Source organism: Cygnus atratus, chromosome 5 (assembly GCF_013377495.2).
Source record: "Cygnus atratus isolate AKBS03 ecotype Queensland, Australia chromosome 5, CAtr_DNAZoo_HiC_assembly, whole genome shotgun sequence".
NCBI lineage: Eukaryota > Metazoa > Chordata > Aves > Anseriformes > Anatidae > Cygnus > Cygnus atratus.
Window position 1 is genome coordinate 8487513 of NC_066366.1, and position 288358 is coordinate 8775870.

Sequence of the window (288358 nt, forward strand, 5' to 3'; positions counted from 1 at the left end):
ATGTACAATATTATGGTATTGCCACATTCCCTGAAAACATAGGCTACAGTATTTTGTTTGATTGGTTTCAGATATATGATCTTGCATTTGACTGATCTAAAATTAATATTGCTAAGGTTTAATGGCATTTCTTAGAAATGATATATAATTTGTATCTTGAGGGCATGATTTAGCTTTCATTGAGACTGTAATTTTCTACCAGATACCATCTCCTTCATACAAAAAATGTTTTTGGTTATGGTAAAAAAAAAAAAAAAAGTTTAGTTCTCCTAACATGTGCAACATACCACATTAGGAAAGTTTAACATATGTTGGAAAAAAAAAGGCCTAATACCCTTCACATAACAGAACTTCACCTACTAAACAGAAATGAAATGCCTAAAGATACAAGAATACTTTGTCTAAAAATAAAAAGAAGTTTTTTTCCATGGGAAAAAAAAAATAAAAAAAATTCTGTTTTCAGTGAAACAGAAATTAAATTCAAGGACTCTCCATATCTCAAGGCTGAAAGTGAGAAGACCCTGAGAAGAATGAAACAGAGGAGAGCTCACTGATTGATGCACTTCCATGGCTGTGCAACTCCAACCTAAAAGGATTTGCAACCTTCATCATCAAAGGTAAGGTCAGGTCTCCTACTCTTGAAGCAGAAAATGAAGAAGTGCATTTACAACACCTGGTATACAGTAGTTTATCATGAGAGTCTGTGTCTTTGAAATTAGATGTGGGAAGCGTGTTTTTTAAATATAGTTTTAAGCATAAGAAATTTTAACGTCTTCACATAGTTTCTGCAGATATTTACTTCTACAACTGGATGTTCTTGTCCTCACACATGTTCCTTAACAGTACATAGCACTGCATTATAACTCTTCTAAGCCTATGGTTGAAGCACAATTTTTCCAACCTACTATTGGAGTACATTTCAATATGGAATCTTAACTAAAAATAACTTTTGATATTTATATTTAATGCTTGAATGAAAAAATATCTATTAAAGGTACAGGTTGTTGTCTCTACGATGTCAGCAAATAATATTATTTGAAGTGGAATGTTGTATTTAATATTTAATAACACACATAATGAAAGTGGGGAGAATACTGAAATTTCAGAAATGCCCATCATTCAACTGGTATTTCAGATCAGTGATCTATGTTATCATGATTTAGCTTTACCAAGGAATTAAGTAACAGTCAGGTATCAATATACTGTATATTATAGATGGTGAATTTAAATTTCAATTGTTTGTGTCAATATAATTCCAAACACTCCAGTGAAATAATCAACATGAAGAGGATGCTTGATGAAAATCAAGTCTGGAATGATCCAATCAGTGTTGTTTCAAAAGCTAGTGAAGTAATCATTTAGTTCAAAGTCAGAAGTTATATTTTCTAATTCTATCAGCCAAGCTTCCGGTTAATCACAAATGAAGTCCTGCTACAGATCTGATTGTCCAAATAAGAACTTTTTTATTTCCTTAAGAGGTAAGTCAGAGGTCAAAGAAGATAAAACTTATGGTATTACCTGATCATCATTAACATACAAAAATAGCAAAACAATGGTCTTTTAAGACCTAAAGCTAAATCCAATTCATATTAACTTATATAAAAAATACATTACAGAAGTAAATTACAAATTTTACTGGCTAGGATGGCATCCAAATAGGAAACTGGTGTTAGTAGGCTACTTATTTTATAGGTTACTAAGTAGCACCTCTTAGTAAAATTTCATCAGCAAAGGAGAATACCACAGAAGTCTCACAGTATCCTGTTTGATGGGTTCATAGTAATTCCATCAACACACAGAAGTTGTACTGCATGGATGCACAGAAGCACAGGTTGCAGGAAGAAATCCAAATTATCTAGTACAAATCTTCATGGTGCTTGTTCACTGCTTATAATGTCTAAATGCAATACAGTGGCCTTTTAAGTAGCTTTTTTTCCCAAGACCAATTCATTACTTCAAATCCATAAACATTAAATTACCAGGCTATCACTCAGATGTAAATATTTACTTATTAACAAAGGTAAGAGCTCATTCATAAATTCCTGGATTAGACATTACATAATGATATCAGTTTATTTAAGATCTAGCTCCTAGCTACAAACATTCATGCAACAAATCAACAGACACAGAAATTTAAATATCATGAATTCTTAGGCTAGTTAAAAAACTTACTGTAGACTAAACCAGTAATCTGACTTAGTTTTGTGAAACCAACCCCCATAAAAACATGTCTTTCTTGTCTTTCTCAATCAGCAATCAGAATTTAGTCTGTCAGAGTTCTGAATTTAATCTAGAAGGAATATTTTAATTACATCAAAACCATAGTTAAAAAAATAGTTTTTATGTTCTTTTTAAAAAGATGTCTTTTTGTTATAATTCGTGACATCCACTCATCTAACTTATTTTACCATTTGATGTTCAATATTACATCCAATTAAAAAGAAGCACAATGATAAGAAAAATGTTTTCTAACAGTCTTTTCCATTTTATTTTTTATTTTGATATTATCTGTCTAGGTAGCTTTCTGGAAAATGAAATTTTAGGAAATTATACAATTATATAATGATAAATTGTGTTTTAGAGTTTAATAGCAGCTCTTAGCTTGGCTGACCTCCCTCTTGGGTTTGTTTGAATATCTTTGGCCTGAGGGGTGATAACTTTTTTCTGTATAAAAGTCCACTTTGAGTTGGGTTTTCCATGGGGAAATTCTTGTGAGTCATCTTCTTTGGAGGAATTTTTCAGAGCTCGTCTTATCTTCTGCCGTGAGCCAAGATTGTACTTTTCCTTCATGCCTATTCCATGAAGAAAACGTTTGATGATACGATCTTCTAGAGAATGAAACGAGAGGGCTACTAGGCGACCTCCAGGTTTTAGAAACTTCTCAGCTGTCTTCAGCCCTATAAAGAGCTCATGAAGCTCATCATTTACAAATATTCGCAGGCCTTGGAAAGTTTTGGTAGCAACATGCGTAGGTCTCTGAAGCAAGTCTTTTCGTGCATACAATGCTGATGCTGGAAAAGCACCTGTAATACATTTGAAAAGGTATATGTTAGTATTTCGTTATTTCTACACTGCTAATCTGACATTAATCCACTCATGCATGATGAATTGAAAGGAAAGCATACTTACAACAGAACCCTGAGTAGTGAGCTTCCTTCTCTAAAAGATATATTTCCTGCTTTGAATCACCTTTAAAACCCTATTAAACTGAGCTGGCTTGCAGTTGAGTGTTGTTTTTTCCTATAGGAACTGCTTCCTGAAATGCTTCACAAAGTTAAAATGCAAAATGATAGCTGAAATCAAAACAGGGAAAAATGAAGATGGGCTAGATAAATCCTATACCTTACAACTCAGTATAATCAATGCCAATTAATTGTTTGAGGTGGTTTGTTTTATGCTTTTAAGGCAAGGAAAAAAAAAGGTGGACACAAAATTTTAACTTTTGCCTTCTACATTATTATGCACTTATTCACATGCAGAGATAAAATGAATGTTTTACGTTCATTTACATAGAAAAATACAATGTTTATCTAGTGGTAATTATCTTTCAATTAATTACTGAAAGCTTAAAATAGACGTCTTATTTTGGAGATAATTCTTGACCATTACACCTGTGTTCCTTGAAATGATCACAGAAGCACCTTGAAAAATTTAGAAAATGCAACCAATATTGTTGATTTTTCACGTGTTTGTATATCAGAATGTGTCAAGGTATGAGTTTTTTGAAGAAAAATCACCACCTTAAATAATTTTGACTGGTGGCGCAAAATTCCCTCCTCCTCTTTCCCCAAAGTTCCTACGAGTTATGCAAGTCTCTTTAGAGACTGAAATTTTCATGTAAACTTTAATATAGCATTATTTTATGTATTTTATGCTTGAATCTTCATTATCGGAGTACAGAGCAAAGAAGAGATTTGATGAATCAAAGGGACTAAAGTGCAAGAGCCTTACAAGATCTGTGAAACCCGAATAAACTTGTAATCTATTATGTAAGTGAATGCAGACATTTTATAGTGGCATGGAAATAATTATTTTTTCAAAGAAAAGAACCCATTAGAGATAAGGCAATTCATCTGGTATATGTGTATTAAAATGCCTTAATACTATGCCAGTGCTAAACTACAACATAATAAGGCAATGGTTTGAAAGAAATGCAGTTCAAAATCAAGTAATTGATATTCTGCATAGTGAAGTAAAAGAAAGGAGCATGATGCCTCTGAAATAAGTTGATTAAATTCACATTTACAAAAGTGATTGAAAAAAAATAATAGAAATATCAAAGTTTTTCTATATTTTTGCCAGTATGCTGGCACAAAATATTGTATTGGTGGAATTCTTCAGAATTTTAAAGGTGAGATTCCACTTATGTCAGAAAACATGTGTTCAACATCACAAACACAAGTGATCATCACTGTTAAGCAAAGGGAGAAGCCACTAATGATATATAAAATTGAATCATTATTAACAAAGTTATTATCATGTATGCGATGCATCCAAGGTGCATTTCTGCATATTCTATTTTCCCAACTACATTCCTTCTCCTCTGACTCTAATGACAAAAATGCCTGAATTAATTGAAAAACCCCACCGTAGCTGTTCCTTCTTACTGCTGTCTGAGTCCTTCTAAACAGAAGTGGCAGCAGGATGCACTTCTCCCAATGCACATTACTGCACAGGGATGTGTGGCTTAAACTCTGCTTCACAATTAAAATAGATTTAATCTCTGGGAACTTGGCTCCTCTATCAGGTGCGGACTCTAGGAAAAGTTACATTAGCTACCTACTGTCTTTGAGACCACCGTGTTTTGTAACTTATATAAATCATAAAGAAATACTTACTGATGCCCTAGGAAACCAGCTGACACACCAAGTTTGTGCTACCTAGCACAATATCCATTTCCATATTTTTCGTACATCTAAAAACAGGCTCTGATTTGAAAATGAAACGCTTCAAACAGCCACTGACTACCATTTATGTGTGAAGAAAATTGTCTCTTCATGCATAATATAATGGCATGCTGTGTGCTGAGCAAAATAAACAATTTTCTTTATACACTTAACCAACACCTACAAATACAAGTAATTTGCTCAGAACAGCCGTGTTTAAAATTAGTATGTAATGTATCAAAAGAATACCACAGGACATGCGTATTTCCATAGCATTCATTAAGTGACTAAATCTACATAGCTTCATATTCTCCTTAAGCCCTGTCTTAGGTTTCATTTAGAATCAAATTTTTCTTCAGGAGAATTTCAAGTGGACATATCAGATACTTGGGTATCATTTGGATTCAACTACAAAAGCCATGGATTCTTGACTGAAAATGACAGTTTGTGAAAACAATACCACACGAGTCTCTTTCTTCTTCCAAGCATATGTTTTCAAAAATGAAAACATACCTCTCTCTCCTTCCCCCCTTCCAAAACCAAGCCTATTGCCATCATGTTTACTCTACTGAAAATAGCTGTAACTGGAATGAAAAAGCACTGTTTCCATACAAAATATTTCCTACTAACAAGCTAGTGGGTTAGAAAGCAGTATGGTGGTTGTTTTGTTTTTTTCCCCCTCCACTTCAACTGGTATTGTTCTACCAGCTTTATGCAGAACCTCCTTTCTCTTGCCACCTGCTGCAACATTTACAGTTGTGATGTCAAGAACACCAGTTTTACACTTTCAGTTTTGGGCTGTTACTATCAGGAGCTGGTGTTCACTTCTCAAAGCAGATCCACAGAGTTTTTAACTTATTAAAAATTCATATTTTAGCAGCCTAAGCATTTAAGCAGCCTAAGTACTTTCTAAAAAATACCGCTGGTTTTCCGTGGATAAGCTATGTCTGATATTCTAAGAGTATTCCAGCTTCCAAAAGTATCACAGATACAAATGAAGCCAACCCACAAGAGTACAGCATGAAATCTGGGTACAAAACCGACTGTGCTTATTTATTGATTGGAAACCTAGAATGAGAACCATTATTTAAATTTCCACGGCCAATCTCACTGGAACTTTAGTAAAATACTGAGTTTTATGTTGTATGTCATCAGAATATCTTTTACTAATCTGAATGGAGTTGATATAAATATCTGTTCTATTTCCAAAATGGTTTTGTAAAACTTAAATGCTAGTACTGGTCAGATTTTTAGCAGTTCTGATCACACTGATATTTTGCAATTGAAATACTGAGTAAATAAACTAAAGAAATTAGATACTCAGGCTACCAGCATGACTAGGACAGTGGCAAGTCTTAAGAAAGTTCTTTCAGGTGTCCTGCCATGGATGTTGAATGTAAAGTCTTTCTCCAATACTCTTCTATGGCAATTAACTGTGCTTTGAAATATCTATAAAGTAAATTGGAAAAGTGAGTCCTTGTAATACACATTTATGACAAACTCTGAAGAGAATTAAATAAAAACCCTAATATATTCTGCAAGTATAATAAAACCTTACACGCCTCAGGTGAATGTGAGAAAACAGCACAGGAGGACATATATAATGGTACCGAATACTGGTAAAGGATACCTTACCACTGGTAAAGGATACACCAGGAAACTGGTGTAGAAATACAGACACTGCAGTTTTATGCAACCAAAAAGACTAACTAAAACCAAAACATCTTCAAGTTCAATGGCCTATTGGTCTGTCTTTAGATACTGCTATTGACTAATAAATGTAATTTGTGATAGGGATTTCTGTCATACAAGCCTTCATCTTTTTATTAAAGTCAGTAGATACAACCTATGTGACAGGGGTGAAAAATATTTCTACCCCACTCTCAGCCCTCTGCTATAGTTAAATAGAAACCTACTTGTGCTTACTGATGAGGCACAAAATCTATCACCCAGCCCCCTCCAATTGTTGCAACAGTAAAAGAAAATCTTTACTGGTAACAGGCTGTACAATGCACAAAAACATATATATAAAAATCTGCATGGGAAGCTTGTAAAATGAATTTCATTCATAAAACCACCATGCTTCCAGCTAGATGACTGGTTTGAAATCCCAGAGAGAGAAATTATCATTTTTAGTTTTGGGATGCCCTTATGCTACTTACACTTTTAAAAATCTAATAGATTCACAAGTTAAAATGTATTGAAATTCTTAAGCTTGTGAATGAAATTAGCAACGTGCTGTGCCTGTCAATATGAACAGTTAAAGTCTCCAGAGTGTACAAGAGTGGGAGAGTTTAAAAATTAATTCAGATCGTGCACCTGTTTGCAGGAATCCGTCTGTTGAATTAGCATTGCATTTAATAAGTTTCTGTGACGCATCTAATGTCCTTTTGTCTAGGCTCCCTCAGTACAGTGTTAATTCACACCCATCTGAATTTCAGGCAATATTACAAATTCCAAACTGATAATTAAAGTATATCGGTGTGGAACAATCTGAACAAGACTGACTTTACCCATTAAAGTTTTTAAAATTTTTCACAATTCTTTAGTATCTCACCATCAATTCCTTTCAAGTTAAGTCCAAATGACTACATAATCTCAAAATGACCTGTTAATAGATAACATATTTCAATGCCATTGAAAAAAATAAAACTGTGAAAACAAATGAATAGATAACAAGGTATATTACCCACTAAAAGGAAAAATTGAGCAGTAGTACAGAAAAAAAAAAACATATTAAAATTACAGTCTAAAGAATTTCACTATTTCTAATCAGTTTTCCTGCACATCCAGTTAATATTATCATTTCACAACAGAACTCAAGGAGCTTCAGCAATAGCCATCAGGAAGTACTTCTTAATTGACTTCTACACATCTATTCACAGATCTTCAGTAGAGAACCACTGATCTTTAGTATTTACACAGTGTTCATCATTACAGATAGCTGTGTGAAAATTGTAAACAGTGCGTAGGGTTTGATTGAGCTACAGGAAGAGATGATATTCGCATCAGTGAATTTAAAAAAAAAATTTAAAAAATCCTCCTTTCCCCCTGTGTAAATTGTAGGATTCACAGCTTACTCAGAGAGCTCCTTATTTAAATGGCTCAAAAGCATTTTGGAAAACATTTAGAAAAAAATAAACCAAACCTTTTTTTTAATTTAATTTTATTTTGTAGGACTTTATTCAATGGCACGGTAAATTCAGAGATGACTTTCAGGCTTTATGCCAAGAGTTAGAAGGAATTCTTTCATTGAATTGGAACAAAAGACTGTTCTGTTTAACTAAGAAATCACTTGGATACCTGAGTTAGCCCTAAGCTGTTGTAGGCAATCTTGACATACTAATCTATTTATAATTTTTTCAAGCTGTACCTTAAAACTTTTAACTCTCTCCAGTACAAACTTTAGAAATGTCTGAATGATCTGTGGCTGTTGTAGAGCCTTTTGTTTTACTTAGTTTTGTTATACTTCATTCTTATCTCCCAATCAATTAACAGCAGCAATACACCTTCTAACTCCCTTTATTGTTTGTTTGTTTCCTGGATAGCATTTCCCTTTTCCATTCCAGGCTAGTCCAAATCTAACCAGGATTCATTGGGATTCTGGTTATCAGCTGGAACTTCGCACAAAAGTTTAGAGTTCTGGAAAATCTTAAGCCATAGTAAACCATAAGATTTTAGAGAAATATGGATAATATGTGAATTTTCAGATACTCACATCAGTAAAGAAAAAGATACAGATACCCAGCCTCATTGGCTAGATTGTTTACATGTTTTCTAGCTATCTAACCACAGGCAAAAAAAAAAAGATCCTGTTCTGGAGAAAAAATTATGATCATATAGAGTCTGTAAAGTCTAAAATGCAAGATTTTATTTTTTCTAATGAATATATATACATGCATATATATATTTTAAGGACTTGACATTTAAGTAATAGGTCATAGAGTTTACTCTGCTTAAGTCTTGAATTAGTCAGGACTTTTTTGTGCTGTCCTATCAAGAGGATTCTGTAGCTGTGATCTCTGGCCCTGTAGCTATGACTTACCTCAATAACTTCATGGATGTAAGTTTGTAGTAGAATATATACTGATGATAAATTGAACAAAATCTATTATAATTACCAGAAATTTTCTTAACATATTATCTGTTCAAAAACTAGCGAGGATCCACCCTTGGGCTCCTTTACAGAGAAATCAGATTAAAATTGTAAGAAGTTCCACCCAAACAGGGATAAGTATAATAGTCCTAAAATTGTTTTAACTACTTGCATACTTCAAGAAGCACACAAAATACATATTTACTGTCTTAGCAGATATATGTTGGATTCATTTTCTTTGGCATGCGTCTTATCTGATGCATTCCTGATTCACATATCAAGCTGCTCTTCAAATACATCAGAGTTTAAAGTGAGAACAAAAATCCCCTGTTGTTTTCACAGAAAGTGACCGTTAGGTGATGACTCACATGCAACCCATTAAACGTGAAGGGATCTTTGATCAATCTCTTTTATACACTAATAATTTTATTTTTTGAATTCAAGCTAGTTGGTGGAATTATTTTTGAGGTTAGCTTTTGAGGTTATTTTTTTTGAGGTTATTATTTTTGAGGTTACTGCTTGTTTACAGCATGCAACACGTTACATCTTTAGCATAGCAATATGGCTGCTTTAATCTCAATAATGGTATATTTTTAATCAATAGTTGTTTCAAAGAGCATGAGATACATCTGACAACACTAAATTATTACTTTATAAAGTTGATGATAATGATCATTTTAGAAATGCAAATTTTTAGGTTTTATTAAAGACTCATATATTCTTTAATATTATTTATTCCCCACATTCATTATCCCTACTACACATTTACAACAGGGGCTTATAATAGCTAGCAGTGTCTTCAGGTCCTGTAATCATATCAGCTAGACTTTGGGCCTGGTTTAAAGTGGACATTTTGCTCAAGTATCCTGGTTTATACAACTCAAAGCCTTTTAATTTCTTTGTGATCCTAAAGCCATTAAAAGTAAGTCCCTATTAAACTTCTTAAGCTCACTAAGGTAGGCAATAAGATATATTAATCTTAATTAATATATAATTAATTAAGGCATATTGTTAAGGGCATTATCCAAATGCCTCTTGAACGCTGAGAGGCACAGCACATCAACCACTTGACTAGGAAGCCTTTTCCAGTGTTTGACCACCCTCATGGTAAAGACATTTTTCCTAATGTTCAGTTTGAAGCTCCCCTGTAGCAGCTTTCGTTGTTCTTGTGCTTCCTGTCATCAATCACCAGGGAGAAGAGATCGGCACCTCCCTCTCCATTTTCTCTTCCCAGGAAGAATACACAGTTTTATGAAAACAATATATTTTTAAAGCCTTCAGGATACAGATAAAACTTGTAACACTAATCTTTACTAAATGTTAAATTTGGATAGCCATCTTAAAGGTCTATAGTTAAAGGAGTCAACAATTTAGGGTATTTTGTGACAAGACCCAGTCATTTTCATTTCTTGGTTAAATTAAAAATAAATAAACAAATAAATAAATAAATAAATACAGCCTTATATTTTAGATTGTTAAGGCACAGTATAAGTATCTTATATTTTTGCTTGAAAATTTTCACTCGAGAACACAAATGTGAAGGTTCTCGATGTGAGCACAGCTCCTGTCTAACTAGATTTTGTTCAAGTTGTTTACAGTGAAGAGCAAGTAAGATGAAGTGTTTCAATAGGCGCTTCAGGCTGATCTAGTTGACATTCACAAGGTGAAGCAAGCTACGTATTGCTTTACTTTTTGCTTCCTCATTCTTTAAGCAGAGAGAATGAATCTAATTTCATTCATAACTGGAAACTGCCATAGTACTTCCCCTCAAAATATTAAAATGTAGAAATTTAAAACAAAGAGATGCATATGACGTATCTATTTGAATGCTTATCAATAGCTGGGACAAAGAATTCCCTAGGCTGCTGTCATTCTGTGTTTCAACTTCGTTGACAAAATGATAAATCACTTCATGTAAAATCTATTATTAAACTAATTGGTGAAATACAGTATAAGAAGTGGGATCTTATGGGGGAAAAAAAGGAGAGCTGACATCAGAGCAGAATAGGCAGGATTAGATCCTGCATGATTTCAAGTACAAATAGATCCCTCTGGGACTTTGGGGATTAATATTTTTTCTCTCTCAGCCACTGTGAAGAATTAATGAGGCTACCTGCAACAATGCTTGCAAGCTGCTGAGTTCTGGTGATGGGATATATGCTGCGTGCCTGAACGATGGCTGAAGCGATTTTCTTGGCGTGCCTCTCCTCCCCGTATGTTCTCAGGATGGACGCAAGTGCCTGTTGATCTAAAGCATTCACAACATCAGCAGCAGTGGGCATGTCAGGGTACCTACGCACAAGAAGAGCCAATTAGTTTCACTGACGTCAGTTTTCATTGACAAGAGGTGAAGCTTCATAGCATTGAGACATAAAGTCAAACACACACACTGCATACAAGTGCCTTTGAGGTTTTCAAGTAAGAGACAGCAACCCTATGAAAACAGATCTTGTTTGTACCTTTTAAATCCTATTTTTTGCTACTTTAAATAGTTTGTTCCTTAACATCAATTAAAACAGCTGAAAATTCTAAGTACAATCATAAACTATGCCTAATGAGTTTACAGGAATAAATACATTTCAGTATCATGTTAAAATGGAAATGCTGTGTGACTGTTCCTATTTAGACATCTTTAGAATATAAACTTGTCCCTTCTGGGTTCATTTAGTCACCTTGCATTATATGTTGTTTTTTATTTGGAACTGATCTCAAAGATATTTTCTTTCACATCTCCTGCTATGAAAACAACTGCTTATGAAAACAGTTTAACTTTACTTTTCACGAAAAGGTGTAAGAATTTATATCCAAACATTGTTTTGAGAGAATTCAAATGAGATAATACTGCAAATGAAAGGAACTGTTAGAATTGAAATGGTATAAGTCGTACATATTTATTTATTTTTAAATTGTGTCACTATGACATTGAAACAGTTCAAAGTATTTTATGAAGATCACAGAAGTGTTTACTAATGTGGAGAAAACATATAACCTACTTAATAAATTCTCTTCTAAAAAGACACTAACATGCAGAATATTTTTCAGGCATTCATTACTCTCCTGCAGTATCTTATAAAAGATAACAAAACTTAGAAATCAGAGGCAAGGAGTACCATAGCAACAACTGTAGTGGAAGGTTTTTGTTACACCACAAGTAGCCTTTGTTCTTATATACTGTTATACATATGTATCCTCATGATGCAAATACAAGCCGCAAATTCAGACTTTTGAAATCAGAGGGCTAAATCCCAGTAGGATCACGTGAGCTTTTTATACAAAACTGGAAAAAGGCAGCATCATGAAATTTGCTGTGTTAAGACTTAATGTTAATGTGTTAAGACAATTGCTTAGAAACAGAGGCTTCCGTAGTCTTCACATAGGCTCTATGTGAACAATGAAAGACCAAATGACATTTCGTAAGACTACAGGTTCATCAAAACACAAGGCAAAGAAATGTTCATTCTCTTAGTAATGCATTATACAATTACTGCCATCATCTATAAAACACAGGTCTTTGTCTTTTCACATGAAAACCACAATGCTATATTAGGCATATATGAGGCTGTTAGAAGATGAAAACTGCTGCATAAGTAGAAAATAACATTATGCCATTGAAATTCGTGCTCTTCAATGAACTCAACACCAATTCTGATCATTTAAATAGAGATTGTTTATTTAGCAATTGATAACTTCACAATTAAGTAAGCCTGATGTGAAAGGAAACCTCCAAGACTACTAAGGCAAGCTTGTAATACCTAACGGATTTTAATTGGCAGCTGTCATGAATGGGATTTCTGGTTGCTTTTTTGTTTTGTTTTGATTTTTTTAAAGTTACTTTATATTCCTTTTGCAGAGAAGTAACTGGGTCAGATGGCCATTGCAGAAAGGAGGGAAGTTGCTTCTTCCCTGACAGAGCAACCGAACATGGTCAAGCAGACATTCCACAAACAGAAAGTGTAGCAAAAAAGGAAAGTGATTGCAGTAAAGAATTGTGAGCCTGCAGATCACATAGCCAGAGAAACTGCAGAAATAGAAGGAAGACAACAGGCCTCAACTTAAAAAAAGCATGGAAGGCTTCATAGGAACCATGCAGACCATACTGGTCTTGAGGCAACCCAGCCAGACATCGAAGAGAGAAAAAATATATTTAACAGTCTGCCTTTTGCACTCACTTCCCAATTAAGGGAAAAAAAATTCTAATTAATATTCTAATTTATTTTTTTTTTAAGCCTCCAATCTTCCTTGTGAAATTCAATACAGAAAGAGAACTAGGAAATATACCTCAAGGCTCTAGGTAACTCGGTGTCCTGTCAACGTATTTGGCAGCTTTTTTTGCTCTCCACAATGTTATCAGAAATCTATGTCTTACAGTAAAAGCGGTGCCTGTAACTGTATACCATACACACCAAAAATGTAAAATTTTAGCGATAGAGTTAAGAAAACATTATTGGTTTAATTAGTTTAATCATCACTGTAACATTCCTCTTATCTAAAGAAGAAAAAGAACATAACCAGGATTTTAAGTATTAAGACTGAAAAAAAGCTTTGTGGCATAAGATATACAGTATATTTGTGCAAAATTAGATGTGGTTTTATGATGGCCATTCTCTTTCTTAAAAGGAAATGACATGCACATGTACCTGTCACCATCCATCCTCATGTCCAGAGGTCCGTCCTTCTGCAGGGAAAAACCTCTTTCAGGTGTATCAAATTGCATAGAAGAACAGCCAGCATCCAAGAGAACTCCATCTAGAGTCCCTGGCTCAACTCCAGATGAGATTAGCAAAGCCTCTGACTGGCTAAACTGTCCTAGAAGAGCTCGAATCTGTTTCCTGTAAGAAAATCACAAATAAAAAGCCTCAATTTTAACAGCGCAGTGCTCTCCTCTTGTACAGCAGGAATTAGATAGTAATGCTCACTTGTCTCTTAAGCAATGGGACTATTTCCAAAGTAATAGTTTAGGTACATTTCACATGCCAGCATGCAGAACTGATCCAACCCACTCATCAGTAGCTACTTAAGTTTGTCTTCCTTCCTGCTTAACCTCAAAGTACTCCAAATGCTCACAAAAAAATCAGAAACCTGACTTCAATTTCATTTCTCAACATGGGGGAAATCAAAGTGACATCTTCAACATTTGATGGGAATGCCCTGACCACCAGGGAATCTCCTGCTCTGGGCATGACTCTTAGTTAAGTGCAGAAAAGAAGGTACGTTTCTTGGACCTACAGGAAACGCTGACAAGACGGAATATGACTGCCCAGCCTTGTGGTTAATACTTATTTGCTAGGAAAAAAATCCTTGGTTCTTGCTGTGGGACAAACACTTGTTTTTAGGGAATATGTTGATTCAAAAATAGTTAGGCAAAATTAGGTGCACTGGATCATAAGCAGATAAAGCATTTCAGTGTAGGCACCTGAACACTGGTTAGAGCAGAGTTTTATATATGTTTTTGTGCTTTGCATTCTTCTTTCTTAACCTTTAAGGTGTTTCTTGCTTAATATTTCTGTACTGGAGAAAGTAAAAAAAAAAAAAAAAAACATCTCTGAGGCACCCATCTCTTTCTTGCAAGTGTGTCTAAGCATGTGCTTTTGATTCTGGTCTATTATAAGGTGACCTACAATTAAACCACTTATTTACTCATACTTTGTCAAAAAAAACAATTTCACAAAGATTTAAGAATGTTAACCAGTATACTGCTGCACTTTTAATCAGTACCAGGAAAAAAAAAAAAAAGGGCAAAAAAACAAACCAACCAACCCACTGACCAAATACATTTCTGCCCCTAAAAAGAAGCCACTGACTCCGCATCAGAGTTTTGGTAATAGTTTGAGGACCTGGAGCTCCTCAGCCCCATGGACTAGTGTTCCAATTATTACAAGGCCAGCTAAGTTAACTCACATCATTGTCAGAGTTCCATGGGCAGCAGAACGGATGGAGAGCGCAATTCTTTGCTACAAAAGAACAGCTGCCTCTATGTCTTTTGAGATGTCAACATTACTGTTATTTTGGAAAACAAACAAACAAACAAAAAACAACCAACACACTTTTTCAAAAAATCAGCTTCAGTCTAATCCTTCTTTCAGGTCAGTTTAAGATCCACACAACTGGTGTTATGACAACCTAGTTGACTCCAGAGACTACCGTTTTAAGAGAGTGCATGAACAGAGAATCAGAAGTACTTCTGCACACATCCAATTGGAGTAAGTAAGAATATGCTATGAAGGAAAAAAGAGAAAACATTCAATTCAAAGGAAGAAGCTATGAGCACACAACCATATGGAGGAACATTTAGGTATATAGTGGTATCCTCGTTAGAGTAGAAGGAATCAACTTAGCACAGAAACTGGGAAATACCTTGAGTGAATGAATTTCATGAGGGATATCGTGATCACACATGCAAATATCTGAATTGACTACTGCCCAGTACATAATTACATGCAACTATTCAGCTTAATAAGAACTGACAGTTCCTAAAAAGCACTATTATCTACTTAACATAGTTTAATTTTAGCTAAATAGTTACAGCTTTGAGACTACATTTCCCTTCAATACAATACAAGGAATTTTCTTGGAAATCTGCACTTTGTCCAGCGAGGCAGTGTTTCTAACTTTATAACTTGAATGAAGGAATGAACTTTACAATTCTGTATGTGGGAGATGAAAATGAATGAGATCTGGAAAAAAATATAAATTGCCATTGTCTAGTTCCTCTGACAGTAGTCCATATTGGTGGCTATGAAACAGTGCTGTATTGTGCTACTAATCATTCTGAAAAATTATTTTGAACTACATTCATATCTTGCTAGAAATTTGGTTATATTTCTTTAAAGAAATCATGCATATGTGGACTGCCAATCCTTTGTGATTACGAAAAGGTAATTAAACGGGCATATTTGATTTAAGTTGAAATTTACAATTTGGGAGATAGATGCTTCATCTGGAAAATGTTTTGGTGTTCACAAATAAAGACAGGAAAAAAAAAAAAAAGATTGACATTTTGATGTCAGCCTTCAGCTGCATGAAAATATACCCTCCTGTTTGTTATACACTTCATTTTGTATCAATAGTGGATACAGGTCTCTTGGTCAATTTAAATCTTTACTAAAAGCAGATGCCTTTCATGACATTATAATGACTATATTAAAACAACAGGTCAGTTCTCTGAATTGCTCTTACTTTGTGAATCCAAAGAAACAACTTTAAACACCTTGGGTATCTCAAAATATTTTAATTAATCGAACCAAGTACACGGGTATGAGCAATCATTTATTACCTTATGAAAACAAATACAGATACCAACTCTTTTTTTTCCATAGGATGGTAACAATGATGATAGTAATGATAAGGACTAATCTATTAGATGATGAGCAAGACATTTATTTAAAGAACAGTATTTCATCAAGCACTGAGAAGCATTTATTAGAACATAATAAAGCTCTTCCCTCGTCTACCATGCCTCTGTTCAAATCATAACTACCTGCTATGCACAATTTTCTCCAAAAACGTTTGATTTTGTCGATTCCTTCTACCTTCAGATTTTTGTTTACATAGCCCGTAAGTTTTATTTCCAAAATAGCCTCAAATAAATATTCAAACAAATAAAACTGCATACACTACTCTGAAAAGTGTTTCCTACAGTCACAGGCCTTTGGCTCTCCCAAGGAATGAGGAAATTCTTTACACTTTTTTTTTTTTTTTTCCAGTGGTCCAATGTTTAGTTTGTGCATTAGTGGATTTATGTTCCATGACCACACTTACCTAGAGTGCAAATCTGTCCATTATTCCCTTTGTCTTAATATACTGCAAAAACAGTGCTTACTGGAAATAGCAGGAAAGGTGAAGTAAGGAACATCCCTAAATATCAGATAAAATAGCCAAGTTCATAGTTAAGAAGCCTGAGAAAAGTACGCATATCCAAATATTACAGACCGAGACTGAATGGAGTGGGGGAGATTGCAGGTAGTCTTGGGGATACTAAAAAAAGCTGTCAAGACAACAAGGATCACAAAGAGAACATTTTAAGCATTGTAAGTGATCTTAGAAGGTTACAGTCTAACCAAAACCAATTGTCTCTTGGTTAAGAGAAAAATATTTAAACTTGATACTTGAACACCACTTTACATATTCCAAGTATTTTAGAAACATAAAACCACTATGAAGAGCTTGTAGCCCCAACCTACAAATGGAGAAATAAGATGTAAAAGGTTTAACACTGAGTGACTTGAATATAGTTAGAAAGCAAAGACAATTAGATTGTGGTCTGAGGATGTAAAAAGCAGACAATACTCATCATTTTATTTTTTTTTTAACATCATTGTAAATTTTGGTAGATTTCCAACTGTTGCCATCAAGCAGTCTTCTCAAAATATTCAGCATGCTCATTCTCCAAGAATGTAAAGGAACACTGGGGACACGTGGACAACCTAAGTCAATTTTAAAAATAATAAAAAGTTATTTCGTCTGCTATGTAAGTTCTTGGGGGCCCTAATGGATTTTATTGCATAACAACCTCAAGAGCTTTCAGATTTCTTGTACTGTCTGCAGTAGTTTAAAAATAAGACACAACCTCAGGTTCAAGACCCTTTGTTCAGATCATAACACAGTATTTTATTATTATTTATACTATGACACATAGCATTGTAATTCTGACAGATGGTACTGGATTCACAGTTCTCATTTCTATGAAAGAACCAAATCAGAAAGAGAGAAGAGTTCAAAGAATAACGTATTTCAGGCTCTTCCGCTTTCAGTTAATCTCTGGCATTTTACAATGCTTTATAAAAATATTTCTTATTTCACTCAACTGAGAGGGATGTATGCAGAAGAAAAAGTAAAGTATGAATATAACTTTTACAAAATAAACAGAGAAAATCTTTTCTCATATCTAGTTTCTCTGAGTTGTCACAGAGGTTGCTGTGACATCAATCATAAGTAATTTCACAGAAAACTGTGATTACGCTTTCATGGTGCTTCAGCAGTTTTTTATGTGCATATAACAATACCTGCTCTTGATCTTTCACCACTGCTACCCTTACAAATTCTACATATGAATACACACAATGGCAGGAAGTGATGAACCCTTGCCAGCAGCAAAAGCTACTGTCTACTCAACCAGAGTAAATGGTTTCTTTGAGAGCACTGAAAATAAATAAATAAATAAATAAATAAACTTTTCAGCTAACTCTTGCCAATGCACAACAATTGAGGAGACCAGTCCAGTACTTCGATTTACTAACTCCACTGAGACTGCCAGCAGGGGTACCAATTAGCACCAGCTGTAATGAGGACATTGGTACAGACCTGGTTTGATAGCATTGACTCACTTCACCTAGGTCACTCAACAGCTGTCAGATAACTGTGAGTGACTTCTACTCATTGCTGCTCTGAACAAGACACTTAGAAGCAAAAGACGAAGCACACCATTTGTAAATCCCTGGAACTTTCACCATCCCACCTAGGAATTGTTATGAGTGTTACTCTGCTTCAGTGCAACCCCCCTCTCTGTATATGTGTCTCTATATTCTCCAAAAAAACTTTATATTACCTTTGGCAAATGGAAGTTGACACAGTGTTCATGTTTGCAAACAAAAAACAGTAATTAAAAAATTACATATAGCAACTTATAAAGGAACCTTGTCATTACATTTCCAGCTTTATTGTATATCTATTTGAGAACTAACAGTTCAGTCTAGGTTGGGTTTTGTATTACAAAATTAAAAAAACAAATCACCACCACTGATCTAACAAAGACCTGAAAATGGGAAGAAGCATGTGTGAAAAACAACTTGCATAGAACCAAGGAAGTTCATATTTTCAAATTTCAGGGAGATAATCACAATTTTGTTGTGCATGTGGTGATCACAGAAATGTCACTTTTAAGTTTTCAACAGTTGGTGAACATTTATGTACGATTTGCTCTGACTTAAGATTTGGGAAAAATTAAAAGATATATGTACATTGTAGAAGTTAAATACTTCTTTCCATATACATTGAAGACATCACACAGACAAAAGCAAACAAAAACCCCTTTTATGTTAACCTGCAGAACACTCAGTATCTTACACTGTCAAAACTAGTACGCCAAAGATGATTACACTTGCTTTTCTCTTTCTTCATGTCAGTTGCTCTTCTTCCACCTCTCATACAGCCTCCTATTCAATCCATTATGAAACTAGTTATTTGCTGCTTTAATTGCTCTCCTATAGCTTCCAACAAACCTTCTCTCCTTCATATCTAACCAACAGATTCCATAAAATGATGTTATCTTGGCTCCTCACGTCTCATTTAATCCAGACACCAAAAATTGTGTCTAATGTCCTCTCAGACATACCCGTAAGAAATTTCAGGATGCCTGAAAACAGATTGCTCGTTATTTTAAGGTTCATTTTTACTTTTATCTAAAGTATCCATTCCACTATTGTGTCCAGCAACACATTTTTAGTCAAAAATACTGCCCAATATTGAAGGAACCATAAATACTGCTTTAAATAAAAGAAAATATAAACGTATTTAAACAAAAGTATATCAAAGATGATTTCCATACAATACATCAGAAATCTTACCATAATAGACTTTTTTTTTTTAAATGAAAGATGATTATATTCAAACCAGTCAAAATAAAATATAAAAAAGTAAATTACTAATGAACAATGTTAATCTCTGGCTAAATTAAAGATTAAGGAAGTAATTTCTTTCAGGGCAAATGGAAAACTAATAGAATAAGACTGGTGATTATTGAAGCAAATTTCAAAACTATAAGCCTCACCAAAATTTGAGAAAAATATTTTTATGTTTCTTAAGTAACACAAAGTTTTGCTGAGTAATAGGAGAAAATTATACTATTTTATGCAATTTGCAGCTAGCCAGAGGTAAAATCTTTGTTATAAGATATGTAACTTTTTGTTATGCATGCCACCTTTATTACATAATATACATAAAATATGTAATATGTTGTCATCTTTCAGATGTGCCAAGGAAACCAAACCATTAGAACAATTTGCCTTTCATTCATGGGACCTGACAGTTCAAAGAATAAACTACCAGCCATCAGAAGAATCATAAATCTTTCTCTGACTTTACATTGCACTACCTGGGGGATTTTATTTTGAGATATACTTCAGGTTACCATTCACATCAATCAGACAGCCTAGTTTACAAGGTTCACTGGACATAATGTAAAACCAGTTGAATACCTCTATCATCATCTCGGATCTACCAAACACTCATTGTGACCCTCAGCTTCATTAACACTGACTTTAAAGCTAACCAGCTTTCTTTACACTTCTGCTGCATTTTGTACTAGTCTTCATTCCCCCTCCTGTTTGCCTCACATAACCTCCGTGGAACACAGTGCAGCACAAATAAAGAAAAAGACAGAACATGGACTTGAAGTTAGAAACCACTGGCTGGGCAAAACAGTGAATCAGGTGGCCAAAATACCAGATGAACTTTCAAAAATGCTCAACCACCATGGTTCTACTTCCATTCCAGCACAAGTACAAAGCATAATTCTGAAATAAGACTTACGATAATAATTTTAATAGCCAACAAAACCACACCAGCCCATCAGATCCAATAGGTATTTATTACATAAAACAGTCAAGCTGACTCTTATTTCAGATCTCCTGATAACTATAATTACTTTAATAATTACTCCAAGAAGATTTGATGGTCTTGCAGCATTTCTACTAGCAGTTTACACAATCACTTTTAAAGGGCGAATTCTCATCTCATTACTGAGTTCTATTTCTAAGAGCATTTTTCACTTAAAAAAAAAAAAAAGGTAGTAAAGTAACATTTGAATTAATAAATCTTACACATTATTTCCCCATTCACTAGAACCTTAGAAAGATATTTTTATAAAATTCTCCTGTCCAGCCCCACAAACCCACACAAAAATTCATGCTTTCATTAAAGACACAATACTACTTCACTGAACCGAAACAAATTTTGCTACTGGCCTTAGAATGAAGAAAAGTTACATTTAATTCAGTTGCCAAAATCCTGTAGAACATGGAAAGAATTTCTGCATGTATTCCAGAATATCCTGTATTCTGGATAGGGTGATAGGTACAAATCGACCTTAGAAACATTAGAGCTGTGTAGAAACATTTTTTAGCTCATTAATATAAGAATATTTAAAACTGTAGCAAGAATAACTGTAGATACATTTTTTTCAAAATGCATGGAATGAGCAGATCGTATCAACTAGCGTTCCCAGTGCTAATGCCCTATCTCAGTGGAATCTGAACCTATATTCAAGGTTTGAGACTAGGGACAAGGGACAGAAACAGTTTTATCATTCAGCGAGGTTTACTGATCAATTACTTACTGATCAGTTGGGATCAACTAAGGATAATGACCAAAATACCATATATTAAATGTTATGGCTTTAAACAACAAGAACTTCTCTATGTTAAACAAATTCTTCAGAAGTGTACTTTCCCTACTAACTGCTTTGCCTCCATGCAATATTTTGGTTTGTGCTGTCTAAATATATTTCTACCTTACCTTACAGTAACTAACTGTTCTCTGCATAAAACGGATATTAATGAACAAGGCATTTTTACACATAATAGAATATGAGATCAAGTTATTTTTTCTAGCAAAGAAAATTAAATCATTAGTGTTCAGTGCTTTCTCCTCATAATGTGCTCATAATTTCAGAAATATATAGTAATCTGTTCATAAACAAAAGATTATAGAGAAAGTGCAGAATGATTGTGTAGTCAGTTTATAAGATTAGAATATAGCTATCCAGCTTCCAAGAATATTCATTCATTAGTTGAACAAAAGGTTTTATTTTTTGACATTTATCTGCATATAAAACATGAACTTGAAGTTAACAGGATGTACACTGATGATTTAAAAAGCAACATCCAATGAACTGTCAAAAAGGCTACTCCTACCTACACTCACGCATTCAATTGTTTTAAAATGACTCCTATTACAATTCGATTTACATTTTGTGACTGTTATAAAAACAGAGACATACAGCATGTAAAAAGTATCTCTTTATCCTCCCTGCAGAACCAAATCATAAATGTAACTATTGTTAAATTTTCTTTAGCTAACAAAGCAAATTTACACAAAATCTTTCCACATCATAAATTCTGGCATTCATGGAGAGAGCTTGCTCAAGATTGTGCATAATTGTTGCTTTGACAGACCTGCTGCTACTGATACTTGGAATATATTTGCATAGCCTTTGCCTTGTTAACAAAATATGAGTCTAGACCTTGAGACTCCATGGTAATACTATGATATAATAAATGGAAAAACAATCTGAGCCACAGAAGCTTTTTATTTTATTTTTCTTAATTGTTCAGCAGCTGATAGTATTGGAGCAGCCTGATAAAGCCTTACAGAATTTTTATTTCTTTTGACAAACTATTTCTTTGTTTGACATGGTAGTTTAAACCCTAGAACACTAACGGTGAATACATCTGGCATCAAGAACTGATTACAAATGAAACAAGTAACTTTTTCTTCCCACCTGCCAGTCTTATCTAAGCTATCTCATATAAAAGCATGTCTGCATTCCTAATTGACTCCCTCCTTAAGCATTAAACTGTCTGCGCATCATCCAAGCACTTGGACAGTGACTGTCACATCTCCCCACTATATATGCCTAATTGTGGCAAGGAGAAATATGAGGAGCATAACCCAAGAAGAATGCAAATAAAGACAGAAGTGAAGCAGGGGCATCATTCAACTGGGAATCACAGAAGTCACAAAGCCTTGCTCTTCCATATCTTTGCATGTACCAGACCTTAATCTTTTTGAGACAGGGGAACTACAATTGTGCTTAAGAATAAAAATACAATCATATGATTAAAATGCTGTCTTAAAATACAGCTTGGCAGCAGTTCGTTTTCTCAGAACCTCAACCTTTTCCCCCAATTTAAGAATTTCAATTGAAGAACGTGATCATAAAAATATAACTAGTTTGTTTAGGAACTTAAGATCTTATTGCTCTGAAGATAACACTTGGCTAGCATCCATGTAGAATCTTAACAACAATTCTGTGTTAAATTCTAATTCTGTTGTGTCATGTAGGAAATATCTTGTAAAAAATCTGGCAAATTCAACTAGTGCATTTTGCTAGTGACAATCTTGTCTGGCAATTGCTGTTCCGTGTATTGACATTTTCCCTTCACAAAAGTCATGAGATGCTGCATTCAAATGGACTTCCCTCCTACACAATGAAGAACCAGAAATTCTGTAAATTATCTTTTAATTGAATATAGGAAATAAGAATACCTCATGTTTTTGGTGAAATTTCATAGTTTCAACCACTTTTTATGTATAGGAACTACATGCACAGTCTAGCTACTCACGGCTTCAGATGACAACACAAAGTCTAAAGTTGTGAGTATTTGGAGAAATATGAGAATATTCAAACTGAATAATATTTAGTCCTGAAAGTATATGTGCAATTTTAAATTACTGCTCAGTTTCTCCTTAATGGGAAAATATATGCAGTTGAGTGTTTTTTTTTTAATAAAAAAATTGCACCATTTGTGAAACAAAAGACATACAGAGGTAAATGAAAGCAGGGTATCACCATCCACTAAGTGTAACAAGGTAACTAAACAATTACACAATCAACAAAGATTTTTTAAGCAGCCAAAATTTATAGCTTAAGTTTAAAAAGTACTACAGGAAAGAACCTGATGTGGAATTATACAAATGTGGTGGCCAGAAGCTGTTGCATAAATCCATTTATACTATCATGAAATATGGTCCTTAAAAATGAATAACCAAAGAAGTATTTTTAGTCAAGTTTCAATTAACCTAGAAATACTATATCAACTTAATTAAATTCATTATAAGTATCCCAGTAAAGGATGACCAAGTTCATAGGGAAACAACCAAAGAGAAATGGATGAGTTGAACAGAGTAGCATGCGAAACCATGTACTGAAGTGACAGAAGAGAAAACTTGTATGAGCTGAAGCTTGTCATCTGGGCATGACCATGAGGACAAGGAATGTGAAGTTTTATTTGACCATAAAACGAACAGTAAACAGCAGTGCGAACATAACCATAAAAAGGGAAACAAGAACGTACAAGTCAAAAGTACCTTCACTAGAAATAGAAAAGTATTAGCTGTAAGACTTCATCTGGAGTACTGAATGCCATTACGGGAGCCTTACCAAAAAGAGAGCAACTCAAAGTGGAACTGGCACAGAGAAGCTCTTATAGGATGAGTAGAATGAATGAGAGCTATGATTATAAGATGTAACTTAAAAAAATAAATAAATTTTTGTATGCAAAACAAGTCTAGAAGGCCAAGAATAGACGTTAATATTTTCCATCGAGTATTTTAAGTGCCAGGGAGAGAAAAGAACTAATAGATATTAATCAACTACTAGTTAATTTTATTTAACTAAAATTAAATTAGGTAACTACTATAACCGGAAATTTAAAGAAAGTTTCATATCATGAAATATTAGACTCTGGAATAGCTGGAGCACTGCATATAGAACTCCTAATTACATTTTAAGATAGAGCACAGTGAAGGAGATTAAATTATGCAGTGGCTTGTAATACCAAGCAATTGGATTCATTGATCTAGGAGTCTCTTACAGCATGTTTATATTTGAACAGTTATTGTAATTCTCCATTGTAAAGTTCATCCCAAAAGTGTTTAAGATTATCAGAACACATACACATCACATTTTACATGTGTACAAACATACTCCAACATAACAATAAAGCACCACTTAGGCATAAACTTCTCATTTTATATTTAGAGAAATGCATAAATACAACACTGACAGTGAAAAGGCTTCTTTCTATTTATTTTTCCCAATCAAAGTGATGACCAGGGATTTTTGAACAAAGCATAAAGTAGATATTGACTGGAAACTTCTATTTTCTGATAACAAACTCAAAAATACACTGATTCCAGATAAAATGATTTTCAGTGTTTTTAAATTCAGAAAAGAAAGCAACTCCCAGAGCCCTCTGTTGCTAAAAAGGATGATTAAAACCCCAAGGTCACCCACTTCTGTTCATTACTGAAGGAAAACCTCAGTATCTATTTCTCGACAGAGAGCAATAAAATAGTTTAAAGGCATTAACTTAACAAGATATAAAAAGAAAATTCTGCAATACTCAAAACCACCACCAACAAAAATAATACCCCAAAGCAAACAAAAAGAAGCACCAAAACAAAACCACCTTACTCCAGAAGTAGTTTAATTAGATTTCTTTCCAACTAGAATTAAGGAGGATTGGCTGATCTATAAATGAACACTTGGAGCTTCAGTTTGATGGCTTGATATTTTGTAGGCCATACTTCTCTATGTTTTTAAATACATCTCCATGTATTTCATGTAGTCACCTGTTCTCCAATTTGACTAATTTTCTTTTGCACTACTAGCTTTATTAGAGGCTAAGATCTTAAAGGTAAAATGATTACTGGTAATTTCCATGTGAAACAGAACGCCCTTTGAGACTGCCAGAAAACAAACAGCATGATCTTGGCAGGCTTCATAAAACAAGTACAGCCTACTTCGGTATTTATTTAAACTGAAGCATTTCAAAACTGGAATTACGTAAGAATTCATTTCATACGCAGATGTTCAGACTGTTATGGAGAACTTTTTTCGAGGGTGTCATTGTTTTACCTGAGAACCACAGAATCTGAGAGTGATATGTCAGAAGAGACCTCCAGATGCCATCTAGTCCAATCCCCTGCTCAAAGCAGTCTAATCAGATAGGATTGCTTAAGGACATGGTCACTTGAGCCTTGAACACCGCCAAAGACAGAGATTCCACAACCTCTTTGGGCAACTTGCTCCAGTACTGCCACCCTTATGGCATTTTTTTTCCCTAATAACTAATGGGAACTTCCTGCCTTTTAACTTGTGTCCCAGAAACTCTAAAGGACTCCAGCTACATGGTGGCCCTTCAGGCAGGTGAAAAGATTTAATGCATATTGTGCATAAAGTTGGTAAAGGGACTTAAATTATTTAAGTCTTCGAGAACACTATAGATCACTGATCCTGTTTTGTTCATATTTTTCTCAGATATTTACAGATAAACTCAGAATTAAGATAAAGCAATCTTTAGCATCTTTAGCCCAGTTATAAAGTGTAGTTTGATGCATCCTCTGGAACACTAATTGTTAGCTTTGTTTTGTCACTCACACAGCTGAAAAGCTAGTCCTGAATCATTTACATGTACCTTTCAAGCAGGTCTTTTTCTGTATCTGTGTACTAACTAACAGAAGAGTTTTTGATGTGGAATTCTTGTCAGGATATTGCTCATCATTACCTGAGGACATGAAAATATTAAGAATCAAACTGTACAAGGTCTTACAACCTGTAATTTTGCATATTCTCAAAATAACTGAATTTTACTTAGATGGCTTATCTTTGGAAGTTTCAGTAAATGGAGTTTCATTGTTCTCCATGTGCTACAATACTCTTTTAGCGGAAAATCTGTTGCCAGGTAGCACATTTCCCACTGGGAAAAAAAAAATTCATTTTTGGTATTATACAAATATATTTCTGTTCCTGTTCACAAGCTGAGCTACTGACTCCAATATAACTACAAATACCTGCACTTCAAGGGAAAAAATACACACACACACCCTTTTTTTTTTTTTTTGAATAAATTTATCTTTGCCTTGGCAAAACCATGGGTAATCCATTCCGTTCTTTAAACGACACTAGATGGCTCCACTGGTGTTCCTACAGTGTGCTCTGGTACAGTTCCAAATATCCCTTAGGAAATGCTGAATACCTTACTATTTTGTTTCTGCAGTATAATGTATTACTTATTCTCCCCTGAGGTTACATACCATAACATTAAGTATAGGTCTATTTGAAAAACTTCCACAAAAGAAACTTAAAAGACACTGTATTTCCAATAATGAAACATCAAAGGAAACTAAACAAAATTTAACATCAAGCAGATTTCTTGAACATTAGGACAAGCATACCTCTGATTTTACTCTACGAAAGTCATAAACTTGGCATCGTAAATTCCATCCCCACCACATATGTTCTGCAATATCAATGACTTTTGTGTTATATTTACATTATGGATATTAGATTTGTTATGAAGCTTATAGTTTCATTTGATTTATAAAAGTACCCCCCAAGCAATCTGGAAGCTATTGTTCCGTCTTAAAAAAGATTACAAAAAATGTTGCCCAAAGAATTTCCTCTGCAAGGCCGATTGCTCAGCATTCATGTATGTGGACAGACTTTCTACATAAGCGGTGCTGATGCCATGCTGCTTTTGTCCATAAAACCAATGAGTTATCTGAAAGATGGATTAATAACACATCACTATGAAAGATGCTGTCTTGTGAAATGCAGTTAGGAGGAAATTCTTCACTCAGAAAGCGGTGAGGCACTGCCCAGATACAGGTTTCCCAGAGAAGCTGTGGATGCTCCATTCCTGGAGGTGTTCAGAACCACGTTGGACAAGGCCCTGGGCAACCTGATCTAGTGGGTGGCATCCCTGGGGGTTGGAGCTAGATGATCTTGAAGGACTCTTCCAACCCAACCTGTTCTATGATTCTGTGATTCTATCAGATGGATAGGTAAAACACATGCACATTTTGTTACAATTTTTTTTAACCATTCTTCTTATACAGGAGGAGCCAGGAAAGCATATTATGCCAGACAATGGCTTAAATCATGTCAAAAATGTCTTGGGGTTTTCCCAAAATAAGCTCCTTTACCATTTATCTTTATTGCCTGTTTGCCTGATACCACCTGTTTGTGGATCACTCAGAGGAATATTAAGATCTTTTCTAAAGTTAAGTGAAGAAAAGAACAGTAGAATGATACTCCGCACAGTAAGAATCTGGCACATCTTCAATATATATGTATCTTTTATATGCTATATTAACTGACTGTTTTGTTTTGTTTTGTGAAAAGATGGTCTTTTGAATGAAATGGGAAGGTTTCTGCTGATGAAGTCAGGGATCTGAACCGGATTTCTCTCATAGCTAGGAAGCTGTTACTCCAAGCCCCCTTATCAGGGGCATATGCATGTGGCAGTTACACACAAGTGTTTTAGACAGGAAAGAAATGATCCTTTTAGACAATCATCTGATCACCTTCACTTACTGGACTTTGGTTTGCATCACAGAATGGTTTCAGAGCACATGATTTGAATTCCTGTCCAAAGACATGAAGATGAGTGCTTGATATGCTCTGAGCACTAAGGAGCATATAGTACTAATCATAAAAGTATTTGACAGCAAAGATTGTGAAATGAACAAAGTCTGGATAACAGCTTGAAAGCGCCTCCAGTGCTGTTGTATCACAACACAGCTAACACAGACATGGCTTATCCATCTCTGAAATGTGGATCTGGGAAACCATATGAATAAAGATTTCACCATCAAAAAGATGGTGATAATCTAAGACTCGAGTTTCCAATAGTACCTGGCTCACTTTATGAAACACCTCAAGAAAAGGACATTTTGAGAGTCCATCCTTAATGCTTCCTTGAAGTATACCAATGTATAAGGACCAAAAAAATAACAAAGATATGTACATAGGAACTTTGCTAGAAGAAGTCTTATGAAGCCTGTATTTTGACTAAGAGATTTTTTTCTTTTTATTTTTGACAAAATTCATAGACTCTAAGTGTTGGATATACAGCATAATTAGTGTTAGACCTTGACTATTCTACTGAACTATATAGCAAACTAGGAAATTATGGAGATAATTTCTGTAAGCTGCACAAATGGTTTAAGAAACATCAAACCAGTCTGTAGCCAAACTAGACAGTAACCCAACAGGATTTCTACAGGCACCAATCCTGGGCCTGATACAACAGAATCTCTTGTACTTATGAAACAGTAATTCTATTTTATTTTTTTTTAAGTTCCAGGTGGCTCTGTTCAACAGGATACCCTACATTAGAACATGCTGCTGTTAGGAAAAAGGCAAGTATTTCACAGTATAATGAACAAAAGTCAGATAAGCAAAATGAAGAGCCAATTATTCACGCTATGCAGAACTAATTTGGTCTCACCTGAAGTACTGGGCTAAGCTTCACAGTGGTTTAAAAAAAAAAAAAAAGTATTACACAAACTGACAAAGATCCAGAGACCAATGCAAAGGTGGTTAGAAAACATGACTCACATGGAAACACTGAACGTCGTACTTTGTTTTTTTCTTTCTATAAAAAGAAAGCTGGAGGGGATCAGGATACTTATCCCTATAAGAAGTTGTTAAAAAAGATGGCAGTATTCAGTCATTCTGCACGCCAGAGTGAGACCAAGTCAAGGAATACTTCGCAAAAACTGGCAGCAAAGCAACTCTGAACTAGATATCAGGATAAATTCTTCATGTGTAAAACACGCAGAATCACCATTACTGATTATTTATGCAATTCCTGTTACTTTAAGAAGATTTCTAAGAAAGGGAAAGGAAAACATCATTTTAGGAATTCCATCAATATATTTGATTTTGCTTTATGTCAAGAAAATCAACTAGATATTTTCTAAACATTGTTTCAAACCCATGTTTTTAACATTTATCATTTATGTGCTCCAACTTTCTTTTTGGACATCACTCAGGGTTCAAGCTGTTTCATTTCTCTGTTTGCTTAGGAAACCTGCATTTAAATTTAAAATAGGTAACATCTGTCTTCATGTCTTAGAAAAAATGACTGATCAAATTTTTGCCTATATCATTCCATTCTCTTTTCTGTCTTATTTCCTGATACTTCTGTTCAGAGTGCATCAGGGGGGTCTTTCTTTTGATTTATCCCAGATTTCTCTGTACAAATATGTCCCCCATCTCCTATCCCTGCAGTCAACAAGTATGATTTGTAAAAGGCAGAGATCACACTGCCCATTCTTTTCAGTCTATGTATTAGTGAAGTGGTACTTTGCATTAATAAACTGGATTTGGGATATATAGAAAATCTTCTGCTCAAGTCTATAAAGTCGTCTTTGACTCTCCTTTCTTCAGTCTCATGAATGCCAAAGTATTCTTGGTTGCTCTAATAAACTACAGTTTATATAAAACATATATATAAAACCACCTCAGGAAATCACAAGGAATATTAAATAATTATTTAATCTTGGTTTTCATTTTTAAAGAGCTGTAACTTATAGAACCCATATTTCTTTTTTTGAGAGTGTTATTTCATTACTTATCACAAAACTACTTCCTGAGAAGCAGTTATCCCAAGTTACTCCAAGTCATTACCCACAGGACTAAACATCCTTGTTTCTTTCTTGTGTGCACACAAAGCGGCATGGGACTTTTTTTCAGAAAATCTTGTCTGGTCAAATACAACCAGAAGTGTTACACAAGTTCCTGTAAATGAAAAAAAATGAAAATGAAAGTGGTATGAAAATCTTTAATGTTATCAGACATAGGCAACTATTTCTCATTTCAAATGAGAAACTAAAAACTTAATCTCAAAGCTGGACACAGATGTTACCAAAAACAAACAAACACCCCTCTCTCAGATCCCCCCCCAAATAAAAGGGTGGCTCATTTGCAGGAGACTCCAGCCTGTGCAGAAGAGCCAAGGCTGAAGTGAATTGCGTATGCTGAGAAGTGTTTTCAGTGATCGATTTCACGCTGAAGCGGACAAAGAGGTGTAAAGCGACAGTACTTTCCATGGCAACTGTAAGAGATGGCACATATATTTTGCTGTAGAGCAAAAAATGAAGCAAGACAGAAATGCACTATCATGGAAACAATTTTCTTTTTTTTTTTTTCCCTCTCTAAAAAACAAACAAACTTATCTTTCACTCAATATTTCCACCCAGAACTAGATATCCTGCATATATATCCTGTGGGCTCTCTAAAGCATCTTCTTGGCTATCTCTTACTTCCCCACAAATTTTAGCTAGTGATGTTGAATGGTCAATCAATATTTAACTTCTGTTCTTTGCCATTTTGCCTGTCACGTTCTACATTTATATCTTTTCCATTAATTTCACCTCTGACTCATATTACTCCTCCTAAAAATGTCCTACCCCCTTCAATCATGAATTATTCAACACACTTGAGTTTCAGTATACTTATGACTTGGCATTTTTCTCAGCAAACCTTGCACACAGTTTTTGTCTTCTAGACTTCCTTTTCATTCTTTGATTGCTGTATTTTTTCAATTGTCCTTATATTCATTATTTTCCTGCTCTATGTCATTTTCTTCCCCAGTTGATCCTTGTATCAATACAAGCCTATAGGTATTCTCTAGAAATCACAATTTCTGTGTTCCCTGAACAAGGAATAGATGTTTACCACAGAAAAAAATCACTTCAAAAGCCTTTCGAATTTTCTAAGGGAAGGAAGTCTCTTTTAGGACCCACTTCTTGACTTCATTTCTCATTTACTAAGAGATATAAACCAAAGAGTTATGAGCCATACTTCTTTTCCAGTACATCATTACAGATAGAGACTAAATGAAACACTGTCATGTTCAGTACACACACATTCCATTTAGGTAATATGAAATCAGCACAGTTTCACAATTCTGCACAAATGAAGATCAACAGATGAAACTAATTACCCTTAAATTACAGTTTTCTCAAACTGCAATTGAAGTTAGAGGGCTGAAATACTGAATTGTGGATATGACTCAGTTCTTCACAAAAAGCTACCACAACAATGCCTCTCCAATCAGACTTTAAATAAATAATCATTTATGTACCTTGCTTCTGTAGTCAATCAAATTCATGATGAAACTGTGAATGTTAAGAAAACAAAAACTGAAATTAATTTGTGGATCCTGAATATTCTTCTGTTACCTACTTTGTTCATTTCTGTGACAATCTGAAGACTATACTGTGACTGAATTACAGACATTCAGTTACAAAGGTTAATGTAAGTGAATATCCTCAAGCAGACTGATCTAAAATTCTAATGTACCTGATGTTTTTTGCAAATGGAATACTGAGAAAAAAGGAATTACAACTGTAGTGAAACTTTGCAGCTATCGCCTGTATTATAACAGCACCTGAGCAAGGAACACAAATATATATATTACAGATAGGGCAATTTCTTTGTGGATTTTTTTTTTTATTGAAGAACTTTATTCCATAATTAATAAAAACCTGCATATCAGGGATATCCACCTTGCAGGCATCTAAATTTAGTGGGTTGTAACAGCCTAAATATGAATTTATTTTCAAAAGTTAATCAAAGTTACATTAGTACTTTTCAAAACATTACTCTAATTTCCTTATTCACTGGAAGTTCTCAAATGGACAATCTTGTTCCTGAATCTCACACGTGAAAGTAGAAATTCTACAATCACTATTCAAAAGTGACTGTTTCAAATATCATTTAAATTGAAATATTTGTAAATTACTAGCACTCAGAAAAGAGCATTTTGTTGTAATTTTAAAGCTGGATTAACATTACAGTGTAATTCTTAAATTTGAAATTTGAAGTAGTTTTTCATCTTGTAAAAGAAGTCAACTGAAGTCAACTTGCTACATAGTGAAGATGGGATTGCAATTAGTGTATCTACTTATTCTCATGAACTTTTTTTTTAAGCAGACTAAGGCTGCAAATCTTTCTTTTAAAGCTAAGTGCTCACATTTATAGTTATCCCTCTGAACAGAAACGACTAGCTATCAAATGGCTTCAAAATGCATATAACCCAAAGATAGTAAGACTTAACCACCTTCATTAAGCACACAAGCATGAACAAGTGACCTGTCCACCACAAAAATTCTTAGAAGAAAAAAACCTGAAAGGATTGTAAAGGAAAACAACCGTGTTCTTTGATGGTTCTCATTCAATCTTCAAAGTGTGGATTCTGTTATTTCATGTCAGAGTGTGCACAGTTCATAGAAAACATTCAGACAGATGCAAACAACACGCACACAGGAGTAGCCAAGAAGGCTGTTCATTTTCTGGCAGACTTAATGTCTGCTTTATACAGCTGCCTGGGTAATAAAACCCTTTCTCCCTCTGTAATTGCCTGCTTGCCTTCCCCAAAGTAACTGGAAACATCTCATGTAGCTTGCTTTCTCTTCCAGCCTCTAGTGTAGCTTTTATCCTTTTTGCATTGATGGCCTCCAAATCCCTCCACCTCTTAGGCAGTCTTTTTGTCCAGCCCCTTGGGCAAACAAACCACTTCTTTGTCAGTCCTCACAACTACTTTCTTCTAGCCTGTATGTTTCAATGATTTTCTCAGTCACTACACTGAAACAAGGTTTGTCTCCATTAACTTAATAAGGTCACTAAAGTGGAGACTGATACAAGACAGCAGAGCCTCTGACATGCTGCCTGCTCTCCGGCTGCACAGCACCCAGGACACCCACCCAAGACACAGAAGACAGCAGGCAGGCCTGTCAGCAGCTCCACGCCTGGCCAGTACAACAACTGCAAGCAGAACTTGCAAAACACTCTTTTTTCCCCCATGGCTGCTCCTGAGATGGCAGTTCATCCACAATATTGCCCACATTGCAAGCAGAAAATGCCTGATACTTTAAGATAAAGCAACCTCAACTCACTTGGAAAACTGGGATGTAGCTGCTGAAGTTATGGAACTTGAGTTTGCAACCACAAGCACTTATCCAACATATTAAAATTGGTCTTTTAAAAATAAAAAGCTTCAGGTAAGTATTTTTACAGGGAACTTACAACAGAAGCACACAATATTTCTACTACTGATCTAAAGAATACAAGATCATTAATAAAGTGCAACAGCAATTTCTTATATAAAAGAGCATTCTCTTCAAAATTTACAAACGTACAGTGCACTAGTAAAGCAGCACATACAAACAGGTGTTTCTTAACTCTTGTGGACAGGTGACTTCAACATACAAACACCCAGTGCACATTACCAAGCCCTAGGAGATCACCACCAAATATGACACAGCAAGACAACTTGTCTGCTGTAGATGACGTTTGGACACAATGCCATTTCCTACTTCTGAACACAGACAGGGATACTAACAACCAACAAGGAATATGATGAGATCCTGTAACACCCTCTTACCCAGTTGTGCCATGACACTGTATGTAGTCCATGCAAGCACCCTGAAGTCTATTATTGCCAAACTTCGATTTTTTGGGAAAAAAGCCAGCAACAGAAGCCTCGACTGAAATTTCTCTTACTTTTTTTTTTTTTGGTGCCCTCCTCCCTCAATTTTCTTCCATTCCCCCTGCATCTCCCTAATTTTTCTCTACCTTAAGTTTTCAGCCCCTTTTCACATCCTGCTGAAGCTGCCAGAAGGACCTGCAAGCATGACTCAGCTGTAATTGCATTAAATTCTAATAAAGGCTCACACATTTGACAAGGCAGCCTAGCTTAACCCCTGACTCTGAAATACACGTACAGCAAGCAGTCAATCTGAAGTGTGGCTCAATAGTATGTTTTGTGAACTCTGAATGCAGTAATTCATATTTTTATGCTGTTGTTTTTAGAAAGCTACATTTAGTAAGATATAAAAAAGATATCTTCCCTTATTTCTATATTGAGAAAGAATCCTAATTGGCCAGAACCAGTCATAAAAATTTAACCATGTTTCTGAAAACACGAGTGCCAAAGGGTAATGCATTGCTAATGGTTGCCAGTGGAATAAATAGCAGTTCTGACGTCAAAACTTTGTTACACTCCAATAACTGGCTCACTTGGGGTTTCAGGTACAGCAAGTTACATGCCAGTTTTAAATAAAGTTATAAAAATAGAATACATGGTGAACCATATTGTCACTATGCAACCCAAAACTACATGATTTATGTCTAATAAAATGTTAACAAGGGTGATAGATGGCATAAAAATAGTATTTTCTGCCTCATAATATCCTCTTACTTCGATATGAGAGGGCAAAACAAGGCAGATGTTATTTCTCTTGCGTTCTTCAAATGTATGGCCAAAACCAGAGCACGCAATTTCAAGTGAAAGTGACATTTTTTAAACATTTACAGTACCTTTACCCAAAAGACAGTCTAGTAAAACTCAAGTTGTAAAAACCCACACTACAATAGATCTTTGTATTCCTTCTCTAATAACCACACTAAGTAGCAAGTGGCTTTTCCTTGCCTTTCAACTCCTTCTATAGAGCAATTACTTAATAAAATACCTTCTCTACGTTTAATTTTGTAAAAGATACAAATCATGGGTCACACTAATACTACTAATGGTTTACAGATTCAGTGATACAGCCACCTACATGAGGGACAAGACCACGGTGCACACACAGAGCTTAACTGAATGAACAGAAGCTGGAGTTTGCAAACTATGGTTGCATTCACAGACTGGAATGGATAACATGCTTAAAGCGACACACAAGGCTAGAGATGGAAAGACTGACCTGAGAGCAGGTTCCCCAAACTTCTACCTGGGGTCCCACATACATAAGGCTAGCCCAGCCTGATAGGCTAGCCTTAAACATGCCTCATCTTTTCCTTTCTAAACCAAAGTCTGATCATACAACCTTGCTAAAATATAACCATAAATGACAACATTTTTCTTTTTAGCTGAAATGCTTTGAGGGACTTCCCCGAAAGACATCTATCATATCCAAAAGTAGTTTGAAGAAATATGCCATTTTACCAAAAACTTAAGGATCATCTAATGGAGCACATCCAGCAGTTGACAGTTCTGGAGCTGGAACTAGATGTGTGATGACAGTTTTGATGACTACTTGGAAGGAGGTAAAAGCTGTCCAGCAATTAAAACCTGGATACAAAACGAATGCTATCCTGAATTCTGCTAGGAGGCCTTCAGCCTCACCTAGAGGGAACCTGCAGTTTCCCTCTTGTGGACATGGTTCAGTTGTGGCTTACAGACTTAAACTGGAGGGACAGGGCTGTATGATCTTCCCCGAACATACTCTGAACTAGAAGTGGAAAGGATTTTTCCTGCCATTATTCCTCATGGGTGTTGGCGGTCGGTCCATGGTCCCATCCAAATGAACAAGGAGGCTGGTCATCAAGAACCACTGACGTGGTGCCTCCCCTGTTCCTGTCTGGCAAAACCCCGTCAGCTGTTCATCTAGTCACAAGTAATTGTTTTCACGAGAGCAGCAAGTTTTGTTCTTCCTATCTTTTAAAGGAAAAGCTACTCTATGCTACTTCTCTTTCTATGCTACTAGGTACTCTATGTACTCTGCGCTTCTTTGCTACTTCTATTTTCCCTCAGAAAATTTTGGCAACCAATCTTTTATTATAAGGTTTAGGAAACAGAGTTTTAAACTCAGGATATGCAATCATTTGAACATTAATTTAGATGATAGCAAATAAAAATTGATAACCATGTTAGCATTTAACTCCTGTTCCATGTGAAAACAAAACACATTAGGACAGTTAGTGTTAATCTGAAAAAAGAAACCTGCAAAAAACCTGCCAAAGGGAATCCTTACATATTGATTATCATGAGCACCCAAGGGGTGGCAAAAATAGCTTACAACATATACTTGAACATTTTCACTGCTCAGTTGTCTAATCCATTTTCAGTACTTGATCCCGAGTGGAAGAAAGCTACTGAGAGCAAAAATCATCTCCAAGTACCTTTTAAATAGTAAATGGTATCCTATTTATATATTTCAAACATCTTTTTTTCAGCTGCAAAATAGTCCTAATTTTCCAGTAAGTTTTTCCCCTCCAGTAAGTAAAAGCAAATGATAAAGAGAAAATGAACAAAAAGCAACAACTATCAAAGTACAATGGACTACAAACACTAAATTTCTTTTGTTAAGATAGGGCAGCTGTTAATCTTTCCAATAAAGTTCATCATTTTACTTGCCTTATTTTATCTAAATTGCAGCACACAGGACTTTCTAACCTTATTTTATTTTCTGACACAGCAGAATAACCATTACATTTTAAACACAGCATTGTCCAAAACCAGGGACCTAATGTTTCTTCTTTGTTTTTATAAAATCAGCTGGTGCACCTGTCTAGGCTGGCAAAACAAAATTCATCTCAGGGGGGAACAAGCGTGTTTCAGCCACCAGTTTTCGTGAAGAATAAACAGCCAGACTGGTGACACAGTCATCTAAGATTTAGCTTGCCAGGGGCAATGATGAAGCAATGCACATTTGCTGCCTTGGCCAGGTCCCCATTTCTATCTGTATCTTTAATCTTGTGTTGCATTGAGATTTCTACTTTTTTTCTTCTCACTGGGGAAATACATGTTTAAATTCCTTTCTTATATGGCAGAAGTGGCAAAATATCCTGTCACTATGAATGACATGGCAAATACTTCATCTGGTTAAAAGCTACTACACAATTACCATTAGAGAGAGCAGAGGAAAGGGAGCTCTGGAGAAGCACATGGGCAGGAAAGGGAAGGCGCGAGTGGCAGCCCTGCATGACACGTCCTTCCACTGCCCAGTTTCTGCATCTTTTATGCCACAGTGCGATGCCATCATGTGATGCCCTCTTGCCATCACCTGACGCAGCCCAGCAAGCACTTCTTGCAAGCAACACGGGGCTCAAAAGTAGGAGATTGGCGGTTTCAATCAATGCTTTCAACCCGCCCCCAAGTACTTTCCAACAAGAGACAAAGAAAATGTGTAACAACTTGGGACACTCACTCCTTGATTCATTCATGTAAGACAAATACTTACAACTGAAAATAAAAGTGTATCTTAAAACTCAAAGTGACTCCACAAATTAGACCTTACACAGAAATAAGCAGTATAAAAGTTGACAGAACATCAACATGCTGAACAAAGGAACAGTCCTCTTCCAAGCTGCTCCACTTCAGTCTGAATTCAAGTAAAGATCTTATGCAAGTAGTCCGTATCCTGTACAGTACATAAAATTCTATAAAAAAAAAAGAGGTTTATTTCTGATATATTAAACAAGAACATCCGACCAGTAGTGTCTGCAGAAGGTTACAAGAAGGTTACAAGATTTTGTGGACAACTTCCAGACTTTTGCAACTTTTCCACATGCTATAACCTTCTATCACAAATGTAGTTTGTTCACAACAGTGTATTGTCCCAGATTTATAATATCTTTTAACTATAATTAGCAACTACAGATTCTGTGGATGGGAAATAGTCCTCCCACAATTTCTTTCACATTCTTTGTGAACATTTTACTGACAAAAACAGAATACAAACACCACTCATGTATATATATAATTTTCATCTTATATCTTAGAGAACTTTCACAAGGTAGGAAAAAAAAACATTAATTTTGTTAATAAGATATCAACATTTCATTATCTTAGCATGTTAGCTTTAAGTCAAACATTCTTACATTTTACAAAGCACATCCTGCATCAAGAATTCCCAAAAAGTTTCTTTTTTTTTTTCCTGGTAAAAAAATCCCTTAAAAAAATATTGACCAAGTTTTCAATACTTCAATACCTTGTCAATGTAAACATTTACTTATAAAGGTATTCTAAGCTAAACAGAATTTATTTTTTTTGTATGTATGTATTCTATTTTAGAGGCCCTACCTTTAGAATAAAACAGGAAAAACATTATTTGTATACTCTACTCCCAAAATCTGTTAATACATAAAAATATTAAGTGTAGCCCACATCTCTGTAATATTTGAGGACAGATGACCATGGAAGTTGATATGCTTAATTCCAGCACTTTCCTTAGATTCCCCCACACCCCCCCTCCAGTGTTATAACCCAATAAATTTCTGTACATCTTTATATAACATCTTTTAATGCTATACTAAGAGGAGAAAGATGTCTGAGCAATTAGAAGTATGATATAGGCACGACAGTACGAAGTATAAAGGGTAATTGACTCATCTCTTGCTTCCTCACTGGGAAAATATTTAAAGAGACACAGGACATTAAAAGATAATATGAAAAGTTATAAAAGATTGCCTCTAAAATTAACAGTGACTTGAAATCCACATCCATCCAGGCAACCTATTTCATGTTTCAATGCCATTATTATTTTGAGAGGTCTTTATGTGATCCTCTGAGCAAAAATAGCATTACACAATCTTAATTAAATGGTTGTAAGATAATTATTTTTCCAAGTGTAGAATTTATGACATTTTACCACTGTGTCTGCACAAGACCTTAAAAAGAAAAAAAAAAGTCTGAAATGAAAACAGACTTATTATAACATGCAAAGTATTTTTAAAAGCAGGAAACACTAGGGAAAATGGAGAAGTTTCTGCTTTACAATTCTGAATGACAGTATAACAAGAATCATGAGCAATTCCTTAAAGTGCAAACAAGAAGATGGACCAGAACTTGGTAAAGAAAAGAAGACTTAGCACTCTCTCCTGGAACTGTTTTCATGGCTCACACAGCAAGGATGGAGAACTTGAACAACAAATTAAGAGATGAAGTTTACAAAAACTGAGGATGGCTAACATCAGATTCAGATGAAGAAATTAAGTGACTGAACTCAAAAGATAAACTCAGATAAAGGCAATAAAGGAAGATCTTGATTAATAAATTTAACATAAAATTCAGTTTTCTGCATTGTGCTTTTCTTTGGTAACTACTTGTGCTGTTGGAAAACTCCGTTATGACTCTGATGTTAATCTGACAAAATTATGTGTTTACTTTAAAATCCAATCAAGTAATGCAACTAATTTTCTGAGGGAGGTGAAGTCTTGCTGTTCCATTTCTAAGGGGCAAACTTAAGTGTCTTGCAGTTATTTTTCCATCAACAGACCTCCCATACAAGTGTAGGCCCTCAAGGTCTGAAGTTATGATTTGAGTCTGCTAATATAAGTGCTGGTTTAGCGAAAAGAATGGCTTCTTGGCAAGCAACAGGAAAATAGGGAAAGATTCTCTCAATTTGTTGAACCTACAAGACTCCTAAAACTCTTGAGCAAAATCCATGATTGACAACATTGTTTTTCTGCACAATAGCATAAATAACCATAATTTTGCTCATGCTGAAGAGTGAATTTTCACTCTTTTCACTCTGGTGAAAATTTCACTCTGGTGAAAATTCCAGGACCAATGAATCCACATAAATACACAGTAATAAGCCTATGTTTAATGCACCTTTCCCAATCTTTAATAAAATGTAAAATGGAACATAATGATCTATTACACCAGTTTATCTGTGATGGATAAAGATGATTCATCAATGAAAGTTACCTGAGCAAAGTGCTGAGAAGCATTCATTTTACAGTGATGAGCCATAGCATAAGTAAAGAGCAGAAGAAACCTTGCAAACAAAGCTCACAGGGTGAGCCAATCCAGCTAAGAAATGGGAACTCCTTTAACTCCTAACTGTATTCAACATTTTAGCATGACACCAGAATGAAGAATAAGAAATTACTTTGCTATGCATTCACTTGACACAAAAACAAATCATTCAACATATTGAAAATAAAAAATTTGAAATGTATTTTTTTCTGGAAAATCACACAGTGTATGATCATGATACATTTGGAAGATGACGTGAAATCATAATATATACTGCATACACAAAACCATTTGAGTACTACTCACTGCATGCAAACTTTATTAGACAGTTCCCATTTGCTTAGTATAGCATGCATCACATTAACAATGTATGCATTTTCTATTAGAGCCACAAGAGCAATTTTTGAAAAACAATGATTTCAATCAGAGGACATTTAACTGCTATACTTTCAACTTCTGTCCTTCTCCTAACTGAGAAAAAAAAAAACAACAAAATACCCACTGGTTTAGCATTTCAATCATCGAGACTTGCAACAAGTATAGCCTTCAGAGCACTTTAAGATCAATCAGCATGAGGATATGCCTTTCCAGTGTGACAAAATCACATAAACTTGAACCTACTTTAGGAATAATGATAGTTGTCATTTTGACCTGTAGGCTATCCAAAGTTTAGTTCAAGAATATTAAGACATTCATACTATTACATACATCTCCCAAAGCAAAAGAAATTCAGCCGCCTTGCAGCACTGTAGATTAAGGCTCACATAACATACTTGAAGACTTCACCCTTGTAAGAGGCTGGTGAAAGGCTTAAAAGACACCTACACTGCATTTAAACTTCCAGCAGAAAACACTTAAGCAGTATAGGAGCCTGTAAAAGCATGGGAGAAAACTCAGCACCAACTGCAAAAATCAATATTTATAATCAAATTATATAAGTAACACTATAGGAAATCTGTGAGAAAATTTTGTAGTAAGAAAAATATTTGTCAAAGCTTTGTTCAGGAAAACAGGAATTGCCTATGTAGGGGCATTCTTGGGGAAGGGGGGGGGAGGAGGGGTGGTGAAATGATGAAAATAATGAAAATATATCCCATCATTTCATAATCATCATCATTTTGCCTGTTTAAAAGGTTTTAGCTATTACAGTTAAAAGGTTAAAAAAATAATCTTCTTGGTAAGGATCCTGAGGTTTAAAAGGAACATAATAAGAACACAAGATATTATACTCTTCAGACAGAAACCTTCAACATGGCCACAGAAATTGTGTTGCTTTATTGCTCTTCTAGTTTTTACAGTATTTGAAGATACAGTGCCTTCCTGCTCTGATGACATCCTTCAAAGAGACTTATAACAGAAAGAAAAAAAAAAAAAGATATATTAGGACTGACAACCACTTTAGTGTATGGTCTTGAGAAAAAGTCATACAGCAACATTTGATAAATTGAGTAATCACTGCATTATATAAAGAGGTAAGTTTAGGTTCTACATAAAATTGCAACAGAAAAATCATTATTCGAATTGGCTCTTTGTATTCCTTACAATAAAACAAATTTGTATAGTATCAAGTGCAACCAATAAAATAATACTTATTTTGACTTCTATAATTTATTTTTGTTCATCAACATCAATTACACTACAGGCTCCTGCTGTTTATTGTCCTGGTCGATTTTAAGCCCTTAGGTGACTTGTTAGCAAATGATTTGGAAATAAAAAGTGACGCAAAAAGCTGTGTAAATCCTTATTAATCGTTAACTCACTCTACCTTCAAGCCACCTGCAGTACCTCTTAAAGTTGATTATGGGATAGAAAGACGTCAGAAAGCCAAAACAGTGAGAACATTCTGGTTCTAGTTAAAGGGTGCACATTTTTTCATATAAAGCTCTATTGAAATTGTTGTTCAAGCTTAAAATATTCAAAGAGTTTGGCTGAAGCGCTTTAGAGATGTGTTAAATCTGTAACACACTGTGACTGAAATGAGCATTGCAACAGGGAAGAACAAGCAAAATATCTTATAAAAGATTTTGTTAAATGCAAAAATGATAAAGAAGCACTAGTCTAATAACTTTCTTCCCCTCCATCCTGAATATCATTCACTAAGGGTATGACCTAAAGCAACCAAGGTCTACTTGGCTTTTTTCTTTAAATCACGTAATTCTAAAATAAAGTAAAACTTAAATATCCAGTCCTCTCTTACTCACACAGCAAACTATCCAAAACCACGTGCTACTTTAGACAGGGACTTCACTTCCCAATACAGCACTGATTACCAAGAAGCACTGAACCTTGAACCACTATTTTTTTTTCTCTGAATCCCACAAAAAAACTTGAAGAAAAAATCTCTCAGAATTTGCTGTTTGAAAAAAAAATTAACTTATAATAATGTCGTTTAATATTTAAGGATGAGGATTTTGTTTGTTTTGTTTTTAAACAAGGACACATTCAAAACCACTTTGAATCTGTCATAGTCATTTGAGGATTTGCTATCATTTAAGACCATAATGCAGCCAACATTTTTTAAAGAAATAGAGTAATTCCAGAGTCCAATGCCAACAAAAACAAGTATAATGCTTACTGTTGAGTTAAAGCAAAGTTGTCAAGACACAGTTGACTTTAATTAAACTTAATAGATCATTTCAGTAGCTGATATGTTATGCAGGTCACACCGTTTCTCCTCAGCAACAGCTTTTAAAGACAAAAATATAAACTACAACTCAGATTTCTCAAAGGCAATTTAAATGTTTCAGTTTTAACTATCAGAAATTACCTCAGGCTACTGGTACAATAGATCAACATGTGACTTGCACCTCAAAGTCTGGCGACTTTTTCTCCGGTTGCACTGGAGCTTCCTGTCAGAGGGAAAGCTCTGCTTGACCCACCAAAGGAATGGGCTGACAGAAGTCTGGTCAAAGATAAATACAAAGTCCTGGACCTGGGATGGGACAATGCCATGTATTGGTACCACTCATTCCAGATTTGAGGAATGACTGTTTAGGTGGCAACTCTTCAGAAGAGGACCGAGGGCCTTGGTGGACAATAATGTAAACATGGGTAAGCAATGAATCCTGGCAACATTAAAGACTACTGGGCTGCATTGTGAAGGCAGGCTGAAGAAGTGATTATTTCCCTCTCTTTACTCAACACTTGCGGAAGCCACATCTGGAATATAGTGTAGAGCGCTAGACTCCTAATTGCACAAGAATGAAATGGGACAAAGCCCAGCAATGGCCAAAAGATGGGTCTGTAATGACCCATGTGAGATGAACCTATGGGAATCACGTTTTGTTAGTAAACAAAAGAAAAAGCTGAGGGAGTATCTAAATGTAGTCATAAGAAGTTGCCCTTTATATTCTTGGAGCCATTATCCATGATGTTCCCCCAGTTCTCTCTAACTGAAACAAGCTTTCTTGCAGTGCAGTTTCACAAAGTGACAACACACTTTTTTTTTGGTCTTGCTAGTTGGAAAAACTTCACATACAATTCTGTTGTGACACTTTTTTTTTTTCCCCCGCCCTCCGGAACATTAAAAGGTACTAGCATAATTTTGTACATTATTAGTTTTTGGATTAAATATTATTCAAATTAGCAGAGGGTCACATTTTAATACAGAGCTCCTCAAGTGCTAACATCCACTTCTTGTGTCAGACTGCTGAACTGGGGTAAGTGTGCTCTTCTGTTCCATACTGGGAAGGTCAAACATTGTTCCCCCTTACTTAAGCTGTACTGCAAAGAGTCAAAACTCATTCTGATGCTCAGTCAAGTAAGTTAAATTTTTCTCTTGACTATAATGGCAAATTATTGTTCATCAGGAACAGCCTGCAGTCATGAATAAGTTGAAGGATGATGAGTTACCACCTCAAACAAGCAGAAAATATGGTAACATGCAGCAAATCTTAGGAAGGGGTGCGAATAGACAATGGAGAAATGGATTAGGCTTTCCCTGGTAACAGAAAAGATTTTTAATGACTACTCCCTCTGTTTCACAGGAAATAGGTTTCTAGTTTCTTATGAGGGGCATAGGTACAGGTTTTCAGGTTCCCATGTAACCACTGGAATTTAAAAATAATAATAATAATAATTAAATAAAATAAAGCTTTCCCAGAGATAAAAAAAAAATAATGGTTTAGGGAAAAGGAGTGCTTCTTCTCCTCTTCTTTCCTTCCCCAGCCTGCTTCAAGCCAAGCGTCGGTAGTAGTAGGTAGGCACTGACCACCTTGAAAATTAATGACTAACAGGATTGTCATTATCAGAAAGAATTTGGTTCTGTTTTCTGACTCAATTTTAAAAATTTAAGATTCAGAAGCCTCTTAACTTTCTGAGAGAAATCAATGAAATAATGTATAGTAAACAATACTAACATTATAGATAGCTTCTGCTGTCAAGACATGACATTTATAATAGTTCTTAGAAATCTGTGTGCATCAAGAATTAAAGCCATTTAGCAGTCAGTGTTGGTCTCAAACATTTGCACCGTTCGGTGGTGACAAGGCCACAGGTAAACTGCATCTTACGTTTTTTTCAACAAGATTTTTAACAGAAATTCTGAAATCTCTCTATCAAAATCTTTACTGCTGGATCAAGCTAAGTTGCTGTATTTTTCAGGCAACCAAACACAAAGCCAGCAATTAAATGTCTGATTTTACTTTCGGGCCTTTGAATATTCTGTACAACACTTGGCACAGCTGAGTCACAAAGGCCAAAATCAAATTAAAATGCAAATTATGTTTATTATTGTGACAAGAAAAAAGTAGAAGTACGTAGTCAATCTCAAAAGTAATTTGTTTTAATGGTCTATGTCACTTATATGCATGATCCTAATCTAAGGTAAAAATAATAGTATTTAAAGTACAATGACTCAAACAGAAAAATAATCCCAAGTACAAATAATTTCTCCACATGTATTTCATATTTGGTTAACTGTAGACCTCAATACTTATACAAAAATGTGTCAGCAGATATTTTCACTTAGTTACACATTTTCCTTTTTCTTTATTAAATTAGAAGAAAAAATCATGAATTCCAGACTATCAGTTCTGTTGTTGTTGCTGTCATTACTTAATAAATGACACGTTTAGCTTAAATATCAAGAGAAAGACAAGACTGATTACTGACAAGAATCTTTTTGTCCATACATGTCCATCTCCAGCTTTATAAGAAAGCGCTGGAATCTTCTGCTCTCAAAAATTATTATCTACCAATATAATTTTTTGTTTTGTCATCTGATACAAAAAGAAGTATGTCAATACAGTTTGTGTCCTCTAGTTTTATAGAAGTGCCTCAAGGCTTCCTATTTTAAATATCAAGTAAACCAAGATAATTATACAGCTCTTGACAATTAGCAAGCTAAAATACTGCTGCTGATAAATCTGAAGATACCATCGTCTCAATAGGATGAAAAGATCTGTAGACAACTAATTACCAACTGCACAAAACTTCAGATCAGAATCTATGTTCTCTTCCCTTCCTATCACTCGTTAAAAAATAGAGAGAATCTGGAGTTTGCTGTTATAAAAAACAAAATAGTTAGTTAATTAAAAATTAATGGAATACTCATACTATCAGTTTCCTTTTTGAGAAACTATTTTAATAAACACCAAAATGGCTTGTTACTCTAAAGAAAACATGCCTGACACAAAACTGCTCAGCTAAAATGCTTTAAATGTTTATAAAAGGTATTTCTAAATATATTTGCTTTGACACACAGTTCAAAATGTTGAAATGAGAATTTAAGTTCAGCAAACAGAAAATGTTTTACATGTATTTTAGTAATGCACTCATTACAAAAATAATAGAAAGTTACCCTAAGCCATCTAAACATCTATCAGAAACTTTCTCATCAAAACCAAGAAGACAGAAAACTGGCTGAAAGGAAAAGTCGATGTCTACTTCATAGATCACGTAAACTCAAAATTTATTTCAGCATCATAATGATTTACTTAAAATACATATATATATGCATACATTTGTTCCTTTCAGAAAAAAAAACTACAACCCAAATAAAGCTGCACAGAACTGTCCTCAGAAACACTCTAAACATAAGAGCTGTAACATTAAACTTTAAAGATGTCTGAGCACTTTTATATCACACTGATATAAATGAATTAAGAAGAACAATATAACGTACATCTGATACTGCTGGTTAAAGTAACAACTGGCATTGTACTCTATATGAAGTTGAGCTAGCAGATAGATATAATGTTCATAAAAAATAAATATATGCATATTTGTACTGCAAAGAAATGCAATTTACTCACATCCAGCTCTGTATCCTTAACTAATACATATATACGTGTGTTTTGTGTTTTTTTTTCCCCAAAAGCTTCTTATCCCTCTTAACCTAAGAAATAAAGACCCTTTCCCTCTGTAAGAACACTTAGCATTTAATAGTATTCCTAGAAACACTGATGAAAAACTGTGATGGAAGAAAACCTACATTCAACAGAATGTCTCTTGGTTTCTTGATCACTATCTGTGGTCCAGGAACTGTTGTTCCTCTGGCCAGAAGCATAGTCTGCTTGGCCTATACTTGCGCTGTCTAACAATGTCTAACATGATTCAGATTCATCTGCAAGCAATCATATTGACTGCCCTGAGCACAGAGTACCTAGAGCACAGAGTATGAAAACTGATAAAGGGAAGCAGGAATGAATCACCAAAACAGAATCCTTTCCAGTACATTTTGGACGAGGATCCATCATCAAGAACTTTGAGGGAGATGACAAGATGATGCATCTCTCAATTTTAATTTAAATTCTGTGAACAAAAAAAAATTATTTTAAATTCTGTGAACCTACATAAAACACTATTTTATGGGATGTGACATCATGAACTACCTTTGAATACTCACTACTGCCCACTACTTGGTCGGCACACAGATTTTTCGTTTACTATTACAACACCATAGAAAAATAGAATCAGAAACTGAATGTATTTCAGAATCCTACTGTGCCTTAGAAATATTCAAGACCACCCACTCACATCAGATTACAATCTACAATCTAAAAATTCTTTCTATCAACTCTGCCTGAAGCAGGAGGCAGAACTAGATGACCTTCTAAGATCCCTTACAATGGCAATGATTTTGACATTGTGCAAAAAATTGCCTGAACGAAAACTGCCATCCAAATTGGTAATTATCAATTATTCAAAAAACTCTAATTTCTGCTTAATATTGAAATGCAAAATGATTCAATAACAGTATCAGGGAAGAAAAAAAATTGAGAATAAAGGAGTTCATCATTTTAAACCTGATGCTTGGAAACTTTCTTTCAAAGCTTCAAATTAGCCAACATCTCTTATAACATTTTCCTACTAAATTAATACAAAGATTCTGCTTCTCTCAAGATTACTCAGATTAAAGTGGCATCAACTTGTTCTAAACTAGGAAGATATAAAAGGACTGTCCTGACTTATTTGACTGGAAGTCACAAAGTCTAGCACTGGCACATCAGATGTCAAAAGACAAAAACCCAAGTTTATTAAATGACATTGAAAATCATATTAATAATTAATATAAACACCAGATAATTTTTCCAGGCTAAAAGAAATAAGCATATATAGTATAAAAAGGATTAATAGAATGTAGTAAATAAAATGAATGTAGTAAATAGAATGAACATTTTCGAGTCATGCTCAACCTCTCCTATGAAGAAACGCTGAGAGAGCTGGGGATGTTCAGCCTGGAGAAGGCCCTGGGGAGACCTCACTGCAGCCTTTCAATATTTAAAGGGGGCTTATAAAAAAAATGGAGAGTGACTTTTTGCTCGGAAGGGTAATGATAGGACAAGGGGTAATGGTTATAAACTAAAAGAGGAGAGATTTAAATTAGATGTTAGGAGGAAATTCTTCACTCAGAGGGCGGTGAGGCCTTGGAACACGTTGACCAGAGAAGACGTGGATGCCCCAGCCCTGGAGGTGTTCAAGGCCAGGTTGGATGGGGCCCTGGGCAACCTGGTCTACTGGGTGGCATCCCTGCCCATGGCAGGGGGTTGGGACTGGGTGATCTTTAAGGTAGGGACCCAAGCTGTTCTATGATTCTATGGTTCTCCGAATGTTTCTATTGCTAAATATATGCTTCAGAGGAAATACCAATGTAACTACAGGCCTCAAAAGAGTGCCATTTTACATAAACATAAAGGTAGCACTTGGACATAGTTACATTCTTAAAAGACACCTTACTACTTTTAAGATTTCAACAGTGCAAATAAGGACTTCGCTTATATAACCAGTATGTGAAATTTAAACTCAACTACTAATGTTGGAAATGGCCCGTAGCCATCCCACCTCAATGTGAGACAGATCTTGCAAATTAAGTAAGAGTCAGGTCAGGACAGTATTTGGTTGCAACTGAAGCAGAAAAAAAATAGAGCTCTGAAGTGATTTTGGTAAAATTTATAGTGTTTAAATCCAGCAGATAGAGAGCATTTCCTGTCATTCAGCATTAAAAATCTTGTATGATACAGTGCTAAAAGAATTCTGTTATATATAGATGTGAAATGTTGGTACATTCACCAGTTCATCAGTCCTTAACATCCTATACCTTGAGCATAAAAAGCTCTGCTCCAGCCTTCCAAACATACATATTACCTGTTTCAGTCAGTATGTCCTGCCCTCACTGACAGTTTAAGGAAGAGCTGTTTTCTGGCTTCCTGTGCATAAAACAGTTAACAACTCCTCCTATTGCAGCTAAATACCAGTTCTGTTACTGACCTATATGGACAATACTGGCACATAGCAAAAAAATAATTAAAAAAAAAACAGTTTATCACCCTGTTCTGGTATTCCCCGAATGATGCAGTGGCAACTCGCACTTTCACACACGTGACCACTCTGTAAGTTTCAGCGTATGAGCTTATCTCTTCTGAGGAAAAGGATAAACATGCTGGAAACTGAATCTGGCCAAAGAGATGCATTAAAACATCACCACAGCAAAAGTATGCTTACTACAACCTGCTGGACAAGGACACGTTCTAGAAGGAAAACTATCTAAAGTTTTCTCACTTACATTTGCTTACTCTAGAAACAATTTTTCCTTACATCAGAAAACTCATGAACTTGCTTTCCCTTAGGCTTTCCATTCCCCTCATAAAAACAACACTTTTATATTTAAAGACTATGGATAAATACACTTTTGGCTGAGTAACACAAAGACACCACTGAAATGGCAGGGAGAAGATATTAAAGCGTTTAGATAAACTGTTGCATCCAACTCATTCAATCTTCTCAAGCTTCAGGTTGACACCATCTTGTCTGCTAAACCAGTACAGACAAAAAGATTTGTCATCATTTTATGTTACCATCTTCATTGCCTTTTCCTAGTTATGTCTTCCTAAACTTCTAAAACTGAGCTACATGTTTTTAAAGAAACACATGAATTTCTGTGCTGTTTCTCTTCCACCTCCTTTTCTAAAGAGGTTCTCTTTGCCTACCTGGTTTCAAATCACACTACATTTTGAGGGTGCTTGGGAAGTTTGCATGTAAGCTGATGTATGACACTTTTCAAAATGAAATGTATTGTTCTGTTTAAGCCAACTATATGTATTCTGCTTATGTGAACAGACATACAGACCCAACAGGTGAAAGGTATTCTTCAGAATGCACCCTATTTTATTTTCTTAGCTGACAATCTCACTTATATTTCAGTTTTTCAAATATCCTTTATATAAAAACCATCAACAAAACACAAAAGAAAAAAAAAAACGGATTATACAACACAAAAAACCATTGTACTACTCAGTGACCAAACTTCAATCTCTACCTTTATTCCTTGAGCAAAAAAATCTGTTGTGCATGTTCCCAAGGACAGTAACTTCCTGTATCCACACAACACATCACAAAAACTTCTGCTGCCCATAGGATACTAGGAATTACATAGGACCAGGCTATGTAACTATAGCTTGTAAATAACAACACAAATTGCTTCTATCTTATTAATAGGAGTTTCTCAAATGAATTGACTTTTCCTGAGCCACTCAACAATGTGTAAACAGACTAACTGTGGCTGAGGATTCACTAACCCTGCCTCTCCTCTCCTCTCCCATATATACTCTACACTGCACTTCCTCTCTACAAAAACACATTTAACTTTTTTTTTCCCCAGAAGTAAATATACTCTACCATACTTCTGTATTGTAATGCTCATGTTTTCTGCTGTATGTTTTTACATTATAATTTGGATTTCCCATCTTTTTGCTGTTGTCTCAATTAACATATATAAGAAGAGTTGACAGTAACTGAGGGCAGTGGTATGAGCATGCCAGCACCTTCAGTTACTCAGTGTATATTTACACGCATGCGTATTGTTTTTAATATAAAATTTCAGATACACATTTTTAGAAGTTTTATAAACTATTTATATTCACAGCAAACAACAAATTATTCTGTTAAAAGACTAATTAAGAACATGGTCTTGGTGAACAAGCATCAGCATTTGTTCCATTATCTCTTGATCTAGCCAGGAAAAAACCAACAAAGTATTAATGAACTGGTCTTATCATTGCACGGCATGTTAGTCACTCCATCTCAGCTCCCTGATCTAAGATCCCTAATGAAAACAATAAACTTGTATTTCACAATTCCTTGGCTGAGATGTATTACTGTTCACTGTGAGCATGATTGCAATAACAATTCAGAGTATTACCACAGGAATGTTAAGTAAATTAAGAAAACAATCCAGTAATATCTAGTATAGCTAGTTAACACTTTCAGTTACGTAAGAACTTGATGCTGAGCATAAAATACAGAAACACACATACACACATTGTGATGAACATTTAAAATAAACACTGAACATTGTACTCTGTGTTTCTTATGGAAATGGTTGTAAAAAAAAATCCAAAATTTACCAAATTTTATATATATATATACACCAAATACCTGTATAAATAGATACATATATATATATGGTGTGTATATATATATATACACATATATATATATATATATTTGGTATACATATACCTGTATATATATATATACACACCTGTATATATATATATACCAAATACATACATAAACATATATATATATATATATATATATATATATATATACACACACACACCAAATACCTGTATACCAAAGCTGCCAGGAAGAGTTCCCCGCTTTTCTTTTTTTGTATTATTTACTACTGAGTATTGTATACTCTAAAAAGAAGAGATACTGTCCTTGTTAAGCTTACAAGGAACAGACTCAGATATGTTAACTAACAAGTTGCTTCAATGGGAGAAAAAGAAAGAATTCCCTTCGCTACAAGAAATTTACCTTAAAGTCAGGCAACCTGTTTTCCTCCTTTGCTCGATTTTAGGGAATATTTACAGGAAGAGGGAAAAGTGGCACTTCTCTTAAGAAATGGGATTCCACTATTCTGGCTCAGCTGGCTTCTTCTGTCAGCTTGGTTTTATTTTTGCCACAGTACAACCCGATGCCATTGGCCAGTTTTGGATACAGGGTTTGAGATGCATAGCATTAATTTTCTGCTGGGACCACTGAGAAGGAGTTTATCTGTGACAGCAGTACTTGCTCTTACGTAACAAAGACTTTACGAACTATCTGATCAGACCACAGACCACAGACCACCTGGTAAAGATTTTGGAGACCATACAATGATTTAAAGCACCATCATGTCTGCAAGGCAAGAAAAATTAGGAAGTGCACACACAAAAGATTTACTTGCAGTGATGTGATGTTGGTAGTAAAGTATCTATAATTACACTACATGAGAAAAGACTTACACTCAACCTGACAAGAAAGCCCTAAAAAGCCAAGTTTTAAAAGACTGCAAAGAATAAAAAGGGGGGTGGGGGGTGGAACTGTTAAAAGAAGACTGCTGCAAGTGATTTTATATGTCAGGGTAACTTTGAATTGGGCCCAAACTTAAACCAAGAACTCAATGTATTGAAGGATCAGAACACAGGTATGAAAGCAAAGGTCATTCTGAAACCTGGGCAGCTTGAGCTTCAGCAACAAGAAAAGGAATTTTTATTCCTTGTGCTTTTGCAAGGAAATGTATGTGTTATCCAAACCAACCTTTTAGGGAACAAGCTAAATGACAAAAATGCACTATTCAAATGCAATAGGATCTAAAAGTCTTTTTAGCTCTCTCAGTGACATTTCTCCATCTCCTACTTCAGACAACTCATTTATCTCCATTGCCTGCGTTTGAGAGGCAGCCACATGTTGACATACATGAAGAAATCTTTAGAAAAAATTACAGCTATATATAGCTTTTTCTTGCTTACATACAGTTAAGGCATAGTTATAATGAATATGCCTTGATTGCGCACTTAATTGTATTCCTCTGATGCACCACAAAGTAAAATAGTAACCTATAAAAATAATATGTATTATACACTCAGTTACAATTCACAAGCACTTAAATAAGTTTATTGCAACTAAAGAAAGTTCTATTTTCCCTAGAACTTAATGAAATCAATTCTATTTTTCCCAGAACAAAGATACAGTTGATGATGCTATCCCACTTTATCTGTAAACTTAGTGTAACCCTGAAAGCAAAACCCATAAGCACCAATTCAAAATTACTTTAGAACTACAGTAAAATATATTACAGTTTAATTATATAAGATTATTTTATTTTATGATTTATACCTACTTATGGGACATGATTGCTTATTCTGTGCAGAGAATTACAAAGAGCATATCATCTCCTCTGTGTAGGCTTTGCGTAGGTTTCTCATACTTAAAAGCTTGCAATGATATTGGTTAATTGCTAGATTTCAGCCACTTCTCTAACCTCTGCCTTTCAGTGGGTGTGAAAGGGTTTACTTGTAATATATATTGCTACTGACTGAATTTTATCTTGTTCTCCTGGATTCTCAGCAGCAATTCCCAAGTTAGAGGCTTCCCCAGAAAGCACGTCAAAGGATTCCCACCCACACACTGAATATCTAACAGGCCCTGACCTATTTTCTCCGTATTAAAGCAGCACTACATGCTTTAAAAAATAAAAATAATAAACAGAGAAGCTAAATGAATGCAAGAATTGCAGTGGGATCCTCTTTGGATTTTAGTTCTGACAAAATCACTACCAAGAAACAAAGAGACATTTAAAATACAAACATCAAATATATTTTTCCAGTGTTCTCATTCAGTGATTTATTACTCCAACTGGCTTTCAGCGAAGTACAAGGGGGACTTCATTTATTAGTTACAAACATAGAAAAATCTTCTAATTTAGCTATAGTTATGTTTTCCAGCCATTTCTCTGGGCATATTTCTTGCAACTTGAGCTTTAATAATCTTGTAACTCAGTGACATAAGACATAGGATATTTAAAAAAAATTAAGCCCCAAAGAGAGTAATAGTTGAAACTATACAATTTTACTGAGATTCATGATATTGCCTAACCAGAGTAAGCAACGGCAATTATATCTGTATATTTATAATTAAAGGTTTTTATTTTTCTTTAAGTAGGATGGACTATAGTAAATGCTACAGGACCGAAGATAGATCATGTAGTTGATATGTTGGAATATATTAACATCCTCAAAAGATCAAACAAGTATGATACTGTATTTGAAGTAGTAACAAAATGACAACAGAAAATTCAATTGATGCACAACTTTCAAATTGCCCACTGCACTCACAATTTCAGTCATATTGGAAATCTGATTTTACTGGTTACAGTTGCATAACAGCCTTTTTTTTTTTTTCTTTCCTCTTGTGCTGTCAGCTCCAAAGGAAGTGAAGCACTTGAGTAAGTCATATAACCTCTCCCAAAACAGAACTGTTAAACAGAGACTAAAAACAACCCTAGATAAGACAAACAATGGAGAAGCTTATGCTTCTGTGCTGCAGTCAGTTATATCTTTGGCTGTGCTTCTTACAAAAGGGACAGCCCTACTTTTCTCTCAGCTTGCAGCTGCATGCAGCCATTACCATCTTCATGATAGCAAAACTATTTTTGTGTCTGCCTGGTAAACCAAATGAGGGAACTATTTTAACTGATAGTAAACCTGACCAGATAAAGATTTCATTTGGATGAATTACCTGACCCTTGGTGCCAACACAGACTTGAATTAATCCTCTTATCAGAATTTTATCAATTTCTAAAATAGTGCAAAAAATACACAATAAAAAAAGAAAAAGATTAACCATCATTTAATGAATACCAAAAATCAACTTATGAAAGCTCTGAATCTTGTAATATAATCACAATTGATTTGTTAGTACACCCTAACTTAAAACTCTTATTTGTTACCAGTATACTCATTCCTGCTCCTGCCCTCTTTAAACTTTTTATGCAATTGATATCTCAGGGAAAGCAAATTAATAATGAGAACATATTTCAGATAGAACCATTCTTTTATCTTAAGATGATTAATTTAACTTTCAACATTAGTTATCATAAGAAAGATATATTTACCTTTTGAAAATCAACCCACCTGTTCTTTCCAGTGGGAAAGATGCAAGATGATGGAAAACAAGAATACAGCTCTGTATCTTACAAGACACATTCAAGTAGCATGGATTCATCTTTCAGTCATTAAAATTTTTCTCTAACAACAATTTAACTCTCATTTAAGAATCCATTACCTTTTAAGGTTAACTTGCATCTGTAAAGGCAGATAACATTTATATGTTTGTAGTCGAAATGACCATGTTTAACACGAGTGTACGAATAAAAGCAGGAACTTGAAGAACTACTTTGTTTATAACACCATAGTAAGTTATGTCAACTGTAATAATATGTCAATTAAAGCTCATTTTGCAAGTAGAGAATTTACGATGCCAGTCACTGGCAGAAAAATATCCAACGTGAAAAATCTTCATCTGTCTGGAAAATATACTTCCTTCATATCAGGTTTGCATAGGACACTTTACAAATACATATATAGAGAGACAGGGAACTGTTCAATATTGTATTATGTTGCGTGGATGTTTCTGAAAATTTTTACATACAATATTAGCTTTAATCTGGATTCTTACTTTTATTTTTCTGTGACAAAATGAAAAAGGAGGCTTATTAGAGAAGATGTTACAATTTCAATGGCATCCAGTGGAATCTATTTGCAGGCTTAGTTTAAAAAAAAAAATTGACTTTTTCTTGCGTATAATGTCCACACAAATCTGTCAAAAACAGCATTCTCCTGTAATGGGGAAAGAGGGATCCCACAAATGTATAAGTAAAAGCTATATGTCACTTCAGCCCACAAAGAATTGAAAATTTGGAGAAATATATTTAAGTGGTCTTACAAAGTCAGATGACTATAAAACTATCTATGCTTTCTTGTCACATGCTTGAATTTCTCCCACTGGGCCTCTGACAATGGCACTTGAAGAAAGGAATGCACAGTTAAACCATTCTTAAGAGAAAGTAAAAAATACCTTCTACATTGCTTAAATAGTATTGCTGCCTTAGAACTCCTTTTCATGCAGGGAGACATGACTAACCATGTGTTTCTTTATCCACCTCTTTCACTTTTCTTCTTATTGGAAAGATCTCCCTCGCCTTACGAAAAATCTCTTTTGATATAAATACTCTCGTTACTACTCTCCCTAAACTTAAGTATTAATTCTTCTATATCATTTAGTTTTGTATCTACATATTTTTATTTCTTGGTGAAATTTAAGCAATAGAACTTCCTGAAAAGTATATTAATCTCTACATATAGCATACTTGTGCATAAATGCACTCATGCTCTGACTGGGTTGTTTCTTGAACAAAATAAAGAAACAAGACCTTTGTATAGCTAAAAACTGGAATTTAGTCATTGTTCATTTAGCACATTCAGCACTATTTAACAAGAAGCATGAACTAAAGTCTTTATACAGAAACAGTGGCTTATTAAGTTGGTTAGTAGCTTTTGAAGTCAGTAGCACAATTGACACAATATTCAGCAGACCTAAAACTGAATTGTCGTTTTAAAAAAAAATTAATATTCATAGTGATCTATATAGAAATTAAAACATTAACTAATTTTAAAGTATATTATTCCCTCTGTTGTGAAATATTTATTTATTGGCAAAATAATGAAGTATATGTTTTTGCACAATTGTGCCATCAGAATAATCTCAAAGGAAGCAGAACATATGAATTCTTTTTAAAATATAAATTTTATATTTAAATTGGCTACTAGAACCACAGTTAAAATTAACAGAGTATAAAATATGCATTTAACTCCAAAAAACTCAGAAAGACTTGCATACAAACATTCATACATAAATTCAACTGGATCTCCTCTTTAATGAGGTATATACAGACATAATGTTATGATACAATAAGGGGTTACAAACTATATATTAAAGCTGTAAGAATATTGTATATATGACAACATGATAAGTGTCAAGCTTATCTCAACCATATTTAAGGCAGGAAAGACAACTTACGGGTAAGATTCTGAAAGCTGCTGAGCTATTTTATAAGCTGTGGGGTCCCTGTCTAGTGCATACACTGTAATGTCGCTGGCTTTCTCTAGAAGAGCTGTTGTATGACCTCCGGCTCCAAACGTCATATCAAGGAAACACTGTGGAATACAAAAGACAACACCATTACCTTAGAATAGAACCATAATAAACTGATGATTTAAAGCTTCTTTTATTCATCTTTCTCATATGCTTGAGGAAAATACACCTTTCAATAGTCCCAAAATGTCTTTTTGGAAATACTTGCAATTCTGCTCAAAATATGAAATCATTTCAAAATAACCTTTCTGGTTGGTTGGGACCCCCCCCTATCCAACCATAACAGAAGGACAATAATTTGGTACAACCAACTACAACTTCATGCTCTTTGCACTTCTTTCCAGTCTGAATTAAGAGGAAAGCTGCTTATTTCAATGCTTCATTGAACTTGCTCATACTGAAGCATGTAAAGCTAGGTAAGACATGGGGCTATAGGAAGCAATCAGCACCATCTGCTTTGTAAGTCTATCTGAAAAGAGGACTTATGGATTTGCGTATCAATAAAAAGAAATTACAATACCATAGTCTTATGCCACAGATTAAAGTGTGATGGCAGTACAGGCGCACATATATCCTGACTGGGACTGACGTGACCAGTGCAGAAAATATAAGTTTTGAAGGCAGGAAGATTTCAGGTTCACTGTGCAAGGACAGTGCTATGTATTTAGGTTACCAAAATACGCTGAAGCCCCAACCTGCTTTAACTTGACTACCATCATGACATGCGTTAACTAAACACAGAGTAGTACGGGACTGAACAGCAACCACATTTCAATTGTCAGATGTGAAATACTCTGAGGGCTTAAGTTACACCTTTTGATAAACAATGTCCATTACTGTATTTCTGAGGAAGAACTATCATATACCATACTCTTTTTTTTTTTTTTTTGAACTTTGACTGTGCTCAGACAAAACAATGCACATGTACAGAGAGTCCCAAGTTCCCAGAGAGAAATACAAATTTCATATTCCCACCATCAAAATTTGACGAAAACCAGCAACAAGAGACTTGGTCTCATATTTGAGAAGGGTGATGCTGTCATCAAATCTCACACAGAGATAAGATGACTTCAGAGAACTGGCTGACTCTCAGCCACACTCACAGAAGAGAACATCTGGAGAAAATCATTTTGCTTGCAAGGAAGGGAGACTGCCCTACAGTTTCTGTAGACTCACTCCAGATAGGTTCCTAAAGTCAGAGTCCATTTGACCACTAGGCTGACCAGGAGGCTTTGCAAGCTGGGACACGGCTAGCCACCTTGTAGCAAGGCGGGCTGGGCTATCGGACCCTGCTGAAGTGAGAAATACAAGAAAGCAAGCTAGAATTCAATGGTGTTTTAAGTTTTTTTGATCTGTAAAACAGCAGTACTGTTTTTAGCAGCTGCCCCATATGCTTTACTCCTTTAGGCTGACAACACTGCTACTTATCTACTTAGAAGTCAAGAACTATTTTGTTGACAGAAATAGCTGGCTCTTCACTTAGCAATTCAGAGGTTATATGACTGCACTTCCATTTCAGATGTATTTATTTCCTTTCTAAATTACTAGGAAAGTATCTATAATTCTATAGTCTAGGGAAAACATACTGGAGTTTAGAAGAGAAAAAGATTTTTATCATTTTATAACGGTGTATTTTAACCCAAGTAAAAATGAGAATAAAAACATCTTCTCTGGCTTCTCCATCTCTGAATTCCCATAACTGTCTCCTCTCAGTTGATTTAACTGACCTCTGCTGAAAGGGACAGAAATCCGACTCCATGCAACTGAACTAAACTAGAATAGATTCTCCATCTCCTCCAATACGAATTATGGATTTTTTCACCTCAAATTATTTTTGAATACAAAACAGTTTTTAAAACTACTTGTCGAGCAAAATCTTATTAAATTAAACAGAATTCATATTAACTAAACTTATTTACAAAAATTACACACTCCAAAGCCTTTAAGGGAAATTTTGTATCCTCTCATAACAAGATTCAACCACAAAGTCCCTTTGGATAAAAGGGGAAATTCAAAGGCAATGAGGACCAGAATGAGGAAAAGCACAAACATTTTTCCAGAAACATTTTTTAGAAAACATATATAAAAGCTTTGTTTAAGGAAATCCCTTGATCTTTTTTATGGAAATCCCATAATAATAAAATTAACTATTTATGAAATTGTATATTTATGAAACTAACGACCGATATTAAATTGCATCATTCATATGAAGAACCAAAGAACTGACACAGAATATCTTTTTTTTTTTTCATGAGCAGTATGTATAAGACAGTTCTGTTGCTCAAGCACATCATTTAATCCCTAAATTTATTGCCACAAGAACTTCAAAATCTGCCTTTAAATGTTGCTCCATTCGAAATAAGAGTAACAGGTTAAAAAATATATCTATTAAAGCACTAAAAACACACAGACAAAAAAAAAAAACAGTCAAAAAAGCCTTCAACATGATATGCACACCCAACCTCCAGTAACTTCAGGTGCAGGGTATCACCTCTGAATTTTTAATCAACTCTGACTTTGCATTACACCAAAACTATTCTATCAAAGGCAAGCACCATGGTATTAACAAAGTCCATTCCTTTCCAGAGGCACTCAAAAAAGTTGTCACAAACAACTTCTTGACGTCGTTACTCTGGCACCCAGTTCAGGAATAGTCTGACCCCAATTCTCTCTCCCCTCAGCTGTGACTAAGGATTACTGCTGCCTTTGCACAGTTTCCAAAGTGTTTGCATGCAAAAAAATCCCAGTGGCGTGCAACAAATTTTTCGAGTGCAAATATGTGCTATGACTACATCTGGCTGCCCAGAGAGGTTGTGGATGCCCTGTCCCCGGAGGTGTTCAAGACCGGACTAGATGAGGCCCTGACCAACCTGATCTAGTGGGTGACATCCCTGCCTATGGCAGAAGAGGAAGAGAAAAAAGAAATACTCTTATTTGAAATCATAAGCTAGAAGTTTACCACACAAGTTTCTGAAAACCTCTGCATTGCCTTCCTGAAAGGGAATTACAGTGCTGTCAAGGAAGGCATAGGAAGCGATAAAAGCAAGTAGATATTTATGTCTTCTTTAAAAAAAAAGTCTGGAACAACAGTTTTATTCCACTCAAAGTCACAAGTAAGGTGAAGTTCGAAAACATACTCTTTCATATTCGTTTCACTGATGGGCTTACCAGTTTGCTTATTGTTTGCACATCTGTTCTTTTTCCAAATATCAAACTGTTCTTTGGTGAACTCTAGAAAGTATTATATCAGTTTGATCCTTTGTGTCTTTTCTCTCACTAGCACGTCTCAAGGTCCATTATTTTATCAAGTTTGAATAGCAGAAAGCATGACAAGTTGGAGCTGGGGGCATTTTTGGCAACTATATATTGAGACAACTTAAATATTCCCCGAAATGAATTTTTGAAGATCTTGTGGATCTTGTGTCAATTAAGAATACTTATCTTTATTTTTGCTTAACAATCTCACCTTTCCTCACCAACATCTGCCTCTGCTTTCACTAATTCTAAATTTGACTAACTTTAAGCTCAGTAAACCCCTTACACATGCTGAATATTAATGAACCATACAGAAGGTCTTATGCAAAAACAGAAAATGAATACTGGGAGTGCAAAGGAGAAGAAAAGAGAGGATACGGACTGTTGTACAATGACACAGTGACAAGCTTTCAATATTGTGACAGCATCTAAAAGCTTTAGTTAAGAATTCCTGCAAGCATTCACTGCGAACAAACACATGCTCAAATTATATTGCCCTTTCTTAAAAAAAAAAAAAAAAAAAGAGATGGGAGAGGCAAAGGGAGACAAAACACAAACCTTTTAGAGGCAACAGCTGAAAACAGTAACAATCTTTAAACTGAGATCAGGACATTAAAAAGGAAACAGCTCTGATTCAAGTGGAAGTGACTGCAGGACTGAATATACAATGCTAGATAAAACACTGCATCACCAGCATTAATAGAATAGTCTCAAGAATTTTTGGCATCCCAGCAAACCTAGCTAAGGCTAAATTAAGTACAGCTTGGCATAACTTTTCAAGGTAAATAAAGACCTTCTATGGATAATCTTTGAACGGTGACATATATACCTACACTAGCAAGCTAGAACTCATGAAAATGCCTCAGTCTAGTTGTTCCACTCAAAAGCAACATTTTGCATCTAGAAACTAAAAAAAAAAAATCACATTAAATAATCAAATAAATTAGTTTTACTAGTAACGCAAATATTTTGGAGCATTGATCAGATTTTAAAGTAATCACTACAGTATACTGCTTGATAATTATTTTTAAATATATTTCAGCCATCTTTCATGCCTGAGACAGAGGAAAAATGCTTCATTTTTTTCTTCTCCTTTCTCACCTAGTAGTTTTTAATCAAATAAAATTAAATGACATTTTATCCTCATGGTCCTATAAATACCAGAAAAGATTATTACATGAATTCCTCCAGCGGTGACTCACCATTCCATTGTTAAGTTATGATAGCCCCATCAGAGTTCCCCTTGGGAATTTTATAATCAGTTTGTGACTGTACATTTTAGAAACCATTCGGCTCCTCCATGACACACAGATAACAACAAACAAAAACTTTATAGCCCTCATTTTACAACTAGCTAGCTCGCTCTTGGATAGTTACATAAATACAAGAAGTTCATCTTTCTTATTTTTCATACAAAACTTTTCACTGACAAGCTATCTCCTAATAAATATCTTTTAAGCACTTCATTTTCCTATGACTGAAGTCATCTGCAATTGTACTTCTGATTATGTACTGATTCTAAAAAAATGTACTCCATTACATCTGATAGCCTTTCCAACTACTTTTCCTGTGCAACAAAATGAGACTGGAAAAATATTAGGAAATGTAAACTCAAACATGACATTCATAAATTGAAACTACATGAGACTTCCCTTAAGAATATGTAAAATACTGGAACTAGTGAGAAAGCTTGTAACTTTTAGTCTGTTTTCTGTTTTTTTTAAGGGAAAGAGCTTTGTCATGTTCTAAAAGTTGTCTGATCCTTTAGATATATAATTTGTATTTACTGATAATAACCTTAATTCTTTCAGGTAGTTCATGGTGATGCTGATCTTTCAAAAAATGTTTTGTTTTGTTTTTCTTTCTCTTCCAAAACTGAAATGATCTCAAAGGGACTTGGGCAAATTGTACAAAATATCCAAGATGAGTTGGAATATGGTACAGGAAGTACTATGTCAAGCAGTCTTCTATCCCAGGTATGAGCTCTTCATTAGCAATCTCTCTCTTTTTCACCGACATGGCAGACCAGCCATTTGCCTTTCAGCCCACGCTGTCTCAACTTGTCAGTTGACGTGTAGATACCACAGCAAAAAGCTACAATTAACTGGTACACACATTACTGTTTCCAACAGATAACACGAGTTTCTTCTAAAAACTGAAAGCCCATTATTCCCAAAAGAACGATCTTGCAATGCATAATTTTTTCTTTAACCCTCCAGCCCTGTTTATCCACTTTTTTAATGTAAAAAACATCTCTGTCCCCTAATGACAAGGGACCATTCTCTCTGCCATCAGCAAGTGTTATTGCTTGAACATCTTAATGCCAAGATCACCGATAATAAACCTCCAATCTCAAATCTCAAATTTTTAAGTGGCAGTCATTCAGATAGAGCACGATAAGGTGCTTAGCAGAGCATTTCATAGAATCTTAGAATGCTTTGGGTTGGAAGGGACCTTAAAGACCACCCAATTCCAACCCCCATAGGCAGGGACACCTGCCACCAGACCAGGTTGCTCAAAGCCCCATCCAGCCTGGCCTTGAACACATCCAGGGATGGGGCACCCACAGCTTCTCTGGACAAACTGTTCCAGAGCCTCCCCGCCTTCACAGGAAATAATTTCTTCCTTATATCTCAACTAAACCTACCTTCTTATGGTAAAGCCATTCCCCTCGTCCTGCCGCCACACTCCCTGACAGAGTCCCTCCCCAGTTTCCTGTAGGCCCCCTTGAGGTACCGGAAGGCCACTATGAGGTCTCCCTGGAGCATTTCAGAGTACATGTGTTGTAGTACCCACCTCACAAATTAAATGCTCTTAAAACTCAAACACAGCTTCAGCATATCACTTGGAAGATGGTGAAGAAAGCTATCATGTCAATAAGAAAGGTAGGCCATGCATGGAAAGACATGCTGCTATTACATGTTATTACTGTGCATGACCGCTATACAATACAGAACCCACTCAACTTTGCCATTTGCATTGCACATACCACAAATGGTACAGAGGCAGTTCTAAAGGGAAAATGCTACTCACTGGTAATCCAAAAGAAGGCAAAAGAATCCCACGTAAGTCAACTCTTTAAGCTAACAGAAGAATATACTTCCTGATTTGTAAAAAAGCAAGCCGAGACTACCTGTTTTCAGAATAGAAAACAAGATGAAAACAAGTTTTAAAATATGACCAGAAGAAGAAATAACTTGGAAGTGATACATACTTTACAGGTTCGTATCAATGCTATATATGAATATAATAGTTTAACAGTGATACAAGTCTGCCATAGGACTTAGCACCCAAAACTGAGCTTCTCAGACAATAAACAAAAATCACAGAAGTTACCTGCGGGAGGTACAGAAGCGAAATAGATACACAGTTCCTACTGCCGCAGCTGGGACCATAGCCCTAGCCGTAACAGTCCCTCACCCATCACACTCTACATCCAGAAGAAAGAATAACAGTTACCAAATGAACATCATTTTAGTGCTTACACAACATGTTTGTTCTGAAAATAAATGGCACTCTCTCCACTTCTTACAGTCTTGAAACAAACAGATACCACAAAAAATACCAGAGTACTGATTTATTTGAAATAAACTACGCAAAGAAAAAGAGAAGAACAACTGTCTAGCATCCAAACTATGCTACCTGACTTTTCAGACAAAAAGAAAACGCCTGGTATCTATGGGTGAAGGAAGAAAAATAAAATGAATGAAGGCTTACATGCGATTGAGACATCAAATGTCAAAATCTCAATAATTTTTCTTGACATATTGTTATACTAGCTGTTATAACAAAAGTAAGTTCACAAGAACAAATGGTTATCTGACAAGAGCAGTGACATTTGTCCGATACGAAGGGCACCATTCACTAGTATGTTCCAAACCAGTCATGACTGGGTCACAACACCTCTCTTGGCTTCCACCCATCTTCCCCCGAGGGATGACAAGCCAGCATTTGTCACAATAATACAGTTTCTATATTTGAAATGAATGCTAGTGTTTTCTTTTAAATAAGAAAAAAAGGTCAAGCTCCTAGTATGCTTGTATTTTGAACCGAGATGCTTGTTATGCCTAACAATAAATATTCAATTTATTATTGCATTGGCAGGCACTGTTAGTAGGTATCTAAGTAAGCACCTACTCTTCTTTTATTTGCATCTACCCGATCACTTTATGAAAAAAAAATCCCAAGAAAAGTAATAACAAAAACAAAATAACCACCACATTGCAAGACATTTTTGCCTATTCATTCTCCTGGTATTTCTATGATGAGTCATGTTGTCTAAACTTGTAGTTTTCTGAATTTACCTGTTATTCACAATAGAAATCGTTCATTGTCACAACGCAACTTGTTTTCCACTCTGCTTTATTTTTCAAATATCAACCCTAAGTACATTAAAGTACAAATATATCTGACCTCTTGTTCAAACATCTTGAATTTGCCACAGCTTACAATTTTAATACACTGTCAGAATACAAGAACTATTTCATATACATGTAAGGAGAAAAAAGTGAGGAGCAATGAGAAGGAAAACTACAGGTATGTCTTGTTCTAGCAGTATTTTTTTCCAAGGAATAGCTGATCTATTGTATGCTTTCATTACATTTTTTAAAACTAATCACTGTAAAAGTATGATTAATTTAAATATATTAAAAATAATCTCTGGAGTAAATGCTTCTTGATATAAAGCATATAGACAACTGTTTGGGCACATGCTGTAAGGAACACGGTGTGACAAGGAAGACGCTTTTCTCAGTTCCTTAATCTTTTCCTTCCCTTCCACAAAGGTCAAAATCCACCCCAACAAATCCAGCTCAAAATTGAGAATTGCGTCTCAGATCTGATGTTTTTTAATAGCAAACTCGTTGAACCTGCAGTTGCAATAAACACAGAAAGAAAATGATTCAGAAATACAAATCTACAAAACGATGCTTAAAGGAAGGAAAAGATATATCCAAATTTTACTGTATTCTTTTCCAAGCCTCTAAAAGGAAGGATTCTGTGAAACTACAGCAGAACTTAATCATCCTGGGGAAAAGGACGGAGACCCATCATAGAGATACAAGCAGGCTGGATTGAGAGGATGCAAAATCCTCAGTGGGCTTCTGGCAGGAGCCTGTGGCAAATGCTGCTTTTAGAAGGTAGCCTTCCCAAAATGACAGCTCACTCTACATCCAGCCTCTACTTATATAGAATTAAAACAAGTTGTAATGCTGGCACAGAGAATGAATGGGAACCTCTGGCTGTGAAAGTATCTGTCCTGACTACAACAGGACAGCTGGAGCACACTCACACATAAATACACATACGTATACATATCTCTAATAGCAGGAGTAAGTACCATTTAAAAATTACACTGTTTAATGAAACAACTTAAACACATTCATCTTAAAACTATTCTGCTTTGTAGCTTCCTTCTTCCAAGCTAGAAGTATTAGCTGATCAGAACAAACAAATACAGCCAATCCAATACCAAATCATTTTCTGATTGTTAATTAAAGACCAATTAAAACTTCAGTGAATGGGCATACATTTTCAATTGCAAAATGCAGCTGGTCAGTATTTCAGAACATGGGAGAAAAGGCTCTCTTGCTTTCAAATCTTTAATACTTACTGAAAGTATGGATCAAACACTTCACTCAGACCTTTTTTAAAAGCTATTGACACATTCTTTGAGATACAATAAAAAAAATCATCACTTGTAAATTGTTGAGGTTTTTCTTTGATTCTAGTTCGTTTCTGCATGATTTCTTCTATGCAACGTGTAATTACCGTGCACCTTCAAAACCCAGTAATTTATGGGTATGTTCAAGTGCCTTAATTTCAAGGCAACTGTCCAACTGGATCAAGAAACAAAAATGTATTCAGAAAATATATAAAATCTATCCTAATTGAAATAAACCTCTCATGTTACAACATGCAGAAAAATACTGCACGGTAATTCCAGGAACGGAAATATATTATGACTTTCCCATCCAGCCAACACCGTTTCCTAGAAACATGTACACACAGCAATGAACTATTGAAAAGATACAGTTAAATAATTTTATGTAAAATTATTACAGTAATGATAAAACTAGCCTTCTGAGTCAATAAAGAACAATTAATCCATTCTATCCAAATTAATTTACAATCATCTCCAAAAATTGAAGTTAACAGTTTTCTCCCATGAACATGCCCACTCTTTACTGTGTACATATATATATTCTACACTGTACAAAGAGAATTAATTCATGCAGCCAAAGCAGTATCATGGAGTGCCTTAACATGGCAAGGAGTTAGTTTCATAGGCAACAGTTGAGCTGTTTCTGGGACCAACACAATTCAAAGTATTCCCACACTGTCAGAACCACGTATTTGTTACGGAATGTGATTTTTAATCAACAAAAAATATAATTACTCCGACACAGCATTATGCTCAAATTCAGATGTTTTTGTAAGAAACCCAGTGAAAGGGGAAAAAAGCTGTTCCATGCAGCAGGGCATTTTAGAAGAGGATGAAAAAGTTTTATTTTCTCTCTCACAGCAGTGTCTGACCTGAATCTTAATGGCTACTGAAATGAAACTGTTCATCAACAGAACATAATCAGTACAATTCTCCTACCCTCTTTCTCCATGTCACCACCTAAGCACATACAACACAGGTCTATCATAAAGATTTCCACAAACCATTAATATTGAATGAAATTATGTCCGTAAACAACCATGCTAAAAAATTTGTTTTGATACACTGACTGCAGTAACTCAAAAGGCAAGCCAGCTATGTTTTTATATTCTCCTTTGTATTTTTTTTTTTTACATTACAGAAGGAAACACCTCTCCTAAACATTTGTCACGTGTTCAACATTTGCATGTTTTACAGCACCTACCTTTAAACCACTAAATATCTGCTGATTATTTTTTTTTATACTAAAGCAGACAATCATCATGTCATCTTCTTTCCCATGCGGGCTGTGACATCTCTCAAAGAAATTTTAAAATTATTTTCTGTGAAGTACAACAAAACTTTGAACATGAACCTTAAAAAATGTTATTTGAGGTATATGCAGAAAATCTTTGCTCTGCAACTCATCGATTTTGAAGCTCGATGTCAACATCTGTTTGAGTAGTTTTGATAAGATTGTGTTTACTACCAAATATAATGGAAAAGCAAAATGAAATTTAGGACTGTCTTTTCCTAATACACATTCTGAACAACAGTCTAAAAAATGGTAATAAACACCAGGAAGCTGAACTTTTGAATAATTTAAAAGGCACTATTGAGGTATAAGATTGTAATTGACAAAAAAGAAGGAATTTCAAATCTCTTCATATAGAGTTTATCGCAAGTAGTTTTTGGCATTTTATTCTTACAATTATGTCTGAAAAAGTTATGATCAATATGTGAAAGAAATAAGAAAATATCGCTCAAATGAACTTTGACCTACTCCCCTTAATTCACCATGAAAATATGAATTAAAACAAAACATGTTTCTTTAAAAACTTATTAAAATTGACATGTACAAACAGGAAAAAAGAACTATTAATAGCAGTGCGATTGCACATTTACCAGTCATACATAGGTAAAGTCACTTACACCAGCTCAGTTACACAAAACAATCCAAAATGTCGGTGTTGACTTTGGAACATCTTATTATGGTAACAATCTATTTAAAAGAGACTAATGGAAGACAGATCACTTTTCAACTGAAAGACATACGGAGTCTCTTTCCTGTCAACTGAAGTTCATGGCAGGACTCAATTTACAACTCCGTTTGGAGTAACATGCTTAAAAACATGCAGCATGTAGACATCTCACAGATGATCTCCTATCATTAGATAATAGATATGTAGCTTTGTAACACTATAAATAACAAGCATTGGTAACAGTCCTTCTATTAAATTATACCATTACATCAAAGTAGCTTAATGTAAATACGTACTCAACTTGATGGTACTACAACAGTCAATATCAAAAAACCACACCATGGTATTCTCAAGGAAAAAAACGTATATTGAAAAATGAAGTATTTATTCCCTCATCTTAGGTGGAAGTGTAAATATGAGATCATGAATTGTACACAGCTACCAATTCAACTAAGAAAATGTTTTTTATTTTCATTAGTATTTCATTCAGTATTATTTCATGTACTATTCCCTACTGATTAAGTAATGGATACTTCAAAAGAAATTATACCTTTTCAAATCCGTTTCAAACGCGTATTATTTTCTGTAAGAGGAATTCAAAAGGCAGTGATCTGAGCATAATCTCCCATTTGTTTTTAACATTATTCATGCAGTAAGCTCATTAACAATTTTGCCAATAACCAACTCAGAAAGTTCTCTGCTCTCCCTCTATGAACTATTGCTTAATTCCATCTGTTGTGGCTCGTATCTGAGCGTATTAAAATCAGGTTTCTGAAATTCGGTACTGAAAGCTTTACGTTACATAAGCAGAAACCCTAGTAACACAGCATTTGCAATCTCCTAAGGATGGTTAGCCCCCAACTCCATGAAACACTGTTTTCTACAATGCATATCACTAAAAGTCCGTTTGATAAGAAAAGCTTAAAAACAAAACACCTGTGTTCCATATACTCCCTGTCCAGAGAAATCCACCATACTGTGGTATTAGGAAAGTATCTAAACTGCAACCATGCAAAGCACATTTAAACACTCCAAACAAACCTATCATGAAATTGAAGTCTTAGAGTATGCATTCTGGATAGACTACATTGTTTGTCCTGCCACCTTGATGCTTTCGTTTTCCCATTTCCAATGATTTCATGTGCATAAACTTCAAACTCCTAAGGGTGTTTTTAATTTTTAAAATGCACGCACACATGATGGAATTGGGGAAAAGGAAATCAATATGAGTCACAATTAATTCTGGTCCTCAGGATAGTGAAGCTCAGCTGACTTGCAAATGAAACATTATATACTCTGTGGCTATTTTTCTTCGCTTGTTAAAAAATTACACAGTTTGTCCAGCAAACTCAAACTATTCATCATACTTCTTACTCCACAGACACCTTAACAACACCACCTGTGTCCTTCAGCTCTACCCTGTTACCTGTTCTTCATTTTTAGCAGAGCAGTGCTCTAGAACTGTGGGCACTTGCAATAAAGCATGACACATTATCAGCTTTCTTTTTGTTGTTAGCGAGCAAAGGCACAGGGGTTCCAGCTTTAGGATCAGTATTTCCTTGAAAAAGTCACACCTGTAGACTTCTTGCTTCCTGCACAGGGTATGTACTGTTCAGTACTGCGCCACGCTGGGATACAGCACACGGAGGTGCCCAAGGTGGCCTCTAATAGTAGATGCTTCTCTACTTGGAGCTGTTTGGGTTGATGATTTGAAGGGATCATTAGATGCAGTATTTGAGCCATTGTACAACACATGCATACCCTCCCCATGCCAGCTCATGTTAACCTACCAAGCAGCATTTGCTCCCCTTCCAGACTTGTTGAAAACTGAGTTCATGCTGCCCACTTGAGATCATGCAAGTAGGTGGATGAAGTGTTATGACAAGAGATGTTCTACCAAGATACACAGACCGCTGCAGAGGCTGCATTGTCCAGGGACGGGCTCTGGCAATAACAAGGTAGTGTAGACTGGCATGCCCTAAGAGCCAAAGGAGTGCTGGTATCTCCAGACAGTAGTTGATGCTCTGCATCTTTGCACTGGATGCTAATTATGTATGCTAATATTGTGACTTAGTAAAAGTTTTGTTATGCCATTATGGTAAACTATTTCTGCACGTCATTTTTGTACCATGTTGGTCAACCACACCATGTTTTGGTCAACCACTCCATGTTTTGGCCAACCACTCCATGTTTTGGCCATGTGAAGATCTACCAGTATCCACAAATAGATATCTGAGTAGAGAATTAAAATATCATGAGAAGTCATATTCCATCAATTCAACCATCAGCATTACTTACAATGCTTTCAGAAAGAGAGGAAACTGCTGCCTCACATTACTACTTTATATCACAGCAATATTTGCAGTATGGCAGCAAGAGTGCTAATAAGGTTCATCATTTAGCTGTCACCGCTGAACAGCAGTGAGTTTTTGTACACCTAAGACGTACATCTGGCAACCTAACCCCGGTAAAAGATACTTTCTGAAAACATCTTGTAGAATTTCTACAAATTTTACAGCATTTTTAGCAGAAATAATCTGCCTGAAGAGAGAAAAGGTAAGTTGGAAGTGGCAATGGAAGAACAGAGAATGCTGGTTGATTTATGATTGAATGCTGGTTACATTAGTGATCTTTTCATGACAGTAATACAGTATTTTTTGGAACCAGAGTAGAATTCAGGTGTATTTATGAACTACAAAAATATTCTCAAGTTATTATAATGTTTGATTTTGTATTAAAACATCTCAATTCTTTGCAATGATAGGCTTTAAAAACACTTGTCATTTTATGTATATTTTATGGCAATTGCATTCCATACTTTCAAAATCCCTGTGGAGTTGCTTACAAAGCTAGAGATTGCTAGAGATTGTCTTTCTGTAGCTGAACACAGCCACTCTAAAACAAGCAGCACAAACATAGTACATTTTTCAAGTAATTAGAAATGCAGCGCTACTAAACTTCATAGAGCAGAGAAGATTTAATGACCTCCAATACAACGTAACTTGAGATGCTCACATTCTCATCTACTATGCAGGTACAATACTCTAATACATAATTAAAGAACAGGCAGTTACTGATTTATATTTATGTGAGATCAGCTTTACAAAAAGGAACATACTTCAAACTCATGGGCAATTAAAACCAGATTAATTTCCTACCACAAATATGAGTTCAAATTCCTAGTGAGAATAGTATGACTTACCATTTACTTTAATGCTCTTTACTACATTAACACAGCAATCAAAACACGATACAGATGCTGAGAAAATTTCTGTCATTCTCCACTGGCAAAAATAATGAGTTTAAAAACCTTGTACAAATATACCAATTTCATACAATCCATTGATTATTCATACAATCCATTGATTACAGAAGGCACCTACTCTGCTCTTCAGAGCACATAATCGAACACCAGGAACTTCCAATGTTTTGTTGCAACTCTGCAGCTGGTTCAATACTAGTAAGAGTCTTAATCAGCAACATGTAACTACAGTAATAAAACATGCTTCAAGTGTTTGCAGCATTGACATCAGTCACTGAAAAAGAACATGTATCCATAATTCGTGTTCTGAATAACCATCACTTCCTTTTTTAATGCAAAAAGCACTCTCGATTGTATTACTGAGTTATTTTAACATAACACGCAATGCTGGAAAACACAGCATACAATGTCATAACTAAGCTAGGCAGATTTGTTTTAGTTTTTTCTTTTTTAGAAAAGACTTTCAGATGTTGATTACAAAAAGAATAAACAAGAACATTAAGTATAAACTGTATTTTACGTTAAAGTTGTTAAACTAATTGCTTGCTTTTCAACATGACAGTATAGATACTATCACAAGTTCTTGCCAAAAGCTGGAAAGAAGAGAGGCAACATACCAGACTTCACATCCTGACAGAACTGTATGAGCTAAGTACTACCTGTGCTAGCATGTTACAAGAGTAGGAGCTGATTTGTCTCACCTCTGTTGGTTCTTTTTGACTGAATCACAACACATAGAGTGACTCCATCTAATTTAATTAGCTCTAACACAGTATTAGTTCAAAACACAAAAAAAAAAAAGTAGTGCTACTTAACATGCCATTATCTATTTTTTTAAAAAAAGACCTAAAACACACACAGGAAATAAAATGAATTTCATCACTAACAGAGTGTAAATACAGAAGACTTTATTGCTCCCCCTTGTCTATGGTGGCCTGCAAACAAATAGTTTTACTCTGTTTGGGCGTAACGATGCTTGCATACCATAATCATGTATTGGAGGCCAAAGGAATAACCTTTATCAAAACTTCTTTGTTTTACAAACTTTACACACATAGAGTTCTTTTCAAAAAAAAAAAAAAAGAAAATCACACCTTATTATGAAGTTAAGACAAGATCAAACAAATGAGTGTGACAGACAAAGTAGCAAAGACCATACAGTAACAGCAATAATTTCATGTAATTACACAGATTAGTAGTCATCTCCCTCAGAGCAAAGCAATTAAACACGTTTATCTCTAGTTTCATTGACCTCCAAAAGACTACTCATGGGTTTAATGACAGAATCACAGACTGTTTAGGGTTGGAAGGGACCTCTGGAGGCCATCTGCTCCAACCCTCTTGTCTTGGCACTGGGTACCACTGAAAGGAGTCTGGCTCTGTCTTCTTGGCATCCTCCCTTCAGGAATTTATCCACAGTGATGAGATCCCCTTGAGCCTCCTTTTCTTCAGGCTGACCAGTCCCAGCTCTCTCACCACCTCATAGGAGAGGTGCTCCAGGCCATTGATCATCTTGGTAGTCCCTCTGCTGGACTCTCTGCGGTATGTCCAGGTCTCTTTTGTACTGGGGGGGGGCAGAACTGGGAACAGTATTCCAAGCACACCTTCACCAATGCTGAGTACTACTTCATTGTCCAGACTGTTAATGAAAACGTTAAACAGGACTAGACTCAGCATTGACCCAGCACTAATGTTATCAGCATGCCAGGAGTGCTCAGCTGTCTCAGAATCCACGTGCACAACTAGATGGTTCTCTAAGTTTGACAGTTGTTAGTTTTACCATGCATTCCTATCAAAAAGTTAGCTGCACAAGAAAAATAGTAAAGCAATTATTTTGAATCCTCTCTTCCACAAGCACGATTTGAGCCACCAAAGCCTCTTTCTGGATCTTGCCAAAGGAAAGAACTCATTCTTTTATACAGAATATCCTGCTAGCCCTCACTTGTTTTGTTCCTTATGCAGAAAGGCACCAAACGTGTATACTCTGAACACAATACCAAAGAAAGATGGAGTCAGTTCCTATATCATGTAACACACAGGTCAGGATAACGTAGTCAAGACTGGACAGAAGCAGAAGTGTCTAGAAATCCTGACTGTCACGTGAGAGACTTTTCCAGCAATAATCAAATGCTCAGCATTCAGGCTATGAATACAGCAACAATAGGTGAAGACAAAACATGCTGCTGAAACAAATGGATGATTTTCAAAACTCCAGTTATTTTCTCCAGTGTTTATCAGCATTGCAATTTTCTTAACATGACTGATCAATGCACTTAGCATGGTCCAATTTGCACCAAACATTCAATCACTCAAACAGAAACAGAAGTAAAAATAAATTATGTTAGTGATGCAATTTATTTTTTCCAAATACCCTCTATATGAAATCTTATGTAATTCTTCAAGCTATTAAGCTTATTTTAAACAGGGAGAATTCTTCTCGTTTAAAAATGCACTATATTTAGCCACATACCATCTTAATCCAGGCTGATACACCCCATTACTGTATCACCATACAAACCCCAAAATACAAATGAGAGCACACTAAGCAGCATAGCAGGCCAACCTAAGTCTTCCATTTTTTTCCAAAGAATGGAATCATTGAAGAATTGTGGTAGCTCCTCTAAATACCATAGCTATGTCATCACCCTAAAAATCTTTATATGGAAGAGTTCAACACCTTAATGCAAACCTCAGCCCAGTTACTTCCTTTCTGTCCAATGCTATGACAAATCATTCACGCTACCTTGTATGCCTTATTCAGTAGCAACTAGTAAGATCACAATGCATCAGGGATATTGGTGAGGTCAATTGTACAACAGGAGATTAGAAACACCTCAGAAGTTGTACTGAAAGTTGTCAAAAAAAAAAAAAAGCAAGTGCTATTGGGAAATAGAAGGGGACTATAGCAGATTACAAGATCAAGTAAATACATTTATCCAAATGTAAAGGCAAAGGATAACTCCTACAGGTCCATTGACTATGTCAAACTCCTAATACCTCTGTGTGTGAGCTTTTCTAAAAAGCAACGCAAAAAATAAAGATGCTTTTGTCACTACAGCACAGTCATGACTGTCAGTTTACAGGAAACTTTGGCCATATAAATAATTTATATGCCCATTTTTCCTAGCAATATAACATTTATATAACATTTCTACACACTTTGAGCACGGTTTATTTAAGAAAGCTGGAGAATAACCCAGTTCTTAAACACTGAGGAGTGGTATTATGTGCACAAGTGTTTGAAGAGTATACTTCATTGAGTCCTTTTTGACACAAACTCTTACATTTCTGGGACTTCTGATGACTGCATTAATCAGTGTTTTGATACAAGCATGCATTTGGCAAAACTTTATCGCTGTGCAAGATTTTATATTCCACTAATAAGTAGCACACTTCAAAAAAAAAGCGTATTTTTTTTTTCCATTTACCAATCCCAGTTTGCTTCCTAAAAATCTGAAACACAAATCTAGCAACAGAAAAGTTTGAAAAAAAAATGAAAATTTTATTATGATGCCTGCACTATTGATGTTTAGACCAGAAAGCATTAAATAATATTTTAGTTAAAAGGTAGTGGACTGCAGGACCTATTTCCTGTTGCAAAGCAAAACAGCCCTCAGGTTTAAAATATGACAATGTACAGGATATCAAGTAAGAAAACTGGATAAAGACTATCAGAATTCTGTACAGAACACAGCATGGAAGGGAAGTAGCTTGTCAACGTCACATGGATGTCATGACATTGTACACATGACTATAAAGGATTATTACTGGTAATAATTCTTCAGAAGTCATGTCACACTACCAGAAAGAATCCACATCCCGTATCACCCCAAACTCTGCAAGTGATTTTTGACAGCATCAGCCATCAGAAATTTTATTCTTAACTACCTGTTTGAAAGCAGCTCAGCGACAACAGAATGGAGAGAATACAATTTCACCCTACTCTATTCAACAGATATAACACTTCTGCTACGAAAGTACTGAGTTCTGTGCCACAATGCAGGATAAGAAGCAGTAGAGACCACCTAGAAAATCCAAGCAATTTGATACAACTTCTGTTTAAGAAATCAGGGAAAATTTTAAAGCTATTAGGTAACAACAAAGACTTAAGATCTCCATACTTAAGTAATATAGAAAATGTGCCTTGCTTTGATGAAGAAATAGGATGTACAGGCACTGCAACTTTAAATGTCTTCCTTGGGTGGGACAGACTGGTACACTCCCTTAACTGGTAGATAAGCACAAATACCTTCTTCAAGTCTTATGCTCAAGATGTGCAGACTTTTAAGCTAAGTATATAAATAGCAATATGCAGTCAGAAAGGAACATCTCTAAACAAACTAAGTCTGTCAAACTCCTAAAATATCACTGCATATAATATCCTTTCAAAAAAAGATAAAAAAGAACAAAAAACCTCTGAAACAACTAGTAACAAAATTCAGGAAAGTGCAGAATGCAATGGGTAAATATTTACACCAAAACTTGTCAGCCAAAGAACTTATTCTATGTCACCGATAAAATTAAGAAACTGAAAGGCATTTACAAAGTAAATTTGTTTGAAAAGGAACATTATTTTTAGTCTTGCTACTCTTTCAACATTAAGATTTGCTCTAATTTCAACACAGACACCAAAATTTAGTCGTTTTTACACATAAGATATAATGGTTGCTTCCAATAGCAAGGAAAACGGACAGCATGTTCTCACACGTCTGGTGATAGACATCTCTGGTTTTGATGTTCAGACCTGGGTGCCTCAAGTACTGTAGAGAGAGTCTGACCAAAAAACAATTGCCATTACCATCATTTATAATTATTTATATTCTTTTACCCAATTTTTTTTGTCATCAAAAATATCCTATAAACATCTTAAAGTGTAGTTTGGCATGGTAACTAGTAACTACAACCTCCAACTTCTAAAATGACATGGATATACATTTATTGTGATAATAATAATCACTGTTCTACAAAATTCTTAATACTTGCTTTGAATAACTGGATGGTTGATTTTTCTAACTTGTGCCTTGCATTCCACTACCTTGCTGTTAACACATTTTAATATACTATTCCAATCAACGGAACCTATTGCAAACCATCTGACTGAGCTAGGAAACCTCTTTACAAAACCATAAAGACCACGGGGCTGAAAGCATGTTTCCAAGTGTACTTACTGAACTGTTTATATTATTTTAGCTACTATAGCCTCCAAAATTATTCTAAAATTGGTACCTTGATTGTTTGTTTCATGCCTCAGTAGGTGTTAAATTTAATCTTCTGGATTTTCTAAATGCCAGCTCTACCAGGTTCTGAGCACTTACTCTTGCCCACTCAATGTAGTCAGGAGAACAAGAGAGAACTTTTGCATAACATTTGCTGAAATGATATCTTAATTCTCCAAATATACTCTACCAGCAGCCAAGAGATTAACAAATACTTCAAGACTGGTGTTTCTGATGCCATTTAATGATTTTTTATTTTTGCCTGCCTGGAAAAATTAAGTTTTCTGGAAGAACTTTTTTACAACAGTTGTAAAGAATAGCCTTAACCTTAATCTATCATAGCAAGACAAAACCTTCAGCTGTAGCATGCAACATGCCAATGCATGCAGAAGAAAATCCACAAATATTTCACTTCCAAGTTATGAAGGAAGCATTGTGTCCTACATTAAAAAAAGGCATGACTTTATATTAAATAGCATATGAAAATATTCCTGAATATTTTCTCTACCGAAAGCAAATCAAATCCCCGCTACTGGTACAATGTTCTGGACTTCTGCACTGAGAAGCAGAAATCCCATTAACAGGTCATAAATCTCATGTCTTCACCTCCACTACATCAGTTTAGAATAGAGAGATTTTGACCAGCAATATTCTAGCCCAAAGTCTGAGTAACTAAAAACCAAAAACATTAGTACATTTGTATATACAAACAGCGTGTGGGAAACAGGAAGAGAATAAATTGGAAACTATCACCACCTTTAACTCTATAGCCAAGACTGTATGAAGACCAATGCACTTGTCCAAGAACAAGCCATTAACATTTAACAGATATCACATCACACACCTTTGTCACTGAAGATGCTGCTACCACTGTTAATATACAAAGAGTATGGTAATTCCCAAGTTAATGAGTTTAAAATCCAAGCTACAAGACTCCACAACAGAAAACTTTTCCCAAGTCTTCTGCATGGTGCACTCAACAAACAAAAGCTCAAGCAAAACCAAATCAGTAGATACTTAGGCACAGATTAAGAGTACAACTTGGGGAACAGGAAGAGCTGCTAGAGAGGGAGCAGAACTGGATAAAATCAAGGTAAAGAAAGCCAAGAAATGAAGGAAGAAAGAAATCCTTAAAAAAAAAAAAATGAAGACAGCTGAGAATGACCTGCATCAGTAAGCCTTGCACTCCGAGGAGAAAGTTGATGCAAGGGAAATTTACAACACAGAAAAAGAAGAAAATAACAGTCAAAGAACAAATTTCAGAGCTAACTGTATGATCATTTCAGAAGAGAACAGAACACCTTCAGTTGCTGTCGCTTCATAAGAAACTGGGCTTACATGAGGACAAGAAGATAGGAAATGAGCAAAAGGAGTCCCTTAGGACACATCTCTCCGGACCAATACGACATCCAAAGGCTGCAGCTATTTTCTGTGGAGGACTATTAACATTGCTTTTATACAGCTGTAGCAGATGGTGTGATTCACTTATCTCAAAATACAAGAGCTCAGGGAACCTGATGATATTATCAGGCATCAAGTTAGAACAAATAAAAAAGTGCTTTTCATGCAAATATTGGAACTATGGGTATAATGTTGAAGGGAGAGGGGTAAAATTTAACACTTTTTTTTAAAAAAAGATCTAACATGGAAAAAAGACTTTGCCAGTGATATTACATGAGTGCAACCCTCAACTTTTCTCTTCCCCCATGGAACTCCTTAAACTGCTGTCAAAAGCTAAAAGGTGCAGGGTGGGAAAAATTATTTGTTACTGTGCCTTTCTGTAAGACTTGCATTAGCACCTCCTGTTGAACACTGCATAGCTGGCAGGTCTACTTTGGAGTTGAACCAGTACTGTACTACTGACAGTCTTGTGGTTTAGCAAGACCTTCAAATCCAAAGATGTTAAGAGATAGGAAAAACTGGTCAAGATAAAAAGAACTAATATGAAATCAAAACATCTTCTACCTCCTCCTCTCGTCTCTAGAAATAAATTTCTTCACCATCCTAGCTCTTTTTAAAAACAGTTTTAAGAACAAACTCAGTTGCACTGATCGCCACAATTCATTCAAGTTTTCCCTCCACAGTTCTCAGCTGGAGAAAGCTGGAGTCGTGCAGAAAAACAGCAACATTTTATATTTTAACAGCGCAAATGATGAAAAATAATATGAAATAAAAAATAAAATCTGCTTTTCTCCCAAGACTCTGAGCTTTTTTTCCCTTAATGAAAAACAGCTTCAGGACACCACCCCTCTCCCCCCAACAAAGCTCTTTCCATGACGCTCATCAAAGAGGCAAAGCAACTGAAGGAGGGAGAAAGGCTCCAGTGATCATCTGGGGGTGATGGCAGGCACTGGGATAGAGAAGCCAATTTTTATTACAAAGGAGGGTACAACAGAAGATCAACATTAGAAATTAAAACTATCAAAATTGAATATAAAATCTGCTAGTCAACACAAAAATAGTACCTTTTAAAAATTTTTTGCATCATGCTTACAAAAGTTTGAGAAGAGGAAAAGTGAGAAAAAATATTCATCTGTGCTAATTTGACAGTTCTTAATGATGAAAACTCAAAAAAACTCAAAGGACTCTAAACATCTGTAAATTCACAGGCATGATAAAGAGCATAATTACTGAATATGTGACCTAACAAGAGAAAAAAACCCTTAAAGTTGGTAGTATACAAACCATAAAGAGCATGGATGCTAACAGCAATGGCAGGTCTATTCAACAGAAACAAGATCTTAAAACACCCAAATTTTAACAGCAGAGAACAATTAATGTAAGTTGCCAAACACAAAATACTTTACCAGGATGTCAATCAGTAACACAGAGCTGACAACTGTGCTTTAATTAAATTTGAGACTGTTACCAATTAGTTAGTCTAGAGCACTACAGGCTTCACGCTGCCTATGACTCAGTGCACTGACTCATCCAGTAAAACTTTTCTTACACAAGAACTATCCAGGCACCCACAAGGATGCAAGATCAAAAGCAAAGTAGTTTCATTGACCTTCTTAGAGAAAGTCTTGTTTTAAATTTAGATGACCGAAGGATATACTGACACAACTGTTCAATAAGTTTACCGATGAAAGAATTTCAGGACTAGCGTTTTAATTCCATTTTGAATGAACAGCTCAAAAATCAAACTACAATAAATGCTTTGTACAGGTTGAAGCTGAAGCAGCAGATTTTAAATTTGCTTTTTTATAAGCTCCTCTAGTAGCATTATTTATTATTCATAAAATATCTATCATTTTTCATTGAAAGATCATGTTTTCTGCCACATGAAAGTCCTGAACAGTAGGAGGCTGAATTTTTTCCGATGTCAGAAGTAATGTCTTCAGTCAATGGGGGATGGGAGAGGGGGTGACAAGAAGTCCTCAGCCAATTCCCTGGGTAGGGAAGAAACAGGATTGTTCAGATTTTGAAACTCCTACAGGAGTTCTGCCATTGCACTAAGTAGTGCTGGTATTTTCCAGTTCTAAATGAAAAAAAAAAAAAGTAAACTAAGGGAGGATAATCCTAGGAGAAAGTCTACTCTATTGCTATTCTTGTGAACATCCAAAAAATTAAGCTAGATTTAAAAACAAGACTTCCCGATGGTTCTTTCTGAAATCTTAGCTACAATGTCCAAGCTGCTAAGCCCAGAGCCTCGGAAAAGACCAGCTCTCTTGCTCTCTCAGATCACACTCGAATAGCATTAATACAGAGGGAGCAATCAGTTTGTGCATGCTGAAGAGCAGATGAGAAGTGTCCTGAACCAATGCATGCAACTTGCTGACAAGCCCTAGAGTACATTTCTATAAACAGACTGACAAACCTATCGCTGTTTGTGAACACAACATGCCATTCACTATCATCTCCAGCTGTAGCTGCACATTCCTGACACTGTCTTTGCATTGGCCCTGTTGTCATAGGCTGTATCAGCTCACTTATTCACCTGAAAACCACTTACAAGTGAAATAAGTTTTGGTGTCAGCACACTCCGTGGCTGCACAATCAGCAGAGCAAGAGAGGAAGTGAGACCATACAGCCAGCAGCAAGCAGTGTATGGCCATTTGAGGTCTGCCAAGCCATAAGAAAGGCAGCACCAGACAAAGGTTAGATTTTTAGGACTGGAACACAGGCTGAAAAAAGTATGGTCGGAGGGTTAGAACAATCATGATTCTTGCAATTCAGTAGAAGAGAATCTTAAAGCATGTTTTCCCCAGAACCTACACTAGGATCTAGAAGTCCTAAGACTGAACATGAATTTTTACCTACTGGAAAAGGCTCTAACTCCATGGGGAACAGGCACACTTCATCTCCTTCTCCCAGTTAAATCAGAATGACAACCTACTGAAGATCTGTATTAAGGTATGGTTTCACAGGACACTAAGCACCAGGGTCAGTGGGAAAGAGTTCTACAGTAATTTCTCACAAGTAAATCTTTGTGCCGCTAGTGCATTTCTCCCAGAATTGGTGCTTACATCCATAAGCCAATTTAACTTAACAGCACAGCACAGAAAAATAACTCAGAAGAAATGCTGTGTTGTTTTATGCCATGTCACTGTCAAAAGCGGGACAGGAACACGCAGAGAGATGGGGATGCATGTGGAACAAGGCAAGACTTGAGTGGCAGCAAGCCATTTTGGGTGGCTTACTCCTTTGTGCAACCATGACCTAGACAGCCTGGCTCTTCCAGCAAGTCCTGTAGCAATCGACTCCCTCGATTTGAAGTTTATTTTCAAAAGCTAAGTGACACTGGAAACTGCAATACTAATACCAGTATTTAAGGCCTGCACTCAGCTGACAGATGAGCACTGGAACCTCTACCACACAGTTCCTGTACAACGCTCAAGAGGTCACTGCACCAAGCAGACAGGGCACGTTACTGGCTCTCATTTTTCTGGCTGTCCAACACATACTAAATCTGCTTTCCAGACATGCTGTGGCTTAACAACTGTATGTGGATGTGACTCCAAAGCAATAAACCAAATACTGAAATTGAGATGTTAACCTCTTTGAAAAAGCAGCAAAGGGGCACTTTTGCTTGGGCACCGAAAGATCCTTGCATAATTTTGACATTGATGCTTCAGTAACTAAGTTCTTACAGGAGAAGTAATAATACTCTTACTTTAAAGGAAGCTATAATAATAAATCCTCAGTAATGAATTTGAATAAATATATCATCGAAGATATATGCAATGACTATCTATGAGGAACTCAAATATTGCAGGGACATAATTCACAAAGCAAAACAAAACTCTGCATTCAAAGCAGCTTTTGAAGAGTGAACAGCAAATAAAGACATGTGGCCTTGTGCAAGAACAGAACATAAATAGCTTATTCATTCAGCATCCTCTGGCCATGCCTACTTTAGCAGGCCACTAGAAGATTCTCAAATGGCAAAACAACTCTTTTGTCTGAGATACTACACACATGCCAATGCAATTTATTTCAGATCAAATCTACTTTGGTTCTTTAGGCTGAACATTTTAATAGTTGGAGAATGAGGTGCCCCCCCGGAATACATCTTCCGGCTTCGTCTGAAAGAAACAGTTTATATACTACCATGTGAACCAAACTACTTCAAACAGAAAGAATCAATACACTCTCTCAAAAACAGATACTTTATTAAAGAACTAAAATGGTAATGCAGGTAGACCCTAGTGCTAAAAAAAAAAATTACCTGTAATGTTACTATATATGAATTCAGACATAGCAACCCTCAGTATCAGTTGACTTCAAGTATTTTCTAAGGGGATCACACAAAATATAGAAACAACTGATGCAACCTGGAAAACCTCTCGATGCCATAATTACAACTGACAAAAATTAAAGTTAATTATCCTCTATTGCATTATTTAAACCCTACAGATGGGAAAAAACAGATTCAGAAAAAAAGACAATTTCATTCCCAGATTCAAACTTTGCTCACATTTAGAATTAAATTAAGACAAAATGTGCCTGTAATTCCCCTTAAAAAAAAAAAGATTCATGAAACAGTGCAGAGGACTGTATATACTAATTCTTGACAAAGCACATTGCAGAGTTATCACCACTCTTAAAGGAACTATTTGTTCAGCAGATTCTCTGACAACTTTTGCAAAGTCAATCATTTGGAAAATTGTCATGGAAGTATCTGCTTTTCAGTATACCTATCCCAAGTCAACCAGACTCAATTCCTTGAAACTCCTTCACCAGTATCAAACATGTATGCTTAATCATTTAGAGAATGCTTTACATATATTTGATCCATCTCAAACGATCAGCAGCTTTTCTGTGCTATTATTACTGCTGTCAACTCACGACAGATTATTTTTTTTCAGACTACAATTTTTCTTTTTTTTTTTTTCTTAATATAGGGTACTCTTATATAGAGAAGTCAGAGGACATAAATAATATCTTTTGTGATAAGATAATTTTTTCATATACTTAGTTTAATATGTCTTTTGTAATACTTGTAGTACAGTCATGACAGTATGACTGTGTAACTCTGGTCAACTTTGTGTCTCTTGAAAGAGTTAAAATCAGAAATAAAATACAGGCCAATGTGTAATTCAACTTTTTTTTTCCTTTAAGTCTGCATCTGTACAAATAATACCTATTCAGCTGGAAACCAATGGTTAGACCAGCAGTTGTATAAATATAAAATATATCCCTGATTTTGTTTTAAAAAGTTTTTTTTTTTTTTTTTACATATTTGCTTGAAAAGATATACTTTATATCCCAGTATACCAACTACAGAAATCCCAAAATACTGAAAAAAGTCACCTTATTAAGCACTGTGCTTTTCTATAGGCCAAGAAAACTCAATGTAGTTTATCAACCTAGTGCACTGTTTATGTTTTTATTGTACTAGATCAAATCTGTCTGCAATCCGTAACAATAACTATACTAAAGCCAAGCTCAAAACCGATGAAGAAATTCATAAAGAAAATTATTTATGAAAAATAAGGTAAACTTTTTAATATCTCTCACCAAGAAGTAATTAAAGAAGTACAGCAGAACTTAATTATCTGTCAGCGTTTGCAAAATTCCTCAAGACAGGAAATTCAACCTGATCATGTCACCACAATAAAATAATCTAGATGAGCCTGAAAAAATTTTATACTGCCTTAAAACACTACAATGAATCACATCTTGGACATCACCCCTAAACGATCTGTGCAACATGAAGAAATCCCACTAGTGTTATTAAAAGTGTGTTTATTAGAAAGCTCTCTAAAAAGAACTATAATATTCAGAAAGAATAAAAACTAATTAAGTGGGAGTTCTGACCAAGTAGGAGTTTAGTACTTCAGAAAAAAGTGGTTTACATTCTACTAATAAGAGCTTTTCAATAAGATACAATTTCCCACTTAAAAGAGTTCACTTCGTCATCTGCATACCTTCCCTTGAAAACTGCCTGCTTACAAATTCAAGGCCAGTAAAGAGGTCTGCATTCAGTCCTGTTGAACAGTTACTCATCTGCAAAATTCTTTATTGAAAATAAACATTCTCTACTCAAACAAAATATACACCATCTCCCCCCATTTCATAACTTTCCTGATTTCAGAGAATGATATCTTAAAATTTAAAAAGTGTTTAATCAGATCATATTTCTAGAACTACCAGAAATTTAGAGCTATTTTTGGTTAAAAAAATCAATAAAAAGGATTTATCAATTTGAGATCATTTTTTTCTCAATGACATTAGCAGTTCAGTCACCAAAATACTAGCAGGTAGCAATTACCCATGAGAAAACAGAAGACTTCTATGAATCTTTCCTCTCTTCTCCTGTCAGTGGGTACACCTGCTGCTAGAAAGAGTGACATCTGTTATAAGAACATACCTCATATAAGCAGAAAGATATACAGCATCTCAAAGCAAGAACTTCAGATGAAACTTCAAATGTGAAGTACCAAAGTCTAGTTGCCTAACCGTGATTAATCCCAAAGCAAATATCTATAAACTTTGTGTTTTTTTCAGTTCTGTTGAAAAAACTACTCTTCAGTTGATTCAAGTTTTAGCTTAAGATGGATAAGGCTCTTCCATCTTCCTAATTTACCCTAAATTTGTTTATTTCACCTACCACTAACACACACATAGCAAGGATTATCTGGTTTTACACAATGACCTAAGAACTTATGTCTTCAATTCCTGTTAAATATACAAAAATTAAAGAGGCATACTTGTTTTATATGACTGCCAAAAGGCAGGGCTTTTAACATTATTTTAAATAAAATGGATAGTTAAAAAAATGTTGGCACAGTGAGACATGCTATAAAAGTTGGTTACTCATGGGATCATAAAGATTTGTTAGTAGAGAAATTTACTTTTAAAGAAATGCTAGAAGGGTTTTAGTATTTCTCTAAACAAATTAAGAGAATGCACATGCTTAAAATCACAGCTGAAAAAAATTATTAAAACATACATTTCCCTGTTATCCACATGCAAATAAGAAAAATTACCCTAGAACTAAGGAAATGAGAGGTCAAAGATACTCCTGCATTTTTATCAGGATCTTTTTATACCACTGCAATTTACTGGGAAGTATTATTTAATCTTTAGCATATTAATAATCTTTCGAGAATATAAAACATTTCACAAAGATATTCTGTTTCATAAGGTAAATCAGCTATCTGTTTTTAACCTAGACAGCATATATTTTGATTCTTAATTTTTGTTTCAAAACCTGCATTGCCATACATAAGGGAAAACACTATTACAAAGCTAGAGAACCACACAAAACATAGACACCTAGATAATCTGAAGGCCTTAGCCCCAGTCTTGAAAAAGCTGCACTTTGCATTTGCATTCTGTTACTCCTATGGGGAACTCTAAGAATGAAACATGATTTAGTACTTGAGTTCTAATATCATCTCATCTTCAATAAGAAAAAAAAAAAGCTGTCATCTTTATATAAAGTTATTCAACAAAAAGTGAGAAAAAAGAGCTTCTGAAAAATAAAAATATGTGGCAAAAAGTGGTCAAGGTCACCCTCTAGAGTAAAGCAGTCAATTCCAATTTTCCCTGCAGCTGCAGTTCAAAATGTTGAAAACATGTGCAATATAAACCAAGTTCTCCAAACCTTTGCATGCACTACCATGAAAGTGATGTTGATGACACTGATATGAAATGTATGTGCAGCTACCTTCTATACACTACACTAAGCCACAGATCAGCAGAGGCACAATTTCCACTTCAGCCAAATCTTGCTCAAGTACAGAAGAGCTGAACTTGACAGTGAAAGTAATATAGAGGGTATAAAAGGTTTTATGCCTTATAGCATCACCCGTTGAAAAATAAAGATGACCAAAAAAATCTTAGTATTCTATAATCTTGCAAATGGCAATATACTGTACCATACACACCATTTTTTCAGTATCTACTGGGGAGAGGAGAAAGAAGCAAATAAAGTACACGGCAAACACCAATTTTAGTTGCTAGCAAGAAACAACTATCATTTCTACCTAGCACAAGTCTTTCATCTACGTACAACGTTACAAGTAACTTCAAAAGCGAAAGAACTGATACAACTGGACTGCAATTTTCTTTTTTTCCAAAACCACATTATATGATGGCACCTATGAGAAAACGTAGGAAATTATAAAAAGTGGTTTATACTGCAGATCTAGCAATTTACACTACAAAAAGAAATCCAAATAAATACTTGGCATGTTGTAGGAAAACAACGTTCTCACATAATACATCTTATTAACTGCAATATAAAATGATTTTCCAGTACCGGTCTATTCAACAACTCAACACAATGCTGCCATTACTAGCCATTTTTTAAATTAATCTGTTTGGTACATTAACTACTAAGCTGTACTAGTATACGGTTGAAACACCTGCAAGAACACAGACTAGGTCTACATATTCAAGCACAACAGTAACTTGCACTTTCTATCAACAACATTCCAACTACATCATTCCACACGGAAAGGAAAAAACAGTATTACAAGTACGGTATTTTGAAGCACTCAATCAATCAATCATTCAATATCCTCAAAAATAATTTCAAATATATTTTCTTTGTAAGGGTCCAATCGTAAGAGATTGCTAAATAGGAAACAGCAATTTCATAGGCAAGACAATCCCTTCTTCACTTATGAACATGTTATGTATTAAAACAAGAAAAGGCAGTTTACCTCCTCTTGGTTATTGTTTAACCTTCTTTACTAATTTTTAAGACTCCATACCTTTACTTCTGATCTCGATTCTACAGAACATACCAGAATATTCCACTCGCAAATATCAGCAATTTATCTTACAATACGTTATGGCTTTCACAGTCAGCAGCCACAAGTCCTTTGTAGAAGACCAACAAGTGTCCGTTAAGTGGTAAACCACGCTGACCCTCGGAGGTCGAGAAGCAAAGAGAGCTGTGCCGCAGACCCTCTGTTGCACACCAAGTGGCATTCCTTGCACAGTGCGAAACCTGACAGCCAAATGCTATGTTTCATGTAACTGAGTCAAACATCCAGCAAGCCACCAGATCTAGTGGAAGGTGTCCTTGGCTTCGGTTGGAACTAGACAGTCTTGAAGGTCCCTTCCAACCCAAGCCATTCTGTGATTCTGTTACTGGCAGGATTTTTTTTTCCCCCAATGTTGGAAAAAAAAAAAAAGAGCCCTTCCCCCTTAAACTGGAGGTAAACCAAGCAAACACAAACCACCACCACCTGCCTTTGTCACCTGCTTTTAGAGAGCTCAACTAGGCCTCACATCAGTATGCATTATTTACTTTACTCGTTTTCCTAAGAGTAATGCTGTCTGGAATGAGATTTAATGACATTATGACTCAAGCACACCATTATTAACATTTCCATATGAAATTAAAATTTCAATCTCTGAATGACTTCAGCTAATCACTAGACTTAGCAAGGCAGAGTTGATTTCCTCAGCTATTTTGGAAAAAAACTTCTTTCCTCAATTATAACAAAGGAGATATTTAAGATGCAATGAAAATTTTACAAACTGCTCAACTGCAAATCTAATCTGTTCTTTAATATTTATGGTCAGTGAATCCAAAGAAGTCATGTAGATGTTTTGGATACATCTTGGCTCCAAGGTGCCCGTGGCAATTCTACCATAGATAATATTAGATAACACAACTTGTTATAAAGAGGGACCCTGGAGCAATATTAGTTGATTTCAGTGTTTTTAAGTATACACTTTTAAAAATACTTTTTAAAGTATTCTTCCAAGGTGCTGAGTACCAGCAAACACCACTTGAATAAATAGAGATGTGCTCAAACTCTGGGAAGAAAAAAAATAGTAAGAAACAAACCACACATTCAGATGATTTCAGATACCCATTAATTTTACACATCAAATTTGGTAGTTTAACCTTTGAATTATTTCTTTATGCAGAACAAGCCCGCACAAACCTAATCAAAACAGAATTATCTTAAATAGAAATACAAGAGAAAAAAACTGCAGATCTTTCCCATACTACAATTATGATCTTAAACCCCTAGTAATATTTTATGGTAGAAAGTCTGTATTCCTGTTTGCAAACCAGAACTCAAATGTTTAATAAGAAAGCTTAGCCAAAAGGCTGACTAAATAAGGCACACAGTACTAGATGGGGAGGAAATGAGTAGCTACATATATTAATTATCACCCTTTCTGGGATCACAGGCTCACTCAAGTTAAAATTTAAAGGGCTTAGATTACTTTCTGGTGAATTTTATTAGTTTTCCCCAAGAGGTGCAAAGACTAATGCTGTCACAACAGAAAAGGAGAGCACACCCAGCGTCATTACAAGCTGAGTCACCCCAAAGCATTGAATCTTGCTTTATTATAACACAGACTCTTAAATAGTCTCCTGAAACACTATCATTCGTTATGCGATAGAGTGATAACAGCAAGCTAACTCAGTATTACAATAAAATGAAATCTGGCGCATCTGTGGAGTTGATCTCAGTAGGCAGACCAAGTTCCCTTGCTGGTCTCTTTGGAGACAGCAGCTGCAGGCTTCCCTTCCCCTCCTGCAATAGAGAAAGATGCACAACAAAGTTGGTGAGAACTGTCTTTTTGTTGTTGCTGATGATAACATTTAGATTTGCCTGCTGAGAGCCATGCTGCAGGTGGGAAGAAGAGGTGGTTGGGCAGACATCCAAGAATTATAACCAAAAGACTCTTCCCTGTGCAGCTGTAGCCATCAACCTACTCTTCCCACCCTACCTCCCTCAAGTTTTTGAATTAGTTTCTCTCTGCAGTGCAAAATCTTCAAGTCCTATAGAAACTAAACTCTGAGGGGACTTCTTGATTGTGCCTTGTTCATACCTTGCCATTTTTCAGCCCCAGTACAGGAGTACTTTTCACTTCATGATATCAAGGGTCTAAGCACACAGCAGTACCAGCTTCAAAATAGAACAGATGTGCAGCCCTCTCAAATAAATCATGTGTTTTAATTTGCCTGTCATTAGGCAAGTTATGATCCCTGTATTTTTTCAGGACCCACTACAGAAGACAGCAAAGCAAGGAACTCCAGATAATTAAGGGTATGACTGGATTTTCTCCACCTCCTCAACTAACAAGTTGCTCATAAATACCATCTCCCAACTTGTTTTCTTCCCTGTCCCCATTTTTCCTCTCAGGATGGAACTCACTCAGATCCAGATACTGCAAAACTTGTATGATATCAGCTGCCACTAGATTTTTAATATTCCTTCCATTGTCTTACTGCCTTCTTTAAACTGCTCTTCACAGCAGTGTGAAGCACACTTGCATCAGTTAAACTTATGCAAATGAGGTCTGTTATTTCAAATCCTTCTGTAAACACTAGCTCTATAAGAACAGGCATTATTATTACACAATAACAGGTATTTGGAGAGACCACCTTGTGCATATCTTAGTAGAAATTCTTGGAAACTATTTTCCATTTTCATACACTACCTTCAAAAGTGGTGTTTTTTTGGTGAAAGGAATGTTTTTGGTGAAAAGAATATTTTCAAGTATTTTTTACTTCTTGAAGTATAATTTTAGACAAATATTTTCAACAGTACTCTCAACCCGATATAGAGATTCATTTAGCAAGTTTCCTATTACACATCGCAGAAAATGTTTCACAAACATACGCGCTCTACACACTTTTTATCACACATTTCCTTACACAGCTCTGATCCAAAACCTGGCTAGTCTTTTTCATAAATTCACAATAAACACAACCAGGAAATCAGGCAAGATAAGAGTGACTGAAATGGTAGATGGTACATAGAACTACACGATCTGCTGAAGTAGATCTCAATACCCACAGTAACACTGAAGGACCACAGAAAAAGCAGTCTGTAATTTTAAGAATATTTTCAGAATATCTCAACATTACATTCCTTGTCTTTTGCAAATTTCAGTGCCTTTTTTCCTGTTTTACAGAAACTTGTCTATATAATCACTATATACATCATCGTGCTGTTGCCACAGAAAAATTAACCATACAACTTGCATGTGGCAAGATATTTTCAGCATGCTTCCCATGAAAAAGATAAAGTAGGTCTACTGCTTTTTGTCAGTAGACCTACGTTCATTTCACAATTCAAGGGAAAAATGGGTTTAAATGATAGAAACAGTTACTTAGTACATGGAATGTTGTGCTTTTCCAAAACAAGCATTTCAGCATTTATCTCATGATGTAATGAATACTTTATGCCAAGCTTGGTATTTTGGCTGCACCCTACAAAATGCCTCATACAGCTTGAGAACTCGGAATTCATTTTTCCAGGTCCCTTTTCAAAGTCCTATTTATCTTGGAGGCACTGTGAAACACTTGAATTTTGGGAGCCTTTACTGTAAATGCATTGTTCCAGCCAAATCATTTGCAGATGGCTTTGGAAGTACTACGATAAGTACGCTGGCCACCAACATAGCCGCAGAACTATTTATACACCGTGACACTTGGAAACCCTCCGAACAAAACAGAAGGCCACACTGCAGGGTGCTGTACAGAGGAAGGTTCTTTTTTGTCCTTAAGAGTTTATATTCAGTATAAGGCAAAAAAAGAAAAGGAATTTTGTCATACGGACATGGATATAAAGAAACTAAGACGACAACTTCAGAAGAATAGATTCTGCTTTTGCACACCAGCAGTCCATCTCACCTTCATCTGATTGACTGTCACCCATTATTTGGCTAACTAGCTCCACGCATTAGGAAGGAAACAACGATGCTCTGGGTCAGCAACATCCAACAGTGGCAACAGAACTTCAGAAAGTGATAGACTACTGTCTTCAAACCAATTACAGAGCTCAAACAACACTTCAGAGATAAAAGATCAATATGAGACTGTCAGCAGTATTTGATATTTCCTTCTTTACTTTAGAAGGCCATGCTCACACACGTTCTCAGTTGAAAAAATATTTTGACATTTGGATGCATGAAAATAGTAGCTGTCACAAGAACAATGAAATATAGACCTGAAAGACTGAAAGGAAAGCTCATGGCAAAGCTGGATGTTTAAGAAATATCTGTCTTTTTCTAGAAGCTAGATGTCCCTAATACATTATTTCAACAACAACAAAAAGATAGCTCTTCCACGCAAGCTTGGTAGTAAAAACGTAAAAGTCAAAGAGGGTACCTTAAGAAGATGCAAGCCAAGATCTGTTTGAGGAATAACAACTTTTTTTTTTTTTTTTTTAAGGTAAAAACAGCATAATATGCTAAAAAGATCATCTAATATTAACTGTTTCTGGTGAGTCACTGAAAGACTGGAGAAAAGGGAACAGGCTCATTCGTTCTTTCTCACCACCAGTTTGATCACCTACCATTTCGTTTACAGACATAATAAGGAAACACTTCCAGAATTGTCATAACTTAAATGATACTCCTAGAGCTTACCATATCTCCGTTCTAGACTATTCTATACAATTATATTTAATGTAACACCATAGATGTCACCAGATTACAAGTTCTGCCATTAAATCTAAGTAGGGTACAATATTTAGTTTTGTTCTAGCTGAAGTTTAAATATTATACGTAGTGGGGTGTTTGTGCTGGACTACCAAAATAGTTTCCTAGAGTTTTGCAGTTCGTAAGAACCCTTGTTAGAAGACACTCATAAGGATGATTAAAATTTTGAAGTTTCATACTAAAACTCACTACTGTTGAAATCGTCTTATCGCTACAGCTTTATGACGTTAAAGACAGTAGCTAGCGACTGTTGCAAAAGCAAAAATAGGAAAAAGTAAGGTGAAAATGAGAAAAACATACTTCCAGATGTCCAAAGATGTTCATTTTGAAAAGGTACGTTCAGTTCTTTGCTACTTTTAAAGCTCAAGAGAACAGGGAAAACTCAATCTGCCCCAAGAACTGCAAGACCTGTGGTCAAGTACGTGTAAAGAATGCTAACAGACTGAGAAGGCTAAAATGTAGTTTAGTCAATAAAGTAAGCTTAAGAGGGAAATTACTGGTGTCTGGATTTAGTGCAACAGACTTTTCATTGAGAAGTAAGGTAGATCAGTAAAAACTAATTTGTATAATGTGTTTCCAAGAAAGGACTACCAAACGGACTTTGTAGAAACAAGACCTAAAGCAGTAAAAGGAGACACAAAGCTAAGTGGAACTACTATTGCTTAAATCCCTGACAAACAGATTCCACAAAGATGTCAGTCAACAGGAATATTCAGTAGGAGGGTACTATCTTGATCTCACTTGTGACTCACTCTTAAAGTAACATTTACCTTCTTAGCAATCCCGTAACTAAAATGAAAAACCCATTCACTGATCAAAAGCATAGGGAGAATGTTATCTTTCTAACTGGACTTTTTATCTATTGGCAACTCCTTGCCTTAGGACATTACAAGAAATAAAGGCCCAAATCAACTTCTTCTCATAACAAAGAATATAACTGTCTTAAAACTGAGTAAAGGAAACCTTTGTGTACGTAGGAGAGAAGGTAGAAAAGTAAAATCCAGGATATGAACATTATGTTCCCTGCTCAAAACAGCAAAAACACATTCATGGCCTTCCTAGTCATGACTTCAACCGTAAAACATAAATTGATGCAACAGTCACAGTTCTACACCCATGTTAACGTAAATTGTACCACCATTCGTGCAATGAAAAGCAGTCTCCATCTTTGTTTAGAATTGCTCCAACGATGCTTGCTTTAGCAAAACTCAGTTGACACACTGTGCCCTTTTGCACACTACTTATTTTCAAGATTTCACTCTTCATAAAGTGCTACAAATACATCATTTAGTGTCTTTTTTTAGAAAAAGAAAAATTGAAGTTAGGTTTTCATTTTCAATTATGCTAAAAAGGTTAGTCATATTATAAATATATCTGTTCAAGATAACACACTGGTGTTCTCATGTCTGGCATTAGTGGTTAACCACTAGCACAGGAATCTCTGCAAAGCAACATATATACACGTGAAAAAATCCCACCCCAATAATAAGGTATTTTACATTCATAAATATTTAAACACTCAAAAAGCCTTCAGAGACCAGTGCTCTCTAGAGTTTATAAACAGGAATAGTTTCTATTGTAAGTTCAACTCAAAAAAAAAAAAAAAAAAAACTGTTTCTGTATCAACAACCAAAGTTGAATAAATAGTCCCTCCATTAGCCTTAATTCTTATTTTAGTAAAAACTTACACAATTGAGAAACCTTTACATGTAACGTCACAATTTATACGTTCCTTGTGTGAAAATTTCATCATCGTTCTAAAGTTTAGTGATGGGGCATGATTAGTCAGTTTGGTTCTTGGATTCAATGATCTTGATGGTCTCTATTCCAACCTAAATGATTCTATCATGATTTTTTTTAATATCTACATACTTTCTATATCTCTTATACAAAAAGAAGAGAGCTCTTCACAAAGTGATGATATAAGAATTCCCTGCTACTGTTAGTAATTAACGCAACCCTCGAAATGCACAAAAACAATTTAGAAAGATTGCTTATTTGGCCCTATTGGTTAAATTCAGGCATACAGATTTCTATTATTTTAAACAGAAAAACATCATTCAAATTGCAAAACAATTTAGACACTTCAAAAGGTGGAACGGAGTCTTAAAGAGCACCCCTTTATTTCTCTAAACAAGTTATCACTATACTGCACAGATCTTTCTGCTGGATAACTACTGAATCATGGATGCTAATCAATTATTTAACTCACCTGGCCTGACTGTGGGGATAAACAATTAACAACCTCCTCCAGCATCACTGGTATGTGTAATCTTCCAAAATTTTTGCTTTCTGTACTTTGAGACAACCCTTCAGTTTCATTTTTTTGTACGGCTTGGTCCTTCAACTCACAGTCTGAAAAACGTTCTGCTGAAGAATGGATCCTTCTGGTCAAAGTAGCTACCTTTACTGAATTCGCTTTTACATTGCACAGAAACAAACATCTGTAAACTTGGCACAGACGCTGGGATAACATTTTGGAGTTGATCAACCTAGAAAAACAGTAGATGTTGGGAGTTACTTTCAAACAAATATTTAAAACAGGAGGTTTGTTTTTATTAAAAAAAAAAAATGGAATGCTACAATTAAGGCATTACACATCCCAAGATAGGTGGCTTTGCAGAAGTGTCATGCCAGCAAAGAGTCTTGAGAATCCCTCACTTCAACTTTTATCAGAATTTTGAAGCTCATCTGCCAATCAATCATATCTGAGCAACAATGGTTTTCTTTCCATAAGGAGCCCCTCCTTTTCCCTGACATTGCTAGGACTCTAACGGTGTTCAAATGCCTCAGAGACGCTCGCATTAAATGACTAACCACATCTGAGCGCAACCAAAACTGTGACTTAGCTGTCATATTGTTCCCAGCTCTAGCAGGCACAGTGAGACACCTGCTCTGCCGAGCACTCTGGTTGCTAAGTTCAATGCATTTGTAGTTAGAACAGGCACAAAGGAATCAAAGAGCAGTATTTCAAGTAGTGTTTTAGCTACTGCTAAAATCCACACACGCAGTAAATAATAAACTATGAATTGAAACACATTAAGAATCAGTTGAAAGTGGAACATAGGTAACAATACAGCTTTATTTACAAAGCATCACCTTTGCTAACACTGCCTGCAGTAACATATTTCATGCCCTCGCTGGGCAGAACTCCAAACTTTGACATGAGAAACTTAAAAAAAAAAAACAAAAACACACCTGCGGCCCTGTATTTATACCATTAACATTGTAACCAGAGACACGCCACAGTGTAACCTTGAAGAGACGACTTAGGAGCCCTTGGATTTTACAGCCGCTCTAGAGAACCGACTGCATGGACGGCGAGAAGCCCAGCAAGGATCCCCTCACGCCACCTGGGGCTGCTAAGGCCCACAGAAGCGTTACCCACACAGAGGGTACACTCGGCTCCCACCCGCTGCTCTACGCAGCCAGGGGACTCCCCAGAGCTCCCCTCCCCCGCCTGCGGGCACGGCCCGCAGCAGCAGCCCACAGCGCGCGGCCGCGGGGAGGAGCCGGAGCCGGAGCCGGAGCCAGCCCCGCGCACCGTGCGCGCACCCGCCACGCACTTACCGTTAGCGCCGTCGCCCCGCTGGCGTCACGGCGGCGGCGGCCAATGAGCAGGCGGGGGGTGGCGGGCCGCTCGGGTTTGAATTCGGCGGCCGGGCCGGGTGGCCGTTGGTGCGGGCTGGAGGTGAGGGGCGGCTGGTGGGGACTGGGCTGGGCTGGGCTGGGCTGGGCTGGTGGCGGCCAGCGGGCCTCAGGGCAACGCTGCCCGCGCAGGGGGCAGGCTGGAAGCCGGGGTGCCGGTCCCTCAGCTGGCTCCGGGTACTCCCGTGGTCTCGCCTCGTTCCCGTGTGTATATTTCAACTACCAGACCTTTACTAGATCTGTCAATTACAGGAAAGATTCAGCTGCTTGGTCTGAGGGAGTCCTGGAAGCAAAGTGGGAGAAAGAAAGGGCCGTTGTTATGTCTGCTGCGAAGGAGGAAGATGTCTGTAATCACGTGAAAGTGGTAGTTCGCGTCCGCCCGGAGTCACAAAAGGAAAAAGATGGCAACTTCAGCAAAGTTGTTCATGTCGTTGACCAACATATGCTGGTCTTTGATCCCAAGGAAGAAGAAGTTGGCTTTTTTCACAGGAAGAAACTGGTCCATAGGGATATTAACAAAAGAGCAAAGAAAGATCTTAAATTTGTGTTTGATGCTGTTTTTGCTGAAAGCTCATCCCAGCTGGAAGTCTTTGAGCATACTACTAAAAGTGTCCTTGATGGCTTCCTAAATGGCTATAACTGTACAGGTAACTTTGCTATTTATCTCTTTCAATTCAAAAAATTCACTGTGTTCTTTGAAGTTTCTACCGTTGTATCCATCTGCTGCAGAGGCCTTAAAAAGACTGACGTTTAAATAAAGTATTTTGTTTTAGTTAGTAGATAGGAGAGGTTGACCCTGCTTATGGAAGTTAAGATAGCTATGCTCTCTTTTGAGAAAGTGTTCTTGTTAGGGTTATAACAGACTTCAGAACTAGATCTGAAATAAGCGTGCTTACGAGAGGACTCTTCAGGAAAGAGTTATTTAACCAGAAACTGTTTAATTGTTTTACTGAATGTGTTCACCTGTTTTATGAACTTTTCTTTTCAAGAGCTTGTCTTCTTAATTAGCAATAAAACATTGTAAGGGAAACGCAATAGGTACCTGCAGTAAGTTCATGGTTTAGTGTTAAGAGAGTAAAAAATTAATATTTGTCATCTAAGTTGCCTGTGATTGAACTTTGAACTGAAAATGAAAAAAGAAATGACATTGGAATAGTTTTCTGATGACTATAGAATCATTAAGGTTGGAAAAGACCTCCAAGATCATTTGGTCCAACCATTCTCCTACCACCAGTACAATAGCTGTAAAAGGCAAAGCCTAAGTGAGAGATTTGATTGGCTTATGAAAACAGCTGTACAATATGATAGATATGTGAATGTTCATTTGAAGTTTGTGTTCCTGATTGGCTTGACTTACTGGTACAAAGTATGTGTTTTTCTCTTAAAATTCAGTGCTTGCGTATGGTGCAACAGGAGCTGGAAAGACTCACACGATGCTAGGTTCTCCTGAAGATCCTGGAGTCATGTATTTAACCATGATGGCACTTTATAATTGCATGGACCAAATAAAAGAAGATAAAATATGCAATGTTGCTGTGTCTTATTTAGAGGTAAGCCAGCTCCTGGATTTGGTATGTTGCATTTAATAAGGTGTATTTTTGTAAATAAGACTTTTTTTTTTTTTTCCCCTTACTCCCTTCATCCTTCTTATAAACCGTATTGGAACTTCACAAAATCTGTCCCTGATAGGCCAGGTAATAAACTGCGCTCTGCACATTAGATGTCATTTGTAGGTACCTGTTACTGTCTTACAGAAGCCTTCCCAAAAAGGCCAGTCTCTTCTAGCATACTAATTAAACCGTAGTGATTCCTGTCTTGCTGATAAGTTGAGTTTCTTTGAGCCTCTGTTAATGTGTACAAAGAAAATTTTGTCAGGGCTATATTTCAGGACTTAAAGATAAAATCCTGTAGATGCTGAAATTGCACAAGTAAATAATATCTAATACTTTTTCAATAACATTAATTTCTATAAAGATTTCAGTTCAGTTTTGCTGCATCCCATGTGAATGAAGTTTTTCAATTAGATCTGCTATGCTACTGTTTAGCTTTCTACAAATATTCCTGTTGTTATTTGCTGTTGGCTTTTCCTTTCATGTCTCAATCTTTTTTGCATCGCAGTTCCGTTCTTACAAGCAGCTGTCTTGGCAGTGCTATAAAGCAGCAGTAGCAAAATTATTCCTATATTCTAGCCCCCACAAAGTCGTAGTGGAGGAGTAGTTAGTAATGGGGGGGAGGGAGGGTGGGAAAAAATGCGCTATTTCAAGTGCTTCCACAGACTAAGAATTAAAGCAATTAAGTACTTTAACAGAACTATTTTTGGATTAAGTCTCACTGAAGTATATAATGAAGTGTAGTAGGTGATAATCAATGCTTCATATTCACACTTGGTGCAAAAGCATTTTTTGTAAGAACAAACTTTTTTTGCGAATAAAAATTAAAGATTATATACTAAGAGACTCCAACTTCAATGGCCAAAAAAAATTCATGGGAATTAAATAAACAGAATATTCCAAGCTCAATGCAGGAAAGGTGTTTAGCGATAATTCTACAGAACTGATGTTACTTGATCTTAAAGACGTATTAAAAAATATGATTTCTGTTCCAACTTAATCCTGGCAATTAGAGCAGGGTAGTTCTTAAAATATTTTAAATTCCTTTCTAAAGGTCTACAATGAACAGATCCGCGATCTCCTGGTGAACTCAGGACCTCTAGCTGTTCGTGAAGATACCCAGAAAGGGGTGGTAGTTCAAGGGCTAACGTTACATCAGGTATGTAAATAGATACTGAAACTCTGGAAGCCTCGTAATATGTGAGGTGAAATAATGAAGTTGTTCTGGAATGAAAGCTGTATGAAACTTAGCAACTTTCTTGTTTTGTTTTGTTTTTTTTTAATTTTCTGTGGCGGTAATCACTAGTAACTTCACCTGCAAACGTAATAAATGAATTATTCAAAATCATGTTGTTAAAAAGCTACTTGGATCAATTTCTTGGATAGAAAATAAAACATTTTTCAAAATCATGGCTTTATCAAACAGGCACCGTTGATTTGATGTTTATCTTCAGGTTTTGGAGCGCTTGTTGTTTGATTAATACATCTTAGTATTTCTTAAAGGATGTCACCATCTTCAGTGCTGTCTGAGTACTCAACACCTCAGAAAACCTTGTGCCTCTCAGGATTTTTCTGTTTTTTAAATAATGTACATAATTCATTTCCTTTTTTTTCAGGCAAGCACAGCATTTTATTTTTTTTGGCAAAGTTAGTGACACAACTTAGTTGATCGATCTGTTAGCTAACTCTTGCAGGCTTTTTCCTCTTGCAGGTGTTTGGTGCCCGTTACATGTGCTGTAGCTTTCTAGCCTTCACGTGTGTAGATTAATGGTTTGAGAAGCAAGCAGTCATATTAGTTTGGCTCATTCTTGGAAAGCTTTCTTTTGAAAAGCTTGGGTCTTTGGAAAAAGAATACTATGTTGCTGTTTGATGCAAGTACAAGAAAGATTAAAGCCTTCTTAAGACTTTTTTTGCTAACTGCAGAGAAAGCTTGCTGGTTTGTTTAAATCATTGTGTTTTTTGGGGGGGAAAAAAGCTATTTAAATTTCTAAAGCCATTAGGTAGTTGCTTTTCATGACTTACTGTTTTTAGCGGAGTGTTTGAAGAGCTTCAATTCTAAAACAAGAATTTCCAAGTAACTATACCTTTGAGTACCTCTGGTTTTGGTTGTCGTTTTTAGTGTTGGTTTTTAAGGTACATGTTGATATATCTTAAAATCGCTACGAAATCTTGTATAGTTAAGATAAATATACTTTTCTCTTTTTCACTGTGCTCTACCCTTAAAGCCTAAATCAGCAGAGGAAATCCTTCAAATGTTGGATTATGGAAATAAAAATAGAACACAGCATCCCACAGATGTAAATGCCTCCTCTTCTCGGTCCCATGCTGTATTTCAGGTAAGATGATATAGCAGATGTACACAAGTATTACTATAAGCTTTACTTATTGTCAAAACTTGAATAAAGCAGAAGCTTTTTTTTCTGAAACTGTATCAAACCTTAATTTTGACACACAGAGCTAAGTGTCCCAGTTAACTGTTCTTGTTGAATTCTTATCCCATGTAAATGTTCCAGGGTGATTAAATTTTGAAAAAGTAAATTCAATGAAAAGCTCTCTAATTGCAATAGTTCAAACTGCAGACCTTGAAAAAATACTTTTTTCTCGAAAACTGTTGTTTTGAGCCTTGAATATACTTCCCTATTATAGTTTTATACATCAAAAAGCCATCTCTATCCTTCTTTGCTCAGTATTTTTACACAGAGAATATTTTACAGAATATCACTATACATCTGACTATAAACTGAGTGTCTCAAGCAGTACTTAGCAATCTTGCTTATTTTGGTTAATGGTGATTTTTTCATACTACAAGATTTCTTAATGTTTTGGTCTGCATCAAGTTTTAGAACAAAGTCATTTTTATACACAAGATATTTGAGTGACATATTCTTGGACCATCAAAATCAAATGCATATTTTGTTGAATTCTGTAGATGAGGGTTTTGCAGGTGTTCTACAGATGTGCTAGAATTGAAGATTTCTCCAAATATTGCTGTTTGCAGACCATCACCTTGTCATTTTGGCTTGTCTTAAATACAAACCATTGTATAATAATGCTTTAGAAATGGGTCCTGTTAGCTAAAAGTTCTTGATCCTTTGATCCTTTTGATTACTGCAAAATACACTATCATCTATCATTTATATGTTGCTCTTCTGGGTTGCATAATATTATAAGCAAATTTGAGATCTGGTACTTGCATTACAGCTCAAATATAATTTAACTGTTAGGCAGGTCCTAACAGTACCTGGAGAATTAGGCAATGTGTAGTAACTATAGTCAAAAGTTTATCTTTTGATGTAGAAGACGGTAATGCAAATATCTGTAAAATAAGTACTCCAGAGCTTTTTTGTCAATACTAATGGGGGGGGGAAAAAAAGTTAGTAAGAGCCAGTAAATGTTCTATGTAGTTTGGAATTAATGCAGCAAAAGTAATTACCACCCTAAAAGCTTCTGTTTTCCTATATATGTTAGATTTCTGTTTGAAATTGTCCTTTCTGTTTTTAATTTCCTCTGAGGTCTTGCCCATGGTCATAAATTTAAGGCAATGACTTCTCACCAAGTTTAGGTCAATAGCTGCATTGCCACCTGCGTGTGCCGTCTTTAATAAGGTACAAAGTGCAGTGCCACAGAAAGAGATCAGAGCATGAACTGCTGATTTTGTTTCTTCGCTTTAGGCTGAAGTGTCTTGCCTCTCTCACCTTTGCTTGGCAGCAGACAGTTGATTGTTGTATCTGGCAGGATTTGGATTCTTCTCAGTTTGTTTCTAAAAATGGCAGGCAATTAAGTAAAGTAGATGTTGGACCTTAGTTGTATTTTAACAAGAAGGCAAGCAATTAAGTGAATAGGGATTGTTGAAGAATTCATCTTCTCCAGCCTACATTCTGTTTACCCTGGCAAATAGATCTCAGCATAGATATATTTACTTGCTAGCAAAAATTGCTTATTCACCAAATAAAACAAACTATATCGACAGAATTAGTATATTTGTATTTTACCACAAGTTTGTTTGAAAGTATGACAAAAAAAATGCATTGGTATGCTTAAGCGGACTTTTTTTTTAATTTCATTCTTACAAACTAATTCTGGCTTAGAGAGCAGATATAAAGAAGAAATAAAAGCTTGCAGATGAATGGATTGTTTACTGGTTGGCAATAAAAGTCAAAACATAATCAAAACAAAGATCCTGTCATATCTAGATATTGTAGGAACAGCAAATATTTGTGTATGTATACATAAAAAAATATTTAGCAAGTAGCTTCTTTGTAATGCATTGAACAAAAGTGGCGTGTTCGTTGAATTTTTTGTAATACCATTCAGAAGCTCTGAAGTAACTTCAATTTTTTGTGTGTAATAAATACACTATAAGCTGATGTGGTACACCAGAGAACAAATAATTCTTTGAATGTTTACAAAATACTGTTAGAGTAAGCATCTGAGTAGTGGTAGTGGCTAGAAGAGTAGGCTTGATTGCATGAGCTGTACTGATTCTCTTAATCAGCCTCCATATGCAACTGCAGTCACTTAGGTGGCGTGAACTTGATATTCATGGATCGATATCTGGATATTCAAATTCTGTCATGAAGTAAAAGATGTTTCATCATAAAAAATTTGTATTGCCGTGGCTTTGAGAAGCATATTCTCCCATGTACTCAGCATTCATCACTGAAGCACACTTCATTCACAAAAACATTCGTACTGATTTTGTTCAAGGCTGGCATCAACAGATTAGTGTAGCTAGCAGAAACTTTCTTTGGTGTTCATAGCCGTATTTCTCATCCAACTAATTATCGTAATGAGATAATCCTGAATGCTTGTTTTGTTTATTCTGCCATTTGAGATGGTCTAGCTGTCAACAAAGGTATTTAATTGTTTTCACTTAAATGTTCCTTTCTGTCAAGTGATTAAGTTATTGCTAGAAGTCATGATTTCTTTTGTTAGGTAATTATATCCTAAATGTATGATTTATGTAAATATCTACTAATAATGTGAGTCTTCAAAGTAAAAAAAATAAGCTGGTGCAGCCTTTGAGTAACAGCTCACTTAACAATGAATGGGCTTTAAGCCTTTTTCACAGAAGTGACTTTGTGCTTGGGGTGAAGGGAGAGGCAGTATGTCACTTATAGGAATTCCTGTGTAAAAATGCTTAATATAAATACTTGGAAGTGCTTCATGTAGATATAGTAATAACTTCTGGAAACTATATTGGTCCAATGAATGCGACTGGAAGTCTCACGTTTTAATTTGTGTACTGATTTAAGCTATACAAATTCACAACCATACGCTCTTTTTTTCAAAGTGGGATCTCAGATAGGCTATCTACTTGAGGCACTTATTAAGTGTTGACATCTCTAAGAAATGATAAACTAGTCCACTAGTACTACAAGTAATTGCTTATGTTAGTTTGTTGTATCTATCTCCATTGTTTACATAAATCCATTATATTCTGAAAAGGTCTTAGCTGCTTATTCCTTATTTCCTCTTTGGTTCAACAGATGTAAATGAAGAGAAATCCCTATTGCTGTCTTGGTTCCTCTTCGTTTTTAAAATTTACCTTACTTTTAAGGGTTGCTTTTGTTTGTAGAAATCAGATTGTCTTTTACAATGGCTTTGTTTTTTGTTGTTAACTTTAGTGGTGCAGGATGTTTTCTGGAACTGAATGAAAAAGTAGTGAAGTCTTGGCCCAGGACATTCTAAGCTGATTTTAGAGATGCAAGTTTTATCTTATTGTACTGTCTGTCTCATGTTTGAAATCTTCATCTAGGTCAGGCAGTTACCACATCTAGAAGTAAAATCCCAATTGCCACACTGGTCTATTGAAAGTGTTCTGCAGATGGACAAAGAAATAAAAAAGATTATGCTTTGGGGCGTTTCCTGTATACCTTGAGTTTTTATAAAAGCTTGAATCATACAACATATGTCACTCCACCTTTTTGTATGTCACTTGACTTTTCCCTTCACATTACTGGATTTTGGTCAAGTGCTACTTGGCTAAGAGTTCCTTGATCAAGATAAATAAAGGGAAGTGGTTTTCCTCTTTTTTTCCCTCTTTTGTTTTGTACGTTTGCCCCACTAGAAATAGTACAACAGGGCTTTCTTTTATTGTTTGATGTAGGAACATAGCTATTTGGTATAGACATAACTTGTGTATACGTCTTAAGAATTTTATTCTCATTAATTGGCTTCAGTCCCAATACTTGTCATTTTTTTCTATTAGAAATTGATGTGATGACTTTGTTTTGCATAAGCAAAGCTTAAAGCTACTGAACTGTTGAGATATTGTCTTTATTAGGCAATTACCTTATGTATAGCAACACTTTGCCAATTCAGTCTGAAAGTGCATTTATGGAAGTGTCAGAAACTGTCAGCCTTACGAATGGCAAGGTACTCAATGTGAAAGAGCAAGTACAGAGAGAACTGTGGAAAAGCAAAAGCTATAGCTATTGAAGGACAACTAATTCTTAGCAACTGCATAATCATCCTCTGCCTATATGATCAGAAACCTGAACAAGAACACCTTCACTAGCACAAGGAGGCAAAAGTATTTGGTTTCTTGTGTATTTCTTGTATGTTTTCCTTGAAAATTTCTATCAAGAAAGGATGAGGGGGAGCACAAGACTGCAGGGGTCACAGCTCTCCAGAAGACCCTGGAGTGGTATAAATTTCCACAGTAGTGGATGAGTATTACGCTCCTATTAATGATAGCTTCAAATAAATTCAGTCTAAATTTCTGAAAGTCCAGCCTTTTTCCTGTATAACTTATCCCTATATGCATCTTTTCGACCTATTCTTAAAGGTGCCTTTAAAAAATGAACACCTTTCATAGTTGAAAGCGTAAGAGTGTGGTACATCTGAAGTGCCAAAGAAACAGGTTGTTTTAGTTACCAAATTAATTTGAAGCTCACCAATCTGCCATGGTTGTAAGGCCACAGCCAGTCATTTGCTTATTCCCCCACAGTGGAATATGGGAGGTAATCAGAAGGGCAAAGGTGTGTGGGGCAGGCCACCTTGCGGTTTGAAATAAAGTCATTTAGGTAACAGAGATGCAAAAAGCAAAGTAAAAGCAGTCAGGTTCCACCAACAGACTGATGTCCAGGTACTCTTCAAGCAATTACTATTTTGGAGAAACACACCGTTTAATCACTGGAGTGATGTTGTATGGCACGGAATATCTTGCTGGTCAGTTCAGGTTGGCTGTCCTGGCTACGTTCCCTTCCAGGTTCTTGAACACCCCAAACCAACTTGCAGGGCTGTGCAGACAGAGAAGGCCTTGCTGTTGCTGAACAAAACATGGGTGCCTTAGCAACACTGTTACAGTTGATCAGCTTTCCCAGATTTGAAAGAAAGTAATGCATGGTCTGCTGTGAAGAAAATTAAGTATGTCCCAGCCAAACCCAGTGCAACCACACTCAGCTTCTTCTTTTCCTACTAGTACCTGAAGCAGATGAACGTGAGGTAAGTCTTAAAAATAGTTTTGCTATGTTTTGTTAGGCCAAACTGCCAGTTGCTGAGTACAGAAAGGTTTAACTTACATTCTTAAAAGTATTTCAGGGACTATTTCTGAAGACAGTTGTTAGACTGTAAAATTAACTTACTGTTTAGAGTAATAAGAGACTGGTTAGTGGTTACTTCTTAATTTGATCTTTTTTTCCCCCTTGTAGATTTATCTAAGGCAGCAAGACAAAACAGCTAGTATTAGTCAAAATGTTCGCATTGCCAAAATGTCCCTCATTGACCTCGCAGGATCTGAACGTGCCAGTGCTACAAATGCCAAGGGGGCTCGTTTTAGAGAAGGAGCAAATATTAACCGCTCCCTCCTAGCTCTCGGAAATGTCATTAATGCCTTGGCTGATCCAAAGGTATGTACCGATATCCTGTGCAGTCTTCACCTCCTAGTGTTGTGAAAACCCTTAATGCTTACTATGTTTAAAAATGTGACATTCTTTGTGGTATCTTTTTTGACTCCTACTGTATCTTTAGAATTTCTGTAGTAGGATATCCTCATGAAATATATCAGGAAATGTACGTGTAAGGTATATATTAGGGTCTTTCTACTTGTAAGAATCTGTAGAGTTGGGGGGTGGGGAGGTTACATACAATACACACAGAAGTGCCTTTAAATGCATAGTTGCTGAATCACATGATTCAACTTAACTTTTGTTCCAGTAGTTCCAATGCCAACAGTAACTTTCACTTGAAAGAGAAGCAATGTGTTCTAAGTATCCTTATGTATTTTCCTTCTGCTGATATTGATGGTTGGAACAAGCATACCTTTAATTAATGGATAATTGATAAGTCAGAGGCTTATTTAGTTAAACTACAGGGAGATTTTTTTTCATGGATAAGAATATGGGACAATGTCTTGGTTTTTGTTGCTTACACTCAGAACAGAAATACTAAGGCTTTACATAAACTTAACTGTTGTGGATTCTGCCTATTGGGGGCTAGTCATTCTGGTGAATAAGGTTTTTTGTTTCTGTTCTATAGTCAGTAAGCCTAGAATTTGTATGGCTATAATTAGAAAGGTACGTGACCTCCAGTTATCTTAATGCTACTCCTGCAGATTAACAAAAACATTTTATGCAGTTAATGAAGGTTTTTCTTTTAGTCATTTAATAAAATGTACTTTTCTCACTTCCTGCAACAACTAAAACTATATTTCCTGCAACTATAATACTAGAGCTAACGTACAGTATTGAAAATGATGATCTTTATATGATTTTCCTTTCAAACTCTCCTTGTTGTCAACAAAGTGTCAGGGCGTTCTGTCTGCAACTGACAGGGTGAATTGACATCCTACCTCCAATTGAGGTTGTACTGCTGTAAATAGTTACTTCAGTATCTTATAATCTAGTCTAGCAAAATTCTTCAGTTTATCAGTTTGTTTCAAGAATATTTAACATCTTAAGATAACTCCAGAATATGCATTGCTCATTTATGAAATAGAACCCTTCTAAAGACTGAAATCCAGGGAAGCTCTCCTTGAATATTAGGGATTACGTGGTTGACAGTTTTCACTTCATCATTTTCCTTTAAGGTTTCCTTGTGGATTTTCAACATCATCTTCTGGATAGCTGAATGAAAGAAAGCCCTGATGGGAAAGGGTTCTCAAAAATAGTTTTCTTAAGATAGTTGAACGCACCTGCTTTCCTTACCCACATTTTCCAAAATCTAGTATGTGTAGAGAAGCTTGCATAAGTAAATCCTGGAAAACACAGATTTTCCAGAGGCTTATGTGCTTAGTTTTAGGGCAATCTGCTGTGTCGGTGAAATTTAGCGTTATGTTGTGATCACCAAAATTTGTTTCATGCAGTGTTCTTGCTCGCTTACTGGCAATTTGAACAAAAGATCTCTTTGGTTTCTTGTTTAACTTCTCTTACCTCTTAATTCTTTCTGTTATGTAAAACACAATTTACATGATAATATGAATTAATGGTTAGCTTCCGAAGCAATTTCTTAACATACTGCTAATTCATTTGAGGATTGACTTTGTAAACTTGGCAGAAGGGAGGTATGTTTTGTGTATGGGTGTCAACGTATTAACTTCCAACTTTTAACATAAAATAATCAAAAGTATCCTTGGGATAAAGTATCCTTTTGGGAAAACTTCCTTCTTTTTCCTCACTTCTATTTATAATTAAAGACTTTCTCTGACTTAATGTGCATTTTACTGTCAACAGCATGAGAAATGAAAAACTGAAATGTTGAGAGGTAGTTGTCAAATGTTTCTATTGAGATGCACAAATGCCAGGAAGAGGCTTCATGGACATACTTGCTTTCCTGTTGCTCCAGTAGTTACTCACTTTTGTCGTTCTGTATACTTGGATTACTGTAAGCAGTTTCTCCTATTTGTCTTAGGATTGGTTCCCTACAGTATATTTTAATACTGCCGCTAACATTCTTACTTGTCAAAGTATGCCTTTCTTTCCAGTGTTCTCATCTTATCCTTGTATACTTCTGTACTTTTTTGTACCTTGTGTACCCTTTCCTCTGTTATTAGGGAAAGCCTTGAGTTTTCTCTACTTGTTCTGTATAATATGCTATACTCTTTTCATCTTCATTTTCCTTTTTAGTTGCTTCTGGTTGTGAACTGACCTGCAAGGAGTCCACGCTGAATCTTTATATTTCCTTTTGTCTTCCTAAAGAATTTTCTGTCTTCAAAAGGCAACTTTTTAAGTGTCCTTATTGTAATATCCATTTGGGCAGGATCTGGGAAGTACAAGTCATTATCTTAAGCTGAAGAAAAGCAACATGCAAACAAAAAATATACAGAATGTTACTTGTTCAGTACAAAAAATTATAGGCATTCAATAAAATATTTAAAGATAGTGATAAGGGTATCTTAGCGGAATTAAAATGAAAATGGTTAAGATGGATGCTAAAATAAGTTATTTAACTGGTTCCGGTTGCTTTCCTTTTTTGTCATTCAGGCCAAGAAAACAAGAAATGGAGGGTGTGTATTACTGTTGGGGCTAGGGAACAAATCTGCTGTCTAGCCAACTGGACAGGAATCTTCCAGATGAACTGCCTTCATTTCTTCCCTAAAATGCGTTCCTTTATCAAAATTTTGTTGTATGTACAGGAAAGCTTTCTTTGCTATTGTGGAATGGTTCCCAAAGGTATGGGTCATACTGTACACCAAGCTGTAAGTTAATAGAGGGGTTTCAAGAGAACTTCCTTGTTCTATTGTCTGTTGGATTAGTTAAATGTGAGAACTGTTAGCAGAGGTATGAAGAGCAGAGTAGGATGTCCCTTTAGGTGATAGTGAGCTGTTAAATCAACTCACTTTCAAAACCTCCTCAACAGTACAGTCCAGTCAAAGGGGTAGTCCTATCAGGTCTTCCTGCCTTCAGATAGTTCTTAGCACTTCCTTGCTGGCATTAGCAGTCATGAAGCCATGCAATTAAATTACGAAATGACGTCTTTGTTTTCAGTTCAGTTTGTTGGTGTTTATTTCGAAGGGGTAGAGGAGGTACTCACTGTAGATTTGATTTTTATTTTGTGTTCTTCTACCTGCTTTGTCTGTGGTAGTGAATTAGACTCCTGATCTGGCTCGCCAGCTCAAGGGAAAGAGTGGGAATAATTGTGTGGGAGGATAACGAAACATCCTGAACTTTTACCAAACTCAAGTTCAGTGTTCACAGCTTACACCCCTTGGTCAGCTAGCAATTTCTACTTTCAAATATGCCAAGGAAAATGATCAAAGCTTTTATTTCCCTTACTGCTGCCAGGAAAAGCTGAAGATTCTCCTCACTGCCCTGTTGGAGTGGGAGGTAGAATTTAGAGCCTGTACCACTGGCATAAAGATGGCATGTTGACTTAGTTGGTGTAGGTGGCTGGTCCTTACCAGCCTTTGCACTGTGAGATGGTTATTCTGTAAATGTGACTTCAAAAAAAAGTTTTATAAGGCAAACTTTGGGTTGCCTGGAGAGGTTGTAGATTATCTACAAGGATAGAGAATAAAAACCTAACTGGGCATAGACCTTGGCAGCTTGCTCTAGCTGATCCTACTTTGAGCAGTGGGATCTTGAAAGGTCCTTCCAACCTCAATCATTGTGAAATGAAATTACATGAACTGAAAATAGTTTATCATAGCCTTTTAGCGTAGCCCACCTTTTCTGTTGGTTTCTCACATCACAGAAACTGTTGTTATGTATCCAGATATCAGAAAGTAACCTGGCTAATACTTGTGTTATAAAGGTATTAAACAGGAGATAACGCTCAAACAATCCACTTTAAAGGTAATTTCGAGGAAGATGACTTATGTAAAAGAAAAGTTCCAAGGTTGTTTGTCGTATTTAATGGTGTTGATGAAATTGTAAACAAACATTTGAACAGATTGATGTGTAACATACAATTGCTTAATCCATAAAAAATCGTTTCTTTCTAGAGCAAAAACCAGCATATTCCTTATCGAAACAGCAAGCTCACACGTTTATTGAAAGATTCCCTTGGAGGAAATTGCCGAACAATAATGATAGCTGCTGTTAGTCCATCTTCTATGTTCTATGATGATACTTATAATACTCTTAAGTATGCAAACCGAGCAAAAGATATTAAGTCTTCTGTGAGTATGTTGATATTTATTGATCTTATTTCAAAGTATTATATATTCTTGAGGGAGGGAGAGTTATTTCTTTCAAAAAGTGATTTTAATTGACTTCATTTGTCTCAATTTTGTTGTTAGCTCGTTGCTGCAGTCTACTCTTCATTATCTGGGTGCTCGTTACTGAGGCAGCTGCTAGTTTGCGAGATCTTGTCTTGTGAGCCTCAAACCTAAAAATAATATTCATATGGTAAAGTTCACAGCCAATTTCAGTATCTTACTATTATGTTCTTGGAGAACTGTAAAGCACATGCAAGATGTGCTAGCAGTTGTACAAGAGCCAGTCCAGTTTTTACCACAACTAGAATTCAGCTGGAGCTAAGAAGCTCAATGAGATAGTATTGATAAATGAAAAACTGCTGCAGCATCCTGTCTTCTCAGTATAGTACTCAGACTATTTTGACTTTTTTCATAATTCCTTGTATTGTAACACCTGAATTTCCTTTACATAATATAGTCTTGATTGCAGTTTCCATTTATTTCATCTCTTCTACATTTTGTTGCATGATAATGTAAAGATAACTTGTATAATAAAATCCACAAGGCATTTATCAAATAGTAAAACTAGTCTAAATAAATGCAAAATGCACTTGCATCTGTAAATGTAATTATTACTGCTGTTCTGAGGAAAATTGCTGCCACGGGTATGCAGCCAATTACTGCAAAAGCTAAGAGGCTCATAGTTCTCTTGAGCAAGTCAGGAATGTTTTCATCCCTTTTCTCATAGTATAGTACAAATATAATTATGTAGTATTTAAACATAGTGTATTTATTTTACAGGGAAGCACGAAGGCACCTTCATAAATTCTAATTTTTTCCTTTCTTTCTCAGTTGAAGAGCAACATTGTTAGTTTTGACAGCCACATAAGCCAATATGTTAAAATTTGCAATGAACAGAAGAAAGAGGTATGTCAAAATTTATTCTTAAAAGGTTGAAATACTAATTATTATGAATTGGAATTAAAAATAAAAAAAAAAAGAATTGTCATGGTTTTAAACATATAAGGTAAGTATTGTCCTAATGTTCCTGTTTAGGCTTTTGAAGTAAAGGATGTTCTGTTTTTCAAAAAGAATAAAACTTAATGCTATTTATGAAGTATTTCAAGACAAATGTGTAGAAAGATGGTTTAAAAAAAATCAAAAATTCTAACTAAAAGGTACCTTTTTTGTTTAAGATCATAATGTTGAAAGAGAAACTGAGAGCATATGAAGAAAAGAAAGCAAGTGTTCTTGAAAATTATGATGGTGCAGTACTTTCAAACCATCAGCAAGAGGAAATAAAAAGGTAAACTGATCACATTAAGATCACTTTAAAACTGGAGTTGGCATGATTTATAAAACTATTTGTAGAATAAATGTTTGTTTTAAGTCTTACCCTATTTTGAGTCAATACTTATCAATATTACTATGAAATGATTTTAAGTTATCTTGAGCTCAGATCTAATTTCTGCTGTTTTTCTTGCATTTTTGGAAGGACCCTCATCTGGAAGTACTATCTTTCTAAAAGAGAACTAATTAAAACTGAATTGTGTATGTGTGCACATATGTTTGCGCATGCACATGATTGTGTCCTACTAGAGAAAATTTAGTGTTTGGGAAAGTTTTGGTATCAAAAATATTAAGGGTGAATCTTGTCTGTATCTGTGGGCGATTTGCATATCCTTAAATTCCATATCCTTTGCATATCCTTAAATTGAAAAATTTTATTAAAGCATAGTAAGCAGTAAAACTGTATGATGAGGATCTTATTGTTAAGCCAAACAAAATTCTAAAATAATTAAGATAGCGTTTTGTCAAGTATTGATATTGTATCAATTTGGGGCAGGGCAGGAAGAAACTGAAGTCAGTTTTCTTCTGTGTGTCAGGAGATTTGGTTTCCCAGCAGTTCCCTTCTGGGCAAAAGGCTTTCTAACTGAGGTTAGTACTACACGCGCTCCAAGGTGTCAAATGTCTCATTCAGGTTCTGTAAACTGCATTCTCAAAAGAACTAAGTTTCAAAGTCAGGTTGATACTTCTGACAGGTTTTCTGCATATTTTTGTATAGTGTAAGTCTTTAAGGTTAATTTAATTTCTGGTGATTTGTCCTTTATTTCATCCTATGTGAGATGAGAAATAGTTACGGGCAAGGTCTCTACAATGTTTCTTGAATGTTCTGGATATATTCCATGCCAAGATATGTTGCTGAGTGGATATTCCAAAAATTACAAAAATCATAGAGACACATGCAAGAAATTGCAATAAAGTGGATTGTACGCTTTTTTCCTCATAAGGATCTTTTCATGCTTATCCTACTCAGAGTGTGAATGATCAATTGATTACCCCACATTGACTTACAGGTTTTGATAGTATTCTACTTTCTCCCCTCTGTTTGGCACAGAGTAGAAAGACTTACTGCAGCTTAGTGTTTCGGTATGTCTTTCTATGACTTCTGCTTCCAGTGTGATCTGGACAAGGTTCACTGATTAGTTGCTTCTCCAAACCCAGATGTCTTTCCTGCTCCCCCTGAGTAAAGCTTGGAGATTTGTTGTCTGCCAGACCTCCAAGTCTTGAGCCTGTTGAGGTAGGCAATGCACACTGGCTTTGGAGCTGCCACCTACAGGCCCGTGATCTCTCTGAAACTAGGTAGTCCAGAGATGTACTCATACCCTGGATGTTCTTACAGGATCATTCTGTCACTTTTAGGTGAAGAAGGGGAAAGGTGACTTCATGAAAATTATGATTATTGAGAAAGTGAATCCAGCTCAAGGCAGGAGTTTTGCAAAGGCTTCTGTACTTGGTACTTTATCTGGGACACAAGGAGTTTATTTACTGGTAACAGTTCTTAACAATGACAGAGTATGGATTGAGAGCCTATTCTGCGGCCTCTCTTAAATTATGCCTAGGGTTTTACTGTGATGGAAATAGAGGATTTACCATCACTTCTCAATTACTGTGTTTCCCAAGCAGATGGGAGCAACCATGTTTCTATGGATACTAGAGAGGGAAAAAATTCTCCAGCCACTTGTGCAAGGATTCACTCACAGGGTGAATGCTTGTATAGATAGTAAAATTGTAGGGTAAGAACTCTGTAATTCTCTGCACCAAGAATATTTTAGTCCTTAAAGAAATACACATACATGCAGTGAATTTTAAAGTGTGTGTTGGTACAGATCTTTTTTATGCCAATACAGTAGCATTCTCTGGACACTTTGGGGCAAAACTATTAGTTTTCTGAAACGATAGAGAATAATGATTTTTTTAAAATGCAAGCAATAAAATACCAGAATAAAACACCTGGGGTTATTCAGACATTTTATTAGGAAATAAATTGCTACTTCAGAAACACATTGGCAAGAAGTTAAGTATATGGCAAGAATGTATCTTCAACTTGCTTTCTACTTGAGTCTGTGCTGTTTTATGGTATTTGTACAGTATTTTATGGTATTTCATACTAAATGCTGCATAACAATCTCAAAGTTTGCACATCTTGAGAACATATGTATGTTAAGTGGTGCCTTCTTAGGTAAGAATTCTTAGTGTCATTTCTGAGGCATACGGTATCTTTTTGGACTATTCTGGACTGCACTTTCAGTATTCAGGAGTAAAGCAAAAAAGTACCACTGCTGAAACTAACATTACAATATGGTAATGATTTCTTAAACATCAGTCTCCTTGGAATATCTAACTACCATCTTTAACTTTTCCCCCTATTAGCCTAGTAAATGTTAAAATATGATGCGTGTTCTGAATTTTGTTGTCCTTTTGTGATTAAAATTGTACAATGGAACTTGGCAAAAACTGAGCAAATGAAGATCCTGTGTGGTTTTTTTTGAGAGTAGGGTGGTTTTTTTGAAGGAGATCTTAGGTGTCTATGGCAACCGTAGTCTAATCTGTTTAATAAATCACTATACAAAGTAGAGAACGCAGCTTTTTTTGTATCCTTTGGAGGTAGAGCTAATACTTGTGTGAAGAGGTTGGAGAAGTCTTTGTTTTGAATCCCAGTGTTGTCTTCATAAATAAGGTTTATTTTTTAGTGACCCCCTTATATGTTTCACAGCACGGTTCTAGCTTGAGTATATGAAACACTTACTGAAGCACTGAACCTCTTTAGTGCTATAACAAACTTTGATTTGTGTTCTTTATTTTCTTTATATTTTATTAGCTAGGACTTGCAACTTTACATCCAATGTAGAGGATGGTCTTTAAAAAAAAAAAAGTCTAAGCAGCTAATTGGATATTCTTCATTGTGATATTTATTTATCTAACAGATACCAAGAAATCCTTAAAAATGTGTTTGCAAACCGTGAAGAAATCAGAAAAGAATACCTAAAGCTGGAAATGCAACTGAAAGTAAACACACTGAAAACACATTACCAGAAACAATGTCATGAACAAATCCAACTAATGTGCTCTGAAGAAAGAGTAGAAAAGGTGAGTTGTTTGCATCTTTGGTTTTGCTATACTAATATATGAATTTTGCTGAAGTATTTATATAACTTAGTGCTTCTCTATACTGTTGAAATGGGACACGTGGGTAATCACTTGGAAAACATTTTGAACATTAATACAGAAAGTGTATTCGTGTCAGGTATACTTTTTTCCCCTCCATACCACACAAAAAATGTTGATGTGCTTTTCACTGTTAATTGTGAAAACTCTTTTCAACTTAGCCTTATTTAGATTTGTCATAGCTACTTGGTACCTGACTTGGGAGACTCATCATGCTTGTGTCGAAAACCAGTGTGTTAATGTGTGGATGGTATAGCCACAGAAGCTGTTATGAAGTTAAGAAATAGATTTTGTCGTGACTGATCCTTTCCATAAGGAAAAACGTAAACCTCGTGCTAAACAAGGCAGGTCCTTATTGTTGGTGTTTTCAGTAGTCACCATGAAGATTTTTGGCTGTCTGCTTGAGGGCATGTGAACCAAAATCATGTTTCATTGCCTTGAAAAGAATTTGGAACTAAGTATTAACTATTGCTGTTTTAAAGCATTGAATGCTCATGTATTTCTCGAAGATGAAGGTATATACAGTATCTTAATTTTTCTGCTACAATGTGGAACGTATGTTTTATGTAGGTATGAATTTGAGGGTGGGGCTGATTTTGCTTAGTCATAGTAACAGTCTGCATTTGGCTGAAAATGATGGTTTGCCATATGATTATTTTTTTTTCTTGGTGATTCACATGGAATTTGGTCCTTAGATAAAATGTCAAAGTGAAAATGTCACATTTTTTGCTTGTCATTAATGAAGATATTTCAAGTGACTAATGTGTTCTAGAACTCTACTTCCAGAGTTTCTGTGGCATAAAATGTTTTTTGTCTGTGCTGCATTAAGTGCTGCTTACAATGCAGCACAGTTATATATTCGTTAGGAGGGTTATGCCTTCACACTTAAATACAAATGTTTCTTATGAGCTGATTAAACTAGTGCTGAATGCTAGCGTGCTACACTGAAATGTTGTTGGTTTTGCCATGGGTTAGCTTATAGATGTGATTTACTAAGAGTCAAGTGTCACTGTACAATGCATAAATTATTAACAAGAGTAAGTCGCTGTAATGGTAAAACTTGATGTCCTTTTGAGACTACTTTGGTTGGAACAAATTGGATTTTAATTTGGAATCCAGTCACTTGATTATCAGAGTGACTGCTCATGTTTCCCTTGTGCACTATAATGCTTCTGTTCTTCCATGCATTTTTACACATTTGCTGTTTTCCTAAATGTCTCTGGGCTTTCTTTCTAAAATACACTGAGGCTACAGGGGTATTTCTCAAATACTAATTTGTAAAGGACAAATTTTACTTCTAAAGCATTCTGAAGTTTACACTGAATGGTTTGTGCTCAGTAACTAGATATAATAATGATAGGCAAATCTATAATAATGATAGGCAAATCAACACAAAGCAAATGTTTTCTTTCTTACACTTGAAAACATCAATTTGAATATTTTAAATGATAATTTTAGAAAGAAGGAAAAAATAATGTATGAGTTCAGGTTACCTTCGTCTCTGTTCTTCCAAATGCTTTTTGATACAAAAAGTTGGTTACAACTTGCATTGTGAAGTCCAATCCTGTGCCAATAATGGATGACTGTTCCATTTCGCACATAACTGCACCTAGTTTCAGCTTTTTTGGAACTTGGGCACTGAGTATTCAAAACACTGTTTACGTATTCCTGTCTAATTCCTGTTCCTCCACTCTGTTGCCTCTTCCTGTGTCTGTTGTCTTTCTGTTCCCTGCTAGGTGTATGGTAGTGTTGTCCAGAAAACCTTTGTACCAGTAGCAGAATATGCAATCCCTCTTAGTACGTAAACATATAAAGCTGTGCCTCTGTGTTTTAACTACTTGACTGAGTTTAAGCAGCTTTTTACTTAGTTTTGACTTAGTTTATCTTGATACTTTCTGCATTGGTCTTGCAATAAGGCATGGCAAAAACTGCTACCGTGAGAGGCTTTAAAAAAGAATAGATTTAAAATCACTTCTGACGCTATCGTGATTTTAACTGTCATGAACAGGAACGTATTCCTGGAAAGCAGTCAGTCTGTCCTGATTTCCATTTTTCTGCTCGTTGCAGTTGTGCATGCTGAACCTAAAACTACTTGTTGAATATGTCCCAATTCTTCAGTCTGGGAGAGAAAATTTCTTCTCTCGTGTGAGTTAGGCAATTGTAAAACTGAGTAAGAGCCAAGTGTCTGGGCCAGGAGAATGTGTTTTAGAGGCTGTGCTCTGGCTCAGATACAGCTAATATGCTTAACCATTTTTTCTATTTCAGCAGAGTAATATAACATGTCCTTTATTGACGAGAACCTATTGGAAGGGTTCATCAAATGGTGGGATACTGTCAATACCACCTTCAGTCATAATACCTCTCCTGCACCACGTAAAAGCTGAAGACAAGTATGCAAAACAATGCATTTGGATTTCTCTGTTTGACTGGTCCTGAAAGCTTTCTGCTGGCCTTGCTGGACAGAGGGAACTGTCCAGTGGTCATTGGCAACTTTAGCCTGGCACTTAACTCTTCTTCCTGGTACCTTCCCTAAAGGAGCTGACCCCTTACTAAGTGACTTCATCTTGTTTGGGTCCTCTGTTGTCTTTGTTTTTTTTCTTTAGACTGTCTTATCTTCTAAATGAAATTCTGGCCAGAGTCTAGTCTTGGTCCTGGTGTTCACACATAGTTCAGGTATCTTTGCCATGCTGGTTCTGTTGTTGGCACACCAGCTGTTGAAGCAAGCATTTCGAAAAGTTAGCTTAGGAAATGCATTCTGCATCTCCCCATGGATTTTTGCTGTTTTCTACAGTATGTTCAGAAGGACATCAGATTAATTGATGTTTTGTGCAACATTAGGAAGTTATGTTCATACTTTTCTGACACCTACGATGGAACCAGTTTGACCTACTATTGTAAATAAGTAGATTTATTCTGGTCAACGAAGTTAGCGCTTACAGACTTAATTTTGGAAACGTATGGTTGCAGATACATAGTTTATATAGTTTTTTTTAAAAAACTAATTGGCTTTTGTATATTCATTTTCATTCAGTGTAGCAAATTTACTTTAAATGCATTTTTAACTGAAGTTTAGTTACAGTTGAACTCTGAACGCTACCTGAGGTGGTTGTTCTCTATGACTAGCTGAGTTAAAGTGACCTAATTTAGAAAGTATACCAGAAATTAAAGCTGTCCTCAGAAATTAGAATGATTCTCCTCTGTTGTATTTAGGACTTAATTCATATCCAGACTGCTTTTCCTGTTCTTGTACCTTTCTGTTGGCAGGTTTCAGAGAAGCATCAGAACAATTCAGATGCTCAAAGATAGAGGGTTTTCCATTTGCCAAATATTTTATCTTTTGGTGGGCTTCTTTTAGATCATATTGCATTAGGAAAACAAAGCAGATAAAATTCCTTCATCATATTGATGCTTGAGTTACTAAAAATTATTAGATTATCTTGTTTCTAGAATTGTGTTTATGTGCATGTGCAGTTTTTCCAGTCTCTCCGGTTTGAGATAAATATGGCCTAGAACAGGTATTGATGAAAAACCATGTATTACTCTTGAAAGGAATAATCAAATAACTGTACTCTATATTCTCAGGGTTTTCAGGGAGGAAAAAAGTGTGGAAACTTTTAAACATAATTAATTAAAGCCCATAAGGAGAATGTGCTACTTCACTTGTACTAAACAGGCCAAATATGTAACACGTTTATGGACCGTTAAGTATGAATGTATGGAAATGGTTTTTATGTATAGAGATGTTACAGAAGATCATTTGAAAGCTGCTGCCATAAACATCGTTTTTATTCATTTTTAGGCCACTTGTAAGCGGGATCATAGGCTTGCAAGGCTTAGAACGTACTGCGCACACATGCAGAAGAAGAAACAGGAGGAGATTGAACGCTTTGAGGAAAATTCCAATTGGCTGCATCGAGTTGAAAACGAAATGCGCTTCCTGGGTCAAGATGGGAGCATTCCGAAGGTAAAATGCCTTCACTTTAAGAGCAGATCACATGCGTTGTAGTGAACATCTGACTTGAGCTAATAATTTTTTGAACTTTTCTTCTCTCTCCATCACATTTATGACTTTGACCTCAGTGCCAAGGAAGCTCATGGAGCAGATTATCTTGAATGTCATCACACAGCACTTGCAGGGCAACCAGGTGCTCAGGCCCAGTCAGCATGGGTTTATGAAAGGCAGGTCCTGCTTAACGAACCTGATCTTTTTCCATGACAAAGTGATGCGCTTAGTGGATGAGGGAAAGGCTGTGGATGTGGTCTGCCTTGACTTCAGTAAGGCTTTTGAGACCGTTTCCCACAGCATTCTCCTCAAGAAACTGGCTGCTCATGGCTTGGATTGGCGTATGCTTTGTTGCGTTAAAAACTGGCTGGATAGCTGGGCCCAAAGAGTCGTGGTGAATGGAGTTAAATCCAGTTGGAGGCCGGTCACTAGTGGAGTCCCCCAGGGCTCAGTACTGGGGCCAGTCCTCGTTAATATCTTTATCAATGATCTGGATGAGGGCATTGAGTGCACCCTCAGTAAGTTTGCAGATGATACCAAGTTAGGTGTGTATGTTGATCTGCTCAAGGGTAGAAAGGCTCTGCAGGAGGATCTGGATAGGCTGGACCGATGGGCTGAGGCCAGCTGTATGAGGATCAACAAGGCCAAGTGCCGGGTCCTGCACCTGGGGCGCAACAACCCCAAGCAGCGCTACAGGCCAGGAGATGAGTGGTTAGAAAGCTGCCTGGCCGAGAAGGACCTGGGAGTATTGGTTGATAGTCGTCTGAATATGAGGCAGCAGTGTGCTCAGGTGGCCAAGAAGGCCAACAGCTTCCTGGCTTGCATAAGAAACAGTGTGGCCAGCAGGACTAGGGAAGTGATTGTCCCCCTGTACTCGGCTCTGGTGAGGCCGCACCTCGAGTACTGTGTTCAGTTTTGGGCCCCTCACTATAAGAGGTGCACATCGAGGTGCTCGAGAGAGTCCAGAGAAGGGCAACGAAGCTGGTGAGGGGTCTGGAGAACAAGTCTTACGAGGAGCGGCTGAGGGAGCTGGGGTTGTTCAGTTTGGAGAAGAGGCTCAGGGGAGACCTCATCACTCTCTATAGGTACCTTAAAGAAGGCTGTAGCGAGGTGGGGGTTGGTCTGTTCTCCCACGTGCCTGGTGACAGGACGAGGGGGAATGGGCTAAAGTTGCGCCAGGGGTTGGATATTAGGAAGAACTTCTTTGCCGAAAGGGTTGTTAAGCACTGGAACAGGCTGCCCAGGGAAGTGGTTGAGTCACCATCCCTGGAGGTCTTTAAAAGACGTTTAGATGTAGTCCTTAGTGATATGGTTTAGTGGAGGACTTGTTAGTGTTAGGTAAGAGGTTGGACTAGATGATCTTGGAGGTATCTTCCAACCTAGATGGTGCTGTAATTCTGTGACTAATTCTGTGACTTTAACTAATTCTTACACGATGGTTTCAAGTTCTAGTGTTAACTGGTTTGGTTCTTCTGTACTAAAAGTACTTTGTTGTTCATACAAACGTTCCTTGTTCATCAAAGTGTACGATTACCTACAAAAATGCATGTTAAAGGTAAATAGGTATGATATGGCAGAGTGTTTCAGACAGCTGCTACGAAGTTGATTTTGCTTCTGGCCCTGCAGTTCTATTCTTAGCTCCTGATGCTGTCTAAGCATGTGACAACCTAATTTTTAGTCTGGCCAGAAAAGGTTGTGTGTTTTTTTTTTTTTTTTTTTTTTTTAGGGTGCTAGGTGGGAAGGGAGAAAAGTGCGAAGCTGTGTTACGTTCTGCCAGGTTTTAGTAAGTAGAGAGTCAGTTTGGTGCAGCCTCACATGAGCACCAGAGTTGGTAGAAGGGAAGGGTTGTAAGTATGTGCAGGAAGAAAGAGAAGAGGCAAAGAAAGGCAGGGGTTGTTCCTCCCTACATTTTGGTTTCAGTTGTCAAGTACATTGGCTCAAATGGTGGTGTGCAATGAACACTTTGAGTCATATAATGGAGCATATATATATACACATTAATGCCTGTAATTAATTTGGAAACACTAAAATATGTCGGTACCTTAAAAGAAGTGAACTTGTAAGGTATTTCAGACAAGATACTGGCATCTCAGAAAGCTAACTGAATACAGTAAAGACTTGTTCCAGGCAACATCACTGAAATATGGATATGCAGCAAGTACACAGGAAAAGAGGCAAGCCTGTCTTTGTCAATGCACACATAAATAAACATATATGCCTGTTGGATTCTTAAAGGTAATTACAGTACGCCCATTGATTTGTCAAAGGAAACCTTCAAAGCAATACTGATATATGTAAATAAAAATCAAACAATTTGTACTTGATACCATAAAAATAAATAATAATATTGATCTATCATTACTTTTCAATATAGGAACTTCAATATGATTATTTGTAGGTAAAATTTGAGTTTCTCACTTTCAATTTGATATCTAGTTGTTTATTGTTTATTTCTTGCTAATTTCCTAAGGAACTATGTAAAGATCTTCAGTGTTGCCATTTAAACCTAGAAGCTAAGGACTTGAAAGCACAAATTGAGCACATGATATCACTAGTGTCCCTTCAAGATCAGCATTATAAACAGACAGAAAAGTAAGTATGGTTTCACAGCAGTCCTGGTAAAACTTGTAGTTTGACATTTGTAACCTTTGAATATGTATCTCAAGAATTTAGTTTGTTAGAAGCAGACTTTTTCTCAAACTTCTCTTTGGGTTAGCATAGTATTTTTTTTATAGAAAGATACAGAAAACAATGACTTGATAAATCTTGCGTTCTGTCCACTCTTGTTTAACAGAAGCTATAGCTCTTCTTCTTCACTTAGTATTTCTACTTCATTTCTTTCTCTGCGTAGTTTTTACAAATTGTTAATAGGCCAGGGTGTCTTATTTTCCACTTCTGTGTTGAAAAGTATTCCTTTTTTTTGTTTTTATTCATTTTAATTCTCTGCATTATAGACATTAATTACTTTTACTTATATTGAAATGTTTACTATTAAACTGGTGTATAGGTAGTAAGACTGAAAAAAACAAATTGGCAGGTAAACATCAGCTCTGTTTCTATCAGTCTCTTCAAACTACCTGAGCCTGCCTTCCAGGGTGCAAGTTAAGGAATGGGAAACAATCACATATGCTGAGTAAATACATATATTAAATTTATAACAATCATTACAAAATGAAACAACCAGCTTTTAGTCATAGTTGGGACAAAAGGCTGTTACCATAAACATTACAAAAACAAATACACAAACCTGCAAAATTGAAAACAAAACTTTGATAACCCCATGTTGTTTGTAATCACTAAGTTGCTTCTTTGTTTTTTTTGTACATAGACATCCCCTTGGCTAGAGTTTGAACCTACAGTTTAGTCTTGTAACGGAGTCCACAGTTAACAAATTCCCGTGCTCAGATTAGAATTCCTAAACTTTTGCCAGTTTAATTTGGTCTGCAGTTGTGCATGGATCTTAATGTATTGTGTTCCTTAAATAAAGATCCAAGTGTCTAAATTTATTTTGACTGGACTTGCAATAAGGTTTTTTGCACACTCAGTTAAGATACGCTTGGTTTAAACTCTGTTATTCGGTTGATATTATTCATTTATCTGATACTGAATTTATGAAGTCAGAACTAGAACTCCATGAAGATGTACTGACTGTTTTTGTATTGTTTGAGGTATCTTAAACACTATGAGGAAGAAACTGAAGATCTTGGACACTGATGGAAAACTATACTTAGTAAATGCTTAGAGTGAAATACAGGATTTTGCTGAAGAGAAAAATTGGTCTACCTAGTCAGGAATATCTCCTCTTAGTGTTACAGTATGCCCCAAAAGTAAACTACACAGCAGAACCTGGGGGCAGGGGAGCACAGTGAAAACACTTGTATTACTAATAGTGGAAGCAGTGCTAGTAAAGATCAGATGAGTTGGATTTATTCACATTTGTCTTGCCTCTTGTTGTTTTATAGAGTACTAAATACTTTGCTTCCAGTTCTTCGCAAGCAATATCTGATTTTGAAAGAAGCTGGGTTGTCAAATGTTTTAATTGAGACAGAATATGAGGAGGTTGAGCAACTGATTCAAAGGCAAAAATCAGTAGTTTGGGCTGACCAGACTGGAGAAGAGGAACACAATCAAAACCATGAGCTAGAAGTGTCAACTATTTTTGCATTCCCACAGCTTGTGAACAAACCAAACACCCCATGCTGTAAGTATATAATTTGTTCTCTTTTGGAAATATTTTTTTAAGTATGTTCTGAAAAAGCTGCATGCCATTCTTAGACATGGTGGATGCAAATTTTTGCAAATATTCAAGACAAATGTAAAATTGAAATTCAGGCATGCTTTTATATAAAATATATACCATTCTTCATTGGGTGTGGGGAACAAGTTTACTTTTTCAAAGGCTGGATATTTTTCAATACCTAGACTCTAACAGAAAACTCCTTTATTCTCTTTTTGTAACCTGCCGCGTACATCAATGTTTCTAGATCCTGTAAGTGTTATTAATTATTTTTGAATCTTTCACGTGACTCAGATGGAAGAGGAATCATAGTGTCAATAGCATTACAATTCTGTCAAAGTGATTCAAAAAGTTGAGCACCTACCACAGTTTCTCAGTTCAAAGTAATAGCTTTGAGGGGAGTGAGTTTTCCTGAAAACTGAGTTGACCTAGAATCAACTCAGTACAGTATTTTTTAAGTTTATTTTTCAAAGAAATAAAGGATTGAGTGTTTTGATCATGGAGTTGACTCTGTTTGCTGTATCACGATGGCCCCATGACTTTTCTATAACTCTATGTAGCTGTCTTACCTTGTTTAGATTTTCCTGCTAGCACTCAACATGCTAGTGCTTTCTGATTACTGGTAATAATCCATAACAATGAAAGACTACCATAGGTAACAAATGAAAAGCATACTAATATTTCAGTTCCTCAAAAGCTGGTTGTAATGGAAGAGCAGTGACCCCGGAGCACTGTGCAACTAGCTTCCTGCTTCCTTTAGCGTTCTTCCTATACGCGTCTTGCTCAGGGGTTGGGAATTACTCTGCCAAAACTTTTTTTTACTTGTAGACGTTTAATGAGAACTCAATGATTTTGCCAAGTATTTGTACCACTGATCATACCCAGGGAATTGGCCTGGCATATTTAACTGTCTACAATGTGAAGTCAGATGGTGTTGTGTGGGCTGTCTTTCTCAGGTGTGGAGTATTGTTTGTTTCCTCACTTTGTGAGAAAGAAAGGAAAGAGTTGGCATATTTACATGCTATACTTACTATTTATATGCTATACTTTCCACTCTGCCAATGCTAGTCAGAGGTTCATCAAGGTATTATTGCAGATTGTTGGCAAATTTCTGGAAAACCATGGTGTAGTGATGAATGGTAGTATCTGCATTTTTGTGGTATTGTGTTTGTTAGGAGTCACAACGCATCTATGATGCCATACTAATGGAAAAATATTCTGCAAAGCTTTATGAAAGGCTTTAAAATAAAGAGTACTGATTTTCTTCCTTGTATCTGTTTATAAACAAAAAATTCTTAAGGTTAGTTTTCTAGCCTGTTTATTCTGCCAGGGCAAAGCAGATTGTATTAGCGAAGGGTTTAGAGCTGTTTTGTTGGTTTTTCATTGTCATAACTCCTCTGAAAATTGAACTACTGTAAAATCTTGTTTTCGGTGCTAGAACACTGGAGTTTCAAGTGCTAGCAGTTCTACTTACAAAAAAACACCCTACTTCAAATCATCCTTTTGTGTGCATTTATATATTTTTCTATAGACAGAGCAAGAGACTATTTTCATCTATAATTTTGATTGTGATTATCTGCCTGAAACTTGCAGGTTTTATAGGACATCAGAACAAACAAAGAGCATTTAAGATGTTAATAGTGGGTTTATAGAACTCTAAGTCGGCAGAAGGAAAGAAATACAGTTTTCTTTAAACCACTTGTAAAATAAGAACTCAAGACTTGCATGCAGTGAGTTTTCTTTTGGATATCTCTCTTGTAAGTGTGCAAGACAAACGTGAAATGGTGATCTTAGCTGGTATTTACATCGTAGGCATATTTTGATATACTAAGGTCCAAGACTGACAAATGTGTGGCTCTTCTGTTGGGGGTTGGGGTGTGATTTGTGGCAAAATATAGGGGTATCTAAATATGGATCGGGTGAACTTGATAATACAATATGCAACTAAATACTGACTGTAGATAGTATATTGTCCTATGTGGGATATGGTTGTCATAAATTTTAATTCTGCAGCTTGCTGACCCTAGTAAGATTTGTTAGTTTTTACTTGATCTACTTCTGTACCACCTTTCTTCAAATGCTGTACTATAAGAGGCCAGATCTGTTCTTACTAGGAAATGCTAAAATGATAAAATCACTGCATCAATTTTACAGGAACTTTTAAGGCATTAGCATTTCACCGTGTTAAAATTAGTGGATTTTAAATTGAAGGGTGTCTTGTAGATCTCAAGTAGAGAGTTTTCTAGTTCTAAATATTATTGAACTGTATATTTACCTAAGTAAAGGGATGCTGTATTTTACAGTTAAGACTGATTTTTCTTCTCAGCTGCAGATGGTGTCTTTGCCTAAAGATGTTCATAGAAATCTTGGGTTGTATTTTTATTTTTGTTATCCTGTGAGAAATTTTCCTTCCCTTCCTGCTCTTATTGGAAGCAGGAGAAAATAGAAATAACTGTCCTTCAAATGGAAGTTCTGTAAGCTTTACAGGAAAAGTTATGGTAATTTATGAAAAGATACATCTCAATTTCGTTTATTCCCTTCATCTGCTTGTGTGCTCTTTCCATTTGCTTTTGACTAGCTGTATAAATGTATTATGGTGCTACTTAGGATTTTTTCCCCTACTGAAACTCCCACTGAAGTTTTTGAATTATCATGAAGAATCAATCTTGCTCTCCTTTTTTCATTGGCAGCTTAAGGTGCTGAGCTAACTTGAAATAAGTTTTAACAGCTTTTTCCCTCAACGCTGCTAATTAGTGTAAGACTTTCTGATCAGCAAGTATCTGTTCTACAAAAATATCTAGACATAAGTAATAGTAAAGAATAAGACATGTTCCAACCAACTACTAGTGTTCTGAGAACGTATTTGAAGTTGAGGTGGGATTGAATTGACAATTGACTTTGCATACTGGAAGAATTTCAAAAAATGAAGTTCTAAAAAGGATTAATTGGGATTGGGCATTCAATTATTTAATTCTAAGGGTGATATAGCAATTAAATAAAAACAGTAATAGCTCTGCTAGGAAAAAAAGAAGTGCTGCTTAAACAATATTTTTACATCATCATTTTAAGCTTGATGCATTCTTTCCTAAAATATTACTGATGTTGGCACGATAATTCCTACGTGTTGGGACGTGGGGGTGGAAAAAAGTAATCCATTTACCTGCGGGAAAGAAAGGATTTTATTTTTTTTCAATAGAGCACAAAAGATATGTAATGAAATAGCTGTTGAATTTTGTTTGAATTCACTTTTAAAATATTTTGAGCTATTAGTTGATATGCTATGAAGAAATATTTCTCTTGTGCAGAATGTAACAAAACTAGGAAAAAAACACCATTAAGTAGGAAAAAAAATACATTAGCATGGGGAAAATGTGAAGTAGTAGAAGGGCAACATCCCAATCAGAAGTAGGAAGGATGTACTAATTTCTTTTCTTTTAAAGATGAAATAAATTATTCAGGAATCCAATTCCTTCTCCCTAAAGTCATCTCAGAAGTATGTTTGGCAAATGTTAGCAAGAGCTGACCTAAGATCTTAGTAAACAAATAAAAAGGAAGATTTATACGGATCCTCTCACACCTTTAGCATGTTGACATTTTATTTTCTATAATTTGTTCAAGATGTTGGGAAGTAATGTTTTGCACCAAGACCAAACAAAATAGTGCTACACAGTGGTCATTTTTCTCCTGTATAAAAACCAGTATTTCACATACAGCGATTGCATTGGACTTCAGGTTGTCAGCAGGAAAGAGCAAAACTTTCCTGTTATTTCTTGTGGTTTTATTCTTTTCACATAAGTTGAGAGCAGTGATTTTTTTGTCTTCTGTTCTGTGTAATTGTGTTACCCTGTGAGAAAAGTTTGTTTTCCATATAATTTTGGGGAGAAGGGGTGAAAAGTTACTAGGCATCAATGAAATTATTCATTCTTATGAGTCACGAGTCTAGAGGGTTTAACAGGAAGTGCTGTGTACTAGGTCAGCTAGTAACAAAAGTGATGAATTGCTCTCGAACTTATGTTGAGACATTGGCTATTTGCTAGAATATATCTAGAGATTTTTTTTCCTGTATGAATGAGATGCTACTCACAGAAATAAGTACATTCTACAGAATGAGATACATGGGGACAATATCAATTCTTCAGTGTAAACTTAGTCCATTATATAACTCTTTTTCAAGTATCTAAGGATATATGTAAGATCCATTCAAATAGATTTGCAAAATACAAATATGCACAAACATCAGCACTTGAAGGAAACTATTAAATGGTGCATGTCACGAAAGGTGAGGCACTAATTGCAGGAACTCATACTTTTAGTGATACAGTAACTTTTTGCTGGCAATTTTTAGATTAAATCATGACATTGTTCAAATGCAAGTTAACTGTTACTGAGTGATTTTGCATAAAAATCAGAATGCTTTAGGTCAAATAAATAACTTTTCCGCTTGTGAGCGCTGTGTCCAGAAGTCCAAAGGAGTTGAATCATTTTGGTAGATGAAGAAAAGCTATGAAAGCAGAACCTGAACTTTTTATGGGTTACCTCATTAACTACATTCTGTTACTTGGTCCTGAAGAAGGCACTCAAGCAAGTAAGTGACTTAAAAAGACTCTAAAAAGAATAAAGGTCACAGTAGGGATTTTTATTCCAGATCTTGTTCAAAATCTCTCACAGAAATGAGTCTTAAAAAATTCAAAATTTGGTTACTTAATGAATAATTTTAATGTTTAATTAACACTTTAACCTGTTTTTGAGATTATCTTATAAGACCCTTTTCTCTATCAGGAGTTTGAAATTACTGTAGAATTTGAGCTGAATTTGAGTGATGCAAGAATGTTTTTCTAAAAGACTTTCTTACGTGGAAAAGCTCTCGGATGTATTAAATACTATAAAGTAGTAGTGGGAGAGAAAAAGATTGAGACTGTCTGCCCATTCATTCAAAATTGTTTCTGTGGTCAGATTAGCAAGATGGTCAATTTTTGTGCTTTTAAAAAAAAAAAAGATCTTTTAGAGAATACTAGTTAAAGCTTGTAAGCTTTGCCCAGGTCTACGGAGCTTTTCATTCCAACATACTGTATATCTTTAAGGAATGTTTTGTAAAACATGTAAGAAACAACTTGAATCCTAAATATCTGATTACCCTTATCTGTTTTTTTTTTTCTTCCTCCACCCCAGGATTTTAGGAAATAAAACAAGATGAAATACCCTCAAATTTGATCTCATGTGAAACATTTGAATTATCTTAAATTTCAGTTTGTTCAATTTTAATAATTTAATAATACTGAAAAATATTTATCCCACTGAATTTACTTGTTATATATTGCTTTGTAGTTATGCATCCTTGGTAGTTTAATTTTTTTTCTTATGTAAAAAAAAAAAAAACTCATTCTTACACCATGACTGAAAACTTGGCAATTTCAGAATGTCTCCTCTTGCTTAGTTTCGTTATGAAGCCTTAATGTGAAGTTTCAGTAATATTTAAACAACACTTTGTACTCTAATAGATATTTTTCTGAACAGTTTTGTGAATATATATTCCTATTTGTGTTTACCCATACTATCTTTATAACCTTAATTATATGTTAGAAATGTTGTTTTGCACCTAAAAAGTGCAACCTTGTGAACAACTCAACCATCAAATGAAGCACAAGTTACAAAAACAACATAAGTTAATTTAAAAACAGGCTTAGGCCCATTTTTGGGGTTTTGCTCAATTGAGAGCCGTACAGGATTCAGAGAGCATGGACTGTTAGGTGGAAAGATATGACTGCTCTTTGTGAGTATTTCTGTGAATGGGAGAGTTCTTGGCATTGTTTCAGGCATCCCATTTCCGGAAGCCTTACTGTTCATTAGCATTGAGAGAATGGAATTGATTTACAGGAAGAAAGGGGGGGGGGGGAGGCATCCATCACTTTCTGTAGTGACAAACATCCGAAAGTAAAGTCAATTTATTTTGAATGGCAGGAAAAATTGGGGTGTAGTTCTATGTAGCAGATGACTTGATTAATAATAGGAAAAGTGTGCTCCTTGTATATAGGAAAGATTCGTCATATGTTGAACTGCTTTTTCACACTGTACTGTATAACTGCGTGTTTTTTCTCATGCTGTATAAAACAGTACTGACCACTGGGACCCACTGGAATGCAGACTATATTTTAACCTTTTTCAGTTGACAGTTCCTTTTTGCAAAACTGTTGTTAAACGCACCTTCACGGGGTGTGAAGGTTCATATTCACCTTCATAGTGAATATGAAATAAATGAAAAGGATTCACTAGGCCTCATTTGTAATGTGGAATTCCATGAGTCAGATGTTAGAATAAAAATATGCGATTAGTAATGGGATTAATCGCTGGTCACCCAAAAATGTTGATTGAAACGAGCATGGACCATTTAGCGCTGTTTCTAGAAATAATCCCCTTATACATGTATTAACATCAGTTTTAGAAGACAAGTCTTAGCCGTTATCAGTTGTCTCGTCACGAACTCTTCTCTGTGGCTCATGCCAATGCTGCTTTTCCTGTTAACTCTCATTGCTGTAAATATCTGATATTGCAGTTTCTCTTATGATAAATCTTCTGAGTACTCCTTTGGAACAGGTAATAAAACAAACCTCATACTGTTTGGGTGGTTGTTGCTCAGCAGAGGATGACTTCAGTTTTTGAATTGAGTGGATCTGGTAAGAAAAAATGATAGCTAAGAAAATCTCTGTCAATTATCTGTTATAATAATCATCCTGAAATTAAAGATCATTAAATATGTATGTGATCTGTTCTCTAAAATATATTGGGAATTGTCCTTACTTTTTAAAGTTGTGACTGAAAGTGCTAGCTAAGGAAATACAACTTCTAAATTTATCTTTTACGCTAATTCATGAGGTTAACTACAGGTTTTTCTGCAAAGTACATAGTAATTTGCTTTTGGATAAGAAGTGAGTGAACTTAGTATCAGTGAATCATGAGGATCATCTGATGGAAAATATTGAACTGGCCATAAAATTTGAAGCAAATACAAACCGTGAACATAACCACCCTGTGTTATTATGAAGTAGGTTTGGAGATTTTCTTTGGAGGTCAAAAGTGTTGTTTTAAGACAGGTTATTTTTGTCTGCTTGCAGTACTAAATTTTCTTAATAAGAATTTTTATGTCTATAAATCTTAACATATGCCTCAGAATATCACTCTTTAATAATATTGAATGAACTTTGAAGGTATTAGAAAGTGGAATCTCACAAAATGCTGAAAGTGATTTTTTTTAAAGGTGAAACGTCTGTTGAAATGACTATTTGAAGTAGTCTAAAATCTATAGGATTGTTGTGTTTGTAGCATCTATTGTTGTCAGATGCCATTTCATTTAAACTTCTCAATGGCAGGTATTTAAGTATCCCCCTAAAATTAGTCACTAGCTTCAATATTGCCTTTACTTATTAAGGCAGAAATTGAAACACTGCCGTTTCTTTATTCTGTGGGTTTTAACATTTATTTTTTTCTTGCTATAATCATATTTACTTTAGATAGCAATTGCTTGAATCTATGTACTGTAAAACAGTGAGCTAGGAAAGGAGGAGGTTTTTTTTAAACACTAATGACACACTTATGGGTTTAAGTGGAACTAAGTTAAATATGATGTTGCTGGTGATGTCTTTGTTTACTTGTTTACTGTGTTAGGAACAACCTAATGCTTTCACAGAAAGCTTTGAGAAGGGACATTTCTTGAATATTTTATATGCTTTCCACTACTTAACTGGAAGGAAAAGCTAGCAGGTTTTTTTTTTTTTAAATTGTTCTTAAGAATTTCATTCCAGAAATAAGATTTTTAAAATAGGTCTGGGTTTTTACTAACAGCTTATGTTTGCCCTACATAGAACTGTTGCAATTGTCTTTTTATAAATGCTATGTGTATTACAGTATGAAATGCAGCTCATTATGATGAAATTCAACTAATTATTAATGTTGGCAATACTTTTATGTTCTTTACCTATCTCATTCATGGTTTAAATGCTTGCATTTACAGTTAATTTAAAAATGCTTCCAGTATTTGGTCCTGGAGAAGCTTCTAAAACTTGGCACTCTCACCAAAATGTTTCTCCATCAGACTTCCTTCTTAGTAACTTCAGGACATTAGCAAAACCTCAGTGTCTTACAGTAAGCAAACTCTGAAACTGGAAGCTCCCTGTCATAATGCAACAACAAATAGAATTCTAACCGTTATTTTTCCCGAAACACACACTTTCAAATGCATATAAGCAGAAGGAAAACGGAATAAATTAATATTTTAAAGTGTCTTAAAATGTTTAATGGATAGTTATTTCATTGACTAGATTAGAATCATTAGATAAAGCTTTTTATTTTATTTAAGAATATAAAGTGTTATACAAGAAAGCTGTGGTCTCAATTGTTGCTGGTGATGACAATTTTTTTTAAAGAAATGTATGTTCGCCTTTTACATAGGAGAAGAATATTGTACTCTCTCAGAAAACCAAAATTAAAGAGTGAGCAAAATAATGAAGCTTAGCATTGTTGATAGTGTAACAGGAGTACGTATTGAAAATAGTTTATAAATGAGTTTCTTGCTTGTTTCCAACAAATCCTGCTGAGTCTTGGAGGGAAAACAGAGTTATCAGCGTAAATTTATAGCATTCCAGGTAGTTGCTAGTTATTTGAGGAATGTGCAGGTTCTGTCCATGTAAGAGCGACATTCTGTAGCTGTGGAATGAAACGTAACTGCATTCTACTCTAGCAATTCACTACGACCCTTTTTTTTTTTTTTTTTTACTGCTCGTGAATATTCTGAAATAGGTTAATGCACATAATACGAGAAGCTAATGTCTCAACGTTTTGCTGCACTTCATCTGGTGAAGGTTGACTGTGAATTTGACTGAGATGAGTTAGAATTTAGGAAAAAAAAGTGTTTTGTGTCTTAACAAAAAAATCCCTTAAGTAGTTTGTATATAACAAAATGAAATGTATGTGGATGCACACGTGCATATACGCATGCATGGTTTGGTTGTTTCATGTCAGTGTCAGGAAGTCTTCTGAGGCTTGAATTTTCCTTGCTTGTTTTGCAAAGCTGAAAGCAATTTAACAGAACCATAACTGTTTGTGTAACTGTCTATGCATCTTTTCCCATAAGGACTTAAGCTTAACTTAACCTGCTTTTGTTGTTTGTTCTTTGTTGGATAAGATGGTGTTGTGTATTTGTTGATCTGTAGTAGTATAAATGCTTTATCTGAGACTGACCCCTTGCGTGTGGGATGTTTATTTTTCCATGATTGCACTACAGAATAAAGCTAAGGTGATATACAGTACATTTGTGCCCTATATGCAAGTATCTAACTTACTTGCTGCTTTTACACACTTTGATACTATCCATTCTATCTTCCCAGAACAGATCTAAGTTTCATGGCAGTACTTAGATCCTTCTGTATCTCCTCACAACTCTAATTTGTATCTTCTATTGGGTATCATCTCCTTTGCCTGGTCACAAGGAGTCCATCATATGGTATGTGTAATGATTTGGCCAGGAGAAGATGGGGGGGGGGGGGCGGGGGGAATGTCTTCCTTCCTTTGAATGCTTTTCTTCAGTGAGCCTCTTATTTGTTTTTTTGCTACAGCATATGATGTGGCACCAGTTAGAAAATTGTCATTCTTAAGTCTTCTTGTCTATAGCAAATGACGTTGTAACTAGGCAATGAGGTCAAAAATAAACCAGTAACCAGTGCTGAGAAGTGGTAATGGGTCAGAGAAAGTATAAAATCATTTGAGCATTTACTTTTGTAAGAAATCAAGCTTGAGCAAGGGGGGTGCAATACTTTTAAGGATACTTTTAATACTTCTAATACTTGGGGGGGGGGGGGGGGGGGGGAGGGGGGAGTGGAATACTTTCGAGGTTTTTTCTTCTTTAAAGAATTCTTACGGATCTGGTAAAATACCACGTTAGGTGAATGACAGAACTAAAGTTGAGCATTCTGAGGAGTTAAAATTAACTTTCTCCTTCTGGAGCAAAAGTAGTATGGAATTAAAGAAGAAATAATTACTTATTGACACTGTTATATGAATTACCACAGTTAATTCCTGAGTAACTTTCAGCATAGTAAAAGCATGAGTTCTTTTTACAATGCAGTTGCTCTTAAGAATGTAAGCAGTAGGCAATGCAGAAAGGGGAACTATGATACTGTGGCTATAGGCTGAAAGGGGGCCAGTCCATAGAAATGTTTAAGGATACTAGCCTTTTCTTATTCTCTTCATTTGCAAAGCAAGTTGAATATAGAAGCGCTATGGATTTTGACAGACTTCAACCCTTGATTTGTTTGTGATAACTCCATCTCCCTCCCTCCCTTAATTTTTTGCATTAAACTACTGGTGGTTGACTTAAGTCACCACTAGCCTACCCATTTGAACAGTGGTCTGCGATTTCAAGATTACTCTCTTTAAATCTGAAAGCCTGTATGTAAAGGACCTTTTCTCTCTCACTTTGCAGATTGCTTTTTATTGCCACCTACTTAAAAATAAAAATGACGCATCAAGATAAAACATAAATCAGGATGAATTGTGGCAATGGCCAATTGCTGCTGTATTGCATGGCTTATTTTTAGAATGTTTTTTTTTTTAAGTGTATAGTTTTGTTTTCCATAGTTGATGTATCAAGATTAACATGATCCAGGCAACTGCTGCCTTCCCATTTTGTAAGACAGTGTCTCCTTTGCACTGTCAAAGGATTTTTATTTTTCTCTTCTGAACTTATTCAGTCTTCTGTAACAGTCTCTCTTTCTCCTGTGTGTTACTTGCTAGGAAAAAAAATGGACATGATGAGGAGACAGCTGTAGATTACTGTGATGGTACCATCTTAATTTAAGAGTTGTCATGATAATGTGATCATTTTCAATACTCTTACTCTTCCATTCCCTGTTGTAATATCTCATATCTTAGTTGTGATGACTTATAATATCTCTGGGATTAACTATATCAGTCTATGCATATTTATAATATTCTGAGTGCCACAGAACAAATGCTGCCATCTGGACAATGCTGCAAAAGAAATAATATAAGTTATATGATCAAATTAATGTGTAAATGAACAGAATCATAGAATCATTCAGGTTGGAAAAGACCTGTAAGATCATCTAGTTAGCCCAACCTTTAATAAACAGTATTTTCAATAACATGTTCATATCTAATAAATGTATTTCAGAAGCGAACAGGAGGGAAAAAGCAGGATTTAGGTAGTAAACATAGGTAAATGTGCTAACCACTGTTGACTGTGTTGCACAGGTACAACTTCTGGTACACCATCACAAGAAATAAAGGAAAATACACAACTGGTGGAACTTGAAGTACTGCAACAGAAGAGAACTAGGCGGAAGCTGATGGACTCTCTGGTCACAACTCCAAGTCCTGCTGCATCCAAGCGCTACAGCCTCCCTCATCTGGAGGATTCTCTAAGCAAGGAGGTTCGCCCTATCATCTATACACCAGAATCTTGCAGAAGACCAGTACAAAGCTGCAGTATGCAGACTGTGGTAAAACAAGATTTACACCTTTCAAGCCAGCAGGAAGCAAATGAATGCGATACAAATATGCAGCTGAAAAAGGCCAGTGTTATGGACTTGACATGTGATGTTATCCCAGAGTGTGATGAAGCTGACATGGACTCAACAGTAATTCTCTATGAAAGGACAGGTGAAACAAACGAAGCTTCTGTCGACTCATCTGTAAAGCAGTTACAGCCATGCAGCAGTAGCATTCTGCAAAGGTATTTTCCATTGATGTGGGAAAGGACTGTTACCCAGTCTTGTCCCATTTTTATTTTCTGAACACTTTAATTCTGTTTATTTTCAAAGAGGTAGTTTTTGTCATTGATGTTAATTGAACCTGTAACACCTACTAATATCTTGAAAATCAAACCTTGAACTATAACAGGTATCAGATTCAGTTCTGCCATTACTTGAAATCAATGTTATTGATGACAGTTTGTTTTTTCTTAAAAAAAAAAAAAAAAAAAAAAAGAGGCAATTTTATCTGACTTAGGTCCATAACAGATTTTACTAAATATAATCATTTGATTTCAGATTTGGTCTCTCTTCCTTGAAAAGCAAAAATCCTACCTCAGTACTTGAGAAGCCCTCATATATGGCAATGACTTCTGCTGCTGAGAGAAAGCGAAAGGTATTAAGGTAAGGGTAAACTAACTGTGCCAATCCCATGTAAATCAGTTTGTATTCATTTCTCATGTTCTTACTTCAGTTTTATGTTTCAAATCTGAAAACTTGTTACACAAGTCACCTGGACCGACATACAAGATATTTTGACTCATATGTTCAGCAATTCAGATGCTTTTCTTCTTGGCAAGCTGAGTAGAATGTCGTATGCTTTCTTTTGGTTTAGGGGCTCTGTTATTGTAATTGGACAAGTACAAACGAACATTGTCTTCCATATTTACTGCCTGTTCAGAATGGGAGAATGTCATACAATTCTGAAAAAGAAATTCCGTTATCAACTAAAGATGTAACTTGAAAATGTTAGGCTTTTGATGGAATTTTGATGGAAGGCATTTGACTACCAAAACATAAAGAACAGAAAATGTTTGACAACATTTGTGTAGCCAGTGCCTTTATTTTTCTGATAATTCATTTGCAGTCCCAGTTATTATGACTTCTCTTTTGTGATGTGCTCTTAGAAAAATTCCCATTTTGTCACTTCTATATTTAGATCCTGAAAGACCTGAACGGCATTTGTAAGGAGCAGTAGAAAAGCTGGAACTGAGTAGACATTAAATGGAGTTGTACTACTTTTTGGTTGTTTGTTGTCGTGTTTTTAATTAGTTTTGACTTTGTTAGTGTATTCGAGGGTAAGCTATCAGGTCAGTACTGATGAAAGAGGTCCTTTTTTGGTTTCAAAATCAAAAATAGATACTTTTTTTTTTTTAAATAAATCATAGTACAACTCACATGTTGCTGCTTAGTGAGTGGAGCTGCCCCATAATAGGTCTTGTAAAAAATGTTTTAAGACTATTAGAAACAAGTAGCATAGGTATGTCACAGGCCATGGAAGAAACATCAATTCTTGGTGGCTTTGTATCACTGTTTATGAGGAAGTAAGAGGGAATGAAAGTTCCTTACTTGTGAAGGAGAAAAAGATGCTTGTGACTTTACAGAGGATGCCTTCTTTCACTTCCTGTTCTTTACTTTTCTTACCCCGTGGGTCTTTGGTGCTTTCCTTGTTTTAAAGTAGTTCACTCCAGGCATTCGTCTCCTACTAATGTTAAAATAAAAATATAAATATTGGACACTTTGTATACTGTAAATATAATTGGATATGGTCCTACTGTTAGGAGAGAGGAGACAGTCTGTCATCATACGGAGTCTGCTTTTACCAAATAGCATTATATTCTTATAAGCATAAGTTCTCTTCAAAAAAGCATCGAAGACTGTATTTTAGGACTCATACAAGACAGGCATGTCTTTGCTGCTTGCTATGTATTTTTGGTTAGGCGGAAAACTAGAAGAAGTTAGAGGACTGCCAAGTGAGATAATAGAATATATTAGGAGGATGGGAAAAGCATAGAAACTTGGACATAAATAGAATTAGCTTGTTTATGAGGCTTACTCCCAGAGTGAAACAAGGGAAGTAAGCAAGGGAGGTGCATAAGGCTGAGATGACTGATGGGTTCATATTTTTCAGTGCAGATCATCAGTGCGTCACATGAAAGGATATAAAATACAAAGATGTTTTTCTTAGTGATTTAGAAGCTATAACAACTTTTTGCAACTTAGCTGAAAAGTATCGTCTGCTATGAAGCCACCCAGTCCAACTCTGTTGGAACCTGTAGAAAAATACTGTAGTGATTTTAAAAAAAAAAAAAAAAAAAAAAAAACTGACTTTTTTTGATGAAACCAACTTGGTCATTTCAAGGATTTCATATATACGTAAGTTAGTGTGCAATGACCATCAAACTGCCTTCTGCAGTCTTCCAAAAAAGAAGGGGTGGGATGGAGAATAGCATCCTTATATATACACATCATAGAGAAATGAGTTTATTCATTGCTTTCTGTTGAGAATGACTAATACTGGCTAATATAATTTGATGTATTTTGCATATTGCAACATCTACATTTCTGTGGTATTGCTGATCACTTGACTGATGTCAAACTTTTTTTCTGGCTATTTTTCAAGTTCTACGTCAAACACTGGGTTAGGTAGCCTGAAAGAAGAAGTTCCTGCAAAAAGTGTTCGACAGGAAATTGTGTTAAGCAGTCGAGTTTTGCGAGTACCCAAAATGGCAGGTAAGTGTCAAAATTTGAATATGTGACCCTGTGTTGGCAATTATGTTTGTACAGGAGGTCCAAAATTCGGGTTAATGCTTATGGTTTGGGCAATTTAACAGCATTGTTCCTCTGATCAGGATCAGTACACTAAACCATTGGTTTGAATAGTATATCCGTTCACTTAAAATAAAATTCTGAATATGGTCTAATCAATTATCTGGATAGCACCTAATCAAAACTCAGTATTATTACAAGCTTGGTGAGGAACACCTTGTCCCAGGAATTGAGGACTTGGAGCAAAATTGTGTGCTTGTTGAGATACTTATCTGATACCAATTTTCTTTGCCAATTGTAATTTATCAAGAAACGAAACCCTTTAAATGTTTTCATACCTGTTTTCAACTGTTTGCTTCTTTTTATAACACAGCATGGATTTGGTTTTAAAGAGACTTGTGGGTCTTTCTCAGAGATTTACTCAGTATACTTTAACACTACTTTGGGTCAACACAGTATTTGAAGAAAAAAATAAAGCAATATTTCAGAATTACTTCTGAACTTGTTTGGAACTATCAGATGGTATTCTGTGGAAATTTATAACAATTGTGTGACTATAAGTACATGACTTGTGCTTGAGGTATATAAATGTACTGTAACAATTTTTTAAAAAACACCAACTTTTCAGCTAAGGGGTGCAAAGCTCTTCAAAACTTGAAAAAGTTTGTGCCTTTCAGAGTTCTTGACGCTATCTTGATGCTAAGTTGCTTGGCACCTGCAGTAGACCAATCATGTGACTTTTCTCACTGATAGTACACCAGTTTTACAGTACATATGTGCTTTTGTGTAAGAACCAATGTGAGAGGAAAAAGTATAGATGAATATGTACTAGTGTTGATTCATGAAAAATTGTCACTGTATTAGAGTAACGTTTGTAAAAAGTGTAAATCTGATGCTAAGCTTTGCCTAACCAATAGTTACTTATTTGGCAAAGTATATTCATGGTTATATTAGTATCAATTTCTTCTACTAAAGATTGGGTTATAAGCTTAGCAAAATCGCTCTCTACACTGGTACTATTAAAAAAACATGTAGTGACATACCAAATTCTAAAATAGAGAATAGATCTTTAATTTTTGAAGTTTAACTGATCATAAAATACATCTTATTTTCAAAAGTATACATTATAGGAGAAGAGTGAAACATAAAATCCCGAAGAGGAAGAGTGACGTTCAAATTGAATTAAAAAAGTTTCTTCAGTGATGTAATGTTCATTTTTTGGTAGTGCTCTGTACATAATCAGGATTAATAAAACTTTAATATATCTCTACATTTTTAGATAGACTGCTGTGCCATTTTTATAACATCTCATGTGTCAGTTGAGTCCTATTGTTGGACTACATAGGTAATTAGCACACTGCATTACTGAGCTGAGAGTGATTACACTTCTCATATCAAAAATAGGCTTTCAATAAGGGCAAGAAATGTGTGCAAAAGTTTAGGCATGCTCTGAAAAAGAGATCAAGGTATGAGACACTCATCCAATGAACATAAGCACAATTTGACCTATTTGTAATAACATTTTCTTCACTAGGAATTGGAAGGAGGAGTTGGAAGGAAGAACAGGATGTGTCAAGAAACCTTGCTAGAAGCCTTTCTGAAGGAAATGTAGCACTTGGTGCTAAATCAAGGACATCAAAAAATCTTCTACTTCATGTTTGCAAGAAAAAAAATAGGATTTAGGTTCATCCGTAATTCATGCAGGATCAATGTAAGGCAAGTGAGAACAGAGTGACTTTGCTTTCCCTCTCGTGAATTATTTTGTTAAAGATGTCTCAGTAATAAAGAACTTTAAAAAAATCCAGTTATTGGAAATAGGAGGATTTTGTTGGATTCTAAAACACAATAAATTAATTTGTCTCCTGTTTGAAAGCTTACAAATATTCTCAGTATATTAACAAATGAATATGAAATTTTATTTCAAGTTGTGAATGGAGAAGTGCATGGGATATCTTACACCGTAGCCTTTGAGCTTTTCCCTGTGTGTATGACTAATAGAATAATACTTCATACAGTGCAAGTCTTAAAGGCAATCAGAGGTACTGTAACTTTTTGAAATGACTCTACATTGCTCACCTATACTCAGTCTTAATTTTGCAATAATTTTGTCATACAAAACTAGAAAAATTCTTTGGACCCGCTAAATTTTCATTGCAGTTTCATAGTGTTACCATGGTTTTTCATTTGGAAGCATGTGAAAGACATTAATATTGAAGTGTATTCATGTTGAGCATTAGGATGCTATTTTACTCTTAGGTAACATTTTTATTGTGGATAGGTAATACCAGTGTAGTGCCAGGAGACAGAAAAATCTTTACAAAAAGGGTTTTAATGATGTATTATGTCTTAAAGTTTAGCCTCTGTTTCTAACGTTTTACTTGGTTGTAAATGTTCCTGTTTTGTATTTCAGTTTTGAATTCATTTGTAAATAGGATAATTATGTTAATAACTTGGAATAAATTGAGTTATAACTAAAAGCATTACATGAATTGAAAAATGTACTACTTCATGAGTCAGAATTAATTTTGACAAATATTACTTCATGCTGTATGTTTTGATAAATGATTACTCTTCAAAGACAAGTAGGTTTATAGTTACATTGTAACCCTGACAGCCTGCCCACCCTTAGCAACATCTTTCTGGTGTATTTGGTCTATATAAGTGTAGGTGAATACGTAAACTTCCCCAAGCTGATTGGAACTAGAGGAAGAAGTCCAGTTACAGTGGAGTTAAACATCTGTATAAATTCAGCAAGCATCTTGCAATCCAGTACGTTAAGCAGCATGAAGTACGCTGCGGAAGAAGGTTCTGGCTTTCAGCAATAGTAATGGACTTAAAAGAGCTTCACAGGTGGTGGTTGTTGCTGTTTAATCACAAGTTTTGCTTTGATAGCAGAGAACTGGGTTATGTGATCTAAAAGCTTTTATCAAATTCGTTCCTAAAAATATTTCAGTATTACCACAAGTTTATGGTTTTATACATGTATTTTTGCTCTCTGTAGTCTTTGATATTTAGGCAAACTAATACAAACCTTCTTCTCAGTTAGATCTCTCCTTAGCTGTTATGTGTTGACATGGTTATTGTTGGAGCATTTTCAGAAGACTTGAGAAGAAGGAAATGGTAACTGCGTGTATAAACTTTCAGGACCACTTGTGGGAGGAGCAGACAACATTGCAGAGGCTTTCTTCATCAGGAAAGCTCAAAGAAAGAGTAATTCCTTGAAACAGCATTGCTAGTTAAAAACAGAGGTGAGAAATTAAATCCTCTTATGTATCCTTTCAGAATGCAAATATAGGTAAGATCATTGTGGTGAGCACAGGTTCATACTGATTGCATAATGAGAACTGAGGAAATACTGGCTGTTTAAAAGGTTGTTAGGACATTGTTCATAAACAAAAGATAAGCAGTAAAACAAAGAGTTTGGGACTTGACCACATCCCAGCCAGATGATGTAATAAACTTCTGTAGAATGAAGGGGGTGGTGAGGAAGTCATTTTAATACTTCTCTACCATGAGGAACAACAAGATTTTGGGATTAATTTAAACTTATGGTTCTGGCACCAGGCACAGCTAGAATTGTGGAAACCGATATGTTTTTGATTTGAGTTTTTTTTCCCAAGTTGTGTTTAATACAAAATGTGCATGGGAGCTCTTATTCACACTGCTTCACATCTGCAACAGGCATGTTGGGCTTTGCTTATAAATACAGTTGTAATGCACGTTGCTTTTATGACATGTAAGGCTCAAAATAGACATTTTGAAAGGTTTTTAGACAAGCTTGTTCATGCAACATCTTGATGCTCACTCAAAACATAGAACTGATGAGATCTTGCTTGTTGGTTGTGTGGTTGGTGGTTTTTTTGCATACTCCTGAGTGGAATTGATTTGATCCACTTGCAATGCTTCCAGAGACCTTTTTAAAAAATAAATAAATTAAGGTGTTGAGAAAATTAGCACACAGATGTGAGTTGACTCCCGTTCCTGCTCAGGAGTAAGAAGTCAACATATCAACTAGATATGTTGACTACAAGTTCATTAGCTGGGTATGCATTTATAGTTTATAACTAACAAAATGGTTTCCAGCAATTAGAAGATTGAAGCAGGATTTTTATTGTTCAGATGGCTGTTGATTACACATCTGCATTATTAGTCATACAATTATGTCGTTACATACTGTAAACACATCCAGACTTCGTGAGCAGAAGGTGCTTAAGAGTACATTCCACATAAATTGCTGGTACAGGACATCTCAGTGCTTAAGTTTTTTTGTAAGACTGCCAACTTTTTCTTAAGTAGAAAGCAAAGAGTATTTGGGGAGCAGAGAAGCTAGCACATAACTCATTTTATTTCCTTGCCTATCCACATTGCTTGTTACCTCTTAGCTTGCCTTTACAAGCTAAATAGAGTAATAGTTCTTTAGGTGACATTTATTTGAAGTGTACATTTAATTGATTTCGTTCTGTACCATGCATTGTTAAATCATGCCAGATGGGAGGTAAAGGAATATTGTGCAACATAGCATGACCCAGGCTGAATCAAAATTCAAATTACTTAAGTCAATTTAATCTTGTTTAGTGTTAAAGAAATAAATAAATAAAAGTAGTTTAACATAAGTTCACTGGAAAATGTGCTCTTGACATCTTAGATACCTAATGCACCACAGGTAACGAGTGAATCACCTTACTTGCTGTGAGATAAATGAGAACTTCTGTATGTTTGGACACACATACACAGCAATACTAGCGCTGATCTTGGATAATCTTGTTTTCTTATTTAACCCCAAGACTTAGTATACTTCAAGATGTTTTTACTCAGGCTAATGTAAAATCTAAAATTCATGGTTCTGTCTTGTTTAATGGATCCTTCATGAGTTCAGTGTAGCAAATCTTGTGTATGAAGGACCACTTTCTACAAATGTCTTGTTCTAGTGGTTTCTAGAAGTTCATGTGATGAATGAAAGATAAGACTTAGAAAATCTGTAGATATACTATATTCCACATCATTGCAATTTATTTTGGGGAAGGGCAAGAACAAAAATATTATACCACTAGTTATTTGTAGAAGGTTTTCTCTTAAATATTTGAGGTTACAATCCACACCTCAAGTGTATTTTGAAAATAAGTACATGCGTCATTACCATCACACCCTCTGTGTGTGTAATTGGTGGTGAATAGTATAGACTCTAATATGGTAGTCTTCACACTAGTTTTATAAATGCTCTTGCATAGCTCCAAAATGAGTACCAAAATAGTGTGCTTATAAAATATTCAGTATTAAAATAATCATTGGTCTTCCCATCAAACTAAAGCACTAATGAAACATTCAAAATGCCTGAGAAGATTACTATGCACCCAAAAGTATATTGCTGAGGCTTTCTTAACAGAAAAAGTTTCCTTCTGTGGTCTACACTGGGAATATGTGATCCTACAGGGTTTATTTTTTTTTCCTTCCTGAATATGATTGCAATCAACAGGAAACAATGTTTTACATCTAGCCACTGCTTGTTGTTAGTTTAGTCCCTGCTTGTACAAGCTGGGAGCCCTAGTGACTCATTTTGGGGCACTGTCCAGGCTTTTAGGACATCTTGCTATTGCTGGTTTTGCAATGAGGTTATTTTTGAAAACTATTTTACCAAGAGGTGAAGACGTCCCATGGCAACAGGGCTGAGACGTTTATGGAAATCAATTTGTTGCAAATGTGAAAAGGAAGTTTAAGATCTGGTCCCATCACAAAATTCTTAGGAAAAAATACAAAGGCTGTAGTGTATAGTTTGTATTGTGACTCATTTACTTATTTATTGTTGTTGCAGGAAAGTAAATTTAGAGGAGGTATCTGAAGCATAGCAAGATGCTTGCTAACCAGGCTATGAATATTTGTTACTGGATGGAGTTGGTTACAGGCGAAAGAAATGCACAGAAGAATGAGAACAATATGGTTAGTGGGGCTATAGAGACTGCTGAGCCATTTATAATGGACTCATTACATCTTTATACACACTTTGCAAAACAGTTTCCATAACATTCAAACTGTTTTCATAACATTCTACACAGGTCGTAAATTTAGTGTAAATTTAGTCTTTCTTTTCTAGTAACTACCTTTAATCTTCACAATGCTGCAGTGTATTTGTGCCAAGTGCCCAGGCATTTTGAAAGGTAATCATGTCCATTGATTTTGTAGAACTTTAACAAGGTTTGTTACCCTTTATAGTAAACCAAGAGTTATGTAAACTTATATCCAGACACACCTGTAGATTTTTAAAGGTTATTTGAAGAAGACTATCTCCCTCTTACACCAAAACCAAAACAAAATCTGCTGTCCTGTCAATTTGGCAAAGCTCAAAAACATGCTTGGGTTATTAGGAAAAGTCACTTTTGCAGTAGTGGTGGAAGTTTCTGCATGAGCATGAAGCTGGGTGAAGAGATGTACTCACTGGAACAAATATTTAGTGAGTTAGTCCTACATCTAAGGACTGGTTATCCTCTGCTGAAGAAAGGCTCTTTCACCTGCAAGTTTCAGTACTCTGACTGCAGAAGATAACAGGTAGTACTGGGGAGCCCGACAGCGTAATGTAAAAATCAAGATTTAAGTTAGTAGAGTGGTCCATCTTGAAAATCATTTGGACTTGAACGTAGTTGTATTTCACTTGGATTAGCTTTTTTAAAATGTCTGTAAATAGACATGAGAAAAATAATTTTAACAACTTTGACAAAATAAACGTTCCTAGAAAATTTATCTGCTGGAACTGTAAAATGTGTTCTCTTCAGGAATTTGTAAAAGCCTTCTTAATAGAGAGCGGATGTGTAATGGTAAATGGCCCATTTTATTTCTCTGCTGTGTAGTGCTCTTGGGAAAATTATTCCTGATTTCCCTATTGCATTAAGTTTAATTGTGCTATACATATTAGGTATTAAGGTTTTATGTAGCATGACTATAGTACATTGAAGTACTATAAGGGAGCAAATTAAATATACATATAATTCAATATTAGAAGCTACAGTAGGGCAAATCAAGTTTTAAAAACCCACAGACAATACAGTGGCTTGGGTTGGAAGGCGCCTTAAAGATCATGTAATTCCAACCCCCTGCCCTGGCTAAGGACACCTCCCACTACATGTGCAAAGACCCATCAAGACTGGTCTTAAATCTCTCCAGGGACAGGGCATCCACAGCTTCCCAGAAGTAAAGAATTTCTACTTAATACCTAAACTAAATCACCCCTCTTGTTGAAACCATTCCCCCTTGTTTTATCACCCTCACAAAGAGTCCCTCCCCAACTTTCCTGTAGGCCCCATTTAGGTACTGGAAGGCTGTTGTATAAGGCCTTTCTGGAGCCTTCTCTATGCTGAACAATCCCAACTCCGTAGCAGAGGTGCTCCAGCCCCATGATCATCCTTCTGGCTTCCTCTGGACTCTCTAAATAGGTCCATGTCCTTTTTGTTCTGGGGCCCCCAGAGCTGAATGCAGTGCACCAGGTGGGGTCTCAGCAGAGCAAAGGAAGGACAATCACCTCCCTCACCCTCCTGGACTCTGCTTTTGATGCAGCCCAGGCTGTGGTTGGCTTCCTAGGCTACCAGTGCACATTGCTGGCTAATATTGAGCTTCGCAACAACCACCATCCCCAGGTTATTCATTATTCACCTCAGGGCTGCTCTCAATTCATTCTCCACCTAGCTTGCGTTTGGGATTCCCCCATCCCAGATTCAGGACTTTGCCCTTGGCCTTGTTGAGCTTCACAAGGTTTGCGTGGGCCCACCTCCCCAACCTCTCACAGTCCCTGTGGATGCCATCCCTTCCCTCCAGTGTGTTGACTGCGCCACACAGCTTTATTTCATCAGCAAACTTGTGGAGGGTGCACTCAATCCCACTGTCCATGTTGCTGACAGAGATGTTATTAAATAGTACCAGTCCTACTACCAACCCCTGAGGAACACCACTTGTCACTGGTCTCTTCCTGGACACTGGACCTTTGACTGTCTGCAGCCCTTTGAGTGTGACTATCCAGCCTCTTCCTTATCCCCTGTGTGGTCCATCTGTCAAATCCATGTTGTGCAGGACAGCGTCAAACACGTGAAATTGCAGGCTGCAGCTGTCTGCCTTCCTCAATTGATTCATTCTACCTCACTAGTAATCTATAGTGAAAATCTGATACCCTTAAAATAGAAGACAAATTTTTTTTCTGAATTTCAGTTTTCTGAAATCTGTGACATCTATGCATTGTTTTCTGATGGTGAAGGAGTCACAATAAATATGGAAATAGTAACCTTTGTATCTTTTGTCAGAATACTAGGAATCTTTTCTGTTCTCCCTTCTGTCCAAATGGAAATGATTACAACTAGAATGTTTCCACTTTGTGCCTTTTCCAGATGTGGATGTCAGAGGATGAAAGTCTGACTAAATCAATTTTCACTTTGTGGTTGAAATTTTGGAATGCCAGCAATGGTGGCATTGTTTAAAACTGAATACCTGCAGTTAAATTTTACAGAGTATTATAATAAATTAGATGATGAAAACACTATTTTCACAGCTATCTAGCAAATGCATTTACAGGCTACCCTACTGTGGGTTTTGTTGAGGCAGTTGGCTCATTTGCTTAAAGATATGTTAAAAAAAGAAAAGACATTCAGATAGACTAACTGGTGTTCTAGCTGTTTCTGTGTAGAGTCATTATCCAGAGCTGGGTGCTGAAAGAATTGAAAACTCCTAGTGAATGAGTTAAGCGTATGATTAACATGGAATATATTTACATTGAAATTCCATAGCTAACTTCCTATTGTTCATCCAATCTTTATTATGACATTGACATAAGAGAGAACAGCCTGTAAGGAGCAGAGAATGCGATGGGCATTAGACTTGATGCTCTCTTACCTACCTGTGGTTAAGAGGGACTGTGGTGCAGATTACACTTTTAAGATGCTAAAAACAACACTTGCCCAAGGACTCAGCAGCTGTGCTGAGGTGTTACCTCATAGGTGTTACCTCAAAGTTTATCTATCACTCTGTAATATGCTCACATGGAGCATCCTTAATAAGAGAAAAAATCCCAGAATAGTCACTATGCTATTTAACTAGGGAAGGGAACGCTAGAGCTGTAGTACATCTGTTAGAAATAAACTGTAGAAGATGCAGGTAAATGGTGAAGCTGTTCATCTCAGGCAACTGTCAAAGCAGCTTTGGAGAGGCGGGAGAGAAAAAGCAGAAATACTTAAAAGACCAAATAAAGGAGGCAATTAAAAATGAAAATACATGCATTTCACTTCTGGAAGTAAAAGTATGGAAGCTATGTTTAGATGAGGAAAAAGAAACTGAATTTTAAAAACAGAAGTTTTAGAATAACTTGCTGAAGGTTGGTATTTAATACTTTTCATATCTCTTCCCCAGTTTTTCAGTAAAAAGAGCAGACAAATAAGAAAAGGCCACAGTGGAGTTGTTAAAGGAGCTCCTGAGGTAGGTTCTGTGAGACTTATTTGTTGGAGTCTTTTTTTGATATGGTGAATTGTCATTTGAGGTGGAAGAGATTCAAGGCACCTGTTAAGTTTGCACAGGCCACGAAGCTGTGGGAGGTGCAGTTGATAGGCTTGAGGGCAGGGCTGCCTTTCAGACCAACAGGAACCTTTGGGGCCAGTGTGGCGGGGCTGGAGTGCAAGAGTACAGGCCGAAGCAGTAGAGCTTGCTTTTAGCTCGACAAAGAGAAGGCCCGATGGCAGCCTTCCAGTTTGTCAGAGGAAGTTACTGAGAAGACAGGGCAAGGCACTCCAATGAGGTGGATGGTAGAAGGACAAGAAACAGCAGTCATAAATTAAAGGTGTTTCTAAGGGTAAGGATAGCTAAGTGCTGGTAGAGGTTGTCCTGTTGGCTGTGCAGTCTCCATCCTTAGAGGTTTTAAAAACTGATGAACAAAGCCCTGACCAACTTAGTCTGAAATCAGTGTTGACCCTGTTAAGAACAAGTGGCTGGAGAAGATGACCTTCCAAGCTCCTTTCCAAGCTGAATGATCCTACATGGGAATAAGATGAATTGTCTCAAACTGAAGAGCCAATAGAAGATATGTTATAAGCAAGTATTTAAAAGAGTACTAGTAGATCTATATTGCTAGCTGGAAACACTGAGGGTCAAATATGGAGCAGCTGAATGCGTGACGTGAGATCTATCCCTTCAGTTGTCTTTACTATCAATGACGTGGAAAGATACGAATGTAACTTTTTTTTTTTTTAGCTCAGGGGATCTACCCAAAAGTTTAATGAATGTAAAAAGCAATTTGTCATACCATAATACAGTCAAAATGTGGAATAGCTAGACCTATGGGTGGATATAATGCCAATATCTTTCTGTAGAGGAAAGTCATGTCTCATAGATCCATTAGATTACTTTACAAACTCCGAGCTTATGATGAAGATAGAATTGTTTGGTGTAGTCCACTTCCAAAAGGCTGTTAGCAGCTACCTCCTGGAAAGCTGTTAAAGTAACAAAGTTGACTTTGGACAAAGGACTTCTTCTGGGGAGTTGATAAGTGTTTAAATGTCAGAAAACAAAGGGCAGGAATAAATGGTCAGTTTTCAGAATAGAAGATTACTGGTATAATTGCACTAGTTCCATACGGTTTAATAAATTCACGAATAATTTAAACAAGAGTACAGTAAACTGACAAAATTATTGATACTGAATTATTCAGAAAGTTAAAACAAAGAAAACAAAGCCTAGGTATAAAGACTTGCAGGAGCATCTCAGTTACTGAGAGTTAGGGCAATAAAATAACAGATGAAATTGAATGTCAATGAATGCAAAATAATGCACAAGAAGGAAAACAACCCAAACTGTACATACATGGCAATGGGTTCTCGTAATAGATACTATGACTCAGGGAAGGGACCTTGGAGTTAGGGTAAAAATACCATGAAGACATCAGCTTTCTGGTGAAAATAGCAAGAAAAGGAATAGCGAACAAATCATTGTGTAAATCCTTGGCATGCCTGTATATTATGAACTGTTGTCCCATAAGTTTCAAATAAACATAGTAGAACTACAGAAAGTATGAAAAGGATGAGAGGAGTGATTAAAGTGCTGAACAACCTGAATGCAAGGAATGATTAAATACTTTGGGATACTTCAGCCAAAAAGATAGCTGATTGAGGAGTTATGATAAAGACGTATGAAATTGAGTCATGGAAAAAAGTACTGGGCAACAACTATTCACTCTTTTTTTTTACTGTACAAGAATTTAAGTGCAGGTTTAAGACATTAAAGTTCTTAACTACATAGCATATTTTATGATAGCACATCCTGTAATTTAAAACTCGTGGATGCCAAAAGTTTTGAGTTCAAAGCAGTTGGGCAATCCAATGAAAGAAAGGGTTACCAGGACCTATTGAACACAGACTGTTTCAGCAGATAGAAAGGTAGGAGGGCAAGTGTAGTGTCCTTAGTGTGTTTGGTTCTGGTATTTCCATTAGTGTCTGCTAAAGGCACTACCAGAAAGAAGAAATTGGGCTCACTGGACTTGTAACTTTAATGAGACTGTTCTGAGTTATTTTTCCTATCATAGGTGTTCTTCAATGCGAAGAGGCTAGGTTTTCCCTATGTAGTCAACAGAGGCCTAAAGAGGGAGGAAGAGACATCCAGAATGGGAACGAAATTTCAAGTCCTTTGGCAACACATTCGCCTGGTAGGCAAGTCTTGTTCCCTAAGGACCTTCAAGTTTGTCACTAAGTATCTCTCTTCTTCAAAGTTTATATTTACTCTACAGACGCTGCATAAATTAAGATTGCACACCAATGAAGAAAAGAGATAATGAGGTTTTCAATCTTTTGCCTCAGTTTTCAATAGTCTCTTGAAAAGTTGAAGTCTTTTGTGAGAGTCTACCCTGGCAAAGACAGAGGTCTAGGAATTATATTGGCCACCAATTGACCTAATATGTAACCTCAGCACTGCAATGACTTAATATAAATCAGGATTTCCCAATGGGGGGTGGGAAGAGAGAAGGAGCGTGGGTTTGGGTGGATGGGAATGCAGACTGCAGTGAAGAATCCACATATCCGCATGCCAAAAAATGCAACAAAGCTCGGAAATAGTCATTTTCACACAACCATATTGCATACTCTGGCTTTTTTTTTTTTTGGGGGGGGGGGGGGGGTCTGGTTCTGAGTTCTTCCTCCTGTTGACCTTAAATCTATGCATTTCTTATTCTTAATATTTTGTGACAATTTGACTCTTGTTCACATATTAGGGAAAACTGAGATGTAAAAGTGTATGTTGGACATTGTGGAAGATACAGAGAGATTGATTTTGTAATTGGTTTATGATATTTAATCTGAGACTCAGTGAGATGTTTAAGATTTAAGAATGAATTATGTAGCAAGTACTTTGAAACACTGAAAATTCCACTGGGAAGTAAAAAGATTTTTTTTTTTTTTGCCTCCTTGCAGTTTTTACATCCAGAGATGGGGGGGTACTATGGAAGTTACGTATTGCATATGATGAAATGGTAAAATACTTTATTGATAAAACAACTCCAATGTACAATGTACTGTTTTGCTCCTAGATGGGAAAAGTATTGTCTCTTTAAATTAGTCTGAAACACATGGAGGATTGTTTTATTGGAATATTTCCCACAGCTTCATACTTTTTCTATATTCTTGAAAAGGATCATTTCTACAGGGTCTTACATTTGCTTGACAGTCTGTTTAAAGACATTTCAGTCACCTTGGCTATGTTTAAATTCATGATCTGTTTTCTTCTGTTAGTTATTTCCTGAATCTTCTTTTCTCTTCACCCCACTTATCCTTCTGCTAATAACAGCTCCGCACCACCATGTTTGTTCAATTCTTCATTAGGAATTGCAGAAGCTTAAGGAATCAACACTGGAAGCAAGATGTCATCATTTCAAATCAATACAGTACTCCCTACTAAATCTTAAAATGAGCAAAAATGCTTTGTCAGGATCAATAGAAGCTTGACAAGCTGAGTTTGTCAGAATAACATGATATTGTTAAAAGCTTTTTAACTGTCTCCTACTTTGCTGTATGCAGTAAATTTAGCTTAAAATACAGAATAGTCCATTTAGTTCTTCTTTCTCATGTATTAACCTGTCTTGCCGTGTGTGTATGACACCTTTCTAGTGGGTGGGTTTATGTTTAAAAACCAAAGTGACATGTGTCAGTATGTTCTAAAAATCTTGTAACTTAGCATTGTTACTTTGTACTCTGGATATGGTCATCTTAGGACTGTATACAAAGCAGAAAATAAACTTGGTTGGGTAAATAAACCTAAGTGAAAGAAACAGTCATTTTCAAAGTTATCCTCTAAATCTTTGGTTGAAATCTTTGGTTGAACAGCACTGGTAGTCAGATTCCTTAGTTCCTCTCTTGTGTTCTGGTAGTAGGAATTGGGCTACTTTAAAACCCTGTTGAATTGCTATGTAAAGAAGAATTGTATAAAAATAGAAACTATGCAAGAATTAAAGTATTAATTTGATTTCTCTTGCACAGCATTACTCTTCTGTGTAAACTCCCTGAATGCATGCATGTTGCGTTGCTTAGAGATGGTTCTTACAGGTTCCTTTTGCACAGTCACGATGCACCTGTGAAGAATGTAAATTAGCTCTCCCCTCTGCTGCCTAATCAGATTTGCTTTTCTCCCCTGGTCAAGTTCAGCTCTTCATTTTACATTTGCTAGTGAAACAGGGTGGGGTCATGGCAGCCAATATGAGTCCTTTTGATAATGTAGCTTGCTACTACGATGAAGGTACGGTCTTTCTTGTTCGGTTGGTTTTGGTTGTTTTGTAGCAATTTATTGGAAAATAAACATTGGGTCTGTTTGAGATGACTAAGCTTGGACTTGGATTTAAGATTGTGTCCTGGTTTTAGCTAGGATAGAGTTAATTTTCCTCCTAGTAGCTGGTAGGGTGCTATGTTTTGGATTAGAATGAGAAGAGTGCTGATAACATGCTGATGTTTTAATTGTTGCAGAGCAGTGCTTACACCAAGCCAAGGACTTTTCAGCTTCTCGCTCTGTCCTGCTAGCGGGCAGGCTGGGGGTGCAGCAGGAGCTGGGAGGGGACAGACCCAGGACAGCTGACCCAAACTGGCCAAAGGGGTATTCCATACCATCTGATGTCATGCTGAACAATATATAGGGGTGGCTAGCCGGGGTGGGGGGGGGGCGGCTGCTTGGGCATAGGCTGGGCATCGGTCAACGGGTGGTGAGCAATTGCATTGTGCATCACTTGTTTTGTACTTATTATTTTTTTTTTCTGTCCTAATAAACTGTCTCTATCTCAACCCACAGGCTTCAGTTTTCTTGTTTCTCTCCCCCATCCCAGAGAGGGAGGGGGGAGGGTGAGTGAACAGCTGTGTGGTGTTCAGCTTCCAGCCAGGTTAAAACCACAACAGATTGATAGCAGTTATAGCTAGAAGACAAAGTAAAAATTGCAAATCTGAACTAAACATAAAACTGTACACTTTGATAGAGGAGGGAGAGACTGAATGTGAAGTATTTCTTGTTATATCTCAAAAAAAAAAATCGATAAAGACCAAATTGTCCAGTTTAATGGTTTTTGGTGTTTTTTTTTGGGGGGGGGTTGGGGAGGAAGAAGCAGAAAAAAACACTTGTCTTAGCTTGAATAAAATAAATGCTCTTCAACTTAGTTTAGCCAATGAATGAAAAGTTGTTTGAAATTCCTTTGATTTCTGCATACTATTAAATTCATATCCTGGACTAATACAGAACTCAATATTTTGTAGGGATGAATACCAACATCTTTCCACTTACAGATAGGAAAAATCATGCCGAGACAAGTGAGGTAACGTGTGAAGCAAATCATCATTTTGGTGACAGGCCAAAGTTTAGAACTAAACTTTCCAGGCTCTCCCCTTTGTGTTTTTATCTGCTAGGCATCTTAGAGCAGTATATGCCTGACTGAGTTGTGAATAGAAAAATTTATTGTGGCATTTCTTGAGGAATCCAGCTGTACAGGACAGTGAATCTGATGCTCCATTGTCTCAGAGTCGGAGGGAAATAGCTTGTGAACTGCTTGCTATACCTCATGTTAAAAGAAAAAAAAAGTTACTTTAGATTGAAAACATCAGTTTTAGGTTCTTTATATCAAGGTTATTAAACAAATATTTTAAAATATTTAACAATTTCCCAGCCATAGAATTTTCTCTTGGTACCTTATCCAGAAGGCTTACCCTCTGAGTAAGGTATTTATAAGGGAAGATGTAATAGTTCAGCAGATTTGAAAACAGGATTTCAGGGAAACTTTCAACAAGGAGAATTCGGGCAGCTTGCCTCCAGGAAGCTGACAGGGAAAGCTGAGGAGTGGTTGGTATGACCCGCTTTGGATGCTGTTTCCATCACTGCCATAGGGCAGAAGAGATTTACATGTGGAGGATGAGCTGGAAGCTGCACTGGAGGAGAAAAATCAGCAAATACAGAAACTTCACTGTCTTTATTCTCATTTGTTACTGCACATATAATGTGAATTCAAGTGGAAATCCAGGTCCTACTGCAGGCAATAGAAAAACCCTTGTGTATTTCACGGGAATCGAAGTTTTTTTAGTCTGTGTTTTCAGGTGACAGCTTTTTCCTTTAGGAGCATCATTCTAGTTTCATGCCTTAGTAAACAAGTCTATTAGCCATTGCTGATTATTATGATCTGCCGTAGAGAACTATGCCAGAAGTTCCTTTTTACTTGGTCCTGGCAGATGTGTTTTACTTTTTTTGTGCATTGTACGTGCCTCTCCAGGAGCTGCATGAGCGTGGTATAACATTTTACTTCCTCTTTGGTTTCTTCTTCACATCATAGCCCAGTTTCCTTCAGTGAGACCTGTGAAGGCATTAGTGACAAAACACCAAAATGACAACTGAAACGAGACCTAGAAAGTGAACTTGCAGAAAGATCAATGAACTTCCCTTTAAATATTTTTAAATAAAAGTCTTTAGGAATTGCATTGCAAGACTGTCTGAAAATGTAGCCTGATTTTCTGAAGTTCCCTGTAATTTCTTCCCTCTGCATCTGAGAATGTATGAGATGCGTACGGTTCTCATACAATATACAGAAAGGCAATAGCAATATTGTTGCTGTGTATAATGATTTTGATGCTTGTATTCAGGTAGGTAACAGCACGTACATATCTAAGTGGATAAAGCTCCTTTGTTCAATCTTGTATGTATAAGAACTTGCCAGATGAGAATCGAATTACTAAGTTTGAAATTTAGGCATTGGGGAAGTCTCTTGCAATGGAATAGCTTTCCAAATTTAGTTATAATGAAATAATTTTGGGGGAAGAAGATCAGTATATTTGCAATTAAACTGTAATTCTGTCTCGTGGCTTCTCTCTGATGCTGACATGTCTGTATGTTTTCCTCAGTCCTTGCTCTAAGACTTTTTAGTGATAAACACCTTAACACGTGTTAATTTGTGCCACTACAGCTCTTAAGACTTGCACACAATCATCTCATGTAGTTTTCAGTTGAAACAAATCATATATATTTTTTTCTTCAATTTCTAGCTCTTTTGGACTTGATTTAGTCATGAGTCACTCATGAAAGACAGTAGAGCTCTACAGGAAATTCATTTCTTATGTAAGGTGGAAGTGATATTGTGAATGACACAAAGGAATATAAAGAATACTTTTGTGATTTTGGCATAAGAGAAATATGGACTTTAAACCACAGGGTTACTTTAAGGCAATAGGCAACTCATTCAAAACAAACTTTTCCAAGTCGCTTCATTTTCTGAGTTCTCCATTTGAGACAACTGATGTTTGATCTTAAAGTGTTGAACATGTCCAACATTTTGTGTTCATAGCACTAACTGATGTAACCAGGCTCTTCACTCTGAACATATAAAAAGGCTTTAAAAAATCTTAGCTATTGGAAAACTCAGGTCCTAGGCTTTCAAAATCAGCAAGCAAAACTAGCTGAAACTTCTGAATGTTTTGGCTTTTATCTTAAGTATCCCATTCCCCTTGTGTAAAATGATGATAAAAATATCCTCGTACTTCAAAAGGGTGTTGAGAGGACCAGTTCATTAATGTTTTCAAAGAACTCAGATACTAGTGAAAGCACCATACAAAATCCCATAAGGAAATTAATAATTTTGTACTCATTGTAGGCTTTGGGTGATAAGTCAGTGAGACATGAGATTATATACGTTAGTAGAAGTGCAAGAAGTATAAGAAGCAAGAATGGTAGTAGTCGTCCATTCAGTGAATGCTGTCTGCTCAAGACAGTGTGCTAGGAACTGTGCTAAGTGTTGAACCTGTGGAGGAAAAGAGTCCATGTCATAGGGAACGGGTGATGAATTTATGGAGATGAATTTATGGTGCGCAGGCAGCCATAGGAATGCAAGTTCTTACCTTTTGAAAGTTGACCTTCAAGTGTTCTCTTAGTATAAAATTTAGTTAATGCTGGTAATGTGAATTGTCAAGCAATTGAAATAGAGCTGTTTAATGATGCAGTGAGAGGATCAATAGGATTCTCTCAGGGACTCTAGATCCCTCTATGGTCTTAAGAGCAGTGCTATGTTTTTTGAACTGAACACATTGCATTTCCGATACCTGCCAGAGAGAGCTTTACACAGTGCGCAACAATTGGAAAAAAAAAAAAAAAATGGAAGCTGGAAAACAATGAGAGGTTCAGGTATTGCTGTGTGTTTGTGAACACTAGGAAGCATCAGAAAAAAGAAGAGATGATCTTGGGTGGATGATGCCATGTCATGGGCAGAACAAATGGATTTTTCATCTGTAAGGAGCTGAGGATTGTGAAGTGATATTTGCACCTGTAAAATTTCAATAATTGAGAAGTCCAAAAAAAGAAAAGGAACTTGAAACTAAGGGAAGCTTTTTGATGTTGCAATATTTATTTTTTAATAGTTAGGCAGCTTCTAATAAACACTGTTTACCTATAAACTGTACGCTCAGCAAGAAAAATAGATACATAATGCATCCTTGCCAAAAAACACCATTGGGTATAGGTTTGAATGAGTAAAATTGAAATGAGTTTTTAATTTAAATTCCTTGTTGGGGGCTTCAATTTTTATTTTAATAAGTTAATTTTTACCAAACTGTCTTAGAAAATGCCTAGAAAAAAAAAAAAGCTCTCAATGTTTGTTTGTTTGTTCTTTTATTACAAAAGGGAATCCAGGGACAAAAAAGGAACGCTTTCACTCACTGTAACAAAGAGAATTAAATCATGTAAGACTCTGCTCCTACAGACTTACTTATTCCTGAGTTATCTCTTCGCTATCATCGTCGTCATTTAAAAACTTTTTTGTACACTAGATGATTTCTTAGTTACTCAGACTATTTTTAAGATAGCCTTTACATCAAGTAATTCACATAAAGACACATTAAATAACAAATAAGCACCCACTATAACACCCAATAAATTCACTTTTAAAAGTTCATGAAATTGGTAGTAAAATACGATCATAGTAAAAAAAAAGTTTAAAATTATGTGCAAGAAGTTAGTGGATATCCATAGTTAAGCACTACTGAAAATGTTTAGGTATAACCTTAAGAGTAGACTTGGAATGATGACAATCTGCTACTGAAATTCATAGAGGAAAAAAAAAAATATATATATATATATCATTACTTAATACAATTATATCCATGAGGTAATGAAGCAAGACATTAAAAAGACTACCGGGCTGTCACTATTTTTTTTCAACGCATAATTTACGAAAAGGATGGGTGGTAAAACAAAGAAATAATGCAGGCAGTTGGATGGGGCTGCTGGGAAGAGTTGTGGTGATAAACTGCACAACTGTTCCTACAGCCCACAGCTACACTGAAAGGAACAATGCTACTGCTGTTGACGGATACCATTCAAAGATGGTTTTAATACTTTCAGACATAAGCTAAGCTATTAATCCATGTTTCTTCCTTTTTTTTTTTTTTTCCTTTAGAAATTCACAGGAAACTCTCTGGCATGTTATGGCAGCAGAATCTACTTTCTTATTTAATTAAACTCATTGTTTGTTTGAAAACAAACTAATTGTTACTGGGGGAACACATCTCAGATTCCTGTTCTTGCTAATAAATCAAAGACATACTGTCAAACTTAGTTTTGGTCTCTGGGAGGAAATTTCTTCATGCAAGCAATTAGGAATCCTTGGCTTCTCTGCAGTTCGGTTGATTTTTCTCTGTAAATACAAGTTAACAAAGGTTAGTTAAGGCCACTGTGGCTTTTTGCTTGCTGCTGTCGCAGCATGTGTTGGACCATGAGCAATGCTGCATTCTGATCTCTCTTACGTCTAGACAGATATTCATAATGGAATAGATGTCTGGATAATGAAGTAGAGTTTCACAGTCCTAATGGGATTGAAGCCTACAAAGGATGGAAAAAGAGCAACTTGCATTGCACACTCCAGGGCCACTGAATTTCACAGGTAAGATGAGCATGGGCAGTCAGACTGGTTTTGCCTTTAGCCTCGCATTCTCCCCACATGCTCAGCCCCACTTGACCTAACTTGTACTCTCAAGGCGCAGCTTTTGCAGGGCTGCACAAGCACATTGACTGAGACAATAAAAAGAAGCTTATACAATGCTTAGTCTAGTTCCAAATTCTCTGAAGTATAGGGCTTTTTCAAAATCTAATTTCAGGCTTTAGATATTGTGCACAGCCGTGATCTTCCAGTGAATGATGAAGCATGTTTTTACTGGTATATTTTTATGCTTCTTAGCACGTGGAAATCATTTCCAACCAAAATAAGTGACTGTAACTCCCAAGGCTTGTTATTTTACATATCAAGAGTTTCTTGAAATAGTAAATCAGATTGGAAGATGCTCATATGATTGCTAGTAGAGGTAAGAAGTGGTGGGAGACACAGACAATTGTTTTATGTTCTTAATAAAGTTTTACAGCTAAAGAAAACATTACACTAATGTCATAAACAAGCTACTAGGCATCTGTTGTCTTTGAGCTTCAGAGTATGACAAAGTTGCTACAGAACCAAATTCCAGTGAGAGAGCAGAAGTCATGGGCTTTGACCTTCTTTCTCATTTATGTGTAAAATTTTTATTTTGTTCCTTGCATTTGAAGAGATCCTGAAAGCTTTAGGAGGTAGAAAAATATTAAAAGAATTACAGAAAACTTTAAGCATTCCCTTAGTGGTCTCACAAAGAGGTAGCTTTGAGGTACCTGGGTTTTATTTTCACTGGATCATCCTGAGCAGAGCGCAGACACAGACTGTGCGTAACTCTGCATGTGCCAAATGCGACCTCCAAGTAACTCCACAAAGTCAAATAATGTTCGTAGGTCTCTCATTCAAAGTTTCATGGCTCAGTGTTGCCCAACTAGCTACTCTGTATGAGCGTAGTAAACTTGCATATGTATTCAGCAACCATCCATTATGCACTTTCCCTTGTTACTGATGACCTTTCATAACATACCTGTGTGTTGGGCATTCATCAGTTGTAATGTGATCTATAACTCATGTAAATGTATCTCTACAAAGCCCATTAAATAATATATGGACCTATTCAAAAAAGTACAACAAAAGGAGGGGGTACAGATTAATGGTCTCTTCCTTCATTTTGATAAAGGTAAAAATTTAATTTGTCAACATTTCAAACATTCATTTCTAAAATTATTTTTGAAAGGAAAAGTTGATAGTATTAATTTGCTAAAAAGTACACTTCTAATGTGTTTTCATTAAAAGTATTTTTAATATTTACAAATATGGCTTTAGCTTTAAAAAAAATGGAGGCAACAACAGAATAGAATGCAGACATCTCAGATGCCTTGAATTTAAATGATAATAATAATAATTCAAAAATTAATCAGCATCCACATGTAAAGAAATATGCATTGCCCACAGCATTTACCATAAGCATGTGCGTAAAGACAGGAACCTTTTGAAATCTTCAGCTTTACTAATAGCATTTCAGTCAATAGAACTGTTTACGCTAGCTGAAATATGCTCTGTGATTAATAGGGCATACAGTGACATGAATTTTCTGATAAGATATATCACTAAAAATCATATGAAATAATATTTACATTTTAGGATACTTTTAGAGGCAAGAAAATATGTCATCTTGGACAGGTAGGCATGAATTACATACATTTGGCTTTAGAAAAGAATGCAGAAGTGAAACTTCGGAATTTGTATTAACTGTGATTTAGTCCTTTACTCTGAGTTGCTCCTTGGTATGCAGATAGAATAACTGTTCTGAGCTTTTACAGTCTGCTTTTTCTGAAATTGTGTAGGTGTTGTTACAGTATACTTGTATAATAAACTGAATGATATGTATTTAGGCTTTAGCAACATGTAATTTGTTCCAAGATATAATGCTCATGTAAAATTTTTGAATGAGCATTCTGCCAAGAATGTTATCATAGAAGTTATTAAAAGCAGGAATGCATTTAGTTCATTTTGGGAGAATAAAAGGAACCTTAAGGAAGTCTAGAAATTCAAACTTCTATTTCTTTTTAAATTCAGAAACATGCTTTGTAATGCATGAGAGAAGGACATGGCTAGGCTAAGCAGGAAGCATAACCTATAGAACAACACCATATATTAAGTAATGTTTAGGGGGCAAATATGTACAGATGGAAACTGTGGCTGAACGAAGTGCTGATTTATGTTCATCTCTAACCAGACTGAAGTTTGCAGCTGCCATTATGGCAAGAGTAGTTGTTTGTGTTAACGGTATTTATGCATCTGCAATGAGGTCTACAGGCCTACTTTTCTGTAAACTAACAGTATTTAATACTAATAATTTAATTGTGGCTCAATGGTCTATCCTACTCCATTGAAATTTCTAAGGCCTTATTTGTCTCATTAATTTAACTAGAGCAAATTGGATCCATACCCAACTAGGCCAGTTATTTTAGTTTTGTGGGAATCTTACAGTGCTTTGGTATGCATATAAATGACTGATAGGGTGTAAGTACACTGCTTCTGGTCTAATAGCATTTATCACCTATTTTAATCAGAATGTTTGATAATCATCAATAAATTCTTGATAACGTGTCAGTAAAATAAACACCTTACTGTATCTGTATCCTAACATTCTTATGGATAAACAACTTTTAACAGTGTTACTGGGTCATCCTTGGGTATTTTTAACTTTGAGGGGAGTTGAAGAACGAATTCAAGCTGAAAAAGGGATTTTACAGTAGCTGTCGTTTACAGATAGGAGATGGGCAATTTATGCAGTTGCTCCAAAGTCCTATGCAATAAAACCCTTTCTTCCCGTTGGAAGGATTCAGCTCATACACTTTTTACTGTGTAACTTTGTTGAAATTAGTGCATAACAGCTATACGCTACAAACTGTAATGGTTATGCAAAAGCCGCTGTGATGTTAAAGGATGTTTCTGTTTCCTTCTTATGAGGAACAAGTTTCAAAATATTGAATTTTTAAATAACTGAAAGATTGAATCTCTTTTCTCAGTGGACAGAGCAGCAGCTGTGAACTCACCTGATGGGATTTCTCCTCCTGGTGGTTCTTCCAGACTATGTGATTCTGGGGCAAAAATCACAAGCTTCCTTAATGACCCCCCTGGTTTGGGTTATTTTGTTGATGTGTTTGATTTTGGTTTTGAGAGGAAGAAAACATGTAACTTAGGCTGATATATTCTACCTGAATCACAATGTATATTAAGTTCTACAAGCCTCTTAAAAAAATAAAATGTTTGTTTCCCTTATGTGGATTCCATGTTAATGTAAGTAAAACAAGATATGAATGCTGTTATTTTTGGAGGTGAAACATGCCATAGAAAAGCTACAGAAATTATGTAAGAAACAGAACATGTAATGTATCACCTATGCATTTTTGGAGTTTATTTAGAGGGGAAAAAATGAGAATTATTATTCTGATCCTTTTAGCTGTAATTACAGATCTATCATCTATTTGACAAAAGCTGAACAGTTGCTGTGCACTTACTGGTATTTTCTTGTGGTTAGTTAGTTATGTTATGGCCTATGCAAGAAACCTACATAAGTGCCTACCAGCAGCAGGAACAGCACCATAGGAAAGAAGCACTGTAGCGTTTGTTTACAAATGGCCAAATACAGGTAGGGTTTCTGTTGCCTTTTGTAAGGCCAAGGTAGGAATATGGGATATGCTAGGGGAAAAGAGATACTTGATAGAAATTGAAGTGTGCAACAAAGATACCTGCTGTTACCAAAGTTATTAGGAATTCCCCTAGGAGGAAAAGACTCTCTACAATGCATTTATTGTTCCTTTTACTGCTGTAATTTCTTGTATTTCTTGTATTAAACAAGAAATTACAATTATTATTTCTTGTAATTTACTTGTATTAAACCTTAGGATACATTTCAGAATAGCAAATGTATAAATTCTTTTTAAACAATCTGTTATTTGTAAACAGTGCCAACTGTAGTGGACAGATACCCGATTTAGCTTTCAGTAAACCGTACTGGGCATCTTCACAGTTTGGTGTTCATCATAATTCAACTTAGTATTCTGTAGGCTTCTAGGTATTCTAGGCTTCTGTTTAAAAAAAAAAAAAAAGCCTAGGAAAAAAATCATATCTGATGTTCTTACTAGGCAAATATTTTACATAAGTAGTAACAGCATGTATTGCTTTTGAGAATAAAAATAAAAATCAGTGTGTTCCTAAATTGATAATAAGGACTTTAAAAAAAAAAAAAAAAAAAAGGAGAGAAATGTCTGAGCGGAAGAAAACTTGCTCTTTTCTCCTACAATGTCTTTTTAATGCTGGGAAAGGTATACTTAGCTTTGGTTTTGGACATGAAATATAATTTCAGTCTTTCTAACCTGTGTAAGAGAGGTCAGATAGGCCTTATCCTGAAATTTATCATGCATCTTACAGAGCTGTTTAAAACCCTGATCTTTGTCTCAAGCAGTATGCGTAGAAGCATGATGCAGGAGAATCTCATTTCTAGTATCCCAATTAATAATTAAATAACTTGCTGAATGGCTAATCCAGTATATTATGTGTTTACTGTTAAGTTAGATTCAGTGGCTAAAAAAAGACTTGTTCCCACTTGAAGGAAGATGTCTCAGCTCCCTCATTTGGAGGCCAAGTTTCCCGAATGCTGGAGCATTTTACCTGTTACCATTAAAGGGCAAAAGAAGGACAATTGCAGCATTTGAAGCTTTTTGCTCACTGGCAGAGTGGCCTTAGGAAATTAAAAGTCATTCAAAAAAAAAAAAAAAAAAAAAAAAAAAAAACCTAAGATGCATTTTAAAGGAACTTTCTTGGAATTTTATTCCTTTTTTTTTCTGAGAGAGTCTAGTAAGCATAAGTTTCAATTAAACCTCAAATAATAATCACAGTTTAATGTGCAACTCATATACCAATTGAAGCCATGCACAAGTAATCAGCTTAATCTATCAGAGAAAAGCAAAGGCATAATGATTAGTAAAATAAATCCTTTGTGGCTTTCAATTACTATATGCATTCCTGCTAAAGTTTAATCAATGCAAACCATTCCAGTTAGCATTTCTATCAATAAGTGTCATCTTTTGATAAGCCATTTACTTAGCTGCTTTCTCTGTGTAAGATGTCACTCCGTAATAAGTAGACACAACTGAGGACTTGTTATTTTTATTTTTATTTTATTTTGCAATTGAAATTCCTGGACTGGCCATGTGCTATTGCAGAAAAAGAGAAAAAAAAAACTTTTTTTTTTTTTTAATTTGACTTTTCATAAGGCCTGATCTCCACTTGAGGACCTGCTTTTCTCATTGCCTCAGGATTGTATGTGGTCATTTCTTCTCTGGGTCATGCCAGTTATATTTAATTATTCAAACTGTCACAAGTTGAGATTTTTAATATTGCATGAAAGCTGCAATAGGTCACTATTTATACCTGAATGTCTGTCCTTAACTATTTGAATAGACATTAACAATGTCAGGGTCTTTTCAGTGTACAGTTATGTTTTAAGGTAGAAATCTGTTCTTTCTACAACTCTCTTGATATTTTTAATGACATACTATTATGCCTAAATGATGGCAGTGGCATGCCATGTGCAAAATCTTTGTGGTCTTTATCTAACGTAGTTCAGTGATTCAGTGGCCACCAGACTTGCCTCTTCATCTCCTGCCAGGATACTTAGTGCTGTCTAACTTTCCTGTTACTCAGAGAAGGAGGAAGAGAGTAAAGAAAAAAGCTGTGACTGCTGAGTTGGCAGAGGTCTGCATACTCTGAACTTAAACCTGAGCTATAATCTGTCTGCTTTTTTATGGTGATTGCAAATGAATTGGGTAGCACTTGATCCGTGAGCAGGAATTCTGGTTTATATGGCAGTTCTTTTCTGGTTCAGAAAGCTATGAAGGTGGGAGAGGGGCAAATGATTTTCAGCCCAGGGCAGAGCAGGCCGAGGGGAGGCCTCATGGTGGCCTGCAGCTCTCTCACAGCGGAGGCCTCATGGGAGCCTGCAGCTCCCTCACAATGGGAGCAGAGGGGCAGGCGCTGCGCTCTGCTCTCTGGGGACAGCGACAGGACCCAAGGGAACAGCATGGAGCTGGGACAGGGGAGGGTCAGGCAGGGGGTTAGGGAAAGGTTCTGCACCCAGAGGGTGGTTGGGCACTGGGACAGGCTGCCCAGGGCAGTGGGCACGGCACTGAGCCTACCACATTTCTAGAGGTGTTTGGACAGCAGTGTCAGACACAGGATTTCATTTTTGGGTGGTCCTGTGCAGGGCCAGGAGTTGGACTCAGTGGTGCTTGTGGGTCCCCTCCAACACAGGATATTCTAACATTTCCAGCAATGACCTAACAGCTAAACTTGTGGAGTCAGCTTTAGGACATCTGAGATAGTGTTAGTGGTTTTTGTTCTGCATTGGAAGCCTCCCTCTTGCTTTTATTTTTGTCTTTTTGGAGAGGTAGGCAGGGGAGGGACAGCCTATCTGCAGATTTTACAGGGGTTTCTTCCCTACTTCTGTTGAAAAAGATTTTTTGCGTCTCAGAGGTCATTGCACCTCAGAGCTTTTCCCCCAAAGAATGAGAAACTTTCCTGCTTTAATACAGTGCTTTATTATTTCTTTTAAAGATGAGGAAACTGATGCACAGTGAAAAGCTGAAGTATTATCTGACTTGTCTAAAATCTCCAAGTCAATCTGGCAGCATGCAAAATATTACACGTTGAAAACATAAAACCTTGTTTCTAATGCTACATCATCTTCCTCAGTTTTCTAATGTTCTGGTATGGATTATGAAAGCATGCTCCTTGAAGGTGAGGGCGGGTTGTACAGTCTTGCTAGAGTGTATACGTATCTATGGGATATGTATCTATCTCTCTCTGAAATCACCCAAGCTTTTGCCTTAATCTGCAAATATTTATTTTACAAAGCCATTATGCTGAGAGCAGTGGCTGATGTCTCTTGCTTTTTGTTAATTCATATTGAAAAATAATTGATCAGATTCAGGTTAGTGGATTTAGTTTCACTCTCATCAAATGACAGGTATTGGTTGCTAGTTACAACACCTTAGCATCTGATACTCTCGAGGTGGTTAAAGAGGCACTATCTCATTTCTTTTCGGATTAGCATTCAACAACAAATCTATTTCTGTTTCAATACAGAAGATGGTACATTAACCTCCTAGCAATATTTAATAAGATACTGGAGCCAAGGCTGAATCTCTAGAAAGTGGTGGGAGAAATAAAACTTTTGTGTTACCATAATGGAAGTATTATGCTCTAAACCTCAGATAAACACCTGGTGATTGCCCTTCCCTAGCCTTATTCTAGCCTGTGAAGACCAGTTTTGCAGTGCCAACAGACTGGCTCTCTGCTGGTGTCAGACCAGCATCTTGATGCCACTGCACAATTGACTGGCCTCAAGAAAGATGGCCTTCTTTGTGACCTAACGGAGGATTCTTATTCTCAATTTTCCAGTACATGAAGTGCAAGTGTGTCCATCCTGGTTATCCTTATTCTCTTGAAGGAAAACCAAGAACAGCACTGGGATAGTCCTGATTAGGGGGTGTGCTTGTGGGGAAGCACGGACTTTGGTGCAGCTTTGACTTTTGGATGGGGTTCTGCCCACTGTGGACTGGCAGAGCCCTTGCACCACCACCTGCACAGATGAGAGGAGAGCTTGTCATTGACACTAAATAACTCCTGTGCAAGGCTGTTCTTTAAAAATGTCTTCTTTTTTGTTTTTATCATGACACCTGATCCCTATGTCAAAGATTTGGCTTTCAGCACTGATATGTAATAGCAGAACATCACTGTGTAGGAGTCTCTAAAGCAATTCTTTGAAATAAAAAACAAACAGAGGACCAGTATTTCTCAATGCTAGACTCTTGTCTATATGAGACATTGAGTTCATGAAATACTTTCAAGTGACCTGTAACCTGTACATCTGCTTCACGCTCTGAAAATCCCCATTCTCCCCCCTGCCTCCCATTTCTGAGCTCAAATGTGTCTGTAATTGGAGCAGACACCAAGACAGAAGTGTTTCCAGGCTATCTGTGTTGACCTTGGTGGTGCAAGGAACCTGCATGTTTGGTTGTGTGATAGCTTTGCTTACCAGCTTTCAGATGTCACCCTCATCCAGTATGGGGAAATTGAGCCAAGATCTCCATTATTGGGAAGAGGCTCTGATTATCTATACAATGGCAGGCATGGCTACTTCTTGGTGTACTGTTTCAAAACAGCAAATGCTTTTTTGTTGCTCTCAAGCACAGTTCATTTCAGTGATATGTGTGCTCCAAATGCTCCTGTGATCCTTTTTCTTTGCACTGTATTCTGAAACAATAAATCTGTCAGACAGGAGGGATGTGTTTATACTACACCTGCTGTTATACTTGCAGGACTGATAGCATGACAACATAACACTGTATTAAGGTAGCTGTATGTTACCCTTTCCTGTGCTACCAAGAAAAGTCCTGCCTAGACTGTAATAAGCTACAGTTCTGCTGCGATTGTACCATTTGTCATGGCTCCATAATTACAGGATATCAAAGGAATAATGAAACATGATCCATTTTCTGCTAGCACCTTTCTGGCACTCTCCTAGAGTCCTTTGTGGATGAGTCTGAAGGGACATTATAATGAGGTGGGCCTCAGATTAGGTGCTACTAATATCTTCATTCAGCTTCAGGCCCTGGATTCCTCAAGCAGATTTTATGTTTGTTTGTTTGTTTTTTTTTCCCTGCAGGTTGAACCTTTGTAAATAATGAAAGTGAGAGAAACCTAATCTGGTAAACTAATAATTTAATAAGTTAGTTAATTTAACATGAAAGAAGCAATAAGAGACAAAGATTCCTTGTACTGCTCAATTGTTAGGTGGTCTTCTACAGCAAATTGTGCATCCAGAAATGTTTCAAGGTAGGCTTATGATCTCAAAAGTACTGCAAAGGGCTGTTTGGATGGTCTGCACCATGATTTGATGTGCGCCCAATGAGGTGAGGCACTGAATAAATTTCTTGCAAGGTATTTTATCCTCTAAGTGATCCCTAAACCCGTGATAGGGAAAGTGAGGGACTACAATGACACGAACATTTATTCTCAGAAAGTATGGAGAGCCTCTGCAAGTCTTGTGTGTGTAGAGAAAAAGGTCTCTGGCTAAGCAGAACTATGGAGGAAACTGTATATGACAAAAGAGAAAAACAGTTATGGCTGTATCCCTTCGACAGTGCAAATACAATCTCTCTGGAAATTCAGATGAAAAGACTTGGTTTGATTAAAACAGCTTCCTCTTCTCATTTAAAAATGCAATTCTATAGGCTAGATGGAAATTGGAGCATAATTGCCTATAAATGTAAGGGCTGAGTAAAGGCATATGTGCGCATATGTCTGCACATGGGGAAAGAGAGGAATGTAAATAAAACACATGAGGAATTATAATGATTGCTACAATTCTGATCTTTATTTCCATTTCTGATAAGTCACTTAATGCGCTGTATCTGCACAGAATATTCAATTAAAGACCCATTTGCAGTTAATGACCATTATAGGCATGAGTCGTGAATTTCAGTCAAGATACTGAGGATCAGTTATGATATGTACGGTTATGTGTCTGTTGTTCCAGCATTTCTGAGTTTGACGTTCTTAGAAACTTCTGTAGCTTATTTCCAGGCGTGGGATTAATTTTGGTTCCTCAGCTGTAGGAGAGTGTGGCTACATGCTGGCTACCTTTGTCAGAAATGTGATTGTCTCTTGTTTATCAGGAGTTGTGGTCTTATGCTGGCTTTCTGTCTAACATGCCTGATGGAGCTGGAAGGTACTGGTCAGGATTGCGTTTTGTTTGCTGCATAACAGGCAGGCACTGGAGTGTTCCTCATTTGTGTATGAGTGTAACTCGTTTGTAGGGTTTCCCCACTCAGATGCTGAGTGCGCTTGTGATGCCTCCATCCTCTCCTTACAGTCTTCTCAAGCAGCCAGGATTTCCCCAAGCCCACGTACTCCAGGTTTCTGTCACATTGCACAGCGGGTGCAGCCTCCTAGCACTCCCAATTTATATCCACAAAGATTCCTAAAATCTGCTCTCACATTAATGAGTAGGAGGAATTGGTTTCATACAGGCAAGTATGCGTAGTTGACACTTCTGCTCCATGAAATGAGTAAAGGCTATAGTTTTCTTACCTTAGCTCCAACACACAGCATGGCATTTTACCTGAGTATGTGGAGGAGGTAATGGCACATCCATAAAGACCAACCAAAGATTAGCAAACACACACTTTTAACAGGTGCTTCATTTAACTGTTCAGTGCCTCAAGCAGATTACTTGACTTAACATTCAAGTACAGCTCTCTCCTTACAAGTTGCATTTTCCCTAGCTGGATTTGAATAAAGCATCATCTCAATATCAGCATCATAGCATTGTTCGAGTTCCCATTTGGCAAGGCAGAGGAAGGCAGCTCCACAAAAATCCCATCCTAAAAGAAATTACAATCCCATGTAAATATATTTCAAATGGAAATCGTTTTCAGCTTAATACTCTGCAGAATCTTAGCTCAAACTATAATCCCTGAGTTCAAATATCTGAGATATAATGGTGAATGTTTGAAACCCTAAATGGAAGCCAAGAAGCTGAAGATGAGCTTGACTGCTCTGAGTCTTAAGAACTTTGTAGCTTCAGCCTCTGCTTTTTGTAGCTTTGTGTGCTTCTAACTGATCTTTTTAAAATGAACCTTTGAAACAAGAGTCAATTTTATGAGCTTCCTACTTCCCTAGTAGGATGAGTGCATTTAAGTCTGAAGGATTTTGCTGCAATTTAGATAAAGTTTTGGTGCCTGTTACTTCTGTTCCAATCACATGCGCACACAAAAAATTCACTTCTCTACCAATGTGACTTTATTTTTTAATTATTTATTTATTTTACTTTTACAAATACTGTTTAAAAAAAAGATTTGTGAGGAAAAACTTATCAGACACAACAGATATATTGCAAGCATTAGAGCTTATGTGATAAATAGTTAAAATCATTTAACATCAAACCTCTCAAAAGATTTGTAGCAGCCATTATAATTTTTAAAATACTATGTTTACTCCTTTTGGCAAATTAGTATGTGGTGAACAGAAACTACAGCTATGCAGACTTTGGCTACATTTCAGATGCATGCATTTCTCTGGGAGAAGGCTGCTCAGTATATTCTGATCTGGCACCCTAAACTGGTTGGGTATTTCTAGACATAAAGGCACAGAATTAGTGATTGTCATCTGGTGTTTGTTTTTAATAAGCACCAAATTTTGTTCTTTACAGAATGCCTCTCTACAGGGATTTTAGAAGATTTACAAGCATTACTGCATAAAACTACTTATACTCAATCTACATTAGAGCGTTAGTATCAGAATCACTTTCTGTGCGAGTCTACAGTAAATGATAGAGCGTTACCTATTATCACATTACTGCATCAGTTTGTATTCTGGAAGTCTCCAGTTACTTAACAGTAGACTCCCTTAAATTATTTATTGTTATTACATGTATTTTCTATGATAGAAGCTCCTAGGATCTTTAAACATGGATGTAGACCCAAAACATTTGTGTGTGTGCATGTGTATGCACACACAACAGAGGAAGCCCCTGCCCCCAAATACTTGCAAATTAAGATGGTATGATACGTATACAAAGAAACGAGACAGTATTGGGCAGTGTAGCCAGCAGAGGTTATGCACGTCAGCTGCCTACCTTCTGTTTTTGTATGCACAGTGAAAAAGAATATACCTCATGGTAAATGGCAGCAGATATGTCTTAAGTAAATGAAAGCTGATAAGTGAATAGAGGGGTCTTTAGAGCTGAAAGTGAGTAGTTTAGGTTTGATGCAATGGGTGGAGGTAAGAGGAGCAGCTAGCACGACTCATGCAAAGGTGAAGTGACATAGGCAGTCAGGTCAGGAAAATTATCTTGGTAGAGCATTCAGGGTAGAGATGAGTGGGGCACAGCTGCACTTGTGAAGGTGCAAGAGTAGGATGTTGCCATATTCAAGATGGTAACATTTTGGATAAGAGCTTTGGCTGTGTGAACATGTAGTAAAACTCCAATTTCAGAGATCTTATACAAAAATGATAGATATTAGGTCATAATCCAGACATGAGAATTTAGAATGAGTCTGCCTGTACGTTTGGGAAGGAGGGGGAGGGACCATTAACCTTATTTGATTTTTTTTTTTTTTTTTTTCCTTTTCCAGCCCCAGCTTGGGAAAGCATGAATCTAGAGTGTTAAGGTACTCTGATTGGAATGACAAGAGTCAGCTTTGTGGCACATCTCAGAATTCCGTTATTTCAAGTTCCAAATGAGGTGCCAGTTCAAGGAATTTCAAAAGACTATCAGTTATACTTTAAATTTAAAAAAAAAAAAAAAAGACAAAACTTTGGGCAGCCAGGCTTTCAGTGAGTTGAAAAACCTTACTGAAATGTACAGAAAATTAGAAGTGAATTAGAAGGAGCTGTGTATTCTTATTTGATAAAACTCTTAAACTTTTAGGTGACTTCTTTCATTTCTTTTGCTGTCTAGATATTTCTGAATACTCAAGACTGACACTGTTCACATTGAACATGTTTTTGCGGCCCTGATAGCTGCAGTTGCTTTTTTGTTGATAATGTGTCTTGTCACAAGGCCATAGTTTTGAGTTTTATATTGCTCAGCATACTAGTATCAGTGTTTTGTAGCTAATCATTTTATCACAACTTGATGCTACTCCTAGCTACAGATTCCCAAATGAATGTTTGGCATCTTCATGGCTGTGCCAGATGGCTACAAGTGGTAGTAGGAGCATCTTCTACTTCTCTCTATACTTAACAAATGCAGTCTGTTTCACAATAGACAGCATTTTTGCTGCTTTAAATCTGAATAAATGCTTTAACTGGAAGTTATGGCACCTTAATCTGTAATGAAAAATCAAGCTGTAAATGACATGGTCTCACACTGAACTGATAACAGAACTGAAAATAAAGCGTATGTTTTTCCAGATCCAGCTTCATGCAAAACTCATTTACTTGTATGGGCACTTGAAGCTGATTAAGAATATCTGCCTCATTCTCCAGAGCTTAAATAAGAAGAAACTTAATACTTGTACACATTCCTGCAGGGAAAAGCTGTGGTTTTTTTGTTTGTTTTTTTTTGTTTTTTTAATTTCAGCTAGACAATGTACTGACAGTGAAGCACGTTGTAATTTTTGTGTGATTTACCAGGTCAAGTCAAAACCTCACTGCAAAGGAAATTTCACTTCAGTCTAGTGATTCAGCAGGAAAACTACGGTCTCCCTTGTCTTTGCTACGATATTTACTCAACCAACTCCAGTTAAGAGTTCACCTTTTTTTGGTCAGTCTAGACATGGCTTGAGATCTGTAAACCAACTTCTCGACCTCTGGAGTCTGCTTGCAATTGTTTCATGCCTTCAAATATTGTAGGTTTACTTTATAAAACATTAACCACTTTTATACACTTCACATCTAACTTCTCTCCAAGCAGACATGATACAGTCTTAATCTAGTATCATTTCTGTCTTCTGTACTGGGTTACTATCTGACTCTTGCTTTAGCATTTGCTTCCTAACCTCTTGTAAAGTGTATCAAAATTGCAGTCCAGATGCTTTCCATTAACTATATTTTATTTGTATATGTTACCTAATTAATTCCCACAGTAATCTTCAATTCAGAGCAGAGAGCTACTTTCAATGAGAACTTGCCCTCACCTAATAGTAAGTACAGAGCCACTCTTGGGCAGCAAGGAGGAAGAAAGAAAATAAAATTTAGTCATGTAAGTGATGGTTTTGTTCAAAAACACATCTTTGGTGAAATTTCTCAGGCTGGAACTTCTGGTCAAAGCAATAAGAAAGAAACCTGTTCCCAAAGATCTAACAAGCCATAGTCATAGCACCCTCCTGTGAAGTCAAAGATGTATATATTATTCTATCTCGAAATTGAGTGTGGATGAAATTTGTATTTATTATCCCAGATTTGGGTCCCCAGGTAACTGAGTTTTTCAGGCAAGGAAAGAGGCTCTTTTCCTCTGGAGGCAAAGGAAGAGGCACGAAGAGGAAATCCTTATTTTGGTCAATTTCTGCTGCTGTATTTGTTCCTTCCACTATATTTTCGTGTTTGCTTTTTCCATGTGTCAGAGGATCTGGACTGTTGTTCCCAAATCTCTATTGGAAAATATCCATATATTTTACAGAAAATATCAGACACGTTTTTTGGAAGGACATTGCGGAAACTCTGAAGAAGTTCTAAGTCACCCAACCCTTTGCTGTTCATAGTGGTTCTTCTGCCAAGGAAAGCTTGTCCCTTGACCTCCGTTGACTGTGTGGCTAAACCAGAAAGGCAGAACTAGACAAGGAGAAGCAGGTAGGGATGTATCATCTGGCTTGGAGACAGATTCTTGACAAAGGTAAGTACTAGAAGGTTGACTCAGGAAATTACCATGTGCAGACAGGAATTACTGAGAGCCTGGATAAAAAGAATAGAGGGATATCAGAAACAACATCTGAAAGCAGCAAACATTTCTGTTTGTGGAGCAGGATCGTGCAGAAGTGGAGGGAGATCAGTCATTCCCTTATCCCTTTCTTTTGGTTAGAAGCACTGGGAAGTGGGAAGGGAAGGCAGACTACCACGTTCTCTGTAGTACTCCTTCTGGCTGCCTCCTCAGTCCTGTAACAACATAATTTGAGTATGAACATGGACTCTGCCATAATTTGCCTCTGTAGTGAGGCTTCACATTTTTGCTTTGATAACATTTTACTTGGAAGATGCGGTAATGTTAACCAAATGCAGAAAAATGTTTAATCTTTTGGTTTAGTTTTGTATTAAGACAGGTGTCTACTTACAGTATAAACATACATTCTCCCTTTAACAAGAAAGATCCTCTTGCCTATAAAATGAAGGTTTCCTCTTGGGAGGTTCTTAAAAGTTGCTTTGTTTTTATAAAAATAATTAAGTTTTGCTCTGTGCCATGCTCTGGGACGTAGCAAAAAGATGACAGAAAATGGGCACAAAGTTCTGAAAAGCAAGGGAAAAAAATTAATATATTATCTTTACTTCTAATTGTTGCTTTTGAACTTCCTGAATCTTAACCTAAGGAGTCTATTCATGTTATTTGGGCTGTAAATTATTTATGTGTGTTTCCCCATCTTCTCTGGTACTGTTTCACAGCTTCCTGTGAGATCTCATCAGCTTCCAGCAACGTGCTGAGGCACTGCTAGAATCCATCAAAAAGGAGGGGAGAGAGGGCTAACAAAGTGGCACTCTGGGATTTGTACTAGAATGAATTGCCAAAAATGAATATCTTGAGAGTATTTTCTCTCATTTCTGAAAAGCTCTAGTAGTTTTATGAGAAGAATTAATTAACCACCATTTTTATCCTTCATTATTAAAGGTAAATCTGACATCTTTATTTTGTTTTGATCAATCTTAGCAAAGATCTATGCCATCTATACATCTTCGTGTTAGAAGAAGGAAGTTTCCCAGAGCATCATTTCTGGTATTTTGTTCCATTCAATTTAGAATATCTCAAATAAGGAAGGTAACTCTGAAGGGATGCGAAAGCCAGGCTACAGCCCAGGCCATCTCACTGTCAGGTATTTTTTTCCTGTGGAATTAGCCAAGATAGTCCCCTTTTCTTTGCATTCTATTATTGGTAGTGCTGCGTATCTCTTAATTCTTCTCCCTGTACTGTATTCACCTTTCAGGCAACTAGAGACTGTTTTTGACACCTGCAATTTTGCCAAACTGTGGCCAAAATCAGATTGTGCAACATGTATGTCAAAGAGCAAAGGCTGAGCAAACCTTCACAGGAACTGTAACATGCCCAAATGCTGTGTGGAGTCCGTGGTCTCCTGTGATATGCTTTGGCAGTGGTGAGTACAAGCAAGGTTCTTCCATTCGCCTAGCTGGCTACCGTTGTCAACTCCTGTTTCATTAGCTCTCCATGTTTCTCTTAGTTCTGTTCGTTACTGTTTTTTACTTTTCCTCAGCCACACTGAAAATAATGTCAGTACTTTACTGTTATAAATCCATTTATAGTTGCAAAAAGTCTGCTTAGGTTCTCCTGCAGTTTCTGGAGAAGATCTTCATTTTTATATTGAGATAACTAAGGCAGAACACTGTCTTATGACTAAGAGGATATAAAATGTCACTGATGGGGCTGGAAAGTCTTTTGCAGTTCTTAGAACAGTTGGGATTTAGTTCCTCCTCTGCAAGACATATATCTAGAGACAGAAAGAGATGAGCAACCATATGGAAGTGCTTGGGAATGGCTATCTGTTAAATGGAAATTGTTCTTCTTGTGGACTTCTTCAAGCCTACATCTGCATTCTTTACTGCTGTGGAAGATCCTAAGCTTAGTCCCAAATTTTCTGTGGCTGACTTGTGGTCAGATTTATTGACTAGGGTAAGCTGACTTTCAGAAAGTGTAAAAGACAAAACAGCAACTATGGGAATAAAAAGAATATTTTTTCATTGTTGGCAATTTCCTTGCTATGACTTTTTGACCTCATCCCAAGGTCAATTAAATACCTCAGAGGAACTGGAGTGATTACCAATCAACTTGGTCATCATCCATTAGGTGGATGGAGAACATGTCATAAAAATGAAAAAGGGTTTCCAGGGAGACCTTCTCGGTGAGTGACTTGTGCATGAATTGAAGATCAGACCTTTACACGGGGCAATTTACTGGTTTGCTCAAGTGTTCTCACACAGACGTGGTGCTCCTGGATGTTCCTCTTCTGGTACACTAGTGTCAAGTCAACCATAACACGCTCAGCAGGAGTCCTTCTCCTTCCTTGGTTTCTCATCCTCTGGTCCAGTGCATCATCTGTTAAGTACTTTGCTGACTCCAGACTGGAGAGAGAAGTCATTATTGGGGAAAAATACTTTTTGACTGTGGTTGATAAGGAAAGGAAAAAGCAACAACAACAACAAAAAAAGAGCACTAAATGAAGATGATCCTGTTGACTACAAGAACTATCTTTGAAGATTTCTAAACAATCAGAAACTTCAGTTTGTTTTCAGCATATGCTCCCAGGGGAAGGTCATCTGATTCATATCCGTCAAATGTTGAAGGGATGAGTCACAGTCAAACAAATCACACTTTTCTAACTTGTCTTTACACATACGGGAAGGAATAATCTCTCTTCATTTAAAAGGAATTTTTTTTTTTTTTTTTTTTTGTAGACAACACACAATAACTTAGCCCCATGTTATCTGTTTTCCTTGAATTATGAATATTTATTCCTCTCCATATCAATAAATAATACATAATGTACAGTTGCCTCATTCTTCTCTTATGACCTTTATACACATCCTGTACATTAAATCAAACTCCCTCATAGTTACAAAAAGCTCTAATTTCCAACTGAAACTTAATGCAACACCCACAAAAAGTCTTGTCTTCAAATAACAACTAATATCAGATGTTACATTCTTTACTGCCAGTCAGCTAACATTGGACATGAGCAGAAAACATGCTATTGGAGAAATAATCAGTTTATGCCACAGAGTTTAAGATGCGATAAAATGTGTATGCTCCTGCACATTATGTTACTAATCCTATGGCTGCAATGTTGGTGTAGAGGTGTGGAAAGTTCCCACTGTGTTCAGTACTCCCGACAGGATGCTGTGCAGATGCAGCACCTGCTTTTTTTTTCCTCTAGAAAAATCTCTGAAGAAGATGTGATTGCCCTTTTACTCCTCCTCAGGGGGCCTTCTCCTTGCATGCAGCCTGCTCTGGGGTGCATCACCTTCCAGATGAGGTTTCACTTATCATTTACGCTTCCTTTGCTTTATAAATTCTAGCTGTTAAACATGTTTCAAGAATGGCATATGTTATAGGTACCTGTTCTGTGGTTGTATTATGTATTTCAGCACACAAAGGTGCTTACTGCTGCTCCATGCTACCTTCCAAAACACTTTGACACAAGAGTGAAAGTGGCTTCCCATTGCACTGGACCAGGTAGCTGTAAGAAAGGTAACCCAGAAAAACAGATGCTACTGTTCAGCCAAATCCCCTCCTGTCTGGGGGTTTAGTTTGCAGCCACCTTTGGGAGGGTGTAGCTCACACTGGGGTAAGTGTGTAAGGGTACAGGAGTGACTATTAGGCAGTGATGGCTTAAGCCCGATGAAAAGCTATTTATACATATATTTAAAAAAAAAAAAAGGCAGGTATGCTCTGAACTGAACTGTGACCTGAATGTAAAATAGATGTGTTTGCGGAACGTGTTCAGGAAATGAAATTAACATCTCTGTTTGCAGGGAACTGAAAACTTAGTTTTTGCTCTCCTAATGTATACTAAACTGCCTAAAAAGTAAATCTGAATGAGACAGCCGTTTTAACAACAGTCATCTCTCACTGTTTAAAATACTTTTATTTAGATTTATCCCTATGCATGGGAAACAATGCTCGGTGAACCTCTACAGGTATTGTCTCAGCTACTATACAGTAGGAATCTGAATTGCTGTCCAAAACCTAAACTCTTCTGAGTTTGATAAATATCCCCATTTTGGTGAAAAAGAACCCTGATACACACAGAATGTATCCAGGACAATTAATCATAGGACATATCTGGGGCCAGAGCCAGATCTTCTGACTCACAGTGCTTCCTTGCAGTTGAGAGAAAAAACAACAACAACAAAAAATATTTTTCATAATTATGTCATACTATTATTTTTAAAAATAGTGCAAAAGAACAGTTAAAAAGTTGATATGAACTTTCTCAGTATTTACTAATTTTATTGACAAGCATTTTTTAAAATATTGTATATTTATGTAGTAAACAAATGTACACCTTTTTCTTTTTGTTTTGATGTATGAAATATTTTTAATTACCTTAATATCTTTGAAATATAGCCTATAGGAAATACTAGCTTTTTATGTGTTCTCATGAATTCTAAAATTCCATGTTGCTAGAAGATTGGACCTGTCTGTGAAAGAATGCTAAACTCTTTCCAGCTCGTCTGATTTTGAATGGCCATTTTCCAAGACAAAAATTAGTTGAAAAGAGATTTAAGATTGAAATGTAACTTATAGTGATATTAAAATACGAAGGAAAAATAAAAGGAAAACCCTCAAATGTAGATCTGATCATGGGGCTAACCTACCGAAATGCAAGAGATTTTTGGCCTTTTTAATGCAAATAGGCAAGCTGCTTCATTCCAAGGTAATTACAGAGCAGTTTTCCTAACTACTCCCATTTGGATCCTTTGGTCAATTCACGTGAAATAAAATGTTACGCCATTTAGACCCATCAATGGTTTTGAAATGTCATCTTTTTCTTAAAAAAAAAAAATAGAATTTAAAATAGAATTGTTCTTTGCATATTTTTAATCATTCTGTCTTATCTCTTATGCTTCTTCACTCTCCAAACAACTATAATTTTGTGAACTATAAAAATGCCTGTGCTTATAGTTCTCAGACTTCATTCTATTTCTTGCACTATTTTTTTTTAATTTTCTAGCCCAGTCTTAAAATGTACATCATTTCCTGCTTCTAAATGATTAGCTAAATAGAGCTTTCTTCACCTCAGCTGTTGCCTCAACACTTTTTTTTTTCACAGTACTCAAGTCCAAAAGTATTTGTTACTGGGCATTATGCTGTTGAATATAGCCCAAATATATACCAAAATCCAGTAACATGGTTGAGGATTTTAAAACAACACCCAAAAGGTGAACTGAGTTCTATTGATTAACTGTACATGCTGTGCTTTTGACAAAGTAATGCTCTTAGATGGTATAAAATATCTTAGTATCATAAAGCCATATTCTTTGGTTATGATATACCTTATAAATGTAAATTTCTTAGAAGCAGTTGTATTTTAGAAAGACTTAAATAACACTTTAACCAAAAAGATAATAAAACCAGAATTGTTGTAAAAATGTACCAGAGTATAATATCATGCAAATGATATACAAAGGACAAATCATGCAAATTTGTCAGAGAATCATAGAATGGTTTGGGTTGGAAGGGACTATCAGTCTTCCTCTGTTGACTGATGCAGATACTCCATCATAGAAGGCCAGTAGATTGGTCAGGCACAGTTTGTCCTTGGAAATTTATGTATAATTTCAGTATAATGAGCAGACAAAGCTGAGAGAACTGGGGCTATTCAGCCTGGAGAAGAGGGAGACCTCATAGCAGCCTTTCAGTACCTCAAGGGGGCCAAGAGAAAAGCTGGGGAGGAACTCTTTGTCAGGGGATGTAGTGAGAGGACAACGGGGATTGGCTTTAAACTACAAAAGGGTAGATTTAGCTTATATATAAGGAGAAAATTCTTTACTATGAAGGTGGTGAGGTGCTGGAACAGGTTGCCCAGAGAAGTTGTGGATGCCCCATACCCAAAATTGTTTAAGGCCAGGTTAGATGGGGCTTTGAGCAACCTGGTCTAGTGGGAGGTGTCCCTGCCCATGGCAGGGGGGTTGGAATTAATTGATCCTGAAGTATCCTTCCCATCCCAAGCCATTCTATGACATACACAGAACCTTGGTGATATAAGACCTACAGTCCAAATTGCTGGAGTGGCATCTATTCAAGGAAAAGTATTTTGCCCCATGTTTTCAATCTGACTGCATAAGTGATCTTGATACAGTGAATCAATATTTCATTATGTGATCAATATTTCATTATGTTATTCCAACATAAATTCCATTCATTCCATTCATTATGTTATTCCAACATAAATTCTAAAGCACAGAGAAATTAGTGTTAAAAATAACATTTCTTCCTTTTTCTTTCTTTCTTTCTTTCCTTTTTTTTTTTCATTTAGAGACATGCATTGAAATAGAACAAGGTGATGTAATAAACAGACCAAATATCATGTCACATTGCTTTAAAACAATGGATGACTTCTTCTAATGTCTTCACACTGCTATATTTGCAAGAAACCCTCCTGGAGCCCTGCTTGAGAATTGCTATAATATCAGGTGAATTCACATTGATGGCTAGTGCCTATTATTCATTACTTCCAAAAGGAATGACAGCAACTGGATACTTGAAAAGAAATACTGCAGTTGATGATTTGCATCATGAAAAATGCCAACACCAGATCTGTTTTGGTGTCCTTGAAAATCTGAGCTTTGAGAAAATTAAATATGGAGTCCAGCACTGTGTCCACTTGCTCCCTGGACAAGGCAGCCCAGGATCTATTTGAGGGTCCCAACAACCCATCTCTATTTCATAGTGGACAATCCTTGACTGACAAAACTCTGGGGGGAAAATAAAGACCATGAACTCTTCCATCCAACATGGCTGGAATTATGAGACCAAGTAAGTTGTTGCTCCATGCTCCTCCTGCACAGTCAGTTTCCCAGGTAATCTTCATTTTTATTTAAGAGAAAGCTTTAGAGAAATGGCTGGAGGATGCCTCTCTGCTGGTTTCATGAAGAGGATTTAGGCTAATGCATGGTGCCTAGAGGGTGGGATTCATAGGTTGAAATCTCGTCTACATATGCTTTACCATCCAGTGATTTCTCTGAGCACCAGGCTCTGTAAGAAAAGCGGGCAGGGCCACCACCCACCTCCTCCTCAGCTGGTGTTGCTCAGAAGAACATACTTCTGGGGAAAGGTAAAAGCAGAGCAGAGCTGTGGGTCACTAACAAGTCAAAAGGACAAAAGCTTAGTGGGCAAAGACTGACATTCATATGATATAAAATGAGACTTGTGAGAATTGTCTCTTTAAGTTTAGCAACCATAGCAATTCTCAAGTAAGATTAAGATGTCCAAGTCAAGATCTCTTCTTTATAATTTTAATGATCACTGGCATTATTATAGAATTTACTATTTGTGTAGGGGTTAAGCACAGGGCAATGAATTATTCTAAGCAACAATTTTTGCTTGTTTACCAAAGTTTACTAAGAAGAGTAGATGACCTCTCCTTGTAGTGATATACACATGTAAATATTTTTAAATGGCAAATATCTAGCAAAACCTTTATTATTCATGTTAAAATATTAATTTCTTTCATACTCTGGTCTTCAGATGAGTATTTTGCTTGAATTTATTGAAACCTTTTCATATAGTTTATTAGAAGTAGTATATTCAATTAATCTGTTTAATAATTATTTACTATCATAGCAGTTGAATAAATTTTGTAGTAGAATGAGGTGTGAAGATGATTTACTGCTCCTGCATGTGAGTGCCATTTGATTAGATGACACTTCACATGAGTAGCTGTGTAGAGAGATGTCAAGAAATATACAAGGGTTAAGCTAACAAGGTCCCCTGGAGCTGGATAGAGAAGAAGGAAAAAAAAAAAAAAAGGTTTAGGTGTAGAATTTAAGTAGCTAAAAACTTAAAAGGTTCTCTTTGTAGACTCAACAATTTGCTAAATTTAAAATAGTTTGAACTCTCATATTCATGGTGTGTTTCCACTAAAAGCTGAGAAGATCAATAAGGGAGGAAAGTATGTTTCAGGAGATCAGTGCACTTGGAATTTTGGGCATTAAAGGCTCTGTAGGTTTCAAAGTTATCCCTTAAAAATGTTACAGAAGCAAATGAGTCATCCTCCTCTCTCAGGGGAATGGTTGCTTACACTGTTCGCATGGGAGGGTTAAGAGATGGAAAAAAGTTTATAGCAAGAGGATGGTAATAACCTTGGAAAATAGTGAACAGAAATCTACCCCTGTTCTCCCATCATCCTTCCTCCTCCCCTCTCACCCACTCCCCTTTAGCACACAACATCTATAGAAATGTCATTTCAATATGCAAAATTCATTTTGATTAGACAAATGAAAATGTTTTAGAACCTGATTTCAATATTCATACTTAGATATGCAGTTGGACATTCAGAAGTCAGCAAAGCATCACATTATTTTAAGCGTGGTACTTTCAGGTGAATAAGTTGAGCTAATCATGCAAGACATTGAGTGTTGCTGAGAAGGTCCTGGGCAAATTTTCTTCCTCCTTTACACCCCACAAACATGCAAAATGTTGTCTGTCTGTTCCACATGCACACTATGGATGTCCATTGATAAGGAAGTCTATAAGCCACTGTAACATAAACAGTGAGAGAGGACTAAATCTCTTTTGGGTTTCACACTGATAAGTTGTAGATACTTCTTTGTCACTATTGTTCTTTTTGTAATGCTGTCTGGGATCTCCCTTAGAGAATTTACCCCAAGAGAAAAAAAAAAAAAAAAAAAAAAAAACTGTTTTGCTTCTACCCTCTGCACATCAGTTGTCAAATTCAAGGATGCCTGCCAACGCAGCTCAGCCTTTTGTAGTCAGAAATTCATTTTCAAACAATGCTTTCCAATTTCTAGCTAATCTGGAGTGTGTTATTCAAACCTCTGATGTATGTAATTTCACAAGGAACAACGTAGCCAAGTACACAGAAGCCTTGAGCTGGCATGTCAAACAAAATGTTCTGCGTTGGAATTGAACATGATTTCATAGTGATTGAATAATTAGTGTTTTGAGTGTTAGTGTCTGAAGTTTTGCAGTGTATTTCAAAGCCTAATTTTAAAAGTACATACTAACACTTCCTGGTTATGACTGTAGAACAGCTGTTTTGTGTAAATTAATGGCAAGTGTAAAAAATCTAGCTCTGTTTAAGTCAGCTGCATACATCTCTGGAGTTTTTTTGGCTTGGGCCTTTCCACCTTTTCCTTTAGGATACAACCTTCTCCATCAGGGTGGGACCTTTGTCCCCACTGATTCCAATAACAAGTTATGTTTTAAATTTGCAGAGGTCCTAAAAAGGACCTCTTGACACTTTCTTGGCGAAATGTGGGCCAAGGTCATATGGACATCATGCGGTCTGCCACTTGTGACTTCAGTAGAATTCAGTAGAATTCAGCAATCTTCCAAAAAAATCTCCTTAAAAAGCTCATGACAGAACTGTCTGGGGAACTGGTAGTCTTTTACAGGAGCTGGTGGGACAAAAGAAGGTCACAGAAGCTAAAGCTTCATTTGTTACTTGGCCTAGGAGCTCAAGTTCACAACTGCCTGCTCTTCGGTTGGACATTTTGTTTCAGGAGGCGCAGCTGCTCCCGCTGCAAGGCTGACAAGACTACCCCCCTTACATGCTGGACACTTCTGTGTGTGCAAAGTCTCACTCAAAGAAATGATCAAACTTAGAGTAGCCTGTTGCCCCACACTCTGCTTGATTTACTCTGTAAAGTATTACTATGCTATATGATATAAGACCCATTTTCTATGTACATTTTTCCCAGGCCTGCCACCCAACCTCCCCTTTTGAAACAGCAAAGAGAGGGTAGAGATCTACCTTTCTGTACTGGGGAACGGCAGGTAAATGGAGAGTGAGAGAGGTACAAAAAGGGACAAGACTCTTCTGATTAGCTACACTACCAGTATTTTATCCTCTGCCCTTTTCAGCCACTAACCTGCAAAAGCATCATTCCCTCATCAAGCTAAGCTGGTGTGCGTGGTGCCAAAGTAGGTCTTAATTCAGACAGTGGGGCTTGTCAGATGATACAGGGAAGCAGGATTTGGAGTTGAGTCTGTGATCATTATAGATGGATTATGCACCTTGGGCTAGTCTGAAAATTCATAAGAAGGATTTAGAAGCTCCTGTTACACAAAGCACTTCCTTTCCATTTTTAAAGAAATAAATATTTTGTTATTATGTGTACTGATAAGGGCTAGTGTTAAAAGTAACGTTTTCTCCGTTGGGAATAAGATACATTGCTAGGGAAACAAGTGCAATAGCTTGTGCAGTGAAAAGGCTGGTCCTAAACTGCCTGAGAGAAACTTTCCAGTCCTTCCTTCAGCTGTATGACATTTTAATAAATACTTATTAAACACTGCAATTCATCCAATCAAGTTTCAAGGCCATGGGAACTTGTGCAATACACTGAAGTTGAAAATACCAGGAGTTTCATTTCACAGGGAGAAAAACTTACACATCACTCCCTGCTGGAGGGCACCGAGGTGCTGACCCCAGTGCCATGTGCCAAGAGCTGGCCGGAGGCCAGCCCTGCTATGCCCTGAGGGGACATGAAGCCAGACTGTGCCCCCGAGGGCCCCCGCACCTGCCCAGACCAGGTCCTCATGGTGTTAGAGCGTAGAGCATCACTGTGAATTTCTTTTGCTGTTAAAATTGTCCTCTCCTTGATTATCTGTGTTACAGTAGCACCTAGAGGAATCCGGTGTAGAGGGGCCCCATTGTCTTCTCTTGCATGTCGTACGGCTGAGCTATAAGGCAACACAATCTCTTGGGCATGAAAACCATTTTTTAATTAAGCAGTTAGAATACTGCATTATTTGAGGATCATTCAGCTTCTTCTAATCCTTATTTGATTTAGCTTTATTTCACTAATGTACATTTCGCTGCTTGTTGTTATCTTTCTCTTTGAATCTGCTTAGAAATCCATTTACTCTGGATAATTGCTCCTTCACAAGGCACTTTTCAGTAGTGTTCAGCACAATGATCTCATGTCAAAAGATGATGTTAAAATAAAGTGACTGCCATGATAAAGTCTTTTTTAAAAAAGAATTAAAACCCACCATTTGTTCCTGTTTCCGATTATCTTCCATTACAGGTAATGAAATAATGTGAACAAAAGTTATAAGGATCATACTAAAGGGAACTCAGACACCCATCAATCATATCAGAAACTACAACCATAATCTTGTTTAGTTATATATATTGCTGCAGTCAGTTGTCTGATTACAAGAAAGAAAGCATCAATATTGTTACTGAAGTCTAAAAGTCATTTTATTCCCAAATTAACATTGATGATGTACCCTCATATAGAGTGTACACTTCCTCTATCAAAATAATTCCTGTGCAGTAAACAAAAGGAATTTGAAACTACTGTCTCAATTTTTTACTTTTTGTATCTAAATGCCTCTTACATAGGGTGAAAAAAATCCTGTCAGAGTGATGGTTGTACAATTTCTCATTCGAGTCCAAAAATGGAGTCTCGCTTTGTAGACTTCGATGATAATGACCAGTAAAAGCAATGACTTATACGCAGGATGGTTTCCATTCTTGGCAAATGAATGGGCAACTCCTAACTCAGCTGAACTCTCAGATTCAGGGTTGAGAATACCAACCTGCATTATATTTTCATCAACAAGTTAATCTCTAACTTCAGAGGTGAGCCAGTGGCCTTGAACAAGGATGCACAGAAAAGGGGATATGTCGTGTTTTATACTGTTTGTTTTGACTAGTAATCATTTTGTCATGTGTTTCTGCACAGGTATATAGAAGTATATGTTGAAAAATATTTAAAAGTTGTTATTAATACGGCTAGTTTTGCAAGATTTTGCTAGCTGGTAGCTTAAACTAGAGTTAATCAAAGCATCTTAGTCGAAGTTTACAAAATAATGTCTTTAATCTCAGCCACAGACTATGGTATCTGTGATTAAAATAGGAAAGTCTTACCTTCAACTAAAGGATAAACTACAATTAAAGGAATCTAGGTTGCAGACTGAGACTGGCAGACTAATTCATTTTGTCATTTGTTGAAGATCCTTAATTTGAAAATGTCTGATTTTTTTTTTCTAGCAGGCGTGACAATTAAATATGTAATGGGAAACCCCCAACAGAGACAATGAGGATGAATAGGTAGAAATTGGTGCATGTTTCGGAAGGTGGCAGCTTGTTGAGTTCAACTCATATCAGTTGCATCTGTGATACCGTATGTATTTGCTGCTTTTAAAAATCTGTTAGCTGCCACTGTGGGCCAATAAAGATTCACAGTATTTCAGGTTGGCCATGAAAACCTGCTAGAGATGATATTATAGGGAGAGCACAGGAGGGAAATAACAGCACATCCCATGACCAGCACACTGTAAGTGTTCCTGGAAAACTCCTTTCCTTGTTACTGCACTCAAAACGTACCTCTGTCCTTGCTCTGGTATGAGAATAGTAAATAAGGGTAAAATATGGTCTTCAGAAACATTTTTCTTTCTTTCTTTGTGTATTTTTTTCTTTGTGTTTTTTTTTTCTTTTTTTTTTTTTTGCTTGTTTGTTTGTTTGCTGTGGTATTACTCATGCCTCACTCTGGGAGAAGCAGCAGCCAACTACCCTTAAATAAGAGAAACTTGTTAATATAACCATCATCTGATGCTAACAATCCTGACGGGAAACTGTTTTTTGTAAGTGGTCCTGGCTAGGAAAAATGATTGCAAAAGTGTTATGATTAGACTTCAGCTGAATTTCTTAGGTCATTATCAGCTTAGTTTCAGGACATTTTACAATACAGAGCAAGGTAGATATTAATGTCTGTGGTCAATGATATGCTTGTAATAGCCAAAGTGCTACATGATAGTTTCATGGGAAGATTGATGCTGCTGTCTCTGAGATGTTGCTGACTCATCCATGGCATCTAATGGATGCACTTCCCTGAATTAATTCCTGCTTCCAGTTCCATAAATATGGCTAAACTAAAAGATACCTCTTAGGAAACATCCTGTCTTCATCTTAATGTCACTTACTCCAATGGTTAATTACTCTTACTGTTAAACATTTGCATCTTATTTCTAGCCTAAATGTGTCTAGCATCAGATTCCAGTTATAGCTTATCATCCCTTTGATATTTTTGTGAAAAGCTGTTTTCACTTTAGAGGCTTTGAAATTAACCAATCTTTTTCAGTAAGATTTCAATGATAATATATCAATCTTTTCAACAGAATAGCTTTTCCCCATTCAGCAAAAGTTTATTTTTACAGTAAGGAAACATTTTGAAATTGTTAATAGATTTTTGTAATTATTTTATTTTTTTGAAAAGTGGTAATGTTTTAACTTTGATGCTTCAAAGATGTAAGGGAGACAAGGTTTGCAGTGCATGGTCACATGTTTTACAAGACCAATTGTGTCAAAAAAATTGACACACAAACATTCCCTGAGATGATGAAAATCTTTTATGACCAACAGCTTATCTATTTATCAGTCAGTTTAATAAGAGATATTACTTCTCCTTTCAAGTCTTCCGTCTTGGCAATACTTAACAAAAAAGACAGGAATGTTTATATACAGAAGAACATTTAAACTTCTATCCCCAAAATATCTTTTTGAGAAAATTGATCCGCACAGAAGTTATTAACTATATAGTTCAGCTCAGAGATAAATCAAAAAATTGATAGGTTTTCTGACAGGATAAAACTGTTGAACTATACAGAAACTTCTGTTACAGTTCTCTCTCTTGTCTTTCATCACCACAAAGTTTATTAAAGGAAATAAATACCTCTGCATGTATCCAGCAATAAGGTGTTATAAAAAGGTATACAAAAATTCAAATACAGGGAAAAATTTAATAGTCAATCTTTATAATTTCGAACAGTTTTGGAAAATACTTTGTCACCAGCAATGCTATTGTTGGAGGAGGCAGGAAATTGCATTGGGTGATCAAATAACGTAATTATTCAAAAAAAAATAGTGTTTAAAATACAGCAAAGAGGTGTGGATTCTTTCTCATTCACAACATTTACTACATATTTGACATTTGAGCTGCTATAACTGGGAAGAGATGAATCCATCCTGAGGGGAAGGATGTTATTTCTACAGCTAATTGGCTGGCTGATACCTTAATTCATAAAGCTGTGTGCCTGCTCTCATTTACCATAGCTAAAGATCGCAGCCATTTATAGCAGGCGATGAGGACAAGAATACTTATTTTTCCTGCTTTCTTTGAAGTCCATTCTTAAAAACCACTGAGATGTAAAATTCCTTTTCAAATGATTCTTTCAAAACTCAAGCACCATTAAAAATATATATAATATCAAACCTTCCCTAATAATCTGTCACACAGTGACTGAGAACAACTTCAATTAAATCTTCTTATTAAGTGAAGAAGTAATTTACACTCAGATTTCACCAGATGAGGTTAATGTAATTATACTAGGGATGTTCCAACAATTGACAGCTCCCTGTAGCCTTATAATCACCTGCAAATTAGAAGAGGAAGAGCTCTGAGTTCCCATTTCTTCCATGCACGATGCATATGGAAAGCTAAATAGGGACATTTCCAAAGGAGGCTACAGCTTCTTTCTGGATTTCTTTTTTTTTTTTTACTTTTTTTTTTTAATGGTAATAGTTGTCCTCACTTTTATTTTGTAAATGCACTCTCTATGCTCTCATTTCCACTTGAGTCCCTTTGCCAGAATCACAGAATTGAGATTTTGAGCAGAGAAAGAGCACAGACAGCTTCTCCTGCTGCTGGGGGATTGAGCTACTCCCTCCTCTGTCCTGGTGCCTGAGCATCCTGTACCTTTCCCTCTTCTTTGATGCTGTTAGTTAAAGGGAGAAGCATAGAAGCATAGAATATCCGGCGTTGGAAGGGACCCATAAGGGTCATCGAGTCCAACTCCTGGCACCACACAGGTCTATCCAAAATTTCAGACCATGTGACTAAGTGCACAGTCCAAACACTTCTTAAATTCAGACAGGCTTGGTGACACTGGGGACCCTGTTCCAGTGTGCGACCACCGAGAAAGACTGCACCTCAGCCACATTTCCAGAGGTGACATTTCCCACCCCCAAAGACTACTCTCCATTTTCATACACTTTTTTTTTTTTTTAATGCAAAGCACTGACGGTTATCATAACTCAAGTGCACTCATGTTCTACTTGTTCTTCCACGTGGACCTCTTTGCCCCAGTGTAGTGTTCAACTTTATTTTACTCTGATGTTATTGATTATTACTATGTAATGTTAAGATCCAAAAGGGGATTAAAAAAAAAAAAAAAGAAAAAAGAAAAATCAAAATGTCAAGCCCTGATATATGATAATAGATGGCTATTATCTATGCACTGTAAGATTTAATTTGTAGTGTTTGTTTCTTCTAGTTAAAAATCCTTTAATTTCTATTAATTTGAAGATCCTTTCAGTATTTTGTCCTACACATCTGATAAAGTAACTTTGTTTCAAGCTTGCACAAAGATTTTCTAAACTGAGATCTACGTGTAAGTCAAATTATACTTCAAAAAATGATTGGCTTATGATTTTTGAAAAAAACTGTGGGGAAAAAATATGAACAATTCACAAAATGAGCAAATTGATGTACACTTTAGTGGTTAAAGCAAAGGTGCCAAGACTGTCTCAAAGAATAAACTGTATGGTAAATTTAAGTCTGGTCCATTCAAGAAATTGCTTTTACACGGTGTGGTGAAGAATTCTAAAATGTTCAGGGACGTATATGCACTATAAATGCTTATAAAGACCAGAGATATTTGTGTGCTAAAATAGGTAAGTGTACAACTTTACAATCTCATGAATGCCTATTGTCTTCTCTTTGTGAAGGTGGAAGATGGAGAGAAAACATGACAGAGGGTTTTGAAATATTCAGGTATGAATGTTGGGATAACTAAATATTATTTTAAAATTTACATTTTATACTAAAAGTCATTTACTTGTGCATCCATTAATCCATAGATTAGTTATGCAGCATAAGGAAAAATCTGGGCTGAAAGAGAGGTCTTTGAGGTACTGACTTTCTCCTTGATTTCCCTGATGCACCACAGCAGGACTTTTCTTAGTAATATTTTATTCATTTTTCTCCTCTTCTAATTATCTTTGATTTTTCTTTTCCCATCCTTCCTTCCATGCTATACCACAGAAAGTGCCTTTGTGGTGAGCAGAGGGGAATTCCTTCAATATATTTCAGGGAGCATGAAATTCAACCTGGGATTTTGCTGTGAAGGCTAGAGATGAAAAGTGCTAACTAATAAAATCTGCTGGAGGGGAAAGCGTTTTCTCACTTTCATAATGAAATATTCATAGTGTAGCACTTTTTTCCCCCATGACAGTCACAGGTGTATCCCAGACTGAACTTTTATGATCTCTAGAAATGGGACCTTGGCCATATCCCTTCTGTCAAGCTTATTCATTTCATAGCGCTGGATGCAAAACATACTCAACCAGCCGCATGGTTACTAACTCCTACATGTATACTCTGTATTTTGTGACTCAGAGTGACATGCAAAGATCCCTCTGCCACAGGCCTAATTGTCTGGTAACATCCCATGAAGACACCCAAACCTGAGCTACTCAGCCCTTGCGTGCCTTTGTACCACTGAGAACAGGGGCTGTGCTTACACCCAGCAGCGTGGGAGCCAAGTGCTGAGCGCTGGTTGCTGCATGTTGGGAATCACCCAGTGAGGTCTGCTGATTTAAGGGACGTCTCTCTGCAAAGATAGATGACTAGAAGATCTAAGTGGCTTTTTGTATATTTTTTACTTGTTCATTTGCTTTGGGTTTGCCTTTGTAAAGGCAATCGGGAAGAAAACAAAACAAAACAAAAAAAACCCACCACCTTTGTTCTGAACTAATGCCAGCACATAACAAAATATCAAAAATAAATCTCACCTCTTCGTATTACTATGCCATGATAAAAAACTTAAAGAAAATAATTGGTTATAGGTTTTTGAGTTTTGTTTTGATTGTGGTTTAAGCCTGTTTGTTGTTTTTTGTTGTTGTTTTTCTCATCTATTTCATTAATTTTGTATAATCAATGTAGAATGTATGGACTTCCCCCACGGCACATCTTCTAGCTGCTGCAGCCCAGCAGAACAGAAGGTAAGCCCGCATTATTCTAAGGCCTGCCTTAATCTAATTTTCTTAAACTAAGAGATACTGAAGTAAAGCTACAGGGATGAAGAACAGACACCTTAGCAAAAAAAGATGAATGATATTCTGATGTTAGAAAATGATTTATTAGTCTCATTAGTATTAGACTAGTTTATTGGACCGTTGTGCAGTGTACAACGTGTGACACAGTTACATTGCATGCAATTAACAAATGGTTGGAATTTCAAAGCTATCCCAAAGGGGCAACATGAATATATTCATTAGTAACCATCAAATACATAATAAATATATTCATCGTCAAAAATAAGTTGTTCCTTTCATAAGCTATGTTTTGTATATATTTGTTAATACATGTGGAATAAGGGTGAACACAGAAAATGTTTTCAGTTTCCTAGGTGATATAAAATAATCCACAACTTCTAACTGGAAAATCTGCCTGTCCTACGTGGGCAATCTCAGGGTTTGTACAAGGAATGGGAATATATACAACTAAATGCTTAGTCAGATCTATGGCTTACTGAACTCCATTCAAGCAAAGAAAATGAAATGTTCCATGCTGTACTTTGAAAGACTCTTTCTATCTGACCTCAAGGAAACAAGTTGACTAATTTTTTGTGGCTTAATTTACGTGAGTGAAATTCCACTTCTATTGAAATCAATGACAAAGCCTCTGTGCTCTCAGTGAGGCTGTAATTTCACATCCATGTGTACACTGTGACTGATGGCCTCTGCCACATGTAGCTCCAGGTAGTGTCATTTATATATATTTGTCTAGTGCCCAAATAGTAAAGGCTTGGAGTGGCTAAAGTGAGCCAACAAGCAGGTAACATAATATAAAAAATAAATGATACCTGATAAACAACTTTGTATAGGAGGTTGTTTGCAATTGTGTGAAAATGAGATTTATACAATATGAAAAAAAATATTGTTTAATGACTTTCCTGTTTATATGGTTTTAGTCTGCTGGCAGATTAAATTGTTAGTTCAAAAACAGCATTACTAATTTTCTTGATTCCTCAAGGAATTTAGGAGAGCTAAACAAAAATTATTTTGGCATGGATGTTATCAATTTAACTGAACAAAACAAAAGTGACTTACACATTCCAGCTTGGTTTGTGATTTGGTTTTGTTTCTTTTCTTCCTGGTAAAGGTTGCTGTTGTCTTTGTCTGGGTTTTCCTCTTGTTCCTGTGTATATGTTGTTATTCATCGTTCCCAGAAGTGGCAGATAAAATAAGCTGTCTTCAGGAAACATAATGACCCAGCTGAACAGAGCATGAAATGTCTTTGTCTTATCTTTCAAGCCCCTGACCTGTCAATGGACGAGAATCCCAACCAGTTTCTTCATAGGAAACCCTTCTCTTTGGATGACCATCACACCTGCACAGCCTGGTGAGAAAGAGACCCCCGGTCTCAGCTTTGCTCTTTGAATCAAACTGCCAAACTCAAAAGCGAATTGTGGAAATAAGGGAAACAATTCTAAAGTAAACAAAGAACAACAAAACCATCCAAAACTAAAGCAGAGAAACAAAAACACCTAGAGCTATCTATTTATCCAAATCAGACAGACTATATTCAAGGACAAATATCCAGTGTGTTCAATTCTAGACCATTTTACATTTTCTTCAGTTCAGATTTAAATACTCAGCAGTAAGGCAGCTGAAAATGAAGGATGACAAAAATAAATAAATAAATAGACCCCCACACACACTGCAATGTAGAAAATCACCATTCAGATTTCAAGTAGCTAAAACACGAGGAGGCATCGCAGAGAACATGTTCTTGTTGGTCAGTTATAAAGTGAGATAACATTTGGGCATGCTTTCTTTGTTTTATAAGGAAATTAATTTATCTGCAGAAATGTTATCCCTTAAGTGTTTATTTTTATTATTAAGCTAAGACAGTTTTGTGTAAGCTTGCAGAAATAGACACAGAAGCTGAGTGAGAACTGCCTGTGCCCTGTAAAGAAACAAAATGTTTGCTACCACTTGCTGCTTTTGATTAACATAGGAAAAAGTATATTTTGAGCAGACCTGGATGCTTAGCGTTGTGATTAGAGAGGGTACACATTGCTGTTGCTTTCCTACAGTAACTAGCTACTTGCCACATTGAGTGTCTTATCATACATACCAGCTACATGTGAGATAGAAACTTCTCTTGGCACAGTAATTTCAGTTACAGGATAAGAATCTTGGAATTTTTTTTTTGTACAGACAAGAGACTGCATATGCCAAACCCACTTAATGATGGTGACTGTAATGAATGCTATAAAAATGCTATTTTAAATCTTAAGTGCTCTTGCCTTCAAGCCCAGTATTGCCTTGGGGATTTGTATAAACTATAGTGAAAAAAATGGTATTATAAGCTGTATATATACCTGGATATTTGGTTCTGTAGGTCCTGTAAATTAACTTTTTCTGCAATGGGTGAAGTCCACACTTCAGTGATACCAACCAAATGAATTGCATTGCCTTCAAACTCCCAAGTAGAAATAGAAAACTAGTATGTGTGCAGGTAAAAAGAGTTCTAGTGCATTTCTTCTCTGCAGACAGAAGATCTGACATTGACATTTGCAAAAGGATACTAAGGCCTGAGGAGTATGAGTTGGAAATTAGATGAGAACATAAGGAGCTGGGGGGGAGAACTTCGGAAACTTGAAAAAAAGTTACAAGTGGTATATTAATGTCCTTCCTCAAGGTACAATGTTGTTTTACCAGCACACCGATTAGCTGTTTCCAGCCTCTTGTTGTCATTTGTGGCAGCTTTAACCTTATTCTCTACAATGATAATGCACTAAAATCAAACAGCCTATTAATGCTGCTAAAAACCTACGTTGTGTTTTTTTTCTATCCAATTTAGTTATGTTTAAAGATTTGTCAGTTAAAACAACATTTCAAAAAGACAGTATTTGGGTCTTGAAATTTAATATTGTGAGTGTGTGGAGAGCCATTAGTGGCTGAATCGTGGCACCCTTCATCTTTCATTCCCGTCAGAATTGCGTCTTACGTCTGCACTTTGCCTCAGTATCTGCCTGGGAATATGACTATTACTAAAACAGCAGATTGCAGCCGCTATTTTCCCCCACTCGAGAGCATCCTCCAGACCATCCTAACCAGACAATAATGAAGAATAAATGCCTGATGCCCCAATCTGGTAAAGTGGATTAAGCAATTGAGCATATCCAAAGAAATTAAATGTAGCCAAATAACTCTGAATGGCTTGGGAAACTGTAGTGGTGGAAAAACTATAGGATCCTAGTTTAAAATTTTGATGTATTAATTCATGAAATAATATTACCTTAATCCACTGGCTTTAAGAGAAATTCTAAGAAATATGAATGTTGGCACTGGACTAGTATCGCATTTACTATACTTGCATCTCGGTGAGCTCTGTCTGTGCTGATGTTGGCCACCTCCAGCTGTTCCCCAGGTATTTATCCCCTGCCCTGCGCTGTTTGTGGGAGGTTTCTGACTACCCATAGCAGACAGAGCCCACTGCAAGGAAGAAGAGGACCTGGGCATAGGGGCTGTCAGCAAGCCACCACGACCTCTTGTCTCGGTGTGTCCAAGCCTCATAGCTGTATTCCCGCACCTGAGCTGTTAGGCTGTGTTCTTTGCCTCAGCCGTGCAGAGCCCGGGCCCTGCTGGGAGAGGATGTCCCACTCTGCACAGACCTTTCTGAGTGAGGTGAGCAGGGCTGGGCAGCCCAGCTTCAGCCCTGGGCTCAGCTCACCCTGCCACATCCCCCTGCAGGAGAGGTTTCTCCGTGTCCCGACTGCTCGAGCATTGCAGACAAGGCACGGCATGCCAATTCAGCAGAACTCCTGTTGGGATTCCCAGTGCTTTGCTGAGAAAGGGAAGGAAAAGGGGTAGCACGGTGTGTGTGTGTGTGTGGTGGCTCTGCTCTGGTTCAGAATTGCTAAGCATCTCTGTGCCTGGGCTTACAAGAAGATATTTGGAGCTGAAAACTGCTCTGTTTCTTAACTTCCTTCTTTCCATGCTCACTGGAGGCTTTTGGATGCTGTCTGCGTATCTTTCATCCCTTCTGCTCCTAAGGGGTTATTTAGTCCTAACTGCTTGACATTTACTTGGCTTTGGGTCTTTGAATGAACACGAAGCCAGGCAGGGAAAATCTTCTGGCGTAATTTCATCATAGATGTGGTGATGTTATAGATTATCCTATTTATTTTCTTTTTCATATGAGTAATAGAGCAGCAAGAGTTTAGAAAAATAGTCCTGGCAAACAAACTCTCTTTATGTTAAATAATTTTTAAAAAACTACTTGAGGAGCAGGATTGAAAACATCGTTCACTTAGCAGCTGTTGTGTCTTCCAGGTCAGCTGCTAAGCAGTTAGGTAGGAAGTAGAAATAGCCTGTCCTTAGAATGGAAGCAGCTAGCAAACCAAAAGGTTCTTTCACCATTTTGAGAATGAGATGAAATAATATTTTAATTTCTGTAAAGTCACTGGTTTTCTTTTTCTTCCTCTCAGCTGTGCATTGCGTTTTTCCTTTCATAGCTAATCTACATGGGTTTTAACCGTGTCCTGCAGAGATACTATGTAGAGCTATTTCATGACCTGCTACGTGACAAGGGTCACGTACGGGTCTACGATGAAGACACTGTTTTCTGAGCTGTTTCAGTGGTAAGTTTTCCGCAGACATAACTGCATATGCACATTGCAGATGTTTGAAATGCTCGAGTCCAGGCTCTCCCAGGGAAGGTCTATTTGGCCCACTACAGCTTAGTGTAAAGTTGCCCAAATTAGCTCCAAGTGAGCATTAAGTCTCATTCATATCCTGGACACTAAGTGCATAGGGTATTAAGTACTTTGTTCAGACCAATTCTCATTCCAGTGTTAGCTTATGGATGTGTAGTGAGATCTCCCTTGGTTGATGCAGACACGCATTTGATTTCTGCCCAGAAGTAGAATGTACTGGAAGTTTCAGAATAGTCTAATTTTCTTGGGGGTGGGGGTGAAGCCTATATTTGTGATGTAAATACTTTCATTTGCTCTTCCAGGTGATGCTAATCTTGCCAATGTTTTGAATGTTTAAGTCACTAGTCTAATGTCTTTATATTTCAAAGTTTGTCCATTTGACTGGGCTGGGAAGAGGTTGGAAGATGCACAAACAATTTTTATAAATGCATTTTACTGCTAGAAATGTGGCATTTGCATTTTTACCTGGAAACAGATATCACAGGCCTTTCTCACTAGCACATTTAGCTCTGTTTCTTTTCTGAAATCTAATACCTACCTATGAGCTTCAGTAAGTTTCTTTGACATAGCAGTAACAAAATGAAGAATGTTCTGACAGTAATTACTTTTTGGGAAACAAATCACAAATGCTTATGTATCTGATTTGATTAAGTATTGATTGATTTTTCCTTTAAAAAAATGAAATCCTTTATCTCTTGGCTGACCAAAGAAGGTAAAAGTCTGGAGATCCACTGTACTGATATGCTGTCTAAAAGAGGTATCCCTTTTAAAATGTGCTGCTCAAAGGTAAAATCAGCATTTCAAAGTTCAGAGTACTTTCATGAATGTAACTTCCCTTTTATTTGTGTTTTCAATGCATTATTTTAGGTATAAGGCCAAAAATAGAATTCTGTAAGTTTACCTTCTTCAGAAACATTTGGAATCTATTTCTTCAAGAAATCAGCTGGTCATCTGATTGTCCCATTTTAGTGTAGTTCTCTTTAGTTAACACCTCACAGTTTCCAGGCTTTGTTCACCTCTGGAAGTACAAAAGAGTGTTGTTTGGGAGCACACAGTAAGAGAAAGGGTCCTCAGAGCCCAGAGTGAACTAAATCCTCCAATAGGTCAGAAGCATTTATGGCTTATTATATAAACAGTGACAAGGATCAAATAATTTGCACTGTGGGCTTTCACACGCTCTAGGGAAATTGCTGAAATTATTAAAAAATATGGGAAATCCTAGCAAGTAATCCATCACCTTCACAAATATTTTCCTCTTTGCAGCTAATTCCATGCAGATGTGCAAGAGATAAGGCAAAGATGCTTGTGTTTGAATTTCTGCTAAAAGGTGAGTTCATTTTTTTTTCTTTTTTTAATATTCTGCCATCTATTGGTAGCTGTAGGTGCTCTAGGTGCTGTGCACAGCACTATGAGGTACACAGCTTGGCAACACAATTCAGTGTCCCTGTCTCTCTTAATTAGCACAATCATTTACTCTTCTTCCTATGTAATTAACTCTGCAGAAGTTCCTACAGCTCATGTTATGTTAGAGGAAGATGTCAAAGCATTAAAACAATTCCACTGGTTTGGGGTTGGCCTGATGACAAAACAAACTTTCAGATTTTGGATTGTCTACCACTCTAGCGATACATCTTAAATTCTGGGGCCTCTCCTACCAGGTCTAATACAAACACTTTCTGTATGCTGTGTGGTAAAAACATTTAGAAAGCCAACAACATTTCTGTCTATCTGAAACTTGAGGCATTAATTATTTTTGTTTATGATGTACATTGAAAAGAATTGGATATTCGTTATGCCTGGAACATATTTGGAGAACCCCCTAGTTCTTCAGATATAATATCAATCTTGGTTAGCTCCTTATGTTCAGAGGCAGAGAAAGTTTTTCATTACCTTGAGGGAATCCTGGGTGAGCTTCGTATTTGCTCATGTTTTTTGAAGATGAATGGGAAAACCTCAGTTATTTTGATTTTAATAGAACATACCAGATATAGACATACTGTTTGTTCAGCAATACATTCAACCAACCCATACACAACAAACTTCTTTCTCATTTTTATTTCTCCATGTAAGTTTAGCGTCACTTTAAAGATTTCATTATGGCAAAGGAGGGAGGGATCAAAGACTAGGACCAGCTGGTTCCTTAGTGTTTGTTATTTGGGGTTAATCTCCCTTTGAAGATTTTTATCTCTGGGTGTGAAACTTGAATCTCTGAAACAGCAGATGTGGGAAGGGTTTGGACTATTGGGTTGTTGTTGGATGTTGAATATCTTTAGAAAACATGAAGGGAAGAATCAGTGTGAAAAGAAACAGAGCGTTGGGGCAGGTAAAAACAGGTCAAATTTTCTAATTTGGCCATTAGCCAGGAATTCCAGTCTAGGTATAAGCTGAAGATGTCAGAAACAAAGACACAAAGAATGGTAAAGATGTGAAATAACCAGAAAAGGTGGAAGACTAACACAGAGTGAACAACACAAACATTTACCCACTGATTGACTCTCACGGGTATTTGTGCATTTTAAAAATTAAAAAAAAAAAGTCCAAAGTGTGACTGATAAGGGCAAACATGGAAACTAGGAGGTCCCAAAGCATGCAAACAAAAAACCAAAAACTCTTTAAGCATATTGGAGGTAAAAATAAAGGTTACAATGTGACAAGTTGTTTACTAGAAAATAAAGGTGGGACGTAATTAAGGACTGCTGCTGAGGAGCTCATGGACGTACTTCTGTCAGTCTTCTCTAGGGAAGCTGTTGGGAGGTACCGATTTTCGTCAGGCAATAAAGATGATGCTGTCCTGGACTGCAGTGTGGCATTAATACATCCTGCAACAAATAGTTCAGCTGAGGGATAACAAGACACCAACAAGTTAGGCAACAGAAAAGGTGTGGGACTGTTTTTTTTTAACTCTAAAGTTGTACAAAGTTTTAACACATTTCCATGAGGGTAGCTAATATGCATTAGATACAGTGGTTGTGGTACAACATATGCATTTAGAATGAAAACAAAATAAAGCTGTATTTTCCAGTATCCTCTAAAAGGAAGGACGACCCCTATGAATTACAAGTTAGTGATCATTACTTCTAGGAAAACCTGTAAAAATAATCATTATAAGTAGAAGTCTAAAACCCTTGGCAGTGGAATGAACTGAAAGAAGAAACGAGCTTCTTACTGGAGGAAAGCTGTACCTCTTTAATCTCTTGATATTTTTTTTTAATTCACAAATGATTGGTAAGGAAGTAGACAAACCATGAAATGGAAGGTAAAGTGCTATTATGTTTAAACTAGTTAGCAGATGGAAAATAGAAGCAGCTCTAAATTTAAGCATGGCAAAGCGTTAGCTGTGGAATGACACTTGAAGAGATCGACAGGGAGATTTTGGGGGCTCCTGGCTGTGTAGAGCCTTGCTGAGTAAGCCATTCAGCCAGCACAGGCACAGCTTCCAGCAGAGGGGAAGGTCCATGTGTCTTCAGGTCATGGACTAAAATTCAAGCATTCCCCACTACCCTTGGGCCTTCCAGCTAGCTACACTCATGAGAAGGGCTTTATTTCCATGCAAGGCTTTTATTTCCATGGAAAGGCTTTATTTCCACATCATGCAAGGGCCTTTGGTTCAAGTAGACAAGCGAGGCTTCACACAGAAGCAACAAATTCCAGTGTAAGTGCCCAATAAGCTTTGTTTTCTGTTGTCGGCATGACTCAAACCTCTCCCACTGCTCAGTTGCGCTCAGATTTATTGCACTAATCTCTGTTCAAGGCCTGTAGTTACCTGTAAGTGCCAGGATTTGGTGTTTAACACTTAGGATTTCTGTGTTAACTCAGGTGCCTTTTCCCAGGTGGCTGCCATCAGCTTGTTGTTCGTGGAGCATTGTCTTATGGGACTGTGGAAAAAGAGAGGCAAACAGCTTGCTCGGAAGCAGCCAGGGAGCTCTGCACTCCCATCAGACCCACAGCTCCCTAGCAGGTAAGACTAGAAAGGGTGAAGTGGACATGCAAAGCCTCAAAAGGGGAAACGAACAGGTTAGGGAATGGTGCCTGGAAGCTGTTGTTGGTATATGCATGTCACTGAGCATGGGAACTGGCCTTTTAATTAATGAGTTGCAACTGCTCTGCAGGAAGGCTAGTGTCAGTGTAGTATCAAGCCACATGTCAATGCAAGTCTCAGTTCAGTGAAACTCTGTTCAGTATTGAAAAGCCACCAAAAGGGATGAGAAAAATAGTAAGTACATACATCATGTGGGAAAAAGTATAAAAATAGGATTCTATTTTACAAATTAGTCATTCCTTTTTTTTGAAAGTGCCATTTTTATTCCTTGTCACCAAAAGTGAAAGGAGACTGCCAGGGTAGAAGTGATTTAGGGATGAAGGAGGAAAATGATGGACTTTCACATCAAAATGTATTCATCTAGAGCAGGCATAGCAACAGCTCTGGATACTTTATAAAGCATTTGGAAAGCCAATTGGTGCAGTACTGGGATAACTTGTAAAGTAATTCTTAAATTGGACGAGAAGAAGAGATGGCTACCAACCAGCCAAACAAACAAACAAAAAACACACATACACAGAGGAAACAAACAAGAAGTTGTGACAAAATTCTTACCAAATTTCCATGAATTAGAAGCTAAAAAAAAAAAAAGGGGGGGGAAAAAATGACATGAGGGAAACACACCATTTTCCATAGCACACACATTGACAGATAAACAAAGTACAGACAAACAAAATAGGCTCTGTCTGCACAACTCCATTTACACATGTACTAGCTGTGAAAAAGAAGGGTATACTTTTTAATATTTATTCCTAGTCAGCACATACGGGTTTATATATTTGTAATAAAGTGAGCAATGTCATCAGCTGGCATTTCTTTGATCAGCTGCCACTGTGCTCTTTGGTCACTTTGTTACCTCCTTTAAGCAGCTAGTAGGCAAATTCCAGACAAACACGTCAGCCTGTGAGTAAGCAATCTGCGATACTTTGGAAAATCACTGAAGACCTGGTCTTGGCTTCATACACAGATGACACTTGAGAAGCTATCAGGATCTACAAAACTCTCAATCTGCTGGTTATTGACAGCTGAAAATATAACAGCAATGATGGATTTGACATGAGTATTAAGTCTGTTGTGACAGAAGTTCATTGCTGCTAGTGTTGGTACTCTTTAAGTGTGATGGTTTGTGAATCCACTTAAAATGTAGATTCACACCCACATGCAGTAAATGTAAACTCATGTCCTGTTTCATGCAGAATGTCCACAGCAGAAAGTGCCTCTGCTGACCCATCTGCCAAACAGACCACACAGCAACTCATTTATTTCACTAGGGAGGAAGAGGGAGATTGTGGAAACTGAAGTCTGCAGCACATATTTTCCTTCTCAGTGCTTTTCTTTTATCCATTTTCTCCTGCAATTCAAAAGAGTTTGTCGTGGGAGTAATTGATGTAGCCTCTGACACAGATTAACGAGGCCAGTACAGTGTTCATTTAGTGATGGTGGTGGGGCTGATGCTAAACTTATGTATTACCATTTTGGTGGCGAGGCTGTGAGTAATGCTGAAAAGAAACGTATTTTACTTACAGAAAAAGTTTCCTAAGAGCTGATGCTCTTAATGGCAAGCGAGATTAGCGGGGCAGACCCCGCTGAGGCCAACCAGGGGCCGTGCTGCAGCTGTAGCTCACCAGCCTGGGGCTCTCTGGAGGAGTGTCGAGAAAGCCCAGTGCGGCTCCTGTGCCAGCCACTCCTAGCCACGGGGCAGAGGTGGAGGGCTGGGAGAGTAAAAGCATGTGTGGGAGCAAACACCCTCCAGGACTGTGCTCGGCAGATGTAGAGCAGACTCTAAACATCTCTGAGTGCAGGAGGGGCCAGGGAAGCTGAGGAAAAGGATTGGGTAAATCTCTCCTTACAGACGCCCTAATCCTTCCATGAAAGGGAGAAGATCAGATAGTCTCTCTATAGAATTTCAAAGCCAGCCTATGCAGTTCGGTTGCTCAGAGTGACTAAATGCCCACTCTCAAGTGAAATGGATGTGTGTGTGAAAGCCTGCAGCCATGTCCCTCCCTGCTCTGGCAGGTTTTGCAGCACTGCAGCCTCCTGCAAGTGGCCATGGGCTGTGGGACCATCGCCCTGGGGGACAAGCCATAGAGCTCTTGATCCCACCTCTGCTGGCACCCTGCTGGTGCCTGCCCCAGCCAGGCCGCACCACGGCTTGAGGCCGCCTCTGGCAGGAGCAGGAGCTCTCTCCTTGATGGATTAGAGCAGGTCTCACCTGGCCATTTTCTCTCGGTGTCACCGATCGGCATCTTTTGCTGCTGCTTATGGTGTGGGTGCTGCTCTGGTGGCTGAGCAGCAAGCACCCTGCTGTTGGCTGCAGGCGCGAGCCTGTGGCGAAGGCAAAAGTCTTCTCACGTGCAGCCCGGGCAGCTGGGGGAAAAATGAGCCTCAGCCGTTCAGCTGCAGGGAAATTTCACTTGTTTCGGGTTTTCAATTAAGTTTGTTTTTATGAGCAAGCTCCTTGCTGTTGTGCTTTGCTGTGACATATATACTGAAGCTGAATATGTCATCAAAGGCCACTGACTGCTATTGCTCCCAGACCCAGCATTTACAGTTCGTGGATAGGACTTCTGAAATTGTAAGTCAGTTATATGATAACCCACCAGGACTTAACTTTGCGACTCTCTTCCTACAAATTAGCTGAAATTACTGTAGATAGCAATTCAACATGTCTTGATTGACTGTGTAAACAGTTTACATACGAAGCAGTCACCTATTTTCAGCTTACATCAGCAGATGTAGGGGGCAGCACGGGCACAGTAGCCACTTACAAATGTCTGTACTACAAAAGACTCTGAGTGGTGCTTTAAACTTTGTTCATTCCAGTGAAGTTAACTCATAAGAAGAAGCATATGTGGATTACAAAAAAAGAGAAGAAAGGTATGATTATATCAAATATCATTCACTCCACACCTTACTTTTCAGAGCCAGAACTTTTACAATCCTTTCTTGTTCAAATCTGACCCCAAGGCTCGTCTCAGGTAAATTTCAGCTGCTAGTCGTCCCTCTTACACTGCTTAAATGTATAAATATTTCTGGCTCCACTTGGAGAAACACCATGAAAGTGTCATGGCATGGCCCGGTAAAGACTGTTTTTATCTGGCCTTTAGCTTTTTCTGGGTGTAGTTACCAGGGATGACATTTTCCATGCTGAAGACTGCGTCAAGCTGGTTTGTGAATGCATGTGAAAGAAACACGGTGTAACCTGGGGAACAAAACTAGTGGGAAATAGATTGTTTTGCCATTTTGTTTTTGCCTGGGAAAAACTTGTTTCATTTAGAGTGGTTGAAAACAGGAATTCAAAAATTGGCTAAGCATTATTTGGGTGAAGTAAGCAGGTCTGTCAGCCTGATGTTGGTGATGTGCTTTTAGCCATCTTCACAAAAATCTGCTGAAACGTGGCCAACTTGTAAATCCCAGCCAAATCTGTTTGCCTGAGCTCAGTACTGTGCGTGAGCAGCGGCTGAGCTCCACAGAGCCTGTCAGTGCCGAGCAGGGGGCCAGGGCGGCTTCCCTCTGGTTTTCCCTCTGACGGCTGGGGAACAGACCACTGCCGAGCTCTGCTCCTCATGGTGCTTCTCCCATTGTAGGTCCAGAATGAAAGAGTTGTGGTTGCCTTTTATGTTTCCTGTACTGCACTTCCCACAGTGGTGTCTGAACCTGATGAAAGGTTGTGGGCTGCTGTGTAATAATAATAGGAGTAATAAGTTTGAGCTACGCTTTGACAATATGGTAGTTAAAACATTGTCAGGAGGCAGAAATGCTACTGTAACCCAGCGGTGAATGTGCGATACCTGTCCTTGTCTGAGCCAGTTTGACTTGCTCATGGGCTGCATGAGCAGCGAGATGAGTTCTGGATTTTGAGCTCTCATCCTTTAATTGTCCATAAGAAAATATCCTAAACTTGTGTTTCTTTCTGGCTGCCTTACAGGCTTGTAGGTTTTTTAAGGTAGTTTACTATGCCAGTGGATTTTTTTTTCACAACTGAGATTTTTTTGCCTTCAGTATAATTTTCGAATGGGATTAATTCTTTAAATAGTCGTATGAAATTAAACTCAGAGGACATCACTGATAACTATATATTGCAGTGATACTTATATTAGCTGTCAATGTGAAAAGTTAACTCTGCGATGGGTTTAGATGCAAAACTCACACTCATTTCAACAAGAACCCCAATGTTGCTGAACAGAACAGAGCACATTCTTCTGTTTTTCCTCCCCAACAGCTATCGCTGTTTGCAGGAGTCTGTGGTTGCAGAGACTTGCAGGTGTGTACAGTTCTCAAGACAGCTGAATATTACCAGGCTTCTAACTGGTTTGAAAAGTGTCACCACAAATGTTCTCTACACTGTGCTTTACATAAGAATCGTGTCTATCAGCATGCCATTCCAGGAGAGGAAAGTGAGTACCAGAAACAGACCAGAATAATAGCAGTCATCCTGTACCACAGTGCAATAATCCACACAGTACTAGATCTAAACGTACATGAAATATAAACAGTCTGGCTAGATTTTTAATCTGCAGAATAAGAGATGGAGAGCCAAGACCGAGCTCTGGACCTCAGATCCAGTCTCCCAAGCAGGCCCAAGCTAGTGGGCTGCTGGCCCCAACCTGCCAGGCACCGTTGAGCAGCACTTCTCTTATGCAGACATCACGCAGCACGCTGAAGGGGCTCAGAGAGCGTGACCATGAGTTGAGCTGGACAGGTTGTTTTTTGGGGGGAGCTGCTGATGGTGTAGTCATGATGCCTCTCAGATGCAGAGGCTGCAGGTGCAGCTTTGTGTCCTGTCGCTGTCACTGGTATTTCCACTGGTACCAGTTGCAACTGGTGCTTGGGTCCCAGCACAGTCACAGACTTCCTGAGGGTCTTGAGCAGTTGTATGTAATCTCCCCATGCTTCAATTATCCCTTGTACAATAGGGATGAGAATAATACTTGCCTGCTGTGACCTCCGTGTCTTTATGTGCACTGGCCCTCGCTGTAGGACCCAAGCCTGGCTGAGCTTCTAAACAATTTGGTAATACAAATGAAAATAGATGCAGCCATTATTTACAAAAGATGGTAGGGGCACAGCCACAGACGTTTTAAATCCTCTTAATATTTGCATGTGTTTATTTTTAATCCTCAGCCCCACAGAGTTCATGAAACAGATGCAGAACATAGAAGAACGGGAGTCTTGTTCCCGTGCACTGAACAAGAGAAATCCAGAAAACTGGGCCTGCTGCTTGGGTCAGTAAACACTTCTACACTGCTTTACAGCTCCAAAGCACGTACGTTCCCTCTTAAATCAAGTCTGCCGTCTGTCTATTTGCTTGGCAGTGTCCAATAACATGTCAATATGGAGAAATCTAGGGAGGTCTTCTACTGCTCGTATATCTTCTTGCCATCGTTTGAATTTGAGGAATGTCTGAAGGGAGCTGATGGTTGATTCAGCAGAATAAAATAGAATTTTGCGGTCTGGCCCCTTACTTACTCAATTGCAGTTGCTGTCAGCATTGTGAGTTTTCTATTTGTTTCAGTTGACGGTGGAAGCTTTGGGGTCCTTCCTGAGTGATTTACTTTCAGGCATCTCTGCTGAAAAGCAACAGTTTCTTTTTATTTTTAGCTTCGCAAATATTTACAGACAGTCCTGTCAAAAGGAGATATTACCTTTTTTGATGTGAAATACAGAATATGAAACAAATCTGACCTGATACCTTGAATGAACGGATAGCTGTGCAGTACCTGTAAGTGTGAAGATTCCCATGCCCCAAGGAATTCTTGCTATTATGCTGTTTCTTATATAAGGCTACATCCTGCCTTCCTCATTAATTGAACACAACTGCTAAAACATCCTTTACAATAAGCACTTCTTCATACCAGACATATTTCCTGGATCTATAAAACAGCTTTTAGAAAGGGAGAACTGTATTTAAGGAAGACATTAATATAGTTCCACAAAATGATGCTTGCTGACATATGGAGCACTTTTTGAATAATTCACTTTGAAATTAACACTATAATACCATTTACCTTCTAAGTCCTATTTACGGGAGCTGCAAAGAATTGTTCTCTAGAGATGAGGATAACGGCAAATGCCAGTCTTTCAGACTTTCTTTGGTTTAATAAGAATGGTCAGATGATTTCATGCAAAGAAAACCGGCAAGCAGTGAAAACCGTAAAAACTGCAGATGCATGCCAACCCCTACTTCGCCAGTGAGCCATGCCCATCCAGTATGCTGGCTTCAGCAGCAGAGGAGATGTGTGGAGGTCCTGCCCTTGGACGTGCACTCCTGTGCCTCATTTTGCTCCCCCCGTGGCTGCAGTGACACCACAGAGCGGGGCTCAGAGCTGTAAACCAGCTCACAGCAGCAATCTGGGTTAAATTTAATCCTTAGGAAAACAGGGATTATTTCAAACACCGATAAATTCCATGCTGCAGTTTGCAGGGCTGCCCCACAGACACCCTGGGGGCTTGGAGGCAGCAACTGAGTGCCATGAGTCTGGTGCGACTCAAAAGCTTCAGCCACCAGTACTGCAGCAAGCAGCATCCCAGACCTCCTCGATGGAGCAAACATAGTCATTTTAAGTCTGAATTTATCTTTCTTTTCTTTCTTTCCCTTCCACCTTTCTGCTATGGCTGGAGTTCATGAAGTAGTCTACACAGGCAATGAAAAAAAAAAAAAGAAAAATAAAAGAAGGGGCTGCTGGAACTTCTGCCCATTAAAACCAGTTGCAAATTTCTTAGCCAAATATACAAAGCAATGTGTACTCATAATATCATAGCTGCAACCTGATTTTCTTACAGTTCTTTTATTACTTGTTCTTTATTCAATTTTAAGTGTAAATAGTGAGGCTCAGTTATTAGGAAAAAGATGGAGTCTTGGTGAAGTGCTTTTCTACTGATTTCAAAATGACCTTTAATATGAGTTTCTCTCATTGACAACAGTTACTAAGGATGTTGACTTTTGGAGGAAGAGTACTCAATTTTTTATTCACTCAATGCCTGTTTAGCACTACCAGCAAAGATGTTTCTGATATGGTCATTTGATGTTGTTCTCAGTCAACTGAGATGATTCCGTCAATGAATATAGCTCAAGCTGCAGCTGATTTTTTGCTGAGGCAACAGTACAGAGCAGAAATGTACACCCATTTCCCATTGTGGTTCATGCTGACGTTTTTATCTCTTGTTTTGGTTAGCTTTAGTATTGCCAACCTCATACATTAAAAAAAAAAAATGTGAGTCAGCTTGCAAAAATATTGAGATTGCTTTCATTTTATGTACCTGTGGGTTTATGGTTTATTTTCTTTAGTTGAGCATAAGATATAAAAGCGTAGGATGTAAAAGTTACTTAGAAATGTGTTGGCTGAGCTACTTGGGTAGTCAGAAGAGTGCAGGAATTGGGACCTTACCACTCCCTGCTACCACCGCTGCCACCCAAGACTGGGAAAGTTGGCACCACTGCCACAGTCAGCCCAAAATGACCTGTACAGGGTACCTCGTGTTTTCATTGAGCTGAAATGTAAACACACTTACCTACCCTTCCTTTCAGGTATGCTAGTCAAAACGTACCTAGGCAAGAGTAAGAAATGGTCTGGTTCAGCCCACTAATGGGCTTTCTATTAGAAATTCTGTCTTCAGTGGAAATCACAAACTCTGGATCCCTGCATGTGTAAAGAAATGAATAATAACATCTAGATTTGTCTGAATTCTATATATCCCAGAGGGATCGAGTTTGATTCCCTCACTTATTTACACTGATACAAGGAAAGCATTTCAATTCTCCAAATGCTCCCTCATGTGGCTTCTTAGTACTAATACTGAAACATTTATGTGTTCTCGGAGATTACAACTCTATGCCAGGAAATAGGCTGAGACAACATAAGAGGTATTTCATGTGACCTTTGACATTAGAAAATGATGGCTCCGGATCCTACATGTAAAATGTTTTGCTTTTATGTTGTTAAATTAGCTGGAATGCAGGTATATGTGCTTGTGCCCCCATGCTGGGGGAAGGGAGAGGTCTGTGCTTTGGTCAGATCTGCACACTAGCTTGTCTGGTCAGATGTCGGGGTGATAGGTAAGGGATAAACATCTGAAAATAATGGAACTTCTTTTGCCTAGAGTCTGGAGAAGTGGAAGTCTGATGTGTACGGCATCCAAGAGCAGTGTATTTGCTTAATGCACAGCCTCATTTCCACGGCATTCATGAGGAAACAAATACAGATGGTAAAGAGAGAAAAGGAGATGGAAGGAGACAAATACACTGTTGCTTTGCAACTGCAGTGGAGAGGAGGATGTCCTCCTCCACCACACTTTGGGAAATGCTCCTTTGAGCTCCGACCTTTCCTGTTTGGTTACAAACATGGGAAGCCACTGCTGAACCTCAGTAAGCAGGTGGTGATGCAATCTGTATATGAAATAGTCTCCTTTCCATTCATCTTCATGGCCTAGTCATCTAATGACCTGGCACAGCGTGGCAGCCCTCCCCAAAGGGCAGCTCTGCCTTTGCCTGGGCTGGCACTGCGTGCCGAGATGGGGCGCTGCTCCCGGCTGCATTCTGTGGGCAGGCAGCAGCCACGTGGGCACTGGGCTCCGCATGGGCTGGGGGTTCTCCACTGCGCTGCTATTGCCACACTAAACCGCAGCTTTAATGAGCAGGGAGTGACCAAGGCTTGGCAGCCTTCGTTGTATGAACATCTCCAGGATGAGGAGCTCTTCATTCCACTTATACCCAAGTGCCGGAGGGACATAACCATATATCTCCTAAATTCAATCAGGGCATGGGTTGCCCAGGAGGACTGCTGGTTCAGCAGGGACCTCTCGCAGTCATGTAAATGAATACAGGTGGGAGAGCAGGAAGGTACAGAAAATCCCAACAGAAATCACATTAAGGAAAATGTTTTGTCCTTCAGAGCCCGCACCTGATGCCAAAGCATTTGTATGGTATGCAAACAAAGGCATATATGCAGGTGTTTTTGTGTGTACTTTTTTTGATGGAGGTAAAGAAAAACAGTATTACTTTCAGGTCACTTGGACAATCTGTTAACCTGCAGAGGAGGTTGGTTCTGGAATCTCTGGCTCCTTACACAAAAAAAAAAAAAAAAAAAAAAGAAGAAGAATTGAAGGACCTTAGTATGTTTCATATGGGACAAAATACTCTCCACATATGACTTATTATTTTGATTTTGAGCTTTTTAAACCCAATACAATTAATAGTCTCTGACTCTGAGAATGTTTTCTTTTGAATCTGGATGAAAAATCTGGGCAAAAGTGAGAGCTGTCTGTGAGCATTTTGGGAACATTGCTCTGAAGTTTTCTCTGATAGAAGTTTTAACCAGAAATGTCACCCAGCGTTTCTCAGGAGGGTGTGGTAGGTGGCTCTGTGGTCCATAATCAGATGCTGTCATTGAAAATGCTGCAGAAACGTACAGTATTGAAACCTCCACAAGCCCCTTGGAGGATGTTTTGCGGGTAGACATTCAGAAAAATGTGCTCAACACATACGTGCACATCAGTTGGTATCACTTCTAGCTCTTTGGCAAAGTGAGCCAATGCCAAAAGAAATACAACTGTTTGGGGGATAATAAGTTTTGCTTCATGGGAAAGAAAATTTCCATACTATTTAAAATGTGGTCCTGCATTTCGTTTTGATGAAAACAAGAAAATATCACAGGATATTTTCTTCAACAAATAGATATCTCTTTGTTTTCATCCACATTTCTGACCTGCTCTTTGTGTAGTTGAAGTTTTGTACTCCTTGTTGGGAAGATATCCAGCACGTTTTCTGGAATCTGTGAACTAGGGAAGACTCTTCCCTAGTTCAGGAGTTATCGCTGAACCTAGAGAATGGGGCCTATGTATGCAGTTATTTTATCTTTGTTTGCAGATACGTGCTGTTCATTGTTAAAAAAATGTCTGTAATATATTGAAGCTGCTAAAAAGTATGGATTGGGTCCTGCTGTATGGTAAACTACAGGCAAAGACCAGGCAGAGTATCTGAAAGCACAGGGCAAAGGGTTTCAGGTCCCACCTTGCCTCACCTAACACTTCTTAGATTTGGACTGTAAAATATAAACAGCTCCATGATTAATAATTGGGACTGACCCGTTCCCAGAGATAGTGCCAGATTGGTTTATTATGGCAACTACTGGTCTTTTTTAGCAAGTAGGCAGTAATGTATGAGGGGTCCCAGATGAAAGACAGAATTAGTGTGTCTGATAGAAACCTCAGACAACCTCCAGACAAAATGTTAAGGGAATGAAAGTTAGGCACAAAAAAATGAGTAAAACTCTTACACTTGCTTTAATTAGCAATGACATCTAATCTGGAATTGGTGTTAAGCATAGCTGGATGTGTAATGTTCTATAAAAAATTCCTTTGCTCCTCCACCTTTCTTACCTATTCAGACATACAATTTTTAGCAACGTTATGAGGTTTTGTTGTTATAACAGTTTGAAATCCAGAAATTATATTAAACGTAGTGTCGTTACCTCTGAGCCACAAACATCAGGACTCTTTTCTAGGTCATCGTTCAGTCGCAAGAGAATGGGGAGCGGTACTGCACCGCAGCCTTGCTTTCAGCTTGCATGGACAGCCTGGTGCACAGTCAAGTTAGCAAGGTGCCTCAGAGTAAGAGGGTGTAAGAAACATTTATCAAGTACACTGGTATTTACATTGCCCACCCCTTCATTTAGTCATTTCACTTCTGACCTCCTCCAGCCTTCAGCAGTCGAGAGTAACTGCTTGCAGGTACTGCTTCGCAGTGGCGCAGGTGTCGGGGTCAGCCTGCTGCCATCTCCTCCCTCTCTGGCAATGCCACATTTTCCCCTTTTAAAACGAACGCCTCCTCCAGCTGCTTTTCCCAGCCACAGCAATATGGCAGTGCTAACATGCAAATGGCAGGGACTAGCTCATGAGGACGCGCCTCTGAGTGAAACTAGCTGGGAGCTGCTGGTGAACAAAATGCAAACGAAATATGCAAACTCAAGGTTCTTTTGCAAAACAGCTAAAGAAATCTCCTTCATTTTTTGTTTAATTGGTCTTAGAAGCCTGTATAGCGTCCTCATAAATTCACTGTGCTCCATGACCTGAATTCGTACAACTTGCGTGTGAAGTATCCAGAAAGTATATGATTCACTGTTTTGTGTTTATTTGGGTATTATTCACACAAGGTCCTTAAAGCATTGTGAAAAATGTATTTACATTGCAAGAATATTAAAAATAGGCAACAGGGATTCTAACATGGGGAATTAAGAGGGCTCAGGGACTCCTAATAAAGACACCAAATACAATAGAAATTTTAATTACTAAAAAGGCGTATGTAATTCTCCATTTCTATAATCTCACATCCAGTGATGCCAGCATGTGTATACATGATTTAGACTACTTAGGCTGCAATCCAAAGCAGCAATACCTCCAAATCTACCATTATTCACTGACCTACTCATGTTTTACATACCACTTCCCCACTCACAGCAGAAAACAATGTGATTTAAAAAAGAAGGGGGAAGAGGGGGCTACTTTTAAACGATATCTATTCTCAAATATCCCAAAGACTGTGCCTTTGAAAAGCTTTCAGCAGTGCTTATTCAGAGTAAACCTCATTTCACCTCTTTAGCAAAGCAAGGGGGCCTTACACCAGCCATAATTTGTATTTATAGCTATCTGAAGACCTCTGCATATGGCTTGGGTGTGTAGAAATATGTTAGTTTAAATGACAACTAAGACCCAAAGGGCTGTGACTGTTAAGCTGGGATGACTTAGGCTGTGATAAGCAGTGATTTGTCATGCAGAGGGCCATGCTGCCCTTCTTCCCACCTTTGCCAGGGTGGCGTCTCATCTGTCCGTGCAGCAGCTACTGCCAGCCTTCAGCTTACCTTGAGGGAAACCATCAGTGAGTGTAGGTTTCCTTGGTACACTGAATTAATTGCAAGCTGGCCATTCAGCAGCTACTCTGTAAGCAGCTGAGACAGCTCTGCAGAGAGGTGCTTGAAGGACAACTGGAGGCAGCAACCACAAAAGCCACCACAGGAGAAATTGTTTCTTCTTGTCATTCAGACCCCTAAGCGTATTTTAGGGAATGTTTGTTGCGTGGACAAACCGTGCCACAAATACATTGCAGTGCTTTAAGTACTAGCCTGAACACGTGAAAAGTAGTTTGGTTACGTAAGGCCATTAAAATGAGTAGAAGTTACGTGGCTGAAATCCTGCATAGAGAAAAACTTTAAAAGCAGCAACTGCAGTCTGTTGCCTTGTGATTTTCCTTTCTTTTACCAGCTAGCTGAATGGTCTTCACAAAAAAGCCAGTCCAGAGGTGCAAAATTTACCATAATACCATCAGAACGCAGCAAAAATATTTCAAATTAAACATCCATCAAAAGAACCATGCTAATGAAATTACAGAGCATTCAAATATCATCGTGGCTCTTACACCGTTGGGACTGATCTGATGAAATTGTGAGTCAGCTGAAGAGCGTATACCAGGCTCCTAGCTTTTGTCAAGTGTTGGGAGCGAAGTGAGCAGCAGCAAAGCAGCCCACGCTTCCATTCCAGTTGGGCTCCTTATCCCCAGCCAGCTCCAAGGGCCTGTGCACAGGTCCTGCCACACAGCAGGGCACCCTGCAGGATGTCGCACCCGTTCCCCATGCCGCCCGCACCTGCTCCACAAACTCAGACGGGGCCCTCGCGCCCACGGCAGCCCGCAGCCGTGCTCTCTCGGGAGAGTGGGCGGCCGGTAACTTCACTCCAAGCAGTGTGTTTAAGTCAAGGAGCACAAACAGAGATTCCTCTTGCTCATAAAGCAAATAAAACAGGGCTTTTGAAACAGCAGAAGTGGTGTCTTGGCCAGAGCGCTAACATCTATAAATCACGCCACGCTCCTGGAGTTGTGGCATACCCTGCTGGAAATCTCTCCAAACTTTTTTTTTTTTTTTTTTTTGAGGAATTTCAAGCATAACCAGGACTGCAACCTAAGGATCCCAGCTCATCGTTCCTTGCTCTAATCATTAGACAAGTCCTTTTAAAAGTGAGGTGCTGCAGTGGGGTCAGCCCTATACGTGGTGCGTATGCTGTATGACTAGATGATCTTAGAGGTCTTTTCCAACCTGAATGATTCTATGAGATGTGTATTGAGCTGAGTATTTCACACACTGTTGGTTTCCTAGATACTTTGTGTTTAATTTCAAAATAAAAAGTGTGAACATGTTCTGAGTTCCCTTCTGAGAGCTGGAGGGTCCCGCCTCTCGCTGTGCCACCAATCTCCCTCAAAAAAGAGATCAAAAAAAGGGTCCTTGCGGGTCTCTTCCAACTCAGGATATTCTGTGGTTCTATGAAAAGCGAAACATTCAGGAACTGCCTGGTCTAAAGTGCTCCAGTTCAGTTCACTTTTATGTCAGCCCTGGCCCTTATTTTCTCCTTATGTGCATTTTTTTATGGGTCTGTGGAATAAGAAGCTAACTCCGAGGTTAGAGGCCATTTTGTAAACCAGAGACATGTGCTTTTTATCAGAGACACTATAGTACATGCAAATAACAATAAAATCAGTGGCACAGACATCACGGTCTCATAAAACCACTCACTGGGGCTTTGAGTATGGATTTTTCTCTATTACCATGAGGTAAATCTGGAATAATTGGGAATTACTTGGTACCTTTGAATATTTGATCTTACACTGAACTTCAGGACAGAATAACATTAAACATGTGAGAAATTGAGTCCCCATAACACATAAAAGTGAAAAGGTGGTGAAACTGTAGTTTAAAGGCAGCATTTAAAAAAAAAAACGGGAATAGGAAATCTAGATTCTTTATCTGACTTGGACAGAAATGCTGAATGAGTTTGAAAAAATTGCTTATCTTTAATGGTGGAGTGAGTCTGCTGATTGGATGGCGGGGAGAAAGGGGAGGGAAGCAGATAAAAGCAGAAAGAAGTATTTTGAAGGTAACCTATTGTTGCAGGCTGAGCTGGGCTTCTCAAAAGAAACACACTATGGGAGAGAAAAGAGTTGTTACATGGATGATGCAGAGAGAGGAAGGATGCTGGAGCCTTTCCATTGGCTTCAGAAACAGAGGACAGATGACTCAGCTCTGTTCAAGAGAGGATTTGAATCAAGAGGGAAACTAGTACGCTCTTAAGGAAACAACCAACCAACCAACCAACAACAAAAACACCAAGTAATAGAAGGATGGAAAACAGTGGTGAGATAGTTAAGGATGTCTCCTTTTGGCAAAGGTGAACTTGCGCTGCAAAAATCAGTCCTGGGTATGGGTCTTCAAGAAAGTGGTGTTGACTGAAGTTCACTATCACATTGACAGCTTCTCATTATTACTACCTGGAACTGCAGTTGAAAGGGTAACACAGAGATGAAAGTGTTCATATCTTATGATCAGTTTGCTGAACTGCCTGCAGTATGTATTTGTAAGAGTTAATGGAAAAATAGCCAATCTGGAAGAGATTCTTTTCTTTCAGGCTCCTCTGAAGTTCATTCCTGAAGCCTGTTAGTCACGAGAAGAAAAGAAAGTTGGAGTGAGAGAGTGGCTGAGACAAGTCTGAGGAAGGAGAAATTGTGACTAAAAAGGAAAAAAGGAAGAGAATATTTTCAGCATGGTAAAGTTAACAGCTTTCAGTAAGAGATTTTTTTTTTCTTTTAAGGTTCTATTTGATTTCCAATTACAAAAATATGAAATGTTAGTATAAGTCAGTGTGTGCATATGTGGGTGTGTACAGTGATGATAACAACATGCGCTTCAACATTCTGTATTATTTGTGGTTCCCACTTGCTCCAGTCATGGATCTGGATCCCTACAGTTCCTGCCCCTGTCTTTAATCAGTGACTTGTTTTCTAGACAGAAGACAGATAATGTATAACTTCACAAGATTTATAGTATACGCACTTTATATTAACTGACTAGTCAGGCATGTTTTGCTTGGTTTTGACCTGTAAGTGCCATACCTAACACAGCTTGTCGTCGTATCAGCAACCAGCTTCCACCGAGCTCAACTATCGATTGTTCCCAATAACAGCTACAGAGATTAATATTATTTTTCACCATCCTTCTCTTATAAAGTCATTTAGAAGGAATGTTCTCATATATAGCGGTATTCTGGAAAGCACCGTTCCAAGGTTTCCCTCCAGTTTATACCACACTTCATATATCTGCCGTGACCAGGGAAGGAGATTAAAGTGGTCTTTCATGTGCCTGTCAGTCTCTTCTGTCTGGAGATGTTTGTTTTTCAGAAGGATAAATAGAAACATATTAAAACTTGTACATGGGTCTGTATATGAATGGTTGGATGCTTCACTGGAAAACTTTACCTGGAAAAGTTCTTAGAGATAAAATTTCTGACGTTTGTTACGAAACATAATTCTGATTAATAGCATTTAAGTATATAAATATATATCTAAAAAAATCTGTCCTATTACACAAAATACAAACCACACGAGACAGCTAGGAAATATTATTATAAATTTATTTTTTCTGATTTTTAATATGTTATAGTAACTTACTTTGTCTTGTCCATAATGAAGCAAGAGAGACCAACAAGCCAGTAACCCAAACAAGAAAACAAATCTGTATTTACTGCACCTGGAAATATAAGTAGTTTGTTGTTGTTATGTTTTATTGTTGTTATGTTTGGGATTTGTTTGTTTTTGCTCTGCTTTCATTTGGCTTTAATTTGGAATCTGTGTTTTTATTTATTAACTTCCCATTCTAAACCAAAACAGACCAGCCGTTACATTTCATATCAGAGAAAGTGTGATGGGACTAAATTCTGACATGTACACAGGTGAATTGAGGCATAATAAACTCTGTTACCCTCTGTGTTAGATCATCAAAAGTCTGGAATAATTCACCAGTATAGTGATTTTAGTTCAAATCCTTTTATATAGAAAGGTGACATACACTTCTGAAGTTATGCTTGAAACTGTATTAGATATTATCCTTTAAAAATATAACTATTTCAATATGACAAGCTTATTTATTTTGCTAAAAGGGTTATTATTATGGTTACCTAGTACGTTGGCTCATTTGACACCATCCAGAGATTCGCTCCACCCACATTGCAGAGTTCAAGCCTGGACGTGTGAAGGGTACAGCGTTGATTCATTTTTATTTTCTTGCAACAGTAAAGGATAAAGTTATTTGATTACTGGCTTTTATTTTGAAGAACTATTTTGTTTTGTTCATATCTTGTTTTATAGGTATGTAGTTTGACATATGGGTTTGGCATCTGTTAAGCAGGGTTTCATAAACTTTTATTTAAAAAGAAGTTGAATTTTTAAGCTGTTCTTTCCATTCAAATTAGTAGGCCCTTGCTGTGTATCTTACTATAACCACAGCAAAATCATTACGTTCTACCTTCAAAGAAACAAAGCTTCTAATCAGGATTAGGATTTTACTTTTTTTTTTTTAAGTAAAATTTATTATATTTAATTTCTCCAGCAGCGGCTTTCCACAAGTCATGTCCTCTGAAGCTTCAGCCCCTCTCCTATACATACTAAAAGTGCCAGGCAGAACACTCAGAGCACTACATCTCTCCTCAGCCAGTGACAGTAGCCGGATATCCAGAAGAGCAGCAAAGCAAATATTTGCCCCTTTTTCTTCATACAGAATCGGATAAAAATCCCGAAGGCAGAAGGGACTGAGGATGTTGCTTGGCCACAAATGCCAGATCAGGCCATAAAAATATTATTGAGCAAAAGCTTTTTAAATAAAAGCAAATTACACCTACTTCACCTCTGGCGAGACTCGTATGTGTTAATAGCAGCCATAGCAGGACTGCTATCATCCATCAGCACCATGATTAATTAGAAAATCCTTGGAAAAAAACATGAGATGGAAACCAAAAATGCTGTACTAAGAATGCTTCCCTAGCAAAGAAATGTGCTGCTGAACACCACAATCTGTTTCAGTTTTGACAGAAAGATGTTTCTTGAGATTTTGCATCTGTAGAATGGATTTTAAAAAAAGTGTTTTACTGCTATTTTTATAAGTCTTTTTATGCATTTCCTCTGCAGTTTAATAATATATTAGTAGGACTCCATACATTGAAACTGTTGTGCACAGATTTCTGGTGATATGCAGGGTGGGTGGGTGTGCGGGGGGAAATTCCTGGTTGGATTTTTGGTTTCCCTTGATTCTTAAAAGAGAAGGGAGGCCTGAAAACTCTTCCGAAAGGATATTTTTAAGTGTGTGTTCAACATTTGGCATTCAGGTTGTCTAGCCATTTTTTTTTTTTTTCCTGGAAGACTCTATGGATCACTGGGGAGCTATTAGGCTTATGACATCAAAGGTGCCATGGAAACAAAACCCGATTAAGAGTGATTTTGGTTAGACTGTTTTAAGCTCTTTTTTCTTTTCTTTTCTTTTTTTTATGCTAACACCATTTAACTCAAATGTTTGAATGAACATCTGGAAGAAAAAACCCTACAAGGATTTCCTCCTCTTGTTATGGATTCAATTCTATTTGTCACCCTAGTTAAAGGCTGCAATTTTCATCCCTCTACAGCTTACGAGGAATGCCTCCAGAAATCAGATGACATCGAGCTTCCCCACTATGTCTCAAGTAAGCAAACAAAACAGTACCATTGATATGGCCCAAAACTCACTTTTTTTTGTTTGTTTGTTTTTTGTAATTCAACAGGGAGGGGGACCTATTTATTCTCCCTGATTCCCTAGAACAAATGGGCTCAATAAACCCTAGGAAGAGACCCTAGTCCATCCCTCAGTAACACAAATTGTGTGTCCCGCTTCTTATCTGGAGCTTCAGATTAATATAAACAGCCTGAGCACCTTCACCACAGAAATCAGTGGGTGCTCTGCAAGTACCTTGGGAGAAATGCAGACCTACCTTGTAATGAAATCTTTTTTTCCTCACATAACTTTTTATTTCCTAAACATTTTTTTCTAATATTCATGAATACTCAGTTGAAGTATTTGTTATCATTTCTGGTCTGAAAACCAACATCATGATAAATGATATCTGATTGTGGCTTGGTATTTAACAGCCATTCTTCTTTCCTCATGCCTTAGTTTCAGTCATTCTCTAGCTTTTGCCAAATCCTTCTGATGGCATCATTATAATGCATTTAACCGCATTTATAACCACATTTGTTCTCAGGTGACTACCATGTACCTGAAACTGATTTTTCTCTGAACTTCAGGTGGTTCACAGATTCCTCTTTCCATTGTCAAAGTTCTTTCCTTTGGAATTTTGTACATTACTCTGATGCCAGCTTCAACTATCCCTCATTTTCATCCTTTTGAATAAAACACAGAGTTGGTGAAATTCCAGTTTGTTATTCACTTGAGGTATTTAATTTATTTTAGGCTTGCACTCACCAAGTACATTGCACTTCTCCCTGTGCTCTGCTACTGTCTTATACTTTCTCAGTAATGTTTTTCCAGGTTGTTTAAGTCAGTGATAGAGTATTTACACATGTGCATGCGTTTCTGAATTGGATATCATGATACACACACATTAAAAGGACTCTGCTGCACGTCCCTGTTCTGTTAGAACCAGACAATGATGGTTACAGCCTATCCCAGAGCCAGGAACCCACACTGAAGATCCAGTCCCAGTTCAGGTTTCACCGTGTAGGTGAGCAGTGTAAGTCAGGAGTATTTACACAGAGATGAGAAGAGTTACACCTGTACAAATTAATCTATGATCAAAACAGAGTATCTTAGAACAAGCTGTATTAATCTGTACAGCAAAATGGCTCTACATCTTTATATGGAAAGCTGCTATATTAAAAGGCATTCATTTAAAAAAAAAATCATAACAATAAAACCACCCTTCTCTAGAAATTCTCATTTGCAAAATCTTCTGATCATTGTTGTCACAGAAAACCTGTACAGACCCTTTCAGAAGAGTACACTGCATCCTTTCAGCTCCTGACAGCCTGTCCCATATTTATCCATCCTCCTGCTGCAGACAGGTCTCACTCAATCAGCCAGGACTGGCTCTGAAAACACGCTGTCCAAAACACCACCGGAGATCTGGATGGAGAAACACGTGCAGAATGAAGACTGAAAATTTGAGCAAATTTTTTCTCCTATGAAAATGCCCCAAAGCGTTGTCTGATCCTACCATTACTGTAGCTATATTTTAGCAGCTTTTGTCCCAAGTGTGTAAGAAACGTTGGCTTCATTAGTTTTGTCAACTTGTCCATGCTTATCCCCGAGCTTCATGCTCACCTACCCCTGCATCTCTGTAACATTTAGCAATGAGCAGGCAGGTTTATTTGGCCATGTAGTTACAAACAATTTTCTTCTTTCTCTGCTGAAAACACTGCTTTGTTTTGTTCTTTTCATGGAAGGGGTTGTGTGACTTCAGTGCTGTTAACAACCATGGGGCTGCAGGCTGGATGGGGTGGCTGACTTTTGAGAGATGGAAATGAGAATGAGGAGATGGTTTTGATGTGCTACCCCTTTCCTTCCTCCAGTGTTATAAGGGCACTGGTTAGTGGGAGCGATGTCCGGAGCAGAACAGGTGGGATACCCAGCACACAAGGACTATTAGCAGGTATTGTTCATGAGGGGCCAGCTGATCTCTAGCCTACTTGACAGTATGAGAAGCCTGCAAGCACTGTCACCACCCTTACAGGAAACAGGTGTAAGTGCTTGCAGGAAAAGGCTCAAGTATACTCTGTTAACAAAAGTAAACGAGTGCTGGTAGTGGGGACATTCATACATATCAGCAGGCAGAGCAGCTGTCCCTCAGGAATGCTCTTTTCTACAAGAGGTGACCCTTCAATGCTTTTAGCATTGCCACCAGCAGGTATGTTGAGCATTCCCTGCCTCCTCATTTCTGTTTGTGTTAGGCTTTCTTTCTTAAACGCTGACTTAAGCAGTGAGCCAAAGCTGCAGCCTTCTTTTCATTGCTGGGAGCATTTTGTCTTGACTCTGCTCTTCTATTACCTTAGGGCTCTTTTTTGTTCTTTTAAAAATATCTTAGTCTGCTTTGTTTCTGTGTTCAGCTGTAGCTTGCGTGTGTTTCCCTCAGCTCAGCATTGCAAACCAGTCCTGGCTCTCCTGAAAGCTGTCACTTCTGAAATGGCAGCAGCAGTGAGAGCTGAGCGGCTGCGGTAGCTGGCACGGAGGAGGGACCAGAGGATGTCTTTCTCTCTAGACTTTGTTCAGGCTAATCTTTTATCTGTCCACATTGACCAGTCTGACAAAGTCTGACTGTTCTCTTTTCTACTGCTTTGTTTTACCAAAGTTTTAGCTGTTAAGTAGTGCCTTGACTGGAAGTGAACAAATAACCCCACGTTTTTCCTGTGTCTAGCACCTTTTCATTGAACACAACAAGAAATTAGATGTTATTTGTCTTCCACATAATTCCTCGTGAATGGGCCTACAGTATGTGTTGGCTATGACCCTAGTCTGCAGTACATGATTGTGAAAGAAAGGAAGACAAGAAAAGGAAACCCATGAAGCTTACTGTGTTGCTTTAATTCTTCTGGTCCCTGAAGAAAATGAACATAGGGGAAGGTGCCACGTGGCCAAGGTAGTGCTGCTAAACCTGTGGCTTAGCTGTGCCCATTGAAGAGTTTAGAGACATGACATCTATAACGACAACTTCTCTTTGTGTGATTGTTTATTTGTGAAATTATCCTCACCTTTTGCAGTGGTCTTCAGAATTCAGAAGAACCACTGGAGCCATCCTGTTATGTGTTCCTAAAGAGGTCTCCCTGAGGGTGGGGTATCAAAAGATGTGAGCAGAAAAAGAAAGAAGCAGTAGTGGAGAACTAAGCTCCATTCCTAATCACAGGCAGCTCGAAGTCAGTGACACTGCATGAGGTTCAAGGATGTAGGGGTTGTTTTCCTCAACTCCATTGGCTTTGCTTTCATGTGATGTTAGGCTTCGTGTGATGTTAGAGATGTGTGGCCAGAGCCTTTCTTGTTTACACTGCTTGGGTAGTCCACATGTAAAGCTTGTGTGAGGCTTTCTTGGGTAAAGCAGGAATTGCTTTGAATGGCACTTAAACCCATCTGCTTCACTAGAAGGGCCTTTCTTTTAAAGGGTGTAGGATATGTAAGTACATCTGTTTCTACTACCTTGAGCTAATTTGTTTCCCTCTCAGAAGAAGGAATAGGAAACTTCTGCACTCTGGTGCCCTGATGCTCATGTCTTCCTGCTCCCTGCACAGGACTACTCACACGTCCCCAGAGGGCTTGGCGGTGGGCACATAGTCCCAGTGCTTGGAGTGCTCTGGGTTGCTCTTGTGAAGCCAGGCAGGCTACAAGTGGCAGCAGGTCTTAGTGCATGTCTGCATGTTGAACATGCACAGGGGCTTGCCTTAATTTTGTCCACAGGCATGCAAGCGTGCGGGTGAGCTACGTGCCAACAGAGCCCTTCCCACACTACCCAGCACTGGAGGAGGAGCTCCTGCAGACATGCAGTGCAGCTGAGATATTTGGCTTCGTGATTTGTGGTGGGAGAAAGAGCCTCAGCACAGTCGCCTACTCATTTGGAGGCTCTAAAAACTGCCAGTACTGATGCCCAAAAAGCGTCTGCCCCCACACCCTCTGCTGCTGGTGTGACTCTTTATTTTCTGCTGGGGGGACAAACAGCCCACTCCAGGGAGTCACTTAGCAAGAGGTATGGAGAAAAAAAAAAAAAAAACCTTCTTGGTGACCATAAAGTGCATAAGTAATACAGTAAAATGGGGGGACTGGCTCTTCTGTTGGGGTCTTGTCCTGGGTTTCCAAGCACGAAGGCACAACTCTTCCTCCAGCCTCAGGTTTTCGCCTTGAACCCAGCCGTGATGCAGTCCTGAGACGTTAGCTCACCTGGATAAACCCCCACTTGACAAACACATCTAAAACAGGAGGGCCATAGCTTTAAGCCCCCTATATAATCTAGGGGGTTGTGTAGGTATATCTCCAGGGCATTTAATCCAACTTGGTTTGGGTCACCCTTGGAGCTGTCTATCTCTCCCTATTGACTGAAGAGAGCCAGAGGCAACTGAATAAAACAAATCAGGATCTTAATCTCCACGCTTATTGAAGACACTAATATTTTCTTTGTCTAACTTGTGTCTCCAGGCTCTGAGGGTTTCAGGATTGTTGCTGTCCCTCACCACATGGCTGTTGGGGTCTGATGCAGAGCAGCCCCAGCAAGCCAGCGTCTTGGTGCTGTGGCCACTCAGCTTCAGCCTCTGGAGAAAGTCCTGCAGTGCTGAAATTAATCAACATAGCAGAGTTTCTGGCTTAGGCAAATGTAAAAGGAACAGTGTAAATAGGAAAAAGAAAAAAGGAAAATAGGTTTTGTTTTTGTAGATTTGGGGGAGCACCTTCCCCTGTCCAGAGTTGCCGAAGCCAGGGGAAGTGAGGGGACGCAGGCTGGTCCCAGACAGAGCTCAGTGGTATGGGAACCACGAGATGCTGCTGACCATGCGGGCTCAGGACTTGTGGCTGTTCACACATGTCCATTTGCTTGCATTGGTTTGACCAAGGACTTGTAAAGCCTCCCTGGCTCCCTCTGCTTTTCACTGTGTATATGCCCCAAACAGGAGAGGAAAAAGCACACATTTTAATTGGGACACAATTTTGCATGAGCTGCTGGGCAGGAAGCTAGCAACTCTTCTGCTTACTCTGATGCTTTTTTCCACCAGGCTCTGGGCTGAAATCTTTCCTGGCAAAAATGCCCGATAAGCCCCTGGGACCTGTCTGTCACTGCATCCCCAGCCCATGAAGGTGCCAGCCACATGTGGGGGCTATCTTCCAGGGCTGGGTTCCTTCCTCAAACCCTGATACAATGCAGTGAGTTTTAGCTTTTCCCACCCCCAAAAGCTGGAGGAGATTGATTATTTTTTTATATATATTTTTTTTCTTCCATGACTCTTCAAAGCTTTTCCTGAAGCGTATTCCTCAAAGCCCTGGAGAAAGGGGCAGGGTTAAGGGGAATTAAAAGGAATATATATATTTCACTGGGTTTTCTTGACATCGATCATATATTTTCTGAATGAGAACTGCTGTATAGTGACATTTATGGCATCAGCATTATGTGTCTGACATCCTACAGAGTAGCAATTCCCTTAGAAAAGGCTTGTGTGTCTGGAAAGCATTTCCTCCCCTTAAACTTCTTAATAGACAGTGTTTGCTTGATGCTTGGGCGTACACATTGAATCCTTCATGTTGTCAGCCACTGGGGAGCTTCCAGAGGCACCAAATAACTCCGGGCACTGCCTCCCAAGCTTCTGGCACAACAGGCCCCATGTGCTTTCCTGCTAAACAGGGAGATTAGCAGAGCCTAGGCAGCTCTGGCTCTTTCTCCCTGAAAGAGGGTTGTTTTGCACTGGGAAACCAAGTCTTCATGAATCCGTGAGTTTTGGAGGCTTGAAGAGGAAGCTGTGACTCTGAGCTGTCTCCGCTCCCAGCAGAAACCTGATCTTGCGCAGCACACCTCCTTCCATTGCATAATGCTGGTAGACTAGTCTAGATGTGACTCCTCGCTGGCAGAATTCATCTTTGCTCCTGGTACAGGAGGTGAAGGGATAACTGTAGACTCGTCTCTAATTAGAAAAGCCTTCATTTTACTCCCTCTAAATAGACTTCAGGAGAAATCTGGCATTTTCAAAGAGGGGGGAGAAAGAGTCAGAATTTGCAGAAGACTGTCAAGCATAATTAGAACTTGGCATATATTTACAGACGTCAGAGGGATGTTGAGACAGCTTGCAAGCAGCATCCTGGGCCTGGCTGCTGTGAGGCCAAAGACTGGGAGGAGCTGAGCAGCAGAAAGCTGTGGCAGAAGCTGGTGCTTGCCAGCTCCCAGGGTCCGCTTGGGGGTACGTGAGCAGTGGGCATTGCAGCCGGGGAGACCTTCAGTGGGACAGGCTTCTAATGGAAAAGTGCCAGTCTGGGTGAAATCAAGACATCTGATAAATTCTTAGAGATTTGGCTGCCTAGGTCAGTCTATGGGGTTGTGAAGTGGGGAAAAAAATGTTTCATTCTGACAATTCAAAATATATGTCAGGTTTCCTTTAAAATAAATGTTGTTTTTCTTAATTTTTAAATATAGACTTCTTAGCCAGCTGAGGTTTTTATTACTGATCTTAAACATGTACTATAATTCCATTTTTAAAATGATTACATGGGGTTAACCTGATCTGCAACCCGTATCTTGGGTAACTCCTTGATAAAGCAAGAATTTGTCTCATGCGCCACTGCAGCCGGTTGTGTATTTTTGTTGGTTTCTGATTAAGCAAATGTGTGAAATTCAAAACAGGAGTGCTGACAGCTATTGTACCGATCAGGGAATAGTGAAACACACGGGCTCTGAAAATAACAATATAACGTCTTTCTGCACTTGTTGAAGTGGAGGCTGCCAATTGACAGCCTGTGGCCCAGACGCAGCCTGTTCCTGAATGCTTTTCTTCTATTACATTGTAATAGAAAGTTTCTTGTCCATTACGCTAGCCAATAAGCTGGGCATGCTGGTTTAGCTGGTTGGAGGTAAATCCCAACTTCCTTATGTTATTTGGCATGTAACGTTTGCAAGTGAGATGGGAAAATACAGGGATGTAATGGCATTAAAGAAGTGTAGAGGAGAGGCCCGTCATGTCTCCAGTTCTGGGCGGTAGGAGCTGCCCCAGCCAGCGGGGCTGGTCACCTGCACCTCTGGAATCAGCCGTCCTGATCATGGGTGACGTGCTTAAGTCCCACAGATGCAATATCAGCCCCATTCTCGTGCTGCTGCCCACCTGCCAGCATTTCTGACCCTTTCTTAACTCTTCTCAAGAAACAAACAGCAGGTAGGAACGGCCAAGTGTGAAACTGCCCACAGCCTCTCCTCTTTGCAAGGGTGCAGGGTCTTTCCCCAACGTTGTCCTGGCTGGTCTGGGTGGCAGATGGGGTGGTCACAGCTGCCTTTTTGTTGACTGGTGTCTTCCCTGGGTGTTGGTAGCACTTGGTGGTCACAGATGAGATGTTTTCTAGGCTTTTTCATGGGGTAGGAGCCCAGGATGGCTGCTGTGTTGGCTGCCCGGTTATCGTGGTGTGATGCACCTGGAGCGTAAAGCTACTGCTGGGAGGCTGTTGGTGCCCTGCTGTACCTGGGAAGGAAGACTTACTGAATATGACCTGTTGTAATGCTGTTTTGGAAGGGATCCCTCGATTTCACAGGTGCCCCAGCCTGTATGCCCTGCCAGGCTGCTCCTTTACCATCCGTGTGGTGTGCACATCACACAGCACGCTGCTTTGTGGCACAAACTGCAGCTACATCAGTAAACATCCATAAAAATTAATCCCTAGGGGGTGAGATTGTCAGTACCATAGGGCTTCTGCCACATCCTGCCCTGCTGGGGTCCCAGGACACCTAAGGCTGTTCCCAGCACCTGGCCCCAGCCAAGCATCTCTGCCGAGGAAGCAGTGTGGCCCTCACCCCCTGGAGCTGCACTGGCCAGGCTCAAACCTGCTGCTGCGTAAGCAAAAGCACACTTTAAGGAAGACATTTTTTCTGTGTAAATTCACTAAGATTTTCTGACTGGTTAAAATGAGCTAAAACCATTTCTCCTTTCAAGGTGTTTCACGTGTTAATGCCCATACAGAGGTGGGAGGGACTTGCTGCCTCAGCGCCTCAGCCAGTGTGTAGGCCGAGCCGCGCGGCTGTGCCACCAGCTCAGCGACAGGCACTATCCAGGGGTCTGGGCACATTGTGTGGAGCGGGATGGCCTCTCCCAGAGCACCTGCAGCAGCACAGTCCCTCAGGTGGCAGCAGTGGCAGCAGGTGGGTGAACAGAGCCCAGCCACCATGGTGATGGCCGCCGGTGCCACCAGCTGTGCCGGGCAGCTGGCCCACATCCTGCACCATGAGCAGCCAGAGCGCACACTACAGAGTTGTGGGGAGCAAACTTTGTAAATGTGCATTGTCATGGAGACAGTATAGATCAGCTGAAGGAGCATATGGTTCTTTACTCCTTCGAGCTATCACTGGAAGGAGTAGACTGGGGAATATATTTAGTGTTTTCTTTTCAGCAGATGACTAAAGATAAGGAAATAAAATTAGTTTGAGAAAATCCTTCTCCTTTTCTATGGGAAGTTGGCTGCTCTTCACTCTGCATTAGAAAAATATTACTGAGATCTCTTGTTTTATAGTTGATCGCTGGCAGGCATTTTGGAAAGGTCATATCTGAGAGCTGCTCTTCATAACTGCCTGAAAAAAAAAAGAGTACTTTTTTCTTTAAAATTATGTGAATTTGCTCTTAAAAGAAGGGTCTGCGTGTGATCTTCAGAGAGAGAAGACAGCTCCTCCTTAAAATAGGACTTCTGGTCACAACTGTACGTTCTTGTCCACTGTAGGATCACTTCATAGCCTGGCTTTGAGTCTGTCAGCAGCCATGGAGGACCTGATGCTGGCACAGTACATTGAGCACCAGTCCTACTGCCTTCCCTATTCCCTGGGGGAAGCCCTGGGCTACCCCACAGCCCTGCCTGGGAGAGCAGTGGGGGTTTTCCGGGAGGGGGCTGGTAATGTGCTTTGGTGGGGCTGCAGTGGAAGTAAGGAGGCCCTTTGTCCCACAGGGTTTGACAGAGATGCGCTTGGCTAAAAAAAGATAGTGAAATCGTGGATGATATCACCATTTCTCAAGAAAAGCTTTGTTTTAGGGGGAAAAAGACATTCTTTTAAGAAACATACAAAAGCATCGTGCAAAAATATTTGACCAGCTTTATGCACACATTCATGAGCAACTGGGCCACTGTAGATCATACAAGTTGGACAACAGAGATGAATATCTAATTACACTTCTTTAGCAGCCAGCCGTCAGACGGGAACAGCATGAGTATAATTCACTCACTAATTAACATTTCAAGTGAACAGTGGATTATTCTATGCCTTTATTTGTGCTCAGAAAGGATGGCCTGACTGCAGCATCCCAGCTGGACTTACTTGAGGCAAAACCCTTCCCCTTACCAGGCTGAGCCCCATGGCTCAGGTGGAAGAAGAAGAGGAAATTCCTTCCACCTGGTTGTGGTCCGCTTGTGAATAGTTATAATCTTCCCCATCGTGTACCGGTTAGCATAGTATCTTAGGAATTTCAGGGCTGATGCAAAATCCTCTCTGTCAGGAGAAAATGAAGCGCAGATAGAAGGGATCAGCCGGAGCAGCAGCACACTGCGAGGACTGCAGGGTGGCCCAGCCTGGCCCTGGCTTCCCTGGCTCTTGGGTGACAGACCTGCCTTGGAAATTTTTCCCTGGTGCTCATGTTCAGAGAGGCAGCAAGCAGCCTCCCAAAGGGAGCGGTGCCTGTCACGGGGCAGGAGGAAGCTGTGCAAACACTTGGGAATTTAATCAGGAGCTGTGCCAGGAAGGGAGGGGGTTGTACAAGTAGGAAGGGGCTGTCTCCAGATTTTTAGCCGTTGGGGGGCTGCTCCCGGTTTTAGGTTGCTGTCAGAGGCAGGTAGAGGAACTGGAGCTGTGGAAGGGGACGAGGGCAATGTCATGCAGACCTGATGGGTGTGGGGTCCTGACCAAGCTGCTTCTCTGGGTGAGACCTCGTCTGCCTGGCTGGAGGAAGGAGGGAAAAACACAGCAGCAACAACAAAACAAGAATAGCTTTGGCCATGATTCAGCACATGCAAATCTGACTTTACAGGGACTAAGTGTTTTGGTGGATTGTGACATCTGTGCAACTTCCACCTCAAAACAGTTTTGCACTCAGTCTTTTTTTGGTTGCAAAACTCTCTAGTTCGGTGTAAATTGTGCTACAGACTACTAAACCAGAATGCTAAATAAGACATTGATAAGGCTGAGAAGTCAAGCAACCAAAAGAGGGGAGATGCTTGAAATAACACGGCCAAACATTTGAAGTTTGGCCATATTTCCCCACATGTAAAAACCCATATTTTTAATGGAACTTATTGCTTTGTAATGGGTGATGCTATACACCAAACACCATGCATGTATTCCACAATACATAATGTAATTTGACAGTTTTAACCACATGTGTAATTAGTGATATTGGCTTGGTAATGGTAACACTGAGAACTACTTTTTGCCAGCGATTTGTTACATTATATTGAATCTTTCCCAAGGAGGAAAATCTAGGAGGCACTAGTCAGTCACTGACTCACTCTCAGCTGCCTCTTTGCTAAACCCTGAATGTATGCCATAGTAAGTTATTTGTCACAGTGACTCAGCATTGTAGGCTCCTTTTTTTAATTTCTCTCTCTCACCACAGAGCCAAGAAAATCTCCCACCTCCCCATGCCGTATGCTACTGAGATTGCAGTTTGTATCATCGGCCAGAGGATAACAAATTTAAGTTTGTGCTGGGAGCCTTATAAGGGCACTAACACTTGCGTGCGGGTTGCACGTCACGACGGCGAGCCAAGAAGAGGTGCCAATAATAGATCCCGGTGTTTGTGCATCGCACAGTGACTATTTGTGCCGTTGGTGGGGAACGGAGCGATATGCCAGACGGCCAAGTGTTTCATTTCGCCCAAGTCACGGGGCTGGTCCCCAGCAAGCCCTGGCACGGGCGTGCGGCCCCGCTCCCACAGAGCCCAGCTGGTGGCTGCCATGAGGAGAGGAGCCCACGCAGGTCAGCCCCGTGCCCTGCCCCGCCAGGATACGCAGCAGTGGCTGGGCAAGGATGGTGGTGGGGAGGAAAACAGCCAGTGGTGCCCGCACTGATGGAGGCACGGGAAGACAATGCAGCACGGCTGTCTCCCTCTGCCAAATGCTTCCTTGTGGCAACAGTGTGTTTGCTCAGTTAATGACCTGTTTTCCTGCTGCTCTCTCCCTCAGGCCTTATTGGCCACAGGTGTGACCTGTGGAGAATTTGCAGCGTGGGCAAGGCAGCCACACACTGCCATGGTGACTGAGGTACAGGGGTTTGCTTGGCACAGCTTGGTCTGTGCCTCGCCAGAGTGAGCAGCATGGGGACCAGTGTGAACAGCCAGCAAAGTTACCCCATCAGGGGCTAAAGGTGGGGAGGGGGCTCCTGTCAGCAAAGCTGCACAAACTCTGAGTGGGGAATGCTTTTGGAAGATGGGTTTTTGCAGTCACAGCCAGTACATACTACTCAAAGCTCAGTCAGAGGATGTTTGAGTAAAGTTTGAATCAAATCCATCCATCTCCTTGATGTAACTGTGGCTCTAAATTAAAAATTAATGCAGCTAGTGAAGGAAGACCAAAAACATTCCGACTTTTTGCCCTGTGTGATGGGCAACGTAGAAGGGGGAGAAAAGATTAATCAGGTTACAGTAGTATTTGCATGTCTACAAATGGAAGCCTAAAGGACACTGCCCTCTTCCCAAGCTGCTTTATGACTGAGTTGTGCTCGCAGGTCAGAAAACCAAGAAATCCCACCGCAGGCAGCAGCAGCTCTCTCTGCCTGGTCGGGAGAGTCGCGTGCTGGGCGGCTGGGAGCCCTTGAGCTCAGATGTGCTTCCAGCACAGCTGGGAGTGCCGCGCAGCACGCCAGGCACTGGCTGCTGTTTCCTAGCCAGAGTTGTGCGCAAACAAAATGGTTGCACCTTATGTTCAGCATTGGGGCTCTCGCACTGGCCAAGTGGATGGGAGGATGGCTGCACTCCTCTCCCTGGTGGATGGCAGGGCTTCAGCTGTTGGAGGTTTAAGGACCGCTTTCCGTGTTGGTGAGGATGGAGCGAGCTCTCGCAGGTGACATGCAATCCATCATGAAGCCTCCCAGACCACCTTCGTACCAGGTTGTAGTAACCAGGCAGCTCAGTGGAGGTGCGCAGGTGCTGCTTTTCCGCCTAATCCTCCCCTCTCCTTCCTTCCTCATTACTAGCATGTTTATTTAGGAGGACGCTAGCAGTGGGTGCGAAAGTCAAGTGTAATGGCCTGTGGATGCAAAGGTGATGTTTGCTTTGTGCCAGCTGGGAAGCTAGGTGAGCTGTAGGCTGTCGGAGGTGCCTTGTGGTCAGTGAATTCCCCACCTGAGCCTTGTCACAGGGCCGTGGGTTGCTGGGCCCTGCTGAAATGCTGCTTGTAGAGTTCTGAGGGAAATGTTCCGAGGCCAGGAGAAGAGTAAATAACCTGCCAGCCTTGAAAACTTCAGCTGCACATGCCCACCTGAATGTCAATACATGTGTGTGTATATATAGATATGTATTTGTCACCACTGCATTTTTTCCATTGTACATGCAGCGCTCTCCCGGTGTCTGTGATGTTGCATATTGCAAGCATCTGGCTATGCAGCATTGGGTCTGAAGCTAAGAGGCAAAGCAAAACATCTGAGACGTGTTACTGAAATAGTGACAAAAACCAAAAAGTCGGAAACCCAGGTTGCTAAAATGTTAGAAATAGTCGTGTGTCAGGTATTGGAACAGGCTGTTTTCCAAGGATGCTTATTCACGGCCTTCCTAGTGGGGAAACAAGTGAAAATTTGGAGTTTCTCCAGCACTGAAACGGTATGCTGGCAGGGGTCTGTGGTGTCCCCACCCGCAGAGCCACTGGCTTCCTTGTGTGCCTGCAAACTCCTGTCTGCCCCACCAAGTCACCCGGCAATGCCGTGGCAACGTCGAATGTTCCTGTCTTTCTTTGCAATTCTCAGGCATCTTATTCTGGGAACTACTGATGTTACGGAGTCTTCTGTGATCAGAAGTCCCAACTGTAGTGAAACTTTCTCATTTGTCCATCTGATCTTTCAGCTGGAAGTGTATAGAGTTCAGGAACTAGCTGCCAGTCACCAGTAACCAGTAACCAGTCACCTTGAATACAGAGGCAGCACCACAGGAATTCTCTTTCTGAAGAAAAACAAGACAACGGACTTCACGTTGCTGTTGGGACTTCAAAGGTACCGTTGGCTTGTTATTTTTACTATTTTGTAATTTCTAAGCATTTGTTGGAAACTGTTTTATGTTTTATAAGTGGCAAAATATTTTTAGGATTTTTTTTTTCTCTGATTACTGACTAGAGACACAGCAATGTTTTGGAAGATAGGGCTCATCTCTTCCATCAGTGAGTGAAAAATTGCATCTCTCTGGTGACGTCCTCAGAAGTAAGATTCTGCTTTGTGTACGTGATGGGTGGAAGTGACCTCTTGGAGAAGTGAAAGTCAAAGTAGGAAAACGTTGCACCAAATCCCTGAGCTCCAGCAGTGCTGATGTCTGGGGCTTGTATCTATGAGCACGTTTCCATTTGGAAATTTTGATGTTTCTTTCTGTTTACTGATGCTGCCTCAACAGTTGAGGCAGAGCTCAACAAAACCCATAAGATTTCCTAATGAAATGGTAAAACTGTTCGTGACAAGGACACAACAGAATCTCAAGTCAGTGACCATTCCCTCAGTTTCCTTGTTTTGTCCTCTTTGCTCCCCCCAGGTGATGAACTTCCTGTGGCGCTGGGAAGACAATATCAGGAGGCTGTCACTGGGAGCTGCCCTGAGACTCCCAGCTGCTCACCCTGGCCAGGCTTTGGTTCACCTCCTGCCGGTTACCACCAGCAACGTCATAACGAAAGGGCACGAAGTTATGCCAAGGGTCAAACAGGACGTGAGGCAAAGTGCCTTTACCACGAGGGCGGCCACACACTGCAGCAGGCTTCCTGGCGAGGGTGCTCCTCAGCAGAGGTGGTGGTGGAGGCTGGGTGGGCTGCTGCCGCCTGGCTTCATGTCCTCTCCTGCACAGGCAAAGTGTCTTGGCTGTGCCTTTGCAGCATGAGGTGGCACTTGTCCTGTATTGACGTTCAGCTCTGTGGACAAGATCTCTAAATTAGATGTGCTGTCAGTGTGTTTTGCGATGACAAAACAGGCATCGGCTTGTAAACGCAACCTTGCGTTTGACTTTGCTCTCTGCAAAGAACTGCAGGGCATGCAGTCAGAAAGCAAGGTTTCAAGCTCTTTGTTTTTCTCCATTTGATTACCTGTGCTGTTTTTACAGTGACTGAAAACTGAAATCAAATGGACAAATCACCTGGCCTTAAACTGTGCTGACAGGACACCGCAATGGCCACCTCAGCCACCCTGTGGCCAGGTCCTCGTAGCAGGCCTGGACTGACATGCCACGGTTAATGCGTGCTTGTGGGCTGGGAAGGCTGGCTGGGGTGTTCCTCCTGAGTTCTTTCCCATTATTTCTAGGCATAGCCAGGCCGCAGCTGCTGCCAACAGCAGCACTTCGTGCCCAGCTGAAGGCCTCAAATCAATTTTTGAGAATAAACAGCCTGGAGAGGCAGCTTTTCCACTTCAAAGATTTAGAAACTGAGGCACACAGATAAGGAAACTCCTCACCTGTGCACATAAGGGATTACAGAGCCCAGGTCTTTTAATTTCCAGTTATGCTCTCTGGCCACAAGCTCTTGAGAAAAGTCCATTTTGGCCTGACTTGCAGGGATGGGATGCAGCTGTCCTGCAGCTGCTGGTCTGTCACATACAACATGCTGTGGATGCTGAGCTGTCCTCAAACAGCAAAGTGGGAGGAAGGGGAATGTGGCGAGGTCCGGGAAGGTGGAGCGGTGAGATGCAGCAGGCACCCTTGGATGCTGGCTGCGCAGGGGCACGCTCCCTGGCTACAGCATGCAGGCCACAGGAGCTGCACTTCTTAATACCTGTGATAAAATGGACATCCCAACGCTCAAGAGGTGAGATTACCTCAGCTAGAGTTGAGCTTATGGATGCAGCCCCCAGTCATTGGGCAGCTTTCATGTCGGATTGATTTTTCTGTGCGTGAGGCAGGGTTGCTTCCTCACGTGGCAGTTTTGTTTGGCGGGCCGTGGGTTGCTCGACCCTTCACCGCTAACGCTGTCACCCTCTAATAAAGGCATTGATTTGTAGCTTTGGGCTGGGATACCTGGGACAGCTGTCACTCTGCCCTGAAGTCATAAATCCTCATGGCCTTCCTCATCTGCCAGTCCTCCGTGATTAAAGCGAGAGCTCCTCTGAGCGATGAATCACCAAGGCTCATAGGCGTTTGCGAGCCGCGTTACTGCTGCAACCCACTCTGTGTGTTGTCCAGGCACCGTTTGCCTGACACAAACAATAGATGAGATGTCAAACATGCGGAATTGCTCTGGAAGGAAACAGCAATGATCTCCTCAGCTCCGGGTTTCTTATTTCCTTTTAAGCTTGGAAATTAAACGTGGGGGTTCTCCAAAACTAACACAAACACTCGGGTGGTTGGTAGTTTCCTTTATTTGTGCATATAAAGCACGTTTCGGTGCAGCAGGGGGAAAGATGCCATTAATACCTAATACTAAGCATGCAAATTACTACTGGATTTTGTGTAAGCAATTTAGAGCCCGTTGTTTTTTTTCCGCAGTGCTCCCTTCTATTTATCAATTTCTTCCCTGTACCTCTCTGCTCGCCTGCGTCTTCATTCATCATTCATTTACACAGCCATTCAGAGCATCAGAAACCAATTTCCTCCCTGAATCTTGTCCTGTACCAAAACAAGGCTGCCCCGCATGCAAGTGATGTTATGAAGGTATGTGCTGTTTTGAGCAGAGGAGTGTGTAGCAGGAGGTGGATTAAGACTAAAAAGAAGCCAGAACTCTGTGTTTCTTGGAATAGGTCTTGTTTTGAGCTCAGCATCCCTCCACGACAGAAAAATAGATGCTTTCCACTTTGTTCTCCCACATAGCTTTACAAACTGTCGTCAAGTCACGCGTCAAGGGAACGGACACTGAAGTTGGACTTGTGCTTTCGTTCTCCTCTGGCTCCCGAGTCCCTGGTGTCTGTCTCTGCTCAGACAAGTCACCTGGCCCCAGCCCACCCAACAAGCAGCTGGCGAGCAGCTCCCGATGCCACGCGCTACTCTGCCGCTGAATCACCGCCTTGACTGAGATCCAAGGGCCCCACTTCACGATCCCTCCGGGGCGTGCGTGCGTGTGCGTGCAAGCACGCCGCAGGCAACCTGGGCATCAGCCCTGTCTGCAGATAGCAAACATAAATCACTAGCTGTGTTGCGCAACAGCTGCATTATACCCGTGCAAATCAGTCGGTCAGCTCACACGCATGAGCGTTTGCTCCTCTGCCCCGCAGATCACGACGCAGCCGGACCCGGGCACCTTGCCAGCATTAATGGTTGCAGCCACCCAGCACCTCCACAAGGTAAGGAGCTCGTGCATTTCCTCGTGTCTTCTTGGAGGTGGCTTGTTGGGGGACTGGCATGGGTTAGGTTTGGAGTGGAGTTTTCCTGGGACGTCCAGGCTTGTGTTGCCTGTCCCTGCCTCTCACTGACACCCACGTCCTCTCGAGGGCTGTGCATGTGTAGAAGCTCTGGGAGGTGAGGGGCTTTCAGGTTTGCACGGGCGTGGTGGCTCTTACATCCTGCACTGCTCTAGGTTTACAGAAAGAAGCACTGTAACTGCTTAGTACTAAACCACTGTCATGGACAATGCACATTGCAATGGCTACGTGAGAAGACCTTTCCAAATCTAGCCATAAATGACTTGTGGGAAATAATAATCATGTCTTAAAATTATTGCTATCAACTTCATTTTTTTTTGATGTTGCTTTGTTTCTGCTAGGATTGAGCTAAAATACAGTCAAGGTATTTGTCTCAGGCCCTTCTCTCACGGTCTTTCTTGCTCCTGTAAGCCAGTGAGAGCCATGCACGTGACGGGATCAGATCCATAGGAGAGCGTGTCGGAGACGTGAAATTCTCCTGACTTTTTCCAGCCTATCTCATACCAAATGATCTTCCCAGCCACATTCTCACTGTATCACCCCTGTTAGCACTTCTCCAGCATGTGGGTTTCAGATATCCCTCTTTAGCTTATGGGAAATGGGGAGCTGAGCAAGAACACCTGCTGTTGCCCTCAGCCATTCTGTAATCTGTAGTTCTTATTCCCAATATCATCATACTTCTATTCTGTTTTGTAGCCAGTTTTAGCATGCATGTAAATGCATATGGGTGCATGTAAATGTGTTATTCACGTACGTTTTGTGCGTACTGGGGGGTTGGAAGCAGCAGGCCAGCATGATGTCTGGCCTTTCACTCTGGGACGCAGTCCTCCTGTTTTGTGTTGCCACAGTCCTCCAAGCCAGAGCTGCCCTGACATCCCCATAGGTGCTAACCCATCTTCTCCTCTACCCCTGCAGCAGCACGGCCTGGCATCCCTGGTGCCGGTGGGGACGCGGGGTGGTGACGGGAGCCATGCCCTGCCTGCCACCCTCCTGTGAGCGCATGGCAGGGCTCGCTGGAGCACGGCCGCCTTTCCGTAAGGTAAGCCTGGGAAGTCTCATCTCAACACCAGTCTCAACCGCTGTGGGAGGAGAAGCAGGTTGCAAGGGCTGGGATCCAAGCAAGAGGCTCTGATTTCAATCTCTTCCCAAGAATTTCGTTCTGTGCCACAGGCAGCACCTGGAGACGCCTGCTCTCAGCTGCGGTCCAGATGCACCCGAGGTGCCTGAGCTCCAGTGCACTGGTGGCCCCCGCCTCTCCCCAGGAGCTGCTGCAGCAAGTGTCACAGCACTCACTGCTGTCCCCTGGCCTGACCCCCTGCTGCTGGGGCCAGCCAGCCCCCACACGGCGAGGGCCAGTGCGCTGCTCGCTCCTGGGGGCATGCAGGTGGCTGCCGAGGAACAGCAATGGGGTGCAATGGTGTCTGGAAGGGCAGGGAGGGCCAGCCCCAGATCCTCACCCCTCGCGTTTATCTGCTGCACATGGCTGTACGTAGGCATGGACCTCAGTGCTGCTGGATTTCAGAGCTGGTTATCCGTCGGTACTTTGGCGCTGTTTGTACTGGTAAATGTACATGGCAGGGAATAAGGTCTACTAGTGACTCCACACGGTAGAAACCCCTTGCCATAATAAAGGATGAGGTGCGACTAGTAGTATTCAATTAGCTTCATCTAGTTATCAGTGCAGACAAGTAATGGCTGGAGTGGCTTGAGCAGTTTTAGTTGTTTCCTTCTCTACTGTGACTGTGAGAGGAGCAAGGCAGGGCAGACAGATCCCAGCCCGGTGCCACTTGGCTCAGCCCCATGAAACTATGCAGCTGTGTCAATCCAGAGCAGCTCAGAACTCAGCCGGCACTTCTCAAATCGCATTCAAGGCTTTTTCGGTAGCTTTATGTAGTTAATTAACTGTGTAACAGTTGTTTGAATCATTTCGTCTTACCCTTGTTGTTGTGTTTCTCTACTCTTTGAGAAGATACTTTCGGCCAGTACCCAAAATATATTTTTGAAAGAGGCTGAGTGGTGAAGGAAGGTGTCACATTAGGATCAGGTGATTTATATGCTGCTGATTAAGTTTAAATAATTGAAAAGTACTGGTATTCTATGACTTTCTTCTTACCTACTTACTTGAGATTAATCATTTGTTTTTCAGCCTACAGTTTTCCTTCTAGATTTTGCTCCCAGATTTTTCCTCCAGGGTTCTGCCACGTACTTTAGATTTACTAGGGATTACTCTTAAGCATGGCATGTCGAAAGATTTGTGAGAAACCTGAGAATAAGATAAATGTGAGATTATGAGAGACAGCATCTTCACAGCAACTGTATCTTTCAGACAGCAATCAGACCCACTGAAAGGCAGGGAAACCTTAGGCCAAGTTTCAGCTCAGTCTCACGTAACTGAGCAAACCTCAGAGACTGAAATTACTAATAATGATAGTCATCTGGAGTTTTCCTGAGAAATATTTTGGAGTGATCTTTGTTGTACTTATCTGAATCTTCACACCTCCCTTCCGTGGTACTGTCTGGGTTACCTTCTCCTCACACTGGAAAACAGGCTCCACGAAAAAATGAGTCACCAATAAGAGATGGGAAAACATTGACATATATCATCAGCTCTCCAAGCCTGCTCTGTCCCAAGTGCTGACGGATTAAAAGCCTGATGGCCGAGGGAAGGCTGGCGAGGCGTGCAGGTGAGGCACCGTGGGGGATGAAGGATGCGTCCACAGCATGGCTGGGCTCGGGCGCTGCAGGCGATGCCTCGAAGGGCATGGGCTGTGGGCAGAGAGCAGGCACAGGGCAAGGAGCACGAGCACCCCTGCTGTGAGCACAAAAAGTGCGCTGTAACCTGTGGGTAAACCCCTAGGGTGGGTGGTGCGAGTCCAAGAGGACTTAAAGCAAGCTGGAATATCTGGTCACTGCTCTCTGCATCCTCTTCTGATTTGTGTACGAGTTGAACAATGAACATTGTTTTACCCCTAGATTAATAGCTGCTCATTGCCAGTGTTTTGCAGCTAGACAGTAGGAATGACTACGTATCCCTGATATTATGATACAAATACTTTTCCATGGATCTCTTCCCAGTGTCAAGTGATATACCCAGTGGGTACAGGGGAAGAGTCATTATATACTTCTTAGAAAAAAGTGTCGGGACTGCCAAATCTTGACCGGCATTATTATTATGGGCAAACTGCTCAGGGAGTGAGCTGCAATATCAGAGCCATTTACTGGCAGTTTAAATGCTCCCTGCCTCAGTTTTTCTTTTTGCAAAATGGACACAAAAATGTCCTTCAAAGCTGTAAGGATCAGTTTGCATTTATGAAAGGTCTGAGATCTTTGCATGAAATACAATAAGTAGATGTGATATTCTTAACTGATGAGGAGTGTATGCTGTACAGACACAGGGATAAGTTATTTGCATAGTTTTATGGAAATAGGCTTAGTAGTGTGACTGCCCACCAGTAATCAGATCGGTAAACTACCATAGGATGTGATCTAGCCCATACCAAGAGAAACAGACTCATTATATTTAGCAGATTTGTGGTTTTCCCATTTTCCCATATCTCTGTAGTTATGCAATTTTCACTGAAAAATCACAATTTGCAGTTGTGCTTCGAAGTATTTATTCTTAACTATAGGAGCTGTGTTGTTCTGCATTTTATCTTCATTTCTTCGAGAAAGCTAGTATATGGTAGTTTGTGACATTTCCATTATGAAAGATCCTTAACATTAAGCAGTTATTTAGAACCAAAAGCCCTTGCCCTAAGATACATATGGTTGCACTTAAGCTGAAATCACCACTTTATGTTAGAAAATATTGTTTTCATCATAAAAGGTAAGTGTTCCCAGAAGTGTATTAAAATGCTCAGAGATACAAAAGAAAAATATTGGAATTCAATCTTGGGTACCAATGTAAAAATATTTAAATATGCTATAAATTGCGCAGATCCAGCACTGTTCACTGAAGAGTCTTTCAGGTTATTAAAATACTTTCTATTCAATGAGAGACACTAAGAGTAATCATGCAGTTTGTGTGCTGTTCAATGTCAGAAACACTTCTGGATATACCTATTCAGTAGAGTTCCCTGGGTCACAAACAAAAGTTACTGCTGCTCCTGTGAGGAGTAATTAGAATAGGAGAGTGCATCATAAATGAAAGTTGGAGGGAAAAGGTGTAGATTGTATTTAATTCAACTCCAGTAGAGGTGATGAAAGGCAGAAAGGACTTACGTGGCTGAAGTGGATTGATTCACAGTGACACCCGCACACCCAAAGGCTTGCTATGTGCGCTGCCTGTGTGGTGTGGAAGGCATTGACTCATAGAGCCCATGCAGAAGAGCATCTTTAAGGCAAGCAGGCACCCTCACAGGGGACACTCGGTGGAAATAATGGCTTTTTTTTTTTTTTGCCAGTCTAGCTCTTAGTGTTGGAAAAGCAGAAGCCAGTTGTGTCATGCCTGCTGGAACAGACGAGGTACTAACTGCCACCCAGCGCAGGCTTTGTTGGCAGCCCACCTTCCTAACAGGTGAACAGGTAGAGCAAAAGGAAGGATGCTGCAGCAGGACGTGGGCTGCAAATGGAACAAAACCAACTTAAATGTGTGATGCAAATAGAAGGTAGGAGTAGCAACAGCATTTTTTACCAGCAACCTGTAACACTGCTGGCTTCGATGCCTTTACAATAAAATCCTAAGTAAGCCTGCACAAAATCTTCTCTTAGGCTTGCCTCTGTCTTTGGGCAGCTTGCTTTTGGAACAAGAGCTTAGACCTCAGCTCTACCGCTTCATGTTGATAAAGAACAACAGATGAAATTCACCTCAATAAATAGTGCATATAAGAGATGTACTGTGTTTAGTGTGTACCTGCTGTCCTTTACAGTAATGAACAACCCTAGGAAGAAGTTAGGCAGGCGTGAACAGCGCCATGTGAGGCAGAAAGCGTCGTGCGAATCCTCAAAAGACAACACACGTCCTCGAAGCTGCATGTGTGCCAACACCTTTTAGCTCAAACCCAGGCATGCAGCTCTGCAAAATAATTTTTTTTTCTGTGAAAATTCACCCATGCTCTGGCTGCAACGTCTACCAGCAGGATCTGGGAGCTGCTGATTTGGTCTCGGGAGTCTCACCCAAATACGCCTGCTTCTTCAGCAGCGTATTGCTGAAGTTCTCAGCCCCACCTGCCAAAGGCAGACAGAGAGACCATGGTGTCTAGCAGGGGGTTTGCCCCCCAGGGTTGTGTGCATTTTACAGTAAATGTACCTTGTGTTAAAGGATCCTTGCAGGAATTCTTATGTAGGAGAAGCTTTATTTATTTAGGTCAGCATTAACACTATTTCCTGACTGTCGTGAATACCATCTCATGGGAGAATTTGTTTGTCATTTTAGTCAGAAAATGGCAGGATAAAGATATACGGGTCAGTTGCAGACATAGTCGGTGTGGGGATGGTTTTTCGGTTAACTCAGTGCAAGAGCCTGGATGAAGGTTATTATCTTACTAATTACCCTTAGTTCAGTGGTAGCCTCATAACAGCTTCTCTGTATTTCTACCGTCCTTTAGAGTGCTTTTCTCCTACATTACTGTTTCCTCGTTCCCCTCGTCCTCTGTCGTCATCTCATTTCTCCCTTTTTTACGCAGGGGAGTTAAAGGGAACAGAGCTATATTTGAAAGAGTTCATCATATAAATGCAGAGACAAAGTCAAGGGTCGCCCTTATGCAGAACTCTCCAGCATTCCTCAATCATTCTTGCATGATATGCACCTAATTCCTGGTGCTGCCTGCTAACTCCATGTATAATTTCTTCAGCAGATATTTTGCTCTTAACAATAACACGTTTCCATCATGCTCAAGGCGGTTCAAATACACAGCTGTGGCTGAGAATTCCCATTGAAGTCGATGGGGTATTTGGCTGTAAAGAAGTAGATTAATATGGTTTGGAGATAGTTTCCTTTTAAACATTAACTTAGAAAGGAACTAAAGTATGTGTTTACTTTTTACTCATGAGTACAATTAAGACTAATCCCTCTTGGTTCGGTAAGGGCATTTCTGTACTGGAAGTGCTGGAATTCTCTCCTGACTCAGGGCTGCACCGAACAGCATTTCAGAATGTGACAAGGTGATGGTGTAGCTTTTTTTTTTCCCCACATTTATCATATATGTTTACTCTTTTTAAAGGAAGCTGAATAAAGAGTCAGTTTAAATGTTAAGTTGCCCACAGATGCTTCCCCTGTGGTTACAAGAAGCGAGACGTATTCTTTATTGCTGCAGGAAAGGGTCCCCCACCATGTCAAAGCACCCAGTAATCAGGTTGCAATAGTAACAGATTACAGCTGTCATGTTTCTTTTTTCTCCAGGTTCTGATTTCTCTCCCTATCTCTGGTTTTATTCTAGTAAGAGATACCCGGTGGCTCATTTTGCTCAGGTCATCCAGGAGAACTTACATGGGCCAATAGTTTCCATTACATTTATCTCATCTCCTGTCTTTTGCAGCTCACCTAAGTGAGTGCCACACAAGCAGATGAGGTATAGTCCGAACTACATTTGCATCAGTGGTAGTCTGAGGAAAACAAAGCAAGGGCGTTTAATCTGAGGTCTCCCAAGTCACGCCTCTTCCATGGATAACAGAAGGGGTTTAAGCAAAACTTTTTGCAGTGGCTGATGATGAATAAGTACTTCATGTAAAGCTTTCAGGCCAGTTCCTCAGCCCTGTCTGTGGTCCCGTCGTGCAACAAGAGCAGTGCGGGTGGACCCAGAGCCAGACAAAAGTGCAAAGCGAAGGATTTCCCCGGCACGAGTAGACTGGTGGCTGGCACAAGGCTGGTGTCCCCGCTGTCCCCTTAGCCATGCCTTCTCCTGCTGCAGCCTTCGCTGCTGTCCCCACAGCATGGGTGCAGTGGCTGAGGCGCCTTCCTCCAGCTCTCGGCCCCAACCACCTGTGGGGACGGGAACCTGACGTTACCCCGTCTCACATCAGGCCCGGCTTTCCTGGCGGTGCTGAGCTCTAGCCACCGGGAGCTCTTCCCCTCTCTCCTGCTTTTATCAAGTGTGAAGATGAGCTCGGCACAATTTGTGTTTTTTTTTTTCAAAGAAATGAAGGCGCAAAATGCCTCCCTAAGGCATTGGCACGGGGTGACGAGCAGGAGAGGACATCGCCCCCGCCAAGGCATGTTTGGAGGAGCCCTCTGGTGCTGCGTGCTCCTTGAGGTGAAAACACAGCAAATGCACCCACCGCAGCCTGCCTACTCCATAGTATTTCCTGGTATTTTGAGGAGACGGAAAGCAAGCTGAAATGTTCTGGTGCTTTAAAGGAGGACTAAGCATTGGTGGGAGGCTTGTTTAGTATCTGAGTGGGATCATGACTACGATGTTCATCTGCATGTTACCAGCACGGAAAATACGCAATTGGGAGCGGTTTGAAGACGAGTAGGCTCAGGAAGAAAGGGAAACTATTCCAGGGAGGGAGGAGGTAGCGGCTGCTAATGCTTGCAGCATGAAGATCGTGGAAAAGCTGGAGATATCAGACCAGGATAATCTGCAGGAGGAGGAGATCAGGCACAGATCAACACTTCATGGGAGGCTACCCTAAAAGCATTCTGGCAGGATGGCATTACCCTCGGGGCAGCAGCAGGGTGGGTGCCAAACCCGCCTGTTGAAGCAGCAGGAGGTTACCAGCCAAATGTGCATGCCGTGACCCTGGGGGACCTTTCTTTCAAACGTGCCTTTAGTTTGCTGGCATGTAGAGGAGCTGGCAGCCACACTTCACACCAGTGATGATGCAACGTAGCTCTCCTTTCAGAAGTGTCTCCATAAAGCTGACAGATGCTGTTATCGCCTGGTTCTGCCCGGATCGCCAGCCCCAGTATTCAAGGCGGTTTTTGGGTGATGTGTAAGCGAGCAGGGAGCAGCATGTGCAGAATGGATGCAAGGTGTCTTCCAGCGCGTGCCTAACAAGGTAGTCATCTGCACGTTGTGGTAGTCTTTCAAGTATGTGAAAAAGCCAACAAATAACAGCTCGCTGCTTCTGCCTGATGCTTGAAGCCAGGGAATGAACATTTGCAGCTCACTTAGGATTTCGGTGTGTTTGGCAGGTTGGTTCAAGGCACCATGACTTTCTAGCAATGCTCCTGCAGTATTCTTCACATTCTTTTGTCTAAGAGAGGGGAAAATGTATGACTGATTCCTGCTTAATTAGGCCTCATCTGCTAAACACTTTTGTCACTATTTACATATGAGTAGTCCCACTGAAGTCAGGTCCAACAGCTGTATACTTCATCTGGTAACAATGTAAATCCAAGATAAACACACTTGGAACAAGAGATGTACATTGCCTTATATGTATGAACTACCTGAATAGAGCAAATGCTGTGTCGTACAATTCTGGCAAGGGCTAACAGCTATCTTGTTTCAACACCCTGTAAGCAGATCACCTGATTATTAGTCTTAAATGATGGACCGAACTCTTCGCACTAGTGCTGACTTTTACTGAAGAGTTATAACTTGCCAAATGAGTAACTTAGATTAATTGTTTGCCCCTATGATAATACGAAAAATAAAAATAAAAAATACTCCCCACATACTCCCATCAAGTGCCTTTTTGTGGCTAGGTGTCCCATGGCCTCGGGATCTATTCTCCTGGAGGTAACAACCAGTCAGGAATGGGATGTAGGGAAAGGAAATGGCTGGAAACTTGATGGACAGCTGGGTTTAATTCTGTCTCAGCCCCTTTCCTCATTCCTTTCTTGCAGGAGTCTCTCTGAACCGCCTGCCAGGGACCCTTCTCCACCACTGTTGTGCATTCACTCATGTCCCATCTTTGGCTCTGGTCCCTCAGAGCAACGTGGGCTGTTCTGTCACCAGTGAGTGTCCGTGCGGGGACTGTGACTGCTCTGTACTACCTCCTTCTCCTCTTCTGCCAAGGAACTTTGCTTTTTGGCATCCCATATCATCCCGCCCATGACCTTTTGTTCTTCCATACACCATATCTCTAGTGTCTTGATTACTGCGCTTGTTTTTTTCATAAGTACTTCAGACTGACATGATTGAGGCAACTAGAGCAAAATCTCCCTTCAGCAAACACATGCTTAATTTGGTCTGATGACTGTGAGATGGGTTATCAGCTGCTGCCTATTCCAGTGAAGTGGGTGGGGTGGGGCTGGATAATCTTAAACAGAAGAGTTCACCAGAAGCTCTTTGAGATAGCTCTATTCTTGCTGGTTGTTCTGTCAGCATGACCCTGCCTTAGTATTCTTAGCAAAGCTCATCCATTTGCTCTGGAACAGGCCTGAATTGACTGTGTGTCCTGTTCTTGCTGTGGGTCCCTCTTAGAAAGCCTTCTGTGGAAGTTTTTAGTAAGTTTAACGTTACTGTGTCATCATAATACTGTGATCCAGCAAAGTTTCCTTCTGGACATCCTTAATGACTGAGAACTTTGCCCGAAAGTGAAAATATCTGGAAGTTAATGAGGTGAGAAGTAGGGGAGGAACAGATAGACTACTTTCTTACAAATGATACAGCTAGAATGACTTTCTGGATGAAAGACTATATTTCTTGAGTTTTGAAGTAGGTAGAATTGTTTGTTTGCTTGCTTTAATTGATACTACTTCCTTATTGAGTCGTCTCTACCCAAAAGTGCTGAGGACTCCCTGAAGACAGAAACTTTTAGGGCTCAGATATGTACTTCTGTAACTTTCTGTCCAAAGCAGACCCCACCATAGTTGTTCTACTCCTTGGAGGGAGAGGTGGCAGCTGTTGGCTTAGAAGGTTGGGAGAAGGCATGGTGTGATGCAGTCCCCCTTTGTTAAAACACTTGTGGGGTGTTTTAAGTGGCATTTAAAAAGTGGTGTTCACAACTGGTACTAACACTATCAGTGCTTCCAACAGTGGAAAGTTCAGTTCCCTGACTGAAGATCAATACTTAAGGATGGGTCTTGGGTGACAAGTGACGGGGTAATCTACTGGGTGCAGCCTTACATCAGCAGCCTTTGGGAGCGGCTCTGCCCGTTGCACACCACACGGGCAGTGTGTGATGCTGACGAAGAGGGTCGGCAGTCCTCTTCTGGGCAGGTCGGCTGGAGACCACTCGACGTGCCTTCTTGCGCCTTGCCCCCAGGACGGCCGAGGCAGGAAAGTACCAGCTGTACCAGTCTTAGGGCAGCATCTGCTGGTTATTGCATGGATCAACATAAGTGGTTGTCATGGAAGAGGCTGCTGGCTTTGGCTCCCGGGCGGAGGTACCTGGGGCTCGGGCCAGGGGCGGCACAGGCTCCGCCGGGGGAACGCCCCGCAGCGCCCTGGGAGCAGCCGCCCGGGAGGGAGCGGCACCGGGCGAGGGGCTCCTGCCTCCGCCTTCCCCCCGGTACGGCCGGCAGCCCCCACAAACTTTGCCGGGGCCGCAGGCCGCCTCCGAAGGCGAGGGCGGGCGGGCCGGTGTCGCCCCCAGCCCTCAGCTGGCCGTGGTGGGGGGGACCCGGGGACAAAACAGGGGACGAGAGCGCGGCGGCAGCGGGGCCCGCAGCCCTCCCGGGGTCGGGGGGTGGCGAGGGCAGAGCGAGGAGGGGGCGAGGTGAGAGAAAGAGCCGGTCGGGGCAGCGAGCCGCCTCCTCTTGCGGCGTGCAACAAGTCCCTGGAGCTCTCCCCGCGAGGGCGAGCGAGCCCCGGGGCCCCCGATGGGTACTCACCTGCCGGCTCCGCGCCGCCCCGTGTCGCTCGGCCCCGGGTGCGGGCGGGGAGCGGAGCCGGGCCGGGCCGGGCTCTCCCCGGGAACTTGGCGTCCCGCTCCGGCGTGCGGGGGGCGGCGGTCACGTTCCGCGGCGGCAGCCGGTAACCCCTCTCGTTCATTGGGATCACGTAAGAACTCGGAGGGAAACGTGACTCTGAGCTAAGGCGTTTGCGTACGTCTATAGGTTCTTAAAACTCCCTGCCAGCCGCTTTCTGTCTTCTGTAGGCACCAAGGTGGCGGAGAGTTGAAGCTTGCGGATATTGCAAAGGGTTATTAGATTCATAAGTCACACCAAGTGGTGGGCGATCCACTGAGCAAAGCAGAAGTTCTCACATGATGACTTCAAACAAGACACATTACCTTCCAGCATCTGTTGGGGAGACTGGATTTTAAGACACTTCTGTCTCCAGGACAGCAAAGAAACAATGGTGAGTACCAATAAAAAGCCTATTTTTGTAACTGGGGAGAGGGGAAAGAAAAAAAAAAAAAAAAGGCTTGCGATGTTGCTTAACAACAGTATCTGGTACCACGGGCTGGGCTGTCTGGCACTTGGCGTGCCGGAGGACGGGACCCGCGGCGGCCGGCAGCACGGCGGTGCGGGCAGCGCAACTTTCCCCGGAACGCTCCGCTGTGGGGCTGCGCCGGGATCCCCGCCTCGGAGAAACTTGGAGCCGCCGAGGAGCGGCGCGGAGCCGGCCGCCCGCTGCCGACGGCTGTCCCCAGGCGGGCCGGGGGCCGGGCCGTGCCCCCAGCCGAGCCGGGCCGGGCCGTGCCGGGCGGGGGCCGGGGCGCGCAGGGGGCGCGCAGAGGCCGCGCAGCGCCGCGCGCTTCACGTGACGGACACGGCGGCGAGGAGCGGCCGGGGCGCGCAGGGGGCGCGCAGCGGCGCGGGGCCGGCGGCGGCGGGGCAGCACCCTGGACAGAGGCGGCGGGGGAGGCCCCGCGCCCCGGCGGGCTCGGGGAGCCGCGGGCAGCCGGTACCGACCCCCCCGCTCCTCACCCCTCCTTCCCGTCCTTCCCATCCCATCCCCTCCCCTCCCCTCCCCGCCTGCCGCCCTCTCGCCCCGCTGGAGCTGGGCGAAGTTGAATTCCTAGCGGTGCGGGCTGGAATAGGAAAAGGAAGAAAAAAAAAAAAAAAAAGAGTCTTGCAAGCTCCGGGGGTTGGTTTGACGGTGTCAAGTTTGGGAAATGCGAGTGTTTATCGCCACGATCTAGCCACTGCTTGTGGTGTTAGCTGTGACTAAGGTAAGCGGGAGGGTGATCCCCCGGCGGCACCCCTCTGCCTGCTGCCCCCGTCTCGGTGCCGTGGGCACGGGTTCCTGCTCTTTGCCGAGTTTTGGTACCTTTGTGGCTGGGCGGTGTGTGGAGGCTAGCGAAGGTAGGAGCAGCTTGATGAGATTTCACTACGACTTGAGTTAAGTTGTGCCTGATTTAATCTGGGAATCTCGTATCTCGATGTGCGTGTGCATGCTATGGGCAGAGATGCAACCGATCTTTACCTAGATAAGCAGATGCGATGGATTTTTCCCTAGCCGGGGATGGAAGTTGCTTTTGCATAGCTAAAGAGATGCAGCTGAGCTCTAGCTGGCACTATGCACAACTGATCTCGCATAGATAAAGAGACGCAGCTGATCTTTACCTACATGGAGATGAGCCGGTCCCCAGCTTGAGGGATCGCTGATGGCCCCTCTGTGTGTGCGAGCTACGACGGAACGGGAGCGCCGTGCATGTATTGCTGATGATCCAATATCCGCAGCTACTTTGCTATAATTAAAAGGGGGGGGGGGGGGGGGGGGGGGAGGTGTTTGACAAGCCTGAAACCCAAACGCAGCCCCCCCACCTGGAGATCGCTCGGATAAGCTTTCTGCTCATCTCCCTCTCTAGTCTCCCCCCCCCCCCCCCCCCTTCCTACGTAGAAATGTAGCTAATAATATTTAGTCTCCGGGCTAAAAATAAGCTCTAGAAAGTCAGCAGTTTGGCGGAGCAGCGGTGGTAGCAGCAGTGCTCACAGGTAGACAAGCTCCGGGGGTCTCCGGCTGTGCGCGGAGCCCGTGCATTGATTCCGCCCCCCAGCCACCCTCACCAAACCCGGGGGTGTTTTTGGGGGGGGTTCTTCCCGCGGACGGGGGGGCTCCGAGCCAAGCGGCGCTGCCTCGGCGAGGAGACCCCGTCCCCGTGCCCCCCTCCTGGCCCCGAGGGGCAGCCGAGCCGGGCGGTGCCCCCCTCCCGGGCACCGCGGGGGCGCTCCCTGCGGCACAGCCCCGCGGCCGCCCCGCTGCGGCGCCGGGCCCCGCCGGGGAGGAGGCAGCGATGGAAGGAAGGAGGGATGGAAGGAAGGAGGGAGGAAGGGAGGGAGGATCCCGCGGCCCCGCCGCCCCCGCCTCCCGCCGGGCTCCCGCTCCGGCTCGCACGTAGCGGCGCCGAGGAGGGAACCCCCCGGCAGGCGGGGAGGGGGCGGCATCCCCGCTGCGCACCCGGGGGCTTTCCCCCCGCCCCCCCCCCGCGGCGCCGTTGTCACGGCGACCGCCTCCAACCCCCCCGTGGGCACCGTCCTGCGTGGGCCGGGGATGCCCCCCCCGAGCCGAGCCAAAATGGAGGTGCTGCGGGACGGCCCCGAGGGGCTGTGCAGGGCGGGGGGCTCGCTGCCCGCGGAGGAAAAGGGCCCTCGGCCGGGCAGGGGCAGGCGCAGGAGCGGTGTATTTTTCCGTTTCCACTTTGAAAACTTGCGTTTGCCGGGATGCCCGGGCTAGGCGCGATGGGAGGCGTTTCTCGGCAGCTCTGAGGCGAGGAGGAACTGGTCGAGAAGAGGCCGGCCTCAGGAATGTCTGTCGTCGGCAAGCTGGAGCGCACTCAAACGCACCTCCTTTGCGGTCCCCGTGTCACTAAATTCGTACCCAAACGTCCTCTGACCTGTTTTCACTTGGGAAGGAGCCAGGTGGTGCCACTAGTGCCTGAACGCACGTACTGGGGTCTGGTGGCGGTGAGCCCTACCCAAGGCTGTCCAGTCCCCAAAATACACAGCTCTGGTACAGAGGAGGTTGCCAAGGAGCTTCTGTTTATGTGAATTTTCCACTCCGGGGATAATCTTGTATGTCTTCATACACTTTAATTTTACACCCGTTACTTTGTCACCGGCTCTTAAAACCTCTGGGTTCTGATATTGCCCTTCCTGCCTCCGCCGTCTTGTTTGTGTCCAGTTCCAATCGCTCTCTGTGGAGACGAATGGGACGGACGGCTGCTAACAAATGACACGGGGCCGTATTTGGTCACATTTGCTCGCAGTGACTCATACCTTAATCTGCAAGTAGCTTTATTGATTTTAGTACCTAGTATTTCTCCAGGAGCTGTCACCCATTTGGTGGTGGTTCGTCACCGCCGTTCATCTCTTATGGTTATGATAGTGTAAAATGTCCGATCTCCTCTGAGTATCTCTTCGTCCTGCAAAGCTTTGATGTGGCAGCCTGTCTTTCTCCTTTTTAATAGTTCTCTGTTTATTTCACCTGATGCCACAAGTGTTGTTTTCAGTGGTTCAGTGACTCTCAGGTGTCTGTGTCCAGCATGAGATGTTTTCCTATGTGGTATTTGACATAGGCCTGATCTTTCCTAAAGTTCTTCATTCTCTGTACCTCTCCATTTGCATAACCACTTGATTTTCAGAGTACTTCAATAATTTTCTAATTTCAAAATGATCTGACAGTTCCCACTACTTATTTCTAGCGGCCTTCCCTGACAGGCCTGGAGGATTGCATAGCATTTCATTGATCCGAGGTGGCTGGATTTGACTTTGCACAGCGAGTCCTTTATTTTGTTTCTTTATCACACCGATATTGTCGAGCTCTCAGAAATGCCCAAAGAAAATGTAGGCTGGCTGCCATTTAGTAACCATGCTCTGCTTCCTAAATACGGTGGCATATGATTGCCCAGCCACGAGAAATTCTGGAAAGGTGGATGAATCCCTAGGGAGAGATTTTGCTCAGTGCTGTAAGTCTTACCATGAATCACTGTAGTAAATCACCACTGAGCACTCTTAAGATGTAGCTGCTAGAATTTTTTTAATCAGGTACACAAACAAAAAGAGCATCCATAAGGTTTCAGGAGATCTAGTTCATTCTTCTTGCAAAAAATAGTAATTTCAAGTGCTGTAAACAGTATCTTGTGTAAGGAACAGTACCTCCCTGAAAATCAGCAGGTTCCTTCAGACTTGGCAAACAGGCAGGTAGCACAAGCTGAAAGACGTATGAAGAGGTGCTTTCACAGCTTCCTCCCCTTTGGGCTAACATTAGATGGAGAATGCAGCATTTCTTTTGTTTGTGGGAAAAAACCCTTGGACGGAGGCTTGGAAACTGGGGCTAACAAAAACAGGCTCATCCAAGTGGCCCTTAAAATGGGGACAATGGCAGTTGGGGCATAAAGAGCTAGAAAGAAGGAGCTGGGGAACGCAGGTCTGGCTTTGCCATGCTTCTTGCCATTCGTGGTTGGCGAGTCTAGCTAGCAATAGGGACCACAGAACATGGGCAGATGATACATAAACATGAAATACTTTTATGCCTGGAAGTAAGGGTTTTAAACAAATCTGAGCAGCCCGTGTTTCCCTTGCAGGTGGGCTTCCAAATATTTTTACACTTCTTTTCTGCCTCTCTCCCACCTCATTGTTGGGAATGCTGAAGTGCCCTGGCAGGAAGATGTGATGGGACGTCCTGGGGCTCATGACGAGCTGTTCAGTGCGCAAACCGCCCAACAGCTCCAGTGATCCCTGCACCCACGCGCAGGCAAGGTGCAGTGCAACGCAGGGCACTGACTTCTCCCATTCCCTGAAAATATCTCTGAGACATACTCTTGCAAAATTATAGCCAGGAAAACATAACGACTGACATAGAGTTCATATAACAACTGCCCACCCATTTCATTATTTCACAAATGTGTGATTCGTGCTTGTGAGCTGTCACTGTTAACATTTCCATCTGTCTCAATATTGCTTCTATTCTTAGTTGCTATGTGATAGATGTAGGTGTATGAAAAGGATTTCTCCCCCTTCCCTGTGTCATGAAACAAAATAAACGAAAGCCACATATGTGTATCCGTGCCTTTCATGAGGGCAGTAAGAAATACCAGCACCCTGGCGGCACTCCCTCCGTTGGAAGTAGTGGTGGAGTAAGAAACATACGGCTGGGGCCTCTGGGTACTACTGCTAGAACACGTACACAACGGGGAGAAACGTAAGTCAAAACCTAACCACAAAAGAACAATAATGCTTTGATCTCCTTTTGAACGTGTAGCTTTAGAGACCTATTTTCCTAATCACATAAGTATGGGAGTAATTTTGCTTATCACGTAATCCTAATTGGTGGTTTCCTGAGGCAGCCTCAGAGGGCAGATAACTGGGACACACTTGAGCATTCAAAGGGCTGGGCCCTTGGCTGTGGGGAGCTTTCCAGACCTGGAGCCTCCAAGGTACTTGTTGCTCGGACAGACAGAAAACTCTCCGCATGAGGCAGGCAAGTCCCGCGTTTGTCCATGCGTGTGTGCCAGCACTGGATGTGACGGGGTACCCGTAAACTCTTGTGGTCTCCTTACAAAATGCACCTTTCAGAGTGGCTAATAGCCACGGCCCACCTCCTGCCCAGCCCCTCGGCGGGGGCTTTGCTGGGGGGCTCAGCCGCTGCGCTCCCCCTGCTCCTCCAGAGGTAAGTGGCTCCCCAGGGCCTCCCGTGGGTGGTGTGTGCGGTGGGGCTGTGATCGGCCGAGGTCTCGCCAGAAGCACCTAAATATATACTTTCTCTTCCGCCCACCTCTTAGTGGTCTGGTCTTTCTTTGTTTTTCTTCCCAAAATAGCGCGCACAACCCAAATTTAACAAGCGTAAACCATACACGCTGGCCTCCAATTTATTTTGACATTTGGCAAGAATGATTACGCAACGCGTTCATTAAGTCATAACATTTTCACTGCTTGGCTATTTCAGACCGTTATTGACTGTCGCGCATGTGAAAATAATGAATTTATTTATTTCAAAATGGGAAGTAGACCACAAACCTCTGAACACAATGCGTTGTTTCTGGATGCAATGTACACAGAGACTTTTAGAGGCGTAGGTCTCACCTGGCTGTAAGAAATAATGGTTCCTTTCTGAAAGGGGTGAGGAGGGGTTTATTATCCCCTGAAATGTTTATAGGGTTGTGCAGTGAAGGAGGTCTAGGCAGACAAGTTGTTTCCTTTTTCTTAAACAGAGCCCCTTCCTCCTGACAATCCTTTGTGGGGCTTATGAAAAATGCATTAAACAGTTACGGTAATAGATAATTAGATGGACCAGCTAAAAGCAATATGAAAGGGGGCTGGTAGCACAAGGATTACAGAAGGTGTGTGGGCATTTTGACATCCAGAAAACATTATAGATCTGGTCTCAGCTACCTCAGTCTCATGATGATAATTAAGAAATGTGGGTGTAGAAAAGCTATTCGCATGGTTAGGTTGGATTATTGCTGCAGTTCAAAACACAATTGGCACAGACACCCACATTGGACATGATTGCCCTTTGATGAGGCAGATACTGACTTTTTAAAGTTGACATAGTTAAAATTATGTCTAAAGTTTATGGGGCCACAAGCTTCTGACTAGATTCCATTATTATAACAAATTGTAACACACAAGCTGAAGCACTTTAAAAGGAAAAAAAAAAAATGAGGAACGTTGAGGAGGAAGGGACCCTGGCAGTGAGAATGTTTCAGGATTTAACCCTTCTCTCATCTGTTCAGCAGAGCAGAACATGGATGATGTCCAGAGGGTTTGCTTCATGTGAGTTTCATATGTATTTCCATACATCCTCTTCAGAGACAGGCTAGAGGGAAGGCCAGCCAGGCTGGTTCCTTGTCTACTTCATTGTTAACCCAGAGCATAAATCTGGCTCCTCTATTGTTTGTGTGTTGTGTGGCAGATCTTTGCAGTTCTTTTGCCTCAGTTTGTTCATCAGCAATACAGATGTGTTACAAAACTCTTACCCGAGCACTAAAAAGATGAAAAATACCGCGGATGGAAAAAAAAAAAAAGTTCAAGATTCTTTATAAGTAGATTTTTTTTTTTCAAAGACATGAATGCAAATGGAAAGAGAATGATGGAGACTGTCTGGATGGGGTCTGTTAGTGCATAGGATAGGACATAACAGTATAGCTTGACCTACTCACTCTTGCAGGGTGTTATCTCTCTGTTAGAGACACTAAACGTGTGCAGATATGGAAACTTCAAAATATTGACTTCAGGCCTGATCCTGCTTTTGGGTGTATTTACTCTCTTGCGCACTTGACTCTTTAAAACAACAGCAATGGACGAAGGTTACACGGTGGCCCAGTGGTCATTCCATACTTATCACTTAACTGCCATTCAGTTTTTCCCTGAGGAACCAGAAAAAGCCACATGTTGATGAGAGAGACAGATCTGCAACAGCACCTGACACTTCAAAATCATCTCTTTTCCAAAATCTTCAACGCAGTCTCAGTTCTATATTGTTTGACACTGTGCTCAAAGAGGCTTTCAATATTTCCCCATAAAACTACCATCAAAAACTTACAATTATGTCTGACATAATATTCAGATGCAAAACTAAATTTATAATGAGGACAATGGATTTCAGGCAAACAGGTGGTTACTAAAAGGAAAAAAAAATCTGACAGCAAATACCTTTTGAAAACTGACCAACTCTACTGAGAATGGGATGCAGTGAAAGTCATGAACGGGGTCAAGAGAATGGAGCTGCCGAGGTAGTTAGTTGGCTCTGTCAAATAAATGTTCATTCACATCTGTTGAAAGTTTATAAAACCATCTGAGAGGATATTTGGCTGAGTTTTGTAAACAGATATCTGATAAAATAGAATTGGCCAAGAAAAAAAAAAAACCCTAATAGTTTTAAAGAGAGGCTAAATTCTAGTTTTGGAATTTTCCAGTGGATGACAATGTATCTCAAACATCCTTTGCTTCTGTGCATGCCCCTTGCTGTAGCCTGAAGTGTGATACTGCTTATGCTATTGTTGAAATTTTATTGCATCAGAAGGGATAAAATGAATAATGTATCTATTGGCTATAGAAAGACATCCACACAAGGAGTGAATCTTACAGTATTTCCCATATCAGTCTCTTTCTGTGTCCCAAATTTGGTTTACCAACTAAGTTATTCTAAGTCCTTATACCACACTCATCCTTCATCGTGGTATTTGAACACCTTTCTAAGTGACATGACTAATATCTGCCACATGTTTTGCACTCATCCTTTCCCAAGGGAACTAATGCTTCAAGTCTAGTTTTTTTTCCTTGGCTTTTCTTGCTGTGCATCGGTCTCTCATAAAGGTTGGGGTGGTGTGAGAGGTAAGAATTTCATCATGGATTCACCCGATTCTTCTCTTTCCCCTGGTGCTTGCCGCTACCTCAGCCGTCCGTCACTCTATCCACCACCTATTCCCCAGGCAGATCTGATTCTCCCGCTTTTCCCGCCCACCACCTGTTGTTTGCCTGCTTCCAAATCCTTCACCTAGACTCAGTCATCAGCTGATCTGACCACGGTCATAGTCCAGGATACCCACTGCTGTTCTTAGCTCTTTTTTTTTTTTTTTTCTTTTTGAACTCTTTGAAAGATCCCAGCTTCTCTGACTTCAGAGAGGCTTTTGTTCCCCAGTCTATCGCCTTTGGCACCAAATAGTTATTTTTATCATCCCATCAAAGATCTCCTGCAGCATTCACTAAGGAAAATTCTGCTAGCTCACAATTTTTAGGGAGCCCAAAGCGACCGAAATATCTGACAAGAACGCTGAGCCTTTTTTTAAGGCAAAGCGAGAAAGTTAATTTTAAATGGTGAGAATGTCATAATCGTTTATCCAGAGGGATTTTCCAGACAAAGTGGGGTGGAAATTCAAGCTCTCACAAGGCACGTGCTTCAGGGCAGAGGAGAGACAGAGAAGATGGACTTTCCACATTTGTTTTCTGCTGGGTTCGCCCCATCCCCTGGCACGCCAGCCTGCCCCAGAGCAGCAGGGCAGGACAGAGGCGATGTACTGCCGCCTCCACCACCACCAGAGGCCATTTCACCAGCTGCTGCTTCTGTGTGACAGCTGCCCGGGGCTCTGATTAGCAGCACGGCGTCCAGCTCGCCTTTGCCAGGGCTGTAAACACGAGGCTTGTGTGTGTGATGCCAGTTCCCTCTCAGAAACTGAGAGTCGGACAGGCTTCAGCGCCTGTTCCCCCAGGACGTACTGGGGATGATGCAGACACAGTGCTGAGACTCGTTTGGATCTGTTTGCCTCTTTGTTTCCCTCAATTTGCATTTCCAACGTGGTTTTCAGGCTGGGATGGCAGCAGAGCCCACATGTGACCCCCTAGGTGCCCTGCAGGCCAGCCCTTCCCACGAAGCCCACGGTTGCCTTCGGCTCCCAGTGCTAATTGCAGGGGACGCTAATGCCCTCCTGCCCCGCAGCAGCCTCTCCCTCTCCAGTCTGGCTACAGAGCTGTCAGTGGCTGTGGGTGACAGCCCAGACAGGGAACAAGGGCAGGGGGACTTTAACTCCTTCTGTAGAGAGGCAACTCTTCTGTAAAGAAGCAACCCGTGTCTCTTGGACATAGGCACTTTGGAGACTTCGTGGCTTGGAGGGCTGGGACCACTGCAGTGGTGCGACGGAGCCGTGGCCATGAGCCCTCCCTGTGCACCCCAGTACCACTGCCATGGTGCAGGCCCGCTGGCCGTGCCCTCAGATGGGATGCTCTGCAGCCACAGCTGGGGCAATTTGCCTTGGTCTGCTTCATGGCCACTTGGCGAGGCAGAGGCTATGATAGCACAGGTAGGGAAGGGGTAGGAAAGGAAAGTTATAGGGTTGTATGTGTCCCTGGCAGGCTGACGCTGGGTCGCAGCATCTCCTGGGGCAAGCCGGCCATGTGGCCGGGGGTGTCCAGACAAGAGGGCAGCAAACCCAGCTGTAAAACGAGCATGTTGTCATTGTGCCTCCCAAACTCCGACAACCGCTCCAGGTTTCTGGCAGTTAATGGGGCATACGTTAAGAAACTAATCAGAAACAAGCCCCTAGATTATACCAGTTCTTACTCATTTTCTTTTATCTCAATACAGCTCCTTAAAAGAATATTTTTAATGGATCTTTTAAACATTTCTAGTAAGAGGCAATAGATAAAATGTCATAATTTCCATATGAAGGAGTTTCTGTCAGTGCAATTCCTTTCTAAAAAGCCATTTTACCCTAATATGGTCCCAAAGTTTAAGTAACATATTCTGTCGCAATGACTTTTGCATCAAAACAATTTTTCTGTTTCATATCCAAGAAAAAATGTTGAATATTTAAATTCCATATCCTTTTTGATCTTAATTCCCATCACAGAAGAGCTCTTTAGGCCTCATCAATGTGCTCTAGGTACAATATCAGAGTATATTTTTCATATGATGGGATCTAACCCAAATTAGGAAACCAAAGGGGAACACGCTATACATGCCTGGAAGGGAAACGGATTCTGCTCCGAGCATGGAGCAGGGTAAAGCATCAAACAGAAAGGTAACAAAAATATAAAATAATGGTTTAAATTCCTCGCCGCAGAATCCTTGCTTAAAACCTAGCACTGGGCTCTGTGCTGGTTTACACACTTTGCATTCCTGCTGACTTCAGTGGTGTTTATATTCAAATAACCAAAGGCACAATAAGGCCGTGCACGACATCATTGGATTGTAATGAGTTATAGCTGATTAAACAGGATAACTAATGGAAAACAAGGAGGTGTTTAAAGGCACCACTCCTTTGCAATCATTTGCTTTTCAGCTGTGTAAACTCCACAAAAAATAAAGAGTGTCCAGGAAATAAATGCTGATAAGGTTGTTTGAGTTTGTACCCAAAACGCATGGGACCTCAGCCTCAGGTGTCCTGCCAGAGCAGGGGCTGGATTTCACTTCAGCCCTGCACATGGGGTGGCGACACGGTCTCGTGGAGGCCACATCCTCCCTTTTGAGAAGAGGCATCGGGCTCGAGGAAGGCTATTTAAATGCAGCTTAAAAATTCGCGCTGGTTTTCTGGTTTAGCACTTCTGGACTTTCAGACCTGGAGTGGCTGCACATCTGTCCCGTGCTCCTGTCTCACCTCTGGGCGCCCGTCACCGACAGCCCAGCACCCGCGGCCGGGCCTTCAGAGCCGCGCGTCCCTGCCATTAATCTCCCAGGCGGAATGCGGCAATGCTTGTACGCCACATGGTTCCAGTTATTAAATTAGCAGAAGATTAACAATCCCAAGTGTTCAATAAACAGAAAAGACAGCAAACAAATGAAATGCGTTAGTTAAGGGAAATTTTGGCTTTAATGCAACTAATCCAGCGTTTGTGTCGTGAACCACAAGTCGCGGTGACTGGGGGAGGAGAAGGACGTGATGTGGTCTAGGTTTTGCTGCTAGGACCCAGGTTTTACTGCTGAGCTGATGATTTTATATCACGATTAGTAAAAATGTCTACTGCTCCTCAGCTACTTCTCTCTTTAATGCTCTGTTTGTTAACATGGAGAATATTTTTACCTCTCGAGGTGCTTCTTAGGTGAAATAATTCGATAACCTGTTTTAAAGGGCATCACCTCGGGGCAGTAAAGCTGTGCGGCCCATACCTGGTGAGCTAGGGTCTGATGTCAGAGGAGAGGTTTGCTGCCTAAAGCCAAGTAACCACACAGGGGCATTTGCAGTGTGGCCACAGAGGTTTCACTGAGGTTTTGGGGCTGGCTTACTTTCAGGATGTATCCAAAATAAGCTCTCCAGAGTTACGGACTGAGTAGGGTTTGGTGAGGCAAGTACATGCAGTCAGGTCAGACAAGGTGCCTGGCTAAGTTTATTAAACCTCTGGAAACCGATCCCTTTAAATATTAAAAATAATCCGCTGCATTGCATCTAATTGAAGCACAGTGAGTATGTCGAGGAAAGGAGAGCTGACTCAATCCCAGCACCTTTCACCCACATGCGCACCACCCGCTTGCTGATCCCCTTCCAGCGCAGGGCTCCAGTGGCTGGCTCTGTCACAGGAGCGTCCCCGGCCATCTCGTCTCACTGCCCGCGGCTCTGGTTTCTCCCAACCCCAGGAACCACATGCTTCTGGCCTTCAGGGGTGGAGGAGGTTCTCTTTCCCCTTCCCACACCACCGTGGAGCCTGCCTCCTGCCATTCCTGTCCCGCTGTTGGGGTGGCTGTGCCCGGCCAGGAGGCACACTGATGGGGCACATGTGCACTGCCACCACCACGTGTGACTCGCTCTCAGTCTCATCGCCAACCGATGCCAGCAGAGGCACCTGCACAGGGGGGCGAGGCGCGGGTGCAGCAGGGGCGAGCTCAACAGCAAGTGTGGTCATGAGCAGCTTAATGCCTCTCCGCATGGCGGGCGCGTGCACTTCCTCATCGGCAAGGAGCTCATCTGCACCTACCACAGAGCTTTGTTACTGCAGCAGTTCTGTGCACGTAAATTGCACTGAAATCCCTGACTAGGAGGCATGGGATAGGATCCAGGGTACAGATCCCCCGCGCGATGGAAAACTGGCATACCTTTAGCAGACATGAGAAGAGACCAATTACTCTAATTGTTGGTTGGAGTTTTTTTAATTTGCTTTTGCTGTAGCTGCAGGGTGATGGCGCCGAGCTATTAGGCGATATTTTCTCCAGAATAAATGTTGTGGTTTCAGTCCCAGTGACTGAAAGGGTGGATTTTGCTGCTTTGTCCTGTACACACACAGCCTGAGAACCGCGTCTAATGAAAGATCTTTGATTCTGCATTCCCAACTTCACTGTTTCTCGTAATGCTTTCCCTGCTAAAACAAGGCTGAAGCACCTCTCTGCGGACGTTGCTCACCGAAGGTGAAATTTCACTTGGTGCTGATGGTGAGCACCCCAAGCTGTTGGGGGCACGGCAGTCCGGCCACCTGGCAGGCCGCAGCCACAGGGCCAGATGTGGGGTGAACCACGAGGCCGAGAGACACATGGGGTTCCCAGTGAGCGGTTGGGTCCCCAAGGGTGCTGAGGGCTCACTGGTCCCACTGGTGTCAGCAGGGTGCATGAAGGGCTCCGGGGCATGAACCGTGATCGCTGAATCATCAGAGAGTGGCGTCACGGCTCAGTCACTGTCTTACGAACGTGATACGCCTGCAACCTCCAATCGTGTTTATAACTCATTGCAATTCTTAGCATTGCTTGAGTTGGAAAAGTTTATTTCAATGAACTTTCCAGTCCTTTAATGTGAAAAAATAGCAAAGATAGGTAACTAGGAAACATGAATAAACATAATTAAACATAAAATACTTGTAGTGATATAAGAACTGACCTCAGGCAATTAAAATTATTAATAGAAAAAATACTCTAGTGTCAAAACCCGAGCACATCAACATCATTCTCATTTGTGTAATCAGGACTAGTTTATATTTCCCGACAACCAAGTGAGAGGGAGTCTAAGTTGTAGCTTCTTGACCTTTTTCTCTTTGAAAAACAGGTTGAGATACTGTGTTAATGAAACAGGGAGTGTAAAGATACAGTTGTGGGGGGAGGCTGAAGCGCCTTTTGTGTATTGACCAACTGTGGACCTTTTAAGAAGTTTATTCTTTTCTAATATTGACTTTTTTATTGCTTCTCTTACAATTGCAATGGGGGAATTTAAGAGCCCCACAAACTACTTTATCATACAATTAGTTTATCAGTAAATTTGGACCTTGTGCATCAATCACTATAATGCATAACCTCCACTGAGACAGAAACCAGATGTGCGTGCTTCTGCTTTGCTCTTTGTAGTATCTACGGCATCGTTAGTGCCTATGCTGTAGTTTAAATTGAATTCAGCAAAAAGCAATGGTCCTACCCCCCTACAAGCAGTCTGATACTGCTGCAGGGATAAATCAACATTATATTGATTGACAACTCTTAGTTGTACTATTTCTTACTCTTTCTCTGTCGCTGTATGGAATAGGGTGAAGTGTAATTGGTGCATGCAGAAAATAATTTTAACCAGTTAGGTGCAGAAAGAAGAGGCTCAATGTCACAGTGGGCATGCCACGGTGGGGACGCCAAGAGGCTTGATGCACCAAATTCACCCAGCTGAAATAACCAGAGACGTGCAGCTGCTCCCCACCGTGCAGCCCGCGTTGCCGCACTCCTGCCAAGCACCACCAGGCTCTGGTGCCCACAAAGCCCAGCTGGGGCTTTGCACCCGTGGCCGGACAGCAGGCGTCCTGCAGAGAGAGGTGCAATGGGAGCAGTCATCGTGGGGCGCCTGGGGACCTCTGATCCTTGCGCATGGATTGGGAAGGTGAGGGCTTGTGGACACCTCTAAGCCCCATGGGCATCCTGTGGAACAAGAAGTTGCGCTCTGACCAGGGAAGTGTCTCCCCGCGAGGATTATTGGTTGCTTCACAAACTAGTGCCATGTGGGCCCAACCTTGTGGGGCTCACTCGTACAAAATTCTCCTTGAAGTCAACGTCTAATTGAAAAATATGGAGCCCAGATTGTACGTGCATTAAAATCCAGGCAGATCATTATTTACACTACTTTTTCATTTTCCCAGTAATCAAGCACTGGCTGGTAATAATCCCCCACGGGCTGATTATACCGGCAAGATAGAGCAGCTCTCTGACCACACCTCTTCCCCAGGAAGATCTCGGTACCAGGGCGAAAGGCAGCGTGTTCACAGTGGAGCAAAATGGGAATTTCAGTGTACAGTTGCCTGGAACTGATGGTTTCCATGTTCTCAGCAGAGCAGAGCTGCAAGCGTGTACCACGGCAGTCCGTAACATGCTTCCTTTCCAGAATTAAAAAACTTGCTCTGATTGCAAGCAGACTCTTTCTGAACACGGGCTGTCTTCCTCGCTCCTGAGAGCCAGTCAGCAGATGCTTCAGTGTCTCTAAAGCATGACACTCGCTGCTGCTCATCTGCATGTCTAGTGTGCGAGGAGACAAGTCCCTCCTCCAGGAATAACATGTGTGCGGTGTATTACATTGCAGCTAATTAAAGTAGCCCCTGCTGCTGTTCAACTCGACTGGTAGATCATTCAAATATTTGCAGGCGTCGTCTTATGAACACAGAATATTAAAACTCTGACGGCTTGGTCTTCTCACAAGGCAAAAAAGCAGCTTAAAATGTGCAGCCCTGGGTGAAATCAGGCACCATGGTAATACAGTTGTACCTGGAAAGCTGAACGGTGTCACGGAAGGAAGTCCAAGGCTATAAAACAAAATGCATGCAGCAACTTGGCAAGTTCCAGCTACGATCCTCTGGTTTGAAACCATACTCAGAGATCTGCCTTGCAGCACCAGTGAGAGATACGGGGTTATACAGGTATATAACGACGGGAAAAGAAATGGCTGGTACTTTCCTAATGTCAGGATTTGAACACTACAGAGGCAGCCAAGCAGGACTGGGCCTGAAGAGCCCCCATTCTTAGCACCTACCTATCAGACAGCAAGAGCTGGGTGCGATTTCCCTGGACCAGGCTGCCAGCGGGGTCTTTGAGAAGCTGCCTGTTTTCTTGGGAATGGACTGGCTTTGGTCTGGAAAGCATGGTGACAAAGAGGTGGAACTGTCTTCCCCACTCGGGGACACTTGCCGTCCAAACACACGAAACCAAACCCCCAAGTGCAAGGAGGATGGTGTCCTGGTACCTGAGCATGATTTTTAAAGAAGTTCTTAAAGCTGCAAAGGATATTAACCATCAAGATTGTTTCCCTTAATATATATTAAAAGCTGTTTTATATGGGAGGCCTTAGGTGTACTCAAATTTCAAACGCCTGGGATGTTTTACGACTTTACTGATCTCATAAATGCAGGTGTTTCATAGCAAAAGCACACGGGCAATCAGACCGTCTGAAGGCAGCAATGAGTTGCACACATTTCTCGCAGGAGAAATAAACGGGTGCGAGATGGATGGGCCTTGGGCATGGATTGCATCGAGAGGGCCCGTGGGCGCTGCTTGCCGTGCCCGGCTGGCAGAAGAGCCCGGCACCGCCTGGCCCTGGCAGCCCCGGTGGGGAGCATGCCACTTCTCTGTCTTTACCGAGATCGGATGGAGCCACTCAATCAGGGGCTGCCATTATTGCCTGCGCCGTGCAGTTTCCATTATCAATAATTCACCGGCCTTGCGGTGCAGGCAGGAGGGGCCCGGGGGGCCGGGGGCTGCGCACGGGGAGCGGGCATCGCGGCCGCCCCTGCCTGTCCCGGCGGGCGATGCCTCGCCCCGGCCCCGCCGCTGTCGCCGTCGTTGTCGCTGTCGCCGGGCTCGGGCAGAGCAGCCCCGAGCCGTGCGCCCGCTGCCCGCCTGCGGCAAGCCGCCGGTGTAGCGTTACCTGTGGCGCTCATTAATAAGCCATGCCTGCCATTATCTTGATTGCATTCCTAATGGGCCAGCCGCGCAGGGGTCAGCGCGGGAGCGACATTTACACGCTCCGCGCCCGGCGCCGTAAACCAACACCCGCCGGTGCGGGTCCCCCCCCCGCCCCGCTCCCCGCTGCCGGCCCGGCCCCTCCGCGCCCTGCCCGGCCCTGCTCGGGGGGCGCCGGGGGGAGCGGGGGCCGGGCCGGGCGGGCGGGGCGGGGCGGGGGCGGTGGCGCGGAGCCTTTAAGCGGGGCAGCGCGGGGCCTGCGGCCGCTGCCCGGAGGCGCCCGGCCGGGGGGCGAAGTCGCTCGTAGGGGTCGAGCCGAGCCGAGAAGCTCCCGCTCGGCGGGCGTCGGGGTGGGGGATCCGGGACCTGGGTTCCGTCCTGCCGCCCCTCGGGGAGCTCCGATGAGACTCGCGAGCCGCCGCCGGTGCCGCCCGTGCTGCCGGGGCGGCGGGAGGCGGCCGGCGGGGCCGGGCGGCGGGCCGAGGATGTGAGTGCCCGCGGGGAGCGGCCGCGCTGAGTGTGGACGACGAGGTACGGGGCGCCCCGACGGGGGCTCGCGGGGCCGGGCCGGGCCGGGGGGAGGCGGGCGGCGGAGTCCCGCGCCCCTTTGTTCGGCACCTGCCGGCCCCGCCGCCGCCGTGCGGTGCCGAGCCCCGTCCCGTCCCGTCGGGGCTGAGCGCAGCGGGCAGCGCCCCGACGGCGGCGGCGCGGGGCAGGGCCGGGGCCGGGGGCGCGGGCGCTGCGCGGGCGCGGCCGTTGGGCGGCTGTTGGGCGGCGCGCGGCGCCCCCTGGCGGTGGGCGCGCAGCGGGGCCGGGCCCGGGGAACCCCCCGGGATGGGGCCGGGCGCCCGCGGGGCGGCGGAGCGCGGGCTCCGTGCCGGCGGCGGGGGCCGAGCGGTGCCCTCGGCGCGGCGGCAGGGGCGCTTCCCCGTAACAGCTGGCGGTGACGGGGCGCCCCGGGGCTGCTGCCGCCGCGGGATCGATGTCGTTACTTATTGATGTTTCTGGTAACGCGCACCTAATGAGCGCGGAGGACGTATCCCGGCAGTGCGCTTTACCGGGCCGGTGTCTGTGCCATCGCTAATTCCCGGCTCGATAAGTACGTGGTGAGACCTGCCGGGGCACCCTGCGGGCTGCGGTCGGGCCCCGAGCAGCCTTGGCCCTGCTGGGCCTGCCCGGGGGCTGTAGCCGGCTCGGCACCCCGGGGTGTGTGAACCCACCTGCGCTGCCCCGGTGGGAGCAGGTGGCAGCCGCAGGACCCCCCGGGGCACTGCCCAGGGGTACGGGTCCAGAAACCTGTCCCTGTAGGCTGCGTGCGTGTAGGGCTGTGCTCACTGACCCATCGCCTTGGTCTCAGGGCAAGGCAATGGCTGCGTTGGGAGTACAAAACAGCTTGAAGGAGCTGAGAGAGGTTTCATCTGTTTGCTTGCTGAGAAGAGGTATGAGGGGAGCCTTTCTGCAGGGCTCCGTAACTCACAACAATTTTCTGCTGTAGTACTACCACTTAATGTTCAGCCTCATTGAACCTCAGCTGGGAAAACCCATTTGTAAGTAGCATGCCTTCTGTTCAAATTGCCAGTGTGCTCTGCTTTCCAGAGCTGCAGAGTAGGATCCTGTTGCTGTATGGCTGTGAAATCAGGGTAAACCGGGTCGGAAGGATCAAGGATGCTTTATTTGAAAAATACAGATGTAACAAGGGAGATAGTAGAGGAGAATGGGAAAGGACTTTTGTCTTGGAGGCTAAGCTGAAAAAGTTTAGTTTCAAGCAGTGCTCTTTTAAAAGCGTGCTGTAGTACTACAGGATGCTGGAGTACTATGAAACAGTGCAGAGATGCAAGGGATCTCAAAGATTAATTAAAATGTGAAAGAATACAGTGGAAGAGGATGATCACTGCCTTTGTTTTAAAGGTCTGTGTGTAATGACAATGCTAACTGAGAGCAGCTGCAGTTAAAAGCCTGCTGTGGTACCTGTAGGGCTTTCTGGAACTGTTGCCCCATTGCTACCCCTAGGAAAACAAAGCAAGCTGCACCTTCAGCTCAGCAGTAGTTCTCTGCCAGGGTGCAGGTATGAAAGCAGGTCACAAGAAGCTCACGAGTAGGAGACCATCTCATCATTTCCCTGCATAAGCCAGCATCAATGAAAGAAACAACTTGCTCTACTGAGTGAACTGTAGAGCAAGTGTGGTCCTATCAAAAATCAAAAGTATTTCCAGGATCTGCCTTCCTGGCTCGTGTGAAAGGCTGAGATGTTGTTCTCTGAATGTGTGTCTTATGCTTGCACTAGAAATCGCATGTTAGGCATTGTGTGAATTGGTGGAGGCTCCACTAGAAGAGGATATGTGCTTTGAATAGGTTAATTACCAACTTGTCTTGACCTGTTTGCAAGCATCTGTTGTGAGCACTTGGTTCCTCCTAAATAGCTAAATTGCTGCTGAATTAGGAAGCTCTCAATCACTTAGGTCAGTTCATACGCTGGCATTCTTGGTAATACTTAGCTGTGAACACCCTTGAAAAGGAAGCTTTGAAAAGCACTGACGCTCAGCTATTTTTGTGTATTGCCAAAGTGACGTGGTAACTCAATAACCTGTTGCCTTCAGTTCCAGGTGGGAAGGTGCTGTGTGTGACTGCACCTTTGTTCCCTGCTGTAGTTTGCTGGCAGGTGGCAGCGATGTGGCCTGAGCGAGCTGCCTGAAGGACAGGCAGGGATGGGGCTGGTAGGCTGTGCCTGCTGCCAGCTCACAAAGCCCATTGTTTCCTGTGCTGGTGCACAGTCAGCGTTAGTGCTGACTGCACGTTGTTTGGGGCAGGGATCATCTTGCCTGTCTTCTCTGTGTGCGTGCGGTCCTGGTCCCTGCAAGGACTCCTCACTGCTCTTGTAATGTAAAAATAAATAACAGATCTCGCTGGGCACTAATGCTGGTGACTCTGTTACAGTGCCTTAAACTCGCATGTTATTAAAATAAATACTTAGGCTACTTGATTTGGAAACACTAGAATATACAGTAGCAGAAAAATAAAATGCGTTAACTTTGGAGATTCAGGAGTGTATTGGTAGGGTAGCCATTATATTATGGGCTACATGCTTCAACGTAATCTTAAGTTGGCCATGTTGCTTACAATTACAGGCTCCGAGCAGTCAAATAAGGAACATATTTCATGAGCTTTCCAAGCTAAGCAGGTCAAATGGTCATAGAGAGAAAGTGTAGGTGATCTGTAGGGTTGGAGTCATGTTTTCTCCTCTTCAGCATTCAGGACCTAATTATCAGTTGACAATAGACAGGTGGAATTCAGCTGCTGCACCCAACTGTAGCTCTCAACATCTTGTTGGGACAGCCTGTGGTATTGAAGATGCTGTAGATTTAATGCGATAGGCAGGTCTGGGCAACAAAAGAAAAAGCCAACCCCATCTCAGCCAATTTCTACCACTTATAAATTGTGAGCGGAGGACTGGCTGGGATGGTACTGATTTGAGATGACAGTAATCCTTTTGTAACACTGATACTGGTGGTAGCAGAACAGCCCATTACAGTGTAATTTAGGCATCACAACTGGATACAGCTGTTTGAAGACAAGTACTGTGGACAACTAGAGAAAGCAGAAGGAAACTTCATTTAGTGAATTCTCATGCCCCGGTGACAGCTGCCATAAGGCTGTAGCAGTTGTATACTCCTCTCGGAAAGAATATTGTATTTTTCAGAGAAGTCAGTTTGAAACCAGTTAATTAGGACAGTTATTTCTGGCCGTGGCATTTGTACAGAACAGAAGGCATGATTGTTCTTATGTTTGTTTCTCTGAGTCCTTTGATCGGCTAGAAGCTCTCGATGCTTTACGCTATAAATTACCTCAATGCTTTGGCAGTTCATTTCTTTTCTTGTGTACTTGGTTAGGAAAATGCAGAAATCCTTGTGACTCAGCTTCAGACTACTATAAATTATGAAGAAATGGGGGAGGGGGTCACACTTCAAATTAGGAAAGGCAGTTCCTCCCAGCCTCCAAGAATACTGGTTGCTAAATTTGAGATAAGCATCTCCTGGTATCTCGAAATCTGAGCAGCTACCGCCACCTAGAGCTGCATGACACAAACACGCCGCTATGGCCAGCTCTCCGTCTGCGCCTGAACGATGAAGATGAGTGGGGCTGCTAATCCCAGTTGGTCCTCCTTGGCAAAAGCCACTTGAGTGTGTGCATGAGCGCTGTGCTGAGCCCTGGGACAAGGGTGGTGCCTGCGAATCCTGTTGGGCGATGCAGGTAACGAGTCTTTGTATGCAGTCTTCCTTAGGTGGCTTAGATAGGTAAACAAGGAGGATCACTTTGTGTAAATCATTTGCTGACTGAACTTCGCGATACACCTGAAGAAGTTTGTGCAAGTCAAATTGCTGCAGGTGTCGGTGAGACTTGATAGCGTGTCCAAAGCTCTCACTGAAAACTGGTTCCTTAAGGGTCTGCGCTGGCTCATGGGGGTTCTTGTTTCCCCTGCTCCCTCACTGAGGTCTATTTACTAGTGGGCAGCCTGCAGTAGATGTTTGCTGGGAAAGAAAAGCTTCGGATTTTCTTCATACATTGACTCTGCAGCAATTAGCTTTGTTTCACTAGACCCAGCATTTTCCCAGTTTCAAAATTAAATATTGAGGTGAAACTAGATATGTGGGTATTTGTTGCTACTACAAACCTAACAATGTGGAATATGTTTTTTTGTATCTACTCTGCTTAGGTTATAGACTTGTTTTGTTTTTGAGCTCACAACTTTATATTTGTATGTTTTGTACACCAGTTTTTGGCAATAGGAGGCTCTGCATTTGGGAGAGCAGAATAAGCAGCATTGTTCCTTATTTAATTTGCCAGGAACTGCTTACAAGGAGAATCAATGTGCCTTTTTCATTCACCAAACTCATAATCTCATGTGCTGTTACTTCTGCTTGACTCTTGCGGACACAATATGTTTTGGGGGCTCTTCATACTAACTGCTGGCTTAGGGCTTCCAGAACGCCCCGTGAAGTAAGATACCCACCAGAACCAAACCTCAGTGGGAGCTGAGGACTTCCAGCTCGTAGAATCCTGAAAATGTAAGCCCTTGGTTGATAGTATGTACTGACTGTCTTCCCAGGTGGTAGTTTTGGTGTAATTTTTTTAAAATATTTTAAATCTGCCAGTGTCAAGTATATCAGGATAAGGGCTTAGTGTGTGTTTTCTGAAGGAAATGAGTTTTGCTGTGGGAAACAGAGGAGCTGCGGCACATGACCATTTGCCATTCAAGTCAGGAGGCAACTGCAGGCTGTTTATACGAGGCTGTATGAGGAGAGAGCTTTCATACCAAACTAACACTGGAAAAACTACCCGTGGCTCACCTGGAGCTCAGCATCCAGCCTCTGCCTCTCCACTATAGGCACTGGGCTACAGTTAGGTTTGTAGTCCCTTATATACGTGTACCATAGCAGGAAGGTTCTGGCAAAAGATCAAAGTAGGAGAAATTCAGCAAAGTGCTGTTGTATACTGTTTAATAACTCAGCATGCAAAAGACCTGAAGCATGTTGCTGCAGCAAAAGCTTAATTCTGTAACAATAAGAACAGGACTCAAGTCCTTTTTGATTTATTTTTTTTCTGAATCCTGTAGTATGTATCTTATAAAAGAGTTAAGCATAATCTTGTGCCAACCCTAGCACATGTTATACCTTATCTAGTGTGATCAAAACACCGCTTTCTTTAAACATAACAGCTCCTGGAGAAATGCAGTTTTGTCTAGATCAAGGAATTAGAGGTTATGATCTCTGGATTCCTTAGTCCGTTATGCCATTTACTTTCTAAGCTTGGTGCAAAGTTTAGTATCCATATGGTTTAGTTTACCTTTCTTTATGCTGGTCATGGTTCTCTGTAAGTGTTCAGTACTTGATACACTGAAATGAAAAGAAGCAAAATCTAAACTTTATTCAAGGGCTGGATTAGCAAGTAAACCAACCTCCCTGTTGTCACAGCTGTCACCGCGCTACAGAGGTGTATGGACACTGTTGGGATGAGCGACGGGACTTGTTTTGTGGTATTTATACATAATTGTGCCTGATGGCTGTCTGCATTAAGACTTGAATCTTCACTTGGTATATACATTCCTTATGAGTTGATAATCCAGTTTGAGCTGTAAATGCCAAGAGAAAAATGTTGTTTGATAGAAATTTATACTGCAAACCAGCGCAAGTCCAAGGGGGAAGCAAAGCCAGTAACAAGTTCAAGCTGGCAAGGGTGCCTTAACCAGAACCTGTGTCAGGAAACTGTGGTGGAGTAAGAGTTTGCTGCTGAACATTGTGACTGCCCTTTATCTTTACAATGGGTTGACCCAAAACTAGAAATAAATACATCCCAAGTACTCAATTCTTGCTTTCCCAGATATAAACATAATGGTTTATGTCAATGTCATTATTTTTTGGCATCTAATGTTCTGCATTGGTGAAGAAAGGTTGGTTTTATTTAATGGGAGGCAAAGAAGGATGTTTAACGTCTCACTACAACAGCAGGGTACTGATATAGTGTATGCAGGTTGCTGCCAGTGAAATGGTGCACAGAAAGGACAGGCAGGTGCTTCTTTGTATCTAATCACAGAAATAAAAATGTTATGTAATGCTTAGCCTCAAGCTCAAAAATGAGCTTTCCCCTTAAAGGTTAATGATTGGCATCTGAATTTAAAGCCAAGAACAAAGCTTGGAAGACTCATTTCAAGTCCTGCTCTCTTTATTTTGTATTAATGATTAATTTCTGCTGCCCCTGGTGCAAACCTTTTCTGCAATTTTAATTGTGAAAGTAGCAGTAATGCTCATGATGAGCAAGGATATTTTAAAAGGATAAGTCAGTCAATTCCACATACCTCCATTTTTTTTTAAAAAAAAAAAAGGATGGGGTGGCAAAACAACGATTTGGCAAGAAATTACTTAGAGGTCAATGCCTGCAGAAGCTGGCTGCTTCCAAGTCTGATGAGTGGAGATGGGACATCCTGAATTCCATAATCCTCAAACATCAAGTCATATCTGTTCTTAATCAATATTGTTCAACACAGGTATTGTTGGATAGCTTTTTTTTTCCTTGCTCTGACTCCTGTAACCGAGAATTTAAAAATCTTGTGCTTAGAAAGAACAAATCATTTCACGTGCCTTTGGCTAATGAAAGGACAGCTGTGCAATGACAGCTAGGAAATGCAATAAATACCTTCCATGTCTCCTCTAAAGCAAACACTCTAGAGCAAATTTTCAGTTGCAAGGCACCACCAGACCTGTTAGCATTCAAGTTGTAGTCACTATAAAATGACCGAGGGGGAGTTGCTGATGTTCTGCATACCTTGTCATGTTCAGGCATACTGCCAAACGTGACGTGTGGTTTTGACTAGGACTGTCTGGAGCCATTTATATTTCTAACAAAAAAAAAATGCATTTGTGGAGATGACACTGCTGGTATACTGAAGTTAGGTTTTCTTTTTTCTCCATTTGATTGTTTTGATTGGGATGAGACCTGCTTCATTCCCTGTACAGACCAAGCATCTTTATTATGAGCAGGCACAGCTTTGCTCATCTCCATTTTATGCAAGTTAAGGCTGACCTTTGGTTCCTGGCAAGCGGCCTGTTTTGTGTTTATAGGGCTGGTAAATACCTACTTGTGCAGCAGTAGTTTTTCATGGGAATAGGTATTTCCTGAATTTCATAGCAAATTTGTTCTGGCTAGGAGCAGCCTCTGGATGAGAGAGGAAGTTGTGCTGCGTTTCACGTGAAGCCTCCTAGAGGTTTTAATGGTGAAGAATGTTTCTGCATTAGCACTATTTGCCTCTTCTTGTTGTTTGTTATATAATGGTTGAGCCCACAAATTAGAAGCATGAGGCTAAAAGCTGAAGAATGAAGGAAGAAACAAAAAGCCATATGGCGATAGCAGGAGGTCCTGCCACCCCACCTTAGGCTCGTGACAACATGCCCTACATTTAACCTACAGTCAGGAACTAATTAACAACACAGATGGAATTGAGCTAGCATATGTATTTCAAGTAATACCCCTAAGGTTTTAATCAGCTGCCCAGCCTCTTTCTGGGTTAGACATGTAAGTTGCCATAGAGAGAGTTGCAAAATATTTGAATGATGCATATGGTTAAGGTAGCTCGTGGTAGTGGCTGGAGCGAGGGAGCGGGGGCTCCCATGTTCTCTGGTTCAGCAGTGACTTGCCATGCAACCCAGGGGTACTTGTTCAGGCCTCTTTATGCTTAGTAGGAAAAGACAATTTCTGGGATGGTTTCTCCTCTCACTGAAGTATGGTGAGATGCAGTGCTTGCAAAGCACTCTGGAAGCTTTGATGGTCTGTTCACTAAGAAAAGTAGAAGTGGAGGCTCAGCACTGTGAGTACCAGGTCTCTCTTCTCTTGCAGTGTCTTTGTGAGGTTTTTCAACCTCTCCAGAACTGCTGATCATCTCTGATAAGGCAGCATTGATTTTGGCTAGGATTGTGATTTTGAGGTAATCTATTGAGTTGTGCAGAGGTTTAGGAGAGGGAGAACAACTAGCTGTTTCCTACCGAGTCATTTCATGTTTCTCTCTTTTTCCTCCCCCCACTCCTAGCTATTTGAGGAGAGGCTCTCCTTCCCTGCAGGGCAGTAGCATCTGCTTATGTGAAGGGACAGGTACTGAAGTTTTTATAGAGGAATGTCTAATTACTGAAATCCCATCTATGAACCTACCCTTTGGAGCTTAAGGGCTCTTACAGAAAGGACTGTACACTGGCAGCAAAGCCACTTTGTTCTGTTGGGGGTGTGTGTGCATGAAACAAAACACCCAAATGGAGGGAGGTTGGATTGTGTTGGCCTGGATTTTGCATACTTTTGTTTATAGGCATGTCTGGGCTATTTGTGTGCTTATGTCGGTGGGGGAAGGGAGGAGCTAGTCTGCACACCTAGGAAACTTTTTTTCTTCCTCTTGAAAGTGTAATTATTACCAAATATGCATGTATCCCTGAGGAAGCTGTTTTACTCAAACCTGTCATAAGTTGTTCTGATAGAGCTATTAGCTATAGTGTTGGCCTCATCTGATTTTATAACCACATAAATGCTGGGCCACCTTCACAGCTGGTACAAATCTGTGAAGAGAGCACTATGGATTGACATTAGGCAGTGACTCTGGACACCACAATCAGGTTCACTGGAATGTACTACTTCAATGAGCTCTAACAGTTCTCATGGAAATAGTTTCCTGTGATGCTGCAACCTATCTCTGCATCTAATGACTGTATGAGAAGTCATCAGCCAGGTACATTTCATTTTTAATTGGGGGGATGGGATGGGACAACCCAATGTCAGTGCATCATGTTGACAGAAATCTGTGTAATACTCCTCCGGGCAAGAGATTAGATGATTATACAGCTGGGAGAAGGCATAAGGTTGATAAAAACCTGCAGTCTTGCAGGAAAAAAGAAGAAAAGACTTTTTCCTGAAGTTCCACTACATGTTTGCACCTTGAGCAGGGTGACTACTGAATCCTGATTTCAGACACATGCATCTTTGGCAGGCATACCACCACACTCCCTATAGTAATTCCTGACTTTTTTCCTCTACAAAACTTACAAAGTGGAAGCAACAATACATGGTGTAAGTCTGTGGGTGTGTGGGTCTTAACTGGCTGGGCAACTGCTGCTGAGCCAGTGAGGCTTGCCCAAGGAAGGCTGGAGGAGGAAAGCTGCTCTGGGTGGTCTCAGCTACTTGCATGCCAGTTACAACATGTGACTGTGGAAACAGTGCTGTCTGTGGAACTTGGATCCCTCTGAATCCAGTTGGAGCAGGCCCCCAGGTTTTTAGAATTGTGTTAGGGACAGAAAACCAGGCGTAGTGATTGCAGAGGTTTTTTCAACATGAAACCACGTGGTGGGAGGGGAGGGCTAACAACTCTAATGCTTGGAAATCTGTGGTATGCTGCTTTGTCCTAGTAAAATAACAGTGGTGAATACATAACATCTTTCCAAAGTGTTTTCAGTAGTTATGCTAATATATTAACATACCTTTGCAGCAACAATGCTGTCTCCAAAGATAAAACAGTTGTCATAGTAGGACACGTGCAGGGCTGGTTGCGTAGTGAGATGGGTTAGACTAACCCATCCAATGGCATTGATGTCCTCAGTAAGTTAAAACTCTTCATTATTCCATTTATGTAGCTTGAGGTGGCTTTGTGAACCAAAAAAAAAAAAAAAACCTGCTCCTCGTCTGGTTGTCCCTGTGTTGTGTAACTTTGGACTCCAGGACTCCAGAAGGTGCTCCTCTGGTACCTCAGCAGAAGCTCTCATGCCTTGTCCGTGTACGGAGGGTATTTCTGTGGAGGTGCTGTGTTAACAATGGGACTCAGCATGTGTTGAGAAGTCTGCACAGGAGGGCGGGCAGTCAAAAGATGACTGATAACACTCCTGGCAAATGCAGGCATATTGTTAATACCTGTCAGGACTCTGACAACAGGCATTTCCAGTTTCTGGTTCATGCACAGCACAACATACTGATCTGCTTCATTTCAAGGACTGACTATGGCTAAAAGCAAGGTGTTCTCTAACAGCAATGCCACACACAGTCAGGGTCTCAGCGAAGGTAAGTATCTTGCAGCAAGTGGGCACAGCCCTTGCTCTCCTCCCTTGCTCGAAGAAAGCACTGTCTGCCCAAACCGTGGGTAACTGTTCCATCTGATGCTTAAGCTTTTTAACCATTGGTTTTCCTTGGCTAAGCTTCGCTTACATTCCTGGTGAGTGCATAATGTTCTATAGGTCCTAGAAAACTTGCCACTTGCAGCAGAGCTGATGGTTGTGTGGGATGTTTTACATGCTGTTCAGTAGTTCCTGGGCACTTGCAAGATCCAGGTTTAACTGGTACAGCAGCTTCTGGGTTGTTCGCGGGTTGCTGGACACATGTCACAGTACAAAGGATCCAACTTATGCTAGTTTGCATGCAACGTGCTCCATTTTGTTCCTGCTCTCGAATGCCAATTATCCTTAACTTCATGTGTGTGCTTGGCAGAATAGCTTGGTCCTGTGATGATTCAGTGCAGTGTTTCATACCAAAGAGCAGTGCTGAAATGGAAGACAAACCACAGATGCTGCTCTAAGGTCCGAGACTCTGCCCTAATGTTCTTCCACGCACAGGTTGAATTAGCATTAAATGAAGCTCTAGTGGCTATTGAAGCGAATGATTTCAGAGAACTGTAATTATCTGCTGTCATGGAGGAACCAGACAGTATCTTGGCATGGAGTAATTATTCCATTGAGTGGCTTTGTGGTTGGCTTCTTGTTTTGTTGCTTGGTATGTTTTTTTCTTAAATAACCAGTTCTATAGGTGAACTCTGCTTTCACGGAAGTCATAATTGTACTTCTGAATGAACACAGTGGTGGCATGAATCTGTTGTGAGACATACTCCAAACCAGCTTGATGCAGCTTTCTAAGCCTGAAATCAGTTCAGAAGCTGGAATTCATTAATGCTGAGGTCTTAAACTTGGAAGTCGTATCTCTACTGTCCAGTATTTGACATGGCAATACGAGTATCGCATATCTTACCCATTCTACTCCTGCTGATGAACAGAAGTAGGCCTGTTGGTAGCACCTTCTATTTGAAGGGGACTTTCCCCATATACCTTTATTTCAACATGGGGGTTTGGCAAAAAACTGTCGCGGTTAAGCGAATTGTTTGATAAGCACAGTGGCATGCACACGTGCCCTTCTAGAGCTGAGTTAGTTTGTTTACAGTAGTCCTAGTAAAACCCCTGTGTGGTTTGAGTGCCCCTTGTGTGGGATGCTGTACAAACAGCTGGAAAAGCAGCATGTGTGTCCCTCACTCAACAATCGATTCCAATTGTAAAAGTATAAAAATAGTGCACATCTGTTCTCTTCTATGGGTGTTGTCTCTCCAAAACCTCTGATACCATCTGTGAGTTTGGCCTGCTCTTTCTTTACTTGTGCACGCTGCCAAAACCCATCCTGCTTGTTTCCTGGTATGGGCAGAATGGGTTTTAGATCTGTCCGACAGAAATCCTGCTGGGAACTCCTTATAGTCCCATACTTGGCCAATTGAAGTATAAGCATGCTTGTAATGATGAGACTGTCTAGTCTACGCAGTAGAGCGTCTGAATTCTTTCTTAGAGCTCTGAAGCATGTGAGTCCTTTGCATGGCTGTTTGGGCATCCAGAAAGGTATGAAGAAAGTCTGTAGGAAACTCTGATGCATAAGTCAGTGAAAGATCAGGGTATAATGCTGGGACTTTAATATTTTGGCATTCATTTTCTTTGGGTTCTTTTCCACCTCTGATGGGAGAAGTTGTGATTTTTTTTTTTTGCATGTCTTGAGGGAAGAGTCCGATAAACCCCAGGAACCCCACAAACTCCTTGTAGTACTTTAAACAGATGCTCTCTAGAGCCAATGTAGGCACTGCTGGAGATGCTGTGTTCTCAGAGGCTGTACTATGGGCAATGTTCAGTAGCATGAGATCAAAGACAATTTCTTATGTTAAAAGTTGTAGTTTACAAACTACTTATAAATTTGCTTGTAATTTGTGTTAGTCTTCAAAATGGTGCTGACTTAGTCTCTGCCATCTCTGGCATTATGGTTAAGTAGATTTTATTCCCTCAGGGAAAACCAACATGAGGGAATAAAAATGAAATGTTTTTTTCTTCCTGACATGAAGCACCAACTTACAAGAATACAAATTGGGTGTGGGTGTGCCTGTGTATGTATAGATGGGAGATGGGGGGGCTATATTTTCTGTAATAAAAAATAATTACATAGTTTGCATAAATAGCTGTAAGGATAACCATAGTGCGTCAGACATCCAGTTATGCATGTGTTAAAGGTTAATGCTGTTTGTTCTCAGTACACTTAGTCTTTGCAAATCATGTGCTGACATGCATCCCATTTTGGTATCTGTTCACACACTCCAGTAATGATGCGTAGAGCAGGAACTCATGCCTGTGCCATTCAGTAGTATTTAGTAAATTGAACTTTTGTATAAAGGTCTTAGAAAATGGCAAGGCAAAAAATGAATGTCGTCTTGCTGCTAATTTTATCTTCCACTGCACATTCCTTTCTGGAGATTAAAGCATTCTGAATCTATTCACTACTGAAAGTTGTTTCAACTTCCATAGCACATATCAGGATGCAGAAAAGCAAGTTCATGTTCACAGCTGTTCCTCAGGTCTCTCTGCTGGAAATACAACCTGTTAAGCAGTTAGATTTCTGCTTAAAATAAGTAAAACTAATGAAATAAAACAATTAACTGGTCAATTCTCATTGAATGCAAATACAGAAGTAAATAATACAGATAGGTAATTGACTGCATATGTAAACTAGCTGTAGATAATTGACATGACCTTCATTTAATGAGCCTCCTTCCCATTAGTGGAGACAACTGCCACAATTAAGTGCCCTTACTCTAGCTGTAATTGTATGGACTTCATTGAAGTACAAACTAGGTCATGTCTTCCTGAGATCTGGTCCATGGTGGGTGACCTGTTTTCATTTCTTTGGCTTCACTGTGCTGCATTAGAGAAGGAAGAATGCTCTTGCAGCCATGGGAATGGATTGCATTCAGGAAAGTTGTCTCAAATGTCATTTCTGACAGACATCTTGTGTGACCCGAGGAAGCCTTTTAAAGCTAGGTCTCAAGAGGGCTGGCATAGATGTATTTTAAACAGCATATACCTACTTTTTTCAAGATAATAGTTGTATTCAACAGTCCATCAGACAGCAATAGAAGTAAGATTTCTTCTCCTAGAGGAGTCTGATTGAGTGACATAGCTGGGTGGGAGGAGTGAAAAAGAGCTGCAGTCTTCACTCATCATTCCTGGGCTGTGGGGAGTAGGGATCTGAACCTCCTACAGCTGAGAGGGGAGAGAATGGACGCATGATAGGACTACAAAGTGAGGCCGCATCATCAGTGATTGGGTTGTGTTTTTTTTCTACCTGTGTGTGGCCAAAAAGTGGCCACAGCTGCTCTGGCTTGGCTGGCATTTGATGGTATTGGTGTGCTTGGTGCCAGTTGGTGGTCTTTATGCCACAAGTCGGGTTGCTTCAGGTAAAAATATGCCATTTCAGAGCACTGATGAGCCTCTGTGGGAAGAAGTTGTTTAGTCTACTTGGGCAGCATCTGCCATGGGAGTACCCAGCAGGGCTGAGGCATCTCCAGACAGGGCCTTGCAGTAGCAGATGTGCCTGAGATGGCAAGGGGCAGTACCTCACTCAGCCTGTGTGCTGGGGAAATGGGCAAGTGCAGCTTTGTCCTGTGTTCCAGCCCCTCTTCCACTTCCATGTGGGGTGATGTGGTGACTGCCTCGTAACTGGAAGGCTGTATGCAGTCTGGTGTGCAGGGTGTACGAGGTGCTCGGTGTAACAGGATGGCCAGCATCTGTAATCTTTGCTGTATAATACAGGCTTGACAGTTGGGGAGCAGAAGGAAAGGGATGGGCAACTGCCATCCAACTTGTTTCCAGTGACTTTTTTGGAGCTGCATGGTGGAACTAGTCCTGCCTTGCTAAGTGGGAGGTGAACCATGCACTCATGAGTCAATTCAAAAGGAGCTGAAAGGCTGTTTCCAACCACGAAGGGAGGTTTAATTTTTGCTCTGCTAGTGCACTAGTAGATTTAGAGCACCTACTACTAGAAGATATGACCTGTAAAATGAAGAGGTTTCCTAGGTGTTCACAGATGACTTCATCCTGTTAACTCACGTGGTATCATTTTGTTGCTGCCCAGAATTGACTGTATAGGACCATGTTAGAAGATTCACAGCCTGCTTACACTGTTCAGAATAGTCAAGGACTCTTTTATGAGCAAGTAGAAGTTTTTCTATGTTCTCTTGATAGCGATATTCCATGTCTGTACTGCCAAAACTTACTTTGATATAATATTCTACAGATATAAACGGGAGGGAAAAGGGTGGCTTTTTAGGGGGCCACGTTCACTTGTGAATAGTGGCTATCTTAAAGTGTCTTAAAGTTGTGGGTTTTCAAAGCCTAGCTGTACGTTTTCTTACTATCCTAAATAGTGACAGTCAGATGTCATTGGATGGGATACAAATTGATCAAGCTTGACAGCGATTTCCCTCAGAAGTGGAAGGAAACACTGAATAAGGAAGGATTAGTTGAATGTCAGATATAGAGTAGTGTTAGATCTGGTAATCAACCAGCAATTGTTGGAGATTGCTGAGGGTATGTCGAGGCCATGGTAAGATAGCTCTACATCTCTCTGCTTTCCCTCTTTGTTCCTTGTAAGAAAGCTGTCCATGCAAATGAAGTTTCACAGCCCCTATTCTAGTCACTTTGGATCCCATCAAGTTTATTGCTACCCTAATGGCCCAATGGTAATTGTGAGGGATGTGGCTTGTGCCGGAAGTCATTGCATCTTTTGCTCACCTACTGAATTGAGCAAATACTCGGCCTTCCGAGGGTGAACTTAGCCAATGTGTGCAAACTTCTCTTAGTTCCGTGCTTGCCTTGGTACCCTGTCTGTTGTGCCCTACCTCTTCTGTGTTGGAGGGCTCTCTGGGGCACTGCGTGCTCAGACGGGATCTTGCCTCCAGAGTCCAGATATTGGCTGGGACCTTTGGGCACTACTCTAACAAAAATAATGGGAACTTGATTAGGAGCCAGAAGATCTGTTTTGTGTTCGTTGCTTTGGTGGTCACAACATGTGATATGGGGTTTGGTTTTTGTCTTTTTTTTCTTTTATATGAAAATTCTTGAAGAGGGAGCGTATGATGTTCCACTGGCTCTGTCCTGGTATGCTAGGAGAACCACCCCTTCTCCATCTGTCTTGTCTCTCTGTGTTTGATAAAGGAAGACTGATAGCCTTCTTCCTTGTGTGTAAATCATGTCTAGTGTGTTTCTTCCCTTCGAGGAAGAAATCTGATATTGCTCTCTAAAATGTTTTTTAAAATCCTAGGATGAAAAATCTGCTAAATATTAATGTTCTGCACAGTTAGAGCAAACACTGTGTTCCTGTGAGTCACAGATGTCAGGTTTGTTTAATCTTAATAAATCTATGCCACAATAACACTTAAACAGGAAGAGATGGAGGGAAGAAAGAGTTGGCCTGGGGTGGAGATGACTCTTAGCTGCAGTGGTGGTCAGTGGTGGGGAGGGGAGGGGCACAGACATAAAACCAAACACTTCACCCACTCCAACACTTCATTAAGTAGACTTAGAGATGTACATTTTGGCCACTGCCTCTCTAGTACATATTTCATTTTCTTTGTATGATTTATGATAGATTGTCTTTCCACGTTGGAGTCTTAAGAGTACTAGTTTCCCACAGCATATTTGCAGGAGATGAAGTAAGGCTTTTTACATAGCACCCTGTTGGCAAACAGAAATAGCATTTACTCCAATGAGTGCTGCCAAGTATGAGGTACTTCCGAATGAACTTCAAAAGCTTTGAAACAAGCATTAGCTGCTGCTTCAAAAATGTGAACAATGCCATTGCTTTCTAGCAAGCAGAACGGATGAGAGCCGGGATCGGAAGGAGGAGAAATAACAACTGGGCATGATAGATGTTGTAGTAGCACTTGGGATCAGACAGAAAGCATAGCTGTCTGTCACAGCAGGGTTTGGGATGTTCTTGTTTTAATAGTACCTTAAGTATGTACTCCATACTTCAGGGGGAAACGATCTCTAATCTCTACCCTGAGGAATGTATGATTGCTAGAGACTCAGCAAAGCACTGGGGAAGGAACAGTCATACAAGCCCAAACTGTTCGGAGTGCTGGTACAAAGGAGTTTTCTCAGGCTGGTGAAAAGTTTTCTTACTGGCACTCACTCATGGTGCTATCCCTCTGTGCTCAAGTCAAGTGTACCTATAAGCACCAAGGCACAGCCCGTAACATGCTCCAGAACTGGGAGCAGAATGGGGGAAACAAAGAAGAGCTGCTGTGTTTAAATAGGGCAAGCAGGGCTGCTGCCTGGTTGTGCTCCTGGTTGGTTGTGTTGTTTTGTTGTGTTTTTTTTTTTGTGTGTGTAGCCGTGTGTTTAAGTAGATACTTTGCCTGCTTGAGAATAGGTGGTGAGTGGCTCTGGGAAAATACGGTACAGTGGTTCTGGTGCTGTTGTTTCAGTATAGCTCTTTATCAGCTCTGTAATCCAGTAAGCCCTTTCCATGGCATTCACATGATGTGAGCAATCTTTCCAGCTCAAATTTAGTACGGTTGCAAGCATGCTGTCATGCACCATTTTCTTGTTCTATATTTGTGCATACATACCTTCTACTTTTAGATGAGGAATTGACCTGCGGAGACCCCAGAACTGTACAGCGTCTTCCTGTGTTTTGAAGATTGCATATAAAATACAAATCCAATTTATCCTGGTGTTGTTCAGTTTCTTGTGAATTTAATTATTTTTGGCATAGAGAGATCTTAAATCAAATATTTGCATTTGTTCTTTAAATGGAAGTCATACCTTTGACACTCGTGAAGCTGCCTTTTACTGCTCAAATGCTGCATTGCTAAATAGCAGTTCTGCTTCAGTTATTATTTGAAATAGGTGTAATCAGTCAACAAATAAGAGGTCCATATAGTATCTAATCTAATACCACAGAAGGACATTGGCACATAAGAACTCTGGCTCACCATTATAAATGTTGCCCAAGTTTTGGCGTGTGATTTATCTGAAAATCTAAATCAAAGAAACACCTTGGTACAAGACTATGCTTTATCACTGGTAATGAGTTGCAGCTGCATATGCAGCAGATCTCTGCAGAAAATGCATAATGTCTCATGATAACCCAGGTGAATCTTTATTACTTGGTCCTTTGTAAATTAAACACTTTTTTTTCTTGTTCTTGTCCTTAACAGTTCCACCAAGTGAGAAGAGTGATGACCATCCTTTTCCTTACTATGGTTATCTCATACTTCAGTTGCATGAAAGCTGCCCCAATGAAAGAAGCTAGTGTAAGAGGACAAGGCAGCTTGGCTTACCCAGGTCTTCGGACCCACGGGACTCTTGAGAGCCTAAACGGGCCCAATGCAGGTTCAAGAGGACTGACATCGCTGGCAGACACCTTTGAACATGTGATAGAGGAGCTGCTAGATGAAGATCAGGACATCCAGCCCAGCGAGGAAAACAAGGATGCAGACTTGTACACATCCCGAGTCATGCTGAGCAGTCAAGTGCCTTTGGAACCCCCGCTGCTCTTCCTGCTCGAGGAGTACAAAAACTACTTGGATGCTGCAAACATGTCCATGAGAGTCCGGCGTCACTCTGACCCAGCTCGGCGTGGGGAACTGAGCGTGTGTGACAGTACGAGCGAGTGGGTGACGGCGGCAGAGAAAAAGACTGCAGTGGACATGTCTGGTGCGACTGTCACAGTCCTTGAAAAAGTCCCAGTACCCAAAGGCCAACTGAAGCAATACTTCTATGAGACCAAATGCAACCCCAAGGGGTACACAAAGGAGGGCTGCAGGGGCATAGACAAGAGGCACTGGAACTCCCAGTGCCGAACTACCCAGTCTTACGTGAGAGCTCTCACCATGGATAACAAGAAGAGAGTTGGCTGGCGGTTTATAAGAATAGACACTTCCTGTGTATGTACATTAACCATTAAAAGGGGAAGATAGTGGATTTGTGTTGTATAGATTATATTGAGACAAAATTATCTATTTGTATATATACATAACAGGGTAAATTATTCAGTAAAAAAAATAATTTTATGGACTGCATGTATAACTGAAGTTTATACAGTACAGTGGTTCCACAAACTATTTATTGAACATATCCATGACCTGAAAGGGAACAAAAGTCATTTGCGCACAACGTAAAAAACAACAAAAAAAAAGCAAACTAAAAAGTCTGCATTACATTCCTCGATAACATTGTGGTTTGTCGCCGTTGCCAAGAATTGAAAGTATAAAAAGTTTAAAAAATAAAATTGCATGCTGCTTCAATTGTGAATTGATGATACTGTCCTCTTTCAGAAAAATAAATTGAACCAAAACATTCCGTTTACATTTTAGACAGTAAGTATCTTTATTCTTGTTAGTATTATATCTGTTTACTGCTTTTAACTTCTGATAGCGTTGGAATTAAAACAATGTCAAGGTGCTGTTGTCATAGTTTTACTGTTTCTCTTACTTTTGAGCTCCCATCAGATTGAGGAAAAAAAAAGATAAAAAATCATTACCTTATCCTGGATTAAAGACCAATTTGTTTTTTTGTATGTTGTGAGGTGTTTGCAATAGCAATCCAACTATTGACAAAAAAAATAAAATAAAAAAAGGCAACTGAAAAAGAATGGTGATGTTCCACTTCACATTGTTGAACTTCAGGCTTAAAGACAGCACTTATTTAACTGTCTGACAACATGCTTTGGTGTTTTGTTTTTTTTTTTTTCAGTCACTGTCTTTTGAGACGTGCATTTTCTTATACCATGTTTGTTTGTGTTTGGTTTCCCCCCATACCCCTCTGGAAGGAATTGGATGGTGATCTTTGAAATGTTTCACTTACCATACAACTGGAGCTTGTCATGCAGAAACTATTCTTTAGAATGTTGAGAGCAATGATTGTAATGTAACAGGATCCTGGGCTTGGATCAAATGTCTTGGTGAAGCACAGCAAGAATGTCAATACAAAAGGGTCTGGAATGATTACAGCGAAGCAGAGGGATGTCATGGGACTAGATAGCTTAGTTCAGGGATAAACAACAGTGTTTTGGCTTGACTGCTGCTCTCCAGATTGTAGTCAGCACTGAATTTGGTCCTGTGCGTGCTGCCTGAGAGAAACGGCTTTGCCTTGCACGCTGATACACGTAGTGCAGCCTTCTGCTCCAGAGTGTGTCCTGCAGCCACCGGCCTCAAAGTGCTGGGGGAGAGCACAGTGTGCAAATGGTTGCGGCATCTGTGCCGGAGAGACCCCTCTGCAACAGCAGGGGAATGAGGCAGAAATTGTCCAAAGATTCCCTGCCTCTGGTTGAAAGCAATTAACATTTATGTAAATGCAGCTCTAACTCTCCTGTCAGCCTTATTCCTTGAAACAAATTGGCATTAAAAGTAAACTTGAAGTAAGTGCTAGAGTAGCAGGCTGAACATCTGCTTTGGTTCTGATAAACTTATTTATCCCTGTGCTGCTGCTCTAGCTACCCTGACAGAAGTATTACTAAAACGTCAGGTTGTAAGCCTAAGAGTTTGGGCATAGCACTTGAGCTGGCTACAGTGGGTGGAGAGGCAGAAACAGCTCATTAGTGAGCTCACTGAAGATAGATGTGATAATTGTAATCACTGTAGATAAACAAAGAGGAAAATGCTGCAAGATATAACTACTGCAGAAGCTGCAATGGTTATGCCTTTCTGTTGAAATTAATTAAAATCTGGACTAGGCAAAGTTTATTTGGAATATCATCCCCCACAAGTATTACCTATGAAGAATACATCTAATATGTTTATGTCACTCCTAGTAGAAACCAATTCTGTAGGCCAACAAAGTAAGTGATTTCCTCTACTTAAGGTAAGAGGACCTCCCTTTGCAATTTAATGGACTGTCAAAGTAGAGCCATTCCAACTGTAAAATGGAAACTTTCTGAACTTTCTGTATTGGCTGCAAGTCCACTGGACCATAAATGAGAAGACAAGGTTAGGTGACACACTTAAACTTCAAAGTTGAGCCATTGCCAATTAATTGTAGGTATGTAGGCTCCCACATAAAAGTCAGACATGAAGATCGTATTGAAATGCCTCAAAACTTTAGCCAAAGTATTTTTTTTATGCAAACTGGACATTGGAGCAAGGGAGAATTTCATTTTGCTGTAGCCAGTACCTGTCTGTGTATTACCCTTTGCGTTTAATGACCCAAACATTACTAAGGCACTATTCTCCGCAGTGTTTCTAAACTACTGCAGAGAGACGGTGTACTGGTAGCTCCACTGAAAATTAGGTTTTATTGTTTAGGAAGGGGAAAGGGTGATGCTAATGAGTGAATACCAAACAGATCATGTAGAATGGAAAAAGAAACGGTGGCTAGGACATAATGGTGATCCTAATCAGATACAGGAATAAAGTAATTCCAACTTCAAATAAAATGTATTTCTAAAAGAAGTGTTAACACCTAAATCATGCCAGAAATAAAGTTCCTAATTTCCTGAAGTTAATGATGCGTATATCTTTAACTCAGTCATCCTCACCTGGAATAGGTGAGAGCGTCACTGGTGTTACAGAATTAAAACAGTTGGATGGTAGGTCCAAGTTGTGCCATTAACTTTCTAGACGAGTAAAATAAATAGGTCTACTCGTAGAATAGCTTGGTATTTAAAGTAACTCAAAATGATGGCCTTCATTAAAATACAAAATGAAGAAAATCTTTTTTTTTTTTTGACCAGGGAATACAAATGCTAGTATATTAAAGCACGAACAAGTGGCTTCTACTCTGCTCTGTCTTTTGCAGCAAAGCCACCTGATGAGGTTTCTACTCCTGTTCCCCATTGCCCGTTCGCTGACTGTGGTGTGGGGAGCCTTGCAGTACAGCAGTCTGTTGGCAGCTGCACGCCAGACCACTGGAATAATTCCTTTAAAATACACCCAAAGGGGTAAAGTGCAGCCCATGCAGGTGGGGAGAACTAAAGGATGGAGCCGAGAACTTACAGAACCACGTCTAACTACTTCTAGAGTGTGTTCCCGTAACACGCCACTTATATGCCAATTGATGCTTTCAACATCCATACCGTGAAACTGGCAATTAAAGGCAGTCCCATGACTCTCACCTGCCTGACCCGCTACATACATGATCACAGGCTCGGGAGTTTTAGTTAGAGTTGGGGGATGATGGCTGGGTGGGGGGTTGGTTTTCGTTCATGTCACTTAATTAAAATCTTGCTGTGGTCTGTTTGTGACAAAGGTATATCATGCATGTCAGCAGGCCTAGTGCTGTGTTAAAGTAAAGACTTGCAAATGTAAGTTCATGTCTGTGGCCTTGTTCTCTACTATTCACCTTGTGTAACATAAATATTTATTGTATATTTATATAATTTTATGTTTTTTGGGAAAAACTGAAATTGGCATTAAAATTTAAAAGCAACTGCGTCATATTGTAAATATAATTAAGCTATATTTAAGTGTACTGATTAACATAATATATGTTTAACTATAGAGTTTTTTATGTTTTTAAATATATTTTCAAAATATATATAAAACTTGGGGTTTTTTGGGGGACCATGTGACTCTTTTCTCTAATTGTAAAACAAACTTGAGTTTTACTATAAAGATGTGTGTTCTTTGTTTTAAAACAATTTTTACTTTATTTTAGCAATAAAATCTCACTTGGAGGGCAGATAGCCACCTGTTTCATAGCGGGACAGTTAGCAGCGGGAGGGGGGGGGTGGCAAGAATTTGCTTTCTGCAAAACTTGGGGATACTCACAGAACAATGTAGTACTAGCCTGTAAGTCCTCATGAGACTAAAAACCCACAAATGATGAATGTAAATGATTTTATTCAGCTATGAAGTAATGAGCATAATGGAAGTGAGTTGGGGGGTCATTAACGTTAATAACTAACGAGTAAGTGAGACACAACTTCCATAGCTGTAGTCTAGTCATGTACTTGATATTTAAGTGGCGTCATGGATATTTATATCCAGTACGCTGATCTTAGTTATGTCCTCCACAGTGTAATAAGAGTGGAATTCCTTGGATTTAACGTACTGTTAGCATTGCTAAAAGAATATGCTCTACTATAGCTGTCAAGCCTTTGTGTATTTAATTATCCCAAACTCCTAGAACAATCAATAAATCTTCATGATGAATAGAAGACTTTCATATAACTTAAGGGGAAAAACGCACAAACCCAAACTCCCTTCGGAAATGCCGTTGCCGTGAATTTCGCAAGAGATCGGTGCCAGCAATGCCTCCGCGAGAACCTAGTAAATGGTGCTTCTGCAGATTCTCGTTTATATTAAACACACACGCGTGCACGTTGCTTGGGCTACTGTTGTCTCTAAGTAAGCCCCCAGCAGCAGTGAGAGGCATGCAGGGTGCTGCTGGACGGAGCGAGGGGGCCGCGCTCCTGGCACGGCATGTTGGCTCCCTGCTGCGGCAGCCGGAGCCCCCGGCAGCTTGCTGCCTCCGCCGCGGGCTCCCAAGCAAACACCCGCCAGCCCCAGGCCCTCTTCCCTAGACAGCGACAGAGAGAGATGAGGGAGGCTGTTATGGCTTATTTTGCTGTTAAGCATTTGGCACGGGTACCCAGGGAAGAAAAGGGGCACCCTAAAATCCTTCTTTGAGGTATAGGGGAAGATGTGGGAGCTGACAGTCCATGCATAGGCTCTACTGAATCTTAGCTTTGTACCCATGAACCATCCGGGAGGGGAAAGGAAAAGGTGTTTCCATAGCTGTCATCACTTAGAGCAAAAGCTAGGCTTTTAAATTGCTCAGCCGGAGAACAATGGCAAAGAGTAAAAGAAGATTTTTGAACAGAATATCAAGGCACCGTTAAAGTGCAATGAGAAGGTGAGGACATTTATCTCAATTTGTCCCAGGTGGATCCAATACTCTGCTTCCACAGGCTACTTCTAATTAAGATCTCATTCAGAAGATACCTTCTGGCAGGGCAATTAAAATGAAAAGGGAATGAATGCGCTTGTTTGGAGTAAATATGAACAGCTGCAAGGCTACACCTTGGGAAGCAATTTTAAAGTTGGGAAAGTTCTGCAGTGGGAGAGGAAAAGATTTTCTCAACTGCTTTTTGTGTTTGTTTTTTACAAAAAGCTGCTACCATTTGGGGTAGCTAAAGACTGTGGTATTGTTATAAACCACTGGGGTTGAATTGAAAGGGCTTTTTCGTTTGGTTGGTGGGGTTTTTTGTTTGTTTGTTTTTACATCTCTGGGAGAGAAATGCCTGGAGATCTCATGAGCAGGTCCAACTTTTCGAGGCAACAAAAGAAAGATGGGATTCAGCTGTGGAAATTGAGATGCTTCTGGAAATCAGGTCTTTTAAATCTCATCCTGTTACATGGAGGCAGAAAGCACCCAGAGGTAAGCTGCTGCTTGTTATGCCAATGCTCTGTTGAAAGCAACGACACACAGCTGCTGGTTTTTCCTTTGCTGCCTGTAGGGTGAGTTGCTAAAGCCTGTCTGTGACCTGATCTGTTCTCTCAGGGGTCTGTACCAAAACCACAAATACCTATACATGCAAGCTAGCTGTTGGTGCTGCTGGTTTGCCGTTGGCAGGGCTGGTGCTATAGTGTTGGCTCTCTGTGTCTCTTGACTGCAGCTTGCTCAGGATTTGGTGTCCAGGGAGAGCAGGTACTGATGTCCGGTCACAAAACCCTCTGCACAGGCAAGCCCCAGGGATGTGAGTGGCGCAGTTATGTGCCATGTGCTCTGGTCAGGTGCCTGTTGCAACGGAAGGGATGCTTTCAGCAGACTTCTGGGAGGGCAGTATGGCCACAGGTAGGAACCAGCCCCTCTGCTGCAGATCCCTGTTTCCAGCCCCCTGCCCGGGAGGACAGCGAGGGCTCCTCTGCTGCTGGGAGCTGCAGGCAGCACTTGCCTGCTGCAGGGTCTGCTGGGCTGGGCGGTGCTGGCTTGCGATAAACTCTTTTCGTACTGAAGCTGTGCTGCTGCAGAAGCTCGAGCAGGGCTGGATCCATGTGGCAGGAGCAGCCTCTCGGGTGAGGGGTGTGAGGGGGAAGGTGGCGGGCGCTGCTGCCAGGACAGCTTCAGAAGCAGCACCTTGTGGCACCATGCAGCAGGTGCTTCCCTGCTGGAATAATCCCTGCCTTGTACTAACAGACACAGACACACACACATACACACACACACACAGAGGTCTGGTCTAGCTTAAGACTATTAAGTACTGGAATTTAAAAGTTAAATCTGGAGTTCATATACATAAACTAGGCTATCTTCTCCTACTGTGTTATATTGATTATAACAACCTTTTAAAGGACTCAGACTCTCGATAAGTGCTTAGGTACTTACTGCACTAAATATTCCTTCAACTGGCATCTACACCGAGTATCTTAAATTACCCTAATAAGGTTTCCAATTATAATTTTTTCTGACCTTTAACTAAAGACCACTCTGCTGGGAAACTCATTTTTGCTCTAACCCCAGCGTGTTCCTTAATGGAAGCTTCACTATATTTGGACTCCAGTCTTGGGAATCTGTTATTTAAAGACAATGTAAAGTCTATACAGTCATGTTTGTGTTACAGAAATAGTTAGTGCTGCCAACTTTGTCATTTGAATTTAGGAAATAGCCCAATGAGGCTATGCCACTTCCAGTTCTGCTTTCTATTCTCACTCGAATGCACGTAATCATGTCCAAACCAGTACAGCTGGGAAATTGAATGCAGGGACATATGAGAGAGCTTTGAGAAACAAAAAGAAAGATTCTAGTGGGCCTTAGCAAAAGTAAAGCACAGATGATGTGATGCAGGACAGCAACCTCATAAGTGCTGCTGCCACTGTCTCCTCTTTTCCTAACAGGATGCACAGCTGCACCTGTGTCAGCCAATTCTCTGCTGGAGTGGGAGCAAGCAACAAAAAGTCTGTGCTTCTTCCTGCTTGGTTACAAGAAGTATGGGTGTCTTTTACTGGAACCAACAGCACACAAACAACTTGTTCTTGCTGAAACTGCAGCTTTTTTAGTATTATTTAATTATTTCTTAAAATGAAGCAAAAAAAAAAAAAAAGACTTCTTCACCTCACAAACTAATAGTCTTTTGGACCTGTAGGAGCAGCTGCTCCAGAAGGCTGGATCCAGCTATCTGGCAGTGGTGCTGATGTAGATACAGATCTGGCTGCTGACAGAAGGTCCCTGCTAGTGCTTGGGTGCAGCAACACCCTAGGGCACCGGTGGCTTCTGCTTGCTTCTTCTAACATCACATCGCCTTCCACCTCCCAATCTCTAGGACACTCTTCTCTCACTTTAAACCAATATCAGTCTTAAAGCTGATGTGGGCTGGGTGCCCTTGACCGTTCTTATAATCCTTAGGGGTGCAGAAGAGAGTTGTAGGCGGCCTTAGTGTGACTGTTCCCAACAGCCACATCACCTTGTGGTTTTTCTTTTACACGTCCGCTCCTTGCTGTGCTGGTGTGCAATGCTCGCTTTGCATCTCAGGGCTGTGAGCCCAGGCGTGCTCACCCAGCCGTGCTGGCAGCTGCTGTGCCCATCAGGGAACTGCCCCAGCAGCAGAGGGCACGGCTTTGAGGATGGAGGGGACTCTCCTGTGGGAGACAGGGTGCAGGAGGCTCTCCTCTCCAGGCTGCATAGGGCTTGGATAGAAATGAAGTGTGTGTAAAACAAGTTTGTGCTAACTCACTGCCAGATGTGATAAGGTCTAGGGGACCCAGTGTTAGGATTCTGACAACCCATGGGCTTCTCCTAGCACCTCCAGAGGAACGTGCTAGGCTCATGTCTTCAGAAGCCTTGCTGTCACCTAGCTGTCTAATGAAATGTGGAAAGCGATACCTGGCGGTGTGAAACTACACCCTGCTTTGTTTTCCATGGGGAACTAGGGCAAACACCCAGAAGAGGCTACTGGGAGAAACCACTGTGTTGCATGTTCTCCTGAACGCTCGTGGCCTTTAGCTCCCCGGTGAGCTGCCAGCTGTGCCATGGCCGGGTGCACTGAGGCCCTGACAGCAGCCGGGTGCTGACTCCTGTGGGGTCTACAGGGGCTGTTCCCCCTGGGCCGGCTGGGAAGGAGCTGCTGGGGCAGAGGAAAGGCAGACAAGCATGCAAGACCTCTTTGTAAACCCTTTGTGGTGGTGCGACATGGCTCCGGCATGCGCCTCTGCCGAGTTCAACAGATTCCAGGCATAGCTCTGCGTGTCCTTACGGCGTCGTAATTGTTGCTTGCATGGCAAGGCTAGAAATAATGAGGGTAGAGTAGTGCACACAATCACTATACAAGCTAATTAGCTCTGCCTGTCACTGAAAATAATACAGTGCATGGGCTGACAACCTAAAGCCTTGCTTGAACTTTCAGGGCAGGAAGTTTGTGCGAGGAGATACTAAAATAAAGCATTCCTGTAGCTCGAGATGACTTTAGGGGTCTGCAGTGCATTACCTCAGCAACAGCCACGTCATAAATTCCCCTTGAGGACCACAGTACTCTCAGTTACGTGCTTCATAACACAGCAGATAGCTGCAGTTTCTAAGAACTGGTGCAACATCCCATATAAAGTATGTGTCAGGTATTACGCATGGCAATATCTGCAGTACATTAAATTATGCTACTGTATAATTTACAGTTTGGTGCAAGACTACCGACATGACCACCTACGCACTGATGTTTGAGCATTTCAGAACAAAGCTGTATGCCTGGATATCTCTGAATCTTTCAATGAGTTTTAAGTTTCTTCTCCTTTAAATAAAACAATTTATGTTGATCACAGAGCACAATCCTGCCTCTGAAAAGGACTGTGCCTGCCAAATTGGACTTGATGATCCTTGTGGGTCCCTTCCAACCTGTGCTACTCTACGAAAGTGGGAGGCATAAAGAAGGAACAGAGAATGATCCTAGCAGGAGCCTTTGGGCACGGTGCTGGTTTCTGACTGGGAAGCCCCTGAGATGTGACTGGCAGAGGCTGGAAGAGCTCTGGCTGCTGCCGGAGGCCAGGGTGGAGCAGTGGTCTCCTTTGGTGTGGGCTTCTTAGAAATGTGTTTCTGTGCTTTCAGAGCACTACAAAAGAGCCGTAGTAGCCGGCAGTGCTGGTGCCATGACCCAAGCCACTCAGTGGTGCTTGCGCCTCCAGCAGAGGCTCAGGACCTCACCTGGCCCGGGAGGCTGCTGCCATCCTGGGGCACTGGCACTGGCAGGGCACTTCTTCAGCTCACCACGGGGCTGGGGAGCAGCCATGTGCATCGCTTATGCCTGCTGGGTCAGTCTCTGCACTCCCAAGCTGTGCGAGGTCGGCTTTCTGGAAAATTAAAGCCAGGCCAGTGGTCTGTTTTGGATTTACATAAATGCACTGCAAATGCTGCTTGCCTTGTGAATCGTGTGGGGATGAGAAATCAGTGGTGCTTTGGTTTTGCCACAGATTTGGTGCCTGGCCTCGGGCACGCTCAAGCTCCCTGGCTCTGCTTTTCCATTAATTTTGTCTGTTTTGTTTTGCTGTGGGTGCTGCTGGTTGCTGTCTGCAGCAGGCTGCTGGTGGCCCAGCCCCGTGCCCAGGCAGATGTGCTGCAGCTGTGGGGCTGGCCAGCAGTCCCCACTCGGCTTTGAAGTGAAGCCGCCTGATCCATCCAGTGCTTTTAACCTGGCACCAGGCAGCACAGGCCCCGGGTGGCCCTGCTCAGCACTGTGACTGCCATCCAGGCCTGCCTCAGGGTCCTGCGGTGCTCTGAAAGTGGTGTGCTGGTGGTACAGCAGGACAGAAAGTGTCACAGCACTGGTGGCTTGGTGTCACTGCGGGGAGCAGGCCGCTGACAGCACGGTGCTGTCTGCCTGGGCAGAGGGCCACGGGCTCTGCCGAGTGACTGCATTACGAGGGGGCAGTCTTCCCGCCACAGCCGGGATCAGCTGTAGGAGGCAACCGGTGAATTGCAGGGACTTCTGTTCAAAACACAACAGTGAACTGCAGACAGAAAAAACCCTGCTCCTCGCTGGTCGCTCCTTGTCGCCCAGCGCCGTCTGCGGCTTCACACCTCGTAGGCTTGCTCTGGGCATGACGAGCGTATGGGAGGAGGACACGGCCCAGGGCCCCCGCTTGGGTCAGGCAGTGTCACAGGACTTGGCTGGTGTGGTTCGGAGAAATTTCTCTCCCCTGGTACTGATGGCTGCTGCCTGTGCTGAGATTCCTTGGACCTTCCCCAGCAGCACCAGGGCAGGACTTGATCAGCTCACAATGCTGTTTGGACAAGGATGGCGTGCCCAGGTTTGTGTTATTAACTAATTACATTGATATCTCTAGCATGCTCAAAGAAAAGCATGCAAAAATCTCAGCAGTGCTTCTGCCCTATAGTTTTCTCTCTTCTGAGGTGAGCAACATATGCCACAAAATGTTTTGAAGTTTTGAAAAATTGATTTATAAAGATTTCAGCGTCACGAAGCACAAAAATATCCTTTCTGTAAATGCGTATTACCAAGTATTTGTTCGTTGATGTTAAAATATCCATGATATATTTACACCACAAAAATATTTATAACTATACATTAAATAACAAAACAAAAAATATGACAGGCTGCGTGAGTCACTAGCACAGACGCATGCTGTATTGGTTGTCAATGCAAAGGTCCACTTTGTAGGTTGATTTCATTTATCAGAATGCACGCATCATGCCAAAACTGGAAATACTCCTACCCACAGGGTATTTAAAGGCTGTTCAAAATACACCCCACCCCACCCCCTGCAAAAAATAAAACTCTGTCAAAGACTGTAGACTCCTCAAGCACACTTCAAGTTTGAAGTGAAGGAAAATATGGGCTCCAGACGTCGTTTCTGGCCTGGCAAGCAAATGCTGCAGCATCTCACAGTGAGGCCCCTTGGTCCTCCTCTGCATGGGGCTGGGCACATCCTGCAAATGCAGTCTTGCGCTCTGGTGCTTGGACGGGACCCCTCAGCCAGAGCCCGGCACTTTGTGCCTTCCCTTCCTGCAGATAGTGGGGCCTACTTCCCAGGGGAAGCAGTCTGAATTGGGTCGGGGGCAGGCCACACCGGAGGCCCCAGAGCAGTCGGACACCGTGGCCATGATCCTGATGTGGGGATTTAGATGTGAGCGGCCTCCGTTCGGGGCTTGTTCGTGCTTGCGTGCTGCCGGCGCCTGAAATGGAGGCGCTGCAGTGAGGAGCAGATGTTTTCACTGCGTAGCTGTTACGACATCCTTTGGGGCTCCCAGGCCGTGCGTGCAAGCTGCCATCCCCACCCACGCCCCCATGCTGAATGCCGTCCCTAACGCGCGGTTGTGCAACGGCATTCACTTCGCACCGCTCTTCAAAGTCTGAGATATCTATAGAAACTGGAGCTAAAAAAAAAAAAAAAGAAAAAAAAAAACTGCTGCTGCTATAAAAGAATTGACATTTCTGGTTCTTTGGGCGCTCAGCAATCTGTTACTCAAAAGCCCAGATCTGGGATTCCCAATGTGCTGGCTACCTGTCTGGCGGTTTCCTCCAGCCTGGGTGTGGAGCTGCCGTGTAAGCCCCCCCCAGGCTGTGCCCAGGCACACATCGCCATCTGTTTCCCCCAGCTTTCAGCATGGCAGCTGGCTCAGCGACCAGCTGCTTGGGGGCAAGAGGCGTTGGGGTAGCAGAGAGCGACGCAGGGAAAATCATTCTCGTTAACCATGAGCACACGTTGCTTTTGTGAGTGCTATGACCAGTTATGAAAATCCTTTTGGAGACGCTACCGCCATATGCGTGCACACAATTGATGCAGCAATCAATTAAAACCGATGGTGGAGGCGTTGTACAAAGGACGTTATTTATGCCGCATCCACCTGTAAAGCAAAAAAACATCCCTGTGGGTTTTAGATGGTGCGTGCTGTAATGGATGGCTTAATTAGACAGTACCTGAGGCATAGGGCTGATCTTTTCCATTTTTCTGGAAAAGTCTGTCTCAGTTTCTCATTTATCACCTGAGAATTAATGTCTCGCACAAGTACTGCGGAACGTGGCAGAGCATCGCTTCAGTGCTAACAACGTTTTCAGGAAAATGGAGAAAATAATAAGTGCGTGTTTGCTTTTCCTAATGGATTGGTTGGCCTTTTAAGAGATTACTTTTCTCTACTAATCTTTTCTTACTTAGCTATGCGGTTGTGTGGGAACTGCTGCAGTTTCTCATATTTTGCTTTCAGCTTTTGAGTAGTGTTTCTGGCCCATCCTAATTACTGCCACGGTTTGTGCCTGGGCAGGGATGAGCAAGGCAGGAGGAAAGCCCTTCCCTGGCGGAGCAGATGTTTGCATATTGCCTAGGTTACCATCTGTGTGGAGGGGAAGAGCTTGCAACTGCAGCATCCTGGGTCTTTCCCAGCTGAATGATGGGCTGTGGAACACATGAGATGTGGAAGAGAGCATCAATAAGTAATAATGCTCTTCCCTGTTGGAGCAGCTCATCCTCCACACTCCTCAATTACAGTTGTCTGTGGAACACTGCTGTGGGGTATGTGGGCGTTTTATAGTCAGGCGAGCTTGGCACGGAGTGTTTAAGAGACTTGCTCAAGTCTTGCTGTAAGGTACTGGTGTGGTTGGCCGTGTTGTCTTTATTTGGTGTGTCATCTTTCATTTAAAACAACTGAGAGTCCTCGCATCCCCCTTTCCAGCATTGCAATGAGGAATTGTAGCATTGCAGGAGGATCTGAATAGGCTGGACTGATGGGCTGAGGTCAACTGTATGAGGTTCAACAAGGCCAAGTGCCGCGTCCTGTACCTGGGGCACAACAACCCCAAGTAGAGCTACAGGCTGGGAGATGAGTGGTTGGAAAGCTGCCTGGCCGAGAAGGACCTGGGAGTATTGGTTGGTAGTCGGCTGAATATGAGCCAGCAGTGTGCTCAGGTGGCCAAGAAGGCCAACAGCTTCCTGGCTTGCATAAGAAACAGTGTGGCCAGCAGGTCTAGGGAGGTGATTGTCCCCCTGTACTCGGCTCTGGTGAGGCCGCACCTTGAGTACCATGTTCAGTTTTGGGCCCCTCACTACAAGAAGGACATGGAGGTGCTCGAGAGAGTCCAGAGAAGGGCAACGAAGCTGGTGAGGGGTCTGGAGAACAAGTCTTACGAGGAGCGGCTGAGGGAGCTGGGGTTGTTCAGTTTGGAGAAGAGGAGGCTCGGGGCGACCTTATCATGCCCTATAGGTACCTTAAAGGAGGCTATAGCGAGGTGGGGGTTGGTCTGTTCTCCCACATGCTTGGTGACAGGACGAGGGGGAATGGGCTAAAGTTGTGCCAGGGGAGGTTTAGGTTGGATATTAGGAAGAACTTCTTTACCGAAAAGGTTGTTAGGCATTGGAATGGGCTGCCCAGGGAAGTGGTTGAGTCGCCATCCCTGGAGGTCTTTAAAAGATGTTCAGACGTAGAGCTTAGCGATATGGTTGAGTGGAGGACTTGTTAGTGTTAGGTCAGAGGTTGGACTAGGTGGTCTTGGAGGTCCCTTCCAACCTAGATGATTCTGTGATTTACAAGGGAAGTGCTTGCTTTTGGGTGACATAGGCACTCAGCGTCGCGATTGGGAGGAGGTGAAAGCAATGTGGGTGGCCCAGCCAGAGATGCTGAAGCAACCTTAACCTTCTGAGGCTTGCAGGATCCACTACCACTTTGGGGACATCTGAAGTCCCGGCATGGGAGCAGGCAGCCTGGTGGTGCTGGCTGCAGAGCCAGGGAGAGCAGGAGGCCCGGCACATAGCAGTGGGCATGGTGCCATGGAGGAACCTCTGCACCATGGAGGGATGTGTCTTTTAGCTCTCGACTGCGAGTGGTGCCTGATGTGTACTCGCTTTGCAGTCTACGAGGCTCTTGTAGTCATCTCTCCTGATGCTGAATTAAGGTTCCCACGCAACGCGTTCAATAAAGATGATCTTTTATGCAAAGCAACAGCATCCTGTTTGCAAGGCTTGCCGCTGCAGTGATTGCTTGTGACAT

The 288358-nt window shown here is 39.6% G+C and overlaps 3 protein-coding genes across 6 annotated transcripts; 2 read left to right on the top strand and 1 right to left on the bottom strand.

Moving 5' to 3' along the window:
• Positions 1–1447: 1447 nt before the first annotated feature.
• METTL15 (methyltransferase like 15) lies at positions 1448–94665 on the bottom strand. 2 transcript variants are annotated; one of them, XM_035550347.2, is made up of 6 exons: positions 94263–94665; positions 92905–93184; positions 56385–56521; positions 13620–13811; positions 11096–11274; positions 1448–3023 (listed from the first exon to the last, which is right to left on the bottom strand). In XM_035550347.2, exons 2-6 carry the CDS (start codon positions 93166–93168, stop codon positions 2578–2580), a joined length of 1218 nt encoding a protein of 405 aa, XP_035406240.1. In that variant the 5' UTR covers positions 93169–93184; positions 94263–94665; the 3' UTR covers positions 1448–2577. The 2 variants fall into 2 exon arrangements, with proteins under 2 accessions (XP_035406240.1, XP_035406239.1); XM_035550346.2 differs by lacking the exon at positions 94263–94665 and adding an exon at positions 93891–94027.
• On the top strand, positions 94166–138130 carry KIF18A (kinesin family member 18A). The gene is made up of 17 exons (XM_035550343.2): positions 94166–94383; positions 94593–94987; positions 95733–95890; positions 97005–97109; positions 98176–98286; positions 103606–103803; positions 107835–108011; positions 108882–108956; positions 109226–109335; positions 112298–112460; positions 116338–116502; positions 119012–119133; positions 120504–120742; positions 132041–132521; positions 132838–132942; positions 134942–135051; positions 136622–138130. Exons 2-17 carry the CDS (start codon positions 94660–94662, stop codon positions 136768–136770), a joined length of 2796 nt encoding a protein of 931 aa, XP_035406236.1. The 5' UTR covers positions 94166–94383; positions 94593–94659; the 3' UTR covers positions 136771–138130.
• Positions 138131–240715: 102585 nt separating this feature from the next.
• On the top strand, positions 240716–278059 carry BDNF (brain derived neurotrophic factor). Of its 3 annotated transcripts, none has more exons than XM_035550373.2 (2): positions 240716–240735; positions 273655–278037. In XM_035550373.2, exon 2 carries the CDS (start codon positions 273676–273678, stop codon positions 274414–274416), a length of 741 nt encoding a protein of 246 aa, XP_035406266.1. In that variant the 5' UTR covers positions 240716–240735; positions 273655–273675; the 3' UTR covers positions 274417–278037. The 3 variants fall into 3 exon arrangements, with proteins under 3 accessions (XP_035406266.1, XP_035406264.1, XP_035406265.1); XM_035550371.2 differs by lacking the exon at positions 240716–240735 and adding an exon at positions 256077–256373 and having other exon boundaries at positions 273655–278059; XM_035550372.2 differs by lacking the exon at positions 240716–240735 and adding an exon at positions 256917–256941.
• The last annotated feature ends 10299 nt before the right edge of the window (positions 278060–288358 follow it).

What these genes read in the sequence shown, in the direction of transcription:
- BDNF (XM_035550373.2), top strand. Translation starts at nt 273,676, where the DNA reads ATGACCATCCTTTTCCTTACTATGGTTATCTCATACTTCAGTTGCATG.
- KIF18A (XM_035550343.2), top strand. Translation starts at nt 94,660, where the DNA reads ATGTCTGCTGCGAAGGAGGAAGATGTCTGTAATCACGTGAAAGTGGTA. An exon ending in GCAATGAACAGAAGAAAGAG is followed by an intron (nt 108,957 to 109,225) that starts GTATGTCAAAAT and finishes TTTTTGTTTAAG; the next exon opens with ATCATAATGTTGAAAGAGAA. An exon ending in CTGAAGAAAGAGTAGAAAAG is followed by an intron (nt 112,461 to 116,337) that starts GTGAGTTGTTTG and finishes ATTCATTTTTAG; the next exon opens with GCCACTTGTAAGCGGGATCA.
- METTL15 (XM_035550347.2), bottom strand. Translation starts at nt 93,168, where the DNA reads ATGTTATCCCAGCGTCTGTGCCAAGTTTACAGATGTTTGTTTCTGTGC. An exon ending in CAGCTTTCAGAATCTTACCC is followed by an intron (nt 13,812 to 56,384) that starts GTAAGTTGTCTT and finishes ATTTTCTTACAG; the next exon opens with GAAACAGATTCGAGCTCTTC. An exon ending in GCTTGCAAGCATTGTTGCAG is followed by an intron (nt 3,024 to 11,095) that starts GTAGCCTCATTA and finishes AATGTATTACAG; the next exon opens with GTGCTTTTCCAGCATCAGCA.